The sequence below is a fragment of the Haliotis rufescens genome, unplaced genomic scaffold, assembly GCF_023055435.1.
Source record: "Haliotis rufescens isolate VD_foot unplaced genomic scaffold, xgHalRufe1.0.p SCAF_12, whole genome shotgun sequence".
Lineage (NCBI taxonomy): Eukaryota > Metazoa > Mollusca > Gastropoda > Lepetellida > Haliotidae > Haliotis > Haliotis rufescens.
Window position 1 is genome coordinate 141,738 of NW_025963802.1, and position 228,212 is coordinate 369,949.

At 40.2% G+C, this 228,212-nt stretch overlaps 8 protein-coding genes and 1 long non-coding RNA gene across 11 annotated transcripts; 2 read left to right on the plus strand and 7 right to left on the minus strand.

The window, feature by feature from the left end:
- Nucleotides 1–3,555: 3,555 nt before the first annotated feature.
- Nucleotides 3,556–17,330, minus strand: LOC124117276 (uncharacterized protein C2orf42-like). Its single transcript, XM_046479083.2, has 9 exons — nucleotides 17,200–17,330; nucleotides 13,342–14,051; nucleotides 12,138–12,270; nucleotides 11,064–11,240; nucleotides 10,767–10,889; nucleotides 10,387–10,491; nucleotides 9,267–9,475; nucleotides 8,598–8,757; nucleotides 3,556–7,838 (listed from the first exon to the last, which is right to left on the minus strand). Exons 2-9 carry the CDS (start codon nucleotides 14,035–14,037, stop codon nucleotides 7,633–7,635), a joined length of 1,809 nt encoding a protein of 602 aa, XP_046335039.1. The 5' UTR covers nucleotides 14,038–14,051; nucleotides 17,200–17,330; the 3' UTR covers nucleotides 3,556–7,632.
- Nucleotides 17,331–21,172: 3,842 nt separating this feature from the next.
- On the minus strand, nucleotides 21,173–24,080 carry LOC125378307. The gene is made up of 3 exons (XR_007220180.1): nucleotides 23,850–24,080; nucleotides 22,045–22,146; nucleotides 21,173–21,269 (listed from the first exon to the last, which is right to left on the minus strand). It is a non-coding gene; the product is annotated as an uncharacterized LOC125378307 (long non-coding RNA).
- A 4,876-nt stretch (nucleotides 24,081–28,956) lies between these two features.
- Nucleotides 28,957–87,278, minus strand: LOC125378209. Of its 2 annotated transcripts, XM_048393226.1 has the most exons (6): nucleotides 87,217–87,278; nucleotides 50,738–50,845; nucleotides 47,382–47,489; nucleotides 44,026–44,133; nucleotides 30,738–30,830; nucleotides 28,957–29,960 (listed from the first exon to the last, which is right to left on the minus strand). In XM_048393226.1, exons 2-6 carry the CDS (start codon nucleotides 50,829–50,831, stop codon nucleotides 29,737–29,739), a joined length of 627 nt encoding a protein of 208 aa, XP_048249183.1. In that variant the 5' UTR covers nucleotides 50,832–50,845; nucleotides 87,217–87,278; the 3' UTR covers nucleotides 28,957–29,736. The 2 variants fall into 2 exon arrangements, with proteins under 2 accessions (XP_048249183.1, XP_048249184.1); XM_048393227.1 differs by lacking the exon at nucleotides 50,738–50,845.
- On the minus strand, nucleotides 31,484–32,980 carry LOC125378210. Its single transcript, XM_048393228.1, has one exon. The coding sequence runs from the start codon at nucleotides 32,747–32,749 to the stop codon at nucleotides 32,273–32,275; it is 477 nt and encodes a 158-aa protein (XP_048249185.1). The 5' UTR covers nucleotides 32,750–32,980; the 3' UTR covers nucleotides 31,484–32,272.
- LOC125378374 (uncharacterized protein K02A2.6-like) lies at nucleotides 83,624–84,295 on the plus strand. The gene has a single exon (XM_048393824.1). It carries the CDS (start codon nucleotides 83,624–83,626, stop codon nucleotides 84,293–84,295), a length of 672 nt encoding a protein of 223 aa, XP_048249781.1.
- A 6,700-nt stretch (nucleotides 87,279–93,978) lies between the features above and the next one.
- On the minus strand, nucleotides 93,979–102,599 carry LOC124128135. The gene is made up of 4 exons (XM_048393229.1): nucleotides 102,459–102,599; nucleotides 100,857–100,967; nucleotides 96,575–96,667; nucleotides 93,979–95,723 (listed from the first exon to the last, which is right to left on the minus strand). The coding sequence occupies exons 2-4, from the start codon at nucleotides 100,951–100,953 to the stop codon at nucleotides 95,503–95,505; spliced, it is 411 nt and encodes a 136-aa protein (XP_048249186.1). The 5' UTR covers nucleotides 100,954–100,967; nucleotides 102,459–102,599; the 3' UTR covers nucleotides 93,979–95,502.
- A 6,390-nt stretch (nucleotides 102,600–108,989) lies between these two features.
- On the minus strand, nucleotides 108,990–141,617 carry LOC124117274. Of its 2 annotated transcripts, XM_048393230.1 has the most exons (9): nucleotides 141,527–141,617; nucleotides 134,932–135,041; nucleotides 133,632–133,688; nucleotides 133,239–133,283; nucleotides 130,780–130,839; nucleotides 113,077–113,166; nucleotides 111,598–111,657; nucleotides 110,873–110,953; nucleotides 108,990–110,217 (listed from the first exon to the last, which is right to left on the minus strand). In XM_048393230.1, the coding sequence occupies exons 2-9, from the start codon at nucleotides 135,008–135,010 to the stop codon at nucleotides 109,991–109,993; spliced, it is 699 nt and encodes a 232-aa protein (XP_048249187.1). In that variant the 5' UTR covers nucleotides 135,011–135,041; nucleotides 141,527–141,617; the 3' UTR covers nucleotides 108,990–109,990. The 2 variants fall into 2 exon arrangements, with proteins under 2 accessions (XP_048249187.1, XP_046335037.2); XM_046479081.2 differs by lacking the exon at nucleotides 133,632–133,688.
- Nucleotides 141,618–142,152: 535 nt separating this feature from the next.
- LOC124117264 (insulin-degrading enzyme-like) lies at nucleotides 142,153–177,905 on the plus strand. Its single transcript, XM_048393231.1, has 29 exons — nucleotides 142,153–142,416; nucleotides 143,446–143,630; nucleotides 145,047–145,123; nucleotides 147,569–147,595; nucleotides 148,823–148,926; nucleotides 149,304–149,473; nucleotides 151,025–151,147; nucleotides 151,328–151,440; nucleotides 152,477–152,566; nucleotides 155,141–155,213; nucleotides 155,529–155,621; nucleotides 156,266–156,357; nucleotides 156,861–156,941; nucleotides 158,046–158,149; nucleotides 160,380–160,482; nucleotides 160,953–161,048; nucleotides 161,264–161,290; nucleotides 161,999–162,081; nucleotides 163,057–163,201; nucleotides 164,831–164,941; nucleotides 166,432–166,552; nucleotides 166,934–167,025; nucleotides 167,281–167,392; nucleotides 169,708–169,875; nucleotides 171,111–171,235; nucleotides 172,025–172,172; nucleotides 173,628–173,689; nucleotides 174,597–174,755; nucleotides 177,591–177,905. The coding sequence occupies exons 1-29, from the start codon at nucleotides 142,307–142,309 to the stop codon at nucleotides 177,690–177,692; spliced, it is 3,096 nt and encodes a 1,031-aa protein (XP_048249188.1). The 5' UTR covers nucleotides 142,153–142,306; the 3' UTR covers nucleotides 177,693–177,905.
- A 6,375-nt stretch (nucleotides 177,906–184,280) lies between these two features.
- LOC124117273 (solute carrier family 23 member 2-like) lies at nucleotides 184,281–212,267 on the minus strand. The gene is made up of 11 exons (XM_046479080.2): nucleotides 212,134–212,267; nucleotides 201,094–201,251; nucleotides 200,795–200,874; nucleotides 198,496–198,563; nucleotides 197,618–197,799; nucleotides 195,075–195,192; nucleotides 194,071–194,227; nucleotides 192,577–192,830; nucleotides 191,770–192,043; nucleotides 190,452–190,547; nucleotides 184,281–186,481 (listed from the first exon to the last, which is right to left on the minus strand). The coding sequence occupies exons 1-11, from the start codon at nucleotides 212,257–212,259 to the stop codon at nucleotides 186,276–186,278; spliced, it is 1,719 nt and encodes a 572-aa protein (XP_046335036.2). The 5' UTR covers nucleotides 212,260–212,267; the 3' UTR covers nucleotides 184,281–186,275.
- Between the last annotated feature and the right edge of the window lie 15,945 nt (nucleotides 212,268–228,212).

The following is a 228,212-nucleotide window of genomic DNA, read 5'->3' on the forward strand; positions in this document are numbered from 1 at the left end:
TCCTCGGCGTGACGAGCAAACGCTTTAAACACTAGGCTACCCGACCGCCCCTCTGCCTCTTATGAACCAGTGTACAACTTGTATTATGAATTCTAGTAACTAAAGTGAGGTGTTTGTTATTCATCACACATGTATTGTATGGCTCACACAGCTTGCTGTAAGTTAACCCTCCATAAAACAGGTTACAGTTATGCTTTCTCCAATCAGGCCACTTTTTCTTTTCTCAACCTGGAGCAGCCAAAATCGTGGCCTTTACAAGACTAGTCCAGAGGATTAGTGTAAGCCTGATTAAAGTGTTTGCTCGTCAAAGGCCCGAGGTTGATTCCCCACATTGTTGGAATGTTGCTAAAAGCACTCACTCACTTGTCCTCAAGAGTTTGTACATGTTCTGTCAGTTTTATTCAGTTCCAATTTGTAACTCAATTGAGTGAGTGAGTATGGTTTTACGCCGCTTTTAGCAATATCCCAGAAATACACCAGAAATGGGCTTCACACATTGTACCCATGTCGGGAATCGAACCCGGGTCTTCGGCGTGACGAGCAGACGCTTTAACCACTAGGCTACCCGACCGCCCCGTAGCTCAATTGAAGCATTGAGAACTGATTCAAGATTATCGCCCTCAAATGCGTCCAGGCAATGAGGATGTTTCCTTGTCCTAAACACAATTTAGTAGTCTTGGTCTCGTAGACTTGCGTGAAGTTTGATGGCTGGCAAATCCACTAATTTCCATGTAGGGATTTCCTAGTTCTCCATCTTCATGATGAGAACAGTTAATGAACATCGTGATTGTGTGTTTGTTGTTTAACGCTGCACTCTGCAATATTCAAGCAATATGATGGCAGTCTGTAAATAATCGAGTCTAGACCAAACAATTCAGTAATTGATATCACTCGCAAGGCAATTGGGATATGATGACATGCATCAACCAAGTCAGAGAGCCTGACCACCAGATCCCGTTAGTCACCTCATACGACAAGCGGAGTAGCCTCTGATGACAAGCATGGTTGTGATGGTGCAGCTTGTGTCTGATAGTGGTGTAAAACAACATTCATTCACTCAGTATCCTACAGTGTTTGAGCAGGGAATTTTTAACCTTTTTTTAAAGGCTATCAACTTTAAGTTCCTGTAATTATTCCAAATACCAATATGAGATTGGCTGACAAGATAGGTCAAGGTCACCCTGGAGAGCGACAGCATAAGAAGTAGTCAATATTACCCCATCCTTTTAAAATCATATGTGCATAAAATCACTTCATGAAGAAACATTTAATGGTTTGTTTTCTAGTTCTGCTCCAGAAACATATCGGACGGAGGCCATTTCTATTTCCCCTGCAAAACTTTCTTTGGACAGGAAAAGAAACCCTTTTTGTCATGAGGTTTTACAAAAGGAATTTTACACCAAACTACATGGTCTCTTGGGTGGGTCTCTATTTGAGTGAGTGAGTGAGTACCACTTTTAGCAATATTCCAGCAACATCACGGCGAGGGACACCAGAAATGGGCTTCACACATAGTACCCATGTCAGGAATCGAACCCGGGTCTTGGCGTGACGAGCGAACGCTTACACCACTAGGCTACCCGACCGCCCCTCTCTATTTAATGTCTGATATCAAGTCTCTGCTCAATGTCACTGTGAAACAGCACAATTGTCATGACTTTTCATTAAAACACAATGCTTGTATCAGATGGAGCATGAAAACTCTTGTCAAAGCCATTATCAAGATGATTCACAACTCCTTATGGTTAATGATATGCCCATCGTTTTCTATATTGAAAGGCAGACAACTTTATTGGTCTTCTACTTTCTGTTTTGAGTGAGGTTATATTGCAAGCAGGCATGTTCAAAACCAAAGTGCTTTCAATTTCATGATTGGCAACCATCAAGTCCCAGGTATTGACAATCTCATTAAAATCGGATCTTAGTTCTCGCAATTGCTAAACAAAGAACTGAGGACATACCATTTCAGGTCATGTCAGAACGACCTTTCATCCAACCCAACACAGCGTCGCTTACCAGATCATGAAAGTGACAGTCGGAATGTGTTTTCTAATCATGCAACCACGATATATTTAACACGGGGTATTCCGAACGACAGTTACGGGTTTTATGATTATATCCATACAATCTATATAAGCCATTCAAGAATGTTCTTATCAGTTTTAAAATTTTTAATCGAGAATACGTAAAAATGTTTCGAAGCGTGGTCGCCAGTTTGAAACTCGTGTCGTAAAGCTCGAGAAAGCTGCCTTCTCATTGGCCAATGTCAATTTCTTGTCAGTCATTTCATTGGTCGGTCAAATTTCGCAAAAGGTCGTTCTGACGTGACCCGTAATGAGATGTCCTCAGATCTTTGTTTAGCGGTAGCGAAGACTAAGATCTGATTTTAATGAGATTGCAGATATTGACTTCATAATGTGACCTTGACCTTTAAAGCTGGACAAAAATTCCTAAAGGGTATTGAATATGAATTATAATGAAATCTGTCTGGAGTAGAAACATCCATCTTTTAAAGACGGTTAGCTGTGGTTCCTGACTTCCTCAAAACAACAGATGCATCGAGTGAGTGTCATGTCATGATGTACAAGCACAGGATGCCTCAGAACACAGGGCCACTTGTGCCTTCCAAACACACTGACTGTCTTCATGAGAGAGGGGAGGAAAGCTTACTGTTTTGAAATTGTTCATCGTTGTCTTGAGACCTTAATTATGTGTTCAGTTTCAATTAAATTTGGAAATTGTTGAAAATGTAAAAGATTATACAATGGATGAGGCCCCAAGTACATATACTTATGGAAGAAAATAAGGGAACAGCAATACTGCAAAATGCTGTTTACTGCTGTACTCCATACTCAACAGACAAAAGTAAAATGTTAGCAGTTGATGTGTCCACATCTTCCCGAGGCAATGCATCCACTAACCTTTTTATCAAAGTCTTGTTTCCACTCTTGCCACATCAAGCCCATTTTCTTGTGCTAAATATGACTGAACTATTGCACATATCGATGGTCCAATCAGAGAATGTTTAAAAAGATAAACATCCACGACTGGTACACCTTCGTATGAAAGTGATTTACTGCTGTCTTTGTTGACACGGATATGTCTTTTTCATCTTTTAAACCCCCCAACCATTGCCTGTTTTTTTGTGTGTCAGGGATGAAATTGCAAATGTTTTCGTTATCTGATCGAAAAGGTCGTCACCTATAGTAGTCACCATCTTTGTGAAGTTACGAGTTGAGAACAGCGACCTGAATGGATATCGCGTTTTCAATACAAGATGCACAACTCATGATCTACGAGAGGTGGCACCAAGGTCGAGCCAAGAAAATGGCCTTGAGAAGGCAAGGGTAGAACTAGGCTTTGATATAGGCCAGTGGACACGCTTGCCTCGGGAAGATAGTGTGTCCACTACACTCCCAATTTTGATTGGTTATCTTCAGGATACAAAAGAATTTCATGCTTCTGATTCCCTTTAAAGCTTTTCCCTCACTTTCCATGAGTATATGTACCTGGCATAGAGCGGACACCAGCATCCAAGAAACAAGCAACACACTGTTTACAATGGTTAACATCAAGAGGCAATCACGGCCACAGCTTTATTACTTTGTGTATATTCAGACAGCTATTGCTCCAGGAGAGAATATGTATACAGCAGTACCCAGCTCCATGTCACACAGAGAAACTATGTATACATTACTAAGCTCCATGTCAAAGTGAACATAAGTATGCAGTACCCAGCTCTACATCACAGAGAGAAGCTATGTATACATTACTGAGCTCCATGTCAAAGAGAACATAAGTATGCAGTACCCAGCTCTACATCACAGAGAGAAGCTATGTATACATTACTGAGCTCCATGTCAAAGAGAACATAAGTATACAGTCCCCAGCTGATATGTGGCCTACATGGTTATCAAGGTACTGTTTTATCCCAGAAAAGATACTTATGATGACATTGGGAATGATCTACCTATTCGTTTACGTATCAATATTTACTTTAAGATACTTAATTTACCAAAAATTGCAACTTGATACCATGGTTGGCGTTTTACTATGATAAAAAAAAGCAATTTTTATCAGACGGTTATGTTTGAAAATGTTTGATAGAAACCCTGTGGAACATAATCCTCTACTTTATTTTCAATACCTTGAAAGGAAACATATTATTTTTTCAAGTAGTATTGTGTCCAACTTATATACTTTTACACACTGAGACCATTTTCGAATATCTTACTTAATTCAAGTACATGTACTTTTCCTGAATGAACCCCAACTATAGCAGATTGTAATATAGAGAATTTTGATAATGAAGAATAAGTCCGACTACCCATTCTTGATCATCCTGCCTGCAAAGGTTGATACAGATGCAAGGCTTGACTGCAACCTATCCATCAATTTGATGTGCATCAGTCAAGCCCAGGGAATCGGTAGAAGTTGATGTGGCAGTGACATGCATCTCCTTCAGTCATTGGACAAACTTACAAATAAGTTAAGTAACATGCAAAATAACTTACAAAACCATGGGCCAAACATACAATAAAACATAAACCATTTTGTGTACAACACAGGATTAACATTGACCGCTGGGGCTTACTGTTTTTGATGTACAGGTTTCAGGCCGACATTACAGCGAGACTCGTGAACAGAGTACAGGCCGACATTACAGAGAGATGTCTGGGCTGAGAAAGGCAGACATTACAGCGAGACTCCCGGACAGAGTACAGGCTGACATTACAGCGAGACTTCTGGGCAGAGAAAGGCCGACGTTACAGCAAGACTCATGGACACCAAACTCATGGACGTTTCAAAGTGACACCAAACCGTTAATCGGATATGATACAGTGAGACTCCTGGACAGAGTACAGGCTGACATTAGAGCGAGACTGAGTACAGGCCAGCATTACAGCGAGACTCATGGACAGTGTACAGGTCGACATTACAGTGAGACTCCTGGACAGAGTACAGGCTGACATTACAGCAAGTGAGTATTTGAGACATAGGCTACCTTTCAGCGCTTCAAAGTGGCACCAAACCATTAATCGGATATGATACTTCAGTGCATGAAGATCTGGCAAACCCTCCATAGGATTATGTCAGTGAACCCTGACCACCCTATCTAAATGAATGAGAAATAGTACTTCAGCCAATCAGCTTTCAAAATGATTAGGTCCAATTCCTCACTTCACCTCGAATCGGAAAATATCATCTTTACAAATGAAACACCAACACAGAAGACAAATGTTCCCTCACTTTGCGAGTCAATAGTAGACCCTTTTGGGAGTAGGTGCCATGGCAATCAGAAATGACAGGGTGCATAGTATATCCACAACAATATACAGCACAGCTTTTATTAGTTTCCATTCAGAACTTCCCAATTTTGTAGTCTTTTCGAGATATAGAAATCAGATGCATTGCGCACAACATTTTGCTCGTTTGTACCAAAACTTTGAGGACACTTCAATGCTGATTGGCTGATAAGAAAATCCACCCAATACAACCTCCTACGACAGTTATTTTTAGATCTTCAAGCTGAGAGGTGTCATATACAGTAAATATCGATAGTAAAATAAAGATTGTTTACAGGGACCTAGTATGTAGAAGCGATGTGGTTCCGACTACACTGATCAATTATACCCAGTTTATAGCTGATTTGTAGGTAAATATAATTACCACATACCAGTATATAAAGTAATTACAAGAAAACACCAAACTCTTTCAAGCATTTTATGGGTTGGTTGGTTGGTTTGTTGTATAACGCCACACTCAGCAATATTCCTGCTATATCACGTTTGTCTGTAAATAATCGACTCTGGACCAGACAATCCAGTGATTAATATCATGAGCATTGATCCACGCAATTGGCATCGATGACATGCATCAACCAAGTCAGCGCACCTGACCACCCGATCCTGTTAGTCGCCTCTTAAGACAAGCATAGTCGCCTTTGCATTTTATGGGAATTGCAAACAAAATCAGTTTGGCACAAAAACGTTCTGGCAATCAGAACCACATAGTTTAACCAAAGTGACGAGAATTTAGGTAATAGAAGTAGTGTTGAGTAAACACTAATGGTTTTAGCCTTGAGACAACAACTACAGATCATCCTGTGATCAAAAATGATAAGATTCTCTTATGTTTCCACATTCCAGTGGTCAAGTCTACAGTTTTAGGAAGATCTCAGTCACCATGGTTACTATGGCAGCATCTAGTCAACTTTTCAGCATCTAATGTACATATGTAGAAATGTCTAACAAGGCATCAACAATAACTTGATCTGGTTAGTGAATGAGCTTTTGTGGACTTTGAACAGTATTTTATGGTGCAGCATTAGAAATTGGCATTAGTTATATAGTCCTTGCCAAACTGCCCAAAAGTTAAGGTATCATATGGACAAGTAGAAATTTGCCAATATTAAGGGTTTTGCTATATGATATCATCAAAAGGACCAGTTGACTAAAACTGTTAGTTTCTACCGCTGGTGCGTCAACTGTGTATGGTAAGAAAGCCTACGGTGACTCAGTTTGTGAATGTCAACAACCAATTGGTGAAGACAACTTGCATGAGTCAGAGAGTTCTCCTTCAAGACAACATCATTCAACACAACATCATTCAGCCAGCTCATGCAACTGCTTTATCGTCGAATCACCTCGAACATGTTCAAACTGTTATTCCAATGGTTTTAATGCAGGAAACATACTCTCCAGGTTTTAATGTAAATAAATATAAATATTTTTCCTTCTCATACACTGTAACTCATAAGGAAAGAAGCCTAACAAAAACATAACAAATATATAGAGATTTCTGGGGAATTCTGTCATTTGATGAGCTAGTGCTTCTACATGGGACAGAGCAGGCTTCACATGTTGTACCGTTGTCGGGATCTGTCATCCAAATAGTTGACTGTTTTCTTCACAGACCAAGCTAGACACCACACACAGGAATCACTAGGGGGAGGTGATGCTAGGCTTGCCTCACTGCTGCTAAATGCACTGATAGTAGTTTCACTGGCTGGTTGTAACGAGACCATATAGACAATCTTAGTCACTTTGGTTCAAAAACATAAAGATTAGATCTCATGTTCTTTTCAGAGAAATTAATTACTTAACCAGCATGTACTTTTCAGCCTGATCCAACATTCAACATATGGTTGTCACACTACATCAATGCCCAATGTCACTGTTACCATGGTTACTGTCTATTTACACATGTCAATTTGATGCCATGTCAACACACTATATACAGATAATCTGAGTGTTCCTTCTGCAGGAATCAGTTCTGTGGGAGACATGTTTTTGTCCAGAAATGGCAACACACAGCATCCATGCAACACTTGACCAGTGCTTGATGCTGACTCCATGATATCCATGGCAACACTGAGCTACCATAACTACAAGCTGGACTCATTCGCAGACATTCACAAAGTCGAACACACTAACATGCCAACAGCCAGCAATACTGTTCGGTTATGTATCTTCAATGTAGATATGCCATTTTGTTCTGATGTGGACACTGATTGTCTGCAAGGTTGGACAAAGGGAGGTAACTCATCTGGACATTTTTCCCACCACTGGCTTGGTGGGAATGTCGTTCCTCGTAATGATGCGACTAGGTAATGGCCACCAGAGTCATGTGTTATGTTTGACACACCTCCTGAAACTGTATTGTCTGTATGGGGATATCAGAACTAGGCGCTGAGATTCTGTGCTCAATTTGTCCATTTCGTTGGTGACCGTATTCAAATTTGATCCTGAGCTCACCAATCCGAGACCGTGGTAAAATGTCTGGTATCCATTCGATTATGAAAGGAGTGGGGTCTTTGTTCTCCCCACTGATATTACCTGTAAACAAAGCAGAACATGAATGGATGGTATTTCATGCAAACAGGTAATTTGTTGTACAGTCATCAAAATAAACGTTACTGGAGTCTTTTGCGGAGTCTCACATGAAAAGTATTTTGTTTTTGCATGTAGTCCTTAATTGAAGCATCAGTAATATATAATTCAAGGATCTCATTGTCCAGGTTACCACCTGCCATTTTGTCACTCACTAAGCAAGTTTAAATAAAATGTCCTTGTGAAGTTCCAGGTTAGAATAGGTCTTCAGCAGCCTATGCTCGTTGTAAGAAGCGACAAGATCGGGTCGTCAGACTTGGAGACTTGGTTGATGCATGTCACCGATTCCCAGGTACATAGATCAATGCTCATGATGCCAATCACTGGATTGTCCTGTCCAGACTAGATTATTTCCATTTTTGCTGTTTTCTCAAAGACTTTCCTGTGGCACCTTTTTCCTTTTGTATCACAACTCACTCAGCAATATGACACTTATCTGACATCCGCATCTAAATATTGGAGTCCGGACCAGACAAACCAGTGATTGATATTATAAGCAGCATCACATGCCACTGAGGTTCAATGAACACAATCAACGAGTCTGACCACCCAACTTACATAGTGACTGCCAGCAGAGGCTGCTGGAGACCTGTTCTAACCTGGCATCCCCAGTTTTTTCCTGTGTCAGTGGTCATGTTGGCAAATATGTTGCCATACCAGTCATATAGCTGGCACAGTTGATGTACAGCTGACCTGGAGACTTACCAACTTTGAGAAAGGTTTTCAGTTCAAATGGCCTGATAGGTGTCTGTGTTTTCCCCTTGAAAGAATCATCAATGTTTTCCACCTGCACTTTGGGTATCTCGTACAGATCAAACGTCCCATCCCTGTTCTCTACAAAGTTCCTCGTAATCTCTAGAGGCATCTGTAAAATATCGTCATAAATACTAAAATCTTAACCATTTTACAAAAAACTATGTCTCTCTTTAGAATTGTTTTAAAGCTTAGGCCCTTCCTTCAAGAAAAACAAAGAAGACAAACATCCTGGTTAATGAACTCTCTTAATACACGCGTGTGAGTGAGCTATGTTGTAACCCTGCCTTCAACGCTGTACACATTTCAAGTTGTAACGTGTTATCGCAATCATTGTGTATCAAACATTTGTAGTGGGAAAGATCCCAGGGACGCAGGTAACAGACGTAATCACTTGGGCTTGATGACCTCGTTAACAGGTATGAATCTGGACTTTAAAACCACGATTAGCGTATCCTGCTTTGACAAAGGGAGACAACTCGAGATGATGAACAGTGAATTATGGAATTTGGCCATCATCCCTTACTTTAGGCACAGAAACAAATAACTATTGTCTCAAAAGAAATTGAATCTGGCATGTGCCCTGACGACAAGAAATAGGCAAGAATGTCTATGACTTACTTCTGGAGTGTCAAATATCTGCTTGACATGGAGTATATTTGTGATATGCCAGGTGTACTTGGTGAAGGTGCCCAGTGGGAGGGCGTCCTTCCTTACAAAGCCGGTCGTGTAGTTGGGCAAACGTTTCTTGCGACTTCCAGCTGAGATTCTTTGTTGGAGACAGTCGAAGAACACTTGAGGTGCATGGAACACAAGGGGTTCCGGGTTACCTGAGGACAAGCATAATGTTGAGAGATATAAATATTGTGTAAATTCAGAGGTTGATATAACTGCTGGCATGTTGGCTTGTGGCCAGGTAAGATTAAAAAGGGCCTGCTAAAACGTAACGTAGATGACCAGTCTGGTGAGTCAATATTTCACCCCTTCTCCGTGTTTGTTAAATTCTTTTTAATTGGATCAACTTGGTAGAATGACAACCGGCCCCCATTTTGTAATGTTGTGTATTTTATTTGCTACTTTGGTGAAACCCACCAGCAAGGGTATGGTGCTGACAAACCTAAAAACATAATCAACACAAACCAGGATTCGAACTTGTGGTCATAAGTTTCAGGCGAGCCCAAGGGACACAACTCTGCACATCAAATTGTGGCACCTCAAACGACTGGGCGACCCATACCCCGCTACCCCAAAAAAGGTACAATCACAATACAGTGGTAGAGTGAATGTGAAATTGTGTGGTTTCAATGTCGCTTTCGTCAATATTTCAGTTACTACCAATATGGTTACAAATAACCGAGTTAATAAAACCTGTTATACACTAGGGCAGATATCACACCGGTATATTGTTTACATCATCTGGACAGCATTGTTGACATCATTCAAATCGTATTGTGATGAAAGGTCGAAATGACGTCACACCAGAAATGATGTCATAGTTGAAGAATTGTTGACGTCACATTTGACTATTGTGGTTTTCTAAGATGACGGTTGTGATCAGTGTATTTTTCGCTCTTTATCAGGAAATACAAGAATTCTGACATTTGTTTTGTAAAATCAGTATGACAGCGCTCGTATAATAATCTCTCTATACAGCATAATCTGGGGAAGGTTTCTGGCACGCCAAAGCGAATTCCGGTGCCTAGGATGACTGGTCCCCCTACAGTGGTTCAAGTAACATTACCATCGAACTGGTAGTGCATGGTCTGGTTGATCCTCTCCGTGACACTGGCCAGCCACTGGTGCCAGGTGATGATTGTCTGAGTCTCATCCAGGAATGGGGTCTGGACTGGAACAGCAACACAACTCAATGAATGCTCCCTAGCAAGATACTACAATGTCTATCACAAGCCATAATATAATCAATACAGAACTGTTTACATTTAATAAGTGTTATAATCAGAATGGTCAGGCATTTGGAAACTTAGGAAAGGATTGGTGAAACGACATTCGAATAAACTTGGCTAACTGAAAGTAATCCTAATACTTTCCAAGAATATGATTGGTAAATCCACCACATTCCCTCGATATCATGTCCTACTGCAACATGCATGTTATGCCCACCTGGTTTCTTGGGAGTGGTGACAATAGTCTTGACAGTTTGCTGGGTCTGCTGTTTGACAGGACTGGCTTTCTTTGGTGCAGGCGTCCCCTCCTGTAGTGTGAGCAGTGCACTGCTGGCTTGAGCTGAAAGTACACCAGTCTTCGGTAAATATGAGGCCCATGCAGAAAATGTTTAGTATACCTTATGGGACCTGGCAATCGATTGTTCCATTTCATCACTGTTCATATCTGATGAAATTCTAGATAATTTATTCTTTATAATAATCAATCTCCTTGGTTTGTGCAAGGTTCACTTACCCAGAGTGTCATCTTTCTTCTTCTTCTTGGCGGATGTCGGACCAAGAATATCTTCCTCTGTGACGATGACCTCCAGTGTGCTGGGGTCAGTAGTAGTCAGCGTGGAGCCGTCAGCTGTCTGATAGATTGTGAGCACCTGCCGCTCAGTCACGCTGACACTCGGCGTTATCGTGGATACTGAAACCAGGTCTCAGCATGACAAGCAAACAAAATCATGGGACTATCTCACAAAACCATCACTCATTAAAACAAGCATGTAATCCCCCGCCAATATGACATGTCGGGTTGTAGGCATCAGCCTTCCGGAAACGAGCACCACCGCCATTTTCAATCAAAGTCAAAGTCGTTGCCGTGGAAACTCGAAAAATATATTTTTTAAAAATCCCAAACTATCAAAAGGCCCCAGTTCACCAAAAGACCTATCTACATGATCTATGTGCCAAGTTTGGTTGAGATATCTCTCATGTTTTTTTTAGATCTGCTCCAGAAATGAAAAGTGACGGAAGGACTTCATGGTGGGGGTCAATAAATCATGTGATGTTGCTTGTATAGATAATATTAAAGTACCAAATCATCAAACAGGTATGCAGTTGCTAAATACTTCCACGCACAATTTTCACTTCATTACATCCAAAACAAACAGAAAAGATATTACCTGTTTGTATATCATGGTATATGAAGGAGAGAAAATCATTACTGGTATGAGTGAGAGAGTTGGTATTAACGCCGCTTTGAACAGTATTCCAGTTACAATTTATATCATGTTGTGTTATGTTATTGTGGGAGGAAAGCCCGAAGTTATGCAAGTCTGACATTTACCACTTCGGTAAAACCAAAGAGCATGGGTATGGTGACATGTTAGAAACATAATGAGGGTGAAATCGGGGTCGAACCCACTATCATGGGTTTTTGGTGTGCCCAAGGGACACAACTCTGCACAGCAACACCATACGCAACTGAAGCATGATGAAGATGAATCGATAACTTTACATCTGAACATAATGAGCACTGATGAAGCTAACAAAAACACCAATTTTCCCGTTTAACTACCGATGAATGCAGACAAAAACTTACAGGCGTTGTCCAAGTTGACATAATGCTCAAATTCTTCTGCCAGTTTATCATCACTAGCAAATGCACAGATACAGGCATAAAAGTGGACACACCGCTTCATCGTGTCATCCTTTGGTGCACCCGGTTTGAAATTCTGAAAGCATTTAGAAATAACATCCTATATTTTATAATGGAGAAGGGTGAGTATTCTGAAAAATGAACTGTTTTAACTGAACAAGTTATGGCTAAACAGCGCAAGTGTAGAATCTGTTCGCCATACAATAGTCCTGATACTCATGACAGTATCATAAAAAGTAGATATATCTCCAGAAACATTATTTTTGTATGGCTTTACTGATCTTGGATACCTCATTGATGCTAGAGAGTTACTTGTGTTATGGTCAGTAGGTTACCCCCAACTCTATCCCTAGCCCTTGGATCCTTGAATAAAAATACTGGCAAACAGAAACTATAGCGGCTCCAGACATCTTATATCATCATGAATATTTTATATTTCTCCTATCATCATGATTGTGTTACTCACGTCAGTGACACCTTTTACCATGTTTACTGTTACAAAACAAACAAGAAAACAGCGTTGGCACATTAGAATTTTGCTTGTTCATAAAGTAGTGAATATAAACTATAGAAAAGAGTCCTATAAAGCGGTAAGATTATGCTTTATGTGCTTTATGTCATCAGTAAGAATGATTAAATGTGAAAATACACACAAAAGGCCCCGTCTCTGGAATAAATAAGTCAGTCTTGGTAAATATCCCTTAGGTAAGTAGTTTCTTAGAAAACTTGTCCACATTGCATACACTATGCACTGAGTTAGATAAAATTACTCTGTAAAAAAATAATTGACGGGGCCAATTTTCGAATTCAGTATAGATAAGTATCCCTAAGATAAGCAAGCATGCAAACTTTCGTTCATTTAACTTTTGTCATGTTTGTAGTTTCTGAGAAAACGTCCCCATTTCTAACTGTATGTATGAAGTTGAAAAAGCATGGAGCAAGGGCCATAACTCTGTAAAAGATGACTTTATGACACCAGTTTTGTAACTAATTTGAGGTCATGACCACTAAAATCAGTGTGTAAAATTTAATTTCTCTGACTTATACTGTTTATTAGAAAATTTGTCCCCTTTGAGAAGTGGACAGACGGAAGGATGAACTCCAGGTCTATATATTAACTGTAATCCCTCATGGGTTCAATTCTTACCTTAAATATCTTACAGCTACATTGAAACTTGTAGTCTGGTGCGTTTCTGTTTCTTGAGGTCTCAAAGAAAGCAAAATGAAGGAAGCCTAGTGGTTGTTTCGGGTTAGGTTTGCACTTGACTACCATGATATTCTTCGTGACTCTCTGTACAAGGGGACCTGTTGTCTCTGTAGCCAGAAGCCAGATCGCCTGCTTTGTTTCATTTGAGACTTGAAGGGAATTGAGTACAGAGTTCTTTAGGGTGAGGGGCTGAGCTTCTGCTGTGCATTCTATGGCAGCCTTGATGTGAGCACAAGGTTGATCTTGTTGGATATTAATCTGGTTTGTATTCCGACTACACGTGTCCACATAGCACCTTGCAGCTGTAGCGAGCACTGAGGGGTCTACCATTGTGGCTGGATTCCCATCCAGATCTTGAACTAGTGGTAGTTGTACAAACCCTCTATAGTCAGGTCCTCGATCACGAAGTCGCACTGAGAAAACCTGCACTGTAGAACCAGTGATGATTTTGACTGCATCAGCGCTGTGGCCACGCTTCCTTTCCTTCTCCTTGAACACAACATCACAAGCCTTGTTCTTGCAGCTAATCCCCCTTGTGCCATTATAGGTACCACATTTAGGACACTTACGAACACCTCGTAAAGTCGGTTTTCCTAGATCTTCAAATAAAAGTTTGATCTTTTCCTGAGATGCCATAGTTTAACAGCCACCTGAAAAGGAAATTTTCATTTTTGTAATATGTAATGTAAAAAGGTTGTGGTAACTTGCAAAACAATTTCATAATTAGGCTTGACGTATTGGCACCTAAATCATATTTCAATATATTGCAATACGGACAGCAGTATTGCGATACATAATGCAATATGTATTGGGGCCCAAATCATATATATTTGTACTGATCAAAAGGCATTTCCTCATTCAATAATCCATAATTCAGATTGAAAGATGGTTAGTATGGATAAACAAGACTATATATTATGTCATCAATATGGAATGTTATGTAAACAGTGTAAAGCGTGTGCTGTTTACATGGTTTAGATAGGAACCCAGTCCATCCAAATGCCTCAAGATAGTAGATATAATTTACATAATTATCTATCAATTCTTATGTGACTGTATTGGAAAAAATCAATACGCAAGGGTTGTTGGGTTGTTGTCATCCCATATGTATATTGCTGATGGATGTATTGCAATATACCGGTATACCAGTTATATTGCAACCCCTATTCATAATCCAATCTCATTAAAATCAAATCTTAGGTATCACTACCGCCAAAGATCTGAGGACATCCCATTACAGGTCATGTCAGAAAGACCTTTCATCCGACCAATTGGAGCATTGCTTACCAGATCAGGTAAGTGACAGTTGGAATTTGTTTTTTAATCTTGCAACCTCGGAGGGGTATTCCGAACGACAGTTACAGTCTTTAGGACTGAATTTATTCAATCTAGGCTATCATTAGCAGTTCCAAAATTTTCAGTTTTCAAATTTTTAATCGAGAATTTGTCAAAATATATTTCGAAGTGTAGTCGCTAGTTTGGAACTAGTGCCGTAAAGCAAGAGAAAGCTGCCCTCTGATTTGCTAATGTTGACTTCTTGTCAGTCAATCCATTAGTCGGTCAATGTTTGCAAAAGGTCGGTCTGACGTGATCTGTAATGGGATGTCCTCAGGTCTTTGTTTAGCGGTAGCGAGAACAAAGATCTGATTTTAATTAGATTGATTCATAATCATGCACCCGTGAAGTTCCGGGGTAAAATAGGTCTTCAGCAACCCATGCTTGCCGTAAAAGGCGACTATGCTTGTCGTAAGAGGCGACTAACAGGATCGGGTGGTCAGGCTCTCTGAGTGGGTTGATGCATGTCATCGATCCCAATTGCGTGGATCGATGCTCGTGATATTAATCACTGATTGTCTGGTCCAGACTCGATTATTTACGGACCGCCGTCATATAGCTGGAATAGTGCTGAGTGCGGTGTTAAACAACAAACCAACCATAATCATGCCTTTTGTCACAATAACTTAAAACCAAAATTGAAAGTCAAAACAAACATTGTCAAATAATGACATTTACACATGTTTACAAGACAGAACCGTACATTTCTCAATGCAATACACATTGAATGATACAGCCAAGAGCTTTTCTGTGATGGGATATCAGTGGGTGAGCTGTGATAATACATCATGTACATTGAACAGTATTTCAGCTAAATGTATATGTAAAACTTGAAGTGATGCAGTGTGGACAATGATGGAGGGGGTTGTCTTGAGGTTGGGTGAATGTGGAGACTGATCATGCTGATGCTGCAGGGTTTCACTTTCAGAAAGGCTTTTTTCAAGGACACTGACTGAATATAATCCCACGTCCTAACAATTCTTTTTATATTTTGCCTTCAATGCAGTACACTGGATAGCTTCTGCCATTTTGTTAAGTGGTGTCTGGTGAGGTTTTCAAAGTTTTTCAGCCGGCATTTTTAGCTGTCTTGCTTAGTTAACGGGGTCATTGTCATAAAAGCTTTCGTAAGAACGTGTCATTTTTAGTCACTAAAGTTAATAAAAAATGCTACATGTTTGTTGAAATGGGGCCCCAATGCATGTGTTTATATGTTGATGTCTTAGTTTCGTGGTTCAATCATATCCAACCAAACAAATGCAAGTGGGGGTGTTGCAGGTCCCTATATTAGAAGCAGTAAACAAATATGTCAGACTGGTTTCCAGTATGATGCAAGTCTACCCAAATTTGTAATTACATTAAATTTTGATATAATCATGAATATAACATAATGCTTTTTGTCTGTAGCAAAATCACTGTGCTTAAATATATCCTACTGTAAACCAGGATTTAAGGAATAAAGGAATAATGAACTGTCTACCTGACTGTGTAGATTGTAGCATTGACCAAATGGCTATTCTTAAATTTGAACACAAAAATAACATGTTTACAGTCTGTCACAGACCATGGCAGCTTGGTAAGAGTAACATTACTCCTATCATGTCTATAGGACTGGTTTGTATGTGTATTGCTAAACCCCGCACTCAGCAATATTCCAGCTATATGACGTCCTATACTTGTATACTAGTACTAATACCATTACATTTTTATGTAGGGACCTAATATTCTTCCAAAATTGATTTAGGAATCATTATTTGTCTTATGGCAGGGCTTATAGAAGTTGTGTAGAAGGTACATAAGGGTGTTTCATGTTGGATAAAACTTAAGCCAAGTCTGGTAATCAAAGTGAGCGATTGTGAGTATGGTTTTTACGCCGCTTTTAGCAATATTCCAGCAATATCACGGTGGGGGACACCAGAAATGGGCTTCACATATTGTACCCATGTCAGGAACCGAACCCGGGTCTTCGGCGTGACGAGCGAACGCTTTAACCACTAGCCTACCCGACCGCCCCTGGTAATCAAAGGGAATGACCAGTATTTAAGAATAGTCACTAATTGTCTATCTAAAATATGCTTCGAGATATATTGAAACAGCAGCAAGGGCTATTTTGTATCACTGTATCTTAAGAGCTTCTTGCGACTGTCGTTCACCAAGTCGTGTGTGGCGGGAAGTAAACAATATTTCGGTTGACTGACCGTTAGTTTTTACAAAATAATTAAAAAAAAATTATTATTTGTGCACTTCCGCTCCGATACCAAGGCTCTCAACCTAACATACTAATACAACGAGACTTATGTACACGATGATCACTACGAATGGAATGCTCGGTACTACAAATAACCAAAATGCGTATTTATTGACTTTGGTCGTGTTTGTTACTCGCATAATGCGCCAAAATCCGAGGCTCTAAGTAAGCGTTCTATGGAAGTGATGGATAGAGTAATCAGATATCTAAATACTCACGAACTATTAACACAGATTAGTTGGAAAAATAAACTCCAAAAACGGATGAACTGAGTCCATGTCTCCAGTCAAACTAAATCTTTGTGATGGGTAGCCATATTGGCTCCTTCCTCGAAGAAATGAAATGTCGCGGCTTCTCATTGGTTGAATTTGAGCACATGATATGAAGTCGTCATTGATTGGCTAGGGATAAATGCAAGGGAGCATTTGTTGATAGCCGTAATGATTTTTGACGTTTTTGAATGCTGATTGTTTATTTACCACATTCACTTACCCACGTCTACATTATACTTATATTTAATATTTTTTTCACAAATCGTTTATGAATTAATTCAAATTACGTTCACACAACACAACGTTATTCATTTACACCGACGTACCTCGACGCCTTAATTCATATTTATATGCATATATGCAAATGTTTCATTAAGATAACTAATCCCCTTAATAATGCTAATTAACCATTGAAATGATAGTTTATGTTTCTAGTGAACTTGTTTCAAGTTAGTTTTGAAGCTGTTTAGAAACAAAGGGAATGAAATGGGTGAACATGTCATTTGGATTGAACAATTGTACAGTGAGTGAGTCTTAGTGTCGCTTTGAACAGTTTCCACTTTATCATGGCGTGTCAGTGTAATGTGGGAGGAAAGCCCGAAATGATATGTGTATTAGACGTTTACCCATTTTAATGTTGCTGACAAACCGAGAAACACAGTAAAATCAGGGAATAGCGGCGTCTTAGACGACTGGGTCACCCGTTCCCCAGGATTAAAACGTTAAATATATGAATAGTTTGTAGTTTAGTCAACAATGTTCCAGCTGTATCACAGAGGCCTGCATAATCGGTTCCGGTTCCACACCGTCGGGCAATGATGACTCGCACTCAGCCAAGTCACCCAGCCTGGCCATGCACCTTATCCTGTTTAGTCTCCGACAAATAATATAAGGTGCTGGGGACCAAGTCCAACTCGGGTCCGTAAAGGTGAAATATATTATATGTTTCATTAAATATATTTATGGAAATATATATAACGAACTCAAAAACATGTAGACCTACCTGGCCAATAGGATCACAGTTAAGTTATCAATCCAATACACTTGTTTATTTCAATTATCAAATAGATTTCTATAAAATATTGAGTTAAAAGTACGTTTATGAGTGATCCGCTGAGACCGACCTTGCCGAGATTCGTTTGTCACCAACTTTGGGTTTCACCAAAGTGGTAAACGTCTGAGACCTGCATCACTTCGGGCTTTCCTCCCATATCAGGCTGGCACGGCTTGATATAACTGGAATACTGTTCAACGCGGCGTTAAACCATACACACTCACTCACTCACTCACTCATGTTAGTTATCATGTAACCGCAGAGGTACACGGGTGGCCCAGTCATCGATGGGGTGGTCCACTATCCAACAGATGTTTCTCTATCGCCCTGGTATTCATCCATCGAGAAGGTGTTCCTCTGTATACAGAGCTGGCGTCTTCTGTAACTGCTGTTCCTCTATGGACCGGTGGTTCCCCTACGACAACGTCCCCGTTATAACACTACACCATCTAATTCAAATTGTAGCGTCCCGTGAATATCCGGGGTAGAATAGGTCTTCAGAAACCCATGCTTGCCGTAAAAGGCGACTAACGGGATTGGGTGGTCAGGCTCGCTGACTTGGTTGATGCATGTCATCGATCCTAATTGCGTGGATCGATGCTCATGCCAAGACTCGATTACTTACAGACCGCCGTCATAAAGCTGGAATATTGCTGAGTGCGGCGTTAAACAACAAACAAACAAATCAAATCAAATTGTAGCTCACCTGATTGAATGTCATGGCCTTTTTGTCCGCCTTGGCAGCCATATTGAAAACCCAATTTTCGGCCATTTCCGCTCAAAATGTAATGGAATTCGGAACATGTTTTCTCTAGCTGTAGGATTCAACATTTATATGTTGCGTTTTCCCCCCTCGTTTATCCCCAATGGTGGCACCCGATATGTTCAAGAGCCTGGAATACAATTTTAATTTGGCCGCCAAAAGGTAATGAAACTTGGTATTCGCTGCGTTTGTTCTTTGTTTTTCAATATATGTATAGCGTGGACCTTATTCAGACAGTGATACTGTCGGACAATGTATTTATACCCTGAGCTTATACGATTATGGAAAAGATTTTTGTTGCTTTTCTTTTCAAAACCTTTTAAAGACATGACGTAACATGCTAATAATTCTAAACTATGTTTTATGTATAAACTGTCCAAGTCAGAATAGGAACATTTGCTGTATCCTTTTATTGATATTACAACAATTGTATTGCTCTATTTCATTATGCATGATCCCTGGTGTTTGTGGATGATGCGTCAGTTAATAAACAGTTACTTTTTCATGCAAATGTTTTGAGTGGCAGGTGCTATGGGCAGACCAGGACATGCTTACCCTTTTGGCGGGCACCTGGAGTCAGCACCAGTGATCCAATCACATTATAATAAACTACGGTTATAACGAACTCGAAGGGACCACTAATTTTTGTTCGTAATAACCGTAGTTCGCATATGAGCATATATACAGCATTTATACAACAAAGGGTCGGGACAAAAAGTAGGTTTGTTATATCGGTCAGTTCGTTATAAGCGTATTCGTTATAAACGTAGTTTACTTAATATTTTCATCTCTATTTTGCTGATGGTTTAACAATACTTATGTACACTCCAGCACAAACAGTTCATTTTCTTACAGACAATTTATACGCTAATGTACAGATTTTCAGTAGACATTGATTTAGTATTAAATCCTATAGTTTGGACAGCACTCTTGATTACATTGTATTTTACGGCATTTGTAAGCAACTCTTAGGTTTTTAGTTTCTCCTTGTTCCTTATGTAATGGTAAGATATCGCCGACACTGTTCACTTTGGAATGTATTCTTGTTTAATAATACGAGCTCGTAGCGATTAATACCCAGCTAACAATTTCACGTTGTGACAACGTTGTGATAACGTTGTGGTAACGTTGCGGATGTTACGTCCTTATATAATAACGTTATTCTGTGGACTCCCATTTATGTTGTCACAACGTCATGGCCTAACGTTGTGTTACGTCATATTCACGTAGTGACAACGTTGTGATGACGTTGTATTTGACGTTGTGGGAATGTTGTATTTTTACGTTGAGGGAACGTTGTATTTGACGTTGTGGTAATGTTGTATTTTACGTTGGGGCAATGTTATAATAATGCGTACCTACAACGTTATTCTGTGTACTACCATGGACGTTGTCACAACGACGTGAAATAACTGCTACCAGGATGAAATACGTTGTGAACACTCCCCACTAAAATGTTGTAAAACAACCCAAAAACATGTTCCGGAAATGTTTTAGAATATGCTTTAGTCACGTGAATGTGTATGATTCGAGACACCTTTTACCAATGTTTTCAAACCAGGGCGTCGAATAGCCCAGTTAACAGTTAGATCTTGTTTTGTTGACAATGTTCAAAAAGTAAAAACACCACTGAGCTGTTAACTAGATACATATGACTATAACAAAGGCAGACACCATTACCCTTTAGGCAAGTACTGCAGGAAACAAAATAAGAATGGCAGACATTGAAAGGTGTTGACCATATGATATTTTCTGGGGCGGGTCGGGTCCTGGAATTTTATCGAAAAAATATATTGTCACAGAAAATTCTTGACAAAAATAATTCCGGTTCAGACTGGTGGAAAAAAATGCCTGCCACAAAAAATGGCATAGATCTAGTTGCAAGGTGCTTATCTTCAGGCTCATAGAGTTAAATAAAATCATATATGATTATCTGATTTTGTAGCTGTGACCGACAATATATGTAATCTCCATAGAAAAGTTCCAGGTCCCCACCTCCTTGAATATCAAATGGTCGGTCTCTAATCAAGTCCATATAGTATTCTTCAACTTTCAGTCATGCGACGTCACCATTCAACAAAGAACTCCAAGAAACATTTGTGTTGACATTTTAATATTTTTAGATAATTGAAAATTTATACACTTTTCGAAATTATTGAATGCCAGAATCTTCTTTCTTTGATGTTCACTTCCACTTCCCTGAAATACAAACAGCTTACTAAATCTCGAGCAGGTATTTGAAAGATACTATATGACGAGAAACATTCATTTGGAGTAGGGCTGTTACGATTCACTCGCGTATTCGGTGAATCGAACCGTAACCATTCGTGAATTGAATTCGTTATTCAAGGCCACTAGAATCGAATATTTATGAATATGCTATCATGTATATTTACATACCCTGTACCTAAAAATATCCATAACAACATATTATATGCATAGATTCTTTCAATGACAACACTCTAATAATATTTAATTTGATAGTATTGTTTTCACTGGTCATTGTCGCATTTGAGCAGATACTAGTACCTGGATAAGTCCAGTATATAAATGTATAATTCATTAATAATTAACAAACCATGGCAAATAAATTATGTTGTTATTGTTTCACTGAATATAATAAATAATACATAAACTTCTGACTTGTTATTGTAATTGTTAATTAATATTCGTATTCGTTACCCTATATTCGTGATATGAATCGTATTCGCCTCATAGTGTATTCGTTGCAGCCCTAATTTAGAGATAAAGCTTTAATAATATTCAAACAATAATGTATAATGCAAGTGTCTGATGGAAACAAATTTTAACATTCATTCAGAGACATCAAGGATCAGGTTGAATACAAAACGTGGTACGAGCATAGATTTATATAAATAGATCTACATTCTTAGCATTCATTTAAAGCAAAAAAACCAAAAACAATTAACATGGATATAGACAATGGAATGTAACTGTAAACAATTGTACTTACGTTAACATAACTCACAGCCCAGGGTTTATTTGGTGTGTTCCTCAATGATTCAACATTCTTGATTTTATCTCCTGGAATGGTCGTGTAACATTTTCCCCCTTGCTACAACGAAAACATATAAAAAAGTCAAAACTAGAACTATATTCAATAAGCATACATTTAAATCTATAGTCTATCCAAAAAGATAACATACATTGTATAATTGCCTAAAATTTAGGAAAAACTGTAAATCCATGTATTAGCGTCCGATCGGAAATATCTCAGGCTACAGATATAAGAAACAAAATTATGAGTACCATCATAAAACAAACACCTAATGTAATTTGATTTCCATATACACCGGTCTGACAAACCGGTCAGGCAAACCAGTGATTGTTATAGTGAGCCACGTCTCACAACCTCTGTCAGAGTACAATGACACACAATCATGTTAGTACAAACATGGTTTGGTAGGGACCTTTTCTAAACCGGAATCCAAACGAGAACAGATATATTAGAGAGGCATTGTAGCTAATTACGACTCGCATCTTCATCGCAGCGCTGTTTATATAGCTACAGTACGATTTCGTAGCGAGCACTGGATCTTACTCGTTCAGTTTTCGATCACCATCTCATTGTCAAAAAGTTTCAGAGAACCAAGTATCATATAAAATTTATTTGTTACTACGTTTATTAACATAATACAGTTCAATATCGTTAAATATAATTCTGTAGTGTGGTAGCCTACGTGGCAACATATTGAGATCGAAAACCGAACGAATATGGTTGCTATCAATTGCATTGTATTTTTCATTGGTGCACATTGGCTACACCAAGATAATCAACAAACGATGACCAACTCACTGACAATATAGATCTATGGTGATATTTAACTTTTGATTATCGACTAGCTTATCATCACCAGCGAGGACAATACCGCAGACACCCCGTTATAGCGCGCGACGAGAGACTCGTTTTACTTTTACTCGTTTTCATTAGAAAATATAGATCTAGTTATCGGAAAATGATGAATTGATTCTTTTTTTGAAATATTAAAAATACACATGATAAGCGCCTTGCTAAAATAAACTTTATAGACAGCACCAACAACCAGATGATCCACATTTAGGCTACTTCAGTCAGTGCTAATTAGGCCTTTTCGAAAACAAGTATGTTTCTGTCTCTTCCCGAAAATACAATTTTTCATAACATCATTGAGCGCTTTAGACTAAGGCTATAACTAGCAGCCTACAGAGAGTCGATCTGAAAATACTTCCATTGTTTTGATTCCCTCTCTTCGCTGTATAAAAGAAATCTACTCAACCTTTCCTATGGCCTGAATGAGCCACATTGTTTCACAAAAATCAAAGTCAGAAGATTAGTACATGTAAACTTTAAATAGTAATGATTTCAGAAATAACAAGGAAGAAATGGCGATAACTGTCAGTGGTCAGAAGGCGATGCATAAGTTAGGCCTATTTACAGAGCTATACGCTTACGATCGAAACCCGAACATAACATGACGGCCACAAAACGCCGCCAGACTGAATTCTGGTCAAACAAATACTGCTTGCCCTTGGTAATTACCCTTGGTATCCATAATATAATAAAATGGAAAAAAAGTCGTGGGCCTCCTTCACCTCTATATACATCATATTCTGTGTATGAAATATTAATATCAACACTGACTCTCGGTGAAAGTGACCGGCAAACTGCATTCTAAACCCCGCCACTTCTGAATAGTACGATACATTTAAATCATTTGACTGTCTGCATGTACAGAAACATATCAACAAGCGGAGACTGCTTTTGAAAAATTAACTTACCTCATCCGAATTCACAGATCATCTGTCCAGTTCCAGTTGCTGCACAGTCACTTGGTTGTAATATGTCCAGAGTGAGCTTGAACTAAGATGGCTGGTGACAACAAATCTTCCGCGACAATGGGACGTCATTCTGACGTCACTTCACGAGGCAACAGGCTAAACTTTTCAGCAGTCGCTCTCACGCCGCAAAAAATGCGCGCCAATTGTTTTTAACTGTAATATATTGCTTGTGGCAACATTTAGTAGACAGATAATTTCGTTAATAGATATATATGTTTAAAAAAAAATAAAACTAAGAGATGGTAGACCTATAAGTGGTTTCATAAACATCATTTACAAAAAGTGTTGTAATGTCCAAAGCACAACGTTATCACAACGTTAATTTGCAACGTTGTTGTTACGTTGTGGAATAACGTTACAATATAACGTAATACTAACGTTGTCATAGAGATACGCAATTACGTTCTGGAAATTTTAGTATTAAGAGATGAAAATTCAAATGCCGAATATACATAAAGGTAATGCATTATACTGCCTTGGTATTCTGACAAATTCATGTTGATTTTTATAAAGCAGTTCTATTCCTTTATGACTATCGAGAAGCAAACTCTATAACGTTACACCGACGTTTCAGAAACGTAGTTACAAAACGTTGTGCGATGTCCGACGCACAACGTTTTCACAACGTGAATGTGCAACGTTGTTATAACGTTGTGAAATAACGTTGCACGTTGACGTTATAATAACGTTGTGACAACGTTATATCACGACGTTACCAATCCACAACCTTTCCACAACGTTGTGACAACGTCGTGTGTTAGGTGGGTAGTAACATAATAGAGCCGTGAAGATTCCGGGTAGAACAGGTCTTCAGCAACCCATGCTTGCCGTAAAAAAAGGCGACTAAAGGGATCGGGTGGTCAGGCTCGCCGACTTGGTTGATGCATGTCATCGATCCCAATTGCGTGGATCGATGTTCATGATGTCAATCACTGGATTGTCTGGTCCATACTCGATTATTTAAAGACCGCCGTCATATAGCTGGAATATTGCTGAGTGCGGCGTTAAACAACAAACAAACGAAAGTAACCAAATATGCATCAATAAAGATCTTCCAGCATACTTTAAATGTTGATGCGTGAGCCCACCAGACCCTGGTGTTTATTGTGCTTGATAATACCTCTGTTGAAGTGAATAGTTTCTTCAATGGATAATTAACAGCTACTTCGTTATCAGAATTAGATGTTCCTTGACTGAGGAATTACTTCACCAGCAAAGGAGCGGTCAAAATTAATTTACAGGGGATTGACATGTTTCCTAAGTACTTACCTCAGATACTTTCAGTGCTACTAATGTGATCACATTGATAAACATTGTTTCGTTTTGCAGTTATAAACAAATCAACGTTTTGTGACTGTTATCCTTCGATAGATGCACACAAAAGAATATAAAAAAAATCCTTAAATAACTTCAGATTGTTATTTTTCAATAGGTTTTGAGATACGTATGGGGGCTTCTGTGTGGGAATCAAGTGAGTGAGTGAGTGAGTGAGTGAGTTGGGTTTAACGCCGCTTTGAACAGTATTTCAGACGTTTACCACTTTTGTGAAACCCACGAGCACGGGTGTGGGGCTGACAAACCTCGAAAAATAATCGGGGCGAACCGGGATTCGAACCCACAATCATGGGTTTCAGGCGTGCCCAAGGGACGCCCCCCTTCACAGCGAATTGTGGCGGTTCAGCTCATGAGCTGACTGAGAGATAATTGAGGCTTAGCCCTGGCCTGTTTGTCCTGCGCCCATCGTCCGCCATGCGTCGTAAACACCATCTCCTCATGCAGACACCACTTGACCAATGATAATACCCCTGTTGCTTACGAGGTTCGAATAAGATTCCAATATAGCCGGCATGTTGAGGAACCTATTAATGATCATTACTCGACCATTTCTTTGAAAAAAGTAATAAAATTAGATGCATTTTTTCTCCGAGGTTTTAAGTTATGAGCTTGATTTGACCTTTTGTACTTCGACCATACTGAAAGCTGAAACTTCTTTGACCGTGGTCTTAAATTCCCTCAAAATGTATATTTAGCTTTGCAAACTTTTCTCCTCTGTAGTTGGGGGCGGTCGGGTAGCCTAGCCTCGTGTCCCCCGCCGTGATATTGCTGGAAATTGCTAAAAACGGCGTAAAACCATACTCACTCACTCCTCTGTAGTTGCCGGACTGAGGGAACTGAGCTTGCGTGCGTCTCCTATGACGACACCTTTTGTTAAAATCACACGAGTTACGTGCTAGTTTATCCTCAGTATTTAAATATTTGACTATCAACTCTGACGGCAACTTATGCCACGTGGCTTAGTCGCCATTTTAAAACCATTGACACCATTCCCAGGTGAGCTACAGTGTCGTTGCAAACACCTGGTGAAGTCAGCTACATATATCCTCGTTTCCTGGACTGTCACGGTTCTGCTAGTCGGGATTTAACAATAATTTGATAAATCTTTTTCTCAAGGAGGCTTTTCAAAATTTATGATAATATGTAGCCAATCCACCGGTGTTCGTTCCAAACCGCTACCTGACGGATGTATGGTGACTGAGTGAGTATGGTTTTACGCCGCTTTTAGCAATATTCCAGCAATATCACGGCGGGGGACACCAGAAATGGGCTTCACACAATGTACCCATGTCGGGAATCGAACCCGGGTCTTCGGCGTGACAAGCGAACGCTTTAACCACTAGGCTACCCGACCGCCCCGACTGACGGATGTATGACCCGTCAAACATCAGTCACTGGGTTCAAACCCAACTCGGGGACCGCATTGTATGTTTTATTCCGTCAGTATTCTCTACTGATTCGAATACAAGTGATTTATCAATGAATGAATGTTTTTAAGTCAAAGTTTTCATGAATATTCTGGAAATTTAGTATATGCGACGATCAAACGTGCTTTGTTTACGGGATAAAGGAATTGACACGTGTACAAATACTTTATCTGATATATTCAACTGATAAAACAGTTCTTTGTATAATATCACTTTCTCCAACTATGTATATACGTACGGACACAAGGAGCGTCACAGAAGTGATATTGAAGAGATGAAACGTCCACTGCTTGCTGTAGTACAGGTAGTATTGATTAAAGCGTACGTAAAATATAGCCGCCTCGTCTCGAGATTTGTACACGTTTCTAAATGAGTTTATTCCCAAGTTTCAAAAGAAAGGTGTGATGTTTTCAGATGTTTTGATTGGTGATGACTTTTCCTCGGGAAACATTAAGTAATACATGCATCACACACTGGCATACAACTTGTGGGTGAAATGAAATGGGGTTTAATGTTGAGTTCAAGATTATTGCGCTTATATTATAGGGATGTGCATGTACACAGTATAGACTCGGAGTGGACCAGACCTTGTTTAAAACCCTTAATGCCGGACGCCAAGTTGGGTAACAACAAGCACCATCTTATGGGGAGAACGAGTTACATTGCCATGTTAATACTTGACCAACACAGTCAGACATCTTAATACTGGACAAACACATTCAGACATCTTAATACTTGACAAACACACTCACACATCTTAATACTTGACAAACACACTCACACATCTTAATACTTGACAAACAGTCAGACATCTTAATACTTGACAAACACAGTCAGACATCTTAATACTGGACAACACACTCACACATCATAATACTTGACAAACACAGTCAGATACCTTAATACTTGACTAACAGTCAGACATCATAATACTGGTGAAACATACACATCTTAATACTGGTGAAACATACTCAAACATCTTAATACTTGACAAACACAGTCAGAAATCTTAATACTGGACAAACACAGTCAGAAATCTTAATACTTGACAAACACACTCACACATCTTTATTCTTGTCAAACACACTCACACATCTTAATACTTGACAAACACACTCACACATCTTAATACTTGACAAACAGTCAGACATCTTAATACTTGACAAACACAGTCAGACATCTTAATACTTGACAAACACACTCACACATCTTTATTCTTGTCAAACACAGTCAGACATCTTAATACTTGACAAACACAGTCAGACATCTTAATACTTGACAAACACACTCACACATCTTAATACTTGACAAACACACTCACACATCTTAATACTTGACTAAAAGTCAGACATCTTAATACTGGTGAAACATACACATCTTAATACTGGTGAAACATACTCACCTTTCTTAATACTTGACAAACATACTCACACATCTTAGTACTGGACAAACACACTCACATATCTTAATACTGGAGAAAGAAACTCACAACCATGAGAGTGAATGTTGTTTAACATTCCAGCTGTTTCTAGAACTTTGCAGATCAGTGACTGAAAGCAAACCTGACAATCCAGGGCACAATGAAGCACAGCTGTCTCAGCCTCTCAGATATAGTCCCTAGTTACACAAGCCACCAATGGCGTGCTGGAAACCTATTCCAATACGGGTTCCCACTGGGAACCTACAGGGAACATCTAAAAAAGTGTTGAAAGTGAGAACACCTAGACTAAAACAAAAAGCTTGTATAAAATCAACCAATCCATACTTTATTTCATTTATACACACATATAAGCATCAGTATACAATCGATGATGCATGTAAAAATGAGGTGATGTTATCTATTTCTCCAATATTTCTCCAAAGGATTATGCATGGGTAAACCTGAATTCACCCAGCAAACAGAAGTATGCAAAGGATTACTTAACTACACTAGGATAGAAAAGTGACATGGTTGAGTGCTCTATGACATCAAGACCTGTATAATACCTACATCGTAATGTTGCTATTTAAAAAATACTGGTGGTATGCATATCTACATCTATGTATATACTTAGTGTTAATTATTTTCTTTAATATGAACAGGCTGATGAAGATTGCACAAACCAAAATGATATATACAGAGCTCCAGATAAGCTTTTGGTGTTGTTGGTATTTTATCCATGCATCTTAAAATCATTGGGTATCAGTAATTCTATCTGGGTATTCAAATTTCTGTTACCCACTAGTTTTTACACATGTGGGTATTTAAGTTAAATATTTAAAAACACTATTCATCTAGTCCCTGCAAACTGGTGTCGTGTGGGTTCTAGAGCTTTATAGGTCTCAAAAATACCACGATAATTCCACAAGAAAGTGTGATGGCAAATGATCATGATGTAACTGTCATCGTGGAGTTTGGCAAAGTTGACGGAAAGCCTGTTTATAATTCAAAATAAGTTGCTGATTTACTAATCGAATACGCAGGGTTACTTCACAATATTTTGATGATATGCACAAGTTTTATTTTTGTAGCGTATCTGTAATGTTCGTTGCGTATTTGATACGCTTGGATTTTATTTTACTGCGTATTTCTGCATTTCTGATGCGTATATCTTTACGCAGATACGCAGCTTATCTGGAGCTCTGTATATATGATACATAATATAATAACAGTCTTGGTTCTCGGGCACCGCCCGCATCATCATAAAGTTTGCCGCATGTTTTGTTTTTATTTCCATTTTTAAAAACCCCAAAGAAATCCCAAAAGTCCAACTGTAGTCAAATACTGTATTCCAGTATTTTTATGTAGGGAGGCCCTTTCTCAGGTTGATTGAAAAGAATTGTTTTTTTGGTTACATACAAGTTTATACAACCAAAAAAAGACACAGCCCACCCGCACTATATTTTCAAAAAACATTGCCCAAGAACCAATTCTCTTATTTTCTTAAGCCTAACATGGCTGAACTTTGCAAGGGGAAATAACTCTTGCCCTTGTTAAAAAGCATAAATATTCAGATCTCTGCTCAGAACATTAGCTGTCTTATATCTCGACATCATCCATGGAAGCAAGAGTCCATGAATGTTTTCTACAAATGGCTATGTAGATCTGTAGTAAACTTGTTCAGTAGGTTGAGTAGAACTTCCCTCTTGTCCTGTGTCCCGATGAAGCAAGTGAGAGCCTCAAGCAGTGCCGATCCTACCAAACGTTTGACTTGGCTGACCAGCTGCCATTTTTTCTCATCTGTGAGCCCTGCCAGTGCCCTGGTCATTGGTTGGTACTCATCACTCATACAGTAGCCCATCACAGACCCTGACAGAAAAAACTCATGTAAAACATGATCAGAAATTGTTGTTTTGATACAGATTTGCATAGCCAGTGTAATTGCAGAGTTTAGTTTGTCATTAATAGTATTTAATTTATGTATTTGAATATTAAAACAGAAACAAAGGAAATGAAGGTAATGTGCTTTGTTTTGTTTGTTTGTTGTTTATAACGCCTCAATATTCCAGCTGTATGACGGCGGTCTGTAAATAATCAAACCTGGACCAGACAATTCAGTGATTGACATCATGAGAATTGATCCAAGCAATAGGGATACGATGACATGCATCAACCAAGCTATGAACCTGACCACCTGATCCCGTTAGTCACTTCTTACACCTCTTACGACAAGCGCAGTCGCCATGGGTTACTGAAGACCTATTCTTCCCCAGATCTTCACGGGTCACTTAAGCATATACATAAAGAATCATTCAGACATAAGCTTAACACCTGCAATCTAAACATTTATTTTCAAAGATGTCAGGGATAACATGAAAAGTGTGACATTGACAGGTCTATAGCCTGAACATGTTGGATAATGAATTGTAGATTCATTCAAACAACACATCTTTGCTCCTTATAACTTTTTTGGAATGGACATTTACACAAAAAATAATCTTCTATTTGTTTAATTTTTGACAGAAGTACTTTTAGTAACAAAATTGTACTTTGTACATTGAAATATTTTCTCCCAAATTACTCTTGTCCTGCATGACTATCACATGCTTGAATTCCTAGTCTGTTGCACTTAATTATTTAACAAACCTGCAAGTCCTCCAACTATGGCACCGACCGGTCCTTTGGCCGCACCCCCAGCAACGGTACCCACAGCTCCTAACACCACCTGATTGAATATACCTGAACAACAAACACGAAGGTAAGTCATCATGCATTAATATACCGGAACGACAAACACAAAGGTAAGTCATCTTGTATGAATATACCTGAACAACAAACACGAAGGTACATCAACTTATTGATTACACCTGCACAACAAACACAAAGGTAAGTCATCTTGCATGAATATACCTGAACAACAAACACGAAGTTAGTTCAAATTATTGATTACACCTGCACAAAAACAGGTAGATAGGTCATCTTGCATGAATATACCTGCACAAAAACAGGTAGATAGGTCATCTTGCATGTGTAACAGGACAGGCTTTGGGCACTTTAGGACACCATGACTTTGCGTTGTGATTCTTTTATTCAGAAGATATTAATGCCGAAAATACTAAAGAAGGTGTCTATGGTCCCTCTGTCTGTCCTTTACGACCTCAGTTCGTTGGATGTAGGGAGGTGATTCACAACAAAATATAATCAAGTTTCAACAGTTTATTACAGAAAAATAAACAAAACGAAAAAAAAACCCAACTGTAACAAAATATAAATACGAACTCAACAACAATTACAAATCAATCAATCCTATTCCTAACTAAAATTTACATTATTAAACAAAAAATCCTACTTACTTATACCCTCAAAATAAAACTCAAAAGCAGCATAAAGCAAACAAACAAACCCCTCACTAACCCACTTTAATCCCTACAGCATCCTTAACACAGTCTATGAAAACAAACCACCCTTCCAAACCTCCGAACACAATCGGTCAATGTAGCTACATCACATAGCTTACATTATTTCCTCATTAAATCCACCCGTCCAACCCAGCTTTATAACAATTTACCCATGAATTCTAAAGTTGCCACATAATTTAGATCTTTATTGCCTAAAATCACTAGGGATTGGGGAATTGTTCGACCTCCGAACACGGTAATTTGATGTGGTCTCCCTCACCTGTAATGATCTTCCCGATCATGCAAGACAATGAGAGCATTCGCGCCAATCTCTTATATACTCGCAAGGACACGTAACCTCTGGGTCAACACGTCTAAATGGTGCAGCCACTGGCTAATCCAGTCTGTCACCAACCAATCGGAGCGCTCTTACCATACGACCCACGACTGTAAACACTAAATCGGCATGCAGCCGACAAACGCACGTGCCCGCACGTGGGGCAAGATCTGAAACGTGCTGTCCCAAGCGAACTACATATCGGTAAGGAGCTATTAACCACGTAAATGCTACCATCTATCCTACATAATCAGAGGAAATTTCAATATTTCTACATTCCTCCCCCCTAAGAACAAAGTAACTCTTACTTTGTCTAAAATTTCCGATCATTAAAACAAATGTTCCAAAATATTCCCCTTTTTAATAGGTTGACTGACTAACTGAATAAACAAAATCATATGGTGTCATTACAACAAATCAACGAATACAAATCAAAACACTGAGGGTTACTCAGACTCGGCATGAATGTACAAATATTTCAAGTCGCTGAGGTGTTGTTCCTCCCGACTGCACCATCGGGACGGCCAACACCGTCTTTCTTCCTGGGCTTGAAGCTGTGCCTCTTCATGGATCTGGGTGTCCTGTCTAGGGGGCCTAGGGGGCAATACGTCTTCGGGGTCCCTATTCTCGTGGTTGGGCCTCTCCTCTGAGATAATGCTGGCCACAGGGCGATGAATCTTCACATGAGCCTTGGCATGGCTTCTTTTCTTGTACAGCTTCCCGCATTGGCCGCACCAGGATAGAGTTACATGTTTATTATGAAAACGGGCCCAGTGGTCCAGGAAGCGGCCAAAGCGGGAATAGTGTGAGTTGTCACATCCCGTGACAGGGCACTTCATCCCCCCTGTTGCCCAGTCTTGCCTCAATGTCTTCAGTTCGAAGTCCCTTCTTTCCATTGCGTCCACTTCTATTTCTATCTCCATTGCTTTAACAAAAAATTAAAATGCCTATGGTGCCACCCTCAAGGTCTGTGCAATTAAAAACATAATCAGGTTTCCTAGGGAGAATAACGGTCTCGAGGTTTCACAATTCTTCCCCTTCTAGTCCTAACAGGTGTTGCCGAAGCATGTGGACTAGATCCCAACTTATCTATTGAATCACCTAAAGAATTCACCCCATGTACATTATTTAATTCACTAACAGGTTTTGTTTCAGATTCCTTTGCAACACTGGCAGACTCATCAACTTCCAGGGGTTTTAAGTGATCAACATGAACAATGATGCAGGTTGTTTTATTATCTCTCTCTATTTTTTAGGCGAGGGGAGATACTTTCTCCCGAACAAAATAAGCTCAAGCTCCAGTCCAACCCAAGCCAAGCTTCCGCCCAGCTGTTGGGGGATACCACCGCCAGACTTGCGAGCCTACTTCAAATTCCCTAAGTTAGAGATTAATGTCATAGTTTTGTTTCTGGCTTTTAGCTGCGTTTCCTAAATGCTCATTTGCAAATTCAAAATTTTCCTGCATGACTCAACCATTCTACATAGGCAACTGGGCATAAATCTGGAGTGACATTTGGCGGACTTCCCACCATGACATCCAAAGGAAGTTGAATTTCCCGCCCTAACATAAGTAGATTTGGAGAGCAGTGAGTACTTGAATGAACACTAGCTCGGTAGGCCATTAGGAGGTATGGTAAGTGGTCATCCCAATCTAATGGTTCTTGGTGCGTATAAACAGAAAGCATTTGCCGAAGAGTCCTATTAAAGCGTTCGACAAGACCATCTGACTGAGGATGATATGGCGTAGTACAGGTTTTAGTTATACTCAACAGTCTACAAACCTCAGTAAACAAGGTAGATTCAAACTCACGACCTTGATCCGTGTGGAGTTGTCGGGGACAACCAAATCTACAAAATACCTCAGTCACTAACTTGTCAGCAACGGTAATAGCTTTGTGATTTGGAACAGCAAAAGCCTCTTTCCATTTAGTGTAGAAATCACCCAAGACTATGATGTATTCATTTCCATTCCTAGTTATCGGAAAAGGACCCAAAATATCCACTGCCATACACTCCATGGGAGCACGAATTTTAAATTGTTTCAATGAGGACTTTCCCTTTCCTGGACCTGGTTTGCAACGTGCACAATACTGGCATAATTTACACCACTGACGAACTGAATCGGACATGCCTGGCCAAAAGAATCTACGTTTGATTGACTGCTGAGATTTATCTCTGCCAAAATGTCCTGCTGTATGTTTAGTATGTAAATGACTGAAAACTTCTTCCCTGATAGCTTCTGGTGCAATAAGTTGCAAAAGCTCTCCACCTTCATGCAAAGAAGTTTTCCAATACAATAATTGATTTTGAAGTGTGAGTGAATCCCACTGACCCAAAAGACACTTGGTGTCAGAGTTCAGATCACCTATGTCAGTTTTTAATGGTTTGTCAGCTGATGCCTTTAATCTATTCACAACTGGACCTATACTAGGATCGTCTTGCTGCATTTTGAGTAACTCGTCTTTAGTCAACACGTTTAGCCAATTAGATGTGTTTTCAAAATTGCCTATATTCCTACTTGTAGGTATTGCAATAGGATTGATCGTCTGGGTTTCCCGATCATGCCTCCCAACTTTTACCTCCCAATTCAAAACAGACTGATCAGATCCGGCTGAATCAGATAATACAGCAGAGGATTCCTCTCTGCAGTTGTGTTCTTACATTTTCGAGTTGGTTTCCTTGACAACGCATCTGTATTTTTATGCTTTGTACCAGGCCTATACTGAATGTCCATATTGTAAGTCTCAATGACACTTAACAAACGTGCTAGCATTCCCTCCGGATCTTTGAAATTTTTAAGCCAGATGAGTGGTGCATGATCAGTTCTAAGCAAGAACCTACGTCCGTATAGGAAATGTCTAAATTGCTTTAAGAAAGTGACAACGGCCAGAAGTTCACGCTTAGTTGTACAATAGTTTTGTTGAGCTTGATTCAGAGTTTTACTAGCATATGCAAGTACCCTTTCTTGTCCATCAATTTGAACCTGTGACAACACAGCTCCAATGCCATAAGCACTGGCATCGGTATCTAACATGAACTGACCTTCATCTTGGGGGAGAGCTAGTATGGGAGCAGTAAACAAGTTTTGTTTTAGCTTTTGAAAAGTGTGTTCACAATCCTCATCCCACTTAAAATGAACATGTTCCGGATCAACCTTGTGAGTGGCGCAGCAATGTTTGCAAAGTCTTGGACGAAATGACGATAGTATCCAACTAACCCTAAGAAACTACGAACCTCAGACCTATTTACAGGTCTTGGCCATGATTCAATGGCTTTTGTTTTCTCAGTGTTACATTGGATACCATCTTTGGATACAACATGCCCCAAGAAAGGTACTTCTTTTTGAAAAAGCACACATTTTTGTGGTTTAAATTTCAATTTGGGTAATTTCAATTGTGTAAACACCAACCTAAGATTTTCTAATGCTCTGGCAAAATCCGACCCAAAGACAATAATGTCATCCAAATAGCACAAACAGCTTTTCCACTTGAGTGTACCGAGTACTCTGTCCATCAGTCTTTGTAGACTGGGGCATTTGTAAGTCCAAATGGCATCACGTTAAAGTGAAAAAGCCCAAAATGAGTGGTGAAAGCTGTTTTCGATTTGTCCTTTTTATCCATTTCTACCTGCCAGTATCCACTAGCAAGGTCCAAAGTACTGAACCATTGAGCCCCACTAAGATTCTCAAGTGTATCATCAATCCAATGCACCCATCTATGTCAGCGAAGACATCATGGAACTCACCAACTAACTTTGCCACAAACTGTTTTTGTTCCGTTGAGAGATCAGCTGAACTAGCCTCAACTAAGGTTTGCAAGTGCTCAGGAAGATTGTTTTCAGTATAGGTTCCCTTACTAACAGATAAGTCTTCCACTATCTGATCTACAGCATTTACTGTGCCCATAACTGATAATGGTTCTAAGTTCACCCCTTTTCCACTAAAATTCAGTACCGATATCACCAACTGCTCTCTGTCTGACCGAACCAAACTCCTAGCGACAAAAAGACCCTTATTCCGCCAGTACTTATTAGGTTCAATTACACCGACATGTTCTAACTGATTTGTAACAGCTTTACAAAATATCATTTTCTCGGAATGGGCTGGGATTTTGGTTCTTTCTGTCACTCTAATTCGCGAACAGTTGTAAGTCTTTAGTTTGTGCAGTTTAATCTTGCCTTTGCAGGTTTTCAATTCCTGCTTAACAATTTTGATTTTCCCCCTATATTTCTCCAAAAAGTCCATGCCCAGGATTCCAGATAACTTGTCAAGGTCAGCAACCACAAAACTCTGTTCAAAACTTGAACGTCCTGAGCTAAACTGAACCGTAAACTGCCCCTTGACATCTATATCCTTTCCATTAGCAGTAGTGAGGATGATGTTCGTTTGGAGGAGCAACGAGTCCCCGAACCTCAACCTTCTAAAGTCAGCATGAGAAAGTAGAGAAATAGGTGAACCTGTATCAATCAAAGTACTACAATAGCCTTTGTTCAAAAGGATATCCATATACAGGCAATTAGGATCGCCCTGCACATTCCGAAGACTAACAGGTACTTTTTCCTGATCAACTGAAGAAACTTCTGTTGTAATACTAATATTTGGTAGGAGTGGAACTTGCTCCACTTGGCTCACAACCTCTAACTCAGCACATGGCCTCTCTATCGACTGACAAGTGGCTGAAGCAAAGGCCTCTACATGTTTTCCGATCTACCGTCAGTCTGCCCTGTTAGTGCTAAGTTCTTAGTTAATTTCGCCAGCAGTTTTGGACAATAGTCCCTAAAGTGGTCTTTCTCCTGACAATAGAAACAACCTTTTTGTCTGAGCCTAGACTGACCATTCGGACCCTCGAGAGTTTTAAACTTCTCTTCTATCACTCTCAAAATGTCACCTAATCCTACCTCACTGTTCCCTTTTTCCCTATGTTCTTGATCAGGTGAGCTTTGAACAACACTAACTTTCCCTTCTACAGGTTTTCTAGCCCTATTGCCTTCCATTGCTTCGTATCCTAGTGCTGAAGAAATGGCCTCATCCAGAGTGTGTGGATGGCTAAAGGTCACTTTCTTTTTCATTTCAAATGAGGTTAGCCCAGTGACAAATTGGTCTATGATCTGCGTCTCTAGAGCCATGTATGGCACTTCCGGGTAAGCCAAAAGGGCTAGCCTACGCAATTGATAACCATAATCAGTGACTGATTCATCTTTTTCTTGCCTCCTGTTTCGAAACTCACAACGATAGGCAACACTCCTTTCCCTGGGATTAAAACCTTTGTTGAAGGACATTTCTGATGGCATTATAATCACCCAACTGCCCAAAGGTTAAACTGCTTAGAATCTTTTGAGCTGCCCCCCGTAAACTCAATGAGAGCTGTTGAGCCTTCTCCTGCTCATTCCAACCATTCCAGTTGGCGACCTGCTCAAACGTGAGGAGGCTCCTTCTCTGGGCCTACCATGTCTTCCCCTGAAATCAGGACAGAGTGTGCTATCCAACCTATCTACTTGTCGACTGCTCTGTGAAGAAGGATAAATGCTTCCTCCTACAATGGGGTTAACTCTAAATGGTAACCTATCACACTCACTAACATCTGCTGGTATATCAAATCTAACAGACCTTCTGCTGTGGTCTACTGCTTGAGTACTCACATCCCTAGGTATAATCACATTCCGGTCCAAAAATGAGGGATAACCTGAGTTTGATTGTGTGAACATGTTTGCACTGGATGCATTCATCCCTACATCTATCAATGTTTGCGACCCTGGTGTAAATCCACTCGGTCTAGGGGTAGAAGTAAATACTCCTGGTCTAGATGGAAGACCATGAAAACTATCTTCAGAGGGAGGTGACAAGAAACTGAAGTTGAACAAGTCAAAATCCTGTTCACTTGCATTCATTTTAACAAACTATCCTTATTTAAACTAATATCCCTAATTTAATCTCAATTAATTAATTTCAGTATAAATCACCAATACCACTACATCCTGGTCTCGGCACCAAAAATGTAACAGGACAGGCTTTGGGCACTTTAGGACACCATGACTTTGCGTTGTGATTCTTTTATTCAGAAGATATTAATGCCGAAAATACTAAAGAAGGTGTCTATGGTCCCTCTGTCTGTCCTTTACAACCTCAGTTCGTTGGATGTAGGGAGGTGATTCACAACAAAATATAATCAAGTTTCAACAGTTTATTACAGAAAAATAAACAAAACGAAAAAAACAAACAACTGTAACAAAATATAAATACGAACTCAACAACAATTACAAATCAATCAATCCTATTCCTAACTAAAATTTACATTATTAAACAAAAAATCCTACTTACTTATACCCTCAAAATAAAACTCAAAAGCAGCCTAAAGCAAACAAACAAACCCCTCACTAACCCACTTTAATCCCTACAGCATCCTTAACACAGTCTATGAAAACAAACCACCCTTCCAAACCTCCGAACACAATCGGTCAATGTAGCTACATCACATAGCTTACATTATTTCCTAATTAAATCCACCCGTCCAACCCAGCTTTATAACAATTTACCCATGAATTCTAAAGTTGCCACATAATTTAGATCTTTATTGCCTAAAATCACTAGGGATTGGGGAATTGTTCGACCTCCGAACACAGTAATTTGGAGTGGTCTCCCTCACCTGTAATGATCTTCCCGATCATGCAAGACAATGAGAGCATTCGCGCCAATCTCTTATATACTCGCAAGGACACGTAACCTCTGGGTCAACACGTCTAAATGGTGCAGCCACTGGCTAATCCAGTCTGTCACCAACCAATCGGAGCGCTCTTACCATACGACCCACTACTGTAAACACTAAATCGGCATGCAGCCGACAAACGCACGTGCCCGCACGTGGGGCAAGATCTGAAACGTGCTGTCCCAAGCGAACTACATATCGGTAAGGAGCTATTAACCATGTAAATGCTACCATCTATCCTACATAATCAGAGGAAATTTCAATATTTCTACACATGAATATACCTGAACAACAAACAGGTAGGTAGGTCATCTTGCTTGAATATACCTGAACAACAAACACAAAGGTGAAACTGGTTGTAGACGAAACTGGTTGCAGGCGAGACTGGATGCTGCCATCTAGACGGCCTCATGTACCCTACTCATCACCAGTCAAACCACAAATCACACAAGTGGTGTTGGAGCAACTGAGTGTGTAGATACCAGTTGAGCACATCAGTGAGTGAGCTTATAAGGAACACTAGTTGCCTTGGCAATATCAATTAATTTACTTTGATAATCAAAATGCTAGAGGCTTCTCTTTACGTCAATTATGTATCTATGGAAATGGAAATTTTCTTTAGTCAAATCCATTTACAACATTGTCCTATGATGGAATAAGGAGATATTAAATGACCTAGGAATATGATAAAACCTGGCTACGAAATGACTGACATGATGCGAAATGACAGGGTCATGAAACTGGGTGCAAACTTTTAAGGGGAGATACAACTTATTGATTATACCTGAACAACAAACACGAAGGTAGATCAACTAATTGATTACACCCTGAACTACAAACACAAAGGTACATCAACTTATTGATTACACCTGAACTACAAACACGAAGGTAGATCAACTAATAGATTACACCTGAACTACAAACACGAAGGTACATCAACTTATTGATTACACCCTGAACTACAAACATAAAGTACATCAACTTATTGATTACACCTGAACAACATACACGAAGGTACATCAACTAATAGATTACACCTGAACTACAAACACGAAGGTACATCAACTTATTGATTACACCTGAACAACAAACACAAAGGTACATCAACTTATTGATCACACCCTGAACTACAAACACGAAGGTACATCAACTTATTGATTACACCTGAACTACAAACACGAAGGTAGATCAACTAATAGATTACACCTGAACTACAAACACGAAGGTACATCAACTTATTGATTACACCCTGAACTACAAACATAAAGGTACATCAACTTATTGATTACACCTGAACAACATACACGAATGTACATCAACTTATTGATTACACCTAAACAACAAACACGAAGGTACATCAACTGATTGATTACACCTGAACTACAAACACGAAGGTAGATCAACTTATTGATTACACCTGAACTACAAACACGAAGGTACATCAACTTATTGATTACACCTGAACAACAAACACAAAGGTACATCAACTGATTGATTACACCCTGAACTACAAACACGAAGGTACATCAACTTATTGATTACACCCTGAACTACAAACACGAAGGTAGATCAACTTATTGATTACACCTGAACTACAAACACGAAGGTAGATCAACTTATTGATTACACCCTGAACTACAAACACGAAGGTACATCAACTTATTGATTAAACCCTGAACTACAAACACGAAGGTAGATCAACTTATTGATTACACCCTGAACTACAAACATGAAGGTACATCAACTTATTGATTACACCTGAACTACAAACACAAAGGTTCATCAACTTATTGATTACACCTGAACTACAAACATAAAGGTACATCAACATATTGATTACACCCTGAACTACAAACATGAAGGTAGATCAACTTATTCATAACACCTGAACTACAAACACGAAGGTAGATCAACTTATTGATTACACCTGAACAACAAACACGAAGGTACATCAACTGATTGATTACACCCTGAACTACAAACACGAAGGTACATCAACTTATTGATTACACCCTGAACTACAAACACGAAGGTAGATCAACTTATTGATTACACCTGAACAACAAACACAAAGGTACATCAACATATTGATTACACCTGAACAACAAACACGAAGGTACATCAACATATTGATTACACCTGAACAACAAACATAAAGGTACATCAACATATTGATTACACTTGAACTACAAACATAAAGGTAGATCAACATATTGATTACACCTGAACTACAAACATAAAGGTACATCAACTTATTGATTACACCTGAACTACAAACATAAAGGTAGATAAACATATTGATTACACCCTGAACTACAAACATAAAGGTACATCAACATATTGATTACACCTGAACAACAAACACGAAGGTACATCAACATATTGATTACACCCTGAACTACAAACATAAAGGTAGATCAACTTATTGATTACACCTGAACTACAAACATAAAGGTAGATCAACATATTGATTACACCTGAACTACAAACATAAAGGTACATCAACTTATTGATTACACCTGAAGTACAAACATAAAGGTAGATCAACATATTGATTACACCCTGAACTACAAACATAAAGGTACATCAACATATTGATTACACCTGAACTACAAACATAAAGGTACATCAACTTATTGATTACACCCTGAACTACAAACATAAAGGTACATCAACATATTGATTACACCCTGAACTACAAACATAAAGGTACATCAACTTATTGATTACACCTGAACTACAAACATAAAGGTAAATCAACATATTGATTACACCTGAACTACAAACATGAAGGTACATCAACTTATTGATTGCACCTGAACTACAAACACGAAGGTACATCAGCTTATTCATTACACCTGAACAACAAACAGGAAGGTTGATCAACTTATTGATTACACCTGAACAACAAACACGAAGGTACATCAACTTATTGATTACACCCTGAACTACAAACATAAAGGTACATCAACATATTGATTACACCCTGAACTACAAACATAAAGGTACATCAACTTATTGATTAGACCCTGAACTACAAACATAAAGGTACATCAACTTATTGATTGCATCAGAAATACAAACACGAAGGTACATCAAGATATTGATTACACCTGAACTACAAACACAAAGGTTCATCAACTTATTGATTACACCCTGAACTACAAACACGAAGGTACATCAACTTATTGATTACACCCTGAACTACAAACACAAAGGTACACCAACTTATTGATTACACCTGAACTACAAACACGAAGGTAGATCAACTTATTGATTACACCTGAACAACAAACACAAAGGTAAATCAACTTATTGATTACACCTGAACTACAAACATAAAGGTACATCAACTTATTGATTAAACCTGAACTACAAACATAAAGGTAGATCAACTTATTGATTGCACCTGAACTACAAACACGAAGGTACATCAGCTTATTCATTACACCTGAACAACAAACACGAAGGTTGATCAACTTATTGATTACACCTGAACAACAAACACGAAGGTACATCAACTTATTGATTACACCCTGAACTACAAACATAAAGGTACATCAACATATTGATTACACCCTGAACTACAAACATAAAGGTACATCAACTTATTGATTAGACCCTGAACTACAAACATAAAGGTACATCAACTTATTGATTGCACCTGAACTACAAACACGAAGGTACATGAACTTATTGATTACACCTGAACTACAAACACAAAGGTTCATCAACTTATTGATTACACCCTCAACTACAAACACGAAGGTACATCAACTTATTGATTACACCCTGAACAACAAACAACAAAGGTACACCAACTTATTGATTACACCTGAACTACAAACACGAAGGTACATCAACCTATTGATAACACCTGAACTACAAACACGAAAGTACATCAACTTATTGATTACACCTGAACTACAACCACAAAGGTACATCAACTTATTGATTACACCCTGAACTACAAATATAAAGGTACATCAACTTATTGATTACACCTAAACTACAAACATAAAGGTACATCAACTGATTGATTACACCTGAAATACAAACACAAAGGTAGATCAACTTATTGATTACACCCTGAACTACAAACATAAAGGTACATCAACTTATTGATTACACCTGAACTTCAAACACAAAGGTACATCAACTTATTGATTACACCCTGAACTACAAACACAAAGGTACATCAACTTATTGATTACACCTAAACTACAAACATAAAGGTACATCAACTTATTGATTACACCCTGAACTACAAACATAAAGGTACATCAACATATTTATTACACCCTGAACTAGAAGCATAATGGTACATCAACTTATTGATTACACCTGAACTACAAACACAAAGGTACATCAACTTATTGATTACACCTGAACTACAAACACAAAGGTACATCAACTTATTGATTACACCCTGAACTACAAACATAAAGGTACATCAACTTATTGATTACACCTGAACTACAAACACAAAGGTACATCAACTTATTGATTACACCCTGAACTACAAACATAAAGGTAGATCAACTTACTGATTACACCTGAACTACAAACACAAAGGTAGATCAACTTATTGATTACACCTGAACTACAAACATAAAGGTAGATCAACTTACTGATTACACCTGAACTACAAACATAGAGGTACATCAACTTATTGATTACACCTGAACTACAAACACGAAGGTACATCAACTTATTGATTACACCTGAACTACAAACACGAAGGTACATCAACTTATTGATTACACTTAACTACAAACATGAAAGTACATGAACTTATTGATTACACCTGAACTACAAACACAAAAGTACATCAACTTATTGATTACACCTGAACTACAAACACGAAGGTACATGAACTTATTGACTACACCTGAACTACAAACATGAGGTAAGGTAAAATTGGGTTTAATGTCGCTTCCAAGATTATTGCACTTTTATAGCAAAGTGCATCTATGTGTGTTAGTGGCTGCTTGTACTAGTCCGGACAGATGCTGATTTATAGTGCTAGTCCACTGAGATACCATGCCGCAGTTTAACATGAATACCCCACTCACACACAGTATACTGACTCCAAGCCAACTAGTCCTTGTTTTAGCCCCTTAATGCCGAGCGCCAGTCAGGGTAACAACTAGTACCATCTTCTAACGTCTTTTGGTATAATGCGTCCGTGAATCGAACCCCGGGCCTTCCGCTCTCCTGGCAGACACTCTACCACTAAACCACGGAGGCAGTCCTCAAACTCTTAAAGAGAATTAGCAAACTAATTGGTTTGTGGCCTGTAGAATAAAATAAAAAGTATGGCTGTATTGTTCTAGATCTATATGAATATTTAACAATTGTCGGTCAGTGACTACACTGCACTGACATCATACATATACGACTCATACACAGGAATTCCATGTTATAGGGGATAGAATTTTTTCTTATATGATTTTATACTTTACATGCTAACATATAATTCCTGTGGACTAGTATACCTGTGGCAGTTTTCTTGAGTTCATCGTTTGTTTCCAATATCTTCTTTAAGTGATTGTAGTAGACAAATGCCATCTCCAAAACGCCTTCAGCCATTGTAGAAGAAATACCTGAAACGTGTAAAACATTATTTTTATATACCCCAGCAGGCACACAATGTTTTTTCAACGTTGGACGATGATTGATTCCTTGTTGCGATGTTGATCAACCACGAATCAACTCAACTTATGTGACCTGTGAAAACATCTTGAACTGACGACCCATGAAGAATAGATCTTTAGCAACCAATGCTTGCCGTAAAAGGCAATATGCTTGTCGTAAGTGGCAACTAACAGGATCGGGTGGTCAGGTTGTTGACTTGGTTGCATAGCTCATGATGTCAATCACTGGATTGTCTGGTCCAGACTCGATTATTTACAGACAGCCGTCATATAGCTGGAATATTGCAGGGTGCTGCGTTTAACAACAAACAAAATCTTGAACTTACAACATTGTTTCAGCGTCGATTAGGACTAACTAGTACTAGTTATCGCCAAGGATCAATTACCGCCACCCCCCGATATAGTGCACACGTGATCGCATATCGTTTTACTTTAGCTACGGACAGACGATTCACCACATCAAATATTAAGAAATAATGAAATCACTGAAATACAGCTCTAAAACCTTTCTTTACACATTTATTTATTGTTTTTGCAAAAACTTTAACCAAAAAGACTACAAGAACAAAACAGTTATAAAATGAAGGGGTGGTTATTAAATGTAACAGTTAGCTGGCACATCCTCAGCCACCACAAAGTCGTGCTCTCCCCTTAAGCTACTTCTGCCATTACGACTGGTAACTCTATTAGTTCCTGTATAACGATCTGACAAACTGACGATTCAAATAACAAGTGTATCCAGCTAAGTATCGATGATATCGTAGGAATGGTGAATCATTACAGCCCAAGTACATAGTGTTATCAATGAGCTATGTAGATCAAATTTTGGGAATATTGGTTGCCAGTTGGCAGACAAGAAATTGATAAAACATTTCTTAATAATTTTAATGAATAAAATAATCGAGTGAGAAACCAGAGCTCATAAAAATGTAATTTGTATAACTGAAGCAGTGATCACGTGGCACGTGCTGCTTAAATGATGGTGATAACTGGTAGAGAAAATTTCTAGTTCCATCGTTTTGATTACCAGTGTGCGAGCTCAGCCTATGTTACCGCTTATAGATGAAAACCAAGCCTCGCTTTCACACAGGTTATGAATAGATTCAATGCCAAAGGCCCCATAGTGACGTCACAACCCCTGTCAAGGAAGTGAAATATCTTGGGCTCTACACCTACCTCATATAAACCTTTTATTACAAATCCTATATGAACATGTAGTAATGTTTTCATATATTTCACATTTCCGCATATGTCAATTTATTAAAATAATACCTAAATATAACCCATCCATGCACTGTAGAGGCTGTGAGAACATGTTTATTGAAGTCACGTGACCTCAAAATATTCTCTCACAGGGTAGGAGTCATTCACCAAATTATGAGTTCCATCTATCTTAAAGGGAGGAGGGGCCAATTCCTATGTTTCCTGCAATCACTGATCACTAAGCTTACAATATCCAACTCAAAATAGGAGGAGCTACAACTGTAAACATGTTTTTTACTGGATACAAGACAGTCCCCAGTTTCCCCCTCGAAGTGACCAAGAAGTCCCTCACAGAGCTGCCAGAAACATAAATACATCTGGCACTTTACTGATAGCATCACATTCTAGTGACAGATATGTTACTTTAGGGCAGCTTCACACCGTTTGTTTAATTTTGTGTTGACTGATATGTCATTGATGGTCTAATTTGTATGTCAGGGGTCTTAAAGGGGCACTGATCTAACGCAATTCCCCGGACTGGTTGTTGCCTTTGTTATTGTTTTTTTCCCCTTGAGTACCCGGATGATACGCAACGCAACTGAGCGTGACCAGAGACTGGGCTACCGTCTGCAAGGACAGCTAAATAAACTTGGAGGCTGGAGGCAATATTTGTTTTACGCAATTTTGCATAAACACTGATTGGTTAACTGTGATCTATAAAGATTTCGACAAAGGGCGCATGTTCATTAATTTCTTCAGCCTAAACAAACAGACAAAAAGAACAGCGGAGCTCATCGGATGTCGTCTACAAACATAAAGGTAGATCAACTTACTGATTACACCTGAACTACAAACATAAAGGTAGATCAACTTACTGATTACACCTGAACTACAAACATAAAGGTAGATCAACTTACTGATTACACCTGAACTACAAACACGAAGGTACATCAACATATTGATTACACCTGAACTACAAACACGAAGGTACATCAACTTATTGATTACACCTGAACTACAAACATAAAGGTACATCAACTTACTGATTACACCTGAACTACAAACATAAAGGTAGATCAACTTACTGATTACACCTGAACTACAAACATAAAGGTAGATCAACTTACTGATTACACCTGAACTACAAACATAGAGGTACATCAACTTATTGATTACACCTGAACTACAAACACGAAGGTACATCAACTTATTGATTACACCTGAACTACAAACACGAAGGTACATCAACTTATTGATTACACTTAACTACAAACATGAAAGTACATGAACTTATTGATTACACCTGAACTACAAACACAAAAGTACATCAACTTATTGATTACACCTGAACTACAAACACGAAGGTACATGAACTTATTGACTACACCTGAACTACAAACATGAGGTAAGGTAAAATTGGGTTTAATGTCGCTTCCAAGATTATTGCACTTTTATAGCAAAGTGCATCTATGTGTGTTAGTGGCTGCTTGTACTAGTCCGGACAGATGCTGATTTATAGTGCTAGTCCACTGAGATACCATGCCGCAGTTTAACATGAATACCCCACTCACACACAGTATACTGACTCAAAGCCAACTAGTCCTTGTTTTAGCCCCTTAATGCCGAGCGCCAGTCAGGGCAACAACTAGTACCATCTTCTAACGTCTTTTGGTATAATGCGTCCGTGAATCGAACCCCGGGCCTTCCGCTCTCCTGGCAGACACTCTACCACTAAACCACGGAGGCAGTCCTCAAACTCTTAAAGAGAATTAGCAAACTAATTGGTTTGTGGCCTGTAGAATAAAATAAAAAGTATGGCTGTATTGTTCTAGATCTATATGAATATTTAACAATTGTCGGTCAGTGACTACACTGCACTGACATCATACATATACGACTCATACACAGGAATTCCATGTTATAGGGGATAGAATTTTTTCTTATATGATTTTATACTTTACATGCTAACATATAATTCCTGTGGACTAGTATACCTGTGGCAGTTTTCTTGAGTTCATCGTTTGTTTCCAATATCTTCTTTAAGTGATTGTAGCAGACAAATGCCATCTCCAAAACGCCTTCAGCCATTGTAGAAGAAATACCTGAAACGTGTAAAACATTATTTTTATATACCCCAGCAGGCACACAATGTTTTTTCAACGTTGGACGATGATTGATTCCTTGTTGCGATGTTGATCAACCACGAATCAACTCAACTTATGTGACCTGTGAAAACATCTTGAACTGACGACCCATGAAGAATAGATCTTCAGCAACCAATGCTTGCCGTAAAAGGCAATATGCTTGTCGTAAGTGGCAACTAACAGGATCGGGTGGTCAGGTTGTTGACTTGGTTGCATAGCTCATGATGTCAATCACTGGATTGTCTGGTCCAGACTCGATTATTTACAGACAGCCGTCATATAGCTGGAATATTGCAGGGTGCTGCGTTTAACAACAAACAAAATCTTGAACTTACAACATTGTTTCAGCGTCGATTAGGACTAACTAGTACTAGTTATCGCCAAGGATCAATTACCGCCACCCCCCGATATAGTGCAAACGTGATCGCATATCGTTTTACTTTAGCTACGGACAGACGATTCACCACATCAAATATTAAGAAATAATGAAATCACTGAAATACAGCTCTAAAACCTTTCTTTACACATTTATTTATTGTTTTTGCAAAAACTTTAACCAAAAAGACTACAAGAACAAAACAGTTATAAAATGAAGGGGTGGTTATTAAATGTAACAGTTAGCTGGCACATCCTCAGCCACCACAAAGTCGTGCTCTCCCCTTAAGCTACTTCTGCCATTACGACTGGTAACTCTATTAGTTCCTGTATAACGATCTGACAAACTGACGATTCAAATAACAAGTGTATCCAGCTAAGTATCGATGATATCGTAGGAATGGTGAATCATTACAGCCCAAGTACATAGTGTTATCAATGAGCTATGTAGATCAAATTTTGGGAATATTGGTTGCCAGTTGGCAGACAAGAAATTGATAAAACATTTCTTAATAATTTTAATGAATAAAATAATCGAGTGAGAAACCAGAGCTCATAAAAATGTAATTTGTATAACTGAAGCAGTGATCACGTGGCACGTGCTGCTTAAATGATGGTGATAACTGGTAGAGAAAATTTCTAGTTCCATCGTTTTGATTACCAGTGTGCGAGCTCAGCCTATGTTACCGCTTATAGATGAAAACCAAGCCTCGCTTTCACACAGGTTATGAATAGATTCAATGCCAAAGGCCCCATAGTGACGTCACAACCCCTGTCAAGGAAGTGAAATATCTTGGGCTCTACACCTACCTCATATAAACCTTTTATTACAAATCCTATATGAACATGTAGTAATGTTTTCATATATTTCACATTTCCGCATATGTCAATTTATTAAAATAATACCTAAATATAACCCATCCATGCACTGTAGAGGCTGTGAGAACATGTTTATTGAAGTCACGTGACCTCAAAATATTCTCTCACAGGGTAGGAGTCATTCACCAAATTATGAGTTCCATCTATCTTAAAGGGAGGAGGGGCCAATTCCTATGTTTCCTGCAATCACTGATCACTAAGCTTACAATATCCAACTCAAAATAGGAGGAGCTACAACTGTAAACATGTTTTTTACTGGATATAAGACAGTCCCCAGTTTCCCCCTCGAAGTGACCAAGAAGTCCCTCACAGAGCTGCCAGAAACATAAATACATCTGGCACTTTACTGATAGCATCACATTCTAGTGACAGATATGTTACTTTAGGGCAGCTTCACACCGTTTGTTTAATTTTGTGTTGACTGATATGTCATTGATGGTCTAATTTGTATGTCAGGGGTCTTAAAGGGGCACTGATCTAACGCAATTCCCCGGACTGGTTGTTGCCTTTGTTATTGTTTTTTTCCCCTTGAGTACCCGGATGATACGCAACGCAACTGAGCGTGACCAGAGACTGGGCTACCGTCTGCAAGGACAGCTAAATAAACTTGGAGGCTGGAGGCAATATTTGTTTTACGCAATTTTGCATAAACACTGATTGGTTAACTGTGATCTATAAAGATTTCGACAAAGGGCGCATGTTCATTAATTTCTTCAGCCTAAACAAACAGACAAAAAGAACAGCGGAGCTCATCGGATGTCGTCTACAAACATAAAGGTAGATCAACTTACTGATTACACCTGAACTACAAACATAAAGGTAGATCAACTTACTGATTACACCTGAACTACAAACATAAAGGTAGATCAACTTACTGATTACACCTGAACTACAAACACGAAGGTACATCAACATATTGATTACACCTGAACTACAAACACGAAGGTACATCAACTTATTGATTACACCTGAACTACAAACATAAAGGTACATCAACTTACTGATTACACCTGAACTACAAACATAAAGGTAGATCAACTTACTGATTACACCTGAACTACAAACATAAAGGTAGATCAACTTACTGATTACACCTGAACTACAAACATAGAGGTACATCAACTTATTGATTACACCTGAACTACAAACACGAAGGTACATCAACTTATTGATTACACCTGAACTACAAACACGAAGGTACATCAACTTATTGATTACACTTAACTACAAACATGAAAGTACATGAACTTATTGATTACACCTGAACTACAAACACAAAAGTACATCAACTTATTGATTACACCTGAACTACAAACACGAAGGTACATGAACTTATTGACTACACCTGAACTACAAACATGAGGTAAGGTAAAATTGGGTTTAATGTCGCTTCCAAGATTATTGCACTTTTATAGCAAAGTGCATCTATGTGTGTTAGTGGCTGCTTGTACTAGTCCGGACAGATGCTGATTTATAGTGCTAGTCCACTGAGATACCATGCCGCAGTTTAACATGAATACCCCACTCACACACAGTATACTGACTCAAAGCCAACTAGTCCTTGTTTTAGCTCCTTAATGCCGAGCGCCAGTCAGGGTAACAACTAGTACCATCTTCTAACGTCTTTTGGTATAATGCGTCCGTGAATCGAACCCCGGGCCTTCCGCTCTCCTGGCAGACACTCTACCACTAAACCACGGAGGCAGTCCTCAAACTCTTAAAGAGAATTAGCAAACTAATTGGTTTGTGGCCTGTAGAATAAAATAAAAAGTATGGCTGTATTTTTCTAGATCTATATGAATATTTAACAATTGTCGGTCAGTGACTACACTGCACTGACATCATACATATACGACTCATACACAGGAATTCCATGTTATAGGGGATAGAATTTTTTCTTATATGATTTTATACTTTACATGCTAACATATAATTCCTGTGGACTAGTATACCTGTGGCAGTTTTCTTGAGTTCATCGTTTGTTTCCAATATCTTCTTTAAGTGATTGTAGCAGACAAATACCATCTCCAAAACGCCTTCAGCCATTGTAGAAGAAATACCTGAAACGTGTAAAACATTATTTTTATATACCCCAGCAGGCACACAATGTTTTTTCAACGTTGGACGATGATTGATTCCTTGTTGCGATGTTGATCAACCACGAATCAACTCAACTTATGTGACCTGTGAAAACATCTTGAACTGACGACCCATGAAGAATAGATCTTCAGCAACCAATGCTTGCCGTAAAAGGCAATATGCTTGTCGTAAGTGGCAACTAACAGGATCGGGTGGTCAGGTTGTTGACTTGGTTGCATAGCTCATGATGTCAATCACTGGATTGTCTGGTCCAGACTCGATTATTTACAGACAGCCGTCATATAGCTGGAATATTGCAGGGTGCTGCGTTTAACAACAAACAAAATCTTGAACTTACAACATTGTTTCAGCGTCGATTAGGACTAACTAGTACTAGTTAACGCCAAGGATCAATTACCGCCACCCCCCGATATAGTGCACACGTGATCGCATATCGTTTTACTTTAGCTACGGACAGACGATTCACCACATCAAATATTAAGAAATAATGAAATCACTGAAATACAGCTCTAAAACCTTTCTTTACACATTTATTTATTGTTTTTGCAAAAACTTTAACCAAAAAGACTACAAGAACAAAACAGTTATAAAATGAAGGGGTGGTTATTAAATGTAACAGTTAGCTGGCACATCCTCAGCCACCACAAAGTCGTGCTCTCCCCTTAAGCTACTTCTGCCATTACGACTGGTAACTCTATTAGTTCCTGTATAACGATCTGACAAACTGACGATTCAAATAACAAGTGTATCCAGCTAAGTATCGATGATATCGTAGGAATGGTGAATCATTACAGCCCAAGTACATAGTGTTATCAATGAGCTATGTAGATCAAATTTTGGGAATATTGGTTGCCAGTTGGCAGACAAGAAATTGATAAAACATTTCTTAATAATTTTAATGAATAAAATAATCGAGTGAGAAACCAGAGCTCATAAAAATGTAATTTGTATAACTGAAGCAGTGATCACGTGGCACGTGCTGCTTAAATGATGGTGATAACTGGTAGAGAAAATTTCTAGTTCCATCGTTTTGATTACCAGTGTGCGAGCTCAGCCTATGTTACCGCTTATAGATGAAAACCAAGCCTCGCTTTCACACAGGTTATGAATAGATTCAATGCCAAAGGCCCCATAGTGACGTCACAACCCCTGTCAAGGAAGTGAAATATCTTGGGCTCTACACCTACCTCATATAAACCTTTTATTACAAATCCTATATGAACATGTAGTAATGTTTTCATATATTTCACATTTCCGCATATGTCAATTTATTAAAATAATACCTAAATATAACCCATCCATGCACTGTAGAGGCTGTGAGAACATGTTTATTGAAGTCACGTGACCTCAAAATATTCTCTCACAGGGTAGGAGTCATTCACCAAATTATGAGTTCCATCTATCTTAAAGGGAGGAGGGGCCAATTCCTATGTTTCCTGCAATCACTGATCACTAAGCTTACAATATCCAACTCAAAATAGGAGGAGCTACAACTGTAAACATGTTTTTTACTGGATACAAGACAGTCCCCAGTTTCCCCCTCGAAGTGACCAAGAAGTCCCTCACAGAGCTGCCAGAAACATAAATACATCTGGCACTTTACTGATAGCATCACATTCTAGTGACAGATATGTTACTTTAGGGCAGCTTCACACCGTTTGTTTAATTTTGTGTTGACTGATATGTCATTGATGGTCTAATTTGTATGTCAGGGGTCTTAAAGGGGCACTGATCTAACGCAATTCCCCGGACTGGTTGTTGCCTTTGTTATTGTTTTTTTCCCCTTGAGTACCCGGATGATACGCAACGCAACTGAGCGTGACCAGAGACTGGGCTACCGTCTGCAAGGACAGCTAAATAAACTTGGAGGCTGGAGGCAATATTTGTTTTACGCAATTTTGCATAAACACTGATTGGTTAACTGTGATCTATAAAGATTTCGACAAAGGGCGCATGTTAATTAATTTCTTCAGCCTAAACAAACAGACAAAAAGAACAGCGGAGCTCATCGGATGTCGTCATTTGGAAATACCCCAGATGGTTATAGTTTATACTAAAAAAGTATCCATGCAGTGAAAGCATTTTCGGATTTCGGCTTGCGTGGATAATACGATTACTACTCCCTTGTTGTCATCCACGTTTTCTCGTATAACCCTACACTTGTGTATTTGTCGTCATTCACTTGATGCTCAGTAAATGAATTTATTACAGGTACAATTAGTGGTAGCACCACTTAGATTACCTGACAAAGGTTCCCATTTGGCATTTATTGTGTCTGGGGTAATTATTCAATCTAAATCCAGGTTTGAAGTGAGGTGAAATGTGTGTTATGTAATATGCACGTGGCAGCCCAGCAAGAGATGAATGATCAGTTGATTTACTTTTTTTTGTAAATCAACGGATCGTTCCTAGTCATCAAAGGATTAACAGAAAATATGTTGATTGATTAATCACTGTTATCTTGCACAGTGGATATGTCAAGAGTGAGTGTTTACATGTCTAGGTTTACTAAACCAAAGGGAATACACTCATATCATGGCGTGAAGTGCCGATGTAAAAACAACATACTTTGTTCAAAGGGTTAACTGATAATACGTTGATTGATTGATCATTGTTATCTATCACTCAATGGATTTTTTAGGAACCGTGGACGTAATGAAAATAGTTGTCACGTGGGCTTTCTCAGCCGACCATTGAGACTTGACACCTATGTAAAACACCTGAAACAATCCAAGTGATCAGTTGAGAAATGAACACGGGTTATAATATCCCGAAACGATATATATCTTTTAAAATATTTGATTGTTACTGAGACACGTGACATCGAATAAGTTTGTTTGTACAGCTGCAGACGAGTGGGATATTGTTCCTTTGTGTGGATATTCACGGAGACATTCCTTGAACAAGGAAGCTGCCTAAAATTTATACCCATAAATTTGGTAGGTTGTAATTATGATATTTGCATTTTGTTTTCCTTCATTTGAACCGATTCGTTCTTGTTTCTCTACGTCTTGGTTGGGAAATTCTTCAATGCGGGATAGACGTTGTTTTCACAGGTCTTTTCCTTTGTAAGCGTGTATATATTACCGTCAATTTGTAAAATGTGATTCTCTCAGGCAATTTATAAAATGTGTAAATATTTCAGTCATTTTGACTAAAAAATCTGTCCAGATTGATTAAGACGATCAAAAGGGCCTACAAACATCACAACAGATTTTTATGTAGGATTAGAAGCCAAACAACATAGAAATGTACTTTTCAACGTAACATATTCAGTCTCTTGGTGATGACATTAAACATCAAAATGTTTGGAATTCGTTATCATAATAATACAGATGGAAATGTTTTTCAGTCACTTTGTAAAATAACTGAATATTTAGACGTTTAATAAATTTGTTACACATTTGACAGTAAAACAATATACACACTATAAAAAAAGCAATGCTCAGGTAAAATATTTACTTTGTGTTGCAAGTCAAAATAGTGTAAACGAAAATTGCAAAATTACCAAGCAAGTGACTTATCAAAACTTCGTCACCATTACCGATGCTACCCACAAAGATACCTACATTTCCTTATTATCTCGAAAACTGTATTTCATTTTGTTGATCAATGTGACCATACGCCCTTATTACTACCCATAAAAGTGACTAATGCGCTTACGAATGGCGCAGCAGAGGTCGCAAACTAGTCTAGATTTCTGCTATACATCCGGGTACTCACTGGGAAAAAACAATAACAAAGGCAACAACCAGTCCCGGGGAATTGCGTTAGATCAGTGCCCCTTTTACTGATTGCTTACAGGTTGTGGTGTTTGCAAATGGCGTCTATAGTCAGGTGAAACACCCGGGACACACTTGACTTCACAGTCCCGTGAAGGTCGCCCAACTCAACGAAAAAAACACCCTTGCTTAAATATCTCAAAGTCAGGAGTAACTTCGTTTTTGGGGACAGGGAATGTGAACGCTGGGTTGCTGGTGTAATGGATGGAGAGACTGCTTCGAGCAGTTTCAAGAGGGCGTGGCGTGGCATACGATATCGCGCATACAGTTCATCGTCAGATAACGTATCCAGCTGCTGGGTGCGGTCTCTGAAAACCCTTTCTGTGTGTAAGACACGGTCCATTTCCTTGCACATCATAATAAAAGTCGCCATCTTTGTTGTTATAGTACAATATTTAAGATTGATTTTAGCGATCCTAAGTTGGTCCGGAGCAACTTAGCATTTAATCCTAACTTACAACTCTCTTAGTTAAGATTGCTTTGTGGAACGGGCGGCCGATCGTAACTAAAATTTTAGATCGCATACTTATTGAGTTACAATCAACTTAGCCCTAAGATCGCTTTGTTGAACAGGGCCCTGGTCTGGAATGGACTGAAGTGCTAAGTGAACTATTTTTTTTCTTTTTCCACCTTGCGTGTGTAAACTGTGTCAGTGTCAGATAAAATGAATGCTGTATTTAGAAATAAGTGGTTATAAGGGATCTAGTTATTTCAAGCTTAAGCTATATAGATTATGGACAGGAAGACTAGGTTAAGGACCCTTATGGAAAACGTTGAAATTTAGGTATGAAAATTATCAAACATGTTTACATGGCTGACAACAAGCCTTTTTCTGTTGCACTTGCAAGAATTGAACTTCAGACATGGTCAAATACATGTAGGGCTGTAATGAGTGAGTGAGTATGGTTTTACGCCACTTTTACCAATATTCAGCAATATCACTGCGGGCGCCACCAGAAATGGGCTTCACACAATGTACCCATGTCGGGAATCGAACCCGGGTCTTCGGCATGACGAGCGAACGCTTTAACCACTAGGCTACCTGACCGCCCTAATGAGTGAAATAGATGACGATCATGCATTTACGCGTTATGTTTTTAGGAAATATTATTATATTTATTTTAATTTTCATAATGATTGTGTTACTAAATCATGTATTTATTCGTATTTCAATACTTTGAATGAAAACATGAGTAGGTATTTCTCTTGTTGAAATAGAAAACAATTCCTAAATCACGACAGTATTAATGCCGACAAGAATATATGCCTTCAGTCTAGTAATCGTTTCCTTCAAATAATTGGGACCTTTCTTGAAACTGTGCAAAGTGCGATAGATACTTATTGTATGCACAGCAAATTGTGGGCGTTTGCAGACAACTGTAGACAGGAGTCGATCTTAACTCCAAGCCGTCTTACAATCGCGATAAGATCGGCTTGTGCAAGTGGAATAGGACAATTGTATGGTGATTGTTAGTTGATTGTAGCCGCCTAAGATCGATTGTAACTAAGATTGTTCCATGCAAGTGGGCCCAGAAGTGGGATACGACCAGAACTGGGACAAACAGTCCACAATTTCGTAAAACCCCATTTACTGCGGTAATGCTTTCGGTTAGCTCTAAAACGTATGGTGATATATATGTGGAATATGATTTAGTTTATGTTATTTTGGGGGACCATACTGAATATGATCTTTTGTATATTTTCATGTTCCGTTCCCAATATATAACCCACATTAAATTCTTCACTATAAACTGGAAACATCCTGAGTGTTTTGTTATTTTGTACTTGTCAAATATTCACATGCCTTTATGTGCGTCAATTCACATTCATGCACAAATGTCACTGTATATGTACGATATTTCTTTTCACAAATTATGTTACTTGTTTGAGGTGGCTTAGTTCAGTAGTTAGATGTTGCTTCGTGGAACAGATGTTGTGAGCTCGTCTTGCTAGGGTTGAAACAAGGGGAGATGTCGATGGGTTTCTTCCTCCATTGTGAACTGCATTCGTGGGTTTGGGGAATTCAGGTGGTCCAATAGAGTTCTGGTGTCATTGTTGGGATGTAGGATGACAAAGGTGTCATCAACTTGCGGAACCAGCAGAGGGGAGTGATTGGGGATGTTTCCAGGGCTTTTTCTTCAAGGTGGGTCATAGATATCTGGGTGATCAGGGGTGATAGTGGGGATCCCATTGGGAGGCCGTGGGTTTGTTGATAGAAGTTATCTCTCCAGGTGAAGTATGTTGAGCTGATACAGGAGTGTATGAGTCGGATGATGCTGTCAGTTGTTAGGCTGGTGTCTACGGATGGGAGGATTTTCTAACTACTGAACTAAGCCACCTCAAACAAGTATTTACACAGTATATCATGAGCAACTAGTACAACAGACGATAAAGAACATCACCAAGAAATCTCAGAAATCCCCAATTCAACAGTCTGCACCCTTTGTGATCAGCCTCCCCTACTTTGGAACAGTTAGCCACAAAATCCAGAGACTCTTGAAGAAACAGGCCAACATTGACGTAGTTTTCAAGAGAAGTCATACCATTCAGAACACAATTAAAGCCACAGGGAAAACACCATCCAGCCACAAGCTAGAACCATCAGGAACAGTGTACCACATTCCATGCAATTGTGGAAAGCTTACATAGGAAAAACATCTAGGCCCCTCAAAACCCGAATAAAAGAACATCAAAGCTCAGTCTCTAAAGATGACTCTAAATCAGCTCTATCAGACCACGACTGTGACAACCCAAGCCACAGCATTCAGTGGGAGAGAGTCACAGCCCTCACCACCAACCTCAATGACTTCAATATCAGGAAACTACAAGAAGCTAACAACATCAAAGACTCCAGCCCTCAATCAACCGTGAAAAAGGCTAGTACATCTCCCCCCCCCGGCGTACCATCAACTCATCAAAGACCCCAATCAGCCATAATCCCGTTGTTTACATTACTGACTTCATCCTTTGTTTATGTCACTGACTTCACCGATGATTGTCATCACTACCCTTGTGTGTACATAACAGACTTCTCTACTCCAGTATAACAATATCTACTCTACTGTATAAACTTGCCTACTACACTCTGTAAATCCTCACCCGACTAGAACAGGATATAAAAACAGGACAACTAAACAAGCAATACACAATAGGCATATTCCTCGACTTCTCTAAAGCTTTCGACATGGTATGGCACCACGGGCTAATACAAAAACTTAAAAAAAATAGGACTAAAAGGCCTTATCCCCTAAACTAAACACTTCAAAATTCGCGGATGATGGAGCCCTATGGATCCGCACTAAAAACATTAAAACAGCAGAAAACTTAATCCAAAAATCTCTAAATAAAATACAACAATGGGCAGACAAATGGGGCTTCTCCCTTAACTCAGATAAAACAACAGGAGAAGTATAAAAACATGAAACCTGGCTACCCAATCCTCCAGCTAAACAACCAAACAATCAAATTCCAAACCACACAGGCTTCGGAGTCCATACCACACAACCAGTTAAATCCACACAATCTTACCGACTCCCTAACAACCAATCTATATTCACGGCCGAACTTATGGGCATGGCCTCAGCCCTGCATAACCAACAATCTAAAAACAACAATAAAATCCTATTTCTCACCGACTCCCTTAGTGGACTACAAGCCCTCCAAAACAAAAATACCCAAAAACGACCTAAATTAATAAACCAAATACTCCAAAGCTCCAACGACCTAACAAAAGCAGGCAAACAAATAACCTTCTTGTGGATCCCTGCCCACGTAGGAATTTACGGCAACGAAAGCGCCGATAAAGCAGCTAAATTATCTCTCAAAATACCAGAAATAAGCCTAAACCTATCCATCTCAAAATCAGAAATTAAAAGTGTAAACAAACAAAAAATTACCAAAAAATGGCATAATCAATATCAAAACTCAAATAGCCAAATCAAAAAAGTACTCAGAAAACCACTAGCCAAACCTAAAATCCTACACGCCTCTAAAAGAATTGACAGATTAATTACACAACTCCAAATAGGACACACAAACCTAAATAACCACCTAAAAAAACTTAAAAGACACACCACAGGCGACTGCCCCCGCTGCAAACAACCCGAAACCACAGAACACGCACTCATCCACTGCACCCACTACCAAACACACAGAACCACACTACAAACCACCCTCAATCTGAATAAGGTTCCTACTCTAGATGAAATACTAAACCCTCAAAATAAACTTGAAAACTTCAAGGCCCTAGGCGTATTCCTAATCAAAACAGATCTAATTAAGCGCATCTAAAAACTCCAAAATCCAATAAACATAAAAACACCCACCTCACCCGGCTCCCTTAGTTCCCTCCTCCACCCACTTCGGCATTTATTCCAAATTTAAAAATTAAAAAAATTCAATATAAGCAACCCCTAAAAGCCCCCTCTTGGGTTGCACACACCACTTTCACCCTTCTCGGAATACACTAAATGGTCCGGCCAGGCCCGTGTGCGAAATACGCTGCAGTCGGAAAGTGCACGTTAAATCTCCTATATCAGTCAGTCAGTCAAACTCTGTAAATCACTTGCTTGATAACGGTGTTAGAACCTACACCGGAACGTCGCTCTTAATTGTAATAAAGAAGTTGTTCATCCATAAATTCTTATCCTTACTTAATATCCTCTACTGTGTGTGGAAAGTTTTGCGACACCATGGTAATGAGATTTCAAAAGATGAAAGTTGCTTTTGCATTGTTATATCTTATGAGTAGGCAGCAGCGAAAAGTTAGCTCAGTGTCAGTCAGTGTTTGTTGTTGTAGTTGACAAGGAAATTTGTAGTAACGTGTTTATCTAACTGCAGTTAGGATATCTGGACTACTCAGTGTTATGTAAGGAAAGTTTGGTGTGGCAGGTTAGTGAATTTTCCTGGTTAGATTATTAACTCTGAGTGACAAAGCATAATAAGATATGATTGAATATTACTTAATAATGTTCTGGCCTGTTTGACAATATGAGGAACTGAATAAATGAAATATGTATCCTTACGGGTTTTTTTCCTTGTTGGTCTGCAGCAATAATTGCGGCATGAAATTATTGCGAGTGTGTGTCGCTTGTAATTTTCACAGAACTTTCCTTCTTGCAAAACTTGCCAGAATAACAGTATTTGAAAGGTTGGACTTCCTCATATATAACATCGGTTATCTCCCAAAACCCCTACATCCCATTTCCCCTACAACCCAGTTCCCCTACAATTAGTTAAAACAACACGCGGCATTTACCTGTCTGGCATTATGAACTCACCTAAAGGAGAGATTAAGGTCTGGAGTAGAGGTAGTAGAAATGAAAGGGGTAGAGCTTTAGGGGACTAGGGGACTTAAAGGAAAGTTAAAAAAAATAATTAATGTAAGTGTAATGAAAGATGCCTGTATGATGAGAAGACAATTTTTAGAAATTACAAACAACAATAGGAAGAAACAATTATTACACTGAGAAACTGAGATGAGACGATTTACAGTTGAGATGAAAAATGAACATTTTGTTATAATGTATTATGAATTTTGAAAAATGAAGCCTTTTATTATAATGTATTATGAATTTTGAATAATATTGTAATTAAATATTTATCTCAATCTATTCAAGTTTCTTGGGTTGTTTCATTGTATGAAATAGGTAACAGACTAGGGATTAGCAGTGCCATGGACCGTGAACTTTGTTGTCTTAAGCTGTAGGGGAAATGGGATGTAGGGGTTTTGGGAGGTTACCATAACATCTATGTAAGATGTGGGGTTAAGGCATTTAGACAAAAAGTAGGCATTCCCATGGGCACCAACTGAGCTCCCCTTCTCGCTGATTCTACTTGTTTCTTTATGCATATAAATCAGAATTTCTGCTCGGATTAGCAAAGTGAAAATAAGGTTATTTGGCCAAGAGGTTTAACTTAAGCTGCAGGTATATCGATGATCTGATATCGTTCAATGACAATCAAATAGCCGATTCCCTTCCACTGATTTACCCACCTGAACGAGACATAAAGGAGGCCAGTGAGACCGCCTCATCTGTTTCATATTATCACATCTATGCATTATGCTGTGACTTCTATTGGATATGGAAAGCGATTTGTCGCTTTATTTAATTAAAAAAAATTAATATGGAAAGGGTTTTGTCGCTTTTATTTTGCCATCTCACATCCTTCACAATAAACTCCCTCAAATCCATACTAAGTTACAAATGCAATGCGGCGATAAAGTATGGGTTAGTGTTCTGTAGGTGGTAGCGGTCAGTGCAGAGCATTCCATTTAAGAAGCAGAATGACATAAATAAGCCGTATTACACTTCAAAGCTATTGTTCATGGACAACACATAGTTATGAAATTGCTAAATGATTAATGTAATAATCAACTGCTTCAGGAATTTAAGTTTAGGTAATATGGAAAAATGTGAGAGATTGATTTTATAGTGTCTTTTTAGTTACTAGTGTTTCCATATATGATACACTGTCACAAACGAACAGTCACTATTTATTGTAAAATATATATTTGAACGCACTGAGAACTATTTGCGGTGCAGGTCGCTGTAACAGTCATGATAAAAAGTATAATGAAACCAATTCTATAACAGGTATTTACCCAGAGATATGTTAAACCGTTTGTACGCAATACGATAAGCTTGTGGAACGCTATGCACGGGACGTGTATTGACGATTGGTCACGAAGAAAATTTACAATCATTTCCCCTAGCCTAATCAACCCACTTAAACTTCGGTACTAGTCTTGTTACCTTATTCATTTTTGCCACAGGCTTTGTTGTAGCGAGTGAAACGCGGATAAATCTAACTGACATGTATGGGGGAGATAAGACTGCTTATGTTGTTATCATTTAAAAGGTGCTATACATTTTCTATTTACATGCAAATACTAAGCAAATATCAGAAATAATATGCATTTTTACACCCATGGTTATAATCTGAAAATAATTTTCCATAGTGACTCAACTCATATTGAAATATTTAAATCAGTGATGTACTTTAAATAATGAGAACTAACTTTTTCTTTAATTAAATGTTGATGTTTTGCAACTGCAACATTCTTAAACAGATCCCATTAAATAAACTTATGGTATTCGATCATATGTATTTAGTTATGTTTAGAGTTAACATGTTTATTTTACCAGCTCTAAGCCAAAGGATGCATATATTTTAAATGTTTGTCACACAGGCCATGGAGTAAGCACAGAGACGAGGTTAACGTTGGTGGAACGTCGGGAGAAAATTAATAGCAATGACCAAGCCCTGTGAATATTTCAAAATATGTTTGTCCTTTGTTAGCAGTATAAAAGGAACCCAAAGCCCTGCTTATATTTAAATATCAGAAAAACGCTTGCTGAAAACATTGTATAGCTTCACATATACACTAGATCAAAATATTGAAGAGTAATGAAGTAACAAAACTATTTCGTAGCAAACGTATGTTGTGTAAAACAGATAGTTGTCAACGGTATGTTAGCAAATTCATTTTCGCATATCCCAGGAATTGGCATTGTTTCAGTTTTGATTTATAATCTCGCTCTGAAGGCATCGATATGCAGAATGAATGGAATCTCTGTGAGGTTGTGAGTATTATCATCTATTAGGGTGTACGTTTAGCATTTTGAATCACCAATCTTCCAGAATGGAAACTTCATGTATGTTTTGAAATTATCCTTTTAGGGGAAAGGGGTTGTGGCTGAAAATTATTTAACAAGGACATTTCTTAGGAATATGGAAAGAGTTCTGTCGCTTTTATTTACAAGTTGAAACACACAGATGTAACAAAATAAAAGATGGTGAAAGGATGTGTAATTAATGCAACATGACTTTGTTGATGAGTATCAGTATTTAAAACAAAGTGATTTCTTGGAAGGGCAAAGAATGTCGTTAACCATGGAAACATTTAAAATAGCCAGGAATAGAACAAGAGCTTTAAAAGTAGATTGTGTTAAGACATCTTAAGACCAGAAAAACACACATCTATTGTTTACAGGATGCACACTTTACAGGTGATATGGAGACACAAATATATTAATGAGTGCAGAATTAGTTTATATTCAAAGAATGATTTGACTTTGATCTTGTCAGAGAAAAATGTATGTTGGTAAGGAAAATTATCACGCACGCCAGACTCCATGAAGTTCGATGTCCTCCATAGCTTTCTCCAGGAAGAATCCATATACTGATGTCTCTACACCATCTTCGGAAACAAGATACAAATATGTGTGTGGATTGCCACGATACTTTGTTCAAGCATACCGATAGCAAGTATATTCTCCTGCTTCTAGATCTAGTGCTTTTCTCCTGGTTTTTTATACTGGAGCCACTTGTAGCCCATTTTTCTGTAATAGATCCTCGTATTCCTGGTGTATTTGCTGCAATTCTGAAAGCAGTTCTGGATTTGGTGCTGCAACGACTCGTATTGGGTCCCAATGGATAGTCTTGTCTTCCACTACAAAGGATTTGGTTGGCTCTATCGCGATTTGGAGGGGTTCTATTTCTGGCAGCCAGAAAGTCTTTCTACCATGTTTGTCCTCGTGCTTTTCAAATATTAGGTCCATACTAGAAAGAATACGTCGTAGCTCTTTTGTTGCCCAGACACTTTCTTCTCGAAGGACAATTCGGGTGCTATCTCCACTTTCTCTTTAGCCAAGTACAGAATACACCCCCGGCTCCAATTCCGAGGCTTTCTTTGTTCCAGAACCTCAAATCGTATAGTCTAGGTTTTCTCCAGTTCGTCTATTCTTTTCTCTCGTAGTTGTCTTTGCTTTTCTAGTTCTTCTCCTACAGCACGACGCCATAGATTGGTTTTCTCTTCCGTTTTGTCTATTTCTCCTTGTCTTAGGGGTATTTTCTTAGGAGGAGAAGAAGGAGAAGGAGGAATAGGTGGAGAACTTGTTGGCAGCTCGAGTTGTATTGCATTTTTCTCTGTCCTGTCTACAAGACCAAGCGCTTCTTCGACTACATTGCTATACAGAAGCGGGTCCTCGTCTTCCTTATTTGTTCTTTGGTAGGTATGCAATTCTTTGGAGGAAAGATGAGCCTTGTTTTTCAATCATCCTTTGTATCCGAGATTGGTGAGTGGCAGACTTTGTCTAGGATGCAATAGAATGGTGCATTGGATAGCCGCAAGTTCTCTATTCCACCCATCTCTCGAACGGCTTCTTGTTTCTGGTATCTGTAGACTGGCACCTTTTCTCCACCCACGTGATGCTGGTAATAGTTCTAGATCTGTCGGACCGCAGTGGTCTGGTCTTTGTAGGATGAGTGGATTCTCCCTTGGTGGATCGGGGAGGTTGGGGAAGGCGCCTTCACCGGCTAGTCTACGGAAGGTGCAGTCGTTTTTTCCACATTGGCACTGCTCTGCTAGAGTTTTGGTAAGTATTGAGAATCGGGTACACTTGCCAGCGCACTCGTTGTTGTACAGATGTTCTATATTCACTATACAACCAGGGATCGCTATCTGGTCTGGGGCCTTGAGGGGCAGCCGATTTTTGGGTGGGGGTAGGGTGGTGAACCTGTTTGTCCATAGTGGGCATTTCTTGCTATCAACGCAGTGGTCTGTGGCGCCGCATTTGCAAGTGGAAGTAGGATCCTCGAAGATGCTTGGTGGAAATGGTGGTGTAGGACAAGTGGTGAGACAGTCCCCGCATTGTTTGTACGGATTTCTTTCACTTTCTCTAGAGGAAACGATAAGAAGTTTGCCGAGGCTTGGATGCTTGTTGTATAAGAAAAAGAAGTCTAGTATCTTGCCAGCCTTGAGTGAAGGATGGAAGACACATAGGTATATCTCTAGAAACTGCTTTGGGATTTGGTACCGCTCGTAGAAAGTATACCCTAAAGACTTCAAGATTTGTTTCTCTCTATCGGATAGGAATAGAAAAGGGTATGTTTTTTCGAGATAATCGTAGGCCTCCAATAGTTCTTTTTGTTTCGTTTCTTGCTGTTGAGAATTTGCCCCCTCTTGGTTTCCACGAATTCGAATCTATCTAGCTTGTGATATGTGGTACTTCTGTTTTGCTGCTCGAACAGATAAAGTGCCTGTGCAAATTTTGGTGTATGCTTCTCTTGGCAGGGCTGCTTTTGGCATTTTTCTATATCCTATGTACCTCAAATGTTTAATTGCGAGTACACCTATTTGGGCGCATTCATGTTTGTTTCTTTTCCTATACTTTGATACAATCCTGTTTCGGCACCTCACATTTTATCACCACAAATATTATTTATGTCATGTCGATCGTAGAATAGCATCATCATTTTAATGGAAGAAAAAAAAAATTCCCATCCTGTAGTAGTAGTATTGGAGTATAAATCTAGCCCCATCGTGGGTGTACCGGTCTAAGGGTTCCAGGAGAACTATCTATACTACTCCTTTCAACATGACAACGCCCGGCCTCATATTGCTCGACTTGTTCAGGAATCTCTTCAACAAAACAACGTGAATGTCATCCCCTGGCCGGCTCGCTCCCCTGATCTCTCACCAATCGAGCACATGTGGGATGAGATGGATCAGCCCCTTCGACGTCAACCACGTGTTCCACAGACACTCCAGGAACTTCAAAACATGCTCCAGCAGATATGGACAGATATCCCACAGGACTTTGTGCAACGCCTGGTCGATTCCATGAGACGAAGATGTGTTGCTTGCATCGCAACCAGAGGTGGACACACACGCTATTGATTTGTAAACGGACATTTTGGCATGTTCATGTATTTTTATGAAATCACACATTTTCTGAAGTCAGTATGGCAAATTAAACCATTTGAACACTTGAGTCATCTGTCAAAGCATGAACCAAGGCAATCCATCTCTCAAGCAAAACAGTTCAGTGAACCATTATTTCTTACTGTGTTCTTTTTTCTATTTTGAATACGTCACTGACAATTTTGATGTAAACGTCGAAAGACAAGCTATGTTTGCATCTTTTGGCCAGAAGCAAAATGTTCTTCAAAGGAAAATTGCTAGAATTATTGAATCAAAATAATATCTCATGGAATGTTTCAGTAAGGGAAATATTAATGCTAAATGAAGGTAGAGGGAACATTTTCAATTTTTACCCAGAATGGTTTTACAGGTCTTTCTTGTTCATACTCACAATAAGAGCATACATCCTTATCTACACCTTTCATGTTCAACAGCTCTCTTTAGTATAAATAACTCAAACAATGAATCAAATTTAATGAATTTAACAATGTACATGTATTTGGTATTATAAACCGCTAGTTTGGCACAGATGTGTGTCTGGCACTTTCAGGCACTGAAATTATTTCCCCCTCGGGTCTGCATGAACAAGTCTTAGGTTTACTACCAAGGACCATCAGAATATACCCATATAGGTATACACTATATACAACGGTATATACATGGTCACATGTATGATCAATAAATATTGACATCTCACACTGATGTCAATCATTAAAAAACATTCGTTGGCTTGGAATTTTTTTCTCTCTGGAAGAATTTCCATAACAAGTACACTCTGTCAATAAAGAGTATTAAATTAATTACTGGTATACCGTAACTTAACCACAACAAGCACGAGGTATAAGCCTCACGAGGATTTATAAAACAATGACTGGCCAGCGAGCCTGTATAGTTGATGTAAATATGTTGTGCCCTTTGAGATTTTAGAAATTGACTGTATGTCTGCTCAAACTATGCCTTTACCAACAAACCAACCAAAGTAAGATATTATATTCTCTAGCAATAATGTCATTTAGCAATATTTAGCTAAATGGTGTTATTGTCCCGCCTGATAAATCTACCTTAACTTATAGATCTAATCTTAATGTAATTCCAGGCATATCCAAGTAGTCTATGTACATCATATATTCCCTTTCGTCCACATGGACACATAGGCGCACACTCATACACAAGCATATTCAAGTTTACATAATCACTCTAAGTTATAATCATAATTTAATTATACATTCGGTTACTCATAATAATTATCACCCTTCATTTTATGATACGCAAAACCACAACGATAACACATGGCCTTGTTGCTAAACAAATTCTTCTCCTTGTTATCGTCTTTGTTTGTTTCTCAAGTGACGTCATATTTATGATGTCATATATATTACATCATTTCAAAAACACTCACTTCGCCATCTTGTAACCGTGACCTAAACTAGTACACATACATAAAAATTACCCTACCTCACTTCCCTCGCTCTTGCCGCACCTTCATGTACATAGTAGCAAAATGTAAAAACATTATGAATGTTGTTGTTATTGCTGATTATCGCCTAATGTTATAGTTACAACACACCAAGACGAGTTGTTCTGGCAGTAAGAGCACGGTTTGGCTTGGCATTTGATTGACAGACAAAAGGACCGAGAGGTGATCCTTTTGTCTGTCAATCAAATTCAAAGCCAAACCGTGCTCTTACTGCCCAAACAACGAGTAGGTGGGTGTGTTGTAAGTGACTTGAAGCACGGGTTGCGACGGTCATTCCAAAATTGCGCGAGTTTGTGTAAAATTTAGTGACGTATAATATGACGTTAACTTTTAACGTTAACGTTTAACTTTTAATCTAATTGTTAAATCAAGTGTAAACTTTGGAATTTTCAAAGGCACATTAGAAATGTCAACTATTAATTTTCCGAATTTAGCAAAATGCGTTCTGTGTCCAGTTGTTTATATGTTTGACAGTTACATTGTAAACTTTTAATTAAGTTATAAACATTTCTATTGTTTTTTGTTGTTTATTTACGTTATTACTCTTGAACACTGTGTACAGTTATCATGGGATAACATTTATACTAAGTTATCTTATAATAATTAGATCTACATCAAGTGCTTTTATGAGTTATCATGATCATTTCATATAATTGTAGTTTTAGCAAGTAATAATTATCATTAGGTAAAATGCATATATAAAATATCAGTAGTTTCAGTTAAAGCTTTTTAGATGGTTGCTAGCCTAAGGTAATGGGAGCGCGTCTTCTAGACATACTATTCAATAAGACAAGAGTAACGTCTACATAGTTTAATTGATTTGAAGCTTTTAGATAAATGCTAGCCTAAGGTATCAAGATCCCATCTCCCAGACAAAGGATATTTATTTAAGTATATCTGTCATCACCTACCGGGGTATATTAGAATAACATTACTTCAATTAAGACTCATTAAGGATTAGCCCCCATACAAGCTCGTCTATAGGGCATTAAGGATTAGCCCCCATACAAGCTCGTCTATAGGGCATTAAGGATTAGCCCCCACACAAGCTCATCTATAGTGACACCCTAATCTCTTTCAAAGCACTCTTTCAAAGCATCCAGTAAATATGTCAACAAGATTAGTGCCAGTCCAACAGGATAAACAGGATTTAGTATTCCCCTCTGTCTAGCCATCCATTTAGCTTAGGACACAACCAATCGTGTATCATCCAATCACATTCCATTTTATTGTTTAAATTTTTGTTAAATACATACTGTAGGCAGGTTTTAAGGAGAGAAGGGGTTGGACTCTCTTACCAAGCAGACCTCTCTCCCACAGCCCAGAGTGTGTACCGACTCTCTGTGGCACCCTCAGTTATTATCTAAGTATCTTGTAAATTGTTAATTGTTCTTGTAAATAAAATTGTGATTAGTCTCCTGTGACTCTGGCTCTTTGCTGACTAATTCCCCAAGAAAACCAGCACGTCATTTGGAAGGTATTGTTCACCCAGAACAGTTCCATGATAATTTGGCGGAGAATCATCGTTTTCGGAACCACAGAGTCCAGGAACTAACTACGACCAGCTACAAGAACCCATTGGAGGACATGTCCAACTGTGATCATCTGATGGAATAACAAGCAAGCTGCATCAACCTCTGACCTCAACACTGGATTAAAGACAACCAACTCCTCCAAAGACACCAACAAAGGAAGAAAAAGTCTTCAAATATTGTAAGTACGACATTGTTGATAACTTGTCTTCCTTTAATTTAGTACGGTACATACTAATAGGTGTCATGGCAAATATGGAGTCTGGTATGGAAAGTAACTTTGAAAGTGAAATTCCAACAGTGTCTTTAGTTACGCCCCTTGCCAAAAGTGTAATTCAGGCAAAATTTGGCACAACAACAACAAATTGTTTAGTAGACACAGGGGCATCCATTTGTTGTATTTCGTCTGCTTTTCTGAGCACAGCTTTTGAAAACCTTACTCTTGGAAACTCACCCTTTCCACAGGTAAAAGGTGTTGGCGGCGAATTGCACAAAGTGTTAGGTTCAGTTGTGTTAGATTTTGTCATTGAGGAGCAGGAATTTTCTCAAAGATTCTATGTACTGCCTACACTGCCGAAGGCAGTGATACTAGGTGAGAACTTCCTTGATGACAATGATGCAGTCTTAGATTATAGCTGTCATTCCTTGATACTCAACAACAGCACCTCAGATAGGCAATATATCAATTTCATAGCCAATTCAGTGCATGAGATTAGTGGATTAGCAAAAACAATAGATCAGATTTACATCCCCCCTCAGAGTGAAATTCATTTCAAGGTCAGACTATCAGAGACCAAAGAGGATTCCCTCATCCTCATTGAACCCATTGCTTCCCTCACTGCTCATTCTGAAGTAGCAGGCGGTAGAACTCTTTCTAAATCAAAAAGCAAGACTGCTACATTTAGGCTTATGAATCCCTCCCAAGAAGAAAAGGTTCTTGACAAGGGTACAGTTGTAGGCAAATTTAGTTACATTGACAAAGACTCTGTTTTTGAAATCGGCTCTGACCAACCATTCATCAGTACCGTTAACACTGACAATGAGAAGAGAGACAATGACACCAGGGATTATGTCAAAATTGCACAGGAGTTAGGATTTGATTTGACCAATACACAACTGACTCCAGACCAACGACACAGACTACTTAGATTTTTGGGACAAAATAGAAACATGTTTTCAACGAGTCTTGCAGATTTAGGTAAGACTGACATGCACCAACATATCATTGACACTGGCAACCACCAACCCGTTAAGAGTAGACCATATCGTCAATCTCCTCATCTCCAAAAAGTCACTGAAGAACTTATAGATGATTTTCTGAAGTATGATTTGATCGAGGAATCTACTTCTATGTATTCAGCTCCAATTATCCTAGTCAAGAAACGCGATGGCTCATATAGATTTGTTTGTGACTACAGAAAGTTGAATTCTGTCACTTTACCAATGTCTTGGCCTCTTCCTGTTTTTGATGATGTTGTTGATAACATCGCCAATGCACATGCTAAGATCTTCTCAACTTTAGACCTTGCTAATGGCTTCTTCCAAGTGCCATTACATGAAGATTCAAAGCATAAAACTGCTTTCGTCACCCATCAAGGCCTTTATCAATTCAAACGATTGCCCCAAGGTTTGACAAATTCCCCACTTTGTTTTCAACAGCTCATGAGCAAAGTGCTACGAAAATTGCTTTTTAAGGTTGCGCTGATCTACATTGATGATTTGATAATTTACAGCAAAAACTTTGAAGAGCATCTTCAACATTTAGAGCAAGTATTTTACTATCTGAAACAGGCAAAATTAACACTAAAGCCATCCAAATGCAATTTTGCAACGGACAAAGTATCTTTTCTGGGTCATGTTTTATCATGTGGAGGTGTTCAAGTTGATGACAAAAAGATTGAAGCAATTAGAACCTTTCCAGTGCCCAAGTCACAAAAGCAGATTCGCTCCTTCTTAGGTCTCACAAACTTCTACAGGAAGTATGTGAAAAATTACGCTCACATAGCGCTTCCACTGAATGCCTTGCTAAAGAAGCATTCAGAGGCAGAAGTAGGAAAGAAACCAAAGTTCCAATGGTCACTTGAGTGTGATCAGGCATTCAACACACTCAAACATGCTATGAGCAATACACCTGTTCTGGTTTATCCAAATTTTGACAAAGAATTTCTTCTCGCAACTGATGCCAGTGATATGAGCATAGGTTTTGTTTTGAGTCAAAAAGACGAGAAGAATAATGAACATCCAATAGCTTATGGTGGTAGAGCTCTTCATGGCAGCGAAAAGAACTGGAGCATTACAGAAAAGGAAGGCTTAGCTCTAGTTGAAGCCATTAGATCCTTTCGTCCATACCTTGCAAATTCAAAATTCACAGTCTACACTGATCATATAGCATTGAAGTGGCTGAAATCCATCAAGGATGCCACAGGTAGGTTAGGGCGATGGTCTTTGGAACTTTCTACCTACACTTTTGACATTGTTCACCGCAGCGGCAAAGCCAATGGGAATGCCGATGCTCTCTCACGTAGGGAATATGAGGAAAATATTAACTGTAATGATCAGACAGAAGAAGATGCTGAGAAAACAGTCTTCTCAGTAACTTCAACTCAGCAAAGCAAATCAACTAGCAGTACCACAATCTTGCCAAACACCCATTCATCCACACAAGTCACACAGACAACTCAGACTGAGGATATTTGCACACCTATTGTCAATCACTTAGAATCAGACACACAGACAACACATTGGTCAGTCACCTTTGAATATGAAGAGGATTATCAGTCAGTACCAGTTAATGTTGTCGCAGCATTACATGCTACAAATGCTGATGTTACCCAAGACACATTGGTTGAAGTAAGTATAAAAGAACATCCAAATTTACGTCACCTACAAAGGATTTGTCCAGATTTCATCCAAATCTTTGACTACAAAGAGGATGAAGTCCTTCCACAAAATGAAAAGGATTGTCAAAAGATTCTTATTGAAGCCAATACTTTTGAAATTGATGAAGGCATCCTATACCGATTCGTTCCACAAAGACAGAAAGGCCACGCAGACAAGTTCATTAAACAGCTGGCAGTCCCAAGAACCCTCAGAAATCAAGTCCTGCAATCCTATCATGACTCAGAGTTTGGCGGTTGCCATCATGGGAAAGAAAGGATGCACAACACCATGAGACCTAAGTACTACTGGCCCAAAATGTACAGCGATATTGCTACTTATGTCCAGACATGTGAGGTATGTCAACAGACCAAGAGGCACTACCATGGCAAGAAGGCACCACTTCGTCCACTACCTGTAGAAGAGGTCTTCACCCGATGGCACGTTGACATTCTCGGTCCCCTGCCAACAACACCAGATAAGTACAAATACATTTTGGTCATCACAGATGCATCATCTAGATGGTGTGAAGCCTTTCCACTTCGGACCCAAGAAGCCAAAGAAGTAGCAGATGTTCTCGTCAGAGAAATATTTTGTCGGTATGGCGCTCCAAGGACCTTAATTTCAGACAGAGGTCAGAACTTCATGTCCAAACTTATCAAAGCAATTTGTGAACTTTTGGCAATTAAATTTACCCATACCAGCCCATACCATCCTCAAACTAACAGCTGTGTAGAAAGGCTCAACTCTTATATCAATCAATCACTAAGAGCCTACTGTAACAAGTCTCAAAATGATTGGCCCCGTTTCATTCCTGGCATCATGATGGCCTATCGGATGGCTCCAAATTCATCAACTCAAAAATCCCCATATGTTATGCTTTTCGGCCGGGAAATGAGAGCTCCACAAGATGTATCATTAATTCCAAAAGAAAATTTAGGCCACAATAACAAAAGTTATCTTTCCAATTTGCTTGAGGAGCTTAAAATCACTAGAACAATCGCAGCTGAAAACACTGCTCGGGCTAAGGAGGTGTATTCAGAACAATATAATAAAAAGGCTAAAGAACCAGAATTCGCCCCAGGTCAAAGAGTTTGGCTTTACTGTCAAAAAGTTGAAAAAGGCCTTTCCAACAAATTAACCAAAAAGTGGTATGGTAGCTATTATATCATCCATACAGGTCCAAATTATACCTACAAACTGCGCCGAAGTTCTGACGACAAAATACACAAACCACTGGTCCATGCCAACCGTCTGAAGCCATATTTTGATCCTGCTGATCGTCCACAGTATCCTCCAGAACCATACCTCAATAACCCCAGTGACATAGATTCAGGAGTCATGGATGACAACGAGGAACCAGTCAATGATACTCAGTTTGACAGCAACAATTCCCCATCAACAAGTTCAACTTACCAGGCTACTGATCAATCACCTCCACAACAGAAAGGTAAGAAGGTCAATTCCAAAACAAAGGCAGGTACTTCCAGCAACAAGAGTCCGAAGCAAAAGACCCCAACAAAGAAGAAAAACCCTGCTTCAAGTACAACAGAAAAACCTACCAGTCCCACGGCAACCATGAAGGAAAATCATGCCACACCAGGTCCTAGTGCTCCAACCAAGGTAAATGAAAAGGTAAATAAAGGGAAAAGAGGAGTGAATAGTAAGCATCACCAGCCCAAATCCAGAAAACAACCCGACGACAGCCAGGTACAACCTCCAAGTCCAACATCAGGTTATCAAACCAAGGACATCCCTCAGGTCTTCAATCCAGAGGACATCCACTCAATTGTTAGTTCCAAGAGAGCTAATGGCAAAATCTACTACAGAGTAAAATGGAAGGATCCAGAAAGAGGAAACACATGGGAGTATGGCAGCAGCATTCCAGACTCCATTCGGAGAGAATTTCACCTCAAAAGAAGTATGTCAGGAAAACGACGAAAACGTCCACTGAAGAATCATAAGTTTTTCGACCAAAAGGAATCAGCACTAGACAATAAATCAGTCAATGTTCTGTCAGGGAATACAATGTCAGGAAATGTCAAGCAAGACAACACCAAACCATACTGGGAATCGAAACCCAAACCGTACCGAAGCGAACCAAACCATACTGGGAAGCGAACCCAAACCGTACTGAAGCGAACCAAACCATACTGGGAATCGAACCCAAACCGTACCGAAGCGAACCAAACCATACTGGGAAGCGAACCCAAACCGTACTGAAGCGAACCAAACCATACTGGGAATCGAACCCAAACCGTACCGAAGCGAACCAAACCATACTGGGAATTGAACCCAAACCGTACCGAAGCAAACCAAACCATACTGGGAATCGAACCCAAACCGTACCGAAGCGAACCAAACCATACTGGGAATCGAACCCAAACCGTACCGAAGCAAAATAAACCAAACCCTATCGCATTGAACCGAAGGAAAATCAAAGCGAAACAAACCAAATTCAAATAAAGTAAACTTAACAACCGAAATGAACCAAAACAAAGAAAAGGCAAACCAAATAGTTACAAAAACTAACAATGATATACACCTTTTGTATACCGTATTAATGTAACAAATCAATGCACTTGTTATATGCACATGCACATATAATGTGTCTAATGATTGTATCCAAAAGTAGAAGGATATTACTATTTTTTTTTCATGATAAACTTTTGTAATTTGCCGCCAATACATTCTTCCTGGTCATGACACCGTTTAGTAATAATTATGTACTGATCTTTTACATCATAATTATCATATTTGTTTTATTTTCTAGTTATTACAGACAAACTAAGGAAGTATTTATATATGACATATTATTTGAACATGCTAACTCTCTTTTCTTTGTTTCCATGTAAAACCTCCATGGACACAGCCTACTACCTTACAACCCCAATCCAGGATGTGGAACTCAAGGCCTCCTACATCACCCATAAAGCCACCAGTACAGAGTGCCAAGACAAGCCAGCTCCACATCCAGAACCCCTGATGACAGCATTTTTATATTATGTTTCATTATATCAAAGAGACTCTATAATAATTATTATTCACTACTACCAGTTTAACTTTATACATTGTCCATCTAAGCCTTAATTATTTTTATTTTTACACGTTTGGGGTCCAAACTTTTTCAGACGGAGGGGAAGTTATCATGGGATAACATTTATACTAAGTTATCTTATAATAATTAGATCTACATCAAGTGCTTTTATGAGTTATCATGATCATTTCATATAATTGTAGTTTTAGCAAGTAATAATTATCATTAGGTAAAATGCATATATAAAATATCAGTAGTTTCAGTTAAAGCTTTTTAGATGGTTGCTAGCCTAAGGTAATGGGAGCGCGTCTTCTAGACATACTATTCAATAAGACAAGAGTAACGTCTACATAGTTTAATTGATTTGAAGCTTTTAGATAAATGCTAGCCTAAGGTATCAAGATCCCATCTCCCAGACAAAGGATATTTATTTAAGTATATCTGTCATCACCTACCGGGGTATATTAGAATAACATTACTTCAATTAAGACTCATTAAGGATTAGCCCCCATACAAGCTCGTCTATAGGGCATTAAGGATTAGCCCCCATACAAGCTCGTCTATAGGGCATTAAGGATTAGCCCCCACACAAGCTCATCTATAGTGACACCCTAATCTCTTTCAAAGCACTCTTTCAAAGCATCCAGTAAATATGTCAACAAGATTAGTGCCAGTCCAACAGGATAAACAGGATTTAGTATTCCCCTCTGTCTAGCCATCCATTTAGCTTAGGACACAACCAATCGTGTATCATCCAATCACATTCCATTTTATTGTTTAAATTTTTGTTAAATACATACTGTAGGCAGGTTTTAAGGAGAGAAGGGGTTGGACTCTCTTACCAAGCAGACCTCTCTCCCACAGCCCAGAGTGTGTACCGACTCTCTGTGGCACCCTCAGTTATTATCTAAGTATCTTGTAAATTGTTAATTGTTCTTGTAAATAAAATTGTGATTAGTCTCCTGTGACTCTGGCTCTTTGCTGACTAATTCCCCAAGAAAACCAGCACGTCATTTGGAAGGTATTGTTCACCCAGAACAGTTCCATGATACAACACTAAAGAAACATTGTAAGTTTGAAATTTTTTCTCAAGCTAGTAGGCGGGGCTTGCTGATCTTGGCACCAGCCAATGGTAATAATCTTAAACAAACCGTGCTCTTACTAGCATGATACAGCACGGGTAAGATCAAAGGTACCGCTCGCAACCCGTGCTACAAATCAATAAATACCGTTAGGTGTGGCAAGGTTTGGATGGGCGCTGGACCGATAAGGTTTCGCTCGTATGCTCGGTTGCCTGCTTGTACAGTGGGAGCCCATTCCAGCCCTCATGTTTCCGTGGGTGGACACAAATGCATACAGCTCGTCTGCTGTACAGTAGAGAGCACATGGTTTTCGCTGCTGCTGCTGGGAGTTATCTCCCTTTGCTCGGTCTAGCGCAAGCTCCTTCCCAGCGCGTGACACTTTCGTTACACTCTCGGTAACTAGTATAGAGAGCTCCGCGAACGGGCTATCGCTGTGAGAAGCTTGGGTCTAGCGCCCGTCTCCGCCTTCCACATATCCAAACATTCTCTTCTGTTATTATTCTGTTCCATAGCCCATAACAGGTCGGCTGATAACATCAGATCATGTGTTACAGTATCAGAACCCTTCATTGTCAGTATCAACACTTCAAAATCATATATTTATGTGAAATTAGTTTTTCAAGTAACTTAAACCTGAACGGAAGTCCACATTGGGACGATATATTAAACTGCTGCTGTAGCTGAGCCGCTTTGTTTTCGGTGACAGTAGTCACATCCTGATATCTTAATCTCTTAATCTCTTGTCCTCTGTGACATCCCTGTGCTGTTTTATGATCAAGGAATTACATAAAACGAATAATTTGTAAAATGGTTTCAGTAATCACATAATTTATATTAAAGGACCTAGCTGTATATAATAACAGGTCCGTGGTTATATGTGACTATATCGAAGATGTCATTTTAACATATGTCGACCAAAACAGCGTTGTATAACTGCATGCTAGTCCTTGGACCTGCTTGATTTCACTGTGACAGTGTTATAATTAGTTAAATAATTGAAATCAGGGATGTGTTTCTACATCACATTGTGGTCACAATAGTATATGTAATAGAATCGTCCATATTACAATAGTAAAAGCAGTAACTTGAGAGGTTTCTGAAATATGTCTGATTGTGGCCATGGAATTAATGAGCCTTGACTAGATATTCAATCCATTTTTAGTTTTTGTTTTGTTTGTCATTGTAAACAATTTTCCGTATTCAGTTCTTCGTGGCCCAATTTAACGTGCAGTCTCCTCCAATTCCACGATGTGAATAGAAATGCACAACATTTACATTAGATGAAAGTGTTTTTATATAATTCTTTTTACAAAGTACCGCTCGCCAGGAGAAAATTAATATCGCTTTATATGATAGACTTTTCGGAATTAAATTCTGTTCGTGCAAAACGATAGCTATGGATGGTAGACGGTATGTACAAGTACCAAATATATCATATACAGCATTTTGACCCCGATCTATGGGGGATGGTGCATATCGAATATGTTATATACATATATTATTGAGAAAGAAATATGGAAAAATGCACACATACATCTGACATGAAATATACATCACTCATAATTAAATGCGGGGTGTTTTATATCAGCCATATGTTATATCTACATAATGAAAATTAATTGTTTGATAGGCATTACTTAGAAGTTGACAGATGACAAAGTAGACACAATTGATGGATAACTTCTTTAATACTGTAAAGGTGACGTTTCAGTTTAGACCCTTATGCCATTGTCAAGCAAGTCTTGTCAAACTATAGTCCTTATGCCGTTGTCAATCAAGTCTTGCTTGACAACGGTATAAGGATCTATACCAAAACGTGATTGATATTATAAGCAAACATCCAGCAGGTCGGAGGACATCTAAGCATGTGTTGCCGGGGGACCACTTCTACACGGAATCAACTTCCTCAGTGGCCTATGGTGGATAGACGTCTGCAGAAGGAGTAAGTTTGTTTGTTTGTTTGTTGTTTAACGCCACACTCAGCAATATTCAAGCTATAGGACGGTGGTCTGTAAATAATCGAGTCTGGACCAGACAACCCAGTGATTGACATCATGAGCATCGATCCGTGCATCTGAGATACGATGACATGTATCAACCAAGTCAGCGATTCTGACCACCTGATTCAGTAAGTCGCCTTTTACGGCAAGCATGGGTTGGTGAAGATCTATTCTACCACGGGTCTTCACGGGTCAGAAGGAGTAAGTGGGTGAATATGTATTTACACTGCTTTTAGCAGCATTCCAGGAATATCATGGCGCGGAACACCAGAAATAGACTTTACACACTAAACACATGATGGGGATCGAGCCCGGGCCTTCGACGTGACGAGCAAACTCTTTGACCACTACGCTAACGCATCGCACCCCTGAGAGCGGAAGTTAAAATAAACAGGAAAAGATAGTACCCATGCTTGGCGATTGGCATGAAGTTGATGAAAGAACTGTACACAGTACATATTCTGTTTTACAAAACTCATGTAAGAATCCATGTATTACCCTCACACTCCCTCGGTAAATACAAGAATTTCTGAATTCCGACACTCCTTGTGTGACACACAAACTGGTATAAAAATCGCTATAAAAGTACCAATCATGACCTGTCTCAATATTTGCTAAGTCTGTAGTCCTAATCACTATCAAAAGCTAAAATTAATTATAAATATTTAACAGTTGATAGATTTTCAAGGTGTTATGCCGCTTCTGCACAGTTTGATTATGGTAATACAATGATAAATATATAGGCAATAATTAATAAAAATCAATACCAATCTTGGACTATGACCCTTCAATATGTTCTCATAAGTTGTATTGTCAACAGCTAAAAGAATTCCTTTCACTGAACATGTGAAAGGGCTATCCCATTTCTGGTCAAGGGGACATGAGAAGAAATCTTAAGATTCCATTAACTGTAGATTTTAAAGGCATTATCCCACTTCTGGTCGAGGCGACATGGGTGATAATATAGTAAAAAATCTCTTAAGATTAACAGTATTGACCCATTGCATTCAGATTCTGCTCACAGGTTTGAAATGTTATTTACTATTAGCAAACCCGTGAGCAGAATCTGAATGCTATGGGTCAATATTTATAATTTTAAGAGATTTTTACTATATTATCACTCATATCGCCTCGACCAGAAGTGGGATAATGCCTTTAAAATCTACAATTAATGGAATTTTAAGATTTTCTTTTGGCTGCTGATAGTAAATAACATTTCAAACTTGTGAGCAGAATCTGACTGCAAAGGGTCAACGTTTCTACTTTTAAGAGATTTTTGACTATATATTATTCATATCACCTTGACCAGAAATTGGATATCACCTATCTTAATCTTAATCTTAAGATTTCATCTTGGCTGATGATAGTAAATCCCATTTCAAAGTTGTGAGCAGAATCTGAATGCTATGGGTCAATATTTCTAATTTTAAGTGGTTTTTGACTAAAGTACAGTCGGAAATGCTAGAAAACTCCTTTTGGCCAGTAAAAAAAACGATATAATTTTTCACAGACTGTTGTTATTGAAATATCGAGCAGCTACCGATCGCCCTACATTGTGACTGAAAGTATTTCAGTCACAAGGAGTCCTATTGACAAGTTTACAGGAGAAAAATCCGAACGAAAACAGGAAGTTTACATTTATTCTAAGTCCAATGATGGCAGTCTGAAACGGACAACAGAAATATGCGCACATGACTCCGTTATAATGATAATAATGTAGTCTTCATAAAACATCTAATCCATACACAAAAATCATTTTGAGAAAATTCTAGATGTGCATCTTCTAAAATGACAAAATGACGCTGCGTTTGTTTTGTTAACATTGTTCCCATGATGAATGTTACATTACACTTGCATAGCCATAACCATGGTACACGATATGGAGTCTGTACTGGGAAATGTATACAAGTTCTTTACACTTTAGAGAGATAGAGAGAAACCATTTGTTAATTTAGATGAATTACCGAACTGCCCAAGCTATTGGGTTTTCAATTCATACCATCAAGTCTACGGTATGCTAAATAAAACAAAACATGTATAGGGGTTGTCTCAAAAAGGAAACTGGGGCGTAAAAGGATATTAGACAGCTTTGATACAGGGTGATTAGGCGTATAGTGTACAAGCTTTATGAGCAGAAGGTAACCCTAACTTGTTGTAGAATTTGGGAGGAATTAAAGATACAATTAATGTTAACTGCACTAACCATTGCTCTCCAAGAGATGGGATTTCGATACACTGCGCGTGGCGATGACCGAGCACTTTACAGGGGAAAATATTCCATCCTGTCTATGAGGTCACATTATCTCCGAACCATTTATAACTATCACAGTTAGGGCGTCCAGGTAAATTACCTTGATGAATCATTCCACTGACAACATGTGGCTATCGGCAGATGGACAAAACGTACCCATAGACCATCCAGTAAAGGTAATCGTGTTATTGTTTTGCATGCTGCAACCCATGATATGGGGCTTTTTGATGGATGTGTGCTTGTTTTCGAGGTGAAAAAGAAACTGGTGATTTTCATAAGAAAATTATAGGAGGTGATGTGTTCATAGACTGGTTGGAACTTCAGCTATTGCCCATTTTAAACAAAGTCAGTGTCATTGTCATAGATAACGTCAGTTAATATAACGCCCGGGAATCAGATACTGTCGCCAAAACCATGACTAGTCTGAAGGCGACCACACAGGAATATATGACATTGTCGACTTCAGACCATATGAAACGAAAGTTCAACTCATGGAGAAAATTCGGCTGAATAAGAGCCTTGTAAAGTACAGGACATATGTGCTGGAGGCACAACACGGTCACGTTGTCTTACGTACGCCAGTCAGACATTATGAGCTCAACCCTGTTGTGCCCATCTTGGCTAAGTGAAAAGGGTTCGTGGCAAGACATAACACAACATTCAAAAGTACAGATTCATATACGTCATCAGCGGTGGTAAATGCTACCTCAAGAAATCATCTGCAGAACAACAAATACTCCCTGATTCCACAACCGCAACCTTCCAATACTCATGATCATCCCGTTTCATAGCTCTTAACTATTCCATCATGTTTCCAAGCAAATATAATGCAGTACATATCCTAAATTGCTATCAACGCATGTCAATTAAGTACAATAACAGCAATATTTTGAGACCACCCCCAACTCGGTGACATTTCCACCTGGGAGAATGCACGGGCCGGTGTGAGGTCATCACCTCAGGACAGGTGTTAGGTAACTACCTCAGGTTATAGGCCATTTCATACATGCATGACAACACACGAATATTTTCTAAATTGATCATCATTTTACCTGTAAAAATACATTTTAAGGGTAATCACAGTGTCAGTTAGGACAGGCTAGATTAGGGCAATTTGCCTTATTTTGATATATGCTCTTTTATAGTCCTTCAAAATCTACAATCAATGGAATTTTAAGATTTTTTCTTGGCTGCTGATAGTAAATTCCATTTCAAACCTGTGAGCAGAATCTGAACGCTGTGGTTAATATTGCTAATTTTAAGAGATTGTTGACTATATAGGTTTCCACGGGTTGCACAGTCGTCTAAGGCGCCGCGATTCGCTGTGCAGAAACCTATGATTGTGGGTTCGAATCCCGCTTCGCCCCTGTAATATCTTGATAAGTATTATATTACCCGATGTACCCCAGAACTATTTACTGTAAGAGTAACGCGTATGAATACCCCACGTGCCTGTGAAGGTAGTCCACACGTGCTGTCACTCGGCTATGACATGTTCACCGGCCATGTGGCTGGCGGAATAAAAGTCTCTCCCGAACGCCTCTGGTATTCTCTCTAGTCTGAGGGCTAAGTTATAACAATTGGCGACGAGGTATAAACCTGAAGATTTGCGAAGTTTGGGAGCGCAGTCGAGATGGCATCGTCTGTATACGGGAATCTTGGCGAGTTTGACGAAACAGTCGAAGATTGGAGCCAATATGCGGAGCGAGCCAAGATCTTCTTCCATAACTGAACGTAAAAGTCAGACCCTACTGAGTTCTGTGGGAGGTAAAACTTATGGATTGATAAGAGACTTACTTCGCCCAGTAAAGCCGACGTCAAAAAGTTTTGAGGACTTGGAAAATTGTTGAAAGACCATTACAACCCCCAACCGTCGAAGTTTGTGCACCGCTACAATTTCAACATGAGAGTACGGAAGTCCAACGAGACCATCAGTGAGTTTGTTGCTGTATTGAGAAAACTGACTGAATTTTGTGATTATGGAGCATTCCTTGACGACATGCTGAGGGACAGATTCGTTTGCGGTATAAACAAACAGAAAATGTTATCCAGCTAGGTTACTGGCAGAAGATAATCTGACATTCACCAAAGTCGTTGCCATAGCAACATCAATGGAAGCGGCTGACAAAAATTCTGCTGATCTTCAGAATCAAACTGCAACATGCAGTGACACTGGCATCGTCAACTTTATTACGAAGAAACCAGCCAGGGGAGGTAACTACAGTTCTTCTTGTTTTCTGGTGGCGGAAGACATGACCCTTCAACATGCCGTTTTAAAGATCCAGGAGTGTTACTCGTGTGGACTTGCTGGACATTTATCACAGAAATGTCTCAAGAGGAGGGGAAATGGTCAGAGGAGAGCTTCACATCGAGGTGGGAGACAGAGTCGAGGTTGCCGAGGTAAACATCACAGACAGTACGGAAATAGAGCCAACTACATTCAAGAACATGATTCACAGTCGTCAGGATTCTGAGGGATTTGTGGATGTGAGTGAAGCATATGAGATGTTCATGGTTTCTGGTTCAGTGATCAAACCAGTTTATGTACCAGTACAAGTCAACGGTCAAGAGTTGAAGATGGAATTTGACACTGGGGCTGCGGTATCCATTGTGAGTGAAAAGACTCTGTCACATCTTCAACAGGGTGTAGAGAACTTGACTGTGACACCTACGACTAAATCATACCTTGGATACACCGGAAATAAGCTTGATCTTGCGGGACAGGTGATGGTGGAGGTTGATTTTCAAGGAGTGACTGCGAGTCTACCCCTATTAGTCGCCCGAGGGAACCGTGCTAGTCTGTTTGGACGTAACTGGATTGATGTGTTTGCTGTTGATTGGAATATAAGCAGTTTGAGAACTGTGTTGGATAAGCATCCTGAAGTGTTCAAGGGTGGTTTGGGTACGTTCAAAGAAACGAAAGCAAAGATATATGTTGACAAGAATGCCCAACCAATCTTCCATAAAGCAAGACCAGTCCCATATGCATTGAAGCAGAAGATTGAACAGGAGCTTGATCGCCTACAGAGTAATGGTACAATAGAAGCTCTAGAGTTTTCTGAATGGGCAGCACCAATAGTACCTGTGGTGAAGTCCGACTCTAGTATTAGAGTCTGTGGTTACTATAAAGTGACTGTGAACAAAGTGTCCAAGTTGGATAAATACCCAATTCCAAAGACAGATGACCTGTTCGCAACATTAGGAGGAGCAAAGTTCTAATCTGAGTTGGACCTAAGTCAAGCTTACCAGCAGGTCTTGTTGGACGAACATTCCAAGCAGTACGTCACAATTAATACACATAAAGGACTCTTTCGGTATAACCGTCTGCCATTTGGTGTGTCGTCAGCTCCTGGTATATTTCAACGCATCATGGAGAATACCCTACAAGGTCTTGAACAAGTTCTGGTCAGGATTGATGATATTCTGATTGGTGGCCGTTCGAGGCATGAACACTTGACACTCTTAGATAAAGTTCTGAGGAGACTAGCGGCAGCAGGTCTGAGAGTTCGTAAGGACAAGTGCAGCTTCATGGCAACAGAAGTTGTGTATCTGGGATACCGTCTGGATAGAGAGGGCACCCATCCAGTCGCTGAAAAGGTCGAGGCCATCAAGGAAGCGTCACCTCCGCGGAATGTGACAGAACTGAAAAGCTACTTGGGTATGCTGACCAATTATGGAAGGTTCATGCCAAACCTTTCCACTGCTCTAGAACCGTTACACAAACTGTTACAGAAAGAAGTACCATGGAAGTGGACAAGCCGACAACAGTCAGCTTTTGAGAAATCCAAGTCACTGCCTGTTCTGATAAAATTCTCGTTCATTATGATGCGAAGAAGGAACTGATTCTCTGTTGTGATGCATCGCCCTACGGAGTTTGTATGGTACCGTCTCATCGTACTAAAGAGGGAGGCGATCGTCCCATTGGATATTCATCACGATCCCTAAACTCAGCTGAAAAAAACTATTCGCAACTGGAAAAGGAAGGCTCAGCAATGCTCTTTGGGGTGAAGAAATTTCACCAGTACCTGGCAGGAAATCATTTCACTACAGAGACTGATCACAAACCGTTGTTTGGATTATTTGCTGAGACCAAAGTGATACCAATGATGGCATCAGCCCGGATTCAGAGGTGGGCACTAACATTGTCTGCTTATGAGTATGAACTTGTCTACAGACCAGGATCACAGATCGTCAATGCGGATTGTCTGAGCCGACTTCCTGCGAAAGAAAAACCAAGTATTCAAGAAACACCTGTACCTCCGGAATACATCATGCTTCTGGAATTGATGGATACTACACCTGTGACCTCCAAACATATTCGTTCATGGACGCGCCAGGATCCTGTGTTGTCAACAGTGTTGAGATATGTGGAGTGTGGATGGCCTAATTTCTGTGAAAACCCAGAAATGAAGGCATACTACTGTCGCCGTGATGAGCTGACAGTACAGCATGACTGTGTGTTGTGGGGTAACCGTGTAGTGATTCCCCCGCCAGGTCGGGATAGGATTATTCGTGAACTTCATGAGGCACATACAGGAATCAGTAGGATGAAGGCACTTGCTCGTAGCTATGTGTGGTGGCCTAGCATGGATTCAATTCTGGAGTCGACAGTGAAAAAGTGTGAGGTGTGTCAGCAAATGCAGCAGATACCAGCTAAGGCATGAATACCTCACGTGCCTGTGAAGGTAGTCCGCACGAGCTGTCACTCGGCTATGATATGTTGACCGGCCATGTGGCTGGCGGAATAAAAGTCTCTCCCGAACGCCTCTGGTATTCTCTCTAGTCTGAGGGCTAGGTTATAACAGCCCCGATTATGTTTCTAGGTTTGTCAGCACCCGTGCTCGTGGGTTTCACCGAAGTGAGTGACTGAGTTGGTTTTAACGCCGCTTTTAACAGTATTCCAGTTATATTACGGCGTGTCAGCTTAATGTGGGAGGAAAGCCCGAAGTGATGCAGGTCTCAGACGTTTACCACTTCGGTGAAACCCACGAGCACGGGTATGGTGCTGACAAACCTAGAAACATAATCGGGGCGAACCGGGATTCGAACCCACAAGCATAGGTTTCTGGCGTGCCCAAGGGACGCAACTCTGCACAGCGAATCGCGGCGCCTTAGACGACTGGGCCACCCGTGCCCCCGTTTCACCGAAGTGGTAAACGTCCTAGACCTGCATTACTTCGGGCTTTCCTCCCACACTAAGCTGACACGCCGTGATATAACTGGAAACTGGAATGTTAAAAGCGGCGTTAAACCCAACTCACTCACTCACTCACTATATAGGCTTCAGCGAAGTCCGGCAAACGAACGGGTGATGAGAAACTTCGTCAGTACAAATTCGAAATTTGAGATAAAAAATCACCAGACATGTTGATTTACGTTTAAATTGTATTTTTGTTCTGCTAGGCATTGTTTTATATCCAGGGATTAAGATTACCTTGTGTATTTTCTCATAAACTAAGCCGGAAACGGCAATCAGCTGTACACACGTTTTCTTGGAATCTACCGGTGATTTGGTCAAGACACACCCAATGATATAACTTTAGAGGATTTTAATGCAAGGATCGGCAAAAATTGTATCTGAAACTATTTTTTGTTTTAATCAGGATTAATATATTCCAATATCTTGTTAATTTAGATGCAACTTTTACTGAACATATTTAAAATAATAATAACCCTAAGCGAAGCAGCTGATCGCCATTCCCTGGCATTATTTTTTACATGGAACCAGTCTGACCAGTCACCGTCAAGGCTCCCGCCCACGTGATCGCGAGAATTACGTGTTGACATAGAATCGTCAAACAAAAACAAATATGACTTTTAACGGGTTAAAGTATGGCATTTATGATATATATTCTCTGTCAACTAAAGTTCGTTTCAAGGCGTCAATAGCGGTAATCTGACCGTTGTTACTGTTAATAACGGTGAGATGTCCGATCTTCCGATCGCTTCACCCACGCTTTCGCCGAAATTAATTAAAACAATATTAAAAGGAATTTTGAATAAAATTAATGAAATAAGTTACAAACATAAGTCCAGATATACAAAGAACACGTTTTATAGCAAGACAATGTAATTACATGATTAATTTGCGTACTTCAGTATGGATTTGTTGACATGGTATTTCAGGTGTTACGTGCTCACGGTGCTCGTGGATCTAACGTCTTTCCATGGGGAAAAAACCATCAAAACTGATTATTTCGTGTATAATGCGCACCCCGTTCTACACAGCTGTGTTTTTTTGGGAAAAGTGAGCACTGTACTCAAGAAAATACTATATTATTACTCATATCGCCTTGACCAGAAATGGGATAACGCCTGTAAAATCTACAGTTTATGGAATCTTAAGATTTTCTTTTGGCTGCTACTAAACCCCATTTCAAACTTGTGAGCAGAATCTGAATGCAACGAGTCAATATTTCTAATTTTAAGAGATTTTTGACTATATTATTACTCACATCCCCTCGACCAGAAGTGGCATAAATGTAATACTTCCAAGAATGAAAGGAATCTTGAGAGTTTTGTTTTCTGATGATTGTCATTCACATTTCCAACCTTTGAGAAACATGAACTTTGATAATAAGCTTTGCATATGAAACAACATAGTTTTAACAAATGCTTCGTCTCCTTCACAACTGTAATAGGCTGTAACCCGCTAACCGACCATTTTTATAGGAATTGCTCTTTTTCATTAGCGATCTGTATAAAAATAAGAAATTGTATTCCGTTTTAGTTCCGCATTACCACTTTTATGCTCTGCTGTATTTAGCTACAAATGACGGACATCGAGTCAGTAGCACTGCCATTGGCGAACTGAGTAAAAATACAAATCACAAGAAGTGCAGATGATTTTGCTCTTATTAAATGTTTGTCAATTAAACACATAGTTGCATGTGACAGATATAATTATCTAAAGTGTTTATCCCAGTTCTGTTCGCTACATAGCTTTGAAGTTTTAAGTAAAAACGAATATGTGCATCTAAACGAATTTCACCATATAGAAGTGATTAAACTGAGCCAGACTTTGGTCACATGTCTGGTCACCGCTGTTTCTTACCCGTACAGATTAGAAAAAATGGTCCAGCTAGTCAAAGTGGTCCTTTACACACGGGTTCTAGTTCCCATATGAGTACAATCATGGACCCTAAATATAAGTGTCGATGGTAGAATGTGTGAAGCATATTTCTGGTATCCCCCTCTGTGATATTGCTGGAAAACTGCTATACAAGAGACAGTTACGATGAATTCCATAAAAACCTTTCAGTGCGTCAATGAAGCAAAGAAAGGGCGAACGCTCAGATACCATACTGTAGTCAATTATAGAATATACCATAAATATTTTCAGACGTGTTTCTGTTTTAAACCGTGTTTTGTTCATCACTTAAACTACCATGACTTTCAAGCCAAACACTAAAACGGGTATTTATATAGAAGCATACATTTTGCCAGACTGAGGCAAATTCCACATATCGCTGACTGACAAGGAGGCACAGATTATAGTCGACACACAATTACTGTATGTACAATACAAATAAACCACATGTAGGGAATATTTTAAGAAAAGGGTGTAAGTGTCAGACATACTCACGTGTAAATTTCGAGAGCGTTCCAAATCGTTATAAGCTGTGAGATGAATCGTCACAGTGTGCCTTGTAGCATGGTTGGGGCGTTTCTCCTTCTACAATAACTCCAGACAAACCATCCAATGGTGGAGCTGGATATATTTAGCCAAGGGCCGTGTCTGCACATCTCGCAGTGATAGGCCGTCATGCGACCGAACGTAACTTTTGCAGCCAATCCACTGCTGACAGACCCGGGGAAATATATATGACGAACTCAAAAACATGTAGTCCTACCTGGCCAATAGGATCACAGTTCAGTTATCAATCAAATGCACTAGTTTATTTCAATTATCAAATACATTTCTATAAAATATTGAGATAAAAGTACGTTTATGACTGATCCGCTGAGACCGAACTTGCCTGGATTCGTAAAACATATGAAATATACACTTGTATTACTTTATTATATCCAATGATCAAAGAAACCACATTGTCGTTAACTAAAGCATTTAAAACATCACACATGCCAGCAAATTTGCATTAGAAACCACTTGTGCACCTGTGCACCATTCCTGAGATTAATGAAGCAATATAATGGATACATTTTGTATCCCCTCTGATGCTTCCAAAGAGCAAGCATTCACTGCTTGTTTTTTTCTTCTTTTTTTGCACGGGGATATATCTTTAAACAACTATGTTTATGTCAACTGGAAAATGGGAAAAGATTTAAGTCTTCTTTTTGTGTTATTATGGAGTAAACATGTAATTTCATGCATAGTGAAAACAAGATTGATATTTCTATAAAAAACTGTATATACTCTATTTGTTGACATAACGCTCACATTGGTTATGACTTATGAGGGGTACGGGTGGCCCAGTCGTCTAATGCGCCGCAATTCGCTGTGCAGGGTTGCGTCCCTTGGACACGCCTAAAACCTGTGATCGTGGGTTCGAACCCCGGTTCGCCCCGATTACGTTTCTAAGTTTGTCAGCACCATATCCGTGCTCGTGGGCTTCACCAATGTGGATCACTTCGGGCTTTCTCCCATATCAAGCTGGCACGGGGTGATATAACTAGAATACTGTTCAAAGCGGCGATAAGCCCAACTCACCCACAACGGTTATGTGTACATTGACAGTTTATTATGTAACCGCAGAGGTACACGGGTGACCCAGTCATCGAGGAAGTGGTCCTCTATCCAACATATGTTTCTCTAGCGCTGGTATTCCTCCATCGAGGAGGTGTTCCTCTTTATACAGAGCTGGCGTCCTCTGCACGTGCTGTTCCTCAATGGACCGGTTGTTCCCCTCCGATAACGTCCCCGTTATAACACTACACAATCTAATTCAAATTGTAGCGGCCCGTGAAGATCCGGGGTAGAATAGGTCACCAGCAACCCATGCTTGCCGTAAAAGGCGACTAACGGGATCGGGTGGTCAGGATCGCTGACTTGGTTGATGCACGTCAGCGATCCCAATTGCGTGGATCGATGCTCATGTCCAGACTCGATTACTTACAGACCGCCGTCATAAAGCTAGAATATTGCTGAGTGCGGCGTTAATCAACAAAGAAACAAACAAACAAATCAAATCAAATTGTAGCTCACCTGTAGCTCATGGCCTTTTGTCCGCCTTGGCAGCCATATTGAAAACCCCATTTTTAAACATTATGACTCGGCCATTTCCGCTCAAAATGTAATGGAATTCGGAACATGTTTTCTCTAGCTGTAGGATTCAACATTTATATGTTGCGTTTTCCCCCTCGATTATCCCCAATGGTGGCACCCCGATATGTTCAAGAGGCTGGAATACGATTTTTAATGTGGCCGCCAAGAGGTAATTAAACTTGGTATTCGCTGCGTTTGTTCTTTGTTTTTCAATATATGTATGACGTGGACTTTATTCTGACAGTGATGCTGTTGGACAATGTATATATGTTACCCTGAGTTTATACAATTATGGAAAAGATTTTTGTCGCTTTTCTTTTCAAAACCTTTTAAAGACATGACGTAACATGCTAATAATTCTAAACTATGTTTTATGTCTAAACTATCCAAGTCAGAATAGAAACATTTGCTGTATCCTTTTATTAATATTACAACAATTGTATTGCTCTATTTCATTATGCATGATCTCCGGTGCTTGTTGATGCTGCGTCAGGCAACAAACAGTTACTTTTTCATGCAAATGTTTTGAGTGGCAGGTGCTATGGGTAGACCAGGACATGCTTCCCCTTTTGGCGAACACCTGGTGTCAGCACCAGTGATCCATTCACATTACAGTAAACTACGGTTATAACGAACTCGAAGGGACCACTAATTTTTGTTCGTGATAACCGTAGTTCGTTATAAGCCTATATACAACATTTATACAACAAAGGGTCGGGACCAAAAAGTAAGTTTCTTATATCGTTCTGTTCGTTATAAGCGTATTCGTTATAAACGTAGTTTACTGTATTATTTTCATCTCTATTTTGCTGACGGTTAACAATACTTATGTACACTCCAGCAAAAACAGTTCATTTTCTTACAGACAATTTATACGCTAATGTACAGATTTTCAGGCGACATTGATTTAGTATTAAATCCTATAGTTTGGACAGCACTCTTGATTACATTGTATTTTACGGCATTTGTAAGCAACGCTTAGGTTTTTAGTTTCTCCTTGTTCCTCATGTAATGGTATAAGATTTCGCCGATACTGTACACTTTGGAATATATTCTTGTTTAATAATACGAGCTAGTAGCAATGAATAGTAACATAATAGAGCCGTGAAGATACGGGGTAGAATAGGTCTTCAGCAACCCATGCTTGCCGTAAAAGGCGACTATGCTTGTCGTAAAAGGCGACTAACGGGATCGGGTGGTCAGGCTCGCTGACTTGGGTGATGCATGTCATTGATCCCAATTGCGTGGTTCGATGCTCATGACGTCAAACACTGGATTGTCTGGTCCACACTCGATTATTTAAAGACCGCCGTCATATGGCTGGAATATTGCTGAGTGCGGCGTTAAACAACAACAAACAAACAAAAGTAACATAATATGCATAAATAAAGATCTTCCAGCATACTCTATACGTTGATGCGTGAGCCCACCAGGCCCTGGTGTTTATTGTGCTTGATAATACCTCTGTTGAAGTGAATAGTTTCTTCAATGGATAATTAACAGCTACTTCGTTATCAGAATTAGATGTTCCTTGACTGAGGAATTACTTCACCAGCAAAGGAGCGGTCAAAATTAATTTACAGGGGATTGACATGTTTCCTAAGAACTTACCTCAGATACTTTCAGTGCTACTAATGTGATCACATTGATAAACATTGTTTCGTTGTGCAGTTATAAACAAATCAACGTTTTGTGACTGTTATCCTTCGATAGATGCACACAAAAGAATACATAAAAAATCCTTAAATAACTTCAGATTGTTATTTTTCAATAGGTTTTGAGATACGTATGGGGGCTTCTGTGTGGGAATCAAGTAAGTGAGTGAGTGAGTGAGTGAGTTGGGTTTAACGCCGCTTTGAACAGTATTTCAGTTTTATCACGGCGTGTCAGCTTAATGTGGGAGGAAAGCCCGAAGTGATGCACGTCACAGACGTTTACCACTTTTGTGACACCACTTGACCAATGATAATACCCCTGTTGCTTACGAGGTTCGAATAAGATTCCAATATGGCCGGCATGTTGAGAAACCTATTAATGACCATTATTCGGCCATTTCTTTGAAAAAAAAGTAATGAAATTAGATGCATTTTTCCCCGAGGTTTTAAGTTATGAGCTTGATTTGACCTTTTGTACTTGATTTGACCATACTGAAAGCTGAAACTTCTTTGACCGTGCTCTTAAATTGCCTCAAAATTCATATTCAGCTTTGCAAACTTCTCTACTCTGTAGTTGCCAGACTGAGGGAGCTGAGCTTGCACGCGTCTCCTATGACGACACATTTTGTTAAAATCACAAGATTTACGTGCTGGTTTATCCTCAGTATTTATGCAGAATATTTGACTATCAACTCTGACGGCAACTTAATTATGTCACGTGGCTTAGTCGCCATTTTAAACCATTGACACCATTCCCAGGTGAGCTACAGTGCCGTGGCAAACACCTGGTGAAGTCTCCTACATATATCCTCGTTTCCTGGACTGTCACGGTTCTGCCGGGATTTAACAACAATTTGATGAATCTTTTCCGCAAAGAAGGCTTTTCAAAATTTATGATAATATGTAGCCAACAAGGCCGTAGTTAACTTTTTTTGACAGGGGGCAAATATTTGTACAAGTATCTCTTGTCCCCAACTTGTATTTTCATGATTCAAATAAAACTGTTTTCTATAAAAAAAATCCTCCCACACATCAGTCACTGGGTTCGAACCCAACTCGGGGACTGCATTGTATGTTTTATTCCGTCAGTAATCTCTACTGATTCGAATACAAGCGATTTATCAATGAATGAATGTTTTTTAAGTCAAAGTTTTCATGAATATTCTGGAAATTTAGTATATGCGATGATCAAACGTGCTTTGTTTACGGGATAAAGGAATTGGCACGTGTACAAATACTTTATCTGATACATTCAACTGATAAAACAGTTCTTTGTATAATATCTCTTTCTCTAACTATGTATATACGTACGGACACAATGAGCGTCACAGAAGTGATATTGAAAAGAGATAAAACATCCACTGCTTGCTGTAGTACAGGTAGTATTGATTAAAGCGTACGTAAAATATAGCCGCCTCGTCTCGAGATTTGTACACGTTTCTAAATGCGTTTATTCCCAAGTTTCAAAAGAAAGGTGTGATGTTTTCATATGTTTTGATTGGTGATGACTTTTCCTATTAAGTAGTACATGCATCACAAACGGGCATACAACTTGTAGGTGAAGTGAAATGGGCTTTAATGTTGAGTTCAAGATTATTGGGCTTATATATATAGGGATGTGCATGTACACAGTATACAGACTCGGAGTGGACCAGACCTTGTTTAACACCCTTAATGCCGGACGCCAAGCTGGGTAACAACAAGCACCTTATGGGGAGAACGAGTTACATTGCCATGTTAATACTTGACCAACACATTCAGACATCTTAATACTGGACAAACACACTCACACATCTTAATACTTGACAAACAGTCAGGCATCGTAATACTTGACAAACACATTCACACATCTTAATACTTGACAAACAGTCAGACATCTTAATACTTGACAAACACACTCACACATCTTAATACTTGACAAACACACACATCTTAATACTGGACAAACATACTGACACATCTTAATACTTGACAAACATACTCACACATCTTAATCCTGGTGTAACACACTCACACATCTTAATACTGGACAAACATACTCACACATCTTAATACTTGACAAACATACTCACACATCTTAATACTTGACAAATACACACATCTTAATACTGGACAAACACATTCAGACATCTTAATACTGGACAAACACACTCACACATCTTAATACTTAACAAACAGTCAGGCATCTTAATACTTGACAAACACATTCACACATCTTAATACTTGACAAACACAGTCAGGCATCTTAATACTTGACAAACACAGTCAGACATCTTAATACTGGTGAAACATACTAACACATCTTAATCCTGGTGAAACATACTCACCCATCTTAGTACTGGACAAACACACTCACACATCTTAATACTTGACAAACAGAGTCAGGCATCTTAAAACCTGACAAACAGTCAGACATCTTGATACTGGACAAACACTGACACATCTTAATCCTGGTGTAACACACTCACACATCTTAATACTGGACAAACATACACACATATCTTAATACTTGACAAACAGAGTCAGACATCTTAATACTTGACAAACACAGTCAGACATCTTAATACTGGTGAAACATACTCATCCATCTTAGTACTGGACAAACATACACACACATCTTAATACTTGACAAACACAGTCAGACATCTTAATACTGGACAAACACACTCACACATCTTAATACTGGACAAACATCCTCACACATCTTAATACTGGACAAACATACTCACCCATCTTAGTACTGGACAAACATACTCACACATCTTAATACTTGACGAACATCCTCACACATCTTAGTACTGGACAAACACACTCACACATCTTAATACTGGAGAAAGAAATTCACAACCATACTCATCCATCTTAGTACTGGACAAACATACACACACATCTTAATACTTGACAAACACAGTCAGACATCTTAATACTTGACAAACACAGTCAGACATCTTAATACTGGTGAAACATACTCACACATCTTAATCCTGGTGAAACATACTCACCCATCTTAGTACTGGACAAACACACTCACACATCTTAATACTGGACAAACATCCTCACACATCTTAATACTGGACAAACATACTCACCCATCTTAGTACTGGACAAACATACTCACACATCTTAATACTTGACGAACATCCTCACACATCTTAGTACTGGACAAACACACTCACACATCTTAATACTGGAGAAAGAAATTCACAACCGTAAGATGTGGGTGAATGTTGTTTAACATTCCAGCTGTTTCCAGAACTTTGCAGATCAGTGACTGAACGCAAACCTGACAATCCAGGGCACAATGAAGCACAGCTGTCTCAGCCACTCAGATATAGTCCCTAGTTACACAAGCCACCAATGGCCTGCTGGAAACCTATTCTATAGCGTGTCCCCATTGGGAACCTACAGGAAACATATAAAAAAGTGTTGGAAGTGAGAACACCTAGACTAAAACAAAAAGCTTGTATAAAATCAACCAATCCATACTTTATTTCATTTATACACACATATAAGCATCAGTATACACTTGATTGATGATACATGTAACAATGAGGGGATGTTATGTACTTCTCCAATAGTTCTCCAAAGGATTATGCACTGAAAAACCTGAATTCACCCAGCAAACAGAAGTATGCAAAGGATTACTTAAGTACACTAGGATAGAAAAGTGACATGGTGGAGTGCTCTATGACATCAAGACCTGTATAATACCTACATCGTAATGTTGCTATTTAAAAAAAATACTGGTGGTATGCATATCTAAATCTATGTATATACTTAGACAGTGTTAATTATTTTCTTTAATATGAACAGGCTGATGAAGATTGCACAAACCAAAATGATATATATGATACATAATAACATACTACCCATGGTCTGATGTAAAAATGTGACAACAAAAGGCTAAAAGAAAAGAATAGTCTTGGTTCTCAAGCACCACCCGCATCATCATAAAGTTTGCCGCATGTTTTGTTTGTATTTCCATTTTTTTAAAACCCCAAAGAAATCACAAAAGTCAAACTGTAGTAAAATACTGTGTTCCAGTATTTTTTGTAGGGAGGCCCTTTCTCAGGTTGATTGTACACAATTGTTTATTTGGTTACATACAAGTTTATACAACCAAAAAAAGGCACACCCCACCTGCACTATATTTTCAAAAAACATTGCCTGAGATTCAATTCTCTTATTTTCTTAAGCTGAGCATGGCTAAACTTTGCAAGGGGAAATAACTCCCTCCCTTGTTAAAAAGCATACATTTTCAGATCTCTCTTTCACATTGTGTTAGAGCCACGTGATATTCATGAATATTAATACCACATTAATTAAAGAATATAAAAATATCAATAAGTACAATCTTTTTTCTCATTTCAGTCTCTGGCACACGAGGATGAATACATGTACACATAAGGCTTAAAAAATAAAAGAATTGGTTCTCAGGCAATGTTCTTTAAAAATATAGTGTGGGTGGGCGATTAATAGGGGGGCGGGTACCCGGGAAGTAAATTTGGACTCGTCCCAGTCCTAATGCATATCTACATGTATGTATATACTAATTTTGTTAATAAAAACAGGCTGATGAAGAGAGCACAAACCAAAATGATATACATAATAACATAATATCCATGATCTGATGAGAAGATGTGCCAACACAATATGGCCAAACTTTGCAAGGGGAAATAACTCCCTCCCTTGTTAAAAAGCATACATATTCAGGTCTCTCTTTCACATTGTGTTTAGAGCAACATGATATTCATGAATATTAATACCATTTAAATAAAAAAATATAAAAATATCATAAGTACAAGCTGTTTTCTCATTTCGGTCACTGGCACACAAGAAAAATACATGTACACATAAAGTGCATATCTAAATCCTCTAGGATAAGAATGAAAATTATACCGGTATGTATCACGTGTTACAGAACATTAGCTGTCTTATATCTGGACATCATCCATGGAAGAAAGAGTCCATGAATGTTTTCTACAAATGGCTATCCTCCTTTGAGATCTGTAGTAAACTTGTTCAGTACGTTGAGTAGAATTTCCCTCTGGGCCTGTGCCCCTATGAAGCGAGTGAGAGCCTCCAGCCCTGACGATCCTACCACACCTTGGACTTGGCTGACTAGCTGCCGTTTGTCCTCATCTGTCAGTCCTTTCAGTGTCGTGATCATTGATTGGTACTCATCACTCATACAGTAGCCCATCAAAGACCCTGACAGAAACATGGGGAACTCATGTAAAACATGATCAGAAATTGTTGTTTTGATACAGATTTGCATAGCCAGTTTAGTTTGTCATTAATAGAATTTAATTTATGGATTTGAATATTAAAACAGAAACAAAGGAAATGAAGGTTATTGCTTTGTTTTGTTTGTTTGTTGTTTAATGCCTCAATATTCCAGCTATATGACGGCGGTCTGTAAATAATCAAATCTGGACCAGACCATCCAGTGATTGACATCAGGAGAAGAATTGACCCAAGCAATAGGGATACGATGACATGCATCAACCAAGCCATGAGCATGACTAGCCGATTTCCGTTAGTCGCTTCTTACGCCTCTTATGACAAGCATAGTCGCAATGGGTTGCTGAAGACCCCGGATCTTCACGGGTTACTTAATCATATACATAAAGAATCATTCAGACATAAGCTTAACACCTGCAATCTTCACCTGTTTCACTTCGTTCATTTACATTCATTTCAAACTATGATGAGCAAAATCAGCTCTTGTTGCCAGTAGTTTAACAAAAAAACAACAAACATTTATTTTCAAAGATGTCAGAGATAACATGAAAAGTGTGACATTAACAGGTCTATAGCCTGAACATGTTGGATAATAAATTGAAGATTCACTCAAACAACACATCTTTGCTCCTTATAACTTTTTTGGAATGGACATTTCCACAAAAAATAATCTTCTATTTGTTTAATTTTTGACACAAGTATTTTAGGAACAAAATTGTACTTTGTACATTGAAATATTTTCCCCCAAATTACTCTTGTCCTGTATGACTATCACATGCTTGAATTCCTAGTCTGTTGCACTTAAATATATAACAAACCTGCAAGTCCTCCAACCATGGCACCGACTGGTCCTCCGACAACACCCCCAGCAATGGTACCCCCAGCTCCCCACGCCACCTGCTTGAATATACCTGAACAACAAACACGAAGGTAGTTCAAATTATTGATTACACCTGAACAACAAACACAAAGGTAGATCAACTTATTGATTACACCTGAACAACAAACATGAAGGTAGATCAACTTATTGATTAGACCTGAACTACAAACACGAAGGTACATCAACTTATTGATTACACCTGAACAACAAACACGAAGGTAGATCAACTTATTGATTACACCTGAACAACAAACACGAAAGTAGATCAACTTATTGATTACACCTGAACAACAAACACTAAGGTAGATCAACTAATAGATTACACCTGAACTACAAACACGATGGTAGATCAACTAATAGATTACACCTGAACTACAAACACGAAGGTACATCAACTTATTGATTACACCCTGAACTACAAACACGAAGGTAGATCAACTTATTGATTACACCCTGAACTACAAACACGAAGGTAGATCAACTTATTGATTACACCTGAACAACAAACACGAAGGTAAATCAACTTACTGATTACACCTGAACAACAAACACGAAGGTTGATCAACCTATTGATTACAACTGAACAACAAACACGAAGGTTGATCAACTAATAGATTACACCTGAACTACAAACACGATTGTAGATCAACTTATTGATTACACCTGAACAACAAACACGAAGGTAGATCAACTTATTGATTACACCTGAACTACAAACACGAAGGTAGATCAACTTATTGATTACACCTGAACAACAAACACGAAGGTAGATCAACTTATTGATTACACCTGAACAACAAACACGAAGGTAGATCAACTTATTGATTACACCTGAATAACAAACACGAAGGTATATCAACTTATTGATTACACCTGAACAACAAACACAAAGGTAGATCAACTTATTGATTACACCTGAACTACAAACACGAAGGTAGATCAACTTATTGATTACACCTGAACAACAAACACGAAGGTACATCAACTTATTGATTACACCTGAACAACAAACACGAAGGTAGATCAACTTATTGATTACACCTGAACTACAAACACGAAGGTAGATCAACTTATTGATTACACCTGAACAACAAACACGAAGGTACATCAACTTATTGATTACACCTGAACAACAAACACGAAGGTAGATCAACTTATTGATTACACCTGAACAACAAACACAAAGGTAGATCAACTTATTGATTACACCTGAACAACAAACACGAAGGTAGATCAACTTATTGATTACACCTGAACTACAAACACGAAGGTAGATCAACTTATTGATTACACCTGAACAACAAACACGAAGGTACATCAACTTATTGATTACACCTGAACAACAAACACGAAGGTAGATCAACTTATTGATTACACCTGAATAACAAACACGAAGGTATATCAACTTATTGATTACACCTGAACAACAAACACAAAGGTAGATCAACTTATTGATTACACCTGAACTACAAACACGAAGGTAGATCAACTTATTGATTACACCTGAACAACAAACACGAAGGTACATCAACTTATTGATTACACCTGAACAACAAACACGAAGGTAGATCAACTTATTGATTACACCTGAACTACAAACACGAAGGTAGATCAACTTATTGATTACACCTGAACAACAAACACGAAGGTACATCAACTTATTGATTACACCTGAACAACAAACACGAAGGTAGATCAACTTATTGATTACACCTGAACAACAAACACAAAGGTAGATCAACTTATTGATTACACCTGAACAACAAACACAAAGGTACATCAACTTATTGATTACACCTGAACAACAAACACGAAGGTACATCAACTTATTGATTACACCTGAACAACAAACACGAAGGTACATCAACTTATTGATTACACCTGAACTACAAACACGAAGGTAGATCAACTAATAGATTACACCTGAACTACAAACACGATGGTACATCAACTTATTGATTACACTTGAACAACAAACAGGTAGGTAGGTCAACTAATTGATTACACCTGAATAACAAACACGAAAGTAGATCAACTTATTGATTACACCTGAACTACAAACACGAAGGTAGATCAACTTATTGATTACACCTGAACAACAAACACGAAGGTAGATCATCTTGCATGAATATACCTGAACAACAAACGGGTAGGTAGGTCATCTTGCATGAATATACCTGAACAACAAACGGGTAGGTAGGTCATCTTGCATGAATATACCTGAACAACAAACGGGTAGGTAGGTCATCTTGCATGAATATACCTGAACAACAAACGGGTAGGTAGGTCATCTTGCATGAATATACCTGAACAACAAACGGGTAGGTAGGTCATCTTGCATGAGTATACCTGAACAACAAACGGGTAGGTAGGTCATCTTGCATGAATATACCTGAACAACAAACGGGTAGGTAGGTCATCTTGCATGAATATACCTGAACAACAAACACGAAGGTAGGTCATTACATAGCTGTATCCCACTCAGTTCTATTACATGCTATTGTCTCACAACTTTTATGACCGAGGTCTTCATGGCCCTCTACTCCTCTGTCCCACTGCACGCACTATCTGGATGGTGACAGCTGCTGTTGGCCTACAGCTACTAACAACTACAAGTTGTGTGGAACAATGCCCACACTTTTGACATTGCTCCCCATGTATAACATATGGACTTGTCCATTGTCAGTGTCTATGTTAGGCTAAAAGAAAAAATAGCCATGGTTCTCAGGCACCGCCCGCATCATCCTAAAGTCTGTGGCATGTTTCATTTTTATTTCCATATTAATTTTTTTTTTATTAAAATCCTAAATCTTGTGATCGAATATTGCACGCAGTTACTTCCCTTTACATGTGCACTGCTTTACTATACATCTCCTGTTATGGTCATGGCAGCAATAGGAGTTTGTATGCTTGTTTATGGAGGGAGGCCCTTTCCCAGGTTGATGGTACACAACTGTTTGTTTGGTTACATACTAGTTTGAACAAGAAAAAAACAACCAAATCACCGCCCGCACTATATTTTAAAAAGTCATTGCCTGAGAACCAATTCTTTTCTTTTTTTAAGCCTACCATCGGCCTACTATTTTTTAACGGTACGATCTTAGCTTTTAACTTGAGATTATCTCAGTCCCTGTAGGAATTAATCAACAGTACTGGACTGGCCCATTCGGTTGACTATTGGAGGGTTGAGAGACTTTAAGTGACACCATAACAAAATCACTGAGCCCCATCTTTGTTTATTTAAGACTGCAGGTGAAACTGGTTGTAGGGAAACTGGATGCAGGCGAAACTGGATGCTGCCATCTGGATGGCCTCATGTACCCTACTCATCACCAGTCAAACAACAAATCACACAAGTAGTGTAGGAGCAACTGAGTGTGTAGATACCAGTTGAGCCAATCAGTGGGTGAGCTTATAAGCAACACTAGTTCAATTGGCAATATCAATTAATTAATTTTAATAATCAAAATGCTAGAGGCTTCTCTTTACGTCAAGTATGTATTTTGGGAAATGTAAATTTTTATTAGTCAAACTATTTACAACATTGTCCTATGATGGAATAAAGGGATGCTAAATGACCCAGGAATATGACACAACCTGGCTACGATATGACCGGAGGGATATAAACCTCCCACCAGTTTACGAAATGACTGACATGATGTGAAATGATGGGGCTGCTTGTACTTGTCCGGACAGATGCTGATTTATAGTGCTAGCACACTGAGATACCATGCCGCAGTTTAACATGAACACCCCACCCACTGGGTACCCACTCAGGATACTGACTCCGAGCCGACCAATCCTTGTTTTATTCCCTTAATGCCGAGCGCCAGACAGGGTACCATCTTTTAATGTTTTTTGGTATGAAACGGTCGGAAATCGAACCCTTGGCCTTCTGCTCTCCTGGCAGACACTCTACCACTAGTTTAAAACAGTTATTGGTTCAGTCAATTTTAAACCTATACATGGAATATTTCAGAAATAAGACGACAAAATTGCGATAATTGGTTTGTGGCCAGTAGCATAAAATAAAAAGGATGGCTGTATTGTTCTAGATCTATATGAATATTTAACAATTGTCGGTCAGTGACTGCACTGCACTGACATCATACATATACAACTCATACACAGGAATTCCATGTTAGAGGGAACAGAATTTTTTCTTATATGATTATTTTATACTTTACACGCTAACATATAATTCCTGTGGACTAGTATACCTGTGGCAGTTTTCTTGAGTTCCTTGTTTGTTTCCAATATCGTCATTAAGTGATTGTAGTAGGGGACAAATGCCATCCCAAGAACGTTTGCAGCCATTGTAGAAGAAATACCTGAAACGTGTAAAACATTATTTTTATATACCCCAGCAGGCACACAATGGGTTTTTTCAACGTTGGATGATGATTGATTCCTGTCGCGATGTTGATCAACCATGTATTAACGTTGAAACAATTCAACTTATGCGACCTGTGAAAACATCTTGAACTGAAAATCGGGGTAGAATAGTCTTCAGCAACCCGTCCTTGCCATAAAAGGTGAATATGCTTGTCATCAGAGGCAACTAACGGGATTGGGTGGTCAGGCTCGCTGACTTGGTTGATGCATGGCTCATAATGTCAATCACTGGATTGTCTGGTCCAGACTCAATTATTTACAGACTGCAATCATATAGCTGGAATATGGCTGAGTGCAGCATTAAACAACAAACAAAATCTTGAACTTACAACGTTGTTTCAGCGTCGACTAGGACTTACTAGTACTAGTTATCGCCAAGGATCAATTACCGCCATCCCCCGTTATAGTGCACACGTGATCGCATATCGTTTTATTTTTGCTACGGAGTGACGATACTTCTGGTATCACGATTCACCACATCAAATAGTAAGAAATGATGAAATCACTGAAATACAGTTCTGACACCTTTCTTTACACATTTATTTATTGTTATTGCAAAAACTTTGACAAAAAAACTACAAGAATAAAACAGTCATAAAATGAAAGGGTGGTTATTAAATGTAACAGTTAGTCGGCACGTCCTCAGCCACCACAAACTCGTGCTCTCCCCTGCTTACAGGTGATGCTAAGCTACTTCTGCCATTACGAGTGGTAACTCTATTAGTTCCTGTTCTATTTATAGCGTTTAACGATCTGACAAATTGACGATTCAAGTGACAAGTGTATCCAGTTAAGTATCGATGATATCGTAGGAATGGTGAATCATTACAGCCCAAGTACATAGTGTTATCAATGAGCTATGTAGATCATTTTTTTGGAATAATGGTTGCCAGTTGGTAGACGACAAATTGATAAAACATTTCTTAATGATTTTAATGAATAAAATAATCGAGTGAGAAACCAGAGCTAATAAAAATGTAATTTGTATAACTGAAGTGGTGCCACGAGGCAAGTGCTGATTAAATGATGGTAGTAACAGGTACACTTAGTCAAAAGAGAATTTCTAGTTCCATTGTTTTGATCACCTCTCGTAGCGTTACAACAGAAATCTTCTCAAACGTTTTCCACAGACATAAGGTTATTTGCTAATGTTTTCACAAAAATCAAAGTTTTTGGTACAATCAACTTCATACACGGAATAATAAAGAAATAAAACGAAAAAATGGCAATAAATTGGTCGCAAGCCAGTACTGTTATCTTGATTTGAATTTTCAGTTGTCAATAAGTTCTCTGTCTACACATCTAAATCAGGTGGAGACAGACTAAGATAGAGTTCGATATTTATGCAATGGCAGATTGTTGTATGAACAAAAGGTACAAATAATGAACATTCCATAGCAGCATTTGACGGTGACTATTAGATCTACCTGTTCGTCAGACAAGCCTTCTACCTGGGAAACACGTCGACTAACGTTATTTCGCTTTCAACATTGAATCATTTCCGCAAAACCTGGGTTTATTTACAAAGGGAGGTAACTCTCATCTATTACCTTTTATAGTCTATTTCTTAATTGAGCACGAACAAAGCATATAGGATCTCGTAACATGTGTGCGGTTTCTCTTCAAACAGTGCGCCAATTTAAACATAAGACATAATTATAAGGGACCGTATGTTTGAAGTTAGCAAAGACCATACGGCATGCATTCAGCACAGGCTGCGTAATAGAGAAATGACTCGGACACAGTGATTATAATTAGTCAATTAGAAAGTCCATTCTTATATTTTCTTATCACAATTTCTTACCTCAAAGGATGTAGGCCAAGATCTAAACACAATTTTATTTAGTACGTGTGACTTCTGACCGTAGTGTCTGTTTGACGCATCTTTTATCACCTTTCAATGATCGGCCAGTTGATCAATGATGACTAACACATGTAACCGGCACAGGTTCATTAACAACTTCGAAAATCTCTCCCGTCACGTTTATCGTGTCGGCTATTTTGACGTCATGTACTTGATGTAAATGTATTACGACGCGCTGTCATTGTGTCTGACTTACTGAGGTAGTTGTTTACAGACATTTCTCATCTAATGGTGATATTATTTAAACACATTTGTTGCGTAAGATGTTTCTGAAGAGCAAGTTCTGCATCCATACGCTCATGTCACCTCTCCTTTCTGGGAACTATTTTATTCCGCGATATAACTGGTTGTTGTTTGGCTGTCAGTGTAAACATGAAGTCACACGTATTAAATAAAATTGTGTTTAGATCTCCAATGAACTCACACAAAGTGAAGGTCAATTCTTAAATATTTTTTAATTTGAAGTTTACACGATATACGGCTTTTCCATTGGACGAGAGGTCGGTCACATGACCGCGAAATTGACGTTCATAAGTGTATGAACGACACAATTTGACGTTCATACGTTTTTCACGAGACCGTGTTCTTGAAATGACGTAAACACTGACGGACTACTTCCACATTCCTGGGGAAACCCCTGGGAATTCCCTAGCACGAAAACATGCATAAGCGTTCTTTCTCGTCATTTAGAACCGTTTCAGCGTTTAAGTATACTTTGAGAAATGTCAGAGAGCGTGACTGCATGATTGTTCACGAATATCATCGCTACGGCCCATCCTAATGAACAAACGAAAAAATGCACATCTAAACTATCGTAGTATCCACTCGATCCGTGCCTAGGCTGACATTGACCGTCTCCAGCAATCTATGAAATTACCTTTGTGTCTGTTTGACGCATCTTTTATCACCTTTCAATTATCGGCCAGTTGATCAATGATGACTAACACATGTAACCGCCAAAGGTTCATCAACAACTTCGGAAATCTATCCCGTCACGTTTATCGTGTCGGCCATTTTGACGTCTTGTACTTGATGTAAATATATTACGACGCGCTGTCATTGTGACTGACTTACTGAGGTAGTTCTTTACAGACCTTTTCTCATCTTATGAGGATATGATTTGAACGAATGTGCTGCGTAAGATGTTTCTGGAGAGCAAGTTGTGCATCCATACGCCCATGTCACCTCTCTTTTTGAGGAACTATTTTGCTCCGCGATATAGCTGCTTGTTGTATGGCTGTCAGTTTAAACATGAAGTCACATGTACTAAATAAAATTGCGTTTAGATCTAGGCCTACATCTTTTGAGGTAAGAAATTGTGATAAAAAAATTATAAGAATTGACCTTCACTTTGTCGCAAGCTCCGACGTTCATACAGTTTGGCCCTCACTCTATGAAGGTTCATACTCCAATGAACTCACACAAAGTGAAGGTCAAAAATTAAATTTTCGTTGTTTTCATGGAAATTCCTGCATTCTGATTAGCTGAATTGGTCACGTGTTATTGCATTCATTTCCCAATGAATGTAAAGAATTAAGCCACGCCCACCGCGGCGCACTACTTTTATTACTGCGGAATGTCGGGGAATCCCAATATGACAGTCGAAGGAATTCCCTTTCTGCTCACGTGTATCGTCATGCACAGGACATTTAGCGACTTTCATGCATATTCATTGTCCAAACTACCCTTTGAAACCGAAGGCCGAGAATGAATGAAACAGCAAACATGCAGGCTCGCTCGCCTGTTTTTTTCCCGCTCGGTTCAACTTTCATGTCATCGGGTTTCATTTCTAACTAGCATTTCTCCAACTGTGTTTTACCGTAATCAGGGAAGTAATGTTTGAATCACGCAGTAAATGACCATGCTATTTGAAACAGCCGCCTTCTCTCGGGCATATTTCTTCCGGTTCTTTACAGTCTGACTGTTGCAGTTCTTTTCGCCTCTTGCCTTAATTGACAGGTCCAGTGAACATTGTTTTAATCCCACTCTCCGTTGATTGGCTACTGACTGTGTAGGCGTGTAAAGTTATATGCATAAATTAAACGATCACCTGATTCATGTCACGCCACTGTATGTATTCCTACACCTGGAATGTTTATCAATGTCGTCATTTTTGTCTGTTTTGATATATGCAACTGTTTAGGTTAAACTATTGTAGATAAAACATGTTTTACGTTGTTGAATTTAATTATAAGCATTGACTGTATATTTTTTTCGGTTCATTGAGGTATGAATCGAAAAACCGATGTGCAAACTTTTGTAAGAATCCGCTTAAAATGGTTGGTTTGTTGTTTAACGTCGCACTCAGCAATATTCCAGCTACATGTATATGACGGCGGTCTGTAAATAATCGAGTCTGGACCAGACAATCCAGTGATTGATATCATGAGCATCGATCCACGCAATTGGGATCGATGACATGCATCAACCAAGTCAGAGAGCCTGACCACCCGATCCCGTTAGTCGCCTCTTACGACAAGCATAGGTTGCTGAAGACCTATTCTACCCCGGATCTTCACGGGTCTAAATAGAAGACTTAAAAAGTCAAACCATATATAGTACCCTAGGTTACATTCAACAAGTCAGTGCTCATGGAGCTGGGAATCCCTAATTACCCCAGTCATTAGATCGATCAGTATGCACTCGATCTTTATTCTCAGCTCACTAGGGAGTATACAACGGAAGCTGCCTGTGAGAGTCTGAGTATTATTTTACGCCGCTTTAGCAATATTCCGGCAATGTCACGGCGGGGAAACCAGAAATGGGCTTCACGCATTGAACCCATGTGGGGAATCGAACCCGGGTCGTCGGCGTGAAGAGCGAACGCTTTCACCACTAGGCTATCCCACCACCCCAGCTGCACATAAGCCGCTAAAGGTTACAGTCACATTACCATCGCATCCCACCGGGTACCCACTCACTGGTGTGGCTGTCGCTTGTCTAATGGAAGACCACATATGTAACATGTGCTTCAGTACCGAGCCGGACAGAAGCCCAAGAAACTCTCCTCCACCTATTCTCCGCGACTATGAGGGACGGCACAGTATACCACCACCTGCTGTCTGATTTTACGGAGAACGGAAGGTCCAGGGTTCGATCCCCGGCCGCGTCATACCAAAAGACGTTAAAAGATGGTACTTGTTGTTACCCTGTCTGGCGCTCGGCATTTAGGGGCTAAAACCAGGACTTGTCGGCTCGGAGTCAGTATACTGTGTCTGAGTAGGGTATTCATGTTAAACTGCGGCATGGTATCTCAGTGAGCTAGCATCAGGCCGGACTATTACAAGCAGCCACACACACACACACACGTGCATGCACGTCGCTGTATAAGTGCAATAATCTTAAACCCAGTTTAACCTCACCTTACCTTACTCCCTCCATCCCAAACCGCGCCGGTAGGTGACTGTATCAATTTGAGATTTTTTCTTTGCTTCCAGAAAATGTATTCTTGAATGTTCGACTAGTGAGTTAACATTATTCCAGTCATATCACGATTGAGATGAAAACCGCTTCCTTTGAATACGTTCTTTATCGAATAGCAACCTTGTTGGCCTGCTGTACTGGATTTGTTTTACGGTAATATGGTCTCAAGTTAGAGCTCAAATCGACATGTGCAAACTATGTTTTGTACACAACCACCATGTCAGTAAGCCGGTGGTTCTCCGCCCGCGTCAAAGAAAAGACGTAAAAAAGGCTAGTACATATTGTTACCCTACCTTGCGCTCGGCGTTATGGCGATAAAACGAGGACTGGTCGGTCCAAAGTCAGTACAATTAGTGGGTTATCACAGTGGGCAAGCACTAAATAAAACCGACATGAGTCCGGACCAGTACAAGCAGCAACAAACACGCACATGCACGTCGCTACATAAGTGGAATAATCTTGAACGCGACGTTAAACTCCACGTCACCTCAACTATTGCACGTGCAATACTTTAGCTATAAAAAAAAGAAAACATTGTCACTGTAGTAAGAAGGCTGTTAAAAAAATATATGTTTTATTATAGTGCATTGTGTTACATATGCATCAAATGTCATGTTGGAAAAGCAAGTATTGCACACACAAAACTATGTCCAGGTTTATATAAACATTACATCATGCAAGCCATGATTAGACTCCTGAAATTTGCAGTAATAGTTAAGAAATGAGCGATTGACACTCAAAGTGCAATAAATATTACGTGTTACGATGTTGGTATGATTTCAGTCAATAATGTATAAGCTTGAATGAAAAACATTTACTATTTCACGTTAAATAATAAATAACTAGAATTTCATGGTTATATTTTTTATAAATTTAAAATTTCAAACTCTTCGCAACAGGGAAGCAAGTTTTACTACACTGAAGTACATGTATCACCATCAAGTAATAGAAACAACGTGGACGTATGCAACTGTCGATGTCATGTTTCATGGTTCATGTTCCCGGATGAAATACGACTCGGGAGTGGGGAGGGGGGGAGGTGGTCATCGATGTCACTCATAAAATCTCATCTCATTGTGATGATAGTTTCATAACTTTCGAGATAACATGTGTTCTATACCTACATATATACATGCAATATTAGTCAAATAACACAATACTATATAACGTCACTTGTTTAATGTAGTTAGCCATGTGTATTATATCAGGAAATGATTACGTTGATGCGTGGAAAACAAGACTTTGAGCGAAACCAAAGAAACTATATTTAATTTAATAAACTTCCTGTGAAGCGAGGGACACGGGTGGCCCGGTCGTCTAAGGCGCCGCGATTCGCTGTGCAGAGTTGCGTCCCTTGGACACACCAGACACCTATGATTGTGGGATCGAATCCTCGTTCGCCCCGATTATGTTTCTAGGTTTGTCAGCACCATACTGGTGCTAGTGGGTTTCACCGAAGTGGTAAACGTCTGAGACCTGCATCACTTCGGGCTTCCCTCCCAAATTAATCTGACACGTGATATGACTGGAATACTCTTAAAAGCGGCGTTAAACCCAACTCACTCACTGATTCCTGTGAAGCGATATACCTTGTTTTGGAACATCCAACCCCCCAACCCCATGAAAAGGTATTAAAAAACGAAAGCTGAAGCCTAAACATGTGTTAATGTCAGTGAATGTACTTCTAATATCTGATCAGAATTAACAAGGGTGTAGGGAAATACAAGTAAGAGAAGATTGATACTAAATGTTCGTAGCACACATGTAGTAACAACCGGTATTGCTATCCGTCTTGTTTGCTTATATTAATTTCTTTGGTAGTTGAGGGGGAACTGCTCCAACTTGTTCGTCCAGAATGTGCTGTGCTATATGATCTTACTGATTGATCAAATACAGTCCATACACGTGGATTTCAAACATCATGCTATCAAGCAAGGTGGGTTACAATGTGGTGGAAGTTAGAGATAGTTTCGTAACCGTTCAAGTTTAGATGTTTTATTTGATATTTAAAACTGGCAAAGAAATGCTGTACTATTGTGCTAACAGTACATCGACTAATGGTTTCAGCAGGCACATTCACACTCCTAATTAAGATGGTTCTGGGCCGGGAGAGCGAAATCTAGCCATAATGAACTCTAAAAGCTCTTCGCTTTCGTGAAGCTACAGTAAGACTGGTCACGCTACAGTAAACACGGGATATTGCTGTACCGGGACTCTCAAATTACAAGAAAAACACAGAAATGCGTATACCGTATTTACAGTAGTAATTTATTAGATGCTGAAGTATAGTATAGTTGCACAAAAGTACTTTACATTTAACAAATTTAATAACTCTAATACTTTAATATTTCATATATGTACATTATTATTTCTACAAAAACAACAATTACTTATATCTTAAAATATAATGGTAAATACATAAATAATAAATACTCTCCTCTAAACCCACCGGTATCATAATCCATATCAACTAAGAAACTAATTGTTTGTTCAATTAAGAAACTGATCATCTCTTCTCCGGTCTATATACATCCAACTGTATTTATTATTATTTTTTTACGAAACGACTCTCTAGTAAATCTCCTCCGGTAATCCGGTGTTTTATAGCAATTACTCATTTTCCGGGGGGGGGGGGGGGGGGGGGGGGGGGGGGGGTTGTTGGTGTTGGTGTGTGTGTGTGTTTGTGTGTGTGTGTGTGTGTGTGTGTGTGTGTGTGTGTGTGTGTGTGTTCCCCTCCCCTGGATCTTTTTATAGAGGACAGTTTACAGGCCTTGCTGTTTACAAAGTGCTTATCTGCAGTAATTCCAATTCCTAAGGGCCTGCAATCCCAACCAAAACCGACGGTAGTTTTATATTTAACATAACAACTTTTGATGAAGTAGACTTTAACAAAAGTTTCATCTGTAACTCACGGACGCAACGGCGTATGAAAACAATAGCTGAATGAACCGCCCCTTTTATCATCCAGCGCCAAAGGGATGCCTCATTTCGCCTTCATCTGTGGACCATGATGAGTCCAGGTTGCTCGTAAAAATTAATTTGCTTCCACTTATATGGGACTTTTACTGATACTCATTTCTTGTTTTATTCCACTTTCTAGTGTGTAAAGAACATGAATAACAAGTATACTTGTCAGTATAATGTTTCTGAGTTGCGCATCCAAGTTAAACTGCGGCATGGTCTCTACAAGCAACCAAACGCGCATAGAAATGAAAGTGAAATAATCTTGAATGTGACGTTAAATCTCATTTCACTTGAATTGACCTGTCGATATTGCACTGTATGGAAACCTATAAACACACCTTTATTTCCATACATTCTGAACTTCCATGTGACTTTTGTAAACATTTACATTTGAAATTTACCTCATTTTAATGTATAAGATACCACCGATACGTAATTTGCGAACGCTGTATAATGTTATATAAGGACTCTGGTACTTGTTCACACCATATAAGACTCAGAGGTGGCCATTGAAAGGGTATGTACATAACTAATGTCACGGAATACTTACACATCTTATTGGATACTCGATTTCAATATGAGTGTGTCACGCAGTGAACACTGATAATGAAATTAATGTTTCATCCGTAAATTCACACAGGATACGTTTAAAAGAAGAAGATTATATGGAAATACATTGTATTCGGTATTTTGTCTAGGTGTGTAAGTTCACCAGCCCTGTCTATGTGGGTGTTCAGAGTATTCATACAGAGTACGTATTAATTCTTTCCTGTTTGACTGGGATGAGATAAAGCTTGTGATATCCTCTCTCTGCTGAGAGCCAACCACGCCTTGAATCTGCATGACTAAAGTGGTCCTTTCTTCCTCCGTCAAACCAATCAGGGTGCCAATCATAGTCTTGTACCTGTCCCCCTTCAAGCAGAACAATACACACCCTGCCGAAAAAACAAACAGATATTGAAGCCAACAGAAGTGAATATTTCGACTAAAAACACGGAGTGAGATAACTGCTGGTGAAAAAGCAAGACCTTTTTTTCAAATCACTTGGTTTTCGTAGTTCATTTTCAGTGGAACAATGGACGAAAATACACTAAATTCTTAAAAGTTATTCTAAACAATACATCAAAATATGTTATCAAAATCGAAATTTACATTCAATATCTATCAAAGTCATCGTTTATATCTCGCTTTAAACAACTGGATAAATACTTGAAACGGAAGAGACTTTCCAAAGCCCTTGGAAATTACTGCCATACCATCTATTAGACATTTCAGAATTTGCTTTTGTTCAGATTTTAAAGTTTTCAATCGAGAACTTTGTAAACATAAGCCTAGTCTGGAATGAAGTCGCCACTTCGTAACTTGTGCAGTAAAGCTCGAGAAAACATATTTCTTATGGAGTAATTTCGATTCCCTGTCTTTCCATTGGTCGGTCAAACTTTGGGAAAGTTCATTTTGAGGTGACCTGTAACGGGATATGTCCTAAGATCTTTGTGGTAGCGAGAAATAAGATCTGATTTTAATGATATTGGAACACGAGAGTTCAACCATTGCAGCAACATAATCGGAAACAAGTTGTCACTATCAAACCTGGTATTGCTCCCAAAACACCAAAAAGCCAGAACCCGAAAATAGCACCAGCAATTGGCCAAGTCACTCTCGCAAGGATACCTGTAGGTGAAGAGTATTATACACTGATATAAGAGATATCTATGAATATAAGAGCAAGATGCTAATTTTATTGTATGACGCAATTCAGCCTAAGCCGAGTGAATGATTTGAACAGTATTTCAGTAGTTTCACCGGACATAGATGTCTACAACTTTGGTAGAACCAACGAGTAACGGTATATGGCACTAAGGATCATTATTTGGGCGAATGTGGGATTCGAACCCATCATTATCGGAAGCTAGCGCAAGTTTGGGACGAAAAATGCGGCGCCCTAGAGGAGTGGGCTTTCGGCGCCAACATTACTGGGAAGATAACAGTGTTGTATTGATTCATACTGAATACATAATATCAACGCCTGAGCATTATGAGTCCTTTATTACCTGCCGAAACCGATTCCATTGGACGTAAGAGGACAACTAGCAGGGAAAGTGATACAATACTACATTCTGGTTTCCGTTTGTTAAATTCATTGTTTGATTAGTGAAGTGATATTCTACATTCATATTTCATTTAAATCACACCCTTCAACAGTTAATATACACGTCTTGATCCGTTTCTTACGAAATTATGGATATAAAAATAGAATTTCTTCACATAATTTATTGTGGCCTTATCTCTACAATGTATAATGCATTAAACAATACCAATCGGCAGTTTCCTGATAAGCCTGGGTGCAGATGATATAACCCACTGAAGAGTCATTCCTGAAACAGATACATATTTTGGTGCAATATTCTCACTGATATACACAATTGAATTTCTGTACAGATTAATTCTGTCAACACTTTTAGGTGACTGTGTGTTTTCGTATCGATGATTGTGTCGATTCACGTTGTAGTAGACAGAGATCAGAGTGCGAAATCAGTTTGAATCCAAAAACTGGGCTACGTCTCTTGCGATAACATTCCCTTCAAACATTCATGTTATCAAAATGTCCTTTTAACCACTCAGTATTGAAACTACTATGAAGGTGAAAATATTACAAGTTAAATATGGGTCCCGTCATCGTCGTTTATCCAGTGTATTATCTCCATTCTATATAAGTATAATTACCCTCTAACCAGTTCAGGTCACATTATAATATGCTAAATCTTTCAATCAAATCACACTATTGTTTCATGAAGTAATATTTAACGACGCAATGGCCAAATCTCAGCCAGTTGAAACATGCGGTTCATTGTTTCAAAAGCGAACAGAAGCAAATAACAAGGACTTACTTTCCAAGATAAAAGTTCACTTATAACAGTCTTCATTTCGACTCAATATACAAAGGTCTAACTCGTATGATGTCGCATTTTGTTTCGCAGTTTGATTGATTAAAGTATGAAATTATTCAAGGATAACTTAGGGCCGTGCCCGAAGCAAACTCCAACCTCGGTTAAATAATGGCTGGCAGGAGAAGGAGAAACACAACCCCATAAGCAAAAATACACAACTATGGAGCTTTACAAGTATTTCATTGCCTGGCAAAGCTGTCATTGAACCTTTTCTATTTAATGTACATGCATGTACAACGACAAAAACGTTCAACATAACGCCTTGAAAATCAAACAAAGATGGAAAATCATCACCAAAGCTGCATTATTGATTCTAAAGTATTTATATCAACGAAAGTTAAATTGCCCTGAGGCATATCAGAATACTATAGGCTATTAACACCTGGTTAAGTCTATTTATTAAATGCATTTATTCATTACTGAATCAATAAATGAAATTAATTAACTTTAGCGATGATGTAACTTGGAGTCTGCTAACCAGAGTACCCCATCACCAGGGTTCATTAGGTATGTGCAACCTAAGTATGAGGCAAATGAGTTAACATATGCCGGCATTCAATTTGGTCAATCAATGTTGACTTGGGCTATACATTGATCAACACAGGTTCACACGGATCGTCCAGGGTTTAGAAATCGAACGCATGCAGTAACTTTGTCTAAGCTCGGGTCCGGATTTTATAAACACTATACACTGGATGATCGGGAAAAGGTTCCGTATGATTACAAGGCAACCCTTGTTCCTGCAACTGTCCACAAACATACCATTCGTGACCAACTCGTGTTATTCCGGGACAAGCCGAATAGCGGGTTACGGAAAGAGGCAAGTGGTGACGAATGCAAACATACCTGCCGCTCCTCCGATGACCACAGGGAGTAATGCAGGTGCCACACAAGCACCAAGCATAGCGCCAAATGAAGACATGATCCTGCATAAACCTGGATTAAGATGTATTACATATTTACCTGGTGAGAATTTCACAATGAAGTAATTACACATATCCAGCCCATAGGGCCTGTATCGCTCACCTGGATATTTATGCAATCATGACAAAATATACATTTGCATTGTACATGTATATAATACTGCAAATATTTCGTAATTTTGACTCAGCATTTAAAAGGGGTGGATGGCAAATCTGACAGCATGAACGTGTACTTCTCTAGATACAAATGAAGCACAAAGATCTGAACCGTTTTCATGTTATGATCCAGGGTGTTCAGCCCCTCAATTTCTCCCCACCATTTTTGAATCCCCACCATTGGAGAATGCTTCCAACCAAATATGGTTGATATCTATCTCTTAGTCCCAGAGAAGAAGTCGTTTACAGCAATATAACCAAATTACCCCTATTTAGCCCCGCCCCATCATACCCTTGGGGGTCAGCACCTCCATTAGTAGTATAGGTAATGGGGGTTCTGGACCACTTCCACTGGAGCCGGATTCATATACCTATACTGCTACTACAGGTGGCATTTTTTATGCCAAAATGATTATGCGATTCAATGATAGTCATGAGATTAAGTTAAATTGGCTCTAGCTCACCAATACCTGGGGCAAATCATTGCTTTAGATGAGCCTAAATGGTAATAAAAATATTCTTCATTATTTTTATCGATAAAGCGATATTCAACATTTTTATTAAGTTCTTCGTTCATTTTACTAGGAGACCAGGCTATATAACTACACTCTTCTTGTAAATTGATAAGAAACAATTGATAACCGTATTTGGTTGGTTTGACATCACTGATATAATAAAAACCTTGTGGTAATTCTCTCCATTTAATAGCTTTTTTGATCTCCATTATTATATATATTTATGTAAGTATTTGTCTAAATGTGATCAAACGATAGTTAGCAATCTATTTTTAATCTCCAACCAGTTCTTTGGTTTTGGCACGGAATAATTGACGCGCTTGTTGCCTCCCCTGTTCTATGAACTTTTTTTTCTCGTCTTCGCTAATACCACTGGTCTTAAGAGATTTTGATCGAATCTCCTGCTTCATTTCATTGTATTTGGTGAGTTCTGACAACACTAAACGAAACTCATCCTCGGATATCTTACAATCGACCATTGCTGTCGAAATATGATCCTCAATGCTGTTCAACTTTGCTTCGGCGAGTATCCGAATACTATCGTGTTTTAATGCTTTCTTTTGTAACCCACGAGAAATGAATTTTATCGCTATTCCTGCCAGTCCCGAGACTCCAGCGGCTATTTCCATGCCTGGCACGATAGGCGCGGCGATTATAGTTGATAATTAACCGACACCAGCTACACCGAGTCCCATGCCAGCTGCTACAAGCGCGGTGTCAACTCCGTCCAGAGCATTCACGGCTCTGCGATACTTTTTATACAATCCAAGTCTCAACTCCCTATCCTTCTCTATTCGATGTTTTATGTCGCTTATTTGATGTAATCGAAATCCATCAACAGTTTCCATCTTTTCAATTGCTTCATCGAGCGCTGGATATAAACTCATAGTGTATATTACGTATAATAGTCTTTAATTGGTCTTGCTTAAATGTTTTGAGACTATACATCAACCTTATCAAATGTATATTATACGGCAAGAATATCTTAGTAAGAGAAATACTACCCCTTTTAATAATTTGAACCCCCTCGAGGGTTGCAACGGGCGATGCTCCGATATGAATAATACTACAACGTCGACGCTCGTGTTTCTTGAGCCATTTAATCGATAGACCTGGTAATATTTCGAAGGCATCTTCCGGTACATCTCCGAACAAGACTTCAATAATAAGAGTAGAAATATTAGGTATTGCACTCAAGTTCTGTTTAACATCTTCGAATTCAGTAACCAAATTTAAAGTAACATTTTTTAAGGCCGGACGACTATATAACATATGACCTGGGTTTTCTGGCAGGGGGGTAACTAACACACTTTTTTTGTTTTGATGGGATATAAGCCGCGAGTACGATGCCACTATTTATTATCTTAGTTAAATTATGTCCCTTACCCATCATCGCATACGGTGGGGTAATGACGATATTCAGTAGCCACTTGATGTTTGCGTCGACCATAGTCCATTTATTATCGTCGTTGCGAATAATATTGTACGAAGTGTTTTTAAGGAGTCTACTAACGTCGACATCGCTTAAATCTTCTAGTTTACCCGTGAATGTGACTTCTTTCCGCTTGTATACATTATCGTGTAAGTGTAAAGCGTATAACTTACCATTGGTACCGAGTTTATCGAATCCTTCTGTGTCTCCAAGATCGGAAAGCGCAATTGTATTACATTGTCTGAGCGTTCCAGGGCCTGATGCATCAACCATTATTTTTAATATGGAGTGTTACACTTAAGTATCCTATATGTACTGGTTGGTGTTTTACATCTAATACAGAAATTTTGAGGTCTGAAATAATACCACGCTTCAATTTTTTATATTGTAATGACGAGAAAGATTCCATTCTACCACTATTATATTTTTCATTTTTCACTGGAACAGATCTGAGCAGAGTTGAAGGACTTTCTCGTTGAATATTATTTGTCATACTGATTTGATCAAGATGGATACACAACTCTTTATAGGGAACTAAATCGGGTAATTTAACCTCCTGATGTATGCCAATTAAGCGAATAAATTCAAGTGTAGCTGATTGGTCAAATAAAACTATAGTTTTTTCATTTTCGAATTTCACTGTCCCAGTCGCCTCATTTTGTGTGAGACTAACTCCATTAGGCTTAAAAATTTCATCATTGAGTGAGCTTACGCTGTAATACCAATCAGGTATAGTAATGTATTTGATAATAGTACCAAATGAAGTTAATAGTATTATCCTATTATTATCTTTTGCAGCATTTATATTGGTCCACCATGGGTAATACGTTACATCGCATAGAGCGACTTCGAGCTGACTATCCGAGTTATCGATAGTACGAAGCAGTTGAATAGACTGACCATTTGTTATTCCCAGGAGTGTAACATACATATCAAATATACAATGATACTATATCATAACTTAAATATGGAATCAACCATTATTTATAATATGGAGTGTTACACTTAAGTATCCTATATGTACAGGTTGGTGTTTTACATCTAATATAGAAATTTTGAGGTCTGAAATAATACCCCGCTTTAATTTTTTATATTGTAATGTTAAGAAAGATTCCGTTCTACCACTATTGTATTTTTCATCTTTAACTGGAACACATCTGAGTAGAGTTGAAGGACTTTCTTGTTGAATATTATCCGTCGTACTGATCTGATCAAGATGGATGCACAACTCTTTATAGGGAACTAAATCAGGTAAATCGAGTCCCTGATCTGATGTCTTGAGTACTGTTATTTCTCCTCTCCATCCAAGTGTGTATGCTAAGTTCTCGTAAAGCTTTACATCCTTTTTTCCAGCGTTTAAAATCAGTAACCCATTCGACTCATTTTGTGTTAGACTAACTCCATTAGGCTTAATAAATTCATCATTGAGTGAGCATACGCTGTAATACCAATCAGGTATAATATATTTTTCACCATTTATTTCTGTCTCATTATTATAACCCCTCGCAGCATTTATATTGGTCCACCGTGGGTAATACGTTACATCGCATAGACCTACTTCAAGTTGTCCAACCGAGTTATCCATAGTATGAAGCAGTTCAATAGACTGACCATTTGTTATTCCCGGGAGTGTAACATACATATTAAATATACAATGATACTATATCATAACTTAAATATGAAATCAACTTACATTACTAATCAATCGATTATAGTAACTGCCTCTGGTGCTGAATTTATCGTTAAATTCCCTGATATCTTTGAAAAGTACAGGGTCACAGCAACTAGCGATAAAATGGTGCACGATTGGTTTCACAATCCGATGCAATTTTGGCAGAATCAGTTAAACTTTGCAGTATGGTGTGCCACAACGGGATGTGGTGTATCTGTTAATGACCCAGGATTTATGCTAAATAAGTCTGTTATATCATTTCACGTGTACTATCAGATTAGACGTATACTTAAAGAAATAAGTGCTCCATTACCGCAGGATCGAGTGTGGAATTCCACAAATAATAATTATGATAGGTCCGCGTATGAGCGTATTTGTCAGGAATTTAATGTTTCTACGAGGAAAGATTGGCGCATTAAAGGAGCAAACCATGGTCTAGGAGTTCCTTACGCAGATGAAATAACAACCCTCAAAGAAGAAAGCGATTATGTCTATAGAGAACTTCATAAACCTGGTCTTATTTTTTATAAGTTGAGGCAGGACAGCAAACTTTACTCAAGAATATATGATCATTGGCATAAAACCAGTCATTGGTATAAAGGCTGGGAACTTTATAGTAACGATTGGAGAGGGGATATTATGAGTTTTAAGAGTGGGTCTATTTATATTGTTAAAAATTTTGTACAACTGAATGATGACGCTTGGAATGAATTTCTTAATGATAAAACGGAAAATAATTTTACTAACCCAGGATTTGTAAGATTTAATGAATCGATAAGAACTTATGTGTGGACAATTCTCGGTGCACAATCGCAAACACGAACGTCCATTATCGGTACTGGGACGGCGTTCGATGCACAAAAACAGTTTGTCACAAACGTGGAGGACGCCATTAATTCACCAGTTGACATACCATCGTCTATAAAACGTTTTCAAGATGCATTACAGTACGCTCAATCCAAAGTGGACTACGTTTATGTGCCGGGATTATACATGTCTCCGAGTAATATGGAACTTAAGATCGGTCAAGTGATAGGTTATAATAATAAAATTGTTATCGCTACCGATCAACAAAAACCAGGTATAAATTCAGATATTAACGTCGAATTAATAACGCAAACAATCACGGGCGAAAAGGGAATAGTCAAGCTACAAACACCAACTATCGCACAACCATCTACTGACGCACAAGTGCCACCACATATTGAGGCTAAAAATCAACAACATATTGATGAAAAAACAGCGCTTGTATTAGGTGGAGTCGCGGCTGGTTTACTCATGATTTGGATAAATAGTTCTTAGCGAACTGATTTGGATAAATAGTTCTTAGCGGATAGGTACAACAGCCCTGCAATTGCTACGATCAACCCCCACAAGTTTTGACTAAGCCAAGTGGTGGTCTTAGCTAATAAATTCAATAGCCAGGAAACAACACTCCCTATTATACCGGGAAGTGCAGACGCGGCTTTCTCAGCGAGCTTTCCCAGTGCTGAACCTAATGCTTTTAAATGCTTTTTTATCCACTCTTTTATACCATCCGACGTAGGCGGTGATCCGCCACCACCTGTACCACCTGTGCCACCGGTTAACGCGAGAGTCAAAGTCGATATAATAAATCCCAACCCGGTTAAAATACTGGCAATTGTTATTCCCTGTTCTCTGAACAATGTTTTAATTTTATCAGCCAGTGAAGTGTCATCGTTGAGGACTTGATCGATAGTTTCTCGAATTCGACTGATTTGCGAACGAAGTGCCTTTCTATTACTGGAAGCTGCCTCGATGCGGGCCAATCTTTCGTCTTCTAAGTTACGCAATCTTTCCGCTACCCGGCGTCTACTGAACTCATCGCTCACCTGTTCAAGTTTTGTTTTCTCGTAAACTATATGCTTGTCGATTTCAGATATCTTGGCCATATTATTCATGAGTTCTCCCCGCATTGTTCGCATTGCCTTGTCAAGACCTCGTAATTCCCTAATACTAAACTCCGAGGATGGTACCTGTAACGTGGAATTATCGTAATAGGTATCTAATATTTCTTCGAGTCCGTCCGAGGCCACCATCGAGGCTGCTTCCAAATTATCTGTGTTACTGAGTTCTTCCCGCACGGTTCGAAGAGCCTTAGTAGTCTTCGCGGAAAGTCGTGAGTAGTCTACAAAACCTAATTTATCACGAAGAGTGCTGATACCGTGTTTACCGGCTATCGTAGACAAGGCTAGGGGCTTATGAGTACGAGAATGCATAAGATCAATATCCGGAGCGCCACGCAGTCGCAATATTCCTTAACTATCTATCTCAAACTTTGAATAGTCATGACCTATTGGGGTAACATAATTTTTATCATCTTTTAAAGCATCGTAATAATCATTGACGGCGATTGTAAAAGTTCATCGTTAAGACTACTAAACCTGGTTTCATCAGTACCCTCTTTGTTTGGATTATCAAAGTCATCAAAGGTATCTAGATCAAAGTTATTAAGATCAAAATAAGTCATTTTTATATTAAACATAGGGTACATGTTTTCAATATAACAATGTCTTCGCAATACGGACGCAAGTTAAACCCACAACGTAGACTTCGAGATCCATTAGGGGTCAAAGCAATTCGTCAGTCTGTAACTATAACAAATAACCCTAGTACCATCGATCAGAATCAAACGCTTCTGGTTTGCTTTCCTAATCTCGTCGCACACGATGTGTTAGTTCCGGGAACTGTCCGACTACCATTTACGTTTGGTTTGCATTCTACCGACGTTAACAGGGAGCCCGTTCAGAACATAGGTCGTGCTATCGTTAAGAAAATCGCGATTAAAATTAGCGGTAATGAGGTTTTGAGTATCGACGATAGCGATGTATACTATTGTTACATGGATCTCTGGAGAACGGATAAAGAGCGGGAAAACTTACAGTACCAAGGTATTTGTAATAAGAACACATTGAGACTGCGCGTAGGTGCTGAAAATGGTGTTGATACCAACAAAGAAGATAAGGCCGTTGCCGACGCATTAGGTAACAGATTCTATGTTCCCTAGACTTTGAATTACTAGATTCCCACATGCCCTTTTATCAAGCATCCCTAGGCGATAGGTTAGAATACGAACTCACTTTTAATGACTATGGTAGAGTAATCAGAACCGGTGGTGAAGATGCTAGCTATTCCATTGACAATATCTCGCTGGAGTATGATATGATAACGGATCCCGAATTAGCCAGACAAATTCGTACCCATTATACCGGAAGTTTAGCCATTTTGTACGATAGCGTGCTGAGACACCGAAAGATTACGAGGGACAAAAAAGATATGATGTGGAATATAAATCTAAACGTCCCCACGAGGTCATTGAAGGGTATTTTAATGTTGTTTGAGGACCCCTCCAATGCGTTTAAAAGAAATACCGAGAAGTTCTACAATCCCAAGATTACAAAAGTAGAATTGACTATCGAAGGCGTTCCTAATCAACTATATAGCCAAGGAATGCTAGCGTATCACCAGTGGGATGAGATTAAAAAACTTCCTTCTATAAAACGTTCTCCGGAAGTTAACGCGGTCGTGAAAGATCTGTCTCTCGGGAGTGTATCGATGGGTGAATACCTCACCACGAAGTACGCGCTATGGCTCGACATGCGAACAACAGACGATGACCAACTACACGGCAGTGGGAGGAGAATAGAAAATGCTAGCGAGGGTGTCACCATACAGATAACGAAGCTCCAGGAAGCGGCTGGTAAATTAAACATATATTTGTACGTGATTATGGATGCACAACTTAATATACAGAATGGGCGATTCGTGCAAGCAAACTATTAATAATCTTTTACCTAAAGATCCGCACTGCGCTATCATATGCGGGCAAACGGGCTGTGGAAAAACAGCTTTTATTCTAGATATTTTAGAAAGTCATTATCGGGATGTTTCCGATCATATTATTTTTCTGTGCCCGACTATAAGCGTTAATAAAACATACCTATCGAGAGATTGGATAATGAATGACGACGGGGTACACAGAGTCGATCCGGGCGATCGTTTACAAGACTGCCTCCGAGTATGTCACGAAAAATACAAAGGAGAATCAACCCTTTTCGTAATAGACGACTACAGCGCGAGTAAAGAACTCTCGCGAAAATGCTGTTATTTATACCAAGCCCGAACGAGATAAAGTCAGAAAACTTTTAGCGGCAACGAAGCACTGTAAACTAATATTAAAAACCGATCAACCAGCTGCTTATGCAATTGCTTAGCAAAATGTAGCAAAATTATAGCAAAATTATAGCAAATATAGCAAAATTATAGCAAAATTATAGTAAAATATAGCAAAATGTAGCAAATTGAACATTAGCGGTTAATATGACATAAAATGTGGCTCGAAATCATCATTCTTTCGCAACAGTTCATTATTTCGGGATGTATTGGATATGCCATATTTTATTATGTTAGACTTAAATATCTCCTTAGGTATTACATTATGGAATGTGACGAACTCATCGAACAAATGCTCAAAGAATCTGAGCCTGATCAAGATGTAGATCAAAATGTAGATAAATCTTTAGATAAACATAGAGAAAGACTCACCGCTTTGGTAGCCGGTGGAAAATGTTCCCAATATTTGGGAGAAAATTATACCATCGAAAAAATTGATAACATGACAGATGAAGAAATTAAAAAACTGTACGCGCGTTACGAGTCTAGACTGGGAGCTACCATGACTAAAACGATAGGGTCGTCTATATTACAACTATACACAGTCGTAGCTAGTACATTTCTCCCTATCCCGGCAGAACATCGCATGTATTTATGCGAATCTCTAGAGAAAGACCCATTCATCGAACACGCTATAAGCTCAGTGAGCTGTGAGTTTTATCATAGATACGGAATGTTCTTAGCTCCATTCACCACAGCTTTAAAAACGGCTAGGTATTGTCAATTTAAACATACATGCCCACTTAATAATAATGGAGACTCAACAGGTGACACCACAACAGATTGTGAACACACAACAACAAGTGAACGAGGAACAACGAGTGAATGAGGAACCACCACCAGCGATTGCACCACATGTGAATGAGTAAATACTAAAACCCAGAGTTACTGAGAACCCCAAAAATATAGCTGCAGGAAGAAAGGGAGGACTGGCGAGGAAAGCAAAATTAATAAATAATTCAAATATTAATCCGATTAAAACATGGGCACTAGTAGGAGTTGCTGGTATAGCGGCTGTATGGTTCTTTTATAAGACCGGAGAAGAGGAAACGTCACCCCCAATGTAACAACAAGTTCAATTAGAGGTTAGCCCGCATATAATGCTATAATAAGCATGACTACTCCAGTTACAGACTGTAAAATGTTGGTAAACGCGACGTATCATTCAGCGGTGGTCACCGGCTTGGCCATTGGCTATGCCCGTATAGCTAAAATGATTACTAAAGCCACACCTCCCAAGCTAGATTTTAATGGATTTGATATAGGTATGATGATTCTGGATATTGGATTAGCAATGGCAACGAAGGATATGCTCATCAAACAAGGGCTCATCCCGGAAGACATAATGAAGTAATTAAACATTTGAATATATTATATTCATATAAACCATGGCAACAATTGCGATGATGGTCGGTGGAGCTATTGTTAATGCTCTAGCTTTTTCGGGGAGTAATTTTTTATTTTCTAGTATGAGGGAATCAATTGCTAAAGAAGTTGAAGAGGAGCGTAAACGACATAACAATGCTTAAGAACAACTCCAAGCAGCCCAGTCACAATATACGTGGCAGAGAATGAAGAGATTAGACTTTATTCATGAAAAACTGCTTAAGGAAGGACATTCAATTCAAACGTTTAAGGATGTCGAATCTGCCATGCACGAATACTACCTCGTTTATGGGAAAAAACTCGACCCAATACCGAGACCAACAATGAGTCAGTTTTATACACCGTCAGAGGCTCAAAAGAACCGCGAGGTCACATTTGTGATTATGGGATTGACTTCTGTATTGATTTTCAGCTATACAATTATACATAAGTCAGAGTGACAGCTGTGGCTATGCATAAACCCATGACCTAGTAAGCTAATCTATAAATAGCCTAATCAATATCTCACCAGTGTAGATGTGATTTGCATTTAGACAAATGATATGATAGATGTATAACCATGAATAATTGCATATTTACACTCATGGGTAAGACGAATCTATGTTACCGACGCTGTGTTGAAATTTACTGCGGCATACACAATTATTACATCAGGCGCGGAAACATAAACTATACGTGTTCTGTATGCGGGGCAGGGGTCAAAGGTCGTTATTGTTTATGTAAGGAACACGGTGCTGATAGGGTCAGGAACCAGATTATTTATGCTAGGAAGAGAGATTACATCAATTAGAGGAATAGGTTGGGGAGAATACGTATTTAGATATATGAAAACAACCAATTAGACATTTGTCTCATTTTGCATATACCATTCAACCACAATGGTTTTTGTCAGAGAGTTGAAGGCTATGGCAAAGCAAAGTGGCCTACATGGATATTCTCGAATGAGAAAAGCTGAATTGATTGATTTACTCGGTTTGGAATACAACAAACCCCAGACTGTTAGGGAACTCAAAGCTCAAGGGAGAAACAGGGGGCTGAGAGGTTATTCTCGAATGAGAAGAGCTGAATTGATCGCTTTACTAGATAATAATGATGATAATGTTGATATTGATAATGATGTTGAGAATAAACAACAAGAATTAATATTTGTACCCATATCCTCCGACGTTGGTAAATATCTAAGAGGTTGGAAGATGGATATTAATTCCAACATGGATGTTAACGATATTAAGCCCATCATATCGAGTAAAATTAACGAGGAGTTAGATGATTTACATAATATAAAATACCAGCTGACGATTAAAATGTTATTGAGTGAAAGTAACACAGACGATAGCACCGAATATACCGAACCATATTTCCATAGCAATCAAGAAGTTATAACCGAATCCGATACTATAAACGCATCATTAGATACATCAATTCAGAGGATACAGGAAACTTTAGAATGCTGGACTAATAGAGGTTCGGGTTGGGGTGTGGATAAAATTGATAGTTTATATTTAGATATAGCAAATTATATGCCTTTCAAAGGTGGATCTTATATAGATTTACCACCGTATTATAAAAAGAAAAAAGCCATAATTAACGTAAAAAATAAATCCGATGACTGTTTAAGAATGATGATAAGATCTGCATTGTTCCCCGTAGACAAGCATCCGGATAGACCTTCTAGCTATCCCCAAAACGATGGACTCAACTTCGATGGTATAGACGAACCTACACCAATATCACAAATTGATAAGGCGGAAAAGCAAAATAATTTAGCTATAAATGTTTTCGGACATTCTAAAAGAATTGTTGTACACAGGATAAGCTCCGCTCCGGAACATATTCCCAGAATCAATTCATTTCTGATAAAAAAAGATGGAAATTATCATTATACGTCGATAAAGAGTTTAAACAGGCTATTATACGATCAAACAAAACATAAAGAAAAGAAATATTTCTGCGAAAGATGCTTACATGGGTACAACAGACAAGATCTATTAGAAGCGCATAAAGAAGACTGCAGAGGTGTTGGACAGACCGCTATCAGGATTGATGTGCCTAAAGAGGGAAAAAATATATTAAAATTTGAACATTATTGTAATCAAATGCCAGTACCGTACGTAATTTACGCCGACTTCGAAGCGCTGATCAAACCCATAGAAAATACCAACCATAGCAATCAAGATAGTAGTTTTACGTACAAAACTCAAGAACATGTTCCTTGTGGGTTTGGATATATAGTTGTAAGGTATGATGGGAAAACAAACACTCCCGTGATTTACAGAGGTCCCGATGCAGCGGGAAAGTTCCTAGAATATCTACAAAATGAAGAGAGAATAATCAGGGAAAAATTATCGTGTAAGAGACCCATGTGTATGAGGAGGGATGATTGGAGGGTCTATAAGAAGTCAACGAGTTGTCATGTTTGTAATAAACACCTGGATGGGGATTCCGTAAGAGATCATTGCCACGTCACGGGTAATTATCGGGGGGCCGCTCATAACGAGTGTAACTTGAAACTAAAAATGAATTCTCAAACAATACCAATCCCCGTTGTGTTTCATAACCTTAGGGGATACGATTCACATCTCATTATGCAAGCTATCTCAAAGACCGACGGCGGTTTAACATGCATTCCTAATAATATGGAAAAATCAGATCGTTCTCGTTGACTAAACCTATACATTATAGGGACAAGGATGGGAAATCTAGAATAAAGCAAAGTAATGGGCTTAGATTCATAGACTCCGTACAGTTTCTGTTATCTTCCCTGGACAATTTAGCTAATGCGAACAATCCCGATGACTTTGCGATAACAAATAAATATACCGATAAGATAACTCATCATTTGTTGTTGAGAAAAGGTGTATATCCTTACGAATATATGGATGATTGGTCTAGATTTGACGAAACTGAATTACCACCCCTCGAATCATTCTATAGTAACTTAACAGAATCTAAAATAACAGATGCCGATTATGAACACGCTCTGACGGTCTGGGATAAATTAGGTTGTAAGAATTTAGGCGATTATCACGATCTCTACTTAAAAACCGATGTACTGTTACTCGCCGATATATTCGAGATATTAAGAAAGACATGTTTAAAACAATACGGCTTGGATCCGGCATGGTACTATTCCAGTCCCGGACTATCGTTGGATGCATTGTTGAAGAAGACCGGTGTAGAACTAAAACTACTCACAGATTACGATATGCACTTGTTTATTGAGAAAGGATTAAGAGGGGGTATATCGATGGCAGCGAAAAGGTATTCTAAGGCTTATAATAAATTAGTGGAAGGATACGATCCGAGTAAACCCGACACGCACATATTATATCTCGACGCTAACAATTTGTACGGATGGGCTATGAGTCAACCTTTACCCACGGGTGGTTTTGAGTGGGTCGATGTGAATGATATTGAAGTGAATGATAACAATGTGAATGATGCGAATAAAGGGTACATACTAGAAGTTGACTTGGAATATCCAAATTCATTACATAAAGACCATAACAGTTATCGGCTAGCTCCCGAAAGATGAATGGTTAATAAAGATTGGATGTCAGAATATGGGTAATAGTAGGTTAGCTAACGTAGAAAAACTCGTACCAAATTTGATGGATAAGACAAAATATATACTTCACTACAGAAATCTCCAGTTATATCTATCGTTAGGTATGAAACTTAAGAAAATACACAGAGTTCTAAAGTTTGATCAAAGCCCTTGGATGGAGCCCTATATAAGGTTGAACACAGATTTAAGAAAGATAGCTACCAGCGATTTCGAAAAGAATCTTTATAAGCTCATGAATAACTCAGTATTTGGTAAAACTATGGAGAATCTAAGGAAGCGTGTTGATGTTAAATTAGTCAGATCTAATGAGGAAGAAAGACTCAGGAAACTTATAGCCAGTCCGGCTTTTAACAGAAGCAAGATATTCGATACGTCTGAATGAGTATTCTCGACTTGTCAAAACACTTAATGTATAACTTTTATTACAACGAACTTAAGAAGCAATACGGCGATAGATGCGAGGTGTTATATACCGACACAGATTCTTTGTTGATGGAAATACAAACCGAGGATGTGTATAAAGATATGGCAGAAAAAATAGATATTTACGACACGAGCGATTACCCTAAAGATAATTCACTGCACAGCGTAGTAAATAAAAAGGTGTTAGGTAAGATGAAGGATGAATGTGCTGGGACCCCTATAGCGGAGTATGACGGATTAAGACCTAAGATGTATTCTATAAAGAAGTCCGATAATGGAGAGATAAGAAAAGCCAAGGGCGTTAAGAAGTATGTGGTAAAAAAGCATATCAAACACAAACAGTATAAAGAATCATTATTCAACGGTAGAACGTTCAAACACGAGATGAACTCTTTAAGAAGTTACAATCATAGGATATATGGATTAAGAATGAACAAGACATCATTATCCTCCTTAGATACAAAGAGATGGATTGATAATGATGGTGTAACTACCTATGCTTATGGTTATGGTGGTAATACCGTCCCGTCGGGAACTATGAACAACTCTTCTCGTACAAATGCCCTACCTGTTCCATCTTGAAGATAATAAAGAATAGGCTCTCCTTCTTTCATAACCAATTGACTAATGTTATACGTCTTAAGGGACCATATGGGATCGGTTGCGCGACGTAGGCCTCCTTCGAGTTCACCGGCCTGGTATAAATATCTTACCCTTACTCTATCCGGAAGTTTTCGTTCTTTGCCTCTCCTCGGTGCTGAAGATTCGGAAGTCATGGATTTCATTTTAATAGCATCGGATGGTTTCTTCCCTATTAATCTCGTTACTTCATTATTCAGCGCTGATACAACGGCTGATAATCGTGTAACCCATTCGGTTGATCTCAATCGTTCCGATTTCATTTCGATCCCATACTGATAGCCAAACAAACGTTTCGCTAATGTCCAGTTAAATCTTTCGACGATAGCTTGACTGTGGTGGGCCTCTCTTTCACCACGCCTGATTTCGACATCATGCTTTGTTAACAGTTTTGTTATCGATCCCATAAACTCGCGACCGGGATCTACTTGAAATAGCTTAGGCCATTTTAGTGGTCCACGTTTATATATGCGGCTCAGTGCATTAGCTACTTCTGTTGAATCTTTCGAGGTTAATGGCTCAGCCTCTTTGTATCGACTAGCCACATCCACTACCGTTAAAGCGTATTTATACGTTTTGTGTTTTACCTTATCTTGGGGAAGAAACAAGAGGCCAGCCTGATGAACTTCATTCGTTGTAAAAATATCAAACTTCTTCCTCGGTATATAACGCGGTGCTGGTAAATATATTTGCCACATCGCTTGTTTCTTTAACCAATCCTTGGCCACATCTTTAGATACCTTAGCCGCGGTGGCTAATTTTTTTATTGCTCCTACACCTTTCCAATATCCTCGTGGGCTATAGTAAATTTTATTCATTATTAATTAATATTGATGTTTCTTTTAATACGACTTATGACTATCATTGAATCGCATCATCATTTTGGCATAAAAAATGCCACCTGTAGTAGCAGTATAGGTATATGAATCCGGCTCCAGTGGAAGTGGTCCAGAACACCCATTACCTATACTACTCCATTTGTACAATTTTGAATCCTCACCACCAGAGAATGCTTCCAACCAAATATGGTTGATATTTATCGCCTAGTTCCAGAGAAGAACTCGCTTGAAACAAAATCGCCAAATTACCCCTCTTTGGCCCCATCCCTCTGCCCCTTGGGGGGTCAGCCCCACAATTTGTACAATTTTGAATCCCCACCACGAGATGCTTCCAGTCAAATTTCGTTAATTTCCAATTAGTGGTTCAGAAGAAGAAGAATTCGTTTGAAATAATTGTTGACGTGCGGACGACAGACACCACGGTATGGCATAAGGTCACCTTGGTCCCGTTATCCCCGCTGGTCAACAACAAATAGTAAATAGTTTGTTAATTACATATTTCTAACTGATTTTAACTTCAATGTTTTAAAAACTAAGACTAAGTTCCAGTGACAATTGCCCCCCCCCCCCCCCCCCCCCCCCAATCTCCAATGTTACCAGTGTTCACTACGAGGAAGTAGATCACCATGAACACCTTTGAATAAAATTTGATTGAGGAGTTACATAAGAAGAATTATCAAAAGGACCAAAAATTGTTGATATAAAAACACATATAAAATGGAACAATATCATATAAGAAAATCAATAAATTGATAATTTCCATCTAGCCTTAACAGATATGGTAAAGAATTCATAAATTCAAACTATCACAAAGCACAGATACTTATGATGATCTACATGTGTGGAAAAACAATTTTTGAAAATATATTAGCTATACAAAACCAGTCGTCAAAATTTCTAAATTCAATCATGTTTCCATGAAAACAGCAAAAGACAAAACTTTCAGAATCTTATAAAAGATAAAAAACAATCATAGCGGTTAATGTAGCAAGTTTGCTGAAGCTAGGATACATAATATTGTAAACATGGATCGTACAAAAACTCTACCCAAAATTTATGTTTCACCATGATTCCATGGAAACGGCAAAAATCAAAAAAATCAGAATCTTCAAACTAGCAAAAGGCACAAGTACTCATTGTGGTTAATGTGTGTAGCACGTTTGGTGAAGCTAGGGTGCATAGTCAAAAAGATATAGGCCGTACAAAACACCCACCCTAAAAGTTTAAGTTTCTTAATGTTTCCATGGAAACGGCAAAAATAAAAATAGTTCAGAATCTTCAAACTAGCAAAAGGCACAAGTACTCATTGTGATAAATGTGTGTAGCAAGTTTGGTGAAGCTAGGGTACATGGTTAAAAAGTTATGGGCCGTACAAAAGCTCGGACGGAAGGACGGACGAACGGAACGCTATATACCCCCGATTTACTTCGTAAACGGGGGTATAATAAAATGAAACAATATCCTGTGGTAGGTTTTGTATGATGGCTGTATAACACACTAAAAGATAGTCCTCGCTGTGTTTAGTGTGCAGCGTACTACATTACATTTTTTAAATATTATTCCAAACGAAATAGAAATTATATTTAGTAAATGACACTAAGTTGGCATTGGTTTCTTTGAATGGCTGGCTTCTTCTTTCCTTGTATTTCAATAATTTCTCGCAGTTTACCCTTTTTCCAGTGACAGATGTTGGTATTGAGAATTTTTGTTGCCAGCAAACATGTATATATATCGACCCAATATGATCATCTAATGAAGGCATCCCGAAAAGATGATGTAATTTAGAATAAAGTGATTGTTATTCGTAAATAAATTAGGAGATAAACACAGTATGTTTATCTCCATTCTACCATGACTAAATAAAACGCGAACTCTTTGGTGTTAGCAAATATACTGAGTGAAGCGGCATGGGTTGAGTTCAGTGTTTTGGGTGGGTTATCGATCTGAATTACGGAATCACCAAACAAAATATGGCGCTGTATATACTCAAGCAGTTTGTTTACATCGTTATACTTCACTCGAACATATGACAGGCATTGAAAGCATATAAACACGGCAACTTGGTAAGCTAACATAAGGTGGGCATCCCTAAAGTTAACAAAGCAAGCTTTGCAAGGCTTTCGCTCTACATTGCGCGTCACCATTATGACGTCATATCGCTCATTGTGACACAAAAGATATGACGTCACAGTCGTATAGAAAAAAGCGCCAAAATTCTAAGCTCCTCGTTGTCTCCAAAACGTAAATACATTCCCTTTGTAGATTTCTGTCGTGTTTTCTGCACGAAATGTATTGCCACACATCCTTTGAATATTGTAGTAACCGCATCTGTGCATTGTGTAACCTGTAATTGTAGATATAATTATTTAAATATGCCTACCGACAATGACTGAAAATAGTACTATTCTATGAATATTATCTTCCGCGGTGATTAGGCCGTCAACATTCGTGACCAACTCGTGTTATTCCGGGACAAGCCGGTTACGGAAAGAGGCGTGTAGTGACGAATGGGCCGTCAAACCAGCTGTTTCAATCAGAGGGGGTTTATTGTGATTTAATAGCCTCTGATTGACCAATCAGAATCGAGTAAATTCCAAATTCATGGTAGAATGTCACGTATCATCTATTACGTTTCGTTTCGCCTGTACGCGCCGGAAGTGGAAAGTTGTCCGGGGAGACTACTCTGTCGATTTTTGCTCAGGGGTTTCTGATAGACGTTCGATATTCCAAGAAGAAATACAATTCTGTGTTCTCTATCTGGAGAAAGCATTCAAGAATTGAAAAAAAGCATCAGCGTAATACCAGGGTACTTGTCCCTCACTGTCGTAACTGCAGTTGTGGTCTTTTGAACAATGAGGTTATCTGAAACAGAAGTGATTGTTCCATGAAGAACATGTAAGGAGATTCGTGTCACTAGATTTCACAGTAAAGAAGTGAGAGAAACGGACGAGCAATGGTACTAGTATAAAGCTAAAGCTGTCAGATTGTTACGGAGTGTTAAGGACTCAAAGATTTGTACGATAAATAACTTTAATATGATGCCAAAACGTGTTATAAGAAAATAGAAATGAGGTGGTTGGGTGGGGGTGCGCACCACCCTATAAAATAAATCAATAAATGGAGCTAAATTTATAAGTTTAAGCAAACGTGTTTTAATTTGACTTTATTTGAAAACTACGTAAAAGAGTAACAAATGTTATAAACTGACGGGCAAAAGAAACTATACCAACATTGATTTATTTGGGATAACATTTTCTTTGTAAAGTACAGATTCTCGTACTTTTTTTATTTTCATGAAGAATATTTTGAGAAAAAAAAAATTCATAGGTTAAATAACCGAAGCTATTCATGATTCTTACAATGTACAAAGCGCGTTTTCCCTTGAAAGGAAGTGGCATCAAGTGATTTATGCGTATTTAGATTTGAAGTGAAAATAACTCAAAATTCCCAAGATTCACATTTTTTCAGAGGTCCATATTTTTCCTTTTGTTTAAGACAACTATTTTAGTTTTATCAATATTGACCATTTCTATTTATCACAATATGATTTTAGAGTATTCAAATGGTTCTGAAGACCAAAATACGGTATAAGTACAATAGTAATATCAATAACTCTATAAGCTATAGAGTATAGCTGCGTTCCTCTATCAAATTTTATATTCAATTCGTACACTAGTTCATTAATATAAAGGGAGAATAACAACGGACTGAGGATACAACCCTGTCTTAAACCAGCTGTACAATTGAACAGTCCAGAAAATATATAACTTATCTTTTTTAACTTTGCATTTTACACTGTCGTAAATTGAACGTAAAGCATGAAGAATTATACCAGAAAGACCAAGGAAAACAACGAGGCGTTTTCTATCGACTGAATCGAGAGTTTTTTTAAAAATCGATATAGGCTACATAAAATGCTCCTTTGCGTTTAGATAATATTTGGGGATCATAGCATTTAGCACAAATATGTTGTATGTTGTACAGCAGCCTAATCTAAAGCCAGCTTGCTTCTCAGTTAATTTTTTTTTCATATTAGATTTTTTCATGTAGATAATCTATCATTTGAAACGGAAGTAAATAACTTACTCATATATATTTTATATATTGGAAGAATTATACCAAGTGTCCATTGCTGTGGGAATATCCTATTTCAAAATATGTACAAACAATATGTGCAGGTATTCTAATAAATACAGTTTTAATTCCTTAAACAATTTCTTTAAAAGTAATATCAGAATTAATTCCCCCAGTGACATTCTGCATTTCTTCGTGTACTTCCGAAAATGTAACCCTAATATCCCCATAAGCTTGATTTTCTTGAAAAGAGCACTGGAATGAGTGAACCATGACTCCAGTGAAAATGAACACGAAATGTGACAGGATTCGCGGATTTCCAAAACGTTGTTTAATCTTCACTAAAGCGTATATCTAATTATGTGGTTGTTTTTGTTTAATGATCAACTTATTTTTTTCCTTATTGCCTAATTTCTAATGTTTTTGTAGATTCTATAATTTTCTTATGATCTGTTACTTCTGAGCCCACGTAATGCACGCCGCTCCCCCTTCTAACTAATCTACAGTCATTATCAAAGCATTAACTCCGATTTTTCTTCATTAATCGTATTTAAAATATTAGGAATATAGAAGTCTGTATTTGTAAGTTAGTGTGCTTAGGCACGAATACATGGTACTGTGGATTCGTGACTGCAATTTGCATTGCTCCAAACAACCAAATTATTATCGTGAACACAATATTACACGACAGATAAATAAATATTAATAATTTACCTGAGCTCAAGCGTGATATACGCGGTAAGGTTCAGCAAGCATACATGTGATGCACGAATATGCTTACCTTACACACACTCTCTCTCTCACACACTCACTCGCACATACTCACACACATTGACACACACACACTCTCACTCACATTGACACACACACACACACACACACTCGCACATACTCACACACGTTGACACACACACACTCACTCTCTCTCACACACACACACACTCTCCTCACTCTCACACACACACACACTTACTCGCACATACTCACACACATTGACACACACACACTCACACACACACACACTCACTCTCCTCACTCTCACACACACACACACTCACTCTCCTCACTCACACACACTCACACACACTCACTCACTCACTCACTCACTCACTCACTCACTCACTCACTCACAAACACTCATGATACAGATTGAGCTAGTCGCCGAGATACTGACATTATCAACATACCTCGGATAATGGCCCAGAGCCTGGAACTCATCGCCCAGAGCGGATCTGTGAAGTAATACCAAAAAACAATAGATGTGAAGCATCAAGCTATATTCGACTGTCTAAAGAGCGTTAGGACTTTTAAAATGTTATAAGTTGAAAACAAAAGTTAGGAGGGAAAAACCCTTTTACCCCCTACCATCCAAAATACCAACATACACAAATACAATGTCAGCTGTGAACTATGGATAATAGAGTCTGCTACATTTGACGCGGGAAATTTGAACACTATTTTGCTCTTTGTAAAATTAATTACAGATACACACAAAAGAACATGCACATGCACGTCACTATATAAGTGCCAACACCACCTATGAACATAAAACTTGGAAGAATAGATAAACAATACAGTACCGAGAAACCATTTTGTCAATCTCGTGAAAATACTTGCATCCTCGGGGTTATCCAGAACTGAAATTGGTACGTGAAACACATGAGTGAGTGAGTGAGTTGGGTTTTACGCCGCTTTTAACAGTATTCCAGTCATATCACGGCGTGTCAGCTTAATGTGGGAGGAAAGCCCGAAGTGATGCAGGTCTCAGACGTTTACCACTTTGGTGAAACCCACGAGCACGGGTATGGTGCTGACAAACCTAGAAACATAATCGGGGCGAACCGGGATACGAACCCACAATCTGGCAAAATAGGTTTCTGGCGTGCCGAAGGGACGCAACTCTGCACAGCGAATTGCGGCGCCTTACACGAGTGGGCCACCCGTGCCCCCGTGAAAAACATGAAAGAATAACTAATTACATGTTATGTATGTTCATAGGATGACCATGAGCATCCGAAGCACGTGATCTTGGTTTTGAGATCAGCATTTATATTAATGTGTAGGAGCTCATTAATTATTTTCAACATTGCTCAATTATTTCCTTTTTAAGATAAATAAACAAAACTTGTATTTTTTTACATTTCAATACAGTCTGCACCTTTAAGAAAAGCAGTTGTGAATGAAACTTTGACTTTTCAATACAAGCCGTCTGCAAGGAAAGGGCGCAGTATTTTTTCCCCTATTCCTGTAAAACAGCCGTCTGGTTATTGTTTTAAACACCCGAAAATCAAATGGTTGCTCCCATCAACAACTCACTCAATCACTCACTCACTCACTCACTCACTCACCCACTCACTCACTCTTGGCTTGCGTAGACCAGCGTATGCATACGGACAGACCGATATAGTTTATTAAAGTTTTACAAGTTAAACACACATAGGGAAAACATTCTCTACTATTGTAAAATATGTTAACCAACCAGACACATCTTGTCTTACGAGACACTACCTACTGATAACATTATGTACGACAAATTACTATTTGCAATGATATAATCGTTATAAAATGATATAGAGCAATAAACAAAGCAAGTATCATATGAATAATTGTTGTCTCAACACATGTCCTTATGCATCTTACCGAGACAAGAGAGTTAACTGACTATAAAAAGTCCAGTTTCAACCCTTGCCGAAGTCTTTATGGTGGAAGCAATACATTAGATGCGCATAGGGTTATTTTCTGATAACAGATATTTGATGAAGACATGAATGCGTATTAAGTTTGAAAAAAACCGGATGAAAACGCCCAATGCATGATATAAACAATCTGAAGGATACTTTGTTTTGTCTTTGTCAGGAATTAGTGAGTTTAGTCACATACCAAGGGCAGTTTCCTTGAGTGCATCGTTGGTTATCAACAAATTCACAAGGTGGTCGAAATAAGGTTGACAGGGAGTCATTGCTTGGAGAACCGGAGTAATTGAAAACAGCCTGTTAACGAATAAAAGCAAAGTATTGTTAATAATATCATTATCTGAAGATAGTTATTGAGTATGTCTTGTGACACTGAAAGTCATATGACATATTATGTTATAAAGTAGATGATTGTACCTATATTACTTCTGAAAGTCAGAAAAATAAGTAACTAAAATATTACTTCTTCATACACGTGTACATATATGAAAGAAATAACATTAACACTCGATTTTGAGCACTATCCACAACTATAACTTTTCCAGCGCTTAATACGAGTTGTAATTACAGCACATCTGTATTCTGTACTGACAACAAGTTAACAACCACATTGCCATCTCATCCTACCGGGAGACGCCTCCGTGCTCTAGTGATAGAGCGTCCGCCCGGAGAGCGGAAGGTCCGGGATTCGATCCCCAGGCAGCGTCATAAACGTTAAAAAATGGTATTTGTTGTTACCCTGTCTGGCTCTCTGCATTAAGGGACTAAAACAAGGACTGGTCGGATCGGAGTCAGTATACTGTGTCTGAGTGGGATATTCATGTTAAACTGTGGCATGGCATCTCAGTGAGCTAGCACTATAAACCGGCATCAGTCCGGACTAGTACAAGCAGTCACACACACACACGTACCTACACGTCGCTATATAAGTGCAATAATCTTGGACGCGACGTTAAACCCCATCTCACCTCATCCTATCGGGTACCCATTCACTGCTGGGTGAGCAGAGGCACATTTCGAACAAAGTCATTTGCCTAATGAGAGGCCACATGTGTTACATAAACAACGACCCGTGAAGATTCCGGGGTAGAATAGGTCTTCAGCAACACATGCTTGCCGTAAAAGATGACTATGCTTGTCGTAAAAGGCGACTAACGGGATTGGGTTGTCAGGCTCGCTGACTTGATGATGCATGTCATCGATCCCAATTGCGTGGATCGATGCTCATGATATCAATCACTGGATTGTCTGGTCCAGACTCGATTATTTACAGACCGCCATCATATAGCTGATATATTGCTGAGTGCGGCGGTAAACAACCAGCCAACCAGCCAACCAACATTAACAACAAACAAACTTTTGCTTCAGTGTGGGCAGGACTAGAAATTCTCAGTAGATGAACTTCACCTGTGCACTGGACCACCTGTGGCCACTGTACAAATATGTTATTTGTAACAGTGTACATGCGGAAGAATATAACGGATGACGTGTACAAGATAGCATACTATTTTACATAGTAACAATGCATTTCCTTGTAGCTAAAGCCGCCTTTACACATTTATATTTACAAAGGTTAATAATAACACTTTGTTGTCGGCATGATAAAAGGCATATTAACAAAAAGTTTAAAAAGAAAGAAGAAATTCATCTTCTTTTTCCTGCATAACAGAGAGAGTCTTTTACATTTGTCAATACCATATCGTCTACCAACATTCACCATTATTGACAATTCTTATACTCTTACAACAAAATAACTTCTATGTTCTCGACATGTTAGTGTAGACAAACAATTTTCAACAGTTAACATCGATTCATATTCATTATTCATTTGTTGGATTCAGATACTTTACCACATCAATCCTGCTGATTACAAGTTTTATTATATTTTATATGCAATGTTCCGTCTCCAACTTCCTGTGAAATCCAAACAGGACCAATCCATAGGTAAATAAGGATTGTTTGGCATATGTAACCCATGTTTAACGAAAACACTGATCTAATGAATCTAATTAAAAGATAGCATTGCTTAGGGTATCTATTATTTGGCATTGATAACCATTTGAAAGAATATTTATGATAAACAATAAATAAACCAGATTAATTATTTCAGATTAATACAAGTATACCACAATAGGTTTTATTTGGGTATCAAATATCTTAAATAAGACTGTCATTAAACTGTTTATATATTCATATTGTAATTTATTTAGAGTAAATAATGCTTTGTTTGCTTTATGTACACGTGAGTTAATTAATCGATTAGAAAATAACAATCTAAGATTGTTATGATAAGCAGATATTTTGACACAGACATTACCATACCTCTATCTCTCTAGCCTCTTGACTTAGACATTGCTAAAAACTAAAATGTCAGTTTTATCCAAATTCACATTCAAACCCCATGTGGTACAGAACGTTTTAAGAACATATTTTTTCTGTACACCAATAACTATATAATCAAACATCGGCATATAATAATATCAAAATATCAAAGGAATCCTGACCAACAGTAAACAGGCAAGTATTACATTTTCTAATTCTAGAATAAACAAGAAAAAAGCAGCGGACTGAAGGCACACCCTTGTTGTATACCACTAACAGCTTTGAAATATTGTAAAATGGAGCAAAGAAATATTTTTATAGCAGATTCAACCTTTGAATACACACATTTGTCAGCACATCACATATTTCACTATGTATACACCTCTTCAGAATACAATGCCATAAACGTTTCCTGTTCACAAATCATTCATCAAATTATTTTCTACCTTTCATAAATGTTTTTGGATTAAACTTTGCAAAACAAACTAATGATTTCTCGTCCATACTTGTACAGTAAAGATCTATGGAAAAGGGAATGCGATTTGGTGTTAATGTCACTGTAGTCATTCAATCGCTGAGATTGACCTTATAAGGGCTGTGTTATAGTTTTCTGACTCCGCCCCCAGTTTATGTAACATTATTTCATGCCCGCCTCCCAATGATAAATGATCAGTCCTTATCGATGTTTTGGGGAAGATATTTACACGTATAATTAATAAGAGACTTATAATGTTTGTGATATTTATGATCCAATCCCACTCACGGGCAGGTTTTAGGGCTTGTTATATTACTGTGCTGTAACAAGCCCTTAAACCTGCCCGTGACTGGCAATAATAATATATCTCCAAGTCAATGCGACGAATGAAATGTATAACACTTGTCAGTAGCACAACGAACTGTAGTTGCCCCAATTGTACAAATAAAACCGAGAGGTGCTCTTAGGACCTGTCCTATGCTCGAGGGTAGTCTAGCGTGGATAGCGTGTGTATGCGGGAGAGACGAAGACACAATCTCCGAAACAGCAGGGTCAGATCACAGGGGCTTGAAACGCAAAGTTTAGCGGCTACAAGATATTGGGTCACAACCAGTGTCAATACTGTATAAAAGCAGAGACCACACAATCTACTTTATGTTCTCTGGTGAAAGGAAGCAGTAACGGGTCATAACCAGTGTCAGTTCTGGATAAAATGACTTTTATACACCACTGACACTGGTTGTGACTCTACCTCGGTTTCCACATGCTTGCCAGGACACATCGGTAACCTAATGCCCGCCAACACACCTCAGTTACCTCATGCTCGCTAACACACATCGGTTTCCGCATGCCCGCAAAGACACCTCGGTTACAGCATGCTCGCCAACACACCTGGGTTACAGCATGCTCGCCAAGACACCTGGGTTACCACGTGCTCGCCAAGACAGCTCGGTTACATCATGCTCGCCAACACACCTCGCTTACCGCATGCCCGCAAAGACACCTCGGTTACAGCATGGTCGCCAAGACACCTCGGTTACAGCATGGTCGCCAACACACCTGGGTTACCTCGTGCTCGCCAAGACAGCTCGGTTACAGCATGCTCGCCAACACACCTGGGTTACCTCGTGCTCGCCAAGACAGCTCGGTTACAGCATGCTCGCCAACACACCTGGGTAACCTCGTGCTCGCCAACACACCTTTGTTACATCATGCTCGCCAACACACCTCGGTTTCCGCATGCTCGCCAAGACACCTCGGTTTCCGCATGCCCGCAAAGACACCTCGGTTACAGCATGCTCGCCAACACACCTGGGTTACCTCGTGCTCGCCAAGACAGCTCGGTTACAGCATGCTCGCCAACACACCTGGGTTACCTCGTGCTCGCCAACACACCTTGGTTACATCATGCTCGCCAACACACCTGGGTAACCTCGTGCTCGCCAACACACCTTGGTTACATCATGCTCGCCAAGACACCTCGGTTTCCGCATGCTCGCCAAGACACCTCGGTTTCCGCATGCCCGCAAAGACACCTCGGTTACAGCATGCTCGCCAACACACCTGGGTTACCTCGTGCTCGCCAAGACAGCTCGGTTACAGCATGCTCGCCAACACACCTGGGTTACCTCGTGCTCGCCAACACACCTTGGTTACATCATGCTCGCCAACACACCTCGGTTTCCGCATGCTCGCCAAGACACCTCGGTTTCCGTATGCTCGCCAAGACACCTCGGTTTCCGCATGCCCGCAAAGACACCTCGGTTACAGCATGCTCGCCAACACACCTCGGTCACCTATGCTCGCCAACACACCTCGGTTACAGCATGCTCGCCAAGACACTTCGGTTACCTAATGCTCGCGAACATACCTCTCCGCAATCGTCACTCTTTCTGGGTCTGAGACCGCCTCCGTGGTCTGGTGGTAGAGCAACCTCCGGGAGAACGGAAGATCCGGGGTTCGATCCCTGGCCGCGTCACACCAAAAGACGTTAAAATATGGTTCTACTTGTTACCCAGCCTGGCGCTCGACATTAAGGAGATGCAAGGACTGGTCGGCTCGGAGTCAAACTGCGGCATGGTATCTCAGTGGGCTAGTACTATATATCGGCATCAGTCCGGAGTAGTAGCCTGCAACCTCGGGGTATCGCGGTACTTGTCATGTACGCTGCACGGAACAAAATGCACTCACTAACCGTTATGGGTATTCGTGTTCTCTATATCAGATATCATTTATTTGATCTAACAATGCATATTTTACTGATAAAAGTTCATTATTTACATTAGTAGCTCCGAGTAAAAGCCGGGCCTCGCGCTCAGTTTGACAAGGGAGAGAACTTCATCGTATCGCGGTACAGAGAAAAGTTGTGTATGGAGGTCCGAATTTGACAAAAAGAAGACATAATTCTACCAACCACTTAGTATGATCATGCCAGATATCAGTGATTTGTCCAGACAAGTGCAAAGACAGCACAAGTAAAATTCGAAATGTGTTATCTGTAATAGGTATTCAATGCATGTTTACAGAAAGGTAAGAGAAAAGTATTTTAAAAATCAAAAACAAAATATCAGAAATGATATTCTAAGATCGTTTTAAAAAAATTGGATGACAATAATTTGTCACATAATGGAAAAATGTTAAACGTTAACAATGAATATTTTAAAAAACACTCCTAGTATGCCCAAAGTATGTATTTATCTTTTGGCTACTAGTGAAGAACGTATTTCTAAGTTTGGCATTATGGCCCTTATGATCTCCCAATAGTTTCTTGACACAGAGCGGGAAAAAATGTGCGGACTACGTAACTTCCGTTACCTTATTAGTCGTCATGAATATGCAGATGATCTAGTTCAGGTCGATAGAGAAAGTTTACTTGGGGAACTGCGGGTTATATCGTTGGCCATTGATAGATGGGGGTACGGTAATATTACAAAAGATGCCAGAAATATGTATCAACGCATTAATAACTCCTTACTTATAGCAGACGGAACATTCCGAGGAAATTGAAATTGTTTACGAAGTGAGCACTTCCTGGTTACTGATTAGCATAAATAGACAGCTGCTAAGAGGCGTGTCCCGCGTGAACTACCGGAAATCACAAATGCCGCGATACGATGAATGCCGCGGTACCATGGGGTCCGAGTATACACGCAGCCACAGACACACACACGTGCATGCACGTCACTATTATATAAGTGCAATAATCTTGGACGCGACGTAAACCCCATTTCTCCTCATCTCATCTTTCTGAGTCTGCCACATCTGGATGAGTGTTCAAGTGATTCCCGGGTTTTATATCGTTTTAGGATCTTTTCCGCTGTAGATCGGTTCATACCAAACTTTTGGGGTCACTTTAATACCTCATAATTTGACATCTTGTTAATTAATCTTATCTCCTGTGTGCTAAATGTCTTTTCCTTTGGGGCCATGCTGAAGCAGACGACATGTCAAACTCCGCACAGCGATATAGCCCGATTGCAGAAAGAAATGCGCGTTTCACCTTTACCTGTGGGTTTTTTTAATAATAAAGTATTTTTATTTAGGCATCCACGACTATACAATGTGCAGTTGCATTATCTATTCCGTATTCTATGAAAAACTATTCAGTTTGTGTATCAAATATTTTAGACCGATAGCAAACCGCACGCTACTGCCCAATCGTGAATACGATATCTTACACAATCCGGGAAGCCTTACTTTTATTATATACTTCAGTGTGAAAGACTGAGTTTTCTGAAGTTGAGAAAAGTGATATTTTCATTGCAGTGAATATAACACTTGATATTTCACTGCAGTGAACATAACACCTGATATTTCACTGCAGTGAACATAACACCTGATATTTCACTGCAGTGAACATAACACGTTGACGGAACTGTTGGCCTACACAGACAGCTCGTACACAAACTGTTGATTTACGTCAGTTCAACGTTGACAAGTCATATAATGACAGATGGTCATTTATGTAGTTAATACCGATTCTTACCGTTTGTTATTTTGTTGAAAATGATTTGTATTAAACTGTGAATTTCTCTTCTGATTTGTCAGTCGATACTTTACGTTTCGCAAAGCGCCATTTTGTGACTTGAATTGCGTGTATTCTTTCGCTTCGAACAACTGTCTCATTGATTTGAAATTTATTTTGATGAAGTTGATTTTGTATTTAATCATATCCAAATATTTACTAAAGAATTTTAGTGACATCAAATATTTTTGGTTACTGTTGTTTATATTTTTTAAGATTTAGCAAATACGGAACTACATTTTTAGTCGTACTTACAGGGGGTAGAAAACCGTCCATGTGTGTTATGTAGGGAGAATTTACGCTTGAAGGTTTTACATTTGTAATGAAATAATTTAATCTTCCTGCAGACAACTACACCAAAAGTATATAATAAATAGGATATTTCATGTGTCGAGTGAAATATCATGTTTCTCTCATCTCGTGACGGGAGGAAAGGAGATATTTGAAAATATCTCCTTTCCCCCCGTCACCCGGTGAGAGAAACATGATATTTTACTCGACACATGAAATATCCTCTATATCGCTATGACTCACTTTTGGTGTGAAGAGTAGTGAAATAGACTATATATTGACCGGAAATAGAAATCTTTGCGTCTCCTTCACTAAAGAGTTCCAAAAGCAAATCTACACATTTTGATGAAATATTCAACTGCGAACCATCTGGCGATGCTGCGAATGAAAATTAATCTAACATATGGCTCCTAATTTCTCAATATTGTTCTGAATTGCCTTTGTTTTTTAATGAAAATACGTAAGTTATTTTTGCAATCTGTTGGATTATTTCATTACAAATCGAGCGGTCCAGTTGTCAGGTTTCTGTCGGTGTCAACAAGCAGAAATCAGAAACACAGGTAGGTAATTTGTTGTCATTGTCGCGGGGATCTCGCCCAGTGTTGTATAGAATATTTCGACTTGGAGAGGTGGTGTGTCACAACCTTGTGCAGGAATGGCAGTCTGGTTGGTTGGAGCAGATTGCCGGAATTTATACTCTAATCAGTGATCAGAGCCGTGGGCAATAAGCAGGCGAACCGTTCCGACTGCTTGCGATAACCAACAAATACACGTCTATCTCATGACCCGATCGCCAATATAGCATGTGTATGTACACACGATAACTAGTATTCACAAGTTAATGTGTTGCCCCTGATGGCTAAGACTTGCGCCTGTATCTTCATATCATCTTCCGTTTAATTAAAACGATTGATCGGCAATGCATTCATATATAACTTTTGGACTTTTGGAGGGGGGATATGGGCGGAAGTCTTTTCAACAATCCGATATGTATCACGATACTTGCATGTGCTCTTATCTGTGGTGCGTAAGCCATCTTTTTCATAGACAGTATGGCCAAATATCTCACATACTAACGATTTACAGTTGGCCAGGGTTAGAAATTGGCACTAGTCCTGTAGTCCTTGCCAAACTGCCCAATAGTTAAGGTTTCCTAAGGACTAGTAGAAATTTGCCATTTTGAAAGGTTTTAATATATGTTATCATTATAAGGACGAGTGGACAAAAATTTTTAGTTTCTACCGCTGTTGGCAGTGTCAAATATAGCACAATGGATGAAGATATTTATGTTTTCAGTACTCATTTTCACAAGTAATTAGTGTTTGGTGTAACATTTCTAAAGAATACATTTATGGTAAAAATCGATACTTTTTACGTAGTGTGCAATTGTGACCGACACCTGTATCGAGAAGTTAAAGATCATGATCCACCCAGGCATCTGTATATCATCCCACTACAAGTGGGTTGTGTGGTGGGTTGTATGGTGGTTGTATTGTAGAATGATTCCTAGGTCTCCCTAAGTCTCCCTGTCAGTACTGGTATATGACACGATGTAGCATTGTTCTAGTTTTGGCACTACCATGTTGCAGGTTGAGGTCTCCTTTCATCATGGCGACAGAGAGCATCAAGCAGGTGTGGGAGAATGGCGACATCTTGAGGTCAGCTCAGGACAAACGTCTGTATCGAGGCCTGGAACTCACCAATGGGATGAAGTTACTTCTCATCAGCGACTCCGACACTGACAAGTCAGCAGCAGCCATGAATGTCAACATCGGTTAGTGGTGCATGCGGTTACAATCAGGCCATGTCTGACAAACACAATATAAAGTCTGGACTCAATACCCCGTTCCACTGATCCCTTGAACTAGTCCCGTTATTAAAGGTATAAGATTTGAAACCTGAAACCTGCATCAGGTAGCATTTTGATTTTTGTGTTCAAAATTCACTCATTAAAACTTGAAATGCAAAACTACCAAGGTATTGGCATGACAATCATAAAAATCCAGTTTCCACCCTTGCCGAACAAGGCTGGAATTTTCTGGCTCGATCGGATCACCACCAGTGGCTGTTACAAGTTATGTCCCCCTTCTATGACCCTCTTTCTGACCAATCAGATTCCACCTCTGGTATCAATTGCATTCGCTTCAAACAAAATGGGGGCGCCCAGTCAAGATGATCTGATCGATAATCAAAATCTTTTTTTGTAATATTACCTTGCAAGATGCATCAAATCATTTGAGCACCTTTATTAAAAACATGAAAAGGTTTGGAAAATATCTGTAGACACACATTTGACGTTACACATACTTTACAATCCTGCAATCAACCGAAATCTGCATGGCAGTCATTGTGTTGTCCATAATATATAACTCTTAAATTCCAGCAAAGTTCGACAAGAAACTGGACTTTTGAAGTCTGTTATCTCCCTTGCCTTGGGAAGATACACATAGCCTATTTTATGCCTGGCATAAGATGCAACCCTAGCCTGAAACTTTTACTAGCAGATACTTTTACTAACCAGTATTGTTTATATTGTCCTCTGTTGTGACATGATACTGAGTTACTAACCAGTATTGTTTATATTGTCCTCTGTTGTAACATGATGCTGAAGTACTAACCACTATTGTTTATATTGTCCTCTGTTGTAACAATATACGGAGTTACTAACCAGTATTGTTTATATTGTCCTCTGTTGTAACATTATACTGAGTTACTAACCACTATTGTTTATATTGTCCTCTGTTGTAACATTATGCTGAGTTACTAACCAGTATTGTTTATATTGTCCTCTGTTGTGACATTATACTGAGTTACTAACCACTATTGTTTATATTGTCCTCTATTGTAACATGATGCTGAAGTACTAACCACTATTGTTTATATTGTCCTCTGTTGTAACAATATACTGAGTAACTAACCAGTATTGTTTATATTGTCCTCTGTTGTAACATTATACTGAGTTACTAACCACTATTGTTTATATTGTCCTCTGTTGTGACATTATACTGAGTTACTAACCAGTATTGTTTATATTGTCCTTTGTTGTAACATTATACTGAGTTACTAACCACTATTGTTTATATTGCCCTCTGTTGTGACATGATACAGAGTTACTTACCAGTATTGTTTATATTGTCCTCTGTTGTGACATTATACAGAGTTACTAACCAGTATTGTTTATATTGTCCAGGCCACATGAGTGACCCCACAGATCTGCCTGGTCTTGCCCACTTCTGTGAACACATGTTGTTCCTCGGCACAGAAAAGGTAGGTAATCGGTGTGGCAAGTGTATATACATGTACCTAGGTATTCTGTGCTCTAGTGTAGAGGATACAAATTAAGAATTTAGAGTGAAAGAGATAAGAATTCTACCATGAATTGGGAAAGTACTTGATTCTGATTCATGGTCAATCAGAGGTATCAAATGACAATGACCACCACTGATTGAAATGGCTGATTGGATGACTGCATCACTTCTTTCTGCGCTTCTTTAACAGTGAAATTTAACAGTCGATATCTCAAGCTCCATGTTCAGTTCCAAGTTCCAATTTAGCGTGGTTAACTCCTAAACACACCTGCAACTTGCAACACGTCCAAACAAATTTGTAAACAAAGTTAAGAGGATAGGAGTGCACTGCTTAACTTAAAAGAACAATGTTTACTTCACACAACTACATATCTAAATGTTGCGCAGTGATACATTCAACTGATACTGTTTACCTGATTATTTCAGATAACTATGCTACCCGGGGCTACTTTGACTCTATACTAGTTGATTATATATTTGTAGTGATACTGATTTTATTTAACATAGAATAGGGTTTTTACACATGTCTTCTGAGCACTGAAAAAGTAAAACAAATCTTGAAGATGCCTATTTCATCCTTGAAACTCACCCGAAAGACATAAAACTAGACAAGAAATGTCCATTATGTCGGTATGGCCACATCGAAAACAGATAGATGGCATCAAACACATTGAACAAACATCCTGTTGCTGGATGTGAGAAGGAAGTCCTGGACATACCACAATATAACGACCCGTGAAGATCTGGGGTAGAATAGATCTTCAGCAACCCATGCTTGCCTTAAAAGGCGACTTTGCTTTTCGTAAAAGGCGACTAACGGGATCGGGTGGTCAGGCTCGCTGACTTGGTTGATGCATGTCATCGATCCCAATTGTGTGGATCGATGCTCATGATATTAATCACTGGATTGTCTGGTCCAGACTTGATTATTTACACACCGCCGTCATATAGCTGGAATATTGCTGAGTGCGGCGTTAAACAACAAACCAACCAACCAACCAACCACAATAAAACATTCATACTTACATACAAAATGTCCCGCAACTTTGATGTGCTTTTTGCAACACTTCCTGGGAGCAAAATCTATATAATTTGGGAAGCAATGTTATGTAAATCAACCAACATAGATTGTCAACAGACCTTATAATATGTCATAAGTATTTTTTACACAACACTGAAGAATAAACTTGTATCGTTTTCTTTCATATTGTTTGTAATGGAACACTGTAAATCTTGAAATTAACGTGAGCATGATTTAAATGGGAAAAATGCGAGTGGTCTTTGCTCGCATTATTAAACATCGCATTCATATCAACAATAAGACATTTTGGAAAGCAGAAATATCAACTTAGACATACGCTGAAAACAAACAACTATGTATTGCACCTCACTGTTTATTGTGCAGCACTTGTCACAAGTATATAAACAATGTCATTCAAACACTAATTACATCCCGTGAATTGTCACTACTGGGGTCAAGACCAGAGTTCTACCCACACAACATGGTGTCTTTGTTCTTTGCGACTGCATCAAAGGCCGACACGAGCTAGCGTGCATGTATTGTTTTAGCAGAAGTACTCTACTCAATGCTAATAAGCAGTGCTATTTGGTGTTTGATTGGATTAATGTAAGGTTGGATTAAGGTGAGAATTCTCCTGTAAACCTGACAGGACAATTTCTTTAGCTATAAATCCACTGATGCGTGTCGCATTCATATTGAGTCATATTTTTGGCTGGGGACGCGGTCGCTTTCTTTTGGAGACGCATTTATTTCATGATTTACAGTATTCATTCATGGACTAAATGATTTGTACACAGCATGCCATCCAGCTATACATCATAGACAAAGTGCTCACTCCATTACACGCTACATATGTATCATACACTGTACTCGTAGTCAAAGGGAAACCACTCTCACTCTCTACATTCATTAACTGCCCCTGATAAGAAAGGTCATGGCCATTGCAATAGCATGTAAACATGCTGCTAGTGTTTCAACCGAAAAATAAAATAAAAATGTATGTTGTTTGCGTAATATTTTTTGGAATGGAATTATTGTCAACCTATGGTCTGTATGGCACAAGTAATAATCAGCAAATATGTTGTTCATGTTTTGTGGTCAGAAATGATCAATTAGACCAATGCTGTCAAATCATATTTTCAACATGCTTTCTATTATATGGTCTCTGCAATCACTTCAAGCTTGATGAAGACATTTTAGAATTTAGACGACATATCAGCAAGCTTGATGAAGTCATTTTAGAATTTAGACGACATATCAGTTGTGTACAGGACTGGGTGGACTTTGTCTGGCTCTTTATGACATGACTTTTGTAGTCTTGGTCCATGATGAAATGTCTTTAATAACAACCAAAGAATTTGTTTTCACTTTGTATTATTTCAGTATCCAGATGAAAATGAATACAGTAAGGTAAGTCATTAATATATCTCATTAATCACGTTGACCTGAGAAGATTCCGGGGTAGAATAGGTTTCAGCAACCCATACTTGCCGTAAAAAGCGTTTATGCTTGTCGTAAAAGGCGACTAACGGGATTGGGTGGTCAGGCTCGCTGACTTGGTTGATACATGTCATAGATCCCAATTGCGTGGATCGATGCTCATGATGGCAATCACTGGATTGTCTGGTCCAGACTCGATTATTTTACAGACCACCGTCATATAGCTGAAATATTGCTGAGTGCGGCGTTAAACAACAAACAACCAAACAAACATTAATCATGTTAATAAACTGCTGGCTGAATATTGATTCAGAGAGTCACATCATCAGTTATGTCAGACACTGTGCATCCCTGGCATGGAATCGGTACCTGAAGACCTCGGTTCAAATCCAAACTAAGGAACAATGTGTGAAGCCCATTCTCGGTTTACCCCGCCTTGATACGGCTTGAGGATAACTGGAATGTTGCTGGAATGTTGCTAAAAATGGCATAAAACTAGGTATTAGTGAGTGAGTGAGTATGGTTTTACGCCACTTTAAGCAATATTCCTGCAATATTGCGGCGGGGGACACCAGAAATGGGCTTCACACATTGTACCCATGTCGGGAATTGAACCTGGGTCTTAACCACTAGGCTACCCAACCGACCTAAACCATGTATTAATCATTAATGAAGTATTAGGTTATGTTGTGGGTTGATTTTGTTGAGAATATAGAGTTGGATTTGTACAATTATCAGCGTGTACAATGTCCTCACCACTAGGGATGTAATGATTCACTGACACCTATGATATCATCAATACTTAGGTATACACGATACTTGAATCATTAGTTTGTGAGATTGCAATGTGCTATAAACAGAAAAAGAACTAATAGAGTTACCTCCCATAATAGCAGAAGTAGCACAAGGACTTGATAGCTGATGACGTGCCAACTAACTGTGACATTTAATAAACATCCCTTCATTCAAACCTGTATTGTTCTTGTGGTTTTCTTTGTTTAAGTTTTTAAGATGTCAATACATAAATATATGAAGAAAGAGGTTTTAAAGCTGTATTTCAGTGATTTCACCATTTCTTACCATTTGATGTGGTGTATCGTGATACCGGTAGTGACCTCAGTGTGTTTTTGACACAAATTGTATCGCAAGATACTAGGCAATACTCAGCTCTACTGACCACACAGATGTTGGTTTTAGTTCCTCAATGAGCACGGCGGCAGCAGCAACGCCTACACCTCCACTGAGAACACCAACTACTTCTTTGACATCACACCAGGGAATCTGGCAGGAGCTCTAGACAGGTGAGTAACACTCAGGTGGATCCAGCATTTGTAAAAGAGAGGGGTCCAAAATATCAAAATCCTCTCTCAGATAATTTTACTGCCTACAACATTTTACATGTGTCCAGACTCTCTGGATCTTTGGATCTGCCTATGTAACACAAGGCACTGATCTCAGATAGCAGGCAATTTGCCTCAGTACATGTTTGCTGGAGATGCTTCATGTCCTGAGAAAGTGTGTTGTGAGTAGATCTTTTTTGGGGCTCCTGTCTGGAAAGTTGAAGAATTACAGTCCACTACCCCTAAACCCCATCCCCACCTCTCTCCCGTCAAACTTTAAGTGACTGATCCGTCAACACGACTTGCTTTTACTACAAGAGGTGCTGATTTTACTGCAGGTTTGCCCAGTTTTTCTTGTGTCCACTGTTCACATCCTCGGCGACTGACAGAGAGGTCAATGCAGTCAACTCCGAGAATGACAAGAATCTCCAGAGTGACCAATGGAGACTCATGCAGCTAGAGAAGTCCCTTGCTGACCCGTCACATGACTTCAGTAAATTTGGATCAGGTCAGTTTCCATGACCATTAGTATGCAACTTCCCGAGGCAAGTGAGTTAACTGACCATAAAAGTCCAGTTTCCACCCTTGCTGAACTAGGCTGGTATTATGGGGTTACATTTTGGCTAGACTAACGAGTCTATGCATAGTCCAATCAAAATCGCGCACCGAAATCGAAATCCGGTTCGTAAAGTGTCTGCAGGATTCGCAAAGCATGTGCACCGCTAGCTCGTTGTCAACAGATATTTTCTAAATATTTTCATGTTTTTAATCAAGGTGCTCACGTGATTTGATGCACTCCGCGATGTAAGACTCGTTTTATCACAATATAGATCTTGATTATCGATCAGATCGGGTGCCACCGTTTTGTTTGAAGCAAATGCAAGCGATACGAGAGGTGGAATCTGAGGCATAGAAGGGACAGTATGGGGCTCCAGATAATATGTTGTGCCATGGAGTATTTCCTCACATCATTCACATTGGGTGTTGATAGTTTTCTTTGGGTCTCCAGTATATTTGTACTCTCTTGGGTGCAGTCTAGTGAGTTTTGTAAACCAATGACTTTTTAGAACACAATTCTACTTCTATGCTGTTCAGATAACTTCTAATTAGCATATGTTTGTGTGCTGCCCAAAGTGAGTCATGTCTCATAACCTTGTGTAACAGCTAGCTATGCGAGAAATCACAAAAAACAAGTAAGAGCAAAGTGTGGTTTATTTCACGATAAAACATCATTTTTCTATCATGACGTCATTTCTGGAGAGTCAAATGTGCGCTTGCAGCTTGATGACGTCATATATTGAAAAACGTTATTTTTGTGAGGGAAGTGTCTAGTTAGTTGTTCCCCATAGATGTAGCTTGGCTACGCACGTAAACGCAGTGGCCGAACAATCACATTCAAAAGATATGACAATCGGTATTAGGAGAAAAGGTACAGATAATTGACATGAAGATTATGAGAATATTTGGGAAATAACTTAACTTAACCCATGAAATTGTAAAATGGACTTGTCTGACATTTTTGTGGTCGGATTCTATTTAGGGAGTCATCTGCGCCCCTCATGATTTATTCTCCCTGCAGTGTTTTATTGTATGATAAACACTGACCACGAGTGATTTATTCTCCCTTCAGTGTTTTATTGTATGATAAACAACGACCCCGAGTGATTTATTCTCCCTGCAGTGTTTTATTGTATGATAAACAACGACCACAAGCTTTTATTTCTTAAATAATGAGACATGTTACAATAAGTGCGATATGCACAGTACAGTTCCTGTGTATGTGATACCGACATTCAGTATAAAGAAGAGATCTGTAAAGACATACGTGTACACAAACCCAAACAACTCAATTGGGTAATTACGCACAGTGCTGTTTAACTATTGAGTTGTCTTATCATTTCATACATATGTGTACAAAGCAACTCAACATAAATTAGGTCATAGTGATTTAGTTAGGATAGCCTCGGATAGCTCTACCTGTCAATGGTATTTCAGTGTTACTTACCGCTAACCTATCAGGACTGATGAGGGCTCACTGTGTTTGTGTTTGGTCTTGCAGGCAACAAGCAGACTCTGGACACGTTACCGCGGGAACGAGGACAGAATACAAGAGACGAACTCTTGAAATTCCACTCTAAATACTACTCGGCTAACGTCATGGGTCTCTGTGTGCTGGGGAAGGGTGAGTGACTGGAAAGGTGGTGATGCTGTAAATATCACCATTGTCAGGTAACACACAGGATTCACATGCATCCAATGTCCAAATGTAACAAAAGATTCTTGTTTCCTGATAAGAATTAATCTAAGAAATGGGACAATGATCATTGCGGGGTGATGATGTGTGAGGTTTTGTCGTTCCCAGAGTCTCTGGATGAGTTGATGGAGATGGTGGTGCCGTTGTTTGCTGGTGTGGAGAACAAGTCTGTGTCCGTCCCGGAGTGGAACATCCACCCTTTTGGCCCTGACCAGCTGCAGGTCAGTGTAACCTTGTGAACAGTTTCCTGTGAATGATCGTGCTGATCATCTTTTACAGCTTCACCCCACCTCTCTCACACTCATCCCTCCAATCCAGGGCCATCAACCCCAGATATCTAACCACCAGCACCCTTGCCCCAAGGCCTCTAACCATTTCCACCCCCACCCCTCTAACCTCACCCTCTAAGCCATCCCCTCTAATCCAACCCCCCAACCCCAGCCTCTTACCCCACCTCTCTCTAACTCCACCCCTCTAACCCAACCTCTCTCTTAACCCACCCCTCTAACCCCACCCTCTAACCCAATCCCTCTAACCCCCCCCTCTAACCTCCCCTCTAACCCCATCCCTGTAACCCCACCGTCCAACCCCAGCCCTCTAAGCCCACCCCTCTAACCCCATCCGTCTGACCTGACCCGTCCAACCCTATCCCTCAAACCTCACCCCTCCAACCCCATCCTCTCTAACCCCACCCCTCCGACCCCACTTATCTAATCCCATCCTTCTAAGCCCACATCTCCAACATCACCCTGCCACCCCTATCCCCTCCAACCCAACCTATCTGTTGATTGTTACTTCAACCCCAGTTCACATATTATGTGACTCAGTGTTGATATATACTTATAGCAGAGGGACAGTCGTGTAGCCTAGTGGTTAAAGTGTTCGCTCGTCACGCCGAAGACCCAGGTTTGATTCCCGACATGGGTACAATGTGTGAAGCCCATTTCTGGTGTCCCCTGCCGTGACATTGCTGGAATATTGCTAAAAGCGGCGTAAAACCATACTCACTCACTCACTCACTCACTTATAGCAGATGTTTGGGCAGTAGAGTAGTCCAGTGGTACAGTGTTTACTCATCATGCCAAAGACCTTGGTTTGATTCCTCATATGGGTACAACATGTGAAGCCCATTTCTGGTGTCCCGCCATGATATTGCTTAAATATTGCTAAAATCAGCATAAAACTCTACTCATTCACTCACTCACTACAGCAGATGTGACCAAGTTGATAATGTCCAATGTTTCATCATCTTTCCAGAGGAATGTATGTGTTGTCCCTGTGAAGGATCTCCGCCAGATGAACGTGTCATGGTCGCTGCCTGATCTCCACCCATACTACACATCAAAGGTAGGCAGTATACACATCACAGGTAGGCAGTATACACATCAAAGGTAGGCAGTATACACATCACAGGAAGGCAGTATACACATCAAAGGTAGGCAGTATACACATCACAGGAAGGCAGTATACACATCAAAGGTATGCAGTATACACATCAAAGGTAGGCAGTATACACATCAAAGGTAGGCAGTATACACATCACAGGTAGGCAGTATACACATCACAGGAAGGCAGTATACACATCAAAGGTAGGCAGTATACACATCACAGGAAGGCAGTATACACATCAAAGGTAGGCAGTATACACATCACAGGTAGGCAGTATACACATCAAAGGTAGGCAGTATACACATCACAGGTAGGCAGTATACACATCACAGGTAGGCAGTATACACATCACAGGTAGGCAGTATACACATCACAGGAAGGCAGTATACACATCACAGGTAGGCAGTATACACATCACAGGAAGGCAGTATACACATCAAAGGTAGGCAGTATACACATCACAGGAAGGCAGTATACACATCAAAGGTAGGCAGTATACACATCACAGGTAGGCAGTATACACATCAAAGGTAGGCAGTATACACATCACAGGTAGGCAGACTTCTTTGTTTGTGGAAGGTGAAATTTGTTGGCTTTCAATGCCTGTCATCATGTACATGTTTTCCTCGTTTATACTCTAGTCATGTATTGATATATGTTGGCAAAACCTACCTTCTTCCAATTCTCCTGAGGTAATTACAGCGGTAAAACACAGTGTGTAACACAACTAAGCCTTATTCAAGGCTTTGTGTTGTACATCTCAGGAACATGTATGCGGATAGAATCTGGGTACACTGAAGCCCGCCCGACAGTTGAACGTTGAACATGTATCTCCCTACACATGGGACTGTTCCAAGCCCTGGTACGTGGTGATTATCATCTGTAGCAGGCTTCTGTTGAACGTTTATGTCGCTACACATGGAACTGATCCAAGCCCTTGTATGTGGTGATTATCATCTGTAGCAGGCTTCTGTTGAACGTTTATGTCGCTACACATGGAACTGATCCAAGCCCTTGTATGTGGTGATTATCATCTGTAGCAGGCTTCTGTTGAACGTTTATGTCGCTACACATTGAACTGCTCCAAGCCCTTGTAGGTGATGATTATCATCTGTAGCAGGCTTCTGTTAAACGTTTATGTCGCTACACATGGAACTGCTCCGAGCCCTTGTATGTGGTGATTAACATCTGTAGCAGGCTTCTGTTAAACGTTTATGTTGCTACACATGGAACTGCTCCAAGCCCTTGTAGGTGATGATTATCATCTGTAGCAGGCTTCTGTTAAACGTTTATGTCGCTACACATGGAACTACTCCAAGCCCTTGTATGTGGTGATTATCGTATATAGCAGGCTTTTGTTGAACGTTTATGTCGCTACACATGGAACTGCTCCAAGCCCTTGTATGTGGTGATTAACATCTGTAGCAGACTTCTGTTGAACATTTATGTCGCTACACATGGAACTGCTCCAAGCCCTTGTAGGTGATGATTATCTTATATAGCAGGCTTCTGTTGAAAGTTTATGTCGCTACACATGGAACTACTCCAAGCCCTTGTATGTGGTGATTATCGTATATAGCAGGCTTTTGTTGAACGTTTATGTCGCTACACATGGAACTGCTCCAAGCCCTTGTATGTGGTGATTAACGTCTGTAGCAGGCTTCTGTTGAACATTTATGTCGCTACACATGGAACTGCTCCAAGCCCTTGTAGGTGGTGATTATTGTATATAGCAGGCTTCTGTTGAAAGTTTATGTCGCTACACATGGAACTACTCCAAGCCCTTGTATGTGGTGATTATCGTATATAGAAGGCTTCTGTTGAACGTTTATGTCACTACACATGGAACTACTCCAAGCCCTTGTATGTGGTGATTATCGTATATAGAAGGCTTCTGTTGAACGTTTATGTCGCTACACATGGAACTGCTCCGAGCCCTTGTAGGTGGTGATTAACGTCTGTAGCAGGCTTTTTTGTAACGTTTATGTTGCTACACATGGAACTGCTCCAAGCCCTTGTAGGTGGTGATTAACGTCTGTAGCAGGCTTTTGTTGAACATGTATGTGGCTACACATGGAACTGCTCTAAATCCAAGACACATGGTGAATATCATATGTACAGGCTTCAGTTGAACATGTAGGGGCACAGATGGCCCAGTCATCTAAGGCGCCGCGATTCGCTGTGTAGAGTTGCGTCCCCTGGATACGCCAGAAACCTATGATTATGGGTCGAATCCCGGTTCACCCCGATTATGTTTCTAGGTTTGTCAGCACCATACCCGTGCTCGTGGGTTTCTCTGAAGTGGTAAACGTCTGAGACCTGCATCACTTTGGGCTTTCCTCCCACATTAAGCTGAAACGCCGCGATATAACTGGAATACTGTTAAAAGCGGGGATAAACCCAACTCACTTACTCACTCTGTTGAACATGTATGTGGCTACACATGGAAACTGCTCCAACCAATGATGCATAGTGACCACCATCTGTAGCAGGTGTATATTGTCAGTTAAACATGTAGTGTGTATCTTCCAGCCTGAACACTATCTCGGGCATCTGATTGGCCATGAGGGGCCAGGGAGTCTCCTGTCCGAGCTCAAGGCAAGGGGTAAGACACTTGTTGAATCCAGTCTCCCACGATTAATCACTGGTCCTGTAGTTGTACCAAATTGCTGACTTCAGATGGAAATTCACTCACACTACACTTACCATGGCAACAGATTCATTCTCACGTGGAGTAATATTTCATCCAGGGTTATATTTTAGATATCCAATTCAGAAACTGAACATTTGAAAGAGAACTGCTTAGATGTCTTCTGTATTCTAGTGTTCGTGGTACTAAGAAGTATAACATGTATGTGGTGTGTGGTATGATGTTAGAAGTAATGTGTGCTGGCCTGCTCATGTCTGCTGTTGTCTGTAGGCTGGGTGAACACGCTGGTCGGCGGGGGCTCGCCGGGAGCCAAGGGCTTCGGCTTCTTCATCGTCAACGTAGATCTCACAGAAGAGGGCATGGGTATGTGACATTAAGGCAAATCACACGAGGCCTGACTTTTGTTTGAAGGGGTTGGTGAGGTGAGGTATTTACAGATTAGGGGCTCGAAAGTTCAGGGGCCTGTTCCACAAAGTGATCTTAGCGCTACGACTGCCTTAAGTCAGTGTTAAAGTATTGCAATTATGATCGTCTTAGCACTAAGATCAATTTGTGGAACGGGGGCCTAGAAGGTAGGATGAAAAAATGATAGTATTTGAAATAATATATTTATATTGATAGAGACAACAAATGAGCTTTTTAATAACAAACGCTTTACTTATTTCTGATCAGTGGAATTGAAAAAAATACTGTTTTTCATTTTTCTTCAAATTTCAAATTTTTGAAATCGATCGGTTTGTAAACCAAATGTATAAAGTCAAGTCTAACCACACCCCTTGCAAGGCCTATGATGCTGAATTATCAATGGTGTCTATTGATTGTGCTTTGTTTATTCTGATGAGTCTTGTTGAAAATTGTCTCAGACAATCACATGGCCATCTGTTGGTGTAGCCAGTGTGTAGTGTTTGATTATTTCTTTGTTGTAGTCCATTGTATTTAAGCTTTGAGTCCAATTTGACATTCAATTTTGACTGATATAAAATGCTTTGACTTGTTTATGTGACCAGACCATACAGAGGACATCATCACCCTGATCTACCAGTACATTAACATGCTGAAGGCAGAAGGAGTCAAGGAGTGGATCTTCAAGGAGTGTCAGGTACAAAACTCACCTGATGTTTCTCCTGTAGTTGTACCTGCTATTTGTGGGTATTATCACCTGTAGTTTACCTCTAATTGTAACTGTAGTTGTATATGTATTTCCACCTGTAGGCTATTTGTTGTTTTTACCTGTAGTTTCATCTGTAGTTTTACCTTTTCCTTTACCTGTAGTTTGCCATTACTGTTAGCTGTAGTTTACAATTAATTTTACCTGCAGTTTTACCTATACTTTTGCGTGTAGTTTTATCTTTACTTGTATCTATAGATTAGCATTACTTTTACCCGTAGCTTACCATTACTTTTACTTGTAGTTTTACCTATACTTTTACTTATACATTTATCTGTAGTGTTCCTATCATTTTACCTGTAGCTTTTCCTATACTTTTGCCTGTAGGTTTACCCAAACTTGTATCTGAAGTTTACCTACAGTTTTACCTGTAGTTTACCTATAGTTTTACTTCTGATTTTATCCAAATAATTATGTTGAACTGTTGATTCCAGGACTTGAGTGCCATGGCTTTCCGCTTCAAGGACAAGGAGCGTCCACGGGGATACGTCAGCTCTCTGTCCGGGATGATTCATGTAAGTCTGGGTGCATGTTGGTGTGTGATGTAATTGAACCCATACAGAGAGTTAGTTCTTGGAAGCAGGTGACAAGACTTCATGTTAACATGATTAATGCTATCAGACATATGTGATTATAACATGACTACAGAAAACATGCATTCAATTTATTCTTTATCAATTTGTACATGGGAGGTTATCATGAGGTTAACTTTAATCCCTGTTGATGAGTTTCTGCTCATATTCCTCGTTGATGTGAAATGCTGTGCTGTTTGTTCGTCTCTGTATAGCTGAGACATAAGGTTAATGGCTTCGCGGATTGTGTCTTGTTCAGGCATAAAGTGAAAGTGTCTCAGTGTAGTTGAGAACGAAGGTAAATGGCTTCATTGTTTGCCTGTAGTTTGGTTGGTTGGTTTGTTGTTTAACGCAGAACTCAGCAATATTCCACCTATATGATGACGTCTGTAAATAATTGAGTCTGGACCAGATAATCGAGTGATTGATATCATGAGCATCGATCCACACAATTGGGATTGATGACATGCATCAACCAAGTCAGCGAGCCTGACCAACCAATCCCGTTAGTCGCCTTTTACGACAAGCATAGTCACCTTTTACGGCAAGCATGGGTTGCTGAAGACCTATACTACCCCGGATCTTCACAGGTCGCCTGTAGTTTGGCTTGAGGTGAAATGCTGTCTTGTTTGTCTCTGTCTAGTTTAGGTGTAAGGTGAAAGCCCCTTTGTCTCTGGGTGGTTAAGACCAAAAGTTAATGTTCCTTTGTGTGTCTCTTGTGTAGTTGGGGGGGCTGTGGGGTGGTCTAGTGGTTATAGCATTCGTTCCTCATGCTGAAGGCCTGGGTTCCATTCCCCACATGGGTGCAATTGGTGAAGCCTATTTCTGGTGTCCCCCGCCACGATATTGCTGGAATATTGCTTAAAGCGGTGTACACCCAAACTCACTCACTGTGTCATTTGGCTAAGGTGAAGGGTTGCATTGTTTGTTGCTGAGGCATGAGGTAAATACATTGTTTGCCTGTGGTTTGGCTTGGGGTGAAATGCTATTTTGTTTGACTATGTCTGGTTTAGTGTGAGATGAAAGTGCCTTTGTCTGTCTCTGTAGGACTATGTGATGCCGGAAGTCCTGAGTGGGAGCTACACAGTCACCGAGTACAAGCCGGACCTCGTCCAGATGGTCATAGACAAACTAGTTCCAGAAAACATGAAGTAAGTCCTGGGAAACAATACTTCTGTAAGTGGTTGTGCCAACTCTCAGGTAGGTCCACCAACAGAAGTCTGACTGCAAAGGTTCTTATTCAGCTGGAGATAGACCGCCTCCGTGGTCTAGTGGTGGAGCGTCCACCCAGAGAGCGGAAGGTCCAGGGTTCGATCCCCGGCCACGTCATACCAAAAGACGTTAAAAGATGGTACTTGTTGTTACCCTGTCTGGCGCTCGGCATTAAGGGGCTAAAACAAGGACTGGTCGGCTCGGAGTCAGTATACTGTGTCTGAGTGGGATATTCATGTTAAACTGTGGCATGGTATTTCAGTGAGCACTATAGCACTAGCACTATAAATCGGCATCAGTCTGGACTAGTACAAGCAACCACACAAACACACACGTACATGCACGTCGCTATATAAGTGCAGTAATCTTGGACGCGACGTTAAACCCTATTTCACCTCACCTCATCTCAGCTGGAGATATTTGTAGCAATAACACCCTGTTATAATGACAGGTATGTCTGTGATTTCTAAAGCATGCCCCTGAACTAATTTTATGTAGTACATTTTCTTTTAGGTTTTATTTTGTTAAAGATCCTGGTCAGTAGATCTCTTGTCCTCCAGATCTGTTGTACATTTTCACTTAACCTGTTCTGCATGTCCCAAACAAGAGTGAGTGAGCGAGTTTTGGTTTTATGCTACTTTTAGCAATATTCCAGCAATATCGCGGTGGGGGGACAGCAGAAATGGACTTCACACATTGTGACTTTGTAGGGGATCAAACCTGGGTCTTCAGCCCGATGAGCAAACGCTTTAACCACTAGGCTACTGGACCGCCCCTTGTCCCAAGCAAGAAGGGCGATGGGGTAGCCTGTTGGTTAAAGCGTTCACTCGTCAATCCTCAGACTTGGGTTACAATTCATCATTTGAATGTTGTATACTTTATTTACCTTTTATACCTGATCTAAACATGAACAACTTCTACGGTGAATCTGATTATGTGAAAGGCTGATGTGGCATTCACATTTAGTGAGTAAGTGAGTGAGTGAATATGATTTTATGCTGCTTTTAGCAATATTCCAGAGTCTAAGAAAATGTGCTTCACACATTGTACCTATTAGGGCAATCTTGAATCCGGGTCTTTGGCTTGATGAGCGAAAGCTTTAACCACTAGGCTACCCCACCGCCCCCACTCACATTTAAAATGAGTAACTCTAATTTCAATCAGCATGCAACATCACTATCAGTATCTGGCATCACTGTCGGTAAGAAAAGAAATAGTTGAGAGTGTCTGTTTCCATTCATTTGTTTGGAGACCAGTGCAGATCCTGGGTAGAATAGGTCTTCAGCAACCCATGCTTGCCATAAAAGGTGACAATGCTTGTCATAATTGGTGACTAAAGCGATCGGGTGGTCAGGCTCGCTGACTTGGTTGATGCATGTCATCATATCCCAATTGCATGGATCCATGCTCATGATATCAATCACTGGATTATCTGGTCCAGATTTGATTATTTTTCAGACTGCCGTCATATAGCTGGAATAGCTGCGGCGTTAAACAACAAACAAACAAACAAACATTTGACTGGAATCACAAATATCAGGGAAATATGACTTGGTAATCATTACACCTTTGTCAGCAAAACATTACGTAATTCATAACAGGTATCACAAAATGTTCTGATAACTTAACAGATTAGAAACAACAACTTTTCATCCATTAATATGGTGTTATGTTTTTTATCATGTTGTTAAGGGGCACGGGTGGCCCAGTCGTCTAAGGCGCAGCGATTCGCTATGCAGAGTTGCGTCCCTTGGGCATGCCAGAAACCTACGATTGTGGGTTCGAATCACGGTTCGCCCCGATTATGTTTCTAGGTTTGTCAGCACCATACCCGTGCTCGCAGGTTTCACCGAAGTGGTAAACGTCTAAGACCTGCATCACTTCGGGCTTTCCTCCCACATTAAGCTGACACGCCGTGATATAACTGGAATAGTGTTAAAAGCGGTGTTAAACCAAACTCACTCCCTCACTCACTATCATGTTGTTACATGACTAGTTTGGCACATCCTCAGCCCTTAACGTTATATCACTGGAAGGTGAGCTTCTGTACCTTTGTTCTCTGGTTTGTTAATCACATGAGTAACCAGTCTGCAGACATGAGCACCATCAGGTAGAAGTGCGTAAAGTTGCTCCAGACAATTGTCAGATGTGAAGTCTCCTTCTTGACAGATGCATCATCATTGCTCAGAAATTCAAAGGGACGACGGACAAGAAGGAGAAGTGGTACGGAACAGACTACATGGAGTCAAGTATACCTCCAGAGATGATTAGGGTAAGACAACATCCAGTCACTTATACTTCCAGATATGATTAGGGTAAGACAAGATTGACTCACATATACCTGCAGGGATATTTTGGATAAGACATTGTGTGCCACGTATACCTCCAAAGATGATGAGTAAAGTCAATGTGAAGTCACATATGCCTCCAAAGTTGATTAGCGTAAGACAACATTGATTCAAGTATACTTCCAGAGATGATTAGGGTTAGCCGGCCAGTCAGGTATACACCCAGAGATGATGAGTAAGCCAACATCGAGTCACATATACCAACAGAGTTGATTTGCCTGAAATAGTGTTACGAGTTCAACTGTTGAACATTATTCACTCCCTGTTATCCCTTATATAGTGTTTCCCTTTATGCTTATTGTCAGATATTCACTTCTTTTGTCTGTTATGTATGAAATATGCACAAGGTGTTTATCTATAGATCATTTTGACTAACTGAATTATTTTTTTTCAGAAATGGAGTGATTGTGGATTGCATGATAATCTCCGTCTGCCTCAGAGAAATGAGTTCATTCCAACAAATTTTGACATTGTCACACGTGAACCAGAGGTATGTCTCTAAATGTAACCAAGTGAGCAATACTGAACTGAAGCGCAACAAATTTTCAAAACTAATATTTAAATGTCTTATGAACCAAAGTGTTCAGTGTTCATAATATTTGAGGAAGAAAGTTGTATAAACTTGATAAAGCTGTATGAGCTGCTCTTGTATCCAGTATAGACATTCAGTGATTATCAATGATGGAAATACACTTTTTCTTTCAGTCCTCTTCAGCTCCGGATATAATTAGGGTATGTATTTTTATTTACACCCTTCTTCAATGTTTGAAGCACATTTCTGGAGTCCCCAGCACCATGATAGTGCTGGAAAATTGTTTCAATGGCTTAAAACCATACTCACTCACTCACTCACTCACTCACTCACTCACTCACTCACTCACTCACTCACTCACTCACTCACTCACTCACACGCTCACTCACTCACACGCTCACGCTCACTCACTCACACGCTCACTCACTCACTCACTCACTCACTCACTCACTCACTCACTCACTCACTTCTTCCTCCACACTCTTCCTTCATGCCCTTGGTCCTCTCAGTATCTGCATATGCTGTGTAATTCCCCTCATCATTTGACTATATTAAGGATGTAGTATTATGTATATGAATGTAGACCTGCAAGTGTTAGAATCTAAATTATGGCATTGCTACAATTGTCATAAAAAAGTTTAAAAATACAGATATTAGAAGACATTTATCAAATAACTTTCCATAATTGCTGTATTAAACAGGCTTAAAAAATTCACCTTTTATATGGGGTGTCATGTTAAATTTTATGCTAAGGATGGGTTTCATAAGTTATATGCTGTTTGGTCTTGAAGTAGATTACAGGGTGCAAATGTATGACGAATACATGGAAGTGAAGAGTTTTGTGATTGCTATGTTCCTTGCGGAGTCAGAAATAAATGCAAATGAATGATGTAAATCATTGCCTCCAGGATGATGCTATGTGCCGATTCTGGTTCAAGCAAGATGATGAATTCCTACTACCTAAAGCCTGCATGACATTTGAAATCAAAAGGTGAGTGAAGATTTACTGGCATCCTGGATTGGTGACTCACCTGGATGATGTTGTTACTGATAGTGATCCCCCGTGAAGAATAGAGTTAGAACTTGTCTTCAGCAGCCCATTTTTGTCTTCCCCCGTGAACATCTGGGTTAGTATTTGGCTTCAGGAACCCATGTTTGTTGTAAGAGGTGACTAATGGGATGGTATGGCCAGGCTCTCTGACTTGGTTGATTGCATGTTATCATGTCTAAATTACGTAGATCGATGCTAATGATGTCAATCACTGGATTATCTGGTCCAGGCTTGATTATTTACAAACCTCTGTCATATAGCTGAAATATTGCTGTGCATGGAGTTAAACAACAAATCAACAAAACTGTTACAGCTACAGTAACATATTGAATGTTAAGTTTTCTAGAGTATGCGGTAAAATGTTTTCTAGCACGACAGTTACTCATTCATACTCATAATATTTTCATTAATAATACGATCTCGGAATTCTACATACCGACCTGCTTGATGCTTAAGCCATCACATTAGTTGTAACTATATTTACATGAAAAAGACACCCATGAAGATACTGCTCAGAATAGGTCTTTAGCAACCCATGCTTGCCGTAAAAGGCGACTACGCTTGTTGTAAGAGGCAACTATGCTTGTCATAAGAGGCAACTAATGGGATCGGATGGTCAGGCTCGCTGACTTGGTTGATGCATGTCATCGATCCCAATTGTGTGGATCGATGCTCATGATATCAATGACTGGATTGTTTGGTCCGGATTTGATTATTTACAGACCTCCATCATATAGCTGGAATATTGCTGAGTGCAGCGTTAAACAACAAACTAACAAACAAACATGAAGTAGGAACTTTTAGTTTCAATTTGGGAATGTTTACTGACTGACTTGGGACCGAATGTCGGCCTCTGAGCAGGTGTAGGTTAGTCCCTGGGAATGTTTGTTGAAGTCCTTGCTTCCACTGTTGCAGCTCCTATGCCTACATCGATCCGCTCCACGCCAACATGAACAGCCTGCTGATGCTGCTGTTTAAGGATGCTCTCAACGAGTATGCCTATGATGCAGAGTTGGCCGGACTGGGGTACAACCTGGACAACACCATGTATGGAATGACGGTCAGTGTGAGGTGGGAGGTGGGAGGTGGTGGGGGGCAAGGCTGGGGTACAACCTTGACAACACCGTGTATGGAATGACGGTCAGTGTGAGGTGGGGGGGGGCAAGGCTGGGGTACAACCTGGACAACACCGTGTAAGGAATGACGGTCAGTGTGAGGTGGTGGGGGGTAAGGCTGGGGTACAACCTGGACAACATCATGTATGGAATGATGGTCAGTGTGAGGTGGGAGGTGGGGGGGGGGCAAGGCTGGGGTACAACCTGGACAACATCATGTAGGGAATGACGGTCCGTGTGGGGTGGGTGGGTGGGGGGCAAGGCTGGGGTACAACCTGGACAACACCGTGTATGGAATGACGGTCCGTGTGAGGTGGGAGGTGGTGGGGGGCAAGGCTGGGGTACAACCTGGACAACACCGTGTATGGAATGACGGTCCGTGTGGGGTGGGTGGGTGGGGGGCAAGGCTGGGGTACAACCTGGACAACACCATGTATGGAATGACGGTCCGTGTGAGGTGGGAGGTGGTGGGGGGCAAGGCTGGGGTACAACCTGGACAACACCGTGTATGGAATGACGGTCCGTGTGGGGTGGGTGGGTGGGGGGCAAGGCTGGGGTACAACCTGGACAACACCGTGTATGGAATGACGGTCCGTGTGAGGTGGGAGGTGGTGGGGGGCAAGGCTGGGGTACAACCTGGACAACACCGTGTATGGAATGACGGTCCGTGTGGGGTGGGTGGGTGGGGGGCAAGGCTGGGGTACAACCTGGACAACACCGTGTATGGAATGACGGTCCGTGTGAGGTGGGAGGTGGTGGGGGGCAAGGCTGGGGTACAACCTGGACAACACCGTGTATGGAATGACGGTCCGTGTGGGGTGGGTGGGTGGGGGGCAAGGCTGGGGTACAACCTGGACAACACCGTGTATGGAATGATGGTCAGTGTGAGGTGGGAGGTGGTGGGGGGGAGAAGGCTGGGGTACAACCTGGACAACACCATGTATGGAATGATGGTCAGTGTGAGGTGGGGGGTGGTGGGGGGGAGAAGGCTGGGGTACAACCTGGACAACACCATGTATGGAATGATGGTCAGTGTGAGGTGGGGGGTGGTGGGGGGCAAGGCTGGGGTACAACCTGGACAACACCGTGTATGGAATGATGGTCAGTGTGAGGTGGGAGGTGGTGGGGGGCAAGGCTGGGGTACAACCTGGACAACACCAGAGAAAATGGCAGGTTGGGAGATAGTGTGGAAGGAAAAGCTTAGGTAGAACGTGGACTACACAACATGAAGCAATTTTGATAAAGTTTTGCCTTCAGGACATAGAAATAATAAACAAGGATCAAGTCTCCAGCTATAAACTAATTTATTTGTAAATGAGACAAGATTTTGTATAAGATAACACCAGGCGCCAGATAGCGCTGATTTTCATTTTAGATTTCCATATGACTTGAGAGTGTCAATAATTTTGGTTAACTTGCGTACAGTGACTTTGTAATGTATGATAAATCTTGAGGTGTATGATATCATGAGGTAATAGTATTGTATTCCCGCCATTGTGGGTGTTATTAGCTACTGATTGTGCCCTGTTATGGGTAAGTGTGCGCCTGTGTGTGACATGGTGTTCTGCCTTCAGCTGTCTGTCAAGGGTTACAACGACAAGCTGCACGTGCTGCTGCAGAAGATCATAGAGCGCTTCACCACCTACCAAGTGGACCCCAAACGTTACGAGATCATCAAAGAGTTGGTGAGTCTTTGGTGGCAGACAGTGACATCTTTAATGAGGAATTTAAGTGTTAGTAGGGAAATGCATTTGTGATACGAAAGTGTGATCGATAGGTAACTTGTGTGTGTAAAGGACAAATGAAACTATCCATGTTCCCTGGGCAGGATGTCCTTCACATTAGTGACTGGAAACCATTTTTCTGATTGGTCTTAAATTGGCATTGAATGCACTGACTGGGAAAATTACAGTGAAAGCGTCATGATTTGATTTTAGTCTAACTACTAATTTGACCTCGTAACAATATTAATGAACATAACCCCCTACCCCGTCAAGTGTCAACTCTGGTATGCCCCCACCCATTCAGATATGCCCCCTCCCGCTCATGTATGTCCCCCACCCACTCAGGTATGTGCCTAACAATCAGATATGCCCCCACCCACTCATATATGCCCCAAACCAGTCAAGTATGCCCTTACCAACTCAGGTATGCCCCTACCCACTCAGGTATGTCCCCACCCACTCAGGTATGTCCCCACCCACTCAGGTATGCCCCTACCCACTCAGGTATGCCCCCACACACTCATATATGCCCCCACCCACTCAGGTATGCGCCTGTCACTCAGGTATGCCCCCACCCACTCATATATGCCCCTGTCACTCAGGTATGCCCCCACACACTCATATATGCCCCCACCCACTCAGGTATGCCCCTGTCACTCAGGTATGCCCCCACACACTCATATATGCCCCAACCCACTCAGGCATGCCCCCACCCACTCAGGCATGCCCCCACCCACGCAGGTATGCCCCCACCCACTCAGGCATGCCCCCACCCACACAGGTATGCCCTTGACACTCAGGTATGCCCCCACCCACTCATATATGCCCCAACCCACTCAGGTATGCCCCTGTCACTCAGGTATGCCCCTACCCACTCAGGTATGCCCCCACCCAATCAGGCATGCCACCACCCACTCAGGCATGCCCCCACCCACTCAGGTATGCCCCCACCCACTCAGGTATGCCCCTACCCACCAACACAGTTATGCCCCCACCCACTCATATATGCCCCCACCCACTCAGGTATGCCCCTGTCACTCAGGTATGCCCCTACCCACTCAGGTATGCCCCCACCCACTCATATATGCCCCGACCCACTCAGGAATCCCCTACCCACTCAGGTATGCCCCCACCCAATCAGGCATGCCCCCACCCACTCAGGTATGCCCCCTGTCACTCAGGTATGCCCCCACCCACTCATATACGCCCCTGTCACTCAGGTATGCCCCCACACACTCAGGCATGCCCCCACCCACTCAGGTATGCCCCCACCCACTCAGGCATGCCCCCACCCACTCAGGTGTGCCCCAACCCTCCCACTCAGGTATGGCCCCACCCACTCAGGTATGCCCCTGTCACTCAGGTATGCCCCCTCCCACTCAGGTATGCCCCCAACCACTGAGGTATGCCCCTCAGCTATATATATATGTGTATGTGTGTGTTGCCTGCAGTACTACCGAGGGCTGAAGAATTTCGTGGCAGAGCAACCTCATCAGCACGCCATCTACTTCACCTCCGTCCTCGTGTCCGAGATGGTCTGGACCAAGTGCGAACTTCTGGACTCTTTAGATGGTCAGTATGTCCAGGCTCGCATCATGGTAACTCACACGATTATACATGACAGCAGTTGGTAAGGAGTGCTGGCCAATGAAACACTGGTAGATTTTCACCCATTTTAGTTTTAATTATAAGGACACTCAGGAACAGTCTTTGACTGCAGGTACCTTCAGGACAGTTGGGAACTGATCATGTGAGAACTAGTGTATCTTAGCAAACATTGTGTCTTTCTACAATTTTTAGTTCCTATTTTGGGAACACTTTGAGAACAGAGATTCCATGTACTGTAATGGGAGGCAGAGCAGACGTATGTGGAGTTTAAATACCATCCATGTAGGTCCTGATAGTGACTTTCGTCCACCTCTTGTGTTGATGAGAGTTTTGTGTGATGTTCAGATGTGACGCTGGAGAGACTCCAGGCCTTCATCCCCCAGCTGCTGTCCAAGGTCTACGTGGAGGGCCTCATGTATGGAAACATCACAAAACAGGTACTTGTTGTTTCTTTTATTTGGCAGATAATAGAAATGATTTAGTCTTTACTAACCAGTGAAAATATGATTTTGATAGTTGACATTTGACTGTCATTGTACACAGATGAAAATACTCAAGTTCGTACCAGATATTTCCACATGAGTTGAGCCTAATGTAGATGATTTATGAGAGGCATCTCCATTGAGAAATAACATGATGATTTTTAATGATGATGTTGTTACTGTTGAAACTGGGGTCCCTCTGTGTTTCAGCGGGCTCTGGAGATCGGTACTCTGATGGAGACGATACTTCGAGAAAAGAGTGGCTCCAAACCACTTCTGCCGAGTCAGCACAAACGCACACGGGAGCTGCAGTTGCCTGATGGTATGTTGGTAGTGTCAGTGTACAGAGTGATGGTATTGGGATGGGGTCAGTGTACAGAGTGATGGTATGTTGGTAGTGTCAGTGTACAGAGAGATGGTATTGGGATGGGGTCAGTGTACAGAGTGATGGTATGGGGGTGGGGTCAGTGTACAGAGTGATGGTATGGGGATGGGGTCAGTGTACAGAGAGATGGTATTGGGATGGGGTCAGTGTACAGAGTGATGGTATGTTGGTAGTGTCGGTGTACAGAGTGATGGTATGGGGGTGGGGTCAGTGTACAGAGTGATGGTATGGGGATGGGGTCAGTGTACAGAGTGATGGTATGGGGATGGGGTCAGTGTACAGAGTGATGGTATGGGGGTGGGGTCAGTGTACAGAGTGATGGTATGGGGGTGGGGTGAGTGTACAGAGTGATGGTATGGGGGTGGGGTGAGTGTACAGAGTGATGGTATGTGGGTGGGGTGAGTGTACAGAGTGATGGTATGGGGGTGGGGTGAGTGTACAGAGTGATGGTATGGAGGTGGGGTGAGTGTACAGAGTGATGGTATGGGGGTGGGGTGAGTGTACAGAGTGATGGTATGAGGGTGGGGTGAGTGTACAGAGTGATGGTATGGGAGTGGGGTGAGTGTACAGAGTGATGGTATGGGGGTGGGGTGAGTGTACAGAGTGATGGTATGTGGGTGGGGTGAGTGTACAGAGTGATGGTATGGGGGTGGGGTGAGTGTACAGAGTGATGGTATGTTGGTAGTGTCAGTGTACAGAGTGATGGTATGGAGGTGGGGTGAGTGTACAGAGTGATGGTATGGGGGTGGGGTCTGTGTACAGAGTGATGGTATGGGGGTGGGGTCGGTGTACAGAGTGATGGTATGGGGGTGGGGTCAGTGTACAGAGTGATGGTATGGGGGTGGGGTCAGTGTACAGAGTGATGGTATGGGGGTGGGGTCGGTGTACAGAGTGATGGTATGGGGGTGGGGTGAGTGTACAGAGTGATGGTATGGGGGTGGGGTGAGTGTACAGAGTGATGGTATGGGGGTGGGGTGAGTGTACAGAGTGATGGTATGGGGGTGGGGTGAGTGTACAGAGTGATGGTATGGGGGTGGGGTGAGTGTACAGCGTGATGGTATGGGGGTGGGGTGAGTGTACAGAGTGATGGTATGTGGGTGGGGTCAGTGTACAGAGTGATGGTATGTGGGTGGAGTCAGTGTACAGAGTGATGGTATGGGGGTGGGGTCAGTATACAGCGTGATGGTATGTGGGTGGGGTCAGTGTACAGAGTGATGGTATGTGGGTGGAGTCAGTGTACAGAGTGATGGTATGGTGGGGGTCAGTGTACAGTGTGATGGTATGGGGGTGGGGTCAGTGTACAGAGTGATGGTATAGGGGTGGGGTCAGTGTACAGTGTGATGGTATGGGGGTGGGGTCAGTGTACAGAGTGATGGTATGGGGGTGGGGTCAGTGTACAGAGTGATGGTATGGGGGTGGGGTCAGTGTACAGAGTGATGGTATAGGGGTGGGGTCGGTGTACAGAGTGATGGTATGTGGGTGGGGTCGGTGTACAGAGTGATGGTATGGGGGTGGGGTCAGTGTACAGAGTGATGGTATAGGGATGGGGTCGGTGTACAGAGTGATATATGGGGTCGGAATCAGTGTACAGAGTGATGGTATGGGGTGGAATCAGTGTACAGAGTGATATATGGGGGTGGGGTCAGTGTACATAGTGATGGTATGGGAACGGGATCAGTGAACAGTGTGATGGTATGGGGGTGGGGTCATGTGCCGTATGTCATGTGCCATGTGTCATGTGCCATATGTCATGTGCCATGTGTCATGTGCCATATGTCATGTGCCATATGTCATGTATCTTCTGTGGCATGTGCTACATTTGCCGTATGTCATCTGTGTCACGTTTGGTATGTCATGTGCCATGTATCATATGTCATGTGTGATGTGCCATATGTCATGTGTCATGTGCCATATGTCATGTGCCATGTATCATGTCATGTGCCATATGTCGTGTGTCATGTGCCATATATCAATTGTTGTATGTTGTCTGCGTCATGTGCCATATGTGCCTAATGTCATCTGTGTCATGTGTTGTATGTCATGTGCCATATGTCATGTGTCATGTGCCATATGTCGTGTGTTTTGTGCCATTTGTCATGTGCCATGTGCCGTATGTCATGTATATCATGTGCTGTATGTCATGTGCCATATGTGGTTTGTCATGTGTCGTATGTAATGTGTGTCATGTGCCCTTTGTCATGTGTCATGTGCCGTATGTCATGTGTGACATGTGTCATGTTGTTCTGCTGCAGGCTGCTACTACATGTACGAGCAGACCAACACGGTGCACAGCGGGTCGTGCATTGAGATCTACTACCAGTGTGGCCGCCAGGACACGAACCTCAACATGCAGCTAGAGCTCTTCTCTCAGATCATCAGTGAACCCTGCTTCAACATACTCCGAACTCAAGAACAGCTAGGTGACTACCACACAAACATTACAAGGCTTTTGTACACAGTCTAATATGGTTAATAATGTAAATAATACAATTAATGTGAAACTATGTGAAACTTGCGATTGTCCCTTGCTGATGACACATTATGACCTAGAAATACTGGAGTTTATTGTCATGTTCACTGCACATGAAACAATGACATTCCTAACAAAGCTCCAATACACAATGTCACTAAGTGCTTGATGTAGCACTTCCCACATCTTCCTGAGGCAAGGGCGTTAATGGACTATAAAAGTCCAGTTTCCACCCTTGCCAAACTTGGCTGGAATTCCGGAGTTACATTTTGGCTGGACTAACGAGTCTATGCATAGTCGATTCAAAATTGCGTAACGAACTAGACATCCGGTTTGTTAGCAACATGCAGATTTCGGTCGACTTCAGGATTTGTAAAGCCTACTGGGCGTTGACAGATATTTTTCAAATCTTTTCATGTTTTTGATGATGGTGCTCAAGTGATTTTATACACTTTGCGAAGTAAGACCTGTTTTATTACAATATTGATCTTGATTATCGATCAGATTGTCTTCACTGTGCGCCACTATTTTGTTTGAAGCAAATGCAAGTGATATAAAAGATGGAATATGATTGGTCAATAGGAGGGACATAGAAGGGACTTGACTCATAATAGTCACTGGTGGCGCAACACGATTGACCCTGGAATTTCAAGCCTAGTTTGGCAAGGGTGGAAACTGGACTTTTACAGTCAGTTAATGCCCTTGCCTCGGGAAGTTGCACTTCCCACCAATTACCATATCGGGTGTTGACAGTTTACACAAGCTGATCAAGCAGTTATGACAGTTGTCAACTGTATATGATGGTGCCTGTGTTCTTGGCAACTTTGTATAATATTAGCTACATAAGCAGACTGTATACAGATGTCATACAGAAATATGAAAATTCATATGACAGCAGGTATTGACTAGCCATTGTTAAACCTAAGGGTGGATACTGAGGTCCTTCAGGTTAGCTGCTATTGTATTTGAAACCAGGGATTCCCTAATTCTATAACTTTAAACAAAAGGGATATTACAACGACTTTGATTACATTGCTAAAGTAGTTGTTGGATCGTAGCTTCAATAGTAGGATCAGTGTTGTAGATTCATATGTGTTGAAGGACTTGTTACTTTAGATTAATGTAAAATAACTATACATAATGTATGGTATTGCTTTGTATCAATGAATGCTGTGTGGTTTTCAGGGTATATAGTGTTCAGTGGTCTGCGTCGGTCCAGCGGTGTCCAGGGACTCCGAGTGATCGTCCAGTCAGACCGACAACCATCCTTTGTGGAGTCTCGGGTCGAAGCCTTCCTCAAGACTATTGATGTAAGTTCTGAAGAGATTTGGTTTGTTTGGTTTGTTGTTTTACGCCGCACTCAGCAATATTCCAGCTATATGACGGCGGTCTGTAAATAATCAAGTCTGGACCAAACAATCCAGTGATTTACATCATGAACATAATCTACACAATTGGGATCGATGACATGCATCAACCAAGTCAGCGAGCCTGACCACCCGATCCCGTTAGTCGCCTTTTACAACAAGCATAGTCGCCTTTTACGGCAAGCATGGGTTGCTGAAGACCTATTCTAGCCTGGATCTTCACGGGTCAGTTCTGTAGAGTATCATCCCAATGATCATTGTCTTGGAAAGGACATAAAGATGCCAATATTTGTGTATGGGCCATGGGATTGTTTCGCATTCCATCAATCGCTGGTATGCCTGGCTTGATAATTTACACCGTGCCATGATATAGCTGGAATATTACTGTCTGAGGCTGAAAACAGTGAGTGAGTGAGTGAGTATGGTTTTACGCCGCTTTTAGCAATATTCCAGCAATATCACAGCGGGGGGACACCAGAAATGGGCTTCACACATTGTACCCATGTCCGGAATTGAACCCGGGTCTTCGGCGTGACGAGCGAACGCTTTAACCACTAGGCTACCCGACCGCCCCTAGAGGCTGAAAACAACATTCACTCACTTTTGGGTACATGAAAACGGATTGACTGAACGCAAGGTAACATGTGCCTCTGTCTTCACCAACTGGTATGATGGAGGCATTTGGGTGGACACTGCAGGAATACTGACCTGGAACTATTTTTCTGTGTGTAGGACTACATCAACAAGATGAGTGAAGAGGAGTTTGACAAGCACGTGAAGGCCCTGGCAGCTAAACGTCTGGAGAAGCCCAAGAAGTTGTCTGTGCTGAATGGCAAGTACTGGGGAGAGATTATCTCGGAGCAGTACCACTTTGACAGAGGTAAGTGTTATGTGTAGGATAACCACGTCTGAAGGTTTTTATGATATTTAAGCCCTGCATCCACGGGATAACACCAAGGGGCATAAGCCTCAAGGTTTTATCCCAACAATAGAGGTTTTAAATATCACAAAGACCTGAGAGAAAATGTTTTATCTATCTTACAAACCGAAAAAAGAAACTTGAAACAACATTGATCAACATTTTTATGTTTCAAACATACTTTCCATGCACTAGAGGAAACAGGCGTAAAATATCTGTTGCTGGTGTACGGTACTTGTAAAATACATTCTGGAAAGCATTGTGATTTATTAGCGCCCCTGTAGCCTAGTGGTACACAAACTTGGGCTACAGATACAAAGGTTGCGTGTTCACTCCTCTGGAATATACATGTAAGGAAAACAGTTTACATTTCATTACAGGGGCGGTGGGGTAGCCTAGTGGTTAAACCGTTCGCTCGTCACGCTGAAGACCCGGGTTCGATTCCCGACATGGGTACAATGTGTGAAGCCCATTTCTGGTGTCCCCCGCCGTGATATTGCTGGAATATTGCTGGAATATTGCTAAAAGCGGCGTAAAACCATACTCACTCACTCACTCACTCACATTTCATTACATTGTGTTAACATGCCAAATATTTTTCTAGCTAGAAACATTCATATGTTACCATCTAACCATATGTTACCATCGAAATTGTATTAGTAAAATCCCCTGGATATTATATAAAATCCCGGGGATATTATATAAAATCCCAGGGATATTATGTAAAATCCCGGGGATATTATAACATCCCTGTTTATGAGATTTAACCAGACAGGAGAACAATAGGATGATGTCACTGGAGGTTTATAACATGGAGGTATTTAATGCATGAAAGAGGGCAGTAGGGTGGTCTACTGGTTAAAGCATTTGCTCATCATGTTGAAAGCCTGGGTTTGATTCACCAGAAGTCCATTCCTGGTGTCTCCCAATAGGACATGCCTGGAATATTGTTACATGTGAATAAAATGACACTCACTCTATCACACACTCTCTCACAGTATGTGAGAGTTATGCATGCATGAGAGAGTTGAGCAGAGTTGCCTCTCTTAGGCATGCCAGCAACCTATGAGCATGGGTTTGAATGCCAGATTTGCCCTGATTATGTTGCTAAGATTGTCAGACCTATTTTTTGGTTTATGTGAAGTGGTGAAGGCCTAGGACCAGTATCACTTTTGGGTTTCCTCCTTCATCAAGCTGACATGCCGTGAAATAACTGACAAACTGTTCAAAGCAGCATTTCACCAAACTCACTCCTGACCTAACAATTGGATACGCATATCTTAGCACATGGTATCACATTGCACCAACTCTGTTTTGTTCACTTAATACTCCGACTACTGTTTATTTTACATATATGTTAATGATTAATGTTTAATGGGTTTAAGCTGATAGTAAAGAATGTATGTTTCTATTTAGATAACGTGGAAGTAGCGTATTTGAAGACAATCAGCAAGGAAGATTTATATACGTTCTACAAGGTAAGTAGCATAGATAGTTAAAGTGAGGTGAGGTGAAATTGGGTTTAACGTCGCGTCCAAGATTATTGCACTTATATAGCGACGTGCATGCACATATGTGTGTGTGTGTTGCTGCTTGTACTAGTCCGGACTGATGCCGATATAGTGCTAGCTCACTGAGATACCATGCCGCAGTTTAACATGAATACCTCACTCAGACACAGTATACCGACTCCGAGCCGACCAGTCCTTGTTTTAACGTCTTTTGGTATGACGCGGCCGGGGATCGAACCCCGAACCTTCCGCTCTCCGGGGGAAGGCTCTACCACCAGACCACAGAGGCGGTCTGATAGTTAGCGTGGTGACAATGGCGTCCTCGATTTTCTTGGGTATTACATCTCCACTCCAATATATTACCCTGGAACAATTCACTATCATGTCATCATTTAGAATCAAATGTCACAATCCTTAAAGTAACCGTCGGATCAATTTATATTTTATAAGTTACATCATTGTGTGTATCATTTAACCTCAAATCCACACTGAAATTCAGTCACAAATTAATTTTTTTACAAAACTGCAGGAATTTCAGAAGGAGTTTTTCTCTCATGTTGTTATCTCCCCTGTATCCATGACTACAAAATGGTGGCAACTGACCATGCATAATATTTTCTTTAGTATGTCGCAAGAAGGATCTGTGTGTACAATCAGTGTCTAACCCTTTAGCTCCAAATATATTCCAATACGTATCGCAGTATATCGCAGTACAGATCTTTTGCCAGTACACAGCCCTAGTTTTTATCATACTAGACGGCGATATGACACATATTGGCTACAGTACTGCTCATTACAATATTCAATCACTCCTTGATTTATGTCTTCTTTATTTACAAAGACGTTGCTTAAATGTTTCATGTCTTGCTTGTAGTCCTACATAGATGCTGATGCTCCCAGGCGGCACAAGTTGAGCGTGCACATCATCTCGAGTAACCCTGGTGACAGGATGAATGGGGATCAGACGACAGCGCAGCCGGTCAGTGACCGGACAGATGGGCCAGAGGAGGAGGTCATCATCACAGGACCAACGGTAGGTTGCCTACTTGTTTTAAGTACCAAAGGAGCCATGTGGGGATCCACTGGTCTCCGGTGCCATAGGAGCCTTGCAAGGATCTACTGGTGAAAGGGGCCACAAGAGCCTTGCAAGGATCCACTGGTCTAAAGTACCACAGGAGCCTTGCAAGGATCCACTGGTCTCAGGTGCCACAGGAGCCTTGCAAGGATCTACTGGTGAAAGGGGCCACAAGAGCCTTGCAAGGATCCACTGGTCTAAAGTACCACAGGAGCCTTGCAAGGATCCACTGGTCTCAGGTGCCATGGGAGCCTTACAAGGATCTATTTATTAGGTCCCATAGGTGCCTTGCAAGGATCTACTGGTCTTAGGTCCCATAGGTGCCTTGCAAGGACCTACAGGTTAAGGTGCCAGAGGAGCCTTGCAAGGACCTACTGGTCTAAGGTGCCACAGGACCCTTGCAAGGATCTACTGGTCTCAGGTGCCATAGGAACCTTTCAAGGATCCACTGGTCTAAGATGCCATAGGAGCCTTGCAAGGATCTACTGGTCTAAGGTGCCACAGGAACATTGTGGGGATCTACTGGTCTCAGGTACCACAGGAGCCTTGCAAGGATCCACTGGTCTAAGGTGCCACAGGAGCCTTGCAAAGATCCACTGGTCATAGGTGCCACAGGAGCCGTGCAAGGATCCACCGGTCTCAGGTGCCACAGGAACATTGTTGGGATCTACTGGTCTAAGGGTACCACAGGAGCCTTACAAGGATCTACTGGTCTCAGGTGCCATAGGAGCCTTGCAAGGAACTACTGGTCTCAGATGCCATTAGAGCCTTGCAAGGATCTACTGGTCTCCGGTGCCATAGGAGCCTATCAAGGATCTACTTGTCTAAGGTGCCATTGGAGCCTTGCAAGGATCCACTGGTCTCCGGTGCCATAGGAACCTTTCAAGGATCCACTGGTCTCCAGTGCCACAGGAGCCTTGCAAGGATCTACTGGTCTAAGGTGCCACAGGAACATTGTGGGGATCTACTGGTCTCAGGTACCACAGGAGCCTTGCAAGGATCCACTGGTCTAAGGTGCCACAGAAGCCTTTCAAGGATCCACTGGTCTCCGGTGCCACAGGAGCCTTGCAAGGATCTACTGGTATGATGCCATAGGAGCCTTGCAAGGATCCACTGGTCTAAGGTGCAACAGGAACCTTGCAAGGATCTATTGGTTTCAGGTGCCACAGTAGCCTTGTGGGGATCTACTGGTCTAAAGTACCACAAGAGCCTTACAAGGACCTACTGGACTTAGGTCCCATAGGTGCCTTGCAAGGATCTTCTGGTCTTAGGTCCGATAGGTGCCTTGCAAGGACCTACTGGTCTAAGGTGCCATTGGAGCCTTGCAAGGATCTACTGGTCTCCGGTGCCATAGGAGCCTATCAAGGATCTACTTGTCTAAGGTGCCATTGGAGCCTTGCAAGGATCCACTGGTCTCCGGTGCCATAGGAACCTTTCAAGGATCCACTGGTCTCCAGTGCCACAGGAGCCTTGCAAGGATCTACTGGTCTAAGGTGCCACAGGAACATTGTGGGGATCTACTGGTCTCAGGTACCACAGGAGACTTGCAAGGATCCACTGGTCTAAGGTGCCACAGAAGCCTTTCAAGGATCCACTGGTCTCCGGTGCCACAGGAGCCTTGCAAGGATCTACTGGTATGATGCCATAGGAGCCTTGCAAGGATCCACTGGTCTAAGGTGCCACAGGAACCTTGCAAGGATCTATTGGTTTCAGGTGCCACAGTAGCCTTGTGGGGATCTACTGGTCTAAAGTACCACAAGAGCCTTACAAGGACCTACTGGACTTAGGTCCCATAGGTGCCTTGCAAGGATCTTCTGGTCTTAGGTCCGATAGGTGCCTTGCAAGGACCTACTGGTCTAAGGTGCCACAGGAACCTTGCAAGGATCTACTGGTCTCCGGTGCCATAGGAGCCGTAGAGGATCTACTTGTCTAAGGTGCCATTGGAGCCTTGCAAGGATCCACTGGTCTCCGGTGCCATATGAACCTTTCAAGGATCCACTGGTCTAAGGTGCCACAGGAGCGTTGCAAGGATCTACTCGTCTAAGGTGCCATAGGAATCGTGCAAGGATCTACTGGTCTCAGGTGCCACAGGACCCTTGCAAGGATCTACTGGTCTCAGGTGCCATGGGAGCCTTACAAGGATCCACTGGTCTAAGATGCCATAGGAGCCTTGCAAGGATCTACTGGTCTAAGGTGCCACAAGAGCCTTGCAAGGATCCACTGGTCTAAAGTACCACAGGAGCCTTGCAAGGATCCACTGGTCTAAGGTGCCACAGTAGCCTTGCAAGGATCTACTGGTTTGAGGTGCCATAGGAGCCTGCAAGGATCTACTGGTCTCTGGTGCCATAGGAGTCAGCAAGGATCTCCTGGTCTCCGTCGCCATAGGGGCCTTCAAGGATCTACTGGTCTCAGGTGCCACAGTAGCCTTGCAAGGATCTACTGGTTTGAGGTGCCATAGGAGCCTGCAAGAATCTACTGGTCTCTGGTGCCATAGGAGTCAGCAAGGATCTCCTGGTCTCCGGTGTCATAGGAGCCTTCAAGGATCTACTGGTCTTAGGTGCCACTGGTTTAATGTAGGACCCCTACCCATGATTATAGGTTTCTGATGCCAAATCACTCATGCTATGCTGTCATATAATGTCACATTTAGTGGGGGTATTTGAAAAAGTATGATTTCTTTTCAAATAAGCACACAAATACTTGGGTTCATAATGTTTGTTTTTCTCTTTATGAAACATTTTGGTGAATTCGCAATATATGTCCCAGTGACATTACTGTCTCTCTGTGTTTTAGGCAACAGTGGTGAAAGATGTGTGGGACTTCAAGAGGAACCTGGCCCTCTACCCCCTGGCTCAACCATACATGGACTGTTCCAAGGCCAGATCTAAACTCTGAACACCTTTGAGCATGGACTTTTCCAATGGCGAACTCTAAACAAGGAACTTTCAATGTTAAACTGCTGCTCTCTTGATTGGAACTGAATTAATAGGTGAAAATGAATGTCAGAGGTTGAGAAGACTATGATGGGAATATAATTTTTCAGGTAGGGGTGGGAGCTAGTTTGGGGTGGGTTCTAAATTGGCTGGGTGAAAGGGAAGGGGATGAGATAGTGAGGGACAGTGGGACTCTATACATCCCATCCTATCAACTATCCTGGGTGGGGTGGGGTGGGGTGGAGTTGGGTGGGCGGGGCTGGGTTGGGATGAGAGTTTGGGTGAGGCTTACACTTTCGTAGAGTAACATTTGGAAAGCCAAGAACCTCATGCTCACACACAAGAATTAGATGTTTACGTTTTCCTTGGGTGTTTCCTGTTGCCTTGCAAGTTTCACAATTTGGTATTTAGAACCATATTGTTTGTCATCTATCTACACCACGATATTTGTGATACCCAGCATGAAGACTTAAAGTTCGAGCCACTGGCATCTTGTGTGTATGAATTGTATGTGAGGTATGAGATGCACTGGTGCAAGCAGGGAGGCATCAGTGCAGCTTGTTTTAGCATCTTCAAGTAAAAGACATAGGTGTTGTCTGCTTGTACAGCCAGATGATGGCTGCCTTTGAATGTACAACACACATAGCAGTGTTCAAAATTATGCATGAAAGTCAAGGGAATAGAAGGGATCCTTGTCACACACCCAATATTAAAAGTTAAGATTTAGGGAAGTCCTATAGGATCCCATCACCCACCAACACTGTATGTTGTACTGTTTCCTCCCAAACATGGATCCAATATATTGGTAATTGGTGGCTGCGCTTGAACTAAAACCTGAATGGAAATATACTCACCAAAAAAAGAAACTTGAATACCATACGTGTTGGTCGATATATGAAGAATTACTCGTATTAAAGAATTATTAGATTGGTTTGATGCACAAATGAACATGCTGTTATGTTGTGTGAACCGATGCTCATTAACACATCACCTGTTACGTCATTGATACTCGAGATGCACAATTTGTCTAGTGCAGGATTAGCGTGTAAAGTTTGAAAATCATGTGCAGCATATCATAATAAGAATAGAGACTTTGTGGTAACGCTTGACTGATTGTTAGTGGTAAGTGGTACACATTGGAAACATCACTTTATAACGTACATACTTTTCTATATGTTTCTATGGTTTGTGTTTCTTTTGGCAGTGAGTATATATGGGGGGGAAATTTACATATTGAATGTTACACCAAACACATGCCTCCCTGTATTCCCTTACTTCTGCCCATGAGTATATGTGTGTTGATGACCTGTGGTGTGCTGCTGTGTTGATGAGGGCTTGCAGGTGATGCCCAGGTTGTGACTTCTACACATGCTGCTTGTCTTAGTTTGCTTGGGACAGATGCTCAAGCTAGCAGATTACCCTCAGGTACAGCACTGTCATAATGACCCAAGATGACCCATCCTCATGAGGCAGGGGCATATTTCCCTGGTGATTAATACAGTGGATTATGACCTGTGTAAGCTAGGTCACCTGCAGGCAGGTTTGCAGGGACACTATGTTTACATAGGCGCTTCTGGTAATTTAGAGTGACAGGTTTTGTTGTTGATTGGCTTAGAAAAGTGTCTTCTTTGTCAGGACACAAGACCAATATTCAATGAGATGTAGACTTATTATCTGATTGTTTAATCATGTCACTGTCTGATTGTATAGTGATGTCATTATCTGATCGTATGGTGATGTCAACATCTGATTGTGTAGTGATGTTATTTAATAGCTGTTTTAGTGACATCATGATGGTGACCATTATGTGGTTTAATGACATCATTGTTTGATGATCATCTTCAACTGAATGTGTATCTTATTGTGGCATTTTTATTGGCTGAGAAAAATATCATCTCTTCATCAGGACACAAGATCAATATTCCAGTACAATAAGACTTTGATCTTAATCAAATCATGACCTTTTCTGAAAGGTTTTCCCACCTGTTGCTAATATTAGACTTATGATATCCCATGATGGAATGTCATTAACTGATTGTTTAGTGATGTCACTGTCTGACTGTATGTTGATGTCATTAACTGATCGTATAGTGATGTCATTTTATGATTGTATAGTGATGTCATTATCTGATTGTATAGTGATGTCATTATCTGATTGTATAGTGATGTCATTATCTGATTGTATTGTGATGTCATCATCTGATTGTATCGTGATGTCAACATTTGATAGAATAGTGATGTTATTTAATAGCTAGTGACGTCATGATGGTGACATCATTATTTGGTTGTTTAATGACATCATCGTTTCCTCCACCATCAAGCTCACAAGCCGTGATTCCAATAAAATACTGTTGAAGACTGGGTTAAACTAAACTCATTCATTCCCTGAATCATCACTTTGAGTACTAGTTTCGCTTGTCTGTCTCTTCCCTCGAATCTTGTGTTTTACATTGTCCACTTAGCAAGAAATGCATTTCGCTGTTGGGAAAATATGTCAAAACTATTGTATTCTGGTCATTGTATGTATGAAACAATATTCTTGATAGACAATCTGGGAGGTTATATTTACTTGTAGCTGAAGTTTCCTGGTTACTTCATGGCATAGTAATGTTCCTATTGTACAGGGGGCCCACACTCTTTCTGGCTTCAGACTTCACAAGAGCGAACTAAAGACAAGGCACATCATGCATACTTCACAAATTTATATACACTAGATTCCTCCGTAACTATGAATACATAGGGCCAGTTTGTGGTATAGTCATGACATCGCTTTTCTATCTTAGTAATGTTTGTATGTTTGTTTGTTGTTTAACGATGCACTCAGCAATATTCCAGCTATATGACGGTGATCTAACAGCGACTAACGGGATCGGGTGGTCAGGCTTGAGGACTTGGTTGATGCATGTCATCGTATCCCAATTGCGTGGATCAATGCTCATGGTGTCAAACACAGGACTCTCTTGTCCAGATACAATTATCGGGTGATCAGGCTTGAGGAATTGGTTGATGCATGTCATCGTATCCCAATTGCGTGGATCAATGCTCATGGTGTCAATCACAGGACTCTCTTGTCCAGATTCGATTATTTACAGACCGCTGTCATAAAGGCTGAATATTGCTGAGTGTGGCGTTTAACAATAAACAAACACACAACAAAACGTAATGAAATGTGACAGGGTATAACTTAAGGAAGTCAAAGGAAGCGCACTCCATGCACAAACTTTGTGTAAACCCAACTGGTGTCTGAAGCAGTGTGTACAGACACTGGATGCAAGGCCTGTCACGTTAGAAATACAGCCTTTTTGTGTCATGTAATCTGAACGCTCATTGGTCTGAGCACTGTTGTTTTCCCTCTTGCTGAAATCTGATTGATTGATTAAACACACAACAGCGGTATGTATTCAGTGATAATGGATGAACTTGTGTCTACAAATCCAAGAAGTCCGGATGAATGTTTAAGACTTCAATAAGTCCTGTGAGTGAAGATACTCCCAGTGCGGATGACTTAATAAAGCCGGGCCTGGAAGGATATGGACAATTATTTTTGATAATTTGCATTACAGAAAAAAAGACTGACTAGCGGTATTAGTACCTTTGGCCACACATATTGTTGTTTTTACCCATATGTTCAGGTTTTAGTTGTCTCCCTTTGTTAGCCCTGGTTTCAATGGCCAAATCATTTAAGCAGGAACAAGCCCAGTGCTTTGATGTGACAGTTTTTAATCAAATGTATTCTGTAGTTTCTGTGATACTTCTATGGGACTATGATGCAGTGTTAGTGTAACCAAGGAAACTTAGGATGTCATGGTAGTTGTTAGATTTCTTTAAATAATTTAATCCATTTTCATTTGTATTTTATGAAGTCGATTAACCATCTAATCTTGACATGAGTGTTATGATGGTGTATGAATTTGTACATGCATTTCACTTGATTCCTCCACATGATTTTACACATGGTATGTGTTAATAAAGTGTATATACAACCAATGCTGTGTTTGTACTGATTGTCTTGGTGCATGTACAACAAACTTGAGGAAATATACAGCTAGTATCTATTTGGTTTATTATAGTCCAATTTGCATTCCATTTTTCCAAAGTGAATTACCAACCAAATACATACTGAACCACAAGAGAAACGTCACCATGGATAGATATATGAGAAACCTTATTAGTACAAACACTGTTCACATACTTTGAGACATATTAAAAACATGAAACTTGGCAAAACTGACCATCAAGGTTGAAATTAAAGTGTCAAATGTTCTTAAAGTGAAACACAACACTAGTCTGAGAAAATGGCTTCACAAGTCAGTATCTCGTGTGTCCGCCATGTGCATTGATGACTGCTGTGCAACGTACATACATCAAATAGTAAGGCGGTTGATGAAGGCCATAGGCACTTGAGCCGACACTCTTGAGGAACGCCTGACGCGGTTTAGCTGCAGTTGTCGGCCTTGGTCGGACGTCATTCAGCTATCTTTGAATCTCGTTCCACAGGTGCTCAATGGGATTTAAATCAGGACTGAGGGCAGGCCACTGCATGGTTCTGACGCCATTCTGCTGGAGGAAGTCTCTTGTTGCTCTCGCAGTGTGGGCTCAGGCGTTATCATGCTGAAACTCGTGGTTGCGGTGACGTGCCAAATGAGGTATGGCGTGTGGTCTCAAGACTTGATCAATGTACCGAGCTGCCGTGACACCATTGCCTCTACCAGGACCAATGTTCTGGAAGACCACAGGGCCGACTCTCTGTGCAAGACCAAGTCCACCCCACGCCATGATGCTCGGATCACCCCATGAGTCTCTCAACAACACAAGCATCCGAATAACGTTCCCCACGGCGTCTCTCTGTCTGTCTGTCTGTCTGTCTGTCTGTCTGTTTCTCTCTCTCTCTCTCTTTTGCCGGGCGGTTTGTCCAGCTAGCAATCCTCCAAGGGCTTGGTGTCGCTGATTTCTTGTCAATCTTGGCATGTGGCAGCAATTCAATAACGAATGAATGTTATCCGTTCTGGGTGGATTTTTATAGGGCAAGAAATGGGGGAATGCATGTGCATTTCAATTTGCACGGAACTCACGTGCATCGGGTTACCATGGCCGTTGCGTATATCGTCTCCGTCTTTTAAAGTTTCACTTTCGCAAACTTGTCTTCATACACCTTTCTAGGTATTACCGTTAGAGCCGGTGTCAAGTTCCGTGGATACTGGAATGTTGTTTACATTCACGTCAACCATCACCAAATCACAACTTCCGGTTTTATTCCACGTGTGAAATAAACCAAGTGTGTCATCTTCATTTTCGTAGGTTCATTGTCAACTTCACACAGAAATTTTGTCATAACCTTTTCGCTTCTCCCACTAGATCCACATTGCGACTGTAAATGTCCAATCTTGCTGCACTGGTTACATTTATGGGGCTTGTGCTTGAAACTGCCCGACGAGTGATTGAAATATCCACACCGGAAGCACAATTGTTCCTGTGAACTTGGACTGTCACATTGAGGTCGTGAAGAAGCCTTTTCATTGGTTGGCCGCATGTTCGTGAATTTGTTTATTGACAAGCCAGTCTGTACACTGGTACTTCAACGATGAATTTCGTGAGCATTTTTGTCAGCCAAATCAATCGCTATTGCGGTATCTCTTACTGCGACTAACGTTAATTCGGATTCAGATAAGTCTTTTCTTAACCACCACAGCAGCAAGTAACCAACAACTGTCTACCACCACCACCACGCCCCAAAACAGCAGAAGCAAGTAATAAACAGCTATGTACCACCACCACCACAGCAGCAACAACAGCAACAGCAAGTAACCAACAGCTATCTACCATCAAAGCAGCAACAACAGCAACAGCAAACAATCAACGGCTTTCTACGACCACCGCTACAGCAAGTAACCAGCAGATATCTACCACCACCGCAACAGCAAGTAACCAACAGCTATCTACCACCACCGCAACAGCAAGTAACCAACGGCTATCTACCACCACCGCAACAGCAAGTAACCTACAGCTATCTACCACCACCGCAACAGCAAGTAACCAACAGCTATCTACCACCACCGCAACAGCAAGTAACCAACAGCTATCTACCACCACCGCAACAGCAAGTAACCTACAGCTATCTACCACCACCGCAACAGCAAGTAACCTACAGCTATCTACCAACACCGCAGCCGCCGACGCCATACCATGCTCCCGAGGATGTCAGATTCACTGTCCCTCCCAATGTTGTCTTAGCTGGAACGAGTGGCTGTGGCAAGACTATGTTGATGAGGTGAGGTGAAATTGGTCCAAGATTATTGCACTTATATGTGTGTGTGGCTGCTTGTACTAGTCCGGACTGATGCAGATTTATAGTGTTAGCCCACTGAGATACCATGCCGCAGTTTAACATGAATACCCCACTCAGACACAGTATACTGACTCCGAGCCCACCAGTTCTTGTTTTAGCCCCTTAATGCCGAGCGCCAGACAGGGTAACAACAAGTACCATCTTTTAACGTCTTTTGGTATGACGCGGCAGGGGATCGAACCCCGGACCTTCTTCTCTCCGGGCGGACACTCTACCACTAGACCACGGAGGCGGTCGACTATGTTGGTGAACAATATATCCTTGAACTGATTCATAAACCCACACCCAACACTATCGTATGATGTTATACTTAATAAGATCCACTCTACGTCTCAGATAGACAGACGAGTAACAGATGTGAATTATGTGAGCTATTTTGGCTACGGTCCCTCTTCAAACCTATTTTTAAGTTAGATCCATGGATCTAGAAACAGATTAGAATCTTATTAGTAGAGTGAAACAAAAGCCGTTGTTGTTTTATACTCGCTTTACAACAAAATGTGAGATGAAAACACAGTGGCATATGCAGACGACGTTCCACACTCCACGCAGAGAGGGATAATGTCGGAGAAGTGGCGCTTTCACATCTTCTCTGATGTAAATATAGATTGCCAATGCAAGAGAATAACCAGTCTAGATTATCCACCGAAACAGATTCCATTTAGTGTTAAGTGCTAAAAAGCTGCGCAAATTATATGAATGGACAACTGAAAATCAGTGATGACACCAGGTGCTTGTGAAAAGGGTAAGCATGTCCTGCCCTACCAGGCAATTCGTGTTTCTAACACTGCCTAGTTAGCCGAGAAAGATGACGTGTTCAGCGTTTACCTCCCGCATTCAAAGGTGATAACCACAAATATACCACTCACTTCTCGAGGGTTTCAAAGAAACCTTAATGGGATATGTCTTGTTTATTTGATCACAGTTCAAATAACGAGGTCCTCATTACGTATTGGACGTATCTGAAATAGAGGGTTATGTTAAATATTGCTCCATTTAACCAAGAGCATTGATCAAGTATCATTGAAACCCCATGATTCCCCGTTATTGCGCCATGCCTCCAAAGACACCATTTTCGAATATGGCTAGCAAGCTCTTTAACTCATACCGACGCGATCTTTCCATAACCAATCAGATTAACGTCCCTTCTCATCGACCAATCAGAATGTCGTCCCTGTGACGCTGAACTGTCTGTTTTCCTTCATCAATCCGCAATACCCCAATGCGTTTATCCAATGGCATTTCAGTTTGGTTTAATTATTCCAACGTCCGTTGTGAGCTAACTCAAATGTGATTATGCATAATGTTATGTATATTCTATTATTCAAGGCACATCTTATGGTAAAAGTCAAGACACTTCTGAAGGTTACACTCAATAAAAATAATAATGATGATACAAAGTGAGCGTATCCTGCCCTACCGATGGCACCTGTCACAAAGACACGCAGAGGCAAGTCAATTGTTCACCTGAAAATACACGAGATTCACAAAATACACAAGTCAATCTCTACCCAAAACCGAATCGATTATACGATTCCGCCTGTATCATGGGCATGTTGTTTTGTATTGTGTTTTTATTGCTCTGAATCTTTATGAATAGATATTTTTGGTTTTATTTCTATTTCACGTGGGTTAATCAGTTGAAATGAATTGGCCATTTGACTGTTATTTGGCGATCATCTATATATCTGAAGCTTAAGTTAACTTTCTTGGCCAAATTGCCTTTTTTTATTATGCTTGCTTGTGGTATTAATTCCACTTGTCTCTGAATATAAAGGAAGTCCTTCCTTGATTGTATTAAGAGTATGGTGATTCTTTTGGACAGGGTTTTGGTGGTGCATCTGCAGGACCCAACAATATATTTCCTTGTACGGATTTTATGGAGGTTTGTATTCCAGTACAAAAGAGGTATGGACCTTGACTTAAAGTCAAGTCAAGGCATATTTGAGGTCATTCTGAAGGCGTTAGTAGCCCAGTGGTTTAAGCTTTTGATTATTGTAACGAAGTCCCGGGTTCGATACCTAACATGGGTACATTATGTGAGAACCATTGCTTGTGTGCCCCTGAATGGATGTTGCTAAACTCACTCCCATAAGACGATCGAGTTGATGTACACTGTTGTCTCCCTTCCTGATATTTCTGCAATCATTTCTGCTAAATCCTCTCTCACACGTACGTCTCTGATGTCACGTGATTCCCTCAACAGGGTTTGGAATCAGTCCTGTCACACCGCTGACACGTGACCTCCTTGTTAAAAGTCGGAGACAGAGGAAAGAAAGAACAACACCTGACTCTGTCCATGAATCTGGTGATGTATGGCAGCCTGTAAGGGTCATCTTGTGGCAGGTAACGATCGCATGGTCTTGCTAAATCACGTTTTGCCACACCACGTTCCTCAAGTGTTCCTGCAACCAGAAGTGACAACGTCAGCTCCCTTCTTAACATAGCTACCTCCTCATTACCCCTTTATGTCAGATGTGCGTGAATAGTACAGTTTTCTTTTGTTTGTTTTTTATCTTAGTAAGGATAAGAATTTATGGATGAACAACTTCTTTATTACAGTTAAGAGCGACGTTTCGGTGTAGGTTCTAACACCGTTATCAAGCAAGTGAGTTACAGAGTACTTACTTTGCTTACTTACTTTGGAGATTTAACGTGCGCTTTCCGACTGATGCGTATTTCGCACACGGGCCCGGCCAGGCCATTTAATGTGTTTCCGAAAGGGGCGAAGGTGGTCTGTGCAACCCAAGAGGGGGGTTTTAGGGGTTGCTTATATAGAATTTGGGAATTTTGAGATTTGGAATAGATGCCGATGGGATTGGGGAGGAGAACTAAGGGAGCTGGGTATGGTGGATGTTTGTTTGTTTATGTGATTTTGATTTGGTGAGTTATTGTGTTTTTAGATGCGTTTTATTAGTTCCGTTTTGATTAAGAATACGCCTAAGGCGGCAATGGAGGCAATGTTTATACAGTAGCGTAGATATTGTTATACTGGAGTAGATCTATAGAAGCCTGTTATGTACACACAAGGGTAGTGATGACAATCATCGGCGAAGTTAGTGACATAAACAAAGGATGAAGCCAGTAATATAAACAACGGGATTCTGGCTGATTGGGGTCTTTGATGAGTTGATGTATCGAGGTTATGTAATAGTCATGGTCACGGTTGATTGACGGCTGGAGTCTTTTGATGTGGATAGCTTCTTGTAGTTTCCTGATCTTGAAGTCTTCGAGGTTGGTGGCGAGGGTTGTGACTCTCTCCCACTGAATGCTGTGGCTTGTTTTGTCACGGGTGTGGTCTGATAGAGCTGATTTAGAGTCATCTTTGGAGACTGAGCTTTGATGTTCTTTTGAGGGGCCTAGATGTTTCTCCTATGTACCCTTGTCCACAATTGCATGGAATGTGGTACACTGCTCCTGATGGTTCTAGCTTGTGGCTGGATGGTGGTTTCCCTGTGGCTTTAATTGTGTTCTGAATGGTATGACTTCTCTTGAAAACTACATCAATGTTGGCCTGTTTCTTTAAGAGTCTCTGGATTTTGTGGCTAACTGTTCCAAAGTAGGAGAGGCTGATCACAAAGGGTGCAGACTGTTGACGTGGGGATTTCTTGGTGATGTTCTTTGTCGTCTGTTGTACTAGTTGCTCAGGATAGAGGTTATACTGCTTACTTACTTACTTTGGAGATTTAACGTGCGCTTTCCGACTGATGCGTATTTCGCACACGGGCCCGGCCAGGCCATTTAATGTGTTTCCGAAAGGGGCGAAAGTGGTCTGTGCAACCCAAGAGGGGGGTTTTAGGGGTTGCTTATATAGAATTTGGGAATTTTGAGATTTGGAATAGATGCCGATGGGATTGGGGAGGAGAACTAAGGGAGCTGGGTATGGTGGATGTTTGTTTGTTTATGTGATTTTGATTTGGTAGGTTATTGTGTTTTTAGATGCGTTTTATTAGTTCCGTTTTTATTAAGAATACGCCTAAGGCCTTGAAGTTTTCTAGTTTATTTTGTGGGTTTAGTATTGCTTCTAGAGTTAGAGCCTTGTTTAGATTGAGGGTGGTTTGTAATGCGGTTCGATGTGTTAGGTAGTGTGTGCAGTGGATGAGTGCGTGTTCTCGGGTTTCTGGTTGTTTGCAGTGTGGGCAGTTACCTGTAGTGTGTTTTTTAATTTTTTTTAGGTGGTTATTTAGGTTGGTGTGTCCTGTTTGGAGTTTAGTGATTACTCTGTCGATTTTTTTGGATGGATGGAGAATTTTTGGTTTGGTTACTGGTTTGCTGAGCACTTTTTTGATTTGGCTATTTGAGTTTAGATATAGGTTATGCCATTTTTTGGTGATTTTTTGCTTGTTTACACTTTTAATTTCTGATTTTGAGATGGGTAAGTTTAAGCTTATTTCTGGGATTTTGAGGGATAGTTTAGCTGCTTTATCGGCGTTTTGATTACCGTATATTCCTACGTGGGCGGGTATCCACAAGAAGGTTATTTGTTTGCCTGCCTTAGTTAGGTCGTTGGAGCTTTTAAGTATTTGATTTATTAATTTAGGTCGGTTTTTGGTATTTTTGTTTTGGAGGGCTTGCAGTCCACTTAGGGAGTCGGTAAGTATTAGGATTTTTTTGTGGTTTTTGGATTCTTGATTATGGAGGGCTGAGGCCATGCCCATTAGTTCTGCCGTGAATATTGATTGGTTGTTTGGGAGTCGGAAGGATTGTGTGGTTTTAGTTGGTTGTGTGGTATGGACTCCGAAACCTGTGTGTTTGGAGGTCGGATCTGAGGATCCGTCCGTGTAAATGTGACACCAATTTGGCCAATTTTTCGTGTATGTATGCTAGTGTGGTAGTTTTAGCTATGTTTGGGTCGGTTTGTTTATTTATTTGGCTAGCTAGTGTTGTGTCTATTTTGGGTATTTTAAGTTTAGGGGTGAAGATATTTGATTGTTTGCAGTTTTGTTTAAGATTTTTAATTTGGTGTTCATTTAGGTAGTTTGTTATTCTTTGGGATATTGGGGTAAGTAAGGGGTGTTTACGAGCAAGAGCTTGGTTTTTGGGGCTGATGTTTTGGTTTATTAAGTTTTGGATGAGAGGGTTTGATTGGGACGCGGCCCAGAAATTTAAGCTTAGCTGTTCCCTGCGTAGACTTAGTGGCATTTCTCCTGTTAAGGCCTGAAGTGAGGTGTAGGAGGTGCCATGTTGGGTGCGTGTAATTAGTTTGAGAGCCTGATATTGTATTGAGTCAAGTTTTTTAGATAGAGAGTTGTTTAGGGTGTTGTATATGGCGCAGCCGTAGTCTAGTTTTGATCTAATTAGTGATATGTAGAGAGAGAGGAGGGTATCTTTGGATGCTCCCCAGTTAGAACCAGTTAGGCATCTTAGGGTGTTTAGGTCTTTACTGCATTTAGTTGTTAGGTTTTGGATGTGAGCATCCCAGGTGAGATGTTCATCGAAAATAAGTCCTAAGAATTTGGTTTGTTTTTGAAATTTGATTGTTTGATTGTTAAGCTGGAGGATTGGGGAGGCGGGTTTGGAGTTACAGAGTGCAGTAAGCAAGTATATATACAAGTAGGAGGCAATGTTTATACAGTAGAGTATATATTGTTATACTGGGGTAGAGAAGCCTGTTGTGTACACACAAGGGCAGTGATGACAATCATCGGTGAAGTCAGTGCCTTAAACAAAGGATGAAGTCAGTAATGTGAACAACGGGATTATGGCTGATTGGGGTCTTTGATGAGTTGATGGTACGCCGGGGGTATGTAATAGCCTTGGTCAGATTATAACAATATCTACTCTACTGTATAAACATTGCCTCCTACTTGTATATATACTTGCCTACTACACTCTGTAAATCACTTGCTACACCGAAACGTCGCTCTTAATTGTAATAAAGAAGTTGTTCATCCATAAACTATTATCCTTACTTAGTACTCCAACTTCTAAATGTCTATCAAAGAAGTTAAATGTTTTTATCTTGTTTAACGCCGCAATATTCAACCTATATGACGGCAGTCTGTAAATAATCGAGTCTGGACCTAGCAATCAAGTGGTTCTTGTCAGGAGGATCGGTCCACCCAACTGTGATACGATGACATGCATCAACCAAGTTAGCGAGCCTGACCACTCGATCCCGTTAGTTGCCTCTTACAACAAGCTTAGTCGCCTTTTACGCCTAATACAGAATGCCAGCGATATAACACACTTTACAATGTATTGCAAACGTTATGGGGTGACTAAATGTTCAAGGTGAACTTTTTGGGAACATGACTTGTTTTGTTTAGCTTCGAGGTAATATTCCAGCAATATAGCTGAGGCCGGTCTAGATCAGACATTCCAGTGATCGATATGATGAGCATGAAATCAACCCAGTCAATGTTTCCTAATTACCTGGAGCAAGGTTGTCTAGGACACAGCCCAAAACACTGGACACGAACATCGGTGTAGACAACAACACGATTATGACTTGATCAAATCCTTTGTTTCCTGAAAAAACAACACATTTAAACAGAATTGTTTTGGCACCACCTGCTTAACAGTTATTCTAACTCCAATGGTAGCACCTACTCTAACGGGATCACTCACTGTAACGTTAGCACTCACACCAATGATAGTACCAGCTACACCAATGATAGCACCAGCTACACCAATGATAGTACCAGCTGTAACTGCAGGACCTTCGGTAACGGATGCATCCCTCGTAATGGTAGCACCCACTCGAACGGTAGCATCCGCTCCAATGGTAGCACCCATTCTGAAGGTAGCACCCGCTCTAATGGTAGCACCCATTCTAAAGGTAGCACCCGCTCTAATGGTAGCACCCATTCTAAAGGTAGCACCCATTCTAAAGGTAGCACCCGCTCTAATGGTAGCACCCATGCTTACGGTAGCACCCGCTCTAATGGTAGCACCTTCTGTAACGGTAGCACCTGATTCAGTGACTCTTCTCACCTCTTAATGATTAGTCATTGTTACTATAAATATATCCTAAAAAATTATATTCAAGACATATTTCACGACGTTTCTACACGAACACGTGGCGTCATCACTGATTTTCAGTGATAAATTTATATCATTATAGTCACTCTTTCGTCTTTAAAATAACGCCCAGTGGAATCTGTTTTGATGGATAATCAACACTAATTATTCTCTGTTGACGTTTTATATTTACATAACCGATACACCCCCCCCCCCCCCCCCCCCCCAAGTACACCCGAATAGCTCCTGCGTGTTTCCCCTGAAATCATAATTGACTACCTCGGGTGAGTGAGGCAGAATAAGTCCCGAAAATTTCCTGCACATAAGTCCTCACGATGATGCTAACCGGTTTTTACATTTGACGCACCCCCTAATCTGTGACCTGGTTGTCACCGTCTCCAGTCGTTCCCGACAGCGCAATTCTCATATTGCCTGCAGGGGCGGTCGGGTAGCCTAGTGGTTAAAGCGTTCGCTCGTCACGCCGAAGACCCGGGTTCGATTCCCGACATGGGTACAATGTGTGAAGCCCATTTCTGGTGTCCCCCGCCGTGACATTGCTGGAATATTGCTAAAAGCGGCGTAAAACCATACTCACTAATTCACTCACTCATATTGCCTGCAACTTCAATACATCAGCAAATCTTCAAACAACACGCTTACAACATGGTGAGATAATATCTGAGAACCATGCCTTACACAGCTACCTCTCGGGTGGATGAGATCGTAATACCTGTGTTGATAGAGTCTTCGTTGGCGGCCATCCAGTCTGGGAGGAGGATCCCCAGTGTGACAGATGTCCCCAGGATGAGCAGGTTCCTGGAGGAAGACAGATCGACTGTGTGCAACATGGACACGCCAACTGCCGTCACGGTGCTCGTTGCCACCAAGTTGACCCCGCCCACCACAGGGTCAGGGATGATTGTGAACACCGCCCCCACCTTGCCTACAACGCCTCCTACCATCAGAATCAAGGCAGCTGACACAAACACCTTCCGACTGGCAACCTGTTGATAAACTATAAATATTATTTGCTTTAAGAACAAAATACATTTCGATATTCATAATCAGATTGACATTATCCCTGGCCATTTGTGTGTGCATATTCTGAACGAATAATAATATTGGAATTGTATGTGATATTTAATGTTAACTACACCTTCCTTGATTAACGCGCTTCACAAACATAAAACCACTAAATTTTGCGTATCGACAATCCGTTCTCAACATTTAGCGACCAATTAGTCCTGTGCAGCAAGGGTTATGACTAGTTCCTGGAAGGATTTGCGCTGCATCATCTTCATAATCAGTACAATTCCCTCTTTACCCCATACGTTCGGCCAAGGTAGGGTAATATTATCTTATATTACTCACTCTTTAAGTTAACATTCAAACCATGTTTCGGCCTTGGACATACAAAGGCACTCAATGCCGTACGTACATGTAGCTACAGTATGCTACCACATAGCCAATACGTGGTCGCCAATCTATAAGCACTGACCATCAGCAGCCTCAGTAGTAAGGCTGGCTGCAGACCCACCTTCGTGACAGCAACCACACCCAGACTCTGCACATAAGCCATGCTTGCCATCACCCCTCCCAGCATGCCACTGATGGCGCCGGTCAACCCGTCCACCACAATCCCTCTATTGATGGCGTGGGCTGGGGGCTGAGGGAGGTCAATTACAGATGATGTTGCAGAATAGGTGCCTGGTATCTGAATTATCAGCACCATGGTAACAGTTACCATGGCTGCAAAACCAGAAGCGCTTATGGTGGGCATTCCATATGGAACTGTAAATCAAGTGAGAAATATTAATTATTACCCCTGTGTGCTTCCGTAATATTTAACATTGGAGTACAAATAATATCGTGGATAATACAATGTTTGAGTGTACCGCCAATTTCATCATTGTGCCAAATGACATTCAGCCATGTTTCTCCGCAGAAACACGGTGGCACTTTGGGAAACCCCTATCTGAACATGTTGGGAACGTTAATCAACAATATATTGAGAAAATAGTATGTTGTTCCTGCTGGGGTGACCATATTGTCATATTTATCGGATCGGGATACCAGTTGTATCGCGTCAATAACTCTAGAGATAATATGATCAGAAATACTGAATTTGCAATGTTTTGATTACAAGGTAGACACAATTTCATGGATAACAACTTCTTTAATACTGTAAAAACCGACGGCATAAGGATCTTTACCGAAACGTTGCTTTCTACAGTATGAAAGAAGTTGTTATCCATAAAATTGTGCCTACCTTGTCATCCGTCAACTTCTAAGTAATGCCTATCAATCAACTTTTGATCACAAATAAATAAATTGAGAAATGGCAGTTTGTTTAAGGAGGATAGAATCATGACGTTAGTATTTCCTAGAAATTAGAAAGTTTCGTGAAAATTTCATTTTATTGAAAACCTACTTTGAGCCATGTTCAAAATGTAAAAGTATTATCTATTTTGGCATTTTGTAAGTTGCCGAAGTGAATCACATTCTACACATTGACTGACTTTACACATTGATTGTACCATATATACTCACCGCCAAAAGAAACGCTAATACCATACATGTTGGTTGATATATGAAGACTTTCACATTTTCAAGATATTGTTCGATGCATGGACGAACATAAAGTTATGTAGTGTGAACCGATGCTCTTGAACGCATCAAATGTGATGTCATTGGTCCATGACTCAAGAGGCACTATTTGTCTCGTGCAGGATCAGCGTGTTGGAAATCAGTTTGGAAATCACTTGCAGGTTATCGTGATAGCAATAAAGACACTGTGGTAGCACTTGACTGATTGTTAGTTTTACATTAATTGGTACACCTTGGAAACATCTCTTCTTAACCTACATACTTCTCTATATATGTTTATATGGCTCGCGTTTCTTTCGGCGGTGAGTATATACGTTGATGGAACATCCCCTCTTCTTTCAACAGAGGACTAGACAGAAAACATATGTAAATGGTACAGTGCCGATTACAATCCTTGAACACAAACTCTCACACAACGACTTACATGGTACTGGTAGGAAGATCCATGGCGCATCATTGAGGACCCTCATCCTGACGTCAGTCCTGGCCATGTGACCATGTAAGGTAGAGTTACCTGGCAACATGTTTGTCACTGTCAGCACGTGACACGTCATCCATGACACAGCAACTGCCAAGATTACCTGAACGTACATATTAATAATGAAAACATATCAGTAGGTGTTCCTGACAACCGGCTTGCACTGAATGCTACGCAAAGTGTCCTATGAATGTCTAACCTGAGTGAGGTAGGTAAAGTAAACAGTATTCCAGTTACATCATGGCATGTATATGGAAGGATGGCTTACAATGATAGGAGACCTCGAGCACTTTTGCAAATAAAAGCCAGAAAACCATTTCGGAATCCCACTATATCATGAGCATTTGTTTATCAATTCCCATCAAACAATGATGGTACCAGGGAAAGAAGGTCAGTATAGTCTGCCACACCGGTGATACCCGTGGCAAACACACGCAAAGGCAAGTCAATTGTTAACCTGAACATACACAGGAACACATGATAGAAGTCAAAATAGGGAAATTGCATCACATTTTGGTCGCATCCTGCTCCACCGGTGACACCCGTCATAAAATCAGGGGTACCAACATGGATCCAACAGGGCGAGGATACTAATCTGAGTGAATCTATATAACTGGACCACCCGTGGCTTTATGACCTCAGCATGTATGCTCAATTATTATATATTAGTATGTAATCAGTTAACTTGAGAACTTATAGGGACCGGTCAAAGGCCCATCCACTGTATACATCACACATATGCCCCGAGGGGTCGGTTGACAACGAATTTATCCTACCGACAATCATTTTAACAGGTCTGGTATAAATTTCCAGTTTACATCGGAGCAAAACTAACGATGTATTTCTTAGCGGGCTACACGAGCGGCTACATCGAAAATAACTGTCCCCCTCCTTAACCAATCAGCAGCAAGTATTTTAATGTAAGGTGAGAAAATTGTGTACATACTCACAGCATTCAACTGAAATAGTGCGTATCGAGTCACATGACACTTCCGGCGACGGAGCGTTAGGAACGGAATTCTCACATTCACCAGAAAGACCGAGAACAGGATGTAGAGGGATATTGTTCTACAATAGATATCATAACTTTAACCTACATGACTTACCTCTGTGACAACCGATATCATAGACTTATCATGTACCTATTTCCTGGTTGCTCACAACCTGGATATTTCCCAGTGTTCACATAGCGGTATCATGTACCGACAGAGTGTCACCCCTAGAACACAACCACACACATTCTAACAATAATCTATGTTCAATGCATCTTCTCATGGCAAGTTAGTTAATTGACTATAAAAGTCCAGTTTCTGCCCTTGTAGAACTAGGCTGTAATCATGGAGCTATATTTTGGCTGGACTAACGGGTCTATGCACAGCCACATCAAACTCGGGTAATGCACCTCCGATATTTCCCAAATCTTTTCATGATTTAAATTATGGTGTTCATGTGATTGGATGCACTTCGCGAAATAAGACCCTTTATATTACAAAAAGGGTTTTGATTATCGATCAGATCTTCTTGACTGGGTGCCGCCATTATATTTGAAACAAATGCAAGTGATATGAGAGGTGAAATATGATTGTTCAATTGGAAGGATATAGAAGGGACTACTTGTTGCGCTACGATTGAGCCCAGAAATTCCAGCGTAAGGGTGGAAACTGGACTTTTAAAGTCAATTAACTCCTTTGACCTTTAACATGTGTTCAAAACGTCGCACAACGAACTAGCGCATGAATACACTGTTTGAGTGAACCGCCCTTTTCATCATATAGTGCCAGATGACTTGTAGTCACGTTTGTCTGTAGAAAGACGGGGATACATTGGGAACCTCTGCATAAGCATATTGTTAACGTGAATCAACAATAATTATTTATTGAGAAAAAGACACTGCATCGGTGTATGAAGATAGAAAGTAGTTCCTGCTACGTGATCTCATTTTCATATTAATCGGAGAATCACCCCTATTACTCCCTGACTACTTACAAGCTGGCCTGTGTTGTTTTTACAGTGGTATCATGCACCGACAGAGTGTCACCCCTGGTACTCCTTGACTACTTACAAGCTGGCTATGCCCCAGTTTTGTTTACACAGTGGTATCATGTACCGACAGACTGTCTCCCCTAGTACTTCCTGACTACTTACAAGCTGGCTAGTGTTGTTCACACAGTGGTATCATGCACGGACAGAGAGTCACCCCTAGTACTCCCTGCCTACTTACAAGCTGGCTAGTGTTGTTCACACAGTGGTATCATGCACCGACAGAGCGTCTCCCCTCGTACTCCCTGACTACTTACAAGCTGGCTAGTGTTGTTCACACAGTGGTATCATGCACGGACAGAGTGTCACCCCTAGTACTCCCTGACTACTTACAAGCTGGCTAGTGTTGTTCACACAGTGGTACCGTGCACTGACAGAGTGTCACCCCTAGTACTCTCTGACTACTTACAAGCTGGCTAGTGTTGTTCACACAGTGGTATCATGCACCGACAGAGTGTCTCCCCTAGTACTCCCTGACTACTTACAAGCTGGCTATGCCCCAGTGTTGTTCACACAGTGGTATCATGCACCGACAGAGTGTCACCCCTAGTACTCCCTGACTACTTACAAGCTGGCTATGCCCCAGTGTTGTTCACACAATGGTATCATGTACCAACAGAGTGTCTCCCCTAGTACTCCCTGACTACTTACAAGCTGGCTAGTGTTGTTCACACATTGGTATCATGCACCGACAGAGTGTCTCCCCTAGTACTCCCTGACTACTTACAAGCTGGCTATGCCCCAGTGTTGTTCACACAGTGGTATCATGCACCAACAGAGTGTCACCCCAAGTACTCCCTGACTACTTACAAGCTGGCTATGCCCCAGTGTTGTTTACACAGTGGTATCATGCACCGACAGAGTGTCTCCCCAAGTACTCCCTGACTACTTACAAGCTGGCTATGCCCCAGTGTTGTTCACACAATGGTATCATGTACCGACAGAGTGTCTCCCCTAGTACTCCCTGACTACTTACAAGCTGGCTAGTGTTGTTTTTACAGTGGTATCATGCACCGACAGAGTGTCACCCCTAGTACTCCCTGACTACTTACAAGCTGGCTAGTGTTGCTCACACAGTGGTACCGTGCACCGACAGAGTGTCACCCCTAGTACTCCCTGACTACTTACAAGCTGGCTATGCCCCAGTGTTGTTCACACATTGGTATCATGTACCAACAGAGTGTCTCCCCTAGTACTCCCTGACTACTTACAAGCTGGCTATGCCCCAGTGTTGTTCACACATTGGTATCATGTACCAACAGAGTGTCTCCCCTAGTACTCCCTGACTACTTACAAGCTGGCTATGCCCCAGTGTTGTTTTTACAGTGGTATCATGCACCGACAGAGTGTCTCCCCTAGTACTCCATGACTACTTACAAGCTGGCTAGTGTTGTTTACACAGTGGTATCATGCACCAACAGAGTGTCACCCCTAGTACTCCCTGACTACTTACAAGCTGGCTATGCCCCAGTGTTGTTCACACAATGGTATCATGTACCGACAGAGCGTAATTCCGAGGACAAGTACGGTTGGAGCCACTGTCAGAGGACCAATGAACCGGAGGAGGAACCCCAGAGCTCCCGAGACTCCCAGAAGGAACTGAGCTCCAGACGCCAGCATCAGGTTACCCTGGATCTGGATACAACATTGTGTAACATATGTGCATAATCTGGCAATGAATTGAAACATACATATCAAACATTCTCATTACTTGTAACATGAAACGTCGCCGTCAGTTATTCTTGTAACATGTTGAAATGCAATTATAAACCTATTGCCACTTTTGTCGGTTGTGTTGTAGCTATCTTGCTATCTCATAGTAACCTTGTGGGAGGTGCTATTTTCAAGTGATACCTCTTCGAGGTTTTACATTTGAATGGTAAACGCTAGGTTTTACAGCTGAATTGTGTAAACAGTCTTCATATGTTTATGCTGATTTTTATGCCTAAAATTACAATGATTTGCAAATGAAAATTACCTTAATCGAAATTCCAACCTTATATATCATGTTTTGTATTGCAACTCACTGAGCCATTGAGGCAGGAGATGAAAGGTTGTCAGTCATGTATGTCATGACTTCAGTTGTCAGCATGCGGCACGTGGTCTTTCTCTCGCCTGGTGTCATCGAATTCGATTTATACCGCGACTACTGAAATGTTTCAGTCTTTCTGGCATTTTTCATTTTTCATTTAGATTCTTAACCAAAACCAAAACTTCAAAGAAATCTATTCTTAACAACACTATTAAGCTGGGAGAGGTCTGGGGGTATTTATCGTTACAGAAAGAGAACAATCATCTAGGAGGGCCCTTCACACGACACAACGATCTCACCTCGGTCATCCGCTTCTTCCACGGTGCGGTTGACGTGTCATTTCCTGGTGTACGTTCACGCAATGCGCCTAAGTATGAGCAGACAAATAGGGTGAAATGTATTGTCGTATCAGCAGTTGTGAGATAAGGGACCTTATGGGTGAAAAATCACATTTGGACTTTATATTATATTTTATAACTAACTCTATAAGCTTCAATTCATATTTATTAAAGAAATAAATGACATCAAACATTTGGACTCATTTTCCGTCTTAACTGTTTATACAATAATTACAATTTTTAGACATACTGTCTTATGAATTGAAAGTAGTTATGTGAGCTGAAAGGTTGAAAAAATGTTTTATTACGTTACGAACAAACGAGTAAAAAGATATAAGATTTTCTGTACAGTCCGCACACATGGCGATCTTCACTGAGTTGACGTCCATCGTCTTTGTGACGTCAAACACAACTGCATCCTACCACCTATAAGGTCCCCTTTCTCCTGGTGGGTCACAATTATTATTTATGCCAAAAATGTATCAGAAAATAGCAGTACGTCACATTACCATTTTGTTAATGTCCTTATATCCCGTTTACATGCTACATGATAAACAGTATTAAATACACTCACCAAATAGTGTAGGAGATATTCGTAAATAATAGATGATGACAGAAATACAAGGAGGAATCGAGTGATAGTAATGGGTGGATTGTAAGGGTGCAAACAACCAAGGAAGACAAGAGGGCGTGTGTAAATAAGAAACCTGCAACCTTATGGATATGAGTGAGTGAGTGAGTTGGGTTTAACGCCGCTTTTAACAGTATTACAGTTATATCACGGCGTGTCAGCTTAATGTGGGAGGAAAGCCCGAAGTGATGCAGGTCTCAGACGTTTACCACTTCGCCGAAACCCACGAGCACGGGTATGGTGCTGACAAACCTAGAAACATAATCGGGGCGAACCGGGATTCGAACCCACAATCATAGGTTTCTGGTGTTCCCAAGGGCACAGCGAATCGCGGCGCCTTAGACGACTTGGCCACCCGTGCCCCCTTATGGATATGAGCTTCTAGTTTATTGCATATAGCGACGTTTAGATGTAGCTTCTTACACCGTTATCAAGCCGGAGTGACCACAACCAAGCAATGAGAGCTCGAGGTATATGTGTACATGATATGTTATGTTGGCAGATAGATTTGAAGTCAAATCTGTCACGTTGCCTTAAATTGACGTTTGCATTACGTTCGTTCGGACGGCAGGGGTTTGTAGTACAATGAATGTTTAAGATGGCTTGATCACTTATTGGACATGCAGTAAACGATTGATCAAATGTTCGTTTGTACGATGTTGAATGGTCCGAATCAGTCTCCCAATGACGATTACAGTGAGTCTTTCCCACTCCTCTTGCAGCGCCTGGCCCAGTTCGGCTAACGTAGCGCGTGGCCTTTGACGTCGGCGTACACGTCTCCCAATCATGTCTCAGACGTGCTCTTTTGGGAAAAGGTCAAGACTCATATTTGGCTTTTTCATGACGGTGCTGTTCTGTGATGGAGGTAGTCATTTAAGATACATGCATGACGCGCACAGGCGTTGTCGTTCTGGAAGTCAAAACGTAAACCGTCGTGGCGCGCAAGCGACAAAACTATTTGCAATGGTATGACCTTCCATTGACAGTGTGCAGTGGCGTTCTGGCAGTCATATTGACCTCGCCTCATTTCATTACAGGCCCATCCTCAAATCTGTAATGTCGCATGGCGTTCGTTAGGATGCCTCCAGACATGTTCACACCGATCCAGAAAGTCAAGCGTGAATCTGGACTCATCTGAAAACATTACACGAAACCATCGGCGATTCCCCTAGTTTCTACGTCTCAAACATCAATGGCGTCTGGCTAGAATGTGTCAATTTGTTAAAAGTGGCTCAACGCGTGGTCGTCAAGCATAAAGATTAACTGCATGCAGGCGATGTCTAACCGTCTAGTCATGCCAAAAAACTTTAATTCCGGTAGCCTCGCGCAAGTGAATAGCGATATGATTGGCTGATCGCCGTTGATTTCTCAAAGCCTTGTTTATGGTGAATTGTGTTCTTCGCCTAGGGCGCATTGTGTGGTGCCGATCATTAACAATTTGTGTATGCAGAAACCTGTTCCAAAGGCTTTGAATAGTCTCCCTGGTTAAAATGTGTCAGGTGTGTTAAGTGTGTGCCAGAGGTAGCCTGGTGTCGCAAAAGTAGGCTTTAAAAAGGCAAGAGTGGTGCAGCGTAACGTAACTCATAACACCAAGGCAAAATACACATGTGTAACTTATTGACCACGTACCATCACTTAATTTCGGATCACTAACAATGACAACAATGGCCACCAAGATCGTCCCAGCGGGCCCTTGTATTAATGGTAACCTATAACGAAAGGGTCATTTAGCCAACAAAAGACACAAATGACATACAATTTAAGACTATATATCTTTATTCAAAACCTTTTCAGCAGGCCCCGCCGCAATAATGACGAGACAACATTCCCCTTAGATGTAAGCCCCATACGCTAATTATGTCCTTTAAGCTTTTAAAGATAAAGACGTTAGCTGTATATACCTACTGTAGATGCGATAGACGACATACCTACACCCAACACAAATTTGCAGTAGAGTTGCCAGTCCACTGGTGAAGAGGCACAAGCTGAGAAGCTCGGCCCGAACCCACCACTGTTCTCCTGCTCCGATCAGGTTGGCGATCACTACGGCCGCTGGGAGAGATCCCGATATTACTTGAAACGCTTGCTAAAACATAATACGTTATACCTTATACAACGGTACAAGCTCAGTTCGCTCTTTCGTTACCTACACTGACAGTGAGTATAATTTTACGCCGCTTTCAGCAACATTCCAACAATATCAGCAACACAATACATGCGCTTCACACATTGTACTCGTGTGGAAAATCGAACCAGGAGCCTTCAGCGTGCCCGGCGAACGCTTTAACCACTAGACCACCCCTACGCCTATGCCTACACTGATTGTTAGGTGCTGATACATAAATCGGTAATTGTCTGCATACGTTTATGTCATTTGACTGATATAGGAACTTATCTCAGTTACATTTATGCCTGGGTACGTTCGTGTTTTGTGAATTAAGAGTGTATAACGGAAGCGGACTTCAACGGATAAACACGATTTCAGAAACCTCGTCATCTATTGCTACGGAGGTTTTGCTCTATCCCTATGTTTAGTGTAATTAAGCACAGTTTTGTCCTGAACTATTATAGTTAAAACGCGAATCAAATCTGCAATAAGCGGCGCCGTAAATTGAAAATCCTGAAACAGGGCTAACTGATGGGTTGTTCCACCTATTCGTCTGTTCCCTGTTTAGAGACAAAGTATACATTTTAAACATAAGCCAATACCACTTAAGTAGGTAGATTATGGTTAAATAAGTCACATTGTATTATCCGTTCAGTGTCTCATTACAAATAATCTCAAGCAGAAACAAGTAAGATTTAGATTAAAGTTTTTATTTAAATATTTTTCAGTTTAATCACAATGACATGACTCGGAAGCCTGTACAGTAAATAAAAAAGTTGTTATCCATAGATTATCTCTACTTTGTCGACGGTCTGGGGCTTGACATGGAATCATCGTTGGACGAACATGGCGACAGAAACACAACAGTGGTCGTTTTGTTTTACTGCACAATGCTGCTAAATGCCATATACTGAGCAACTGGTGGGACAACCCCGTGGCATGAGAGATAGTTGACATCATCTTGCCATATTTCTTCCCAGGTAATAATATTCAATTTTTCAACAGGTTTAAAGAAATATTTCACCGAAAATTGATGTGGATGCGCCATCTTGTTTGACGGTAATGAAAGAACGACATAACTTAGGATACGTTAGATCATGGGGGCGGTAATCTGGACAGCACCATGACGTCAGTCCATGACGTAACTAAAAAAGTGTACTATATTTAAGAATTAAGCGAGTGGGAGTGCAGGGCGAATACATTTCGAAGGGTGTAACATTAATGTTTTTTATGAATTATGATTTCGACGTGTTTATGTAGCGGCTATAACATTTCCGAGGTCCATGTAGGATTCGAACCAAAGACCTTCTGAGCGAGGTCGGACACCTTGTCAACGTGACCAAGGAGGTGTGCTTCGTCAGCAACATGTGAGGATGTCATCTGCGGTATGACTTAACGAGCTGCTACATTTATACCATCATATTTAGACATTTTGTCGCTCCCCGTGTTACAATGTAGCTAACACAACCATATGTTATTGACGACCCCGAACATATTTATCTGGACATCAGAGAATCACCGATGTCAATCGCGAACTTGTAGGATGTAATGGTTAGCATTATATTTCAATCCGTTTAACTTGAATCCGATAATTATGCAAATAAGGTAGACTAACAGGAACTACTTTAGTTGTCTCTAAACATAATGTGGCGTTGGCTTGCTTGCTAGCAATGATCCCTGAATCATAAGACTGGATTCCCGATGTGTCAGTGCTAATGTGAACAGCCATCATGGCTGCAAGTCATTTGGCACCATATCATAAATGAGGCGGTACACTCATGCTTTATATTCCTACTCAGGTTCTAAAGTTACTGTATTAAATAGCAATATTAATAACATAGGAAATTATATGACAAAGAGAGCAGGACCCTCGTATGTTTCCGTATAGTATGTGTCATATATTAGACATATAAAATATATGTTACGCTCGTCAAAGGCTCGCATAATCCAATTTGTACTCCTAATATATGATTCGAAAACAAATAATTGCTGTAACAGCTGCTTCATGGAGAACCAATCGGTGTTGTGCGTTTTAACGAGGCATGATGGAAAAGTACACTAAACTATAATAATATTCACGGCAATGTGAGATATACTCATCATATACAACACTGTGTGTTATAAGCACATTTCGTCGACATCTTTCATTATAAATATGTTGCAATTCATTTAATACCTGCTCCAGATAAATTGACATTAATGAGTGAGTGAGTGAGTGAGTGAGTGAGTGAGTGAGTGAGTGAGTGAGTGAGTGAGTGAGTGAGTGAGTGAGTGAGTGAGTGAGTGAGTGAGTGAGTGAGGTCTATTCTGGACAGCCAGCAACTTATCTGTACACTGGACCATAGCCAACAAAGGTTGTGCACCGGTGCCCAGTCAATTTGCACAGTCATCTGCCTGGGAGGTATATAGGCGAGCTGCATTTGGAACTCAAATATGCAATAAAATTCCGTTTCATCATGCCAGTGTTATTTTATGGCAAAAGATCGTGTTGCCCTAGGTTTTAGCAGATGTTACCCCATGTTAACAGAAAGTGAGGGTTAGTATGTAGCGTCTTGATTAGTCCGTGAAATTTATGTGTTATGGATCCTCTCCTAACCCCGTTAACATATGTTCGACCTAGTTGTATTTATGCATAAAACATTGCATATATATGAACGTTATACATAAACTACAAACGTCAACACCAGAGAATAATGACTATCAAACATCCGCTGAAACAGATTCCATAGGGAATAAATAGCCAAATAGCGATAGAAACTATACAAATGGATTTATGAAAATAAGTGATGACACTTGGTTTTCCCGAAAGCTTATTTATATCGTTAGAGGATAGGTCAAATCCTAACCCTCGTAAGCATATGTTTCATATGCTGCGGGAAATTCGAAATATATTACATTTTTATTAACAGAAAAAAATGACTAACGCGCAGATTTAAAGTGACGCGCCGATGTCAGAGAAACAGTTCCTTTTCTAGCAAGCAAAATATAAACAGGATCATTCAAGAACAGTTATGTTTCCCTGTAGGTAAAAACAGGTCTGATACTATTCCCGTATTCACAACAACTGTGCTACTTCTTGGTTTGATTGTTTAATATTCTGCCTTCTTCTACAGCCATTGCGACTTAACTGTCGCCCTTTGGGGGCTCTTGTGTCTGAGAAGGGTAGTAATCTATTAAGATTTTAGACTAATGGGCAATTATTGTGATATCTGTTTTGGTGCCTATATGATTCTGCCTTCACTCTGTTTGGCTGTTGTGTTAAGGGACGATCGAACATCTGATTTTCAATTCTTCTTTCATTTGAGCATGAGCATGGAATTTTGGTTTTTCGGTTGATGTTGCATATCTGTCCATCTGCCGTTTTTACTTACATCCCATTGGGACTGCCATTCTTGCTCTATTGATGTTATTGATGCTTTTTATCTCATGTTTTGCAAAAAGAAATATGCTGCATCTCCACCTTGTCTCGAGTCTGTGTTTTAATTTCCATGAATGTCTATGTGCGACTGGATCCAACATAGCTCCAGTTGCATGCCCTGAACAGCAAATTTGTATATTTTCGTATAGAATTTTGTTAACAGTATTTGGCATAGAACTTGAGTGTCTGCCGTTCATGGCCTGTAGTTCACGTAGCGACAATGACAGGATGACTACCTTTGCTTCCGGTAGTTCCGGCGCGTAATGAATTGCCTCTAGTTCATCAATGAATACTGATTGACCGTGCTTGGGGTTGGGAACAATGGATAGGAATTCCTGATTAATTTAAGTACTTATCGTAATAGGGTTGGATGTTTTATAGTCACTGTGACATCTGATGTAAAGCACTTTGGGATTGTTTGGGAGGGTGTCTGGGTTAGGTGTAACGTGTTGTAGTGATGGTGATGGTGGTGGATGGTGGTGGATGAAGGTCATCACAATTGGGACTTATTTTGATTTCACTAACTAATATCCCAGCAGGCTTTATCCTTGGGTCTTTCTAGCTAGGGCTTCATCTCGGATGCATTTGGCGTCTCTTGTCTTCTTATAGGAACTTGAATAGGAAATAGCTTTGTTCGGATTTTGAGCGATCCCCTTGTCACTTCTAGTTAGATGTCAACACCCCCAACCTCTGAGATCACTGCCCCTTTCCTAGATGAATGACATGTTCGTGCCTGTGTAGATCCAGTGATGGCCAAAATGTACTTCTTGTTGGAAACAAGATTTGATACTCGGTTGCCGATGTAATATTTGTTTTTTTATTTATCATTTTTATGACGATACTATGTATGATCACTGTACTGATTATTTAACAAAATGCATATTTATTATAATTATTTAACTATATCTATTTGATTACGATAAAGTACTGACAATGAATTATCTGCTTGCGTGGCGATAAAATTTACGTATACAAATTAAAACAAGCTTTGAAGTAAAAAGTGATTGGACGGAAACTGAAATGAAGAAAAGATAAGGTTTTATTTAAATGTCTCTTCTGGAATACTTATAATTTGAAATTACATTTCTTTTTGAGTGAATGTTAAAATTATATATTCATTTTGTCTGTAGTTTTGCCTGCAATTTTGTATGGTCTGTTTTACGTTTTTTCCGTTATTCAAATTTAATTTTCGTCACGCATTTGTTATTAAACATGCCCTAAAGTATTATTATCTGCAAAGCTGCTTTGTTCAGTTTCCCTGCTTCAGGGACAACGATGGCTAAACTAGAAGTGTAATAAGTGACCCCCGTTCTCAAGGCACACATGGCCGACATACGTGCATCACACCAGGTGCAGGATGCGTTGATAGATTCAGTGATCTGTTGTCACGACTGCGGCAGCATTAATGAGCGACATGTTTCCTCATGGCTGCTGTTGTTAGTGCTGCATCAGTTCATAAGATACAGATCACAGGTACCTTTTAATAACGAGTTTGTGTTCAATATGTATCACATTAACCCAGAATAGAGAGTCGCAGATACATTGGGGAAAATGGCAATGATAGACGGTGTGTTTATGTAAGAAAGCACATGTTTAAGAAATGAAACAAGTTTTTTCTTATTTGTGATATTTGTTATTCAGTGAGATGTATGCTTACTAAACCCTAATCTTTACGTATTCCCAACAAGACAAGAATTCGATTTTCTCATGTCAACTGAAATTGTAAGTAAGCAATTATCATAATACAGTCGGATCCCGTTATCTCGAACCTAACGGGACCATGTTGTAACTTCGAGATATCCGTACATTCGAGATAGCAAGGCATGGACAGTCAGACAGACCAAATCTTTGTTTGTTTGTTGTTGAACGCCGTACTCAGAAATATTCAAGCTTAGGACGGCGGTATGTCAATAATCGAGTCTGGACCAGTCAATCCAGAGATTGACATCATGAGCATCGATCTACACAATTTGGGATACAATGATATGTATCAACCACGCCAGCGAGCCTCTTACGACAAGCATGGGTTGCTGAATACCTATTCTACCCCGGATCTTCACGGGTTGACAGACCAAGTAACAAAATGATAGATCCATAGCAATATCATTACATGCACGAGAAATGTTTTTATTACTTGCCTGTGAAGAGATCACCCGTTTAATAAACATACAGCTGTATTACACATTGTGTAATACCAAAACGCGTGTTTATGTACTCTCGGAACACGTTTCACGAACAAATATTGAAAACTCTCAACATCCCTTGGCTTATTCAACGACATTGCGTGTGGAGATGATAGATCACTGAGAGGAGCTTATGCACACTCGATGACCCCAGCAACCTTGTTGCTAGGTTGACGTCACATGGCATTGTTTCGCCGAAGGATCTTGTAACAAAATTTCCACAAATTACGTCATCGGGTATTGTGACGTGATTGTAAACTTTGAGGTGCAAGGCCCCGTTCCACAAGGCGATCGTACGGTAGCGCAACGACAGTCGTTGGTCTAAGTTAAAGTATATGAGTTGCGATAACCTTGACGCTACGCTAATTTTGTGGAACGGACGCCTGAATTCTAAACGTGGACCGTTGGATGGTATTAAATTCATACGTTTCAACTTTTGACGTATTTGAAGTATTGCTGTGTTAAACTCAGTTGGATTATGCCGTGGATCGTGTAGGTGTCAGCCTATTCACACTCAACAGTATAATTCTAACAACGTTATAAATGGCCAGTAATAAATAAAATACTAAACTCGCTCCCGTGTAAAACCAATTTTATGAAACTCGTGAATAGTTGTGGTATCTGACTCGCTTTCGCTCGTCAGATACCACAACTAATCACTCGTTTCATAAAATTGGTATTACACGGGAGCTCGTTTAGTATTCTATATATATGTTAATAAAGATTACCATCTAAAATTATTGGATTAAAAGATAAGTACACGAATGGTAGAGGAGTTAGTTCAAATTGCACTGCAGCGATGTTAGACGATACTGTGAGGAAATGTACTTGATATAACGAGGAGAAATGCTCACTGCTGTGTGAAATACTCATTTGCGCTTCTCAGTACTGTTAAAATGCCAGCTTTGTATGAAAGTTGATCTAATATCTTATTAAGACAGTTTCTATTATAAGCTTTATTTTGCTCGCTCCAGATGATGTTTCCATGTAACCAGAGCGTTTGGTCTAAATTACGTAATGAATAAACACATCTGAACACTAGAAATAAAAATTCTTATTCACAAGCAATGTGGAGAAGATCTATCTCAAAGTGAGTGAGTTGGGTTTAACGCCGCTTTTAACAGTATTCAAGTTATATTGCGGCATGTCAGCTTCATGTGGGAGGAATGCCTGAAAGTCTCAGACGTTTACCACTTCAGTGAAACCCACAAGCACGGGTATGGTGCTGACAAACCTAGAAACATAATCGGGCCGAACCGAGATTCGAACCCACAATTATAGGTTTCTGGCGTGCCCAAGGGACGCAACTCTGCATAGCGAATCGCGGCACCTTAGACGACTGGGCCACCCGTGCCCCGCTATCTCCAAGATACAGTATAGGAAAGCTAGGGGATGGCACCCGTTAACGTGCTGGCGATAAACTTTTATGATTACTGCCAGTCGTAAAAACAGAGACTAATAAAACATATTTTGTAAATGCTATGACATAAAATGTGTTCATGTCTACTGTTGTCGAGATAAAAACTGTATTCATTACACTGCAATTGTCATGTTTAGTTGTATGTGGCGTTGCGCGATGGCAAATACCTACCTAATTACAACCGTACTCGTATAACTATGGAACAATCTGTGACGATCTTCACGTGACAATAGTGTGTATGTAACATTGGAGTAACGTGTAACGATCGTCATGTGACAATAGTGCGTATGTAACATTGGAGTAACGTGTAACGATCGTCATGTGACAATAGAGTGTATGTAACATTGGAGTAACGTGTAACGATCGTCATGTGACGAAAGGGCGTATGTAACATTTGCGTAACGTGTAACGATCGTCATGTGACGAAAGGGCGTATGTAACATTGGCGTTACGTGTAGCAATCGTCATGTGACAATAGAGTGTATGTAACATTGGCGTAACGTGTAACGATCGTCATGAGACAATAGAGTGTATGTAACATTGGAGTAACGTGTAACGATCGTCATGTGACGAAAGGGCGTATGTAACATTGGCGTTACGTGTAGCAATCGTCATGTGACAATAGAGTGTATGTAACATTGGAGTAACGTGTAACGATCGTCATGAGACAATAGAGTGTATGTAACATTGGAGTAACGTGTAACGATCGTCATGTGACGATAAAGTGTATGTAACATCGGTGTAACGTGTAACGATCGTCATGTGACGATAGAGTGTATGTTATATTGGAGTAACGTGTAACGATCGTCATGTGACTATAGAGCGTATGTAACATTGGTGTTATGTGTAAAAATCGTCATGTGACAATAGAATGTATGTAACATTGGAGTAACGTGTAACGATCTTCACGTGACAATAGAGTGTATGTAACATTGGCATAACGTGTAACGATCGTCATGTGACAATAAAGTGTATGTAACATCGGAGTAACGTGTAACAATCGTCATGTGGAATAGTGCGAATGTAACATTGGAGTAACGTGTAACGATCGTCATGTGACAATAGAGTGTATGTAACATTGGAGTAACGTGTAACGATCTTCACGTGACAATAGAGTGTATGTAACATTGGCATAACGTGTAACGATCGTCATGTGACAATAAAGTGTATGTAACATCGGAGTAACGTGTAACAATCGTCATGTGTCAATAGTGCGAATGTAACATTGGCGTAACGTGTAACGATCGTCATGTGACAATAGAGTGTATGTAACATTGGAGTAACGTGTAACGATCTTCACGTGACAATAGAGTGTATGTAACATTGGCATGACGTGTAACGATCGTCATGTGACAATAAAGTGTATGTAACATCGGAGTAACGTGTAACGATCGTCATGTGTCAATAGTGCGAATGTAACATTGGCGTAACGTGTAACGATCGTCATGTGACGATAGAGTGTATGTAACATTGGAGTAACGTGTAATGATCGTCATGTGACAATAGAGTGTATGTAACATCGGAGCAACGTGTATCAATCGTCATGTGACAATTGGGCGTATGTAACATCGGAGTAACGTGTAACGATCGTCATGTGATGATAGAGTGTATGTAACATCGGAGTAACGTGTAACGATCGTCATGTGACAATAGAGTGTATGTAACATTGGAGTAACGTGTAACGATCGTCATGTGACGATAGAGTGTATGTAACATCGGAGCAACGTGTAACAATCGTCATGTGACAATTGGGCGTATGTAACATCGGAGTAACGTGTAACGATCGATATGTGATGATAGAGTGTATGTAACATCGGAGTAACGTGTAACGATCGTCATGTGACAATAGAGTGTATGTAACATCGGAGTAACGTGTAACGATCGTCATGTGACGATAGAGTGTATGTAACATTGGAGTAACGTGTAACGATCGTCATGTGACAATAGAGTGTATGTAACATTGGAGTAACGTGTAACGATCGTCATGTGACGATAGGGCGTATGTAACATTGGAGTAACGTGTAACGATCGTCATGTGACAATAGTGCGTATGTAACATTGGAGTAACGTGTAACGATTGACATGTGACAATAGTGCGTATGTAACATCGGAGTAACGTGTATCAATCGTCATGTGACAAAAGGGTGTATGTAACATCGGAGTAACGTGTAACGATCGTCATGTGACGATAGAGTGTATGTAACATCGGAGTAACGTGTAACGATCGTCATGTGACAATAGGGCGTATGTAACATCGGAGTAACGTGTAACGATCGTCATCTGACAATAGAGTGTATGTAACATTGGAGTAACGTGTAACGATCGTCATGTGATGATAGAGTGTATGTAACATCGGAGTAACGTGTAACGATCGTCATGTGTCAATAGTGCGTATGTAACATTGGAGTAACGTGTAACGATCGTCATGTGACGATAGGGTGTATGTAACATCGGAGTAACGTGTAACGAACGTCATGTGACGATAGAGTGTATGTAACATCGGAGTAACGTGTAACGATCGTCATGTGATGATAGAGTGTATGTAACATTGGCGTAACGTGTAACGATCGTCATGTGACAATAGGGCGTGTGTGTCTGTCAGTCTCACGGATGTCCGTTAGTCTCGGAGGTGTCTGTCAGTCTCCCGGATGTCCGTTAGTCTCGGAGGTGTCTGTCGGTCACTCGGATGTCCGTTAGTCTCGGAGGTGTCTGTCGGTCTCTTGGATGTCCGTTAGTCTCTATGTTGTCTGTCAGTCTCTTGGGTGTCCGTTAGTCTCGGGGGTGTCTGTCAGTCTCCTGGGTGTCCGTTAGTCTCTATGTTGTCTGTCAGTCTCTCAGATGTCCGTTAGTCTCTATGTTGTCTGTCAGTCTCTCGGATGTCCGTTAGTCTCGGAGGTGTCTGTCAGTCTCTCGGATGTCCGTTAGTCTCGGAGGTGACTGTCAGTCTCTCGGATGTCCGTTAGTCTCGGAGGTGTCTGTCAGTCTCTCGGATGTCCGTTAGTCTCGGAGGTGACTGTCAGTCTCTCGGATGTCCGTTAGTCTCGGAGGTGTCTGTCAGTCTCTCGGATGTCCGTTAGTCTCGGAGGTGTCTGTCAGTCTCTCGGATGTCCGTTAGTCTCGGGGGTGTCTGTCAGTCTCACGGATGTCCGTTAGTCTCGGAGGTGTCTGTCAGTCTCTCGGATGTCCGTTAGTCTCGGAGGTGTCTGTCAGTCTCTCGGATGTCCGTTAGTCTCGGAGGTGTCTGTCAGTCTCCTGTGTGTCCGTTAGTCTCTATGTTGTCTGTCAGTCTCTCGGATGTCCGTTAGTCTCGGAGGTGACTGTCAGTCTCTCGGATGGCCGTTAGTCTCGGAGGTGTCTGTCAGTCTCTCGGATGTCCGTTAGTCTCGGAGGTGACTGTCAGTCTCTCGGAGTTCCGTTAGTCTCGGAGGTGTCTGTCAGTCTCTCGGATGTCCGTTATTCTCGGAGGTGTCTGTCAGTCTCTCGGATGTTCGTTAGTCTCGAGGTGTCTGTCAGTCACTCGGATGTCCGTTAGTCTCTATGTTGTCTGTCAGTCTCTCGGATGTCCGTTAGTCTCGGAGGTGACTGTCAGTCACTCGGATGTCCCTCAGTCTTTACGGTGTCTGTCAGTCTCTTGGCTGTATACAATAGGTCAGTGTCTCAGATGGATGGCATATATCAGTTTCTCAGTTTGAAGCCATTGGTTAATCTCTACGGTGTCTCTCATTCTCTCAGATGCATACCGCCTTACAGGTGTCTGTCAATCCCCCAGGTGGCTCTCCACTTATCAGATGCCTATCGAATATCTGTATGTCAGGTTACACAGATTAAAGAAGGACGTACCTGTAACCCATGAACCAGCAGACTGGGAAAGGGCGGGGATGTATCCACGGGGTAGAGAAGCCGTCTGTCAACCCTCACTTCACTCCCATCCTCCTGGGGGTGCGACAATTCCGTACATTCCTCCATTCCCCCTGGGGCGGTTGTACCACGTGTAACTATACTTTCCCTGCTACACGTAACAGCTGTTATACAGTCAGTGTGATTGGTTATTGCTATTGATTAAACATCATCCTCGTGACACTGTGCCATATGGTGGTAGGGAAGAGCGCACAGCAGGAGATTATTGGGAATATTTCAAGAACAATGGTTAAATTTCCATTTCCGTGATTTTTCAAAGATTTCCTTTGAGATCACTGTATAAATGTAAACGTCAATACTAAATACGTTAAGGAAACATATGGCCCTGTGTCATGCTGTTGTATTTAAGCAGCCCCCCGAAACGACTTTGCAACACAAAGACAATAAGCCTGATTTAATGTGATTTTTAATTGACAAAATAAAATATTCCTGTTTACTTACAGCTTTGAGTGAAGTATCTATAATACTCAAAGAGAAGGTCTGGTTTTACAGGGGTGGATGCATAGAGCATAGAAGTTAAAGCGTCAGCTCGTCAAGCTGATCCCCGGGTCCGATTCCTACATTATGTGAATACCATTTCTGATATCCCCGGTCGTGATATTGCTGGAATGTACATGTAGCTAAAAAAGAGATTAAACGAAACTGACCCATCACTCCTCTTAATATCATGGCTTATCGCACCACATACACGTTTGTATCAATCCGATAATAACCAACTAATTACGAGGAATGTAAGATTAGCTGAGAAGGTATCAGCATCACATAGCCCTGATCTGATGGTCGTGGTTTTGAATCCCAGATTTGCCCTGATCACGTCACTTGGTTCGTAAGCACAAGGCCCGTAGGTTTCAGTGGTTGACGTCTTGTACCCACGACACGTCCGACTGTTCTACCAGGTGAGATACTTTTTAAAGAGACGCAAATCCCAACTCACTCACACGTGAAGCAGTCACACCGGGATATGACTGACATACTGACGTGAATCCCAACTCACATACTCACACGTGATATGAGTGAGATACTGTTCAAAGAGACGTGAATCCCAACTCGGAGTCATCTGTGATTTGTTAGATGGAGGGTCATGTTCTCGAACACTTCCAAAACATCATGGTGAACACTCAAGGTGGAATGAGATTGTTCCTGGAGCAACGACGTTTCACTGCTTATAAGTATAAGTCTTGAACCCACGGCTTGCCACACATGTGACATATCGTTATACTGTTGAGTGCACAGTCCTGATCCATGTCTTTGGTGCTGTGCAAATAGCGCTGATCCCATGAGTGAGTGAGTGAATATGGTTTTACGCCGCTTTTAGCAATATTCCAGCTATATCACGGCGGGGGACACCAGAAATGGGCTTCACACATTGTACCCATGTCGGGAATCGAACCCGGGTATTCGGCGTGACGAGCGAACGCCTTAACCACTAGGCTACCCGACCGCCCCGTTGATCCCATGAATGTCTGAAGGGTCTGATACCCACTTGCCATTCTGGAGGTAGATAAGGTATAACTTTTGAAGCACTGACTGAAAGAAAATATTCTGTCCCAAATCGAAAACAGCACCCCAAACCCTCCCCTTACACACACACGCTCACACACGCGCACACGCTCGCACACACATTTCACATGTATATTTTTATTTCATTTGCATAAGATGCATATAGATCGTTATCGCTGTTCACACACAAGATAAATACCATGAAATAAACTTGAAAGCAAACAAATATGTAAATGATATGGGGAAAATGCAGGCCATATCGCTTGTTTATCAATAAACGTCGAACAGAGACTAGTGTTTATTTGTGATTCATATTGAAAGGTGTTTGCACAATGAAATATGCAGGTTCACAGCACATGATTGGTTCTCCAATCCAATGCAGTTCTGGCAAAACCACCTCACTTTTGCTAAATAGTGTGCTACATCACGTTTTGAGGTATCTGTCAGTGATCATCTCGCAACGACTAACAAACTTGATAAGTCTGCTTTCGTCTTATATGTATACTATCAGATAAGATATATCCTTGCAGAAATAAGTACACAATTGCCACAGGATCAAGCATGGAATGCATCAGACTACAATCAGCGGCATAGGAACGTATTTGTGGTGAATATGCTATTTCTCCAAATACAGATTTGTGAAGCCGGTGCTATCCACCCTTTAATGATGATAGACGACGGAGTTCGGGATGCACTTTTTATTCAAACAGCCAAGATGAACATTACAGTCGTAATTAATGAATGAAGACCCCCTAAAAAACCCACACAAAAACAAACAAAAACCCAAAACAAAACAACATAAATGCATGTTTGATTATACATTTAATTTTGTCTCACATGATCATGCATCTAATACAAAAGGGCAATAACAAATTCAAATTATTTTTGTTTAGAAAGACTCTGTCAACTATCCATCATCGCTACGATGACAAATTTTGCAAAATTTCTAAAGTACGTGTTCTCAAATAAAAAAAGAAGAAGTATCAATTAGGTAACTCTTAGATAAATATAATGAAAATGTATTTTGTACAATAGGTCAAATGGCCTTATACAAATAAATCTGTTTGTCTGTCAAATAACAAATTCACGTCACATTCATCCTATTCAAATTAAATAAAGACATTAATGAACTATAGTGCCGCCAAGAAAGCCAGAATGACGACCTGAACAAGTAAAATATAGTTCACGCATAAATCAAACATATAACCATGACAAGACTAACAAGTCAAGGTAAACTTAAATACATATAAATTGTAATGCATTTACACTCTAAACTGTTCGTCAATGTAATAACCAAAAATTTATACAAATACAACTTTCTAAATTTATTTCCAAAATAGAAATTTACATTACTTCATAACTTATCTTTTAAACATACGTTATACACATTACCAAAAAAAACAATGAATAAGCCCCAAACCGCTGACAAACTACTCACGAAAAACAATTCAAATGTAAAAAAACCTATACAAATTCATCCATGTGATCACAGCATAAACGTCCTGGTAGACTTACTGGGAGAGCAAAGCAGAGTGACCAAAAGGCCACACTACCAACTATATATTGACTCTACCAACTAATCACATGAACACTTTTAAACCTTGTGAAAAGCATGGTGGTTGTGTTAGTGAGATATATGTCACAGCCAGGAACACTGTTAAAGTTGTGTTTGTGAGATATGTTCTAAACCTTCAACTAAAACTACATTTGGTTGAAACCTAAAACTACATATGGTTGAATGTACAATGAAATGAAATGAATTAAAACAAAACAAAACGGCTGCTTGTTTGAATCTGCTACAAGGGGGTAACCTTGCCTTAGGTATTCCATACAGGGATACACGTTCTGTTAAAGAAGTCAGCGATCATATAGTTAAAAGGGACATATTTCGTAAGGATAAGAATTTATGGATGAACAACTTCTTTATTACAATTAAGAGCAACGTTTCGGTGTAGGTTCTAACACCGTTATCAAGCAAGTGATTTACAGAGTGTGGTTGGCAAGTATATATACAAGTAGGAGGCAATGTTTATACAGTAGCGTAGATATTGTTATACTGGAGTAGAGAAGCCTGTTATGTACACACAAGGGTAGTGATGACAATCATCTTTATTGTCTGTTGTACCAGTTGCTCAGGATAGAGGTTATACTGTATAAATACATGTTTGAGGTGGCTTAGTTCAGTAGTTAGAAGTATATAAACAAGTATTTACACAGTATAACCCTTCGGCAGATAAAATAGGACTTTGGTTTAAAAGAGAAAAAATAAATTACAACAATATTAAAAAAGCCAACAAAGGATACCAGATAATCTTCCCTAACCGAGAATCTTACAACGCAGCAAATAAAATAACTCAAATATTCCACGTCACAGTAATCAAAAAAACACCTAATTGGCAACAATATACACGAGGCGTAATTAGGGTTAACCCAAGGGAAACAACTGAGGACTTACAATTATACTCTCTAGAAGCTAACATAAACCAAGACCAAAACCCTCAACCCCTAATCACCAGCACGCGTAGAATAACCTCAACTAGAAACGGAAAAACGGTCCCAACCTCCATTGTCATAATCAACTTCAAAAAGACCGCTAAATTCCCTGAAGCCCCCAAACACATTTCCTTCGGAGCCCACACCAACTTAGAAGTCAAACCCTATATAAAGCAGGTTAAGCAATGTACAAAGTGCCTCAAATACAACCACACTGCCTCCCAATGCACATACCGTAAAACTAAATGTAAAAAATGCGCACAAACAGACTGCCCAGGCACATGCACACCCTGGTGCATCCACTGCAAATCCACCCAACACACTTCACTCTCAAACCAATGCCCATACAGACACACACTCACCCAGCAGGCCAACAAACACATAAACATAGACACGGCTAAAATCCAAACACGAAAATTTGCTACACCTGCATCTAAACCACTCCTCCCTACACCACACCCAAACACCATCCCACAAACAAACACCACACCCATAACCGACAGCTCTGTCTGGGGCCCCTACCGAGAAACCGCACCCACCTCACACATACAAGCAGCCACTCAACCAACCACGAACCCTCCCACATCTCACATAGCCAAAACATCAACCCCCGCATGCAAAACAAACCTCAAAATGACCACCACAACACGACCCTCATCCAAGCACCCTACAGCCCATATGGTAACAACGCTCTCCCACAAGCAAGCACAACAACAAAACACAAACACTAAGAAATCATCAGCTACACCCATCCCACAAACACCTTCACAATCCTCCACATCACATGCATCCCCCATGGAAACTCAATCAGCTAAACCTAATCTAACCGATGACGAAGATTTCTCCACTACTGAGGAAACAATAGACTCTACTCCAACTAAAACAAACCAAACTCCCCAACCAGCCAACACCCAAAACCTAAATAACCTCACCTTACTCCTAGCATACATGTATAGTCAAAACTCACCAAAAGCTAGCATGAAATCCTTCTACAAAGTAGCTTTCAATCTAAAATTAACCGATCTTCCCTTCTTCCTCTTTAACCTCCATCTAAAAGAACTCACCGAATAAAATAAAAAATAAAAAATAAATCACCTATCACCCGAACCCAATATTCGAAGGACTAAATATTTTTCAGTGGAACGCCAACGGACTCACCTCCCACGGCCATGAACTAAAAACTAAATTTAAACTAAATAAAGGCCCTCACATTGCTTGTATACAGGAAACCAAATTCTCAAAAAAATCCAAATTCACACTACCTAACTACAACTCAGTTAGAACTGACAGAGCTAAACCGAAAACAAGAAGAGCCGCAGGAGGACTAATCATATTTATCAGGGAAGATATAAATTACGAAGAAATAAAAATAGACACGCCAAACCTAGAAGCCAACGGCATTAAAATCACATTAAATAACCGAAACATAAACATCATAAATATTTACCACTGGGCGGAACAAAAAGTCCAACCTGAGGATCTAAACAAACTACTCCAAATAAGCGATAAATCTACTATATTCCTAGGAGACTTTAACGCTCACCATCCTACATGGAGAATAGATGATAAAATAGATAATCATGGCAAATTAATCTCCGAATGGATAGAAACAAACGACCTAGTACTCCTTAATAGCAACCAACCCACGAGGTACGATAAGATAAACCAAAAAATGTCGGCTATCGACCTAACCATATGCACCGCAGATCTAGCCCAAAGTACTCAATGGGAAGTGCACGACGTCCCGCTAGGTAGTGACCACTTCCCCATAAACATAACCATAGGAAATACAAACGTACCAATCCAAACAGAAAACCAAGAACCAAAATTCCATTACAATAAAGCTAACTGGGACCAATTCCAAGATATCTGCAACGAAGCTAACTTAAACGAAATAGAAAATAATGATCCAGAAACCTATTGTAAAAACCTAACAGACTATATAATAAACGCAGCCAAAACCTCCATCCCCTTTAAAACATCTAAGACAGGCAAACCGACGGTACCATGGTGGAATGAGGAAATAGAACAGACTAGACGAAAACGTAAATCAGCCTTCAATAAAGCAAAACGCGACTACAAATATTTAAACATAGCCCACGAACTAAACCACCAGGTTCAAAAACTAGTCCAAATAGCCAAAAGTAGAGACTGGAAAAAATTCTGCGAAGGTATAAATAACCGTACAGATGCCAGAATGGTCTGGCGCAAAATCCACGCCATTAGAGGCTTAAAACGACATAAAAAAAACCCCTAACATTGACAACTCAACCAACCCCGCCCAAAAAGCAAATAATCTCGCCAACCACTTTTCGGCCGTTAGCAGTAACACCAACTTCAGTAAAAATTCCAAGATAAACTTAAAACAGAAAACAAACCCACAAAAGAACCAAACAATAACAATCTAGAAATAAATCAACCCTACACAATGGAGGAGCTCCTCTACGTAATCCAAAACAGGAAAAAGGGCACAGCCCCAGGATTAGACCTAACTTCTTACCAAATAATTAAAAAACTCCCCCTAAAACTACTCCAGGCACTACTCAAACTATACAATCTCATCTACCTAAACGGACAGGTTCCTACTCCCTGGAAACAGGCCCTAGTCATACCAATCCCTAAACCCAATAAACCAGCTAATCAAGCTAACTCATATAGACCAATATCCCTAACTTCAAACTTATGTAAAGTAATGGAATCAATGGCTAAAAATAGATTACAACATTACTTAACCCAAAATAACATCATAAACCCAGATCAAAGCGGTTTCACTCCTGGCCGCTCAACCCTAGATAACCTCGCCCGACTAGAACAAGATATTAAGACAGGACAACTAAATAAACAATATACCACAGGCATCTTCTTAGACTTCTCTAAAGCCTTCGACATGGTATGGCACGATGGGCTAATACAAAAACTTAAAAAAATAGGACTCAAAGGTCAGATAATAAACTACATCCAGGACTTCCTAAACAATCGTAAAATAACCGTGGGTATAGACCAAACTCTATCGGACCAATGTCCCCTAGAAAATGGTACTCCACAGGGCAGTATCCTCAGCCCCACCCTCTTCAATATAATGATAAACGATCTATTCGAGGGCCTATCCCCTAAAGTAAACACATCAAAATTCGCGGATGATGGAGCCATCTGGATCCGCACTAAAAGCATGAACATGGTCCAAAATTTACTCCAAAAATCTCTTAATAAAATACAACAATGGGCTGACAAATGGGGCTTCTCCCTTAACTCAGAAAAAACAACAGGAATAGTATTCAAACATAAAAACATGAAACCCGCCTCCCCAATCCTCCAGCTAAACAATCAAACAATCAAATTTCAAAAACAAACCAAATTCTTAGGACTTATTTTCGATGAACATCTCACCTGGGATGCTCACATCCAAAACCTAACAACTAAATGCAGTAAAGACCTAAACACCCTAAGATGCCTAACTGGCTCTAACTGGGGAGCATCCAAAGATACCCTCCTCTCTCTCTACATATCACTAATTAGATCAAAACTACACTACGGCTGCGCCATATACAACACCCTAAACAACTCTCTATCTAAAAAACTTGACTCAATACAATATCAGGCTCTCAAACTAATTACACGCACCCAACATGGCACCTCCTACACCTCACTTCAGGCCTTAACAGGAGAAATGCCACTAAGTCTATGCAGGGAACAGCTAAGCTTAAATTTCTGGGCCGCGTCCCAATCAAACCCTCTCATCCAAAACTTAATAAACCAAAACATCAGCCCCAAAAACCAAGCTCTTGCTCGTAAACACCCCTTACTTACCCCAATATCCCAAAGAATAACAAACTACCTAAATGAACACCAAATTAAAAATCTTAAACAAAACTGCAAACAATCAAATATCTTCACCCCTAAACTTAAAATACCCAAAATAGACACAACACTAGCTAGCCAAATAAATAAACAAACCGACCCAAACATAGCTAAAACTACCACACTAGCATACATACACGAAAAATTGGCCAAATTGGTGTCACATTTACACGGACGGATCCTCAGATCCGACCTCCAAACACACAGGTTTCGGAGTCCATACCACACAACCAACTAAAACCACACAATCCTTCCGACTCCCAAACAACCAATCAATATTCACGGCAGAACTAATGGGCATGGCCTCAGCCCTCCATAATCAAGAATCCAAAAACCACAAAAAAATCCTAATACTTACCGACTCCCTAAGTGGACTGCAAGCCCTCCAAAACAAAAATACCAAAAACCGACCTAAATTAATAAATCAAATACTTAAAAGCTCCAACGACCTAACTAAGGCAGGCAAACAAATAACCTTCTTGTGGATACCCGCCCACGTAGGAATATACGGTAATCAAAACGCCGATAAAGCAGCTAAACTATCCCTCAAAATCCCAGAAATAAGCTTAAACTTACCCATCTCAAAATCAGAAATTAAAAGTGTAAACAAGCAAAAAATCACCAAAAAATGGCATAACCTATATCTAAACTCAAATAGCCAAATCAAAAAAGTGCTCAGCAAACCAGTAACCAAACCAAAAATTCTCCATCCATCCAAAAAAATCGACAGAGTAATCACTAAACTCCAAACAGGACACACCAACCTAAATAACCACCTAAAAAAAATTAAAAAACACACTACAGGTAACTGCCCACACTGCAAACAACCAGAAACCCGAGAACACGCACTCATCCACTGCACACACTACCTAACACATCGAACCGCATTACAAACCACCCTCAATCTAAACAAGGCTCTAACTCTAGAAGCAATACTAAACCCACAAAATAAACTAGAAAACTTCAAGGCCTTAGGCGTATTCTTAATAAAAACGGAACTAATAAAACGCATCTAAAAACACAATAACCTACCAAATCAAAATCACATAAACAAACAAACATCCACCATACCCAGCTCCCTTAGTTCTCCTCCCCAATCCCATCGGCATCTATTCCAAATCTCAAAATTCCCAAATTCTATATAAGCAACCCCTAAAACCCCCCTCTTGGGTTGCACAGACCACTTTCGCCCCTTTCGGAAACACATTAAATGGCCTGGCCGGGCCCGTGTGCGAAATACGCATCAGTCGGAAAGCGCACGTTAAATCTCCAAAGTAAGTAAGTAAGCAGTATAACCTCTATCCTGAGCAACTAGTACAACAGACGACAAAGAACATCACCAAGAAATCCCCACGTCAACAGTCTGCACCCTTTGTGATCAGCCTCTCCTACTTTGGAACAGTTAGCCACAAAATCCAGAGACTCTTAAAGAAACAGGCCAACATTGATGTAGTTTTCAAGAGAAGTCATACCATTCAGAACACAATTAAAGCCACAGGGAAACCACCATCCAGCCACAAGCTAGAACCATCAGGAGCAGTGTACCACATTCCATGCAATTGTGGACAAGGGTACATAGGAGAAACATCTAGGCCCCTCAAAAGAACATCAAAGCTCAGTCTCCAAAGATGACTCTAAATCAGCTCTATCAGACCACACCCGTGACAAAACAAGCCACAGCATTCAGTGGGAGAGAGTCACAACCCTCGCCACCAACCTCGAAGACTTCAAGATCAGGAAACTACAAGAAGCTATCCACATCAAAAGACTCCAGCCGTCAATCAACCGTGACCATGACTATTACATAACCTCGATACATCAACTCATCAAAGACCCCAATCAGCCAGAATCCCGTTGTTTATATTACTGGCTTCATCCTTTGTTTATGTCACTAACTTCGCCGATGATTGTCATCACTACCCTTGTGTGTACATAACAGGCTTCTATAGATCTACTCCAGTATAACAATATCTACGCTACTGTATAAACATTGCCTCCTACTTGTATATATACTTGCCAACCACACTCTGTAAATTATCTGACCTTTGAGTCCTATTTTTTAAAGTTTTTGTATTAGCCCGTCGTTGATAACGGTGTTGGAACCTACACCGAAACGTCGCTCTTAATTGTAATAAAGAAGTTGTTCATCCATAAACTTAATCCTTACATAGTACTCCAACTTCTAAATGCCTATCAAAGAATGGACATATTTCGACAGGGAATTGTTCTCTCGAGTAACGAGTGGGGTGATGATCGTATGAACTTTAAGGTTGGTGTTGCGTTCACTGTCCAAAAGATTATGCAACCACTAGGGTCTGAAAATGCTAGGACAAAAATCATATAATACAAATCAGAAGGTTTTACTCATCCTGATTTTGAAAGACTTAATGACTCAACAGAACTTATGATTGAGCTCTTGTTGACGCTTAGTTTAAACACGCACAAACATCATTGGTGCAGGTACAGCATTTGATGCACAAAAGCAGTTTGTTGCAATCGTAGGGTATGCTATTTCATCTCTTGTTGATGTTCCTTCAGCTATCAAGTGATATCAAGATGTGCTACAATGTACTGGTTATAAAGTAGACTGTTTTTGGAATAGGTCTGTATATGTCATCAAATAGCAAGGAACTTAATATTGGACCAGTGACAGTCTGTAATAATAAAATTGTAATTGCTGCTGATAAACAAACACTAGGTATCAATTCTGATGTTTACACCATCTTTATAACTCAAACAAACACAGGCAAAACAGTAACCGCCCAACCACAACCATCTACTGTAATTGAACAGTGGTCAGTAATTCAGCAAAACATAGCAGCAATATCTCAACCACCATATATTGTAACTAACAAACAACAACATATTGTCCGGTCAAAATAGCGATAGGCCAACCACAAATTGCAACAGAAATGTTGATTCATATTAAACAAGTTGATTCATATTTGACAAGCCCCCTTTTACATCTTATAAAAAATCGAGAAAAATCTAAGTGGGGGAACATTTTCAAATTCAGTTATCTTTACTATGGAGATTAACTTGTATTTTCATAGAAACATATAAATATTTTGTTGTTGTTGAATTATTCAATGTTAACGACGTTAAATGCCAAATAGAAACTACTAATACAGGCTTCATTATATTATACCTTTACATATTCTGTCTGGTTTTGATTGATATAAATTAGCAAAATTCGGTTTTTGCGTTCAATGATAATAACTTGTCTTTCTCCAAACAGCAAGAAACAGTCATATGCTGGCCGAAACATCCCATCAAGCTGTCAATACAGCACACACACATGCATAGTTACAGGTATGGACATGTATTAATCATTAATCTTCAAATGCCTCAGTCTGTTCTCAGTTCAAACAAGACATGCCACGACTATTGTCACACAGTGAAGAACACTGCAATCCGTGACGCCTACAGCTACATTTGGTTGAACCACACATGCTCGTTTTACAGTTGCATATTTTGGTCAGTAGTTCTTTAGGAGCTGCTGGCATATCTGTCAGCTGTAGAATCATTCGTCCATCAATAAATCTCCAACTCCATTCTTCTGCTGCAACTACATCCACCGCTTTCCATTGCTGCACCTGATGATAGACCCGCATGCTGTAACATCGATAAACAAATTGGACTTATCGTAGAGAGGGTCGCTACAGGTTTACTCATGATTTGTTTTATTAGACTTTAGATAGTCTGAAGCAGCTACATACGAGCAGCCTTGCAATTGCTACAATCACTACCCATAACAGCTTTCCCTGCAAACGTTCCCTGAGCTTCTCCTCATGACTTTAAATGTTTTTTTATCCACTCTGTTACATCATTCATTCAGCCAGTGTAGTATCATTATTGAGAGAACTTGATCAATATTTTCTCGAATTAGCTTGATTTCTGATGGAAGTGCTTCTCTACTAGCGGAAGCTGCTTCCAAGTAGGCTGCTCTTTCGTCTTCAAAGCAATCTTTCTCAAATACACCGCCGACTGAATTCACTTTCTTCCTACGTAAGGTTTCTATTCTCATAAGCTATATGCTTGATGAGTTTAACTTGCTCAGCTATGTTATGAGTGATCCCCGCATTGTTTGCATTGCCTTGTCTTGTCCTCGTAATACTCTAATACTGTACTGCATATATGAACTCTGTCTTCAATGGAGAATCATTAATAGTTTTCAAGATTGCATCAATTTCATCTGAAGCCTATTTAGCATGTTGTAGTGTGTCTTTGAAATTATCTTTATCTGTGGTCAAGTTCAGTGTGCACTGTTTGAAGAACCTCAGTGGTCTTTGCAGGAAGATTTGCTTGTGACCTGTCATGATCAACACGACCTAATTCATTGTGAACAAGGTTGATAACACCGTGACGCCCAGCTATTGTAGATAATGCTAGGGGTGTCGGAGTAACATAAATCATAAGATGGAGTAAGATAAATCATAAGATGATATCTTCCTTTAAGGCATTGTAAAACTTATTCCTCGCTGTAGTAGTAGTATCTAATGGATTATCTAGATCAATATCCATTTCTAATATAAGACATTAAAAATATTTGTTTAACATACTCATGTCTTCACAATACAGACGCAAGTTAAATCCACACTCAGCAGGAGTCAAAGCAGTTTGCCAGACTGTAACTATAACTAATAATCCAAGTACCATTAATCAGAATCAGACACTACTGGTTCGCTCTCCTAATTTTCGTGCTCATGATGTGATATTTCCAGGAACTGATCGACTAGCTTTCACAGTTAGTTTGACTTCTACCGATGATAACAGGGAGCTTGTTCAGAAACTTATAATTGAAACCAGGAGTACACTCAGTGGCAATGAGGTCATTAGTATTGACGACATACCACTATTATAAGGGTCTATGGAGAAAAGTGAAAGAATGGAATAACTTATCATTCATTATCAAGGTATTGAAACTACAAGCAGTCAGAGTCCATCGAGACTTCGTGTCGGTTCTGCTAGTGGTGACGATACGATAAAAAAAAGGATAATGCTATAGCTCATGCATTAGGTAACAGCTTATATATTCCACTTGACTTTGAATTACTAGAGAGTCACATGCCCTACTACCAAGCATCTCTCGGTGATAGATTAGAATACAAACTCACTTTTAATGACTACAACAGAGTAATCAAAGCCACTGGTGACAATTTAGAGCCATGTGTCTGCCTAATTATACATGATAGATGCTGAAACACAACAAGTGGAAACAAATCAAGTTGTGGAAACACCAACAACCACAATTGGTGAGAGTGACTAAGAACCCTAAGAAAGTAGCCGTGGGGAAAAAAGGAGCTGTAACTAGAAAGGTAAAACTACAAGAGTTACAGAAAAAACAATTGAACAGCATGAACACAGTTCAAATACTGAATCGGTTAAACATTGGACTCAATATGCGCAAGCTGAAGGTGGTCTAGTAGTTATAGCAGCGGTATGGCTTCTTAAGGCTGACAAATTCAATGGTGTAGAGAGAAAACACAGCCATTCCTGAACGCAGCTCAAGAACTGAACAGAATTGAAAAAAAGAAAAAAACAAAACAATTAGAAATAAATCTCAATGATATGTTATACAGAAAATGACTACTCCATTTACAGATCGTAAAATGTTGGTAAATCATTCAGCAGTTGTCAGTGGCTTCACTATAGGCTATGCTCGAAAAGGTAAAATGATTTCTAAAGCACCACTACCCAAGCTTCAATGGTTAGGATAGTGGCCATGGTATGCTTGCTCTGGATGTAGTTCTAGCAATAGCTACAAAAGATAAGCTAATCAAGCAAGGGCTTATCCCAGAAGACATAATAAAGTAATTAAACTTTTCAATATTTATCTTGTAATACTGAACGCAGTTCAAATGGCATCAGTTGCAATGCTGGTTGGCAGAACTATTGTTAATTCTCTAGGTTCTTCAGGGAATCATTTTATATATTATATTCTCTACTATTCTTAGATCAAATGCCAAAGAGGTAGAGGGAGGAAGGAAAAGACATCATAAAGCTTTAGAACAGCTTGAAGCCGCACAAGCTACATGGTCTCGGAGAAGAACACAGAGGCTTTATTTTTTTATAAGTGAAGAATTTTAAGTCAAAATCATTCAATACAAACGTTTAATGATATAATTTATGGCAAGCCACTTGACAAAATTGGTCCCAAGCCGATGTTATCTCACTTTTATACACCTTCAGAGGGTCAGAATTCGAAAGGTCACTAGATAACATTCATTGTACAGCAACTGCTCTTATCAGCTATCAGATTGCATCTTGGCTATTGTTAAATTCAAACTAATGTAAAGTTAAGGGTATACACTGATTGGGAAAAATCAATGTGCACCTGTGCGGATAGAAAAAAAACAGTGACATGCGGAAAGAGTTGTATGGGTGAATATTGTGGTATACATGCCTTAGAAATAAGTGAGTGAGTGAGTATGGTTTTACGCCGCTTTTAGCAATATTCCAGCAATATCACGGCCGGAAATGGGCTTCACACATTGTACCGATGTCGGGAATCGAACCCGGGTCTTCGGCGTGACGAGCGAACGCTTTAACCAATAGGCTACCCGACCGCCCCCTTAGAAATAAGAAAAGAACATGTTAACTATACACACTACAAACATCTAACCATCTGTTTTCCGTTCAAATAACTTCGTTATTTGACACTAGAATTTACTGCGAGAATGATGTAATGAAGTTCATCCCTTTTCTTTTATTGACATTGTCAGTCAAGTAACAGCCTCTTCCCGTATTTCTATTTCTCAGCTTTCATTGGTAAGATCTCGCGTGTTAGATTATAGGCCGGAGTTTGTCGCAGTGCTCTGGTTCTCAGTGGAAGTGCTAAGTATTACTGTTCTATGTATGCATTTTTTAAAATACCTTTCTCAAATTTGCCAAACTGTGCATTCGCGATTTCATGGAATATTTACAGCACATACTTGATGTAACACACCGCAACTGCTGGAAGTTGCAGCACGCATTTCGCATTAAATAAGGTAATGATAATGGTAATAGTTTTACTCAAAATAATGCAACATAATTTTGCAGTTAAATATAACCACCAACTATTATGTGAGTAATCAACTATTAATTATGTTTTAAATGTGGTATATCACCATACTGCAGGGCTTTCTCGTAGGCCCCCCTGTACATCTATCCCTTGGTGGTAATGCCCAGCAGCGGCCACGGTCTAGTGGGACAGCTGCTGCTACCTTCAGGAAGCACAAGTTTCAATAGCAGCGATACAGTTTTCTTTTCTACTTTAAGTACCTCCCCACCCCGTCTGCCATATGATCTACCCACAATAAATAATAATGATTTTTTTTTTATCTATTTTTCTATCATTTTCTGTTTTTAAAATACCTTTCTCAAATTTGCCAAACTGTGCATTCGCGATTTCATGTAATATTTACAGCACATACTTGATGTAACACACCGTATGATAGATATCTTAGTAGTTTATAATATTACCCACTAAAGAAGCTTAGATTCTGCGACATCTGAAGAGGTTTATGTAACCTTACACAGTTTGATAATTTACTTAACACTTCTTTTAAATGACTTCGTTAATTGTTTTCATATTTACTTTTCTTTAGAAGGTTGGTATCTTTTGCCAGAGAACGTACACAGTTATTGTTTTTTGATAATGCTTACCAATGAGGAAACTATGTTTATTTATATGCTTTTAGTTTTCCTCGCCCTCTAATTGTTATGTGACCTGAGCACATTGACTCTGGATTCCCCTTTCACAGCAGCAAAAGCCACTTACCTCAAACCTTATCCAGTGATCTGCGTGATATCATAATGTAGTCGAATATGTTCTCTTATTGCTAACACGGGTGGCCCAGTCGTCAAAGGCGCCGCGATTCGCTGTGCAGAGTTGCGTCCCTTGGTCACACCAGAAACCTATGATTGTGGGTTCGAATCCCGGTTCGCCCCGATTATGTTTCTAGGTTTGTCAGCACCATACCCGTGCTCGTGGGTTTCACCGAAGTGGTAAAACGTCTGAGACCTGCATCACTTCGGGCTTTCCTCCCACATGAAGCTGACACGCCGCGATATAACTGGAATACTGTTAAAAGTGGCGTTAAATCCAACTCACTCACTCACTCACTCTTATTGCTAACAGATTACATGTCACATTCCGAAATGAA

Excerpts from the sequence above, each read along its gene's own strand:
- LOC124117264 (XM_048393231.1), top strand. The coding sequence starts at position 142,307 with ATGAAAATACGTAAGTTATTTTTGCAATCTGTTGGATTATTTCATTAC. Across the intron at positions 148,927-149,303 it reads CTGGCAGGAGCTCTAGACAG|GTTTGCCCAGTTTTTCTTGT; the intron begins GTGAGTAACACT and ends ATTTTACTGCAG. Across the intron at positions 160,483-160,952 it reads TACCTCCAGAGATGATTAGG|AAATGGAGTGATTGTGGATT; the intron begins GTAAGACAACAT and ends ATTTTTTTTCAG.
- LOC124128135 (XM_048393229.1), bottom strand. The coding sequence starts at position 100,953 with ATGGCTGCAAACGTTCTTGGGATGGCATTTGTCCCCTACTACAATCAC. Across the intron at positions 96,668-100,856 it reads ACTCAAGAAAACTGCCACAG|GTATATTCAAGCAGGTGGCG; the intron begins GTATACTAGTCC and ends TTTGTTGTTCAG. Across the intron at positions 95,724-96,574 it reads CATGGTTGGAGGACTTGCAG|GGTCTTTGATGGGCTACTGT; the intron begins GTTTGTTATATA and ends TGTTTCTGTCAG.
- LOC125378210 (XM_048393228.1), bottom strand. The coding sequence starts at position 32,749 with ATGGAGATAGAAATAGAAGTGGACGCAATGGAAAGAAGGGACTTCGAA.
- LOC124117273 (XM_046479080.2), bottom strand. The coding sequence starts at position 212,259 with ATGGAGGAATGTACGGAATTGTCGCACCCCCAGGAGGATGGGAGTGAA. Across the intron at positions 197,800-198,495 it reads GGAAGAAGCGGATGACCGAG|ATCCAGGGTAACCTGATGCT; the intron begins GTGAGATCGTTG and ends TGTTGTATCCAG. Across the intron at positions 194,228-195,074 it reads CACTATTTCAGTTGAATGCT|GTAATCTTGGCAGTTGCTGT; the intron begins GTGAGTATGTAC and ends ATGTACGTTCAG.
- LOC124117276 (XM_046479083.2), bottom strand. The coding sequence starts at position 14,037 with ATGGCATCTCAGGAAAAGATCAAACTTTTATTTGAAGATCTAGGAAAA. Across the intron at positions 9,476-10,386 it reads CATGCACTACCAGTTCGATG|GTAACCCGGAACCCCTTGTG; the intron begins GTAATGTTACTT and ends GCTTGTCCTCAG. Across the intron at positions 8,758-9,266 it reads AGATATTTGACACTCCAGAA|ATGCCTCTAGAGATTACGAG; the intron begins GTAAGTCATAGA and ends GATATTTTACAG.
- LOC124117274 (XM_048393230.1), bottom strand. The coding sequence starts at position 135,010 with ATGACTCCCTGTCAACCTTATTTCGACCACCTTGTGAATTTGTTGATA. Across the intron at positions 111,658-113,076 it reads GGTCATCGGAGGAGCGGCAG|GAATGACTCTTCAGTGGGTT; the intron begins GTATGTTTGCAT and ends TATCTGTTTCAG. Across the intron at positions 110,218-110,872 it reads TGTTTTGGGAGCAATACCAG|GGTGTGTATTGTTCTGCTTG; the intron begins GTTTGATAGTGA and ends TTTTTTCGGCAG.
- LOC125378374 (XM_048393824.1), top strand. The coding sequence starts at position 83,624 with ATGCTCTTTGGGGTGAAGAAATTTCACCAGTACCTGGCAGGAAATCAT.
- LOC125378209 (XM_048393226.1), bottom strand. The coding sequence starts at position 50,831 with ATGGCTGAAGGCGTTTTGGAGATGGTATTTGTCTGCTACAATCACTTA. Across the intron at positions 44,134-47,381 it reads ACTCAAGAAAACTGCCACAG|GTATTTCTTCTACAATGGCT; the intron begins GTATACTAGTCC and ends TACACGTTTCAG. Across the intron at positions 30,831-44,025 it reads ACTCAAGAAAACTGCCACAG|GTATATTCAATCAGGTGGTG; the intron begins GTATACTAGTCC and ends TTTGTTGTTCAG.